Genomic DNA, 288,358 nt, shown 5'->3' on the forward strand with positions numbered 1-288,358 from the left:
AATATGTGGTGTGCGTTATCTAAATCCTCTCTGCACAACATGAGAGGAGATGCAATGATAACTGTAGTTCACATACATTGACTCTTAAGTAAGAGAAACTTTGAGCAGATGTTTATCTGCCCTGCTGTTTTCTTTATTCAATAATAGCAAGTGGACGGTTCGCCTCATTTACCCATTCACGCACGCACACATGCACAGCAATGGCAGCGAGCTTACACTCAAGGCACTGGCTAAACGATCGGGAGAAACTGGGGTTCAGCGTGTGTTCAAGCAACGATTTGGGATTGGAAAGGTGGCCTCTCTGTGGCAGCTAATTTATGATTCTGTCCTTTCTTTTCCTGAGTAGACATCGCTCTTTATTGTTCATTAAATCACTTATAAATATCTTATTCTGCATGACCATAATCTATGACTACAATTACAAGGCCATTAACTTCCTTTCAATAACTTCCTAACTGCTCCTTAGTGAGTAGGGAAGTTGTTGTACATGAATTATGATCCTAATATGCTTTGCTGATTGCATGCTATCTTCACCTCCACCTTTTTTGCATTAGCCTTTATGTGCTAGGACATCTAAGAGAGTGACTAGAAACAGTGAGTGGAGTAAGACATGCAGCGAAGGGCCACGGGCTGCTGCAGAGGACTCAGCCTCACTAATAACCACATTATAGGGACGCGTCATCCGTGCAGTGGTGACACCACCTCTAAAACAACCGTGTCGCTCTGCCTTCCACTCATTTATGTACTCAACTCAACATTTCATGAAGCCCCACAGAATGACTACAAAGATCCACATATGTCAAAAATATACAAAAAAATCAAACAATTTTCCTCAACATCAGGACAAAAACTCCAGCAGACTGTTCACCTCACTGGCAATCAAAAATGAATTTTAATAGCAACGTTTCGGTGCAAAGACCTTCATCAAGCTATCTTGTTAGAACTTGAAATGGCGCTCACAGTGGTAATAACAGTTATCTTGGCATAACTTGATGAAGGTCTTTGGACCGAAACGTTGCTATTAAAATTCATTTTTCATTGCAAAGTGAGTGGAACAGTGTGCAGGAGTTTGTGTCCTCGGTCGTGGATCCACAGGTGTGCAAAAGTTTTACTCTGTGAATCCCTCAACATTACGATAACATATACTCCCTCACTGTACTCTATTTTATTCTATTCTTATGTAACAATACACTAAAGGTGTGAATCCTGTCGAAATAACTCTATAATAAGCTTTTCGAACAAATACCTTTGCACTGCAATGGGAGGTCTTCCTCGAAAGTAATTCACCTGTAGTTTGACACCTGTTAACCCACACATGTTCTACCTGTGTATTTTGAGCCAATATGCTACTGATATGCGCGCTAGCAAGCAAACAGTTAATGGTGTTATCATTCAATCAAACACAAGATTTTTAAAGAAATGATACTGTGCACACACAAGCACATGCAGAAATATTGACTGTCCAGGAAATCTGTCCAGGAATTAAAGTACTGCGCATATGACGAAGAGTGATGCTGCTGAGACATACATGTTCGCACAGTAAGTGGAAACAGAGCAACCATTTGACCCGCTGTGGGCGCCATATTTTTTTCATCATGCATGTAGTGAGGACTTCATGCAGACTATATAACTAATCATGTGGGAAGGGAAGGAGCCTCTTATACAGACGGCGCTTTGGATGTTTATGTGTCGCAACGTAAACAGATGAGAGAGTCAACAGGCCAGGCTTAGGGTAGAGGAAGGAGTTAAAAAGCTCATCTTTCATCTCTAGTTAAATGAAGCCTTTTGATGGATGTTTTCTGTGAAACGAGTCTCAGTGATGCCTTAGTGAGTGCCCTTCATAAGGCAGAGCCCTGGCCCTACACAGGCCTGCTGTTCTAGTGGGAGGCAAACACGGGGAATTCTCAAAAGTCCATCTGTCTCTTTCTGACCTGTTTGGATTTCTGCAGGAAGTTCAGCTAGCGAATATAGGTGTGACTGTACTATGATATTAATGAGTTTTGTAGAAAGGCCCCATTCAAAATAGGCACTGAAAAAAAGAGGAAAAAAGCCGGGCCCCAACGGGATTTCAGTTGAGCTTGCATCCTGCCTGCCTCTGAGAGGAGGAAGGAGTGAAATAAAATTTTATAAATTGCACACTTATGTTCTATTTCAGGTCCTGGAACTAGACACAGCACAGGACAAATGTCCTCATGCCAGTTTTTTTTTTTTTTTTTACAGCTGGAATAACATTTTCTCCCATAACCGGAAGAAAAAAAACAGGAATATAGACAAAAAGCGCACATAAACTCAGAACAGAAGATATAGGAAATAGACATAGACAAATAGAAAAGCCCAGAGGCATTTTTACAGACTCCAGCTTTAGACAAGCCTGTCATTAAGGTTTGGTTTACTGGGACAAGTGTGGCGGTTTAAGCCAGGAGGCTTCATATGAGACAAGGCTGCATAAGACTGAGTCCTTGTTGGGAAATGACAGTGGCCTCTGCACCAAAAATACACAGCTGGGGATGGCTAAGCAGCGGGTTTGGGAACGTATATATAAAGTTAATTATTGTATATGCTCACAGAAAAATATAGTAGGCTGTAGCTAGCTACTAATTTTCTCCCTGTCTCTTGACTATTAGACTTTCAGTAACAAGCCCTCTCCATGTTCAGGGAGATTATGTGATGGTATTTGTTTAGTTGCATCTTGTTTTGGAAATATTACCATTTTTCCCCTCTCTGTGTTTAAGGTAATGTACATTGTGTTCATCTGAATGATGATCGTCTTTCCATCAATCACTTTGTAATGTTTAAGCGTACCAAGTTGCACAAATCCAGAGCTTTTTCTGACATCTAAACCTTAAATGACTGACTCTGCAGCATGCATTGTGCACATGCAACCACCAGAGGTAGCATTGTTCCTCCGTGGACCCATCACTCTCCAGCATTACATGAACATTTGCAGTCTGATCTGTGTTCAGGCAGACAATTTTTACAAAATCTATTTTAAAAGACAAGTTTGTTACTTCAGTAATTTCCTCGTTGATTTCCTTGTTGCTAAAGTTTTTTTTCTCAGTCAAACAGAAGATTCAGACGTGTCCAAAACAGGTTTCTAAGTTTGAAACTAGTCTTGTGGTGCTGTGGGTTTGTTGGGCAACAAAAGACACACATGTCATTCCTGCTCCACTTCCATCTCTACCTAAGTATAATGCATTTCACGTTGTGGTGTGGGCAGCGTGTGGCCACAGTCACCAAACTCTCTCTCAGAGCCTTCATTTAGACTACCTGCATCCAGGAAAAAGACAGAAAGAGAGGGTGTGTGTTGTGCTAAAAATGAAAAGTCAGGAAAGGAGGAGTGCAACAGAATCAACAAAATTGTTATGAATGAAAGGAGGGGGCGTTATAAAATGAAAGATAAGACTTTTGTATAATTAGAAAGTGAGGGAGTGGGAGATTAGAGGGGCGAGAATAACGATGCGAGGAGATAGCTACATAAGATAGTCATATAAAAGTGACAAAGAGCACATGAGAGGCAGCACTGTGCCCTTCTTCTCCTCTAGACCTTGGAGCAACTAACCATGAATCCAGCTTTTGTGATGTAACAGTGTATTGACCCTTGGAGGGGCCCCAGACCAAAAGAGGGTGTTTACTCGAACACGCAAGGAGCTCTAAGCGTTTCACAGCCTCCCGTTCTGCGAAAGGTCCAACGCGCGTCGAGTGCCACTGGAAATGGCAGTGGATGGCCCGTCTCTTTGGCTCCCTCCCTCCCACAGAAATAACAGAGGCACATAGAGACTGTATTCAATGTAAGTATAAGTCACTCCAGCTACAGTCGGTCACATGTGCCAGAGCCGCAGATTAACATGGCTCCGTGTAGAGTCGGAGTCCAGTCCAACACAAAGCAGTCATGAGCTCTGACGGATTGTTTGTTTGGAAGAGAATCATACTGCCTGTCATTAGCATGGACATTGCTTTTCCATAAAGACCAATTCCCTCTTTAACTGTAGATAGTGTAAGATCACCACATACAGTACAGTAGAGGATCACAGTGGCAGCTGATGTCATGTCTTGAAATATCCCCGAGGTCAGACTCGCCTGCCTGAGATCAGCAGATTAAACATCTGGAGACAGACTGGAAACTGGGTGAAGAAATTTGACTTTCATCTAAAGATGATTTTTATTCCTTTGAACAGAATAACTGTTGAACAGCTTAATAAGCTGACAGATCAACATCATGTATGCATTTGTCATGTTTGTTGGTCACCTGGAAAGTCCAACATTAACTATCACACTGTAAATAATGTCTGGCATATTCGGTAAACAGGATTTATTATGTATGTCTTCATTTTAGCAATTGCTAATTTCACTTCTATTGTGCAATTTGGTGGCTGTGTGGAAATTTAGTCCATTAATATTGGGTCTAAATTAGAGTTGGCTGCTTTTAGCCTGTGGTTTCTTTATCTACTGTGTACCTTAACGGTGTAATTTTAAGAATATGGACAGAATTTGAAGATAGCTCCAAAAACATAGGAGGCAGCATATCACCAGCTAATGATGGCTCAGTTAGCCGTGGAGACAGCAGCCCTTGAGTTTGCCACATGTAGCGGGGCCCATCTTAACTGGATTTGCAGCCACCGAACTGGGACTGAACACCTTTAAGGCTGCCGGAGGTCAGTTTGAGCGCTGGGGATACAATACAGAGGTGACTTACAGCTGTTCTGACCAGGACTATGACTTTGGGGATGAAGTGCAGCGTAAGAGATGCAACAGAGAGGTGGACATGAGCAGCGGATGATCCAGAATATTTTTCATCTTACTCAGTGGAGTTAGCCCCCAAATGCCTTATTGGTATGTTACACATAGTGACTGCAGGAGACGGACTTTTGCTCATAAGTACTAAACAGGTAGGTGCTGAGTCTGGTGGGAAATGACAGCACATTATGATGACACATGGGGAAAAGTCAGCAGATCACTAAAGTCACTAGGATTCATCATCTGGGAAGCATGAGTGTTTGGCTACTAAATTTAAGACTTCTCAAGACGATTTACTAAAAACCAAAAATGTCAAGATGAAGAACTGCAGATCAAAGTAGAGGAGCTACTCCAGCAAAAGGGAGTATACAGTTAACCTCATTACGTTAGGCTGAAATTTAGGGAAATCCTGGATTTTCTTTTCCAAAAAAGTGACTCACAGAAAAGCCTTCATCCCAGAAACTGGAATTACTTGAAGTACAAGTCTGTCACTAAGGTAATTATGCTGTATCCTGCAATGTCTCAGTTTAATCTGACCATAACGCAGCCATGGTATATACAACTCTGACAAAACATTGTTACTATCCTCCTTTATGGCTGAAATGTGGCATTTTTCAAGTTTAACCTTTAGCCAGAATGCATTAAATTCTACAAAGTGGACTATAAAACTATATTACAAAGAACAACAGTGAGATAATAAAACAATGCTCGAACTTTAGGGCCATCATGCATAAAATTCAGATGAAGCTGACCCGTTATGAGGACCGACGTAAAGCTTCTCACGTGTCATTCGCTGGATGACAAAGTGGAAACAAGCAAGGCTCACAATGAAGACAATGTGAGGCAAGACCGTGGAAATGTGCAATAAAAGCAGTTACAGTTACAGTGATGTTATGGAACAAGCTGCTTTTTTCAGTCCAAGAGTGGCAGTTATTCATACTGTGCGGTAATTATTTCCTAAATCTTTTGATGATGTACGACTCGCCTCCAAGCTTGCATCTGTTTTAATGCTGAGTTTTAAAAATGATCGTTTCCAGATTCCAACACTTATTGAGTCATAAAACCATTCAACAATGTTTTACAAGAAGGAAATTATGCAGATTTAATTCGCTCACTGCATGCATATACAAACAGTCTTTGTGTCTTTTATATCATAACGTTTTCAGCTGGAACAAAAATGATCTGACTCCTGACGAGAACTATTTGGTTATCAGGCATGGGGGTGATGCAATTTTTGGAGTATGCTTTTGGATTGATGTAAAAGGTTTCAACATCCTCTTGCACAAATCAGAGCCATGATGGTGCTTTTAATCAAATGAAATAGGTAATGATTCTCCATCAATAGCTCTATGTCCTTTTCACAGATGTCTTTGTGGGCACATCATGCTGGGCTTACCCCCCACACCTACTAAAGCACCCTTCGTTCTCGAGTCTCTACAGCCTGAAGGTTGGACTCTGCTGTGTCATTATCATTTATATACTTTAACAGGAACATTCCTGAATTTCAATTGGCAACATAAAAATACCTGTCTTGTTTTACAACAAAACAAAAGCACCAAAAAACGAGTTTTAGGATAGAGCAATGAAGAAAGAAGAAAGAGAAACATGCAAAACATCAAGGAATGAACATTAGGTCCTCTGGAAAAACAGCAAGTGTTAACACACACAGAAAACACCTGGTTAAGATTGGGAAAAGATCATGTTTTGGCTTAAAATACCTGTTTTGGTCACCACAACATGGCTGGAAATTGTCCAGTCTCCTTAAAAATGCGTCACTCTTACAAATGTTGAAACCCAGTCTTGAACTTTGGTCACTGGCTTGGCAGCTTTGTGGCCTATCTTCACCATAATCCCTTCACCTCTTGATATGAAACTCCGGTCATAAACATGTAATGTGAACGTGATATGACACTTTTTGTTGAAATGCTAATATGGTATAAGCCTATAACACTATCAAATTTGAACGTATCAGTGGTCTGTTAACTTTTTTTCCTGGTGACTGGGCTGATGCAATCAGGAGACATCATCTGGGAACCATGAAAGTCCATACAACACATGAAGATTCATCCTCAAGGGACTTTGAATATCCAAAGCAAAGTTGTGAAGATATTTCCCTCTGATCCACAAACGTTAACCTTCTGCTGGCACTACAGGAAAAAAACATAAGACTACCAAGGTAAGTAGCATACATTCTCTGGGGACCATTAATGCTTGTACAAAATGTTATTTCACGCTGGATAAAAGTGGTGGAAAAAAGAAAGATGACGTGATCCAGGGATCAGACATTGGAGATGGGCACAGAATGCAGCTCAGGGCAAAGTGCAGCTCTCAGATTAGAAACCATAAGAATTAAGGGGTGAGAGCTGCAGCAGGTGCTTATTTGTCCAGAAGAAAATAAGCATACAGTCTGATGGGAGCATTATATTCACCTTATCCTCCACCCATCCCACATGCTGTGGGACGGCTTAGCAGAAATACACTGCAGGACACCTAAGTATTATCATTACTTGTATTTGTTTTGGCTCGGGACATATAACAACAACATAATCGTCAGTCTGGGAAGGGTCCATGTGTTTGTCTAGCCAGAGCACCTACACAGGACCTGCTAAGCTTTATTCAACCACTTTTAATTATTGACTGACTGATGATGACTCGAGCTCAATCGTGCTTCAGTATCACTCATTTGTCACCAAACTGACACCTCACCCTGGGCTACAACATTTACTTGGAGTGCCCACTTTGGTGCGTGTCATGCACCACCCGCTTTTACACCATTCCCACTTCAGAAGACACAACGACGTTAAATGAGCAGGCAAAGATTGCCAAATGAACATTTTTCAGTCAGGAAAATACCATCTTGTCTCAGAATTGCAGTCTGTGCAGTCATGAATAATCACTATAGCTGACAAAGGTAGCTTTGTTCTACTTTTCCCCATCTTTTTCTGGCTTTTGATTCAGTCACTGCTGTTCGCATAGCTTTGATTTTGATGGGAAAATTCCTGTTTTTTTTTTTTTAATATGTGCTCCAAAGATACAATTAGGGGTCATTAAGTTCAACGAAAAGCATGTTTATGGGATGGGTTGGCTTCTTTAATAATTTTCAAACAACATTTAGGGAGGATCTTGGTGTCAAGATGATGGAAGACGAATGGGGAAAAAAAGCACAGAGAAAGACTTCCCTCACCGAGTGCTTCAATGTGCTCCAAAGTCCACTTCAATAATGATAGATTTACTTACCCCCGCCACTATGGGCTGTGTGGCTTGGCTTGGCTCTGTACAGAAGCACAGATTCAAAAACTTACAGTATCCAAAGAAAAGTCCTAAACTCTGTAATAATAAGTTTAAAGGTTTGCGACAGGTCTTTTTGAAGCAGATTAAGAACAGAATGTCAACAGATGAAGATTCAATATGTCAAACTTGCCTCGAATCTCATAAAAAACAATTCCAGTTGGTCAAGAACGGTTTTGGTAAATGTGACTGCTATGTTTTATGACTGTGAATAGTGATCTCCGATGGAAAGAGATGTTTTACTGCTTTTAACTCCAGTCAATTCTGTCAACAACACATTATTTGTGTGTATCTTTGAATAAAACATGTCCTTCTTTATTTACTCTACTTAAAACAAAGCATATCTATCCCTCCGCAATAAGATAACTAAATGTCCCTCTGAATAAAAACCCTCTTCATACACTGATCCAGCCCTTCAACCGGAGGAATGAACCTGGCATGAGAAACACAGAATGACAAGCATTTTTCAGTCGCTATTTCTGCTCTTTTACATCATATAAGCCTTCCTATTGCTTGCCAGAGGAAATGAAATGTTTATTATATAGCCCTGAGGGCTTTTGCAGAGAGAGTTTTGGGGGACTTAAAGAAAGGATAAGCTTTTCCTCTCTCTCCCCTCCAAACTTGGCTTCCTCTCGTGGCATATGAGAGGCAGGAGGTAGAGGTAGGGTCACAGAAATAGCAAGAGGGAACCAGGAGAAGGAATGAAAGAGCAGGAAAAGAGGGGGTAAAGGAGTTAAGATTGGCAGCGAAGTCAGAGCTCTGCCAATCTCTTGCATGGGCCTACGTGATCCACTGGATGCAACGAAGGACATCTGCCCGAAATAAGCCCTTCCACTCACCTTTGACAGCTCTGCCGCATGTAAAAGCCTCATGACCGCCCCGCTTGGAGGCATTCATTTGGATGGATGGATCCTAAATCTGTTCAATCTCCCTCTCATCCTACAGAGGTTTTGATAAATGGAGGCCAAGCTGATAGATTTGGAAATAAATGCATTTAAAGGGAGCGAACGAGGAAGGTTTACCTAAGGGCTTGTTTTCTTACAGGAAACCCAATTTATTTTTCTTCATAGCAGATTTGAAAAAAATGATAGTCTTCTTATCTGTAAACCTCTGAGATACGCCAGAGATGTCATTAATGGAAAGCCCTTTGCTCCGGGCTAAGAGAGGTACAGTAAGCCACATTTTGCTGTGTAAGGACTTCAGACTCCAAACATTCAGCTTGGCCATTCTAACGGGTGATGGCTTGTGTCACCGTCCGGAGCAGGAAGTTATCTCACTCGTGTGGACAGGACACAGGGTCCAATGGCCCCATGACTTGTGTCTATAGGAAAAAATTCTCCAATTTCCTGCAGTCACTGCGGCCACAGTGAGTCGGATAATATCCCGCTATCAGAACCATCTGAAAGTGATTCCCAGGCACAGCCAGTGGCCTGGAACAGTTTTGCTTTACAGGACAGTTAACGGCAGACATTCACACACACTCGCACACATACACACATAGTTTTTATGTACAGTGTGGTTGCACACAAACCCACAAACAGCACATGTGCCATCATAGCATGCACACAAGCAGCAGCAATTACCTGTATAAACCAACCTGGTATCTAATGTTTAAATGAGTCTTCTGCTAAAAGGTCGAGTGTTGTTGAGTCTCATTCCCAACTCGTCAAATACTGACACTTTGAGTTTGTAGGCAGGGCTGACCACCAACCCAAAGCGTTAGGAAGGAAACTCAACAATCAACTTTTTTAGTAGGACCTTGGACAGGATGTACTCACGTCTATTGGTGAGGTTGCAGTCTGTGAACGAAATACCCCTGTGACCCCGTTACGTAAGTTATGTCATTTACATAACTTCCGTTACACAAATTACGAGACTCCATTTGTCAGCGTTAATTATAATCCAAAAGTCATACTATGTCATACTATGTGAACTGTTTGTCAGCAAGCTTAATTTTGAAAGTGTAACCGGATTGCTGGGCCCGTGTCGTCGCCTGTGGTAGAGAGGGTGCTGTTGCGCCCGCGGCGGGTGCTGGGTGGGTGCTTTCTGACCTCACTGTACTGTTATTATTTTTGTTAATGACTGCGTTTTTTATTAAGTATCTGTGTTTTTTTTATGTGTTTTACTCAAGATAGCGATAGGCAGAGCGTCATAGTTTGGAGCTTAAGGCAACTGAACAAGCTGCAATATTTGATGAGTTGGGACTGGAGTTTTTGGACATTCAAAAAACTCTCCCTTTAAAATCCACAGCAGCACCTATAGAGGCTACATCAAAGACATACACAGAGCCTTTTCTCCTAGTGAAGGGGGAAACAGTTCAGGTAGGAAAAAAAGATGTCTCTAACTGGTCATTGGTGGAATCTGGGATGTTTGTGTGTGTGTGTGTAGAGAGAGAGGGGAAGGTGGGAGCGAGGGTAGAGAGGGGAGTAGTGGAGCCGCAGAGTGAAAGACCATCTGTTCGGAGGGATCTGGGGTTCTGAGGGAGTGACACTTCCTGACACTTCTGAATTATGTCAGAATGATGAAGAGAGAGGAGATGCTGGGTAATTTAAAAAGTTGAGGGGAGTCTTTTTCCTCAAAATGACCCCCCTAACGTTTAAAACCTGTCTTCTCTAATTATCAGAAAACAAAAAATATCCTCCTTCTCTATATTTTACGACTCCTAGGTGGTCTATATTATGGAAAGAGGTATATAGAGTTTCTTGCAGGATTCAGTTTTCCTTTCTTTCCATTTGGCTTGTGTCAGGAAGAGACAGAGTGGCTGATGGGGGGTAGGGTGAGCCATCTCTGGGATGCAGAAACACTGAGCCTGGTGTAGGACCTGGTTCCATGGGGGGAGTGGATACAGCATCATAATGACCAAGCCAAATATTTGTCTAGTCCATATTCTGAGAGCATAATGAAGTCCTTTTACAGAGGGCATCATTGGAATCTGGACACTGATTTTATGCCAGAGAGAGCAGGTTTCACTAGGCCCTGCTGTTTCCACTTAGGCTACCCAGGTCTCTGGTGGCCCAATCCAAATTCAATACAGAGCCTTGTGTCCGGAATAAGAATGAATTGTGGCTCTGTTTGACAGATGATAAGTAGTGAATCGGAAATTGCAGTTGGATTTAATCAGGAGATGAATTGCACACGGGGGTGAATTGAATAAAAAACTTGCCTGGAATTTAAAATGAGGTTTTTCTCCTACTGTACATGCTGTCAGGGTCCAGTGTTTATGGAGGGAGGAGCTTGAAAGGTGGAATTTCACAGCACCTAATCCAGCCAATTTCTCTCTCACATCTAAGACCCTGCATACCTGTGCACACACTTACAGTATGTATGTACAGTACATCTTCTATGCTTATACTCACACAGGTGCCGACTAACTTCCTAGTGTGTTGCGCCTCTCTGATGGTGCCAAGTTGGTCCTGTGTCAATATTCTCTCTGACTGCCAGAAAAATGTGTCAGGAATGAAAAGAGGCTGAAGCTATACGGCTCAGGAGCCTTCTGCTCCAATTTTAATATATTGCATGATGTTTCTCTTGCAAGTTAACTGACAGTTGTGTGTGTTTACAAAGTCTCACCTTGAAAGAAAGTGTAAAAGACTAAAAATTATCGGCGTGAGGACGGTGGCTGAACACTGAGTTTCACTTTTTTAAGACGGAAGGTCCTCCAAAGTGTTATTTACATTTCTTTGGACCGTTCCCTTGACTGAGAGAAAAACTGCAACACCCTCCCCACAGTATGTAAGTGATATAACACTACTTGAATTAGTGCAATTTATTGTCCCATTTTAAAGCAATTTAAAGGGGTTATAGTGATGAAACCCAAGCTATTATCATCTGATTCTGCAGCTTTATAGCGAGTTGCTGCAGGAATGAGTCCTAAAACCTGGAAATGAGTTAACTACTTTTGCACTTCTGGTTCCCTTGTCTCAAAGTCAATGGTTTTTTGGATGGGTGGTTAGATGCCCGAAATAAGCTCTGCGGTTACCACAAGCTAACAAGATTTTTGTGGTTTGTTCTACGACGTAAAATACGTCAGCAAATACCCCACTAGTGAATTTTAAAGCTTTTTTGTGTCTTTAAACAGGCGGTCGCTAACAAGTGGCCAAATGAGACTACAGAGGTTGTCGGGGACAATAAACGTCATCGGAAACTCATCCACTCACTAGCCAGCCTTTACAGATGGACTTTACTTGCAAACTGTTCTAATTCAAACTTTACAACTTTACATCGCTCAATTTGGGGCAAAGTGTGTATGGTTTAGTGTAGCAGGAAGCTTAGTGGCGGTGGCGCTGAGGTCATGCGCGTGGCTTGTTTATAGCCTAATGTTAGCTTTTTACTTCTGGCGATCACATTGATTGCAAGATTACCTTGAGGAAAAAAACAACTCTGTTGCTTAGATGTCCAGCCAGGATTGTACTGTTTTGGTTCATTCTCACCGCTCTCATGGCATTGTATTTTGGCTGTTTTCACTGAAAAAGCTCTAAAAATCCACTGTACACTGCCTGGTTACCAGCTAGAAACACTCCAAGCTTGCCAGCTGCACGGCAAACTGAGCTAACTAGCTAACGGCAGCTACAGTTGGCAGCAATTAGCAGTTACCCAGTGATATGCTACCCCCTATTTGTTTTAAGTATGAATTTAAAGTGGCCAGTTCTGTCATGATTTGAGATTCCTGTCTCTTTTTCCCAGTTCACAGTTGTTTTCGTCGGCGTTTGTTGCCAGCTTTCTTGTTGACTGCCTTTCGTATTTGCATTTTGGATGTTGGTATTTAGACCTCAGCCTTGTATTTAAAGGCCACCTTACACAATTTCTAACAAAATTCTTGCATTGCACCTTTTAAAAGTTGACAATATGTCAATGTTGTGTTCAAACTTGAGTCCACTGCCCTCAAGTGGCCATTTACACCTTTATGCATTAAAGGGGCACCATGTAGTTTTGGAGAAGATATTCAAACTCAATAATACAAACACAGAAAGTTGGGTTTTTTTCTATAACTGAATAAACACTGTTTGAAGCTAGAAAGGTGTCAGGGTCCGCCACATATAAACAAAGTAAAACAGTATGAAACTGTGTTGTCCTTTAAGGTCAGTTTGTTCTTTCAGTTTATTCAGTCATGAAAACCAGGGTCTGTTTATTTAGTTTGTTCAGGCAAAAAAATTCTTCTCCAAAACTACATAGTGCACCTTTAACGGAATAACATATATTAACCAAATATTCAAGCTATTCTTTATTTTTGAACCAAGAGTTGTGTCTTTATATGACATGTTTACTTTTTTTTTTCACTTTACTGTAGTTCGTTTTTCTGTTATAAGCAGAATAAAGTGAAGGTTGGAGCTGCCATGGGGTATTTATAAACTGAAGTGCTCCCTGGAGAGATAAGAGACAATCACTCCCTGCCTCTGAAATAATTCACTACCTGTCCCTCAGCAAAAATAAAAAGCAAACAACCTCTCCCTGTTCTGAACTGCCCCACTCCTCGTAATTTTTTATATAAAGGCCCTAAATAGAGAGCGAGGTGTGAGAGGCACTGTGTTCTGATGACAGTAAATGTGCATCGTTTTAGCACCTCACAACAACATCTCAACCCCCGAACACAAAAATACAGTAAGAGAACAGCAAACGCTGCAGAAATCAATCTAAAAACGGCACATAGCGGCGAAACTCGACTCCATATTTCACACCTCAACAAGTACACATCTGTGAGGTGTTGACACTTTCAATCCACGGCAGCCAGGTCTGAGAGACTGCCCCCAGAAGAGCTTGTCTCCCCCAGCAGGTTATTCTGGTGTTATTATGAGAACTCAACATGCTCATTATGGTTGTGGCACTGCTTTCGGGGTGGCTGTCTACTCTGGTGTGCCAGCACTGGAAATGCTTGTGGTGAAGGAATGACAGGGAGAGAGAGAGGAAGAGCGACAGAGATCGAGGAGATTGAAGGAAAGGGGGAGACATGGGGAGGATTTAACAGACAAAAGTGAAGATGATGAAGGAGACGATGTGGATTAGGGAGTGAGAGATAAAAGGGAGAAGACGGAGAGAAATCGAAAGAGATGAACCACAATGTGTGTCAGACAAGAGCTTGTTTGACCACTGTCCAACTCCCAGTGCATCACCAAACCGTCCCCGCACAGGAAGGAGACAGAACCGTGAGCACAAACAAGTGGACAGAACCACCTGTAAAGGGAAAAACACCAACCACCGAGTCGCTCCACATAAACACACATGCACGTGCACATCCACACACTCGCGTACACACACATTCCTTGTATGAACAGTCCTCTTGTGTGCAGCGGAGCTGAGAGAGACAGCACTGTCTGGTTCACCGCCACCACCTCCGTAACCTCCGCCACTGCCCAGCGTGAAAACACACCTACACAGAGGTGACTGTCTTTACAACCTATTTATTTGTTGGGTGATGTGAGGTTGTCTTACGTCCGCACGTGCTCCACCGACCGCTGTTTATGTTACTTAGTTAGAATCTTTCCCGAGGTGTTTGCAATTGTAACAGGTTTAATAAAGTCCTTGTATTCGTTGCATAACTTTTACGACTTAAGCTCACCTGGAAACACTTGTAAACATGCTTCTTATGTGAGACAGCGGTGACAACCAGATAAATATAAACCATGAGAAACCAGTGAACACCCAACCAAGCCCAGTGCCCAATTTTCTTAGCTTTTAGCCTGCAAAACACTGTATTGGTTGTTTATGTGCATGTACAGTACACAGCTCACTGTAAACACTGATATCCAAACAGCCTGTGTTGCTGTTACTCTTGCCGTGCATCAAAGAACAGTCTTGTGTCCTCACTAGGCCCAGGCTGCAATTTGGGCTCAAGGCGTGGCCCAGCACCCATTGGGCTGTGTCCGCCCTGCGTACCAGTAATGACCCCTTCCCTATGGGGAGCGTTTGATCTGGGCTGCCTGTGTGCTTCAGCAGGGCCTATTTCTGGAGCGTGGGGGGGATAAAGGGAGCTTTCAGACTTGGTGCCAATGACCATAATTAAGCAGCTTTAAGGGGTGGCAGTGAGCGCGCTAGCGAGCGCAGAGTTTGTAATTTGGAAGAAGGGGGCAGAGTCGCTGTGGCTCATTGGAAGTACAAGGGAGGGTCGGGTGGCACCATGCACTGAAACACAAGGGACAGAGTGTGTGAAGGGGATTGTAAAGAGGATGTTAATGACTTGCGTCCATTAGCACCCACCCCAGAGGCAGGCTGACCAGCGGCCTAAGGCTGAGATTTGGGGAGATCGCCATGGCCGACACACGTAGTCCGTCCCGCCCTAACAAGAGGCATTCAAGGCGACTTTTCAGTGCTTAAGGCTCCTGACCGGTCAGCTCAAAGAGGGAGCGCTAATGACCCAAGTCAATAACATCCTTATTCTGTAGCAGCTAGTTGTTTGTGTTGGGATGTTGAAGTGTGCAGCGTTCATCTGAACGAGCAGTTTTCACAGAGTGTTTGGCTTTATTCATTCAGATTTAATGAGTTGCGTTGTGTTTAGGTGATAAGATCCTCATATCTCAGAAACGATCAAATGAATCACTTCAAATTGATTTAATTACAATGAAAGCAAGATTATGAAAAAGTATTACTCCTTATTTAAGAGAGCAGGGGTGTGTTTCTCAGAAATGCCCAGGCATTGAGTTCACCTGCTGTGTGTTACCAGTCACAGGTGGGTAGTCGCCAAAAACTGTACTGAAGTAAAAGTACTGTTACTTTCCAAAACAATTACTCAAGATGAACTAAAAGTAGTCATCAAAATAACTACTTGAGTTTGAGAGTTCAAACGTACTGACTGAAAGAGTAACATACTTGAGTAGTGAGTAACTAAAGGAACTAAATTGTCTGTAAATATCAGCTGTAAATTTGCTGTAGTTTCAGCCATTGTGCTGCTTTGAAGTGACTCGTTGAGGCGTGGCTGTGGGAGGACAACAGAGCTCCAGCAGACACGCTGTATGCTGCATTAATGTATAAAATGATAAATAAAAGTAGCGCGATGAATGTATCCAAATGTAACTGAGTAAAAGTCATGATCAACTACTCAAAGTAAGAGTAAACATATGCTGCATTAAACTGGAGAAAGAAAGAAAGAAAGAAAGAAAGAAAGAAAGAAAGAAAGAAAGACATATCCTCACGTCCATTAGTGTCATAGTAGTGCCAATAGTTTTGGTTTCACTTGCCCAGAGGGTTTTAGGACTTCTGTTTCTGAGATTTTTGCCTCTGGCCTGATATAACTGAGGTAAATGGAAACGTGTTTGTGGTGCTCACAGCACTGAATACTCCAGAGATGTTTCTGTGGGCAGCATTCATCTGAAAAAGCACTTTGCCGTGATACCAACACAGTGTTCAGCTATATTTCAGATCCTTATCTCAGAAACCAATAAATGATTCAAATTGATGTAGTTACAATCAAAGCGAGATTACTAAAAAGAATGAGTCCTTATTTAAAATATTATCTTGGAGAGCAAGTGTGTTTTTATGAGAAGTACCCAACGCAGATAATGGGAGCTTTTAGTACTGTTTGTTCATTCGTGGTGTCAATTAAAGGATCCGTTTTTACCAAACATATCATACCAATTGTCTAAGAGGTGCATGGAAGTTTGTTTGTGGTGCTCACAGATTTGGAAAATTACATTTACGTAATTCAACTGCAGCATTTCTCTGGAAAAAAAACCCCTCTTCTTGTTACTATAAATGCTAAACAGATCTGAAAAAGCTCTGTGCATGGATACCAGTTCAGAGTGTCACAAGTTTAAGGTGGCGTTCGTCCTAGTTCAGAAAATAAAACATCTGATTATTCACATCAGATTGCTTCATTATTGACTCAAAGTATAGGTCCTTATTTAAAATATCACGTAAGAGATGGTGGGTTAAAGCCAGAGCATGTGTGTTTTCTCTCAGAAATGCCCAAGGCAGGTAGTTTACCTGATTTGGGAGTTGTTCCTGTCTTGTGTTCATTTGTCCTCTCAATTAAAGGATCTGTTCACCCAAATTGCAGACATGCCATGTTTTAAGATTCCTCTCTGAGATTTTCACCTCTGCTCCAATATCATGGAGGTGAATGGACACAAAACATTAAACTCTCACCGGATAAACACTGTTCCTGTTGCTCTGACGTGACCTACAAAATAGTTCCTATGAAAAGAAATGTCAATTTGTGACTCATTTTTATAAACACAAGTTGTCTTGAAGCAAACACATTCATTGAACATGTCAAACAGTCCTCAGGTGGTAATTATTGGCTCTTGTGCCTGCTTGAAGGTCTTTGGTAGGCCTTATCCTGCGCCAGGCCGTGACCCCTCTTAAGGTAATGGGAGCTGATCCAGGTGCTGCTCCCTCCCCATTGACACTTCTCTAACACAATGCCCGAGACTGATGTCAACAGAGGTGTGTCAGTTTGGGAAATGTTGCCACAAAATAAGATATATACTAACTTCAGTGGCTGACTTATATCTCTTATCTTTCATCATTTCTGCTCCAAGGGGAGAGGAGACACACTTGGAAAGGTGACGGAGAAGTCAAAAAGTAAAAACCACACATTAAGTAATGATAATGTGGATCCCTAAAGGAGAGTCTCTGGATCTGTAGGTGTATATGTTTGGCACTTTCAGCCCCGTGACGCGCTGTGTGTCACCGGGCTTCATTCATACGGTTCACCGGCGCATGGGAGCCTGTGGTGGGTGGGTGAGATCCATGTGGCCACCCCCTGGAGAAGGCGTGTAGTTGCTCTCTGCAACCGCTGGGTTTTGTAACCCGACACCTGGCCGTGCGGTGCGTTTGCCATCGCTTTACCCGCAGAAAGCCTATTTAAAAAGGAAAGGGATGAGTCCGGCGCTCCTGACTCCGTAACCCCCCTCCGAAACGAACCCAGCTTTCTCCGCGGGCTGCGCGTCCCTCAATCTGGATCGGCATAAATGAATGAAACACAGGGGAATATCGACAGACAATCGCACAGGAAAACTCTCTGTCAAACCAGCAGTAGCAGCCTGCCAGGAGGAATTTATGTCGGGCTTGACAGCATGAGTTTTTTCCTCTGGAACTTCATCTCAAGCTTGTCAAATGTGTAAAACGGCGACCGGTGTCTTCTGCCCCCCTTGCAAAGGAGTCACGCTGTGATTAACGGTCAGGTTTTTGACTGCCAGGACAAATGAATACAAATGAATTTAGGCACCCGAAGGAGAGATTGCAGAACCTCTCATCTAGACACAAAGTGAGTACCATTTATTGTGTTTTATTGTGTTTTAGTGAGTGAGAGGATGTTGGACAGAGCCGAGGTGAAGCAGATCACTGGTGGAGGGCTGAGTTATAATTGAAGGATCTGTTTGCCTCCATGTGCGTACCTGAGTGTGATGTGCCGGCTGGCTGTGGTCCAGCTCACCATGCAGGAGTGCTGGAGGCTCGGTATGGGGTCTGCTGGGACCAAGGGGTGTCATTTGGCGCTTGTGTGACATTCGCCAGAAGTTTTCATCTTCATTTTCATTACAAAACGGCCAATAATTCTGATAATTTGGAAGCAATCTGAAAGAACATTCAGTATTCTCTCCTGTCTGTGCACTTTTGCGCAAAAACAGACTCTGGTTGCTCAAACATGTAAAGTTTTTGTGGCAAATAAACGGGAACTTTCCCATCTTGTGTTCACTAACCTGACTCATCTTGACAGAGGAAGCAAAACGGGCTATTATTCCAATTTATTCACACCCATAAAGTTTTCACGAGAGGCTCATCAGCATCCACTGGTGCGTTTGCCAGAGTGTGTCAGGATGCTTTCCATGTTTTACCCGTTTACGCACTCAGAATCCACAGCAGCACTTTTACGCAGGGGGGATTTTCAAAGCAGATACTCGACATTTAAGAAAATACCACCGCAGTTAGTCAGCTGAAATTATGACATCAGCCGCTCGCATGCACTTTATTCGGTTTATTCAGGCATCTGCAGCTGACACGAGTTTTACGACTCTGTGACATACAATGCAGATGTTTTGCGCATGTGTTTACAGCACATATTTTCACAGACAGAGCGAAATATTTTCGCTCTTGGCCTTGCCACACTGTTTACTTTCCCATAAGCCACCATGAAAAGTGAGGCTTTCATTCATTCATTCATTCATTTATATGATTCATTCTGACCTTAGATTGATATTGAGGTTTTATCGCGCAGTGAACATCTGGTCAGTTAATGGACCAGTGGCGAGATAATGAGAAAGCAGTCATCTAGGGAGTAGGAAAGTCTGGAGATCTGACCATGATTTACAACAACTTGGCCCAGCGGTTATCAGATTTATTTACCACACTTGTCTGGATGTTTAAAACCAAAGACATTCGTTAAGAAATAAAAGAAAAGAAAAAAATGGCACTTCTTTCCTTCCTCTCCTTCCTTACTTAATGCTGATTCAATGATTCATTTAAGAAATGCATGGACTGCAGCATAGAGTGGTCTACCTGCAAGGTGCATCATTCACCGCATGTCCACATGGTGTCGCCCTTCGTGTCTCACTCTTCACCTCCAATTATTCTTTGGAAATGTGTTCCTATATTTTGATTTTGATTGTGTTTTTTTTTTATTTTTTACACTGAAAAAACAGCTATAGAGGTGATTTTTTAAAGCGTAGCCGCACATAAACTTTCTGAATCTTTAAAATCTCAAACTTGTAGCCTCTAATTAGTTTTAGTTGCCACTAAATCACAATGACTCACATACTGCTTCATATTTCATCTGCTTTTAGGTGTAGTAATAGGTGGAAAAACACCTCTCCCTACATTAATGCATGTGTGTAGGTCGTGTTTGTGCATGTGTGTGTATATCGGGCCTGTGTGTGTAAAAATAACAACAGCAACAGAGTGAGAAAAAAAAAGTAATTTGATAAGTAGAGATGTGTCAGGAGGTAAACAGTCTGAAGTGAGAGGTTACTCGACTGCAGAGAGAGCAGATGACGGACTCTGCTCTCTCCTCATCAGCCTCTGTTAGTGTCAGCTCATCCATAGGAATTTTCCACTCTGTGTGTGTGGGTGTAGGTGTGTATTTTTGTGTGTTTGGGTGTGTGTGTGCTCAGGGGGCAGGATCGCCTTTGGGAAATCCTTTCTGGAATCATTGAGTGGTCCAAACTTGTGAAAAGAAGCGGAAACTATACAGGCACCTCAGTGTTGTTTTTTTCTTTCCTTTTTTTCCTCCACCTTTGACTGGTCGCTGGCCCACAGTCGGGCTGCTGTTTGAGAGCGTGCAGAGAGGAGGGTGGATTTGGGGGGGGGGTCGAGAGGTTAGAATCAAAGTTTGTATATTCGGGAAAGAGACAGGGATGCCAGAAGATTCAGCGAGACAAGAGGAAATATGAGAGTTTTCGTCTGTAGATTCCTGCACCAGATATCTTGGACAATAAGCTTAATTGAATTTCTTTGAATTTCACTAGAACAACTCCTCTTTCTCGCTCTCTCAGTCAGTTTATTGCTCAGTCACTTGGGTTGCAACAAATGGATATTTTCATTATTGATTAATCTGTGGAATATTTCATGATTAAAACCCAAAGGCTCTTCATTTACTATCACAGACGACGAAGAACAGCTGCAAGTCCTCACACTTAAGAAGCTGGAACCAGCACTTTTTGCTTGAAAAATGAAGAACGATGAATCAATTAGTTGGTAAATAATTTTCTTTGGATCGACTAGTCGCTGCAGCTCTATCAATCAAACTGCTTCATCTATCTACAATATCTTTTTCACAGTTTGGCTTCTTGATAGCAGAGACGATCACAGTTAAGATCAGCTGAAGTTCTCGGCGGTGCAGAGCAGCGATCTTCCCCCTCCTGTCTTTGAAATGTGAGTTCAGTGGCTCACAGCGGATATAGTATAGGTTAGACTGGTTTACAGGACGACTCAAGGAGGTATTGTTCATCTGGCCTGTATTTTGTCCACTCAGCTAAGCCGAGAATTCCCTGCAGGGAGTCCTGTCATAGCTCACTGTTCGGGTATGAAAACCACACCAGGCAGGGTCAGCAGCCCTGATTTAAATGTCCAGCGCAGCCGCTCCGCAGAAGAAAAATCCCAACCTGTCACGTACACTTCAAAAAGCACCCTAATTAAAGTCTAAACAAGCTACTGAGAACTTTTAGTATGAAAAGCCAAAGAAAACAGAACCGTTTCCCAGGAAACTTGGTCCAGCTCGCACAGATGTAAACAGCCTGGGGGACAGAATGAGTGTCGTTTTTTGCTGCGGTTATGAATCTACAGCATTCATGACTCATTTTCAGAAAGCTGATCTCTCCTCAGCTGATAAGACGCTGGGTGAGACTGTAACCAGCTGGAAGTCTGGGACACACACACTCACACACACACACACACACACCCAAAGCATCCTGAGTAACCACAACCAGCTGTGTGTGGGGTTGATTGCGATGAAGCTTTGTTAGCAACTAGGAACCAGGAGACGCCACAAACACACATGCAAGCACACCATCACACACGTACACACACTCTGATTATAATCATTCAGGCGAGCGGGGGAAGCAGCCGCTGGTTAGTGCGGAGGTTGTTCACAGAGAGACAGACAGCAGGTCTCTGCCTGCGATAACGCTGATCAGCATATTTATGCAACAGTTACCGTCTTTCCCACATTTATGTATTTGGAGCCCACGCCTCCTGTCTGCCTGCTCCGCTCTGAAATGTCCAGCCACAGCTGCTATACACATTTCCTCCTCCGATGTGTGTGTGTGTGTGTGTGTGTGTGACCATGTGTGTCTGGATGACCTCCAGCGGTAAACAGTGGCTCCCCTGCCTGTCACCAGATCTCGGTCCCCCGCTGAGCTCTCAGTCCACTTGCCAATCAGTCTCCCGAGCTCTGCGGCACACCTGGATGTGCTGAGGGTGTTGAGAGAGACCATTTCTTTTTTTTTTGTTTTTGGTGTGTGTGTGTGTGTGTGTGCATAGACATGTTGGTTTTGGGAGGAGAGTTGATGGATAGGTCCACTGTAGTATTTCTGTCTTACAAACCACAACTCCAAGCTGTGTGTGTGTGTGTGTGTGTGTTTTGGAGAGAGGTGCTCTGGGTTGTAAGTACTTTTGCAGAGTCCAGCTCCCATTTGTTTTTCACAAGGTATCAGTAGCTCAGATGCGAAGCATGTGGGTTTGTTTGAGTCTGTGTGTTTGAGTCTGTGTTTTGGTTTGTTGGAAAAACAACGATTTCAGATTATTATCCTGTCAACACATTATGCAATCTCAGTCTATTTAATTTTCTGGTCTATGATAGTCATCAGTTTTGACTTTAATAAAACAAAACTTAAGATGTTCCTCTTCGGGTCAAATGCAAGCGGTTCTAATTAATGGTACCACTTCCTAACAAGGCACCGTCTGTGAAGGAGTTACACTTACACTACACTTACAATTACTAAAGCTTTATTCATCTAATTCATGTAAACGTTTGTGTTGCTGACTGCACTGACCAAGTTCTTGGATTTGAAGACCGACAAGAGTAATTGGGACTGTCCTCTACTGTCAGATGTAATGTAGGTGCTATCTACAAACAAAACTCATCACGTCATAACAATGTTATGTGTTGTATATTGAAAACTTGTCACTGAAGTTACATAGGACAGAAACAAGTGATGGGGGGCGGAGTGGCGGAGACAGAGACACATTCACCCTATTACAAGACACTGCACACTGTTATTTTTATTGTAAAAAAGTTACATAATGTTGCTTTAATTTTCAGTCTGGCTCAGTCCTAGTTTAACATTTGCTTTGTCTGACCACATTTTTTTTTTCCTACCGTGAACTCAACAAAATGTAGCTTCCTGGAGAAAGATAGTTGATTGTTGGTTCTCATCCCCAGGTCTTTAAATACTGACACTTTGGGTTGGCGTCCGGGAAGGAGACACAAAAATCTGCTGTTTCACTCCAGGAAGTTACATTTTGTTCCATTAAAAAGATATACTTGGATCTGTTAGACTTCCATACAATTGCTTGTCTATATCTGACCTTTCCTGACCAAGTTACAGCCATTTATAATCATATAACCCTATATTTCATTACTGAACATGTGGACGTGGCCAAAAAAGTTCAAAGAGTCAATAGAAAGGTTATTACATTGAAGCAAAAGTAACTTTTTCCAGAGAAATATGCAATATTATCCATTGAACATGAACAACAAAAGTAGCTTGGCTGCTCGTTGGCCCAGAGGAAGAAACTGCGTGGGTTTCCTTTATGAATCAATGCTGCAGAACATGATGGCGTAATAACGTTCGCTACAGAGCCTCTGAATGAAATCCAAACAATACCGTGTGATACCACTGAAAAGCAGAGAAACTCAGCTTTACATGAGCATATGGACATGATTAGCAGGTCAAAAGTTATTAAACATTTTAGAACAATAGCTATTTTTTATGTCTTTGAGGGGTAATGATTGTGCAATTGATTGGTAATTAGAAAAGTGAGAAACCAATGACCGTTTAGTAATGGGTTAACAACATTTATAACTGTATTTTTGCCTAGTAGAAAGGATAAAAGGTTCCTTTTTTTTCGAAAATGGCACCAAAATGTTTTAGGAGTTGAATGATTGTATGATTCAGTACTGTGTGATTAACCTCCTCTCTTCTCTTCCCACAGGAGAGCCCTATTGCTCTGTACAGTTCTATATTGTACTTGTTACCTGGGACTTACACAAGTACACTCTGAAGGTAAGACATCATCAGTTACTTCACTTTTCTCACCTCTTTTCTTACTCACTGAAACTTTTAACAGTGGAAAAAACTGTGAAAGTTATTGGAGCACTGGGGGGTGGGGGGGATTTTGGAGTTATTCTCCTTTTTTCCTGTTTGGTCATTGCCCAAGCACGTAAACACATTGCTATGAGAATTGGGGCCAACCGTTGCCATGGCGACGAGTGTTGAGTAAGCTGTGGGAGCGAGGTAGTGATCAGATCATAGATTCAAAGCACTGAGAAGTATGTAACAGTGTGAAAAGAGTCGTAGTGATGAACCTACAGAGAATTATCACCAAAAATCTGCGGCTTCGTGTCACTTTAAAGAGCTTCATAGCACTCTCACTGCTCTTGTTGCGTCATTTTTCGGCTAAATATCACACTACTCGCTTGTCACGAAACAGCAGACCGACATAGTTTTCGACTTTAGCAGCTAAAGAGACAGATATTTGTCCCAGGAGATGGAGGAGACCAAAACCAGACTCCAAATGAAAGCTATGTTGTTCAATAACTACTGCATGTGTAAATTAGCACCTGTTTGCTAATTCGTGTTATCAGCTTAAAAATTACAATATGTTAACATTGGGTTCACAAAAGTGGCCCAAAAAAATTAAGTTATGGCAGCTTTTATTAAGAAGATGTGGGGTAGTTCAGGTAATTATTCAAATGTGAACACAATCTGATAATATTTGTCTGTCGTGCACAGTGAGTGTGTTTTAATGTCCACTGACAGTAGTCAAATTTGGCATTTTTCCACCCAATTGGGCTACTTTTTTATGTGATTGGCCAGATAAAAATGCTCATTTGAGCTTCTTTTTGCACCATGTGGCGCGTTCCCATAATAGATACAGTCCAGTGGATAGGCCTCTTCTCCTCTCCAGTTATTATGATTGAGACTGACAGGGCGCTGAGTTCAAAAGCTCCGACACGCAGTCACCGAAACCAAATGTCATCTCAGTTTATTACAACAAGGCTGAAACCGTATGTTTTGGGTTGTTTTTTTTTCGAAATTCAAAGCTCTATGATAAAAGCCCTGTAAAATCTGTTAATTTAAGAAATGAATTTCATATCTAATATACCATTTTCTTAAAACTTGGAGATAATTGGAGATAATTTGTGTCTTATTTTCAAATATCATCACATAGTCTCATCGTTCCAGTAAGATCAAGATGTCAGACAGTCACAAAAATCTTAATTTCCGAAGTGGAAATGAAAAATTGGCTGTATAGCTGGTTTTATTGGCATCTGTCAAATCTGGCAACACTGTCCATGACCAGCATCACTGTTGCAGAGTGGCTGAGCTCACTGCTGAGCTCCCTCTAAGTGGAGCGCTATCCAAGAATCCAGCAATGGTAGACAGTATGGACAAACGGTAATTTATTACTCCCTGCATTTAGACAGGGACTTCCTCTGTGGCCAGTATCAAATAATGATTAATGATGAGATGCTGTCTCTGTAGAGATGACCATCATCAGTGCTGAAAAACTCTGATGATGGACACTGCTTTAGCTCTTTTTCTCAGAGGCTGCAGATTTTTGTGTTTTCATCACACTTACTTCTTCAGTCACAACTGGACTTGCTCTCAGTTTCACTGAGATGCTTTCACAGGCATCCAGACAGGCCAGAGTCGGGAGTGTCATTGTTTTTGATCCTTTCCCTCCTTAACCATGATGTATCCTCTTGAGACGTGAGGTTGCCGCCTGTATTTACAAAACGGGGAACTCCCGCGATTTTACACTTCAAAGTTGCCTATTGTGGCTTTGTTGACTACAAATTTGACAATGAAAAAAAATGGGTGTGGAGTTAAACGTGCCTCTGCAGCCCACTCCACATCTTTGCCTCAGGCCAGAAGCTGAAGGCTACGTTAGCCGCTGCTAGCACAGCCGAATCGCCTACCAAACAGTTTGTGATCAAGTTGCATTGTGGGTAATGTAGGCTCTAGGTTCTGACAAGGAATTAGGTACTGTTCTGCTGCATCGATTTAGATCTTTTTTTTTTTTTTTTAAACTGTCTATCATGAGCCCAACTATGTTATAGGAGTTCAGTGCAAAATGTGTAAAGTACAGAGCAAAGTGAGAATCACAATTCAGCCTTATAAGTAGCACACATACCACATAACCGCAACATCCACTGTTGATTCCAGCCGGGGGTCCTTTTCTGAATGTCACATCTCTATCTCTCTCGGTTTCCTGTCTCTCTCCACACGGTCAACTTTCTCTTAAAGGCAAAAACACCCCCCAAAAAATTACAATGAGGGAATCTGGAAGCTTAAAGGTTAAGTTGCATAACATTTAACCACAATGTTCCCAGTTTGATTCTGGCCCGGAACAAAGGCCTTTTAGGCATGTCTTGCCATTTGGCAGCCACGTTGGCAGCGCCCCCAAGCAGTTATTTTGGGATAACAAGACCAGGCTCCTATCTAAATGAATGGGGAGAGAGTCAGAACTTCTCTTTTAATGGTAACAGGGACATAAAAACTGCATGTATATAATCAAACCAGTCAAATCTGAGAAAAAAATGCTCAAAAAGTATGGTGACTTTACCCCAAAACAAGGTCTAGAATGCTTGTTTTACCACAGATTATACCTCGCTAGACATGTGCACGGTCTCTTGGCACAACTTCTGCAAGTTTAATGTCTAGTGTTTGAATAACATCACCTCTCTTGGGAATCCTGTGCATTGCTGTGATATCCTGCTCTTCCACGTTTATAAGAAGTCCTTTTGTAACCACATCAAATTGGTTGAATCTCAGCTGTGTGATCGAGTCAGTGCAACAACATGATTGGCTGATATGTTTTCCTTTCTTATAACATCTCTACCCAGGACCTTTGCATGTCATACCCATCTATATCTCTCTCTGTTTTCCAGTCTATATCTCTGCTGTCACTAAATAAAGGCAAAATGCCAAATATACTCTGAAAAGAAGAAGTTAAAGAAACAAAGACACAACATTTGACCTTGTTTTGCCCCGTGTTTGAATCATAAATCATCAGTCCATTGTGGGAAAACATTGGGATGTATTGCTGTGGGATGATTTTTCCACTCAGAGATATCATAAATGGCTCACTGACCAGCGTACATCAGCCAGAAAGAGGTCTTTCGAGTGTTTTCGGATGAATCGGTGACTTCATCCTCTACAAGGGATAACATTACAGACTGAAGAGCCTTGGACTTTCTCTCTGTCCTACTTGAGTGACTTGGCACAGAGCGAGGCTATGAGCTCCAGCCATGTGTTAAACACAAGTCCGTCTCTGTGTGTGTGCTCACATCCGATATACAGTATGCTATATATAAAACCACATGTCTGATGTGTGCCCCAGTAAGACTACAAGTGGTCATGAAGTAAAAAAGTTTGGAGACAGACAGTAGAAACATGTAATGTACCTCCTGCATCACTGCCAAGTCCTGTTGTCCTTTACTGCAGAGGAGACCACACAGAGAGGAGAACTCTCTGTGGATGGGTATACACTATACCCCATGTAGGTCTAGTTTCCTCAGGCTATTTTATAGAGCCCTAATGTTTAGAGGAAAGGGAAAGTCTGACAACCATATACAGAAAATGGAGAGAGCTGGCTAAATAGGAAAAAGGCATGTCTACTTTCCTTTACTTTTCTCTTTGCAAAAAAATGTTAATGTGCTAAATCAATAAATACATAAAGGAGACATTATGCTCATTTTCAGGTTCATAACTTTATTATATGTTTCTACTAGAATAGGTTTACATGCTTTAATGCTCAAAAAACACATCAGTTTTCTCATACTGTCCAGTGCTGCAGCATTGTATTGCTGTGATTGGTCCACTCACAGACACTTGAGCCAGCACAGCTCACCGTGTCTCTGGTCAGCTCCGTCATGTTTCAGCTTCCAGTTGGCTTAACTTCTACCGTGAATATAGGCATAAATAATGCCAATGTGTGACATGGTGACGTTGTGATGTCAGGAAGTCACAGTATTAAAGGCGGCACTACTGACGGGGTGTTTCAGGCCTTAACTTTCAAATTTAACTTTCAAGACTTTTTGCATGCACAAGAACGTATATACCACACTGAAGACAATTAGATAAACGAAAAAAGCATAATAAGTCTCCTTTAATAATCCAGACTATACAGATTAGTTTGTGGAGTTTTTGTTTGACGTTATAAATATGAAAACTCTGCACAAAACATTTGTCGCTCTGAGCTGTTTATATATTTGTAAAGGCTGAACCACCTCATCAGTGGTCTAATGGAGCAGGCCTCACATTATGGAAAGACAATCATCTCATTGAAGTCCTTCCTTTCTATGGCTTACCAGTACAGCAACTGTTGGGACATCCCATCTGGCTTTCTCCTCATCGTTCCCTCTTTCTGTCATCTCATCAATACTGCTTGCCCATTTTTCTATCTTTTCTATACACATGTCCCCATTAGACAGGGCCCAGTGACCACAGGTCAGAGTGAGCCCACTAACAATAAAGATGCTGAGGGGCCTGGGTCTGACATCACAAGTTGTATAGAAAATTATTGCTGGGACCCCTGAGACTGAAATAGGCTGGAAACTGTATTCTGAGATGATCTACTCACTTGCGGTCATGCTCTGAATTTCCAAACTGACTCTACTGATGAGAGGAGAAAGGATAAGAGGAGGTTTTGTGATGATGCCGATGTCCTTTGCCTCATTAATCCCCTACGGCCTTAAAACAAAGAGGCTATGTCTTGACGTCAATCAAGCAAGGATTCCTCAACATACAGTACAACAAGCATTCAGATGTACTAATTAGTGTGGAAGTTACATCATTTTGCTACCATCATTTTGTATATTTAAAACCAGGTTTTAGGACTCATTCCTGTGATATTATGGTGAAGGAATACATATATTTCCTGTCTTATTTTATTACTTTTTCATTATCAGCAGAAACAACCATACAGTGCATCAGAAGCTGAACATTATCCTTGTTTAGATGGATTCTGCATCACTTTTTAAGTGCAAGTCAGAGTTCTCATTAAAAGAATGTTCATTTTCTGCTCCGTGTGAATCAAAAACTCATTTAAATTTTATTAGACATTAATTTGTGGCACCTTTAAGAACAAAAACCAACTTAATGATTAAAGAGAGGAAGGCGTAATTACATAAATGTCACACATGTGGAGCCACTGTGCTTTGGTTGGCTTCAAAACCTCAAATGATGTTTGTTACCCTTTGGAGCTGTTAAAATATAACCACATTAGACTTACATTTAGGGCTGAGCAGCGCCTTTAAGAATTTGCAGGCGTGTATAACAATAAACATGCTATATTCTGAAGCCATGCTTATAGCTGTTTTATGCTCCACGTCAGTCATATGGTCAACACGATGCCACAACTTTCCATGTTGGAGAGAAGCGTGAGGCTGCAAACCGCTGACATTTGAGACAAAGGCGACCGCAGCATCACTGTGTGGCATCTACCCACTCAGAGAGCAGGGACCGACCAACCAAGGTCACTCCATCCTGCCCTATCATCAGCACAGTTTTATATCTGTCTTGACCTATACATAGTCATTTGTTTTGGCGTCAAGTAGAAGCAGACAGCCTGCAGAAGCCTCAAAACCCAGTTGGTTTATTATTGTTTGGATTTCATTTTTTGTGCCTCCACCATCTTTTTTCCCATCTCTTTACCCTGCAGTGTTTTGTGCCACATTACTTTATAAACTGCTGTTAAATGTTGGCTGAAAGATCAGGAAAATTGGCCCTCAAGCCAGTTCGTCAATCCAACTGTCACTGGCAAAGACAGCTGAAATATTATGCTTGCTTCTGTCTCATCCATATCTGCTAATTGGTTGATATGTGTGTAATTGCTGCTCAAGTGGCCATGCTTCTGAGTGTTGCTGCTGTTCATCAACAAAACTGGGACCAGTAACTCTGTACATTGGCCTTTTGTGATGTTTAAATTTCTAAATTTGGCCATTGTCATTTATTCAATGAGCCATTTCTCCTTTTAACAGAGGCAAATGTAAGATGATGCTCTTTGTTCCAGGTGATGCTTTCACATGTTCCTGATTATGGCAGGACTTAAAGGGAAATGTGAAAAGAATAATCAATGATCAAAGAAAACAGATGTGATCTGAATGATAAAGTCCTCAAACTTATCTTAAAATATAATTGATGATAATTACATGCAACTCCTAACACCATTGTCCTTTCTACCTAGATGTCGACATCCTCCAAAAGTTGGGGCTCAAGGGAGAGAAGCCGTCACGCTCGGTGCCAGCAGGGGTCATTCCATTCAGATCAGGGATCATCCTCAACCAGCGGGCGCACGTCGAAACGCCATTGCGCTCAGTCTTCCCAGCGACCATCTGGCCCAACCTGGCACTGGTCCTGAGTGTGCGCTCACACCGCGTCAACAGTGCTTTCCTCTTCACCCTGCTCTCAAGCCGCAGGAAGCTCCTTCTCGGTCTGCAGCTTACGCCGGGCAATCTGGTCCTTCACACAGGACCTAACACCTCGGTGGCATTGCCCTATGAGCCCCATGATGGTCAGTGGCACCAGCTGGCGGTGGGAATTAATGGACAGAGAGTGACTCTATATGCCTCCTGCGGAGAGCAGAGTGTTCATGCAGACTTTGGGTGGGACCGTGAGGAGGGACTGGCTCCAGAGCTCCAGGGCTCCTTCCTGCTGGGGCGTTCAAGCCAGCAACAAGCCTCAGCACACTTTGAAGGAGCCATCTGCCAGTTTGACCTGGTCCCTTCTGCACAAGCAGCTCACAACTACTGCAGGTACATTAAGAAACAGTGCAGGGAAGCTGACACATACAGGCCTAACCTTCCTCCCTTGTTGCCTATCCTTCCACGAGAAACAAACATCACAGCTACCACTGCTACCCCGAAGCATGGTGGCCCGGAAACAGCCCAGAAGACCACACGGGTGAGCCTTGCCAGGAGTGCTGCCGCTGCCGCCTCGGCTGTCAGATATGTAGCCTCCACCCAAACAATAAAGCCCAGCACTGGGACCATTACTACACCCCTGCTGGGAACTGTGATGCCAGTCACAGTCCAGCTTGGTTTGGCCTCCCCGCCTACCAAAGCCAGGACTGAAACTGTCACAGCACCACTCAGGACAAGAGCACCCCCAACAAAACCACCAAATCAAACTCCCTCCACCTCTAAAGCTTCAAACCAGAAACCTTCCAAACCCACTCCCACAAAGCCCAGTTCGCATAACAGCTTCAAAAAGACGATTGCAGGAACAGACAATAAGAAGAAACCTACCATTCCAGCCACTAACAGCACCAAACCCACCAAGACAAAGCCTGACTCGGCCTTATCAGACCAAGGTGTGATCCCAAAGAAACCAACCACAACCAAGAAAACGCCCCCCAAGCCTAAAGTTACGCCATCCAAAGCCACGCCATCCAAAGCCACTCCGTCCAAGCCCAAAACAAATTCTGTCAAAGTCATCCCTTCTAAACCAACGATATCCAAAGTCAATCCTTCAAAATCAACAAAAACTACAACTGCTAAACCCTCCAAGTCAGCCTCCAAACAGGTCACCAAACCAACAAAGCCAGCCAAAACCACCAAGGCCCCAGTCACCCCGCGACCAACCAGATCTTCATACAACCCTGTAACACCACCTGCTACTGATGGCTTCCAGAGCTGGGAGGTGCCACCTACTCAGTTCTCCCTGCTGGCTGGACCTATTGGACAGAAAGGAGATGCAGGTCCACCGGTAAGAACCTCTGATCTGTTTTGTTGGTTGGATTTGTGTGCAGTGTTTCCCACAGGTTGATACAGTGGTAGGTGGCACGGCGTGTGACAGTTAATGCTCAGACTTACTTGCATCCTAAGCAAAGGAAGCAACATTGGAAATATCCACTCTGAGGAAAAGTTGCAGTGCAGGCAGAGATCAAGCTCATCTAATAGGCTAGGCTATTAAAACATGGCTTAGTAGTCGCTAAAGTAAGTAGCTATATGTTTCTTTGCAAATGCAATGCACATAAAGAAAGTGTCCGAAAAGTGAAGGATGAAAGAGAAGATGTCTTGCTGCCTTTTCATCTTTACTTTGCATGGATTCTGGTGAAGCGGTTATGGGTGGTTTACAATTAAGAGTGACACAGGGCTATTGAGTTTGATGTTGGATTAGGTTTGATTGAATTAAAATGGACTGGTTGGCCTTGGTGGAGGTAATCGCTCTACTGAGTGCCATACTAGTTTTGACTTGGATTTAGGTCCGGCGTACACTACATGCTTTAAGATATAAAGTGTCCAATGGGCTCTTCACGAAATCTTGCAATTTAAAAGGTGCCTATGACTATAGAAGAAAGCAGGAAGCAGAATATAAAATCCTTTTTCAAAGCTGACAAAGCACCCATGTAGAATAGCTCTGATCAGTAGGCTGTAACTTCTTCAAGGCAAGACAGAAATGACGTGACCACACAAAGACTTTGCAGTCACGTTTCGGCTGTTTGTGCTGGCATCTGTGGGTGGTGAGTTCAATGGTTTACGTTAGGAAAGTGTTGAAAGGTAGTGAACCATGCTCCATTAGGGAAATCCCAGTCTGTGCTGGTCTTTGTCACCAGTGAAAGACCAGGTTTGATTCTCGTGCTCTGGGGCTGGAAATAAGAGACCGCAGAGATATGTAGGCTAATGTGGCACTATCTCCTTTCCCACACAGGTTAGAATTCCTACTTTTTGCTCCCGCCTTTCCGCCTTCCTCTGTGCACAGAGCCCTCCAGGCTGGGTGTGACGTGTCAGGTCTGACGCCTTGCCGTCTCTGCACCAGATTCCTTGGCTAGTGGAGGTCTCATGGCCCTCTTTCAAAGCTAGGTCAAGGGTCAAAGCAGTCAGTAAACACACAGAGTTAGGCTAGGCCTTTTAGGAGTGGGAAGACTGTGACAGGCTGTGTTGGCAGGCAGACGCTCAGTTGTATCTTGACTGGCCAAAGCAACTTTGTTTGGGAGTTTTGTCATGTCTTAATAGCCTACACCTCCAAATGTGACCTGAGTAATCAGACCTCAGTGTCTCGTCAGCACATTCTGGGTGTGTTTGTTTTTAAAGCTGCCCTTGTGATTGAGTCATTTTAGTCTGAAGTGTGAGCGGAGGCCTGTGCGTTTGATACGTGTGCCTTGCTTTTTCTTTGTAGTGGTCTGTAATTTGCCGTCTGAGATTGCAGGGCATGGCGTGTCAAGGGTTGGCCAATTTACATCTCCACTGATGTCCACACCACACTTGACTGTCATTACGGAGAACCAAATTACTGCCATTTAGAGAGCGCTACCTGCAATCTCAATATGGAGTGCTGTAATCTGCCACAGAAAAGAGATTGGAGGAGGATGATTAAGGGAAGTTATGAGGTCATTTACTGAAGGACTGTCTGACACAAGGGCTGAGGCCAAAAAACCTCTGTCATGTCATGCCAAATATATTGCAAATTACACCAATGAGAGGGCAGGAAATTGTACCTAGAAAACTAGGATCAGCACACAAACTATAGCATGCTTTCCAGCTATAGCTCAGGAGTATCCTTTCCAGGCGTTTCGTTAGATGCTTGTAAAAATGTCTGCGTGTTTCGTACGGGTTCTGACTTAAATGCAGTCATTTGACAGGATCTCATATTTAGACTCACATGCGGATTGTTTACTTTGAGAATATATCAGGGATTAAGCAGGTGCTTCCTGTCAGAGTATGTGTCTGTCTCTGTTTTGCCATGTAGTGCCTTGGGAGATTGTGGATAAACCCAGTCACGCTTCCTTTTCAACATAGTTTGGATTTCATAAACACACATGCCATGTGCATACTGTCTCTGACTCCTTCTCACAGCACAGTCTTGTACACACACACTCGCTTTCTTATACAGACACATACACACACCCTGACAAATACAAAAGTCAGGAGCCAATGGAAAGCATTGCATCCATTGAAGTTGAAGCCAATTGCTTCATTCGTCACTATTGCTGCCGAAAGCATTAAGACTCTTCCTCTGAAACCATGATCTGGACTTGTGTGCAGATTCTGCACTCTGTCTGCCAGGAGAAACATCCAGTGAAGGCACAGATATGGCAACAGTTTCCCATCTGAAGCATCTTTGGCTCCTCGCTGCTCCCTTTAAAAATGACTTCCTCTGTTCCACTGCAGCTTGACTGTGATCAGTGTGGTCTGATTTGAAGAGAGAATTGGAGCTTTTATTTAATAATTTCTTAATTGGAGCTGTACTGGCACTGAGTTTAATTTTAATTTAAACTGCAACTGACTGTTTCTCTCATATCAGCACGTCTGTATTCAGTTAAAATGTATCTGCAAGCTGCCTTAGTCCTTAGAAGTAGCCAAAATTAGGTGTTTGCACAGTTTAAAGGGGCTCTATGTAACATTTCATAGCAATTTACATTACATTTATCACCTTTTCATTGGCCATATGTGAGCGGATTATAACTTGATTGTTGCATTTGAAAGCCTGTGGACAGTTTCTAAAAGTTAACACTGCCAGACTGTGAATTTCTTTGTGAAGGACTCAGGCTGGATTTTCCTCGAGTGTCCAAAGGATGTGACTTTATGCATGTTCTCGAGGGCCTCGTCTCAGTGCCTCTCTCCACTCTGCTGACAGAGAGCCACCGTAGCTAACATTGTTTTAGAAATGGAGTCCGCTAACATAAACGACCCTCTTCCAGCACAACACAGCAGTTCCACAGAGCCCCTTTAAAATATCATAAAAGGTCATTGAGGAGTTTGCATTTTGAATTGTTAGTAGAATCGTTGGTAACACTTTATAATAACCTTCATTAATAAATGGTAAATTTGAAGTTAATTTGACTTTAGTTCAAGGTGCAATATGTAAGAATTCCTACTCCAAACAAATAGGGGTTAGAATATCACTCGAGTAACCACTCTTCTTGCTAACTTGCCCATGACTGTAGCTGCTTTTAGCTAGTTAGCTCAGTTAGCCGTGCAGCTAGCTGGACAGCCAGGGGAGTGTTGAAAGAGGTTTTCATGCCCCATGCTAGCTGCTTAGCATGCTAATTTCAGTAGAAATACTTGACTGAACATAAATGTTAATCCTTCACATTATGTCCTTAATTTAATATTAGTTAATTTTTTAATGTTTTAACTAAAATTGGTAGATATTGCTCTTTTGATAGTTATTTTACTATAAACAAAGAAATAAATGCTTTATAAACCATTTATTAAGCAACTTTTTATTGTGAAGCTTCAACTGGCGTTGATAATACTTTGTAAATGGTATTAACAATTGCTTAATAAATGGCTTATAATGCATTTTGATGTTTATCAACAGTGAAATACTATAAATTGCACATTCATTAATGATGGTTATTATAAAGTGTCACCGAATTGTTTAATGAGAGTCAAACATGTAAATTGAAGTAGTTTCCTAACTTTGAAACGATTGCCTCCGCAGATCGCAACACGACTCTGAGATGCATTTGTAAGGTGGTATCCGAATCCTGCCCTAACATCCTCGTGGGCACAGTCAGCAAGTCCAAACCTCATAACTGTAAACAGCCTTTACCATCAGACTGTGTTTGAAATGTGGTGATTGGAAAATGCTTACGTACGTGGGAACTTCGTGAGACTGCTACCTTCCTGGCCAAACCGCAGTCGACCAAACAAAAATATTCTCTTCGAGAGAAAGAATTATGTTTAAATTGGTCAGGTGCAAAGAGAAGAAGACAGCAGGGAGAAACAAACAAACAAGTGCAAGGAAGGACGGCCATGGCGGGGGGTGGAAGTGTGAGGATGGACAGGAGTGTGTGTTGGTGTTGACAGGTCCTTAGGCCACCATAGAGGACGCCACCTGTAACAATGGGGGTGGTCTCAAGCATGGAGGTCGTCCTGGAAGAGATGGTGGGGGGCCAATTATAATCTGCAGTGACACGCTACATGCAGGTAGCAGCTATGATCACAACAACCATTGGAGGTTGTTTTGAAGTTGAAAGTCGTGCTTTGTCTCTTAAAGTTCAGAGCCCTGTGAAAACTGAGATGAGGAAAGGGGACAACTTTCACACAACAGTAACTGCACTTTATGGTGGACGCTGCTGCTTTTTTACTAGATCTTCCTATCGAAGTTTTCTCAGGCATCGAATTAACAACGTGGTTAAAATACTGCGACGCATTTAACAGTGAGGAAAACATTTTAAAAATGCTTTAACATCGGGATCCAGAGCCCTACAGGTAGCTCCTGTTCACCACAGCAACCACAGGCGCTCTGTTTTTCCTCACTTCTCCTTTTCCTCTTTTTTGATTAAAAGAAAACGAATGAGCGCAGGGCTGATAAAGCCACACAGGGGCATTGAGTGGCGCAGGAAATGACCTGTTATTTCTAGTGTTTCTACGGTTTCCTGCCACACGGGCTCAGAGCTTCCTGATGGATAAGGCTGAACTCTCATCACCTTGAGATGAAGTTACTTTTGTACCGTGCGGCCACTGTGCAGCCTGTCTGTGGAGACACACAAAGGTGTCTTAATGACCTGATGGTTAGATGTGAGAGTATGATAGGAGGAGATCTGTATGGTGTATGTCAGTATGCAGCACTGACTGAATGCACTCTCTCTCTAGGGACTGCCAGGACCTCCAGGGAAGCCAGGCCTGCCAGGCAAGAGGGGTCCTCGGGTAAGTCTCCTTGATTGCTCTCAATCACCTCCAGCCACATAAAACACACCTCTAGCAATGATTTTATCTGACATTCGACCCCTAGATTTGTTTTTATGGAAACATGTTAATAAGCATGTCTTTATTTAGGTTTATCGTGGGCATCTCTATGCGTCTGTGTATGTTTGTTTGTATTTTGCTACTGCTGCTGACGTGCATGTCGACCGAAAAGCTCAAACACAAACAGTCAGTAAATAACCCCGCTGGCAGGAGGTGACTCAGAAAGACAGGCAGACAAACAGACAAGGACAGAGAGGACTGTATCTGTGTGTTCCAGCCTAGAAGGCAGGATACTGGATCATTTTCTGAAGTAACAATAATAACCTGCCAAACCAGGCTCCCGCATCACTTTAAATCCCTCCCATCACCCAGCTGACACACACACACACACACACACACACACACTCTCTCTCACACACACAAAGTTTTCCTATGCAGGCAGATTGACCATATTCAGCACGGGGCTGCGAGTGCTGACCTCCCACCCCTAAGCATAAACAGGAAAGCTCCTATAAAGACGGCCTTTCAAAAGGCTGCCTGTGCCACAGGATGCCTAATAAAAGCACTGTAAACAGACAGAGAACACATGGCTCCACTGGACTTTCTTCTCCTCGCTGAGCTGCTGCAGCAGGCTGCACCGACACTTCATAGGAATCCCATTCTGGACTAATGAAAGGCCTCTTTCTCCAAGGCAGTTAAATAGATATAGTCTCATCCGTGGGTCTTCTCTGAGGAATTCTCTTTTACTTCCTCTGTCACTCTCTGATGTATAGACGCAGACTGACTGTTTCTTAGCCACCTTAGTGACCTCTCTTGAGGTCGACTGGTCGGTCCAAACTGAAATATTTCAACTATTATTGGAGGCAGTGCTCTGAAATGTTATGCAGACATTCATGGGCCACAGAGGATGAATCCTGGTAGCTTTGATGAGCCCCCGACTTTTCCTCTAGCGCCACCCGCAGGCAGACACTTGTGTTTTTGAGTGAAATGTCTCGACTTTTGGATGGATTGTCATGAAATTTAGTCCAAAACTTAATGTCCCCCTCAGGATAAACTGTAAAAAGTTTTGTTGTCTCTTAAAAGTCCAATTTGTAAGAATTCCTAACTCGCCAGATACTGACGTGTTGAGATGGCGGCCCACCCGACCTAAAATCCCAAAGCATCAGTATTTGACCAATTTGAAATGAGACAAATAATAATAATAATTTAATTTAATTAGCATTGATAATAATCTACCCATGACTCCTTGTCCAACCATTTAAGGAATGAATAAACACTACAAATAAGTTTCTCAGTCAGTCCAGACCACAGAAACATCTGTGTCAAATGTCATTGATTGATGGGTTATGCCCATGGTTGCGTGCAATTATATTTGGATGCATGTGCTCGTGTCTTTTTATGTGTGTTTTTAATTATTACATCGCATTTGTGGCCGTCTGTGTCTGAGCGACTCTGAGGCTAAAGTCTCTGTGATCCCCCACCACTATACATGTATAAGGAGGTCTTTGTCTGGCTCTAATTAAAGCTATTTAAACCCCAGCAGCACCTCCCATCCCGTCTCTAGTAGCGGTTCCACAACCTCAGGCACACTTAGGTGGATTTCTTGTGATTCAAATCAAACCTTACCTGGAATAAAACTTTAATTGAGCTTAAAAATCGAAGTGCAGAGCTGCGTGAACATGGTCGAGCCAAGGACAATACGAACCCGAGTGGAACTATTTTTGCATCGCCAAGCAGCAGCTTTTCTCAAACTCTGTGCTGTGTTTAACTTGAGGGATTTAAGTAATGAATCAAATTTTCTGAAACAATTCTTGAACTTTTGTCAGAGCTTGGACGCGTTCGAACACACAGTTAATAATCTACCCATGATCCCTTGTCTCAAACTTGCCCTCGTCAAACCTCATTCATCAGCAGTATGTATCAATCTCACCTCACACTGATTTACATCCTGGTGGCTCAGACGTGGACTTTGTCGACCACAGCAAACCAGCTGTTGAACTGCCTGTGGCATTGTCAGTGGAAGTGGCTGGTTTGCAAAGCGCAAACAATGAAAACAGGCCTCTTCAATAAAAAAGCACTTGTAAAGGCCTTTGGTTTTGATGCCACCCTTAACGGGGGTCACTCGCAAACACGCCGCCAGTGTCTGACTCTGACCTCAGAGTCATTTTGTTTAAGTACACATCGGCGCTCACACAGAAGTGCATACACGCTACAGCACTAATCCCACGGCGTGTAGCGCAGACATATGCGGCGGCGTTTATGGCCTGCCTACATAAAGAGTGAGACAGATTATGGAGCTTTCCTGTAAACAAAAGCATTTATCAAGTTTAATTGCTGCTGCCATGTGTGTGACGCATATACACATACTTAAACACTTGCAAACAGGCTCTCACAAACACATGTCTGCAAAAATCCCCCGCTCTTGGCCAGATAAAAGTGTGTCTTTCATTTGGGAAAACAAATTTCCTTGTTGATCGTTGGAGTAATTAACTCCAAATCTGAATTTAATGCTGCGGGCTCTGACAGGTGGAAGAGCACGATTTGATCATAAGTATCATCTCCTTTAGTGAAAACTTCGAGCGTCTGGCTTTTTGCTGCAGAGTGAGCATCTCGCAGGTTTTCTTTTTTTTTTGCATGACCTTCCGTAGCTTTGGATTACTGGAAGTCTGTATGATGACACACAGAGCACCATTGAGCCCAGCGAGCACCACCCATGAACCTTGACCTCCGATCCCACACATGTGAGTGTGAGACGCCGTCGCCATGGCAACCGCTCTCAGTACAGAAGCGTTCGCTAGGTGTCCGTGAATAGTCGGGGTGAGCTCTTTCGAGTCTGTTTGTAGGTGTAATAATGACGACGGTGGTAGATGGGTGCGAGAGGAAACGTGCGGTGGCTGTATCGCGGCTGCACAGGCCTGAATCTCTCTGAAGACTGGCTGCGTGTATACGTCTGGAGCCTGCTGGGTCAAAAGGGTCTTTGTCTGAGTGGGGAAGAAAAAAAAAAATCTCAGTCGCTCATCTTTCCTCACGCTTCCCGTCCAAACCACTCCTCTTCCACCGACTGCCCCCACCTTGCTTCACCTGCGTGTAAAGCTAATTTAGATTCCAGATGGATCATAAAGAAACCTGGAAAACTGAGTGTTGAGTTCTTCTTATGGCAGTGTGTTGGGCTGCTTTGGGTAGAAGGCGACAGATCAGCTTTTTAAGGGTCTGTATAATCCCAAGTGTAAACTGTGTATATGGATCTCTCCTCTGGAACATTACTGTAATAAGCTCCAGCACAGTAAAAATCACAGACCATGCTTCAATTCATTATTTTTGTAATCCCCTTTTGGGCACTTAAATACATTTTTTAAAACCAGGTTTTAGATGTTTGGCATAAAGGTAGCTCCAGGTTTCCGTCGTAATTTCCAAACTTGTCAAGGCCATTATGAGCCTGTTATTGTTGTAAATGCCTGAATAATGCTTTGGATTACTTATTATTTCCTTTTGCATATTTAGCTCCATAAACTTTGGCATTTGAAGCAAATAAATTTATGCGGTTGGCTTTTTACCAGCGCTGCTTAATTCATTCGCCATGTCTACTTCTGTTATTATGAAGTCTGACTGTGATTTATGTGGAACTGGGCTGCAAATTCTCCTCTTTTCACCCGGCGATGGCGAGGCATGCTATAGCAACTTTAACGAAGTTGAGATATTCTCCTGAATCCTCAGAGGCAAAGTTTCTATTTTGTGTTTGTGTGTGTGCTGACTGGGATCTCTAATTATGAAGACATCCAGCGGTTCACATGCCCTTGATCTAATGTTAGTTTATCAGACATTGCCCCGTGGCTCTTATTTGGCACAGCATCATACACAATCTCTTTTATCTTTAATACGGTGACTGTATATACATTTAGAGCTGCCCTTTTACAAGCTTGTGTTGAAAGTCAGACTATGTTTACAGCGTGGCCCATTAAAAGGGCTCGTCTTAAATATTCTGTGTGGGAATGTAACCATGGGAATGATGTCATGGATCTAGATTTAATATCACAAAGTACATATACAGTATTTCCTGGCTTTAAGTTGCACATATGGTCTTCATATTGAATTTTGAACATTCAAAAACAGATATTTTTACACCGCAAACATCAGGAGCTATCATCTGTTTAGATTTTGACCGTTTTGTCTCAACTTAGAATGAGTTGTGCAGAGCTACAGCAGCATTATTACCACAGAAACCACAGTAAACGCCCTGCATCGCTGTTCAGAGGCCGCTGGTTTCTCATTTGATAGCCTTCAGCTTGCGGGCGCCCCACCCTGGTCTTCTCTAATTAGACACCTGTTGTGCGAGAAGGGGACACGACATGGAAGCGAGAGCACAGTACCAAATGTCGGTGCCAGCCCGTGCCTACTCGTGTACTGCCCAAACTGCGGTGAACCACAGGGTTAATTTTGAAGCATGTAATTCAAACATGTCTAGTTTGTATAAGTTTATTTAGGGCACAACAGCGTCCGTTAACACTGTCTGGACACACCAGCCCTCCAGGGAACGACGCCTGCTGAGTACAAACTGAAAATGAAAGGGGATAAGCGTGTGGGCGGAGAAAAGGCACGATCTTAAAAACTTGAGAATCCTTGGAATGAAAGTGTCTCATTTGCAAAACATAAAAAGTTTAAAAACAGACTGGGGCACCCCTGTAGCTTTGTTGTTAAAGGCGCGGACACTGCCCCATGTACAGAGGCTGTGTCCTCGCCGCAGCAGCCTAGGGTTCGAATCTGACCTGTGGCCCTTTGCTGCACATTATCTCCATCTATTTCATCCCGTTTCCTGTCGATCTTTAGCTGTTCTATCCAACAAAGTCATACAAAAGGTCAGCAAAGGCGAGGACAGAGGCTGCGTCCTTGCCTAAGCGGCTCAGGGTTCGAATCCAACCTGTGGCCCTTTGCTGCACATCATCCCCACTCTCTCTCATCTCCCGTCACTCCTCAGCGTTTCTACCCAATAAAGCCATGAACAAAAGATTGTTCATGTCTCATCAAATGCTGTGGATTCTTTTTTAAATATTGGTTTGGAAACCCTCAGCGTTGTGTGATTCACACCAGAGATAACAACACCTTTACACATGCTTAGCAACGTCCTGTTCATTCATGAGAAGCTAGTGAATCAGACATGACGGTCATCAAAGCGCCCTTTGACAGGAAGAGCAGTTACAGCAGAAGGCATTTATGTTGTCATGTCTGCACCCGACCAGTATGTCTGTTTTTGAACTTACCTCAAAGGGCTTTTTGTTGAGCTGTATAACCCAGCCCAAACCCCCAGATTACTTTTTCTTCTCTGTGGGATTACAGAGGGCTGCCTGTCTGGGTGTCGCTAGATGTTGTTTTTTGATGCTGCAGACCAGATCGCTAACATAATGACTTCCTGATTTGTTTTGACTCACCTTAGTGAGACCTGCTGACCCGTATCATGAAGCAGTTGTGGCTCTTTTTCCGCCCTCTCTGACTCGCTCGACCCTTGACCCGCTACGGGGGTAGGTTAGGGGCCCAAGGGTGCCACCACCACGTGGAGGGCAGGAGTGAGGTCAGAGATCCACAGGAAAAAGTCACTCAGAGGAAGAGGAGGCAGACACACAGACAGCTGGATGGATGGCGCAGACAACAACCAACGTGCGTCAGCTGCTGTTTAAACCAAAGAAAAGTTGGTGTAGATTCGTTCTCTGGCTTCCAATGGTTTTGAGCTAAACCTTCCCATGGGGGCTGCCGGATGGGGCGAGATGGCTCACATTACCAATATGCTGCTACTGTAGATCTCACTTTGTTTGCTTTCAGACACAGTTGTGTGTTCATTTCCTCAGCAACAACCAACGCGGACAGAAACACACACCGGCGGAGGAATTCAAAATGTTATGAAACGAGATGATCTGCATTACTCATTAAGATGCTTGGCAAATGTGTGTTTGTGTGTGTGTGTGTGGAGGGGGGGTTGCGGATTGTGGGGCAACAGGGTGCAGGAAAACCACATCCATATGGTGGAGCAGCTCCACAGAGCCCCATTTTCCGTAGGCTTCTACCCCCAACACCAACCCCAAATACCTCACCACCCAACACACACAGCTGATGCGTAGGAAAATAGGTTAAAGTAGCATGAAGGCTGAGGTTCTCCAGACAGACTTTGCCCCCCCCCCCCAACTCTCTTCTCTGGTCTTGTTCACAGTAGCAAAGCCACAGTCTGCATCAGCTCTATCCCAACATGAAGATTGATTGAGCTCTCGATCCCCGTTTGATTATGTTTTTTCTCTCTTTGGCTTTTCCACAGGGCGCCCCTGGTCCTCATGGAAACCCCGGCCGATCTGGTCCACCTGGGCTCAAGGTATCTGACACTCATAATCACAAATGAGCCTTTATTTGTATCGCCAAGAGCCCAACAGCCGTGGTGATATTTCCATTACACGATTGCGTATCTGCCTTGTTGTTGTCTTGCCTCTAACGTGAATGACAATCCGATGAGGATGAGAAAGAGGATGTGTGTTTTTCTTGTATCAGCTGGAATCCATAAAGTGCAACACGGGTAATGGAGCTTTATGGAGCCACACCTGGCAGTTTGAGACACTACAAACGCCGCAGCGCTTAATACCGAAGAGCTAAATCACTTCAACACTTTAACATGTGTGCTGGAGAGGTGACCGTCTGGAGTCCCATTTACAATCAAAAGTTTTTCTGATTCTGCTCAATTTAAGCTCCAAATATGCTCTAATGTGATATGTCAAATGAATTCGGGTGCTATCACTGCGACTCGAGCGGAGAGAGGAGAGAAGGGAAGCTGGACGGCAGGAGAGTCGAAGTGATTTATCAGAGCTCCAGGGAAAGACGTTACGAGTCGGAAAGTGAGAACTTCAAATAAATCTGTCCAAATTTAACGTGTGAACAGGAGGCGACCCTGCCCAAGACAAATTCCCTGCGTCCCTCTTCTGATTGTCTGGACTGAACTATGCCTGAGCAAACACCCTTGACCTCCGGCACTGTGTGCTAAGGGTACATAGTGAGGAGCAGTACCTGTATTTAAAGTGCATTATAAAAATGCCTTGCATAAATGACAACTGTGTAGCTGCATGTGGTCACACTGCTCACCCCCCATCACCGGAGCCCTGACCTCCACAGGTCAACCAAAGGGAGTGTGTTTGTCCTGGTGTCCCTGATGTTATTTATATTATTCCTGGTTGCATTCCTCACTTTTTACAATCCTCTTCCCATCATGAAGGGCCTAATTCTCACCCCATTCGCCTCAGTGCTTATCTCTTATTTACTCAAAGGAATGGTTCGATATTTTGGGAAATATGGTTTACAGTACCGAAGAGTAACAATGACAGTTTTTGGTTGTATTTGGGGTTATGTGCTGGACTATTTCTTGGCGAGGAGCAGTGACCTCGTGGAGTTTTTAGGAAGTCACTACACCTGGCAGACAGAGTAATTAGTGTGTTTTATAGGCGACTAGATTAGTTAAATTCTCCCCAAAGGTTGAACTATTCCTTTAAGTCGTATATCACATAATCGTATAAAAGTCCCTGGACGGTGCTGGCGGAAAAGTGAAGCAGACCTGCTTCCACAAGGCAGATATTTGAACCCATGCCTCGGTGAATGCACACTTCAGTAAAGAGTGGTGCAGTGCAGGCTTCTTCTACCTGGCAGGTGTTGTTGAGAGAATGATTCTGAAGTGTTTGATGTCACGGGGTTCAATGCAATCTTTGCTCTTTCATCATTAATAAATGAAGCAAAGTTGTAAATAGCAGGGGTCCATGGGGAGAGATGGAGTCAGCACTTAGTGTAATTTCCGATCCATAGCTTTGATGTACTGAAGCCCCTTTATTGTTACCTGCTGACAATGAGGCTGGCTGTGTGTGTGTGTGTGTGTGTGTGTGTGTGTGTGTGTGTTTGTGTGTGTGTGTGTGTGTGTGTGTGTGTGTGTGTGTGTGTGTGTGTGTGTGTGTGTGACTGGAGGGGCACATTACGCGCTGTGGCCAGGAAAAGCATCTGTGCCGAAGTGAATTTTTTAATAGAGGCACACTTTTGTAGCCGTAACCTTTCGTCCAAATGAAAGGTGTAATTATTTTGTTAATATGATTGTTTCAGAGATTGAGATCACCGAAGTTAAGTTGGGTTATTTTCACCTGTACAAAGTCCTCCTTTGTGTTTTCATCAGGGTAGAAAAGGAGACCCTGGCATCTCACCTGGGCCGGCACCTAAAGGAGAGAAGGTACGTGTCCCTCGTTTTCCCTCTTGCACGCCACATTAATTTATAACAACGTCCTGTTCAGCGAGCTCCTCACGCAATTATGATTGATTTTTGTGCCACCGGTCTTTGTTGCATTGCCGCCTTTTGACCTTCTCGCTTTGTGTTCTAGGGAGACCCAGGGATTCTTGGCCCGGTTGGAATGACTGGCCAAGAAGGTCGGAAGGTAAGACCGCTCAATGAAATAACATTCAGTGTTTGTAAATGGTGGCCATGAGAGCCCCTATTTTGCTTGCATCTGCTAACTTTGAATACTGAGGCTCCCTGAAACATTTAGGATAGCCCAAGAAAGAATTTTGGCACAAGTTATTGTCACCATAACTTTTGAGTTTTTGAAATGCGTCTGTTGTGATGTTTTTATACATCTGTGTCTATGTGTGTGTGTGTGTGTGTATACCCACTCATATTTCTCCTTTTGTGCTGCGCTCACCATTTCTTCCATCTGTTTTCGCTGGATCCAGCACAGAGGGGTCTTAATGTTGGCAGGAACGATGTCATGAGGGAGGGTTTTTGTCATCAGGGAAACGGGGAACGGGGATCATACACTTAGAATTACCAGCGTCTCAGATGTTACTTAAGTCACGTCTTGAGTGATTCATGAGTGTAGAGAAGAAAAACTGGGACGGAGCATCTTCTTAACAGGAGTGGAACAATCACAAACCAAGAGCGGGGCCAAAGGAGTTGTGCACTGTATGTGTTTATGGTCACAGTTGTGTGTGTGCATTCCTAAGTGCTTGTCAGTATGTTTGCACATAAAACAGACATAAATTAGGCACTACAATGCAATGATTCCCTACCAGGTGTTTTAAGACCCCTGGGTGTACTAAATCGAAGAGTAGGTCTGTTTATTTGAATTATTTAGCAATCTAGCAACGAGTTCCAAATAGTTGGCTAAACGTAATGATTCAATGGTTGAAGTAATGGATATTTGAATAGTTAGCTAAGAGTATCTTGCTGAAAGAGCTAGCGTTAAACACAACAGATTAAAGGCTGATGACAAGTAGATGGTTGAAAAAGTTAGCTTAAAGTGATGGATCATTGTTTAAGTAGTTAGCTCAGAGTGTTAAAGGTGAAATAAAAATAAAGTGTTGATAGTAGCCTATGCTACTTGTAGCCTATTAAACAGTTTAAAAAGTTAGCTAAAAGTAGGCTAATGGACATCTGGCCAAATTGGCTAAAAATAATGGATAAATAGTTTAAATAGTTGGCTAAGAGTTGGCTTTAAATAGTTAAAATAGCTAGTGTTAGAAAGGATGAAGAGTTGGTAGTTAGATCTGGCTAAAAGTATGAAGAAGTTGAAAAAGTTACTCGAAAAATAGCTAAAAGTAATAGATAAATTGTTGATGTTCAGCCTCTGACCCTTCAAGTGTTCGAAAATGTACTCGAATGAAACCAAACTGAACATTAGTTCAGTTTTATAGTTTATAGTGTTATAAAGCATCCAGAATGAACACATTTGGAGCACAACAGATGGTGTTGATGAAGAGGTACTTGAGTTCATCTGACAGTGTTGACGGGGTTTGTCAGACCAAAAACGGCTGGGAACCGCTGCAATATACGACATGATCACCACAATTAATGCTTGGTGAGTCTTGTGTCCTCCTCCGGTCTGAACTAAAATAATCTGTTTAACCTTTTCTTAAACAATCAGATGTAAACACACGTCTGATGGTGGCAGAGGAAGATCTCATAAACTGCTTTCAGTCACATTATGAATCAAATCAAACTGAGCCCTGCAGGAGAATTAGTTGAGTAATTGAATATAGCAGATAGATTGTAAGCACTTCAGCAGAGGTGTAAAGTGCATCTGCATGTATTCACTGTCTTCCCAGAGCCACGGTGCTCCGTAACAGAGTGTTGGACTGTAGTTGGACGGCTGCCTTGAGCTTAACATGTGGCTTTTGTTAGGCGTCTGCTCTCCTCTGTGTGTATCTCTGTGTCCGCTGTCTCTCTTTTTCACACACACTCAGTCAGAATGGAAAATGTAAAGCTGGTGGAAAACATTCACACAGCTCTTACGCACTAAATGAGTCTTGGCAAGGATTTGACGGCCCATCAGGAGGGTTGACACTGACATGTGAATCAGAGGCTGCAGGTGAGAGTGTACCGGTCCAAGACGGACAGCTGATTGACTTTTAACTACTCTGAGATGAGCCACGAGTTCTTGATTAGCTTAAAGGTACATTATAGCTGCTCCTTACAAGTATATTGGAGTGGCATCACATCCTCATGTCTGGGAAGTTGTTGCTAGAGCAACGTGATCAACATACACTCATGACATCACCACAGCATGCCTCAGGTATTGGTCAATGAACCACAGACAAGATGACTGTGAAGGAAACTCGTTAAATTAACTGCAAGAGTCAGCTTCCTTTCCGTACACAAACACAGAGCGGCTTATTAACCCATTTTTGTCCTGCGCCTAACAATGTACAATAACCTCTCACAAAGTCTCAGCTGTGTTTCTCACCGTTGATCCTACATGCCTACACATGGCACTGCTATGACAGCGATGTGAGTGTGTCTACAAACAGGCTCTTTGTCTTGTTCTGTTCCTTTTCGGTCAGCTCAGGTGGAAAGTCCCAGGCGTTTCCTGTCCTGCAGCAGGTCTCCAAACTCTGAGGCCTGCTGCATGGTCGATACAATAGTGAAAAGAAATGATGAGTTTCCTTGCAATTACATGGCAGTGGCGGGCCACCCTGAAACACCCATGTGCTGTTTCTTCCTCTTCATACCTCTCTAGCTGTAGCTCTGTCTAGCTTGCTTGGCTCGTCACGCCGAAGCTGTGGTTTAGGAAAACGGGACAAGAGCAGCTTTTCCTCTGTTCTCCGCTGAAACTTTCCCTTCTACCTTCCCTGTCTCTCCCTCACGCACCCCAACACACACACACACACATACACACAGGCTCTCTATCAGCCTTAGCTTGACACTTCAACCGGGATTTCTGGAATTTGGCTGCTTGTTTTCCATGGAAAACTTTAATGGAGAAAGCAGTGGTGCTTTGAACGTGCGATGGGAGAGTGTGATTTTACACCGACAGACAAGCCAAGCATGTTCCGCTCTGTACAACATTTGTTCTACCAAGCAGACTCTCAATGGCTTTTCAGTATGGTAGGCAGGGTCAAGGAGAGGGGACTCTCACAGGGCCAAACCTCAGCTACAAGGCCACATTACAAGCCACACGTCTCACCTTACTACCACCATCCTTCTCTCTTCTTTGTCTATTCCCACTGCTAGTTGATCTGTCTCTTCTCTTCTTTTCTGTCAGCCTTTTCTACATCTGTCTTTCACACTAAGGCCGCTTTTTCTCCCTTAAAGCCAACTCATACTGTACAGCAGCGTTGTAACTTGTAATTAGTCGATGGTTATCTAATCTTACTATGTCTGTATGCTTTGGCAGATGTTTTCCTGCACATTTCTACCTCCACCAAGGGGGTTATGTTTTACCCATGTCCATTTGTTGGTTGGTTGGTTTGTCAGCAGGATTATACAAAAACTACTGAATGGATTATGACGAAAATTGGATGGAGGATGGGTCTCAGCCCAGAATAGAGCCCATTAACTTTTGGTGTGGATCTGGATAAAGGGACAGATCCAGGAAATGTTTCTCAATTTCTTTAATATAGCGAGATTGGGTGCTTTTTTTTTTTTTTTTTAGATCAGGCTTATTTAGGTAGCTGGTATCTATGAGTGAGAACAATTTGATGCAGATCCAAATACACATTTGGATCAAGCTGAACTTTTATTAGACCAGAGTTGCAAGCCATTACAAAGGCTACAAGTGCAACAGTCCTGTCACATAAAGATCAGTTAGAGCATCAGTGTGCAGCCCGACAGCAGTCATCCACGAATAGAAAGTAAAAGAATATACTTTAATTCCAGTGCATGGGTTAGACAGTTCATTAAAGCGTACTCATTTCTTTCATTTATGTAAGATAGTTTATTGTACGACATTAATCTGTCTGAAGCTCCTCCAGACCGGTTCCAAACCAAACTCTCTCCTTTTAGCTCCTGCCCGCTGTTCAAACTAACAAATCCACATGCTCATCATCATTGTAATTACAGGAGAATTCAAATCAACCATCATCTCCTTCGCATGTCTCACAAGAAGAACAACAAATCATTACTCTGTCTTCCACCATGCTCTTAGTTTCACAGTGATACTGCATGCAAGCAAACAGGCTGCCGGAATTGCGGTCGAGACGGGGATGAGATGAGGGATGTTTTTTTCCGCCGGGTGGATTTCAACCAAATTGTCCTGTTAGGTCCGTGCAGTTGTTTGTTACATCTTCCCCCGCCAGACATCAGCGTTCAATGGGGGGTTTATGTTGTGCTGTACATGCAGCACATGCATGGAGCCAGACGATTGCTCTGAGCGATCATCTGGCTCCATGCTGTTGAAGAAAATTTGGAGAGAGAGAGGTGGAAAGATGAAAGCAGGGATTAATGAGGTGAGTGGTACATTTCTGCTACCATGGCGCTGTCCAGTGGAGGCAGACTGTCAAAGACGCGTATTCATCTTTTGTTGTGTACCGTTGTTAACAGACATGAGGCCTGTGCTCATTTGAAGAACCACAAAGTTAAGTGTGCACGGAGTAGTTTGGTAAGTCAGAGGAGTGACATGTCATCGGCAGACTCAATTTGTCTTTTATTTGATTTCTGCCTAAATGCAGTTAAAGTTCCCTGGGGCACTCCTCAGCTTAGTGGGGTAGGATGGGGGGGGAAATGTACTTACAGGGTGCTACCGGGGAACTGTTGTAAATGAAAAGCATTCTGGTGGGTTTATCTGATTGAACACACATGCTCATTAAGCAAGTGGCATTGTAAACACAGGCAGGCCGCTGGGAATGGCCGCTCTCATTAGCAAGCTCATAATGAGTGAGATAAGGATCTGAGATGGTCTAGCTGGGGTTGGAAGGCTATGGTTAATACCCATGACCTGCAGCGTGTGTGTGTGTGTGTGTGTGTGGCTCATGGACCCCACAGCACAGCTTGGGAACATAAGCCGCTACACATGTTTGTACTATAAGTAAGCCATGTAATAAGACGACGGTGTATCTTTGTGCTTGAACGTGCATGTGTGTTTCCCTGCCACCTACACACAGTATATGTGCACACATGTGGATTGAAAACAGCAACATGTGGACATTCAGATTCTTCAGACGGACACAAGTTCATCAACACAGTTATAGCCGTTAATATAAAAATGGAAATTTTCATGCGCCATGTGTCTGCACGTGCATCCATCCCTGCTCTCTCCACAGCACTGCTTACCAACAGAGCTTTCACAAAAATATGGAAAACGCACACGCGCACACACGTCTGCATGTGTTGCCGGCAGCGGTCTGTCATCACCTGATGACATCTTTGTTTACTTAATGTGTATTACTCATGTGTTCTTATCCCAGCTCCAAGCGTCTCCTCCTAGTGGTCTTTTGATGATGTGCATCAGATGATGTAAGGTGCACACCTGCCAACGGGAGTCTCCCTATTTTTAACCCTTTCTCCCGCCGTGCTCCCGACTGGTCGTTTCTCCCGTGTCTCCGTTTCTTGTGGGATATGTGTCACGCTACCTGGCAACCCAGAGCTTGCCTGCCCAAGCCCTCCACTCCGCTGCATAAAATTGATGGAACAGGTCCTAAGTAGAAGAAATACTCTTCCAAATTTCATTCAACTCTATTGACATTTTGTTGTCTCACTTGCTCATCCTCTTGCCTCCACGCTGCAGACTGTAGTCCTGCACCCTTTGTCTTCTAATGAAAAAGGCTAGTGAGAAGTCATTTTACTGTTGCACTGGCAGTTATGAAGGTGAGAGCACTGATGGAAGGTAACTAAGTACATTTACTCAAGTACTGTACTTGTTTTCCATTTCATGCTACTTTATACTTCCACTCCATCAAATTTTAGAGGCTTTTTACTCACTACATTAACTAAATGACTTAAGTTACTTGTCACTTTTTTGAGATTGCAAGCTGCATCAGAGCCAAATGACTGCATGTTTAAATTAACGTATTTTATCGACAATCAAATAAAAAAAAAATCAATAATAATTGCTGATATATCGGATCTGATAATTGTCTGATTGTCTGACTGATAATCGTTCGACCAATAGTATTCAGTATATACATACTTGTTAATATATCATTTTCTTTTACTTGTGCTTTTGATACTAAAGTATATTTAATATCAGATACTTTAAGACTTTTACTCAAGTAGTATTCATACGAGTGACTTTCACTTTTGCCAAAGTAATATTTTAACATGATATCTAAACTTTTACTAAAGTATGACTTCTGGGTACTTTACACAACACTGGGTGATGGAAAGACACAGGAGTTCTCCAACAGTAGCTTGGATATGTCGAAGATAGAGAAATGATGGTATAAAGTTTAACGATGAGGCCTGTAAAGTTTGGATAATTTTTAACTATAATATTGTGACACGTGTTGTTGATACAGTTGGGTATAATGCTGACGATAGGGTTTGAAGTCCTGGTATGAAGGTGTAAGCCAGTGAGAGTGATCATGTAACATAATGAGAAAAGGGATGCTGCCTCCTCAGGACTGAAGGATGGTTTACAGGAACTCAGGGAGTCTTGGCTCGGTACTCTGAAGCTGCGGTTTAGGAAAACGGGACATCAGGAGTCTTTCCTTTCTTTGCCCCTCTGTTTTTATTTTCTTTTTTCCCCCCTCATGCTCTCTCACTCTGTGGTCTGGAAAGGCACGTCTGCCTTCCCACCTTTGATTTAGCATTTCTCCGCTCTTTGTTGGGGGTCTGTGTTGCTGGAGTCAGCAGAACTGCAGAAAAGCACTATGTCAGGCTGTCTTCAGTGTTGTAGTCTGCTCTACAGACAGAGGGAGGGACCTGCTATCTGACTCAAACAGGAAGGCATTTATATCCTCGACATGCCATGATCCTGGCACGGCCTCCCCAGCACCATTTCTCTGTGAACTCAGTGGAAAGTCTGGTCCCTTGACAGACAGGCAGATTGATTCCTCACATATGGCACAGAGCTCGTCCCCGTCGTCGCTGTTATTGTTAACATGCATTTTTTATTTTGCACAAAACTCCACTTGTCATTCCCACATGGAGCGAGAAATCCTCCCGTGCTTGTCAGCTTTTTCCCTGTCTGTTATGTGTTTTCTTTTACGACTCCAGTATTTTACTCAACCCTCCCATGTCTCTTGTTTGTCTCCTTAGGGACAGAAAGGTTACCCTGGTCCACCTGGACTCCCTGGAGAGCCTGTAAGTATCTTTATTTCATTTTATACATGCCTTTCATAGACGTCTTCCTCCCATGCTTGTGCTGCTCTTCACACTGTTAATCCCACACTTGAAAAAAAGTCACATATCTTGCAATCCACGCCAAAATGACGTAATCTTGTCTACTTCACACATTTCCTTTCCTAAATGTCTTAATAAAGTTTTAATCTGATGATGTCCAACATTAAGGCCCTTATCAATTACTAATCCTTCAAATTCTAACGTCTCACCTCATTCTTTAAAACCTCAGTCATCATCCACTCAGTGTATGTGTGTGTGTGTGTGCAGGCACCAAGCATGCCTGCAGGGTTAGCCAGATTAGATTAGCCTGTTATGAAGCACTGGTGAGGACAGACATCTGGCCAAAGTGCTGTGCTGCAGCGATGCTCTCCAGGATATCAGAAAGCGATGCCAAAGAAAGAGAAAATAGAGAGAAGAGAAACAGGAACAAGCCAACTAGGCCAACAGTGACACACACACGACTGTTACACTGCAAGAAAGCCTTTCTTTCTCTGCCACTTGTCGCTCAACCTTCAGTCTCTCTCCTACAAAGTTTTACCTCGATGCTATCGTAATCGCAGGCATGTGTTTAATTTTTCTTGCCGTCTCTTCCCCTCTATCTGTCTTTTAATCACTTCAATGAACTCTTTTACAACTGGGAGGAGACGTGACTCTCGCTGTTTAGCCCAGAATTACTATTTTAAGCGTGGAGCATCCAGCCTCATGTCCAGAGCTATTTCCAGTTGGGCTGGGTCATTCAGTACTACTTGCTGTTGATACTAAGGAAAGGCCTTAGTCATGGAAAGCAGAGTGGAACATTCTGCTCATTGTCACAGTTTTATGTAAGTCCCTGTTCTCGGGCTGACGCACCAGCACAGGGAGTTCCCGCACTACTCATCATCACAGAGGAGTACATGTTCTCTCACACCGTCCTGTCCTTCCACTCTGACCATCCTCGAACGCCCCCCTCTTTCCCACAGAGCTTCTGCTGTTGCTGATGATGATCAGGGCTCTAGCCTTGAGTCTGAATCACCAGTGGCAAGGAGTAATAAGCACAACTGTTTGGCAGCGCCGAGTCTCCGGCTATTCAGAGCAAAGGCCAGCTGGTGTGCAGAAAGTGTTGATGAGTCTCTGTTACTGTAATACACCACAGGGCCGAGCTCAGAGCCCCTCCTTCCTCCTCGCTGCTGGCGGGTTAAAGATCCAAACCTCACTCAGCCAAATTCTTGTCTGCGTTTAACTGGCTGCATTATGCACTATATTTATCCAAGAGAGGGAACGGCAAGCCGTGCACACGCCTGCACGTCCGGAGTGTGTCAAAGGAAGTTATACATAAACACTAGTGAGCTGCGATTTTTGGACACAACCTGCTTGTGTGCGTGTGTTATGCTTACATACACTCACACACACACATAAACCAAACTCCTAATTAGCTCCTATGGTCTATACACAGACCACATCTTAAAAGATCTTTCAGCAGCTATGAGTCCTGGTATTCAGCAGCCTTGGTAGGAATGGGTGATGTGTGGTGGTTGAATATAGCTTATAAAAATGTAGGCAAGTTATGTTTTGAAGTATTTTAATTTTATTTCAAACCTTTTCCTCCTTGCTCCACTACTTTAAAGGGTAACTCCAACATTTTTTTCACATTAAAGTGTGTTTACAATTCTTGTTAAGTAATACTGCACATGTGAAAAAAAGTAGTAAAAAGCCTTCTGTGGTTGCAGAGGAAGCTGCATGTAATTTGATAGATTGATACATTGCATTGTGGGTAATGTCAGGTTTTGAAAAGGAAGACGAAAGCATGAAATAAAGAGGCGATGCTTCTGGTCCTCGTATCAATTCTATCATTTGTCCATAATTAGTCCAAATGCTAGCTGCAGGCTGCTTTTTAACACCTGACTCCTACGTTACCCACAATGCAACGTGGCTACTAAGTGATATCACCAGAGGCAGTTTATCAGATTACATGCAGCTTCCTCTGGGGCTGAAAAAGGCTTTACACTACTTTTTGTTTTTGTTTTTTTAGACCTGTAAACACACTTGAATGTGTTAAATTGTTTGAGTTACCCTTTGAGCTATAGATAGCAGTTACTCTACAAATTAAGATTTTATATCCAAACACCTATAAACATCTTACATGTACATTTTCCTTCTAATTCTGTTATATAAGTTTAGTGCAAAGGGTCTCATTTAATGCAAAGTTCTATCATGTTGAGTCAATGTAAATCAGTTAATTAACTAGATGTGTGAAAGAATAACCGGTTTTAATTTTATGTATAATAATGAAATGTTTAATGCATGAATTTCATTTGATCGGACTGAGTTGTTTAATATATTCACACTGACTCAACATGATTAGAAAACATTGAACTTGTGATGAATTAAAAATTAGATCAAACATTTAGATCTAGTTCTTACAGTCAGTGTTTTAGGTATAATTACTTTTTCAGTGTATAAAGATCAATGAATTTACAAAATTAACAATAAACCAATGGAGTAATGATAGTAAGAAGGGGATTAAGTGACAAACACATTCATCTACTCACTGCACAGTAGCATTATACAGTTTTAACTGTAGTAAATCCTCTCTTCTCTGTCTCCCTCTCTGCTGCTGTACAGAATGGCCTGCCTGTGTTTGTGTTTCTGTAATTTTGATCACCCACCCCACCTCTCTCACTCTCCATCTCTCCCCCCTCTCTCCCCCTCTCTCGCCCTCTCTCTCTCTCCCTCTCTCTCTCTTTCTTCCCTGCAGGGAGAGCAAGGTCCAGTCGGAAGCCCAGGTGCCAAAGGTTATCCTGGCAGGCAGGTGCAGTAAATCCTCTGCTGTGACTGGTACAGTTGTAGTCAGGGCCATAGTAAGGGCAGAGGGCCAAGTGGAATTAGGTTATGTTGAACAGCTGACTTGGGGGAAAAATATTTGGGTAAATACTGTTTAGAGGAGTTGGAATATTTTAAAAAATAAAGCAGTCCAAGAAAACAACATCAGAGGCTAGAGTCTCAGAAATTTGAAGCTGAATGGGTGCATTTATTGCACATCCACTGCACTGGAATGCAGTATATTACACAGGAGTACCTGTTATTGTCTCCAGCCCCTCTACAGTATGTGGACTAATAATTAATGAGCAAAATTTATCAAATAAAATGGGATATTTTGAACTATCAGATAAATGTGATTCAAGTCATTTGGATGTATTGTATCACTTTATTTTAATGACCATGAGTTGCAGTCTTTGGCCTGCAACTTCTTAAAGGACAAGTTCACCCAAAAATGTGGACTTTTTTTTAAATGTAAAAAACAACAATGGAATAAAAGCATAAAATTACTAGGAGTAATCCAAGTCTACGGAAGCCCCAAGGTACAAAATTGATTTTAAAAGACATTATTTACACCCTTTTTAAAGCCAAAATCAGCTCAGCTGCTAAGCTAAAAGAATTAGCATTGGTGCATGACCTTGACTGTGCGTCGAGGGACTAAATAACGTCTTTTCAAATCATTTCGGGATCTTGGCTCTTCTGGAGACTTGGAGCCATTTTATGTTGTTTTCGTTTGTTCTATTTAATGTTTTAAAACAAGTCCCCATCTACTTCAGTTGTTTCTGAGAACGCTGCAACGCTGTTTTGCTTTGAAGCTCCAGAAATGTTTTGTGGACTACAAAACTTCACCTAAATTTCCATCGGCATGAGGGAGAGTAGAAAATGACTACATTTTCATTTTTGGGTGAACCTGTCCTTTAATGCCCTCATGATGCACAATCACATTGAATTTTGGAAAACATTATTTCAGGTGTAAACCAGTAAAACTGCTGAAATAAAGTTCCTCTCTTTGTTTTCCAGGGTTTACCAGGGCCTATAGGACCAGTAGGGCCTAAAGGCGTTCGGGTAAGTTGCCTTAACGTCCTTCTTTTCAACTGTGCTGCTCCAGTTTGATTTTATCTGTCTAAATTACTAACATTGGTGCTTTGATGGGACCACTGAGTATGTTTATAGGCAAGGAGGTCAGCCTGACAGCTTTCTGACACTTTTCATTATGCAGTATTTTATAGAAGCAGATTGTAAATGTCACTTAAGCACGCAGAAAGTTGTTGATTAAAGGCTGTTGGTGATTTGCGCTGTAAACATGTTGTTGCATGAGAACAGGTATGTGCACCCAGAAGCAGCAACATCCAACTCACATTCATACACACTCACTCCCTATTAATAGAGCGCTAAACTCGGGAGCCTTTACTCGTAATGTAAACATTGTATTACTGTACACAGACGCATACTGAAAGACTGGCTGTTGATAAGCCTGCGCACACAAACACACACCCTTTAAGTACACAAACAAAGAAACACACGCTCAGGGACACAAACAGTGATTTTTATGTTGCGTTCCAATAAAGGTTCTTTATCAGCTCCCCTTGGCTGCTCCAAAGCCTCCCCTGCCCCCACTGGCTGGAATTTCCTGTTTAAGCTCCGTATGAGGCCCTGCTGTCTTAAGGAGGCATTCTAGTCCTCTCTCTCTCTCTCACTGAGCCACCTTTCCAAATATTCTGCACTCTCTTTTGCAGCGCACTCCATATTGTGCACGCTCGACTCGCCTGAAACTGGCATCTATCTTAAACGTTCCTCCGGTGTTCAACTGTTGTGGTGTTTGTGCTTGTTTTTTCCTCTGTGTGTGTGTCTCACCCTGTACCGACAGCTCAGTCTGATGTCCTGGCCACCTACAGAGATCCCTGGCGTGAGGGTATGTGCCCTTGGACTACATCGTGGAAGCCAGCACCATGCAGTCCATGGGCATATACACTTGCCTCATGGCTTGGTTCTTCATGGAATCCCACCCTATCCATGCTGGACCGTCGGGCCCTGAAACGAGCCAATGGGAGTTGCTGTTCCTCCTGCTGCTTTTTACAGCGTCCAAATACTCACATCCCATTTCCCTCCTCTCTCCTCTCCTCTCCTGCAGGGTTTCATTGGAATCCCGGGGCTTTTTGGCCTTCCTGGGCCTGATGGCGAAAGAGTGAGTTCTTACCAAATGTGTCATTTCTCTCGAGCACTGTCGATAATTGCAAAAAAATGCACAGTGACTAACTAAAACCCAGTTAATGGTCCTATGGGATGACAACAGTGCATCTCCTGCCATCCCATTCAGCTGTCTTGTTGTTGTTATAAAGCGGGATACAGTCCCCAGCTGTCCGAGAGAGATGCTGCTGTATAAGGCTGCGTGGGAGTGTTGATGACTCATATGATAAAAGCCCCCTCTTAGAGCCTTTGAACTGCCTGAACTCATCAAGGCCTCCCTCCTTCTGTACAGCCTCTAAAACATGAAGCGATTAGCCTACTTATGACATGCTCCAGAGGGTTGCGTCAGCGCACAGAGCAGGCTGTAATCACGACCTCTCCAGCCAGCCAGCTAGAAAGCAGGATGGTTCACACCTTATACTGTAGCTGCACACAAGAGACGGTGTCTGCCTGTCTTCTCCCAGGAGAAACTGGTGTTTATTTAACATATATATATGTATTAGATGGAGGCCTAAATCCCTCATAATAGGCTGGGAAAATGTTGGATCAGCTGCAGTCAGCTGTTCCTCCCATCTGTTGAAGCAGGAGTTGAGAGGAGCTCACAGTTATGGCTTTTTAATTGTGTGTTTTGGGCTTCAATCAGTCACGACCAAGTGTGTTATGTTTTGGTTTTGATATGCTTTTTACATAATGTATTTTCTTTTCTCTTTCTTCTTTGTTTTTCTGTCTTCCTCGAACTCTTTCCTCTCCCCCTTCTGCTTTGTTTTCTGTTCCGCCTCCGCTCTCTCTTGTTTCGAATTTCAGGGCATTCCCGGCGAACCAGGGAAGAGGGGCAAGATGGGTAGGCCGGTAAAGTTTTGTCTCAACATACTTTACAGATAATCTTACCAAAGTGTGATGAATTGTGCTGGGGGTGTTATTGATGGAGTGTGAATGCACAGGGCTCCAAGCTAACTTTACAGAATGGTTGCACTGGTGCGCCTGACTTTTTCAGTTAGGCGCACCAGCACATCATTTAGGTGCACCTACAGTAATAATACATTTTAACTTAATTTCTTAATGCATTATGTAAATTATCGTAAACAGGAATAAAGGTGCAAAAACATGTTTTTTCTTATTTGAACCACAGCACACGCAACATGTAATTGCAATAACCTCAATTGTTTAAAAATAAATAACTACACTTCAGGCGCACCTGTGCGACCAATTAAAATGTTTCGTCGCATTTGACATATTTTTTGGCACATTTGCATCCAATATAATCACACCCTGGAGCCCTGATGTACCATTTGTTATATTTGACTTTTAAAAGATAAGACTGGGACGTTGGGAGATTGATACCAACCAACAGTGTGATTATAGATCTCAAAGGAGAAGTTCACCTGCAAATGAAAACTCTGTTTTCAGCCCCAAACAAGATGGAAAGTCTGCTGAAATTTTGCAGTCCTCAAAACATTTATGGAACTATGGCTGAGCAGATACTGACTGAATTTTCATTTTTGGGTGAACTTCTCCTTTAATGCTCCATGATCACAGCCACACTCATATGAGGCAATCATATAAATAAGCATTACAATGAATGGTTAGAATTGGGTCAGATTGAGAGCTTTTGGTGCAAAGCCTCCATCACCTACACATGTGAAAATTTATAAGGTCCGCATTTACGTCATCGTTTGAGTCGGCTCAGTGTTTCCATGCCTGTTGGAAGGGTTAACTGCAGGCAGAATGTGTGTGTAGTCCCACCAGCCGCACGTCGGGGTCTTGGATGATACAAGAAAAAGGCTTTTGTTGCCATAAAGGGCTTTTGGTCCCCCTTCGCACCCCACACCCCCCCCACCCCAGCATGGAGCCGAGCCATTTGGAGGAAGCCGTCGGTTCTGTTGTGTGTGTCAGATAGTGTTCAAAGTCAGTTTGACATAGTGTTTCAGAAAGAGTGTGTAACCCTGGATCTCGCTGCTGAGATCATTCTGCAGCTGTTGCTTATTGGCTTTTCAGTAAATAAGGCATTTATAGAGCAAAACGTCTCAACACACGCAAGCCAGTGTCCGCTTAGTGTGAGGTTTTGAGCGCTGCAGCTTATTCTGTAATTAGACAAATGTTTAAGAAGTAGCTGTGGATACATATCCGCCATGTGTGAGGCCTTTTTTTATCACGTGTGTGTGTGAGTTCTTTCCACTCGAATAGGGCTGCATCGTAAGATCATGAGCTGATTCAGACACTTTCCTGCAACAAAGAAGGTGTCAAGGCCGTTTCGCAGTTTTGGCACAGGTCATGCGAAGCTAAAAGTATTCACCTTGAAGTGCTGGATGATTTAATGACAGCAGCTAAAACACGCCTTTTCAAGGCCGCAGAGAAAATAGGACGATGCATTACAACCCGTAACATATTTATACCAAACAGCTGAAGAGTGTTGCAGAGGATTCCTGTAATTTTGACCATTTCGCAATCTGTAAAAGGCCATTTTAGCTGTACAGCCCCTATAAGTGACCTGTAAAACGAAATGGAAAACACACATAGCGTCGCCATCATTGTCGCCGTCATCTGGTTTCAGTGCTCCTGCTCTCATGGAAAATGGAAAGCTAGGACACTTACAGGATGATCCCTCAGAGATCATCCCTCTCCTCCCAGCCGGAGGAGAAAGAACAGAAGAAGCACCTGAACCTGAGCCAGACATTTTAATGACCATAACCACAGCGCTTGCACTCTGTCGAGGAAACACACACACAGACACACACACACACACACCCCGCCATCTACCAAAAGGCCGATGAGGGAATAGATATATCTAAAACAGTGGCGCCCATAAAAAAGTTTTCCAAAGTGCGTCGCCAACAGTTCTGCGTTTTAACTTGAGGGTTTTGTTTATCTTCTCGATGTCATCAGACGCATCATTTGCTTTTCTTTCACATCAACCAAATATCTGACAGTGAATGAGCTACTGTGTTACTATTAAGTGATGAAGCTGAGGAACAGAGTTTTCTGACATCAGTTAAAAGCATGTGACTCTCTTCAAAGGCTTTTTTTTAAGCGCTGTTCTTGGCAAAGCTACCATTCCCACATTTGTCCATAGTTTGTGTGGCGGTGGTGACAGCTTGTGTGATTCATCGTTTGGGTCACTCGCATGCTTCATAGACTTTGGTTGCACTTGTGCTTCCCCCTGTGTGCATAATCTTTTGGTACCATAAAGCAGTCCCATGCAGTCGTCCAACAGCTGGGAAGGAACAGAGAAGAAGAGCTTTTTCTCAATGACCTGATGAGACGTGCCGGTAGATTTACGGGTAGCTGAACATCTACGTACCATCAGTCACAAGGATTATATAAGTCAAAATGGTCCCAGACTGGTTTTCTTCCTTGCAACAGAGTTACATTTAGTCAGCAGATTCTATTTCTAAGACACTTTCAGTGATTGAAATAAGTATACATGCTGTATATCTAAACATCTCTACTTTTACAAAAATAACTGCCATTTACTGGAGGTATCTACAGTAATGAGCATTTTGGAACAATGTGCAGAGGCCACAATAGCACAACGTAGCCATTATGAGTGGTTCTGGATGCTCGAGGGTTTAAGATACATTGGCACACTCACGCTCTCCGCAGATGTGGTTTCTCTTTGCAGCACCAGCAGCTGTTAGCGTAGCTTAGATTAGCATCCCATTTACTGCTAAATGGACAGAGTAATTACTTGGCTGCTTGTCCCTCTAGTAGTTGCATTTAGAAAGTGCACTCAGACTTGGTAGAAGATTTGACTGCCCATGCCCTCCAGCTGATAGATTTAATGCGTATAATTGGGCCATTATGCTCTTATTTTGTACATATTTCAGATTGCTTATGTCTAATGTTATGTTTGGCTCAGACAAATTGTTTTAATTGCCGTGCACTTACAGTAGCAGCACTTTTGGTTGTGTAACAATCATAAAAAACGTTCTTGATTCTGCGAACACTTTACACACCCTCCTCCAATGAAAAGCATTTTTCTGCCATATTTTGCAAGGAGTTTCTTTAATTTTGCCAATGAATGCAATTAGCATTTCATTTAACTGTATTTACTGTACACTAAAGCAGCCATAACCAAATTATTTATATTGGCAAAGATCAAATAACTTCTTTTATGTGGTTGGAGTTGCTCATAGTGATGAACCCACAAAGAAGGATCAGCCAACCCTGCAGTCTCCCTCGGTGCTAAAGAGCTTTATAGAATATTTTAACTCAATGTTTTGTTTTTACTGGTTCTCAACTTTGCTGTTTTGTTTTACTCTCAGTGATCCCATAATTTCATTTTTAGACGCAGCAGGCAGTTGTTTTCCTTAAAAAAAAGCGTAGCTTCAGAACACCAAACGGCAGACAAAACAGATTTAACGACTAGCTGGTGGTTTCCATCTCACAACAGTCTCCTGTCTCATCTCTGCTGTTTCATCAGTGGCTGAAGAGTATTGTAGTTTATATTTTTTAATAATGTTTCCTTTAATTGCAAATTAATTATTGAAGGTTAGTAATTAGCATTTAGCAGCTAAAGAGACAGATATTGCCCTGAGTTGACATGGATGAAACATAGAGTGCTGCGGGGATGAGTCGGAAGTGTTAGCATTTTTGTACTTCCTGTTCCCTCGTTTAAATAGGATTTTGGAAACAAGGTCTGTGGTTAACGCAAGCTTAACTTTTTTGTTCTACGACATAAAATACCCCACGTTTTGCATCAAAAAAGCGTTGTGTATGTGTGGTTGCTAACACGTGGCTAACTGACACTACAGAGGTGGTTGGGGACGTCTTTACAGGCGAACTTTAGCTGCAAACTGTTCCAGCTCTGACTTTCTGACTTGCAGAATGAGAATGTATAGCATAGTGTAGTAGGAAGCTTAGGGGTTGTGATGTCGAAGTCATGCGACCGCGATGTAGTTTGTTTACAGCCTAACGTTAGCTTTTTACTTCTGACGATTTCATTTACGGTTCAAAAACCACAGAAGTGGTGTTCATCTGTGATCTGTATCATGCTGAACAAATTTTAAAAAGTTATTTTGTGCAATAATCCAAAGAATTGCTTTTTGACAAGGGAATCGGATGCTAACTTCCGGGTTCAAGCTACAAAAATCCTGCAGCACTCTATGTCGCTGCATATCTGGTGGGTGTGTAAATACACAACTCTTTGCTAAGAAGTTCTCCCTAGACGGTATGATTGTTGTGTTAATTATAGGTTTAATAAAGCAGACAGCACTCTTTAAATTTATTGGATGTCTCAGTTTTTCACTTTTTGAGTGCAGCGGAACATAAAAGTTACTCTCTCTGTCCTCAGGGGTTTCCAGGGGACTTTGGGGAGAGAGGACCACCTGGACCCGATGGAGAGCCTGTATGTCGCACACTCACAGTCACACGCCTGAATACATAACCAATCCGTTTGCTCACACACACCAACACGCAGCCCTCCCACATACACTCACACAAATGGAGAGCAGTGGTTTCGCTCACACGACCACCCCCCTGGTGTTTTAGTACTGACATTTTGGCAGCGCCGGTGAGTAAATCATCTGGCAGTCCAGCGGTTCGCCTCTGTTTTTTCTGTTTTATTTGAAGTTAGTTTTCTGCTCTGGACAAGCTTTACTGCCGTTAGGATTTAATTTCATCCCATGGCTTCCTCTGTTGTAGATAATTTTTCTTGGCTCTCCGTTTTAAAAACCTGCAGTAATAAAGAGGGGACCAGTTAGCTTTCCTAGCTTTCATATGCAACCTTTTCCATTTCTTTTCTACCAATGTGTGAACTGGCCACCTACACATATATGCAGTGTTAGGAGGAGGTGTTATCCAAGAATAGTAAATGATGTAACAGTGTCGTTTTGAGTAATTGTTCCCAATTAAGAAACGATTGGTCAGCTGGACTGTGTGCCAGTCTGTCCCATGCTCTCGTCCATTTGGAAGGCATCAAATTAACTGATCGTAGCATTTTTACTATTTTTGGATATTCACTACAAGTCTGAAAAATGTAGCACTTCGTCAGTCAGAGTGGAACGCTCTAAAATAAAAACATAAATACATCAGCTAGTCGCTCTTTAACAAACTCTGAAATACTTAATAAACATAATGAACAGGAGAAACACTTTGCTCTGACTTTTCCAGTGGTTCAGTCTGGTAGATGATACAGCCCTGCTGCTTTTCTTCTCCCTGGGAGGAGGGAGTGTGAATTATGCATTATTATGAGAAAGGAAAGTTATGTGCTTTTCACTTCTCCGGCAAAAAAAATCTAGGGAAAGATGTCTCTTCAATTTTTTGGGAAATAAAACGGCAGGGAAAAGGCAGAGCATCCCTGTTTTATCTGCTATGAATGATTAACAAACAAGACTTTACAGTCGTGCTGGCAGCTCTGTGAGGCTTGAATTTGAGCTAAGTGCTAACAGCAGAATGGTAACATGCTCACACTGGCCATGCTAATATGCTGATGTTCAGCAAGTATAATATTTACCATCTCCCCTTTCAGAGATTAGCCTCATAAAGGATAAGTTCACCCAAAAATGAAATCTCACTCATTATCTACTCAACCTCAAGCCAATAGAAAGTCAGGGTAAGTTTCCTAGTCCACAAAACATTTCTGGAGCTTCACAGCTAAACAGCGCTGCAGCATCCTCCTGAACAACTGAAGTAGACTTCTTTCAAACTGTTAAAAAACTACTGAAAAAAACAAACATAAAATGGCTTGAAAAGACTTTATTTACACCCTTCACAAGCCAAAAAAACAAAACAAAAAAACAGCGTTAGCAGCCGCTGAGCTAAAAACATTAGCATGCACCCTGTCTGAATTGGGTGCACAAGCACGACCATGTGTCAAGGGTATAAATATCTTCATTCAAGTCTTTTCAAATCAATTTGGGAACTTATCCTTTAGCATTTGGTAGCCATGAAGGCAGTAGATGAAGAGTCAGGAGTCATAACGATACATCCTCTTGGAACCATGCATGCTTGTACCAAATCATCTGGTAGATGCTGAGATATTTCCCAGGATGAGAGTAATTTTTGATCTCCTTGTGGCACTTGAGAAAAAGGTTGGCTCGACAAAGTCATTAGGATTCATCCTCTGAGGACCAAGAATGTCTGTACAAAACTCTATTTATTTATTTATTTTGTTTTTTTGGCGGGAGAACGAACCTGCAGATTTGTAAAAGCCACAGTGGGACGATGGGCTCACATCCCCCTCCACCTTCACCCCAGACTCACACACACACACACACACACACACACACACACACACACACACACATACATGCACACAGCCCCCTCTCATAAGCTGTGATGAACACTGAGCCACTCTTCTGTGCATGTTTGTTTAAAAAAGAGCCAATAACCCCAGAAACTTGCTCCTTCTCCCTCTCTCCCTTCATCTCACTCACTCTCTCTCCTCCTCTCTGACTAGGGTGAGATGGGAGCCCCCGGTCCAAACGGAGTTCTTGGGCTTATTGTGAGTAGCTTGTTCGTGTGTGTGTGTGTTTCTGTGCGTAGTCTGAGTGCTCTCCTCACTTTCAAACATCCTATTTATCTCAGACACTTATTCCATAAATACGTAGCTGCAAAGCACTGTATTTAAATGAAACAGAATATGCCTGCTTAATTGAAAAAACGCTCTCAATTAGCTCTCATCATCATTTACACTGCCAGACACTTTTGTGGGAAACCAACCACCCTCTGTATGATCTCTACCACTGTAAACATATTTAAAATAGTGAGAGTGGATGGAATCCCAGACAAGTTATTTTGACTGTCTGAAATTCTTGCGCCTCCCACTTCCTCTCACGACAAACACGACACGATCCACTGTACGATCAATCAAACAAACCCTAACAAAGCATGTTGTTTTCCTCTTCAATCTCCCTCTTATTAACTATTTTTGAACAGGAACTCCCCCCCTGCCCACCCATCACCTTGCCCTCCACGCCTGCCCGGCCCCGACAGCCACATAATTGTGTCTGATTATAACGTCTCCCTGGTTTCTCTTGTCGTGTCCCGTCTTCACCCATGGCTGCTGCTCCTCCCGGTCTATTCTAGGCCACCGGTGGTGGCAGCAGGCCTGTAATTGGAGGACTCTCTGATTACAGCTCTGCTCTGAGCTCTGTGTCCTCTGCATCCATCTGCCTGACTGTGCTGTACAGTGCTGCACTGAGCTACACTTCAAAGATATAAATATACAAACACCCTCCTCAAGGGACTGGGGTGAAGGCAGGCCACTGTTGAAGAAGGGAAAGTGTTATCAGGACAAAGAAGAAGGACTTTTTTCCATGTGTCACGTACACACACCACCTTCCTCTTATCCTGCTTTGATATGATGGAGGTTGTGAAGGTTGTTGCACTGACCAGGAATTGAACCTGGGAGCCCCTTGTGGCGGGCATTTATAATAAATCCTGGAATCTGAATTTAATTCAAACATTATAGAGGACAATATATTGTATTTCTTCATGCATTTCTGCAATTTGGACAGGTAAGCATGAAATATGTGTCTGATAGAGACAGTTAAGTGTCAGTGGGCCCTCTAGAGGCCTCTGGCGCCATAGAACATAAAACAGATACTGTTGTTTTTTAGAGGCATATCACTCCAGTTGAATCCTGAGTTAAACTTATTAGAGCGCTTATTAGATTTTCCCAGCTGAAGGAGAAGAAACAGATTAACCTTCCAACTCTTTTTTTTTTCGCGGTACGTGATCCAGTAACATCCCCTGTCACACATACAGATGCTGCCGTATTCACAAAGAGACAAATATTTAATACGCCGAGCCAACGCCACGCTGTAGGTCTCCACAAGAAGAAAGTGCAGAGCAGAAGAGAATGAAAATGTCACGTCAAGCAGCCATTCGTCACATTCGCACCATTTGATTCAGGCTTCACATGAAACGCAATCTTGGCGTCGGACTGCGACAAATTCCTTATCTCTAGAATTTGGTCGTATATTATTCACCCATTGTTTTGTGACTGATGGCAGCATGGATAATCTGGATGCAAGACAATGAAGCTTATTCTTGCTTTCACCGAATGCCAAAGTGAACTGAAGTGCACTCATTGTATCTGTTTGTCTGAGCCATGTGTTTATCTGTACTTTATGCATATGATATCATTGAATCTGAATATGTTTCTTGTTTGTCCCCTGTTCTGGCATCAGGGTGATATGGGACCTGTGGGAGAGATGGGCCTTCCAGGACCTTCTGGACTGAAGGTAATCTTACACAAACACACAGATGGAAACTGTTACCTTCAATGTATCTTGTATTCTCTTATTTGGACTGACTTTTACTCCAATTCTGACTTATTTAAAACAAGAGAATGGCCAATAAGCCATAAGTCTTTGGCAATGTCTGAAAAAAAAGCTTAGGAAGTCTGCCGGCCATTCACCTCCTCAAAGTTTAGCGTGTTCCATCGAGGGTTGATTTTAAGTGGGGTTTGGTTCGGTGGGGTCCCTTTCTAACTCATCTGTTGGTGCTTGTTCCAGGGGGTGCCCGGAAATCCAGGAGAAGCAGGACTGAAAGGTGATAAGGTGATCTGAATATTCCTGTTATTGGCCTGTGTTTGAGCAGCATGTGATGGATATGTACTCCTTTGCATCTTACTGTACTTTTGAAAATAGAGCATGCTTTCATTAGGTGCCACCTTCAAACACAATGACACACACTTCTTTTGCTCATTGAAAACATGATATTTGATAGCTTTCTCTGATTTCCACTAATATTAGTCCTTCCTATGTCATTTCTCTAAAATCCCCAGTGTATTATGTACCTTCACCTGCCCTGATTTCATTTTTAGGGAGTAAAAAGAGAGGCCTTATGTTGAATAAGCATACAAAGAAGATTGAGATAATGAAGGGAATATGGCTTTTCTAGTTAGTTATTAAAGGACACCACTCTCAGCTTAGCTTAGACTCTTAGCTTAGCTTAAAGACTGGGAACAGGGGAAAACAGTCCAGCACATTTCTGTTTTTCAGTGAATTAAAAAAAGATGATACAAGGGTTTTAATAATGAGCTTCAGAGATGTTTATGGTAGATTTTCTGACCTTATGATAGAGCAAGGTTAGCTGTTTCCCCCTGTTAGTTAAGCTAACCCCCTCCTTCAGTGGGGGGATTCACAATTTAGGGGCCCGCACAGCAAAAGCCTGTTCAACCTTGACGAGGGCGAGTATCGAGAGCTGCTTGACAGCTTCTGAAACAGAATCCCAAGAATGAACGTACATATAAAATCCCAGATTTAAGATAAGGCCAGCAGTACAATCTTTAAATCATTCTGCATTAGCTAGTTAGTCAGTTGATGTTTCTCCTCCTCAGACCAGAAAAATGTACAATTAGAATTGAGCCTGGGGCAGATAAAAGCAGAAATCACCTTTGTAGAAAAGATCTTGCTCCTTAATTGAATAAAACATGATTGCACCACTTTAAGTAACCTCTAATGACTGGTCTGAATAAAAGAGTACATCAATATTATGCACTGAGACCAGAGTTGGAATCAATAACTGACTGTAATTACTAATCTGTATGACTCTGAACATGTGGGTGTCAAAATTATTGCTGTCAGTGCCTTACATAAGACAGATGGACACCACATGAAGTACTTGGCTTATGCAATGAAGTAGATTCATTATGTGTGGTTGTCATTAATGAACGGACTGGTAATTACTATTGTTTGTGGAAAACATTGTTGATGAAGATGTGATTGATGAAGTAGAAACTTACCTTCCTACTCATGTTCTTCATGTCTCTTTTTTTTCCCGACCATACCTTCCATCTGCCTGCATCAGGGTGACGTTGGGATTCCTGGAGAACAAGGGGAGATCGGGTACAAAGGAGACAAGGTAGAGCACCACTGCGACACATGTACAACACACACACATCCAGAGTTACACAGCTTTTGTTGTGCCTTCGATAATGACTTAGCCAGATGTGCTGTGTCCATCTTGTGGAAATTCTTATGTAAATCCTCCTCATTTGTCTGTGTGTAAGCAAAATCCAATCCTTTTAGCATCATAGAACAGAGTGGTCCCAAGAGATAACAGAAATACTGAGCAGAGTCATGCATGTCTAATGTCTGTTTTTCCAGAAAAGAGATCAGGGTTCTGTTTTTTTGCTTCTGAATACTTGTCCGACTCTCTGTCTTAGTTTTTATGTGTTGTGTTTGTATTGGACAGGGCATCCAGGGCGCTCCAGGGTTACCAGGCATCCGTGGGAAACCAGGACCACAGGTTAGTAAAAATACAGTAAAATGCTGCGTTGTCTTCTTAAGGATTAAAGGTGCAATATATAAGAATTTTTGTATAAATACTAACTAAAGTAATCAACAGAATGTGAAAAGATAGCAGTTTTCAAATTATGACGTGTATGTTTTGTGTTGCAGAGATATCAATTTAAGTTAGCATGCTAACCAGCTAGCCCCCACCAGTCCTGGTCCATAGCTCATTTGTTAGCGGTGTAAATACACACTCTAGCAGAGTTAGATCAGAAGTTCAAGCTGTCATAATAGGGCCACAGCCAGCCCGCAGTTAGCTTAGCTTAGCATAAGCTATGCTTAGCTTAGCATAAGCTAAAACTTAAAGCTTTAGCATCATGTTAAATGGACAGATATGCAAGGGGTGATAGTCATTTAAGACATTTCTCATGTTCTTGTTTGTCTTTGTTCCAGGGCAAGATAGGAGAGAGAGGCCCTGATGGTACACCTGGACCTCCAGGCCCGGAGGTTTGTATTTACATTGCTGTATTGAATGTGGGTGTCTGTGTGTCAGACGGACAATAGAAATCATTTCTTTGTTTGACTGATCACGACAGGGTTTCCCTGGTGACATGGGACCACCGGGAGAGAACGGCCTTGAAGGACCAAAGGTGAGTCATCTTAGCTGAGAAGATTATCAACTGGCAGATGTTTCAAAACACAAAACAGGACAGGACAGGAGTCTAAAGTCATGCTAGCAGTAGTCTGACTCACCCGATGTAGACAGCTGGTATAAGCCTGTCATAGACCATTCCTTTGTGTGCCATTTTCCTCTGACATGAAGCTCAGACATTGTACCACTGTGTTCTGGGGCAAAGCAATCTGATGACTCGTTATCATTTCACTGCCTCCTGATTGATGAGCAACTTTAAAGATAATAGATAGTTTAATCTGAGGGGACATTGGACTATATTTCAAGCTAAAACAACAGGTTGATAACCGATTAGCATCCAACAGTTAACGTTAGCATTCAACCACATTCTAGCTAACGTTACCATTTGATAAGATGCTGTTTGATGCAATACGATTAGAAAAAGGTGTATATTAATTCAGATATGTCAACACACATCTTGGAGAGGTTTGTCTTAACCTGGAAGTGAAACACAGCATGTAATCAAACGATAATGTTAGCTAGGAAGTTGTTGAATGCTAACGAATGTGCCTCCAGATTTTCACTGTCCATCCTCTTTTCAGTTGTCGATCAGTTGGGAAGCTGTCAAATTAAAACGATTTGTCATATTATTTACGTTTATATGACTTGTAACCTTATTCCAGCATTAAAATTTTCCAGTCTTAGGAAAATGGCCGCCGCATGAATGAGGTCTATTGGGCATCTATTTCAGGCATTTCATTATGCTAGCTTGCTATGTTAGCACTCAAAGCAATGTACAGATAAAGCTGATGACAGTATTAGTTTTGCAGGTATTTGGTTATAAATCAAAGAATTGGCATTAACGGAAAGGTTCGACTCTCACCAAAGTCATGAGGCTTTATTCTCTTGGGACTGTGCCTGCACAAAATCCAGCCAATAGTTGTTGAGATATTTCTGTCTAGACCAGAGTGGTGGACAGACATTGCCTTCCCTAGAGCCACATAACTCGTGCCTAAAAACATATGTGTAAATACTGCATTTACCTTTCCACATTAGCGTTCATTTGACGACTCCTTTTTACCCATCCAGGGAAAGCTAGGGGCCAGAGGTTTACCGGGGCCACGAGGGGTTCCTGGCTTGGAGGTAAGACTGTCAGACACCGCCCACATCAGAACGACCCCTAAGCGCCAAAAAGCATTAAAACTTTTACGGCACAAGGCTTCTCTTTGCCGAGGGCTGCTTCATGTCCCCAAACATAATTCATGCTAAGATCAATATCATCTGTTTCCAGGGAGATGAGGGCCCAATCGGACCGCCAGGCCCAACAGGACTCGAGGTGAGCCATTAGATAAACGCCTGAGGTTGCAGGGATCACTGTTATTCACGCGTGTTTAGTCACAGGGAATCATTCAGTCTGCATGTGCATTCATGTAAGTTTGTGAATGTTTGTTTAAACCGTATCCCAGAAAGGACAAACCATCCATCATGTGCATCGTTGTGGTTTCATTCCATATCCGTTGTATGTCCGTGGCAAACAAATCAAGGGAGGAAGAAGCCTAAAGAGGGTTAGAAATATCACGCAGCATCTAAATTGTGAAGCTAAATTTGGTTGCATACTTTGCCGCACAGCAAGCCAGTTCACAGTCTTTTAGTTTGTAGTTTTCATAAGTAAACTACATATGGTCTTACTTTAAATCATGTGTGGCTCGCTTTTAGCCTCGCCTAAACTGTATGCAGTACAATTTAATCACTTAATTTTATTCATGCATCCCAAAGTTTGTTGTGCCACTTTAAGAGTTGATATGCAATTTATTTGAGGGAATAAAGTAGATTATGGATTATTCATGGTTTATAGTTGTAGGATAGTTGTTCGGTCTCGTCCTGCCACAACAAAGGACTACTTGCAATCCATATTCTTGGCCACCAGGGGGTGATAACTGCCATCACCATGTTTATAGGTGGCAAGATTTATAGCTGCTATAAAATGCTGGAAGATGTTAATGGGCCACTGCAGAAATATAAGATTTGTTGACTTTATTTCTCAAATGCTTTATTGACTGACAAAGAAAATTGACCATTACTCTTTTTTACTTTTTCATGAAAAGGTGTAGCTGTTTTTCTTCATCAGTTCATCTTCACCCTCCTTCCAGTCACCCTGTACTTTCTTTGACTCCAACCCCCTCCGCAATGTCTCCGACCCACTCGCTCTTCTCATTCTCTAACCCCCTCATCTCCTCCTCCATCTGAGGGGAAGTGGTGTATGACTCCTTCAGGAGCTGTGATTGATCTCTGGCCAGGTGCCACAGGTCCTCCTACTGCTCCACCTCGTCCGTCTCCTCAACCAGCTGTCTTTTAGCTTCCCTGCTCTGCTCCGAATGACACCCTCTTTCTGCCTCTCTTACCATCTCTCACACCTTCTCAATTGCTCTCCATCCCTCTCCTGGAGCCGTTTCTGCTCTTTCTCTAAGTGTTTCTTTCTTCGGTTAATGCGGTCAATCGCAGACTCAAATCCAAATCAGGTGATAAGAAGTCCTGGTCGGCTCATATTAATTCTCATGTTACTGTAGGAATCTGCTTTTACTGTGTGCTTCTGAGTGAAATACAGTGTTCGACTGTACTGTCTTGTGAAGGCTGCCAACCTTTCTGGAGTCAAACTTTGGAATTGTTGAGTCACGCAGTCTTTAGGAGTTTGGCTTACACATTTGTGACCCGCAGTTATTGCTGGTAAAAAAGCACTTAGCCCCCCTCTTAACCTCTGGAGTTACTGTCTGTGCAAGAGGAACATTACAGTCATTGAACACTTTCCCAGCCTGCCAAAATGTACTGTCAGCATTACCTGTAAACGCCATTACATATTTGGGCGGTATGCACTGTACAGCGAGCTGCAACAGCTGCAGAGTGCTTCCCTGCTCCCTCTTCAAGCTGTCATCTCACAGGAAGCAGATCCTTTATATTCATTGGGAATTTATGATGAATGGTAATGATGCATTTAAAGGCAGAGTGTATGTCTGTTATTCACTATTCATTTGTCTGTGCTGTGTCCTGTTTCAGGGTAGAATGGGCAGAAAAGGATTTCCTGGGAAGGTCGGGCCGGAGGGAGTTAAGGTGAATAAAAGTCAATACCTCTATCTATTTTTTTCCCTTTTGATTTTATATTAGAAACAAATGACCAGTAACATTTTTATCTTTGCAGGGAGAGACCGGCATCCCAGGAAATGTTGGAACCATGGGAGAAAGGGTAAGAAACCCTGACACAGCTACTTTCATTTTTTTTCCAAATGTCTATCCATTCATCCATCCAACATTGAGTCCTTGTGTTTCAGGGCTTGGTGGGTTTCATCGGACCTGTGGGAGAGACAGGACTGGCAGGAGAGAAGGTAAAATAACTCGTTCTTTCCGTGGTAATTCATTGTTAGAGGTTTGACGCAAGATGGCCATGAAGACTGAATGTTATGCTCATGTATACTCAGGGGGACCGAGGAGAGATGGGCCATCCCGGACCACCTGGTGAAAAGGGATCCACGGTAAGACAGAGCGGATTTAAAGAGGAAATAGACAACTCATTCAACTTTCCCCACTTCTAATGTTTCCCTGCAGTATTACTGTTAGCAAAATGGCTACCACTAGCAGCCTGTCTACTGTCCAAAGCAAAAAACAACTGCAACAATCCCGAGTTGACATAGACACCCTGATCTCAGTGCTATGAAAAGGCAGAGTAAAACACTTTGTTGTATTAATAAGTAGGCAGGATGTGTTGCTTACTGTTCTGCTAGAAAGAATGTTGTTTTGAACTGTCTCTAGTCCAGGTGGTAAGTGGAAACACATATCAGTGGGGGGACAGACACAATACCGGAGCACTTTCCATTGAGTTAATACCTGTTTACCTCGGTTTCTATCACTCTCCCTCTTTGCCTTCTTTGCCTCGTGCATCAGCGGGATTCAACAGTTTCTACACTTATTTCACTTGTTCCAACATTACCTGGGTATAGCGATTAGGGAAGACAATGCCTTTTCCTCTTTTGGTTTCCTTTGTGCCGCAATTTGACTTTTGTTTTTTACGAAAAAATCCAGCCCGCTGGCAGAACAAATAGTATAGCAAAAGTAAGCCTTAAATTGAACCAATCTATATGTCGATGGTGTCATTTTTCTACAACCATCAAATTTTGCAATCAGTATTTACTTCAGAATGATACGTTAAAGCAAAAAAGTTACCAACAAGTTTGATAAAAAGTAATTTAGCATAAATATGAGCTTTCTGGGTCTAGTATCATTAAGAAAATCCTAAGAAATGGCCATCTTAAACTAAACTGTGTGTGTTATTCCCATGGGAATACACTGATGTGTGATATAAGGTCAATGCACAAGGACATGCCAAAGGCGAAAGGAGGTACATCACCCACCATGGACCATTTAGGAGCATGTTTTCTAAGCAGTGGTTTGGCACTTGGCAGGAGGCCTTTAAGTGGAAAAAGTCGTAACGTTGGTTTAAACAAAGGAAGAAACAGTTCCAAGGGATCCCTTCCAATCATTTGCCTCCTTGACGGTGTTAAATGGCCGCAGGAAGTGCTGAGGTTTCATTACGAAACAACAGATTTGCTCAAAAGAATAATGAAACAAAGAAAGATGACACATTTTTAGGAATCCATCCATATTTACTCTGACACCAGAGTGTTTCCATGTTTCATGGCCTACACTCCCTCACTGTCACACACCTTGCCTTCCTCTTTCAAACAGAGCAAGTGGCTGCGCCGTCATGCTCTGTCTTTATCTGATATGGACCGTCTGATGTATACTGTATGACTGGCTGGAGTGGATAAGAATTTAGTCATCATTCTTGCTGAAACAGAGAAAAGTTTCCTGCTGGCAGACAGCCAGCTGGATTTCTCTCAGGACTTAACCACACACACACACACACTTGCACACTTATAAGGAAGTGCTCTGTTGTCCCGCTCACCCAGCTGCAAAACAGAAACAGACCCTCTGGAAAAGACTGCATCATACAATGTGAAGGGAGCTGACCAGCTGAACATCTATAGCCGCTAACAGAGAGCTCATGATGCAGACATTTATGATTTATTCCTGTGGATACATGAAAGCAGAGCAGCCTACTGTGCTATAGGTTTGCACATTGAATAGATTTTATTGCGTTTATCCGATCTGAGTGGTCCGACTGAAAAGACTCCCCATTTCATAGTTATGCTTTTACAAATGGGCCGGCCAAAAAGCGGGTCCAATAAAAGAGGAAGAAAAGCAGCCAAAAGCAGTATGTTTTCAGATATAAAATCACCTCCTCGGGCTCTCTGTTTTTCTCTTTTTCCCCATTGTCTCTTATTGTTGCAGTAGATGTGGTTTCCAGCGCTGTGCAGAGCATTTCTGCAGATGTATGTTTGTACTTAATCGAGCGTGTGTGTGTGTGTGTGTGTGTGTGTGTGTGTGAGCATGTGTGTGTGTGTGTGATGGAAATCCAATTTTTTAGCTCACACAAAATCAAACTGTATGGATGTAGAAGTGAGTTTGTGTCTTTGACTTTGTTAAACGTGACTCCAGTGATGTAACATAAATGTTTAGTTTAGTTTTAGAGTAGGCTATCACAGTTTGTGTGGCAACAAACACACATACTCCTTAAAGGATAAGTTCACCCAAGAATGACAAGTAAGTCTTTATGTATCTACGCACTCCCGTGTCGATGGAAAACATCTTTTCGAATCAGTTTGGGCTCTCAGGGCTTCTGTAGACTTGGATTAAACCTGACGAGTTGTATGGAGCCATTTTCCGTTGTTTTGTTTCTGTTGTTTTTCACATTTAAAAACAAATCACCATCTGCTTCAGTTGTTCTTTCTGCAACGCTGTTTTGCTGTGAAGCTCCAGGAATGTTTTCTGGACTTCAAAACTTCACCAGACTTTCCATCATCATGAGGGTGAAAAGATGCTGACTAGATTTTAACTTTTGGGTGAACTTATCCTTTAATGACTTAATTGTCGCCGAGTCCTTGCTCTGTAAGTTTATAATTCCCTGTTTTGTTTCAGTTGTAATCTATGTATTGTGTGTGTGTGTACATATAATAGGGTCACCCAGGGACACCAGGTGAAACCGGGCCTACAGGACCACCAGGAAGACCAGTAAGTCAGCACTCTTTTACTCACACTTCCTCCCTTCTTGTCACTCGATTGTTTACAACTGATAGTGTATAGTTAATGAGTTGTATGGTTATCAACATCGGGGTTTAATCCAGGTTTAGTCTGAGGCTGAGAGAAGCGTTGATGGCTATGTCAGAGAAAACTGACAAACAAAAATGTCTTTGAGTGACTGTTTCTGTGTACAAAAAGCATGTGTTGACGATGGTCATGTTAATAACCCACAGTCTGCAGAAAAGGTTTCTCTGAGCATGATGAGAGCTGGCAGCCTCCTGCTGAACCTGCATTACCCTCCCGTCAGTCAAAAGCCCAACACCTATAACCAATTAGAAGCTGCCCCTGCCCTCCGTTTCCCCTCGCTGTGTCCTTGCCACAGCCGGGTTTGACAGAGAGCGGGGCTGAGCGATGGTGGAAGGCGGGGGCCACTGAGCCACCAAAACAAACATAAATATGGGGCTCAGGGGTGCAGCGGGACAGGATTCCAAAGCCGGCCCTTTAATTGGTGTGAGTGACAGATCTAACAACAAACCCCATAGTGTGTTCTCGAGGTCAGGCTGCCCCCCCGGGTCAACAACCAGGGGGCTCTGTGCTCTGTCAGTGTAAACCTTTGTTTAATCTCTCCGTCTCTCTTTCCTTTCCCCCCACTCTTTTCCTCTTCATCCCCTTTTTCCTTTGTTCGTCAGGGCCCTCCTGGAGCGTCTGGGCCAGCCGGTACCAGAGGACCCAAAGGCCTACGGGTAAGTTGGAAGTGTCACACCTGGTATTTTTGTAGCTATCAAACTTGTAGAAAGTGTAGATACACACCCCTTTGTTTTGTGTATGCTGTAATGTGTGTGTGTGTGTGTGTGTTGGAAAAATTGTGTCTGAACATAATGAAGTGATATGGAACTGCCTCCGAGCTGAGGTCATGTGTGTTTAATGGACATGGCTGCTTGCGTAACACAATCTCGGGTTCAGAGTCAAAGCGCGAGTCTGTTTCATCCTTTTTAGAAGTCAGTGCTCATTATAGCTGCTGGAAGAGCTCCAGTGATGTAAGACAAAAAGTTTTTATTCCATATAAATGGAACAATGACTAGTAAGTTGTAAGGAAAGACCCGACGTCAGTCCAGCTACATGACGTTCGCTGTCATGGAAAATGTGACTGGCTTTTGTGGTAATTCTGGAGGGTGCTTTGCAGATAAATTTAGTAAACTGGGGGACGGGATTTATGGGAGGGATTAGCAGTTTATCAGCTTTTTTAAAGTGCTTCAATGATTCTCGGATAGCAGATTGTTTTAAACTCAAAACAGCATTCACGAAACACAATAGCAGCTTTTAGGCCTGGAATCACAACTCAGTTGTATATATTTCTGAAATATAGAGAACAAATTGAAAGGACAATCAGATAGCGGTGTACATTTTTTAAAATGTTTTTTTTTTTTTACCTCAGCCAAACAGTTTATGTTTCCATCCATGTCAGTTTGTTTGTTTGTTTGCTTGTTTGTTTGTTGGTTGGTTGGTTTGTCAGCAGGATTACACAAATACTACTGAACAGATTTCCACAAAAACTTGGATGACAGATGGGAACAGACCCCATTAACTTTTGGTGTGGATCCAGTTAAAGCAACGTTATGTAGAAATTGGCATTTTGTGCAATTTGTGCAACACCACTGTCGTAAATACAGATCTCAGGTCTGTAACAGTTTGTCAGATGTAATGTAGGTGCTAACTACAAAGCAAAACTCATCATGATATAACAATATTATGTGATGAATACTTGTATCTTGAGGGAAACATGTATGTAACGCTGTGATCCTACCCTCTCACTGAAGTTACGTATTGCGTAAACGAGTGATGGGGGGGCAGAGTGGTGAGACAGCGACACCATTCACCCCATTTTTTCTCACTTTCTTTAACATTGCAAGCGTTTTTTGACATTTCCTTTAATTTCTAAGGGAATAATGCATGGATCTTGATTGAAACCATCAGGCTCATTTAGGTGGCTGGTGTCTAAGGGGACTGTTGGGAACTTGGCTGAGGTGTGCGCTCTACTGAGTACCATTCTAGGTTTTTTCTTGGTCATTTTCCATCACATCACAGTAGTATTATTTAGACAAATAACATCTGAATGCCTCCAGCGGGCAGGTTTTTCACATTGAGCTGGTACTGAACATCACTGCTTAGTGCAGTTGTAGTGCTAAAATGACAGATTGCACGGTGATTAAATGAGCTTAACATAACGAGAATCTCAATTCTCATTGTGCCGAATTTATTGCATCGGTCACAGGTGTAACTTGTAACATAATTATCGCGGCATTCCATTTAGTTGATTCACCAGCACTCCTTAAAGTGATTGGAGCAATCAGTGTTATTAGACACACCTGTGCACCTCTTGTTAAAACATGTTGAACAGGTTGCTGTAGGGGAAAGAAGTCTATTAACATAAATTTAAAATGCGTCAAGAAAGCAAAACAAAAACAGAATTAATATACTCGAGATACAGATGGCAGTAATCACCTGCGATTGGTCAAATTACAGCTCGGCAGTCTCAATAAAAGTGAAATCAGAGACCACTCCGGAGTATTTTGTGAGGGATGAAAACAAGGGAGGTATCAGCTGGAATTGTAATCGGCTAATACCACCAGCCGATATTTTAGGCCGGATAAATAATCTTTTTCATAAAATTTGGAACAACGTACAGCAAATAAATTCTCCAAGTGGACTCCAAGGGAACTCAGAGGCAATGATTTTATATGCTCTCTCAATGAGTTCAGACGCTGTCGCTGACCTTTTCAAAGATTTTTTAAAGACGTCTTTTATCGCTATGGTTGTCTGAGCCAGCTGGAAAGTGGGATGAATTAATTCTGAGCTTCTCTACCTCAGGACGTCCATGGGAGATGTGCCGCACTGTGGTTGGCCTGGGCTCAATCTCATGTCTCAAGCTGTGTTTTCTATTAATACCAATGTCAGCAGCTTCTACTGCCAGTAAATCTGCCTGCTCCTTCATGACTTACGCCGAAAAGAAACATGAGCGTTCAAAGCCAGAAGACATAGAGGTGGTTCTCTCGCAGACAGTAAATGTGGTTAACCACAGACGCTCACTCATGTCTCGCCCCCACTGCACAAGGAGTGCAGCAACTTTTAAAATGTATGATTTCATGTGTCCTCTATTCATCTTTTAAGAGATGCTATGAGGGTTGATCCAACAACGACCCAACAGTGGTCAGCCAAACAATGCACAATTGCTAATATATTTATGCAGAAGTGTATGAGGCAGGCTGCAGGGTGTGCTGGAGTCTCCAGTCCTGACATTAGTGATGACAAGACTGGTTCTTTAAAGGGTAACTCCACCAATTTTACACATGAGAGTGTGTTTACAAGTCTTTGGGAGTATTCCTGCATATGTGAATAAAGTAGCACAAAGCCTTTTGTGGCTCCAGAGGAAGCTGCATGTAATCTGATAAATTGCCTCCAGTGATGTCACTCAGTGGCAAAGTTGCATTGTGGGTAATCTAGGCACATGCTTTGTCCACTGATTGGACTCATTATGGACTGTTTAAAAATATTCTCACAACTACTCTCCTTTCCTCACCAAAGCCAACTTTGTTGTTCTTTCCTCAATCACCTTTTATTTTAGTCAAAATAAAGCTTTAATTTAAGAAGGATGTGAAAATATTCTGGCTCTACACACCGTCTCTCCCTGCTGTCTCTCTCTGCAGTTGCTGGCCTCTTCATGCTACTGGGTTAACTCAATGAAGAGAGTCTGTCGCTGATCAGTGGCTCTCATTTGAGCATTAAATTAGCTAAATAAAATGACAAAAATCGTCCCAAAAGACATTACAATGAACCGAGCCAATCGCTATCCAGTCGCCCAAGCCTATAATTCACTCACTGATTTGTCTGTGAAATTCAAAACACTCCCAAGTTTATTTCAGCGTCTTTTTTGATAAAACCAAACGGAGAATGTTTTGAAAAGGTGATTTCAACTCTGGATAAAACATCCTGTTGCCAAATGAAGACTGTAAACGAGTTTTACACGGACGTCAACACCATATGTCTTTAAGATGTTAGCCACTCGGCTTGAGGCACAAGGCCTTAATGTTGACAACAGTGTAACATCTGGGCTCACTCATCACTGGCACCAGACTGTTTTCTAACATGGAAATATTGTGGAATCAGGGACAAAGAGATAAAACTTCCTTAAACTGCATGTTGGCATCAGATCAGCTAGGAAGCAAGCGCCACTGTCTCTCTGTTTTAGTGTGCTTATGTGCTATTTGCATGATTAAAACCTATTAGTGGACGACAGCCATGAGGAATCACCAGTCTGACTAATCATGATTTGCGTTTAATAACTCCTCAGGACGTCTGACCTGCAAGTCCTCGACTAATGTTTTCCATATTGAAGAGCATATTAATCTCATCTACTCTTGGCGGTCGGGGGTTATTATTGAGCTACTTTAAAAAGATGTTTTTGATTGTTTTAATTCATGCTTCTGGGTCACAAATTAATGCAGCTAATTAATGTATTTTCTTAACTTTGAAGCGTAATATCTCGAGTGAGGCCATTTTTCCAGAGGCCTGATAGGGTGGAATATTTTCCCTAAACATCAGATAATCCTGCTATGTAAACCCAAGCAGTGGGTAGCAGGTACCCCAGACAGGAATGTTAATGAGCGCTGCTTATCCAGCTCTATGTATAATAGGCTTATGGCACTTCAGCTAGCGGCGCTCTCCGCGGGCCAAACTCCCACTGTGCTCAGTCATCAGCCACTCACACTCCTGTGTGGCTGCGTCATGTTATATTTGCTTTCTCCTTTGAAAAATCACTGTTTACTCACTGTCATTCATAATCTGTAATCTATCTAAGATTAACCCCTAGAAGATGACATTCAAACATTCAGTATCACCCAGTGAGGATCTTCACATCACAGTGAGGCAACATCCAGAGGTGCAGGTGCAGAGCAGATGGACTGTCCTGGTCCGCTGCCTGCTTCCCATTTATTATCGCTGCTCACTGGACTAGCAGCCCTATAAGCACTTTGGATTGATTATGTTTGACAGTTGCACCCATGTAATCTAAACAGTCAGACTGCTCTGACAGTATGTGTGTGTTTAAAGTGTGAACAGTATGTATCTGTATCCAGACTCCATGGCCTGATTCTAGTTCAAAAATAATACAAGACGGTAACTTTCACTGCCATGTGTGACAACCTTTAGAGAGACCTGTAGCCACGTATGCACACATTCACCTTTACACACACTTTAACATAACTTACATCCTTATTCGGCCCTGAAAATAAATTGTAGCTTGCAGGCACAGGTACACTGCCTCTGACATGGGGGTGTTATTGCCATCAATGCACTATACTGAGATGTTTATTTACAGTGTTGTTGGCTGTCTAGCTGTGTTACAGTGACCTCTGTTGGTGAAGTGACAGCTGTCTTGTGTTTCAGGGAGCGATAGGGCCCGACGGTCCAACAGGAGAGATGGGGTTAGAGGGCAAGGCGGTAAGAAATCTGCTTTGATTGCATGAATCAATCATCATTTTTTCTGGTTGATATGTAAAGCTAGAAACAGTCACAAAGCCAAACTGTGCGCACACAAGAGTGAGGACCATAAATTAGCATTTAATAGAAATGGTTTCCTCCTTCATGCATTATGGATTCTTAATGGGAAAAATGATCTTGTGCACCAAAAATAGCAAGCAGCACATCTTCTCCAGCCACTCAGGAGGCAGGGAGTACACAGCAAACTGACATCGCTATCTCTCATCCCTCCCTTTCTCCGCAGGGTCTTGATGGTCCTCCAGGAAAAATAGGTTTCCCTGGACCACAGGTAAAGCACTGGGGTATATTTCTGCTTTTCCACTCCTTCCTTTCGCATATATTTCTTGGTGCTTATGTTCCTCTGGAGAGGCGAGGCATCAGAATGATTTAGAAGAGCTGCATGATACCAGCAGCATGGAGGCCCACAGTCAGATACACCATATTAGTTTGGAGGAGAAAAGTGTCCTTGGACGGTTTTCAGCAGACTGTGGGCCAGATTTACATACGTGTCCATTGGTGGGATTTGAGAATATTTACCCAGCCTGTAATTAAACTTCTGGAAGTGATTTGAGCATAAATAAATCCATGATCTTTATGCACATTGTATTCTCCATTGTATCATAATTGATGTTCAGTGAAATAGATGTAATCAAACAAAACCTATCTTTTGATATACTTTCTTTGTCTACTACAGTATTGAAATGTGAGCATCATGCTGATCCATGCTAATGAACCCTGATCCGATTCATCCGGTCTCACTAATTCCTTCTTTAATTGTCTCCCTGCAGGGGAAGATCGGAGAGTCAGGGGAAGTGGGGCCCAAAGGTTTTCCTGTGAGTTCACTATGCTCATACATAGAAATGATACAAATACATTACATAAGAAACGTAGATACGCAATGTACTGTATGTAAATACAGTACAATGGAATAGTATATTGTTTAATTGTAAATGCATATTTGATTCTTACTTGACGTGTGCTATATCTGCTAAATGATGTTTAGGCAGGTAAATGTACTCTGAACTCACTCACCTTTTGTCTCCAGGGTATCCAAGGGCCTTCAGGACCTCCAGGGGACAAGGGAATAGCAGGCGAGCCGGTATGACCCTCCAACCATCTCTCCATCCTTTCGAAATGTTTCTCAGCAGTTTCCTCGCCTTCTCTGCATCTTTTACACCTCCCCTGACATCCCTTGATATCCTTGTCTGCCTCGGTGTCTTTCCCTCTCTCACTCTTAGAAAATAAAATCTTTTGCGGTGTTCCTCAACTTTCTCTTCCCATTTTTCACAACTATACTTCGAAGTACTGAGATTCTCTTTGGCAACAAACAGCAGCCTGGTCCTGTCCTCCCAGCCGTGTTAGCTCCAAAATATCACAGCCAGGAAGAAAATTTATGAGACATATTTTGGTAGCTATTAAGAATGTATTTGCCTGTATTAAATATTTCCTCCAGAGCAGCCAGATAATTGTCTCATCCTTTACACATCTGTTCTGTTGTGGCAGGAGAGCGAACAGCGAGCCTGCTGAGCTGTTTTTTGAAAAGAAAACAGATTATTAATAGAAGCACTAAATCACCGAACAGGGGAAATCTGTGTGATTATTGCCATGAAGGACTGGCTTACAGTCGTACTGTCCTTCTTATGTTTTTTTGATTTGATTAGACTTAAGGAGGCAGAAAGATGGATTAAACATGCGTCAGTTATCATGCACGCTGAATTTAGTTCAGGCAGCCATTCCATCTTTGTTTTCACTGGTATGAATTAATCACAGGCTAATGTTCTCCTGTTTCCTATTAAACAAAACATGGATCTCGAGCCATTACCATCTCAAGAGGACACTCATGCAGCTGAAGGCTGTTTACCTCACACAGCAGACTGTTTATATCTACAATAGTAAAGGCAAATACTATGTTAGAGACTTAATTTAACATGCATTTTGGTTTGTTTTGGCATGATTATGTCAAATATAAGCTATCAAATATGTTTTTATCAGCGCAGTTTTTTGGGATATAAACAGTTTGTTGACGAGCTGTTGTGGCGCCCTATAAATAGAGATTCAATCACAGTGGAAGGACGAAGTGGAGCTTCCTGGCAAGCATCTTTAAATATGAATCCTTTCTTTTACACACTGTTTAAAATCACCTTTACTCCTCCTGATCATTCGTCATTGTCTCAAATATTGTGCTGCACAGCGATAGACAGCACTCTGAGAGAGCTCTGCTGTTAACTTATTCTTTGGGCTCGTTACCAATAATATTAAAATTAAAGACCACACATGTGACTTCAATAACTGTCACTATCGTTTGGGCTGGATGGAAGTTAACCAGGGTGCTAACAGAATTCATATGCACTGATTTTAAGAAGTATTCATTGCAAAGCGACAATGTTTTAGAAGTTTAATCAGTGACACGGTTAGTTGTTAATTCAGAGCCAAACTGCGTACAGATGGTTTACTGATGTATCTGCTGTTGGCTCTTCTACAATCAAAAACTAGAGCGATGTCCTATTTTCTGTGCTTATTAAACGAGATCTGACATTCATCAGTGTCAAATATCCCCAGTTGGTTTTTAATCTGATTGATGTTGTCAACTTTAGGGACCACCTGGGCCACCAGGGACTGTGGGACTGTTGGGAGAAATTGGTCAAAAGGTGAGAGATTTTGCAAACACAATCGCTGCATGCATGCATATTCCCCGTGGATAAGGTCACTGAGTTTCATCTGCATGCACACAAAGGCTATAGTGACTACTAAATTATTAGATATGAGACATCTGTTGTTCTCTTTACACCACGGAATCAATTATGCCTTCTTAAGTATTGAAGTTTTTCATTTTTTTTCTTTCCTTCAGTGTTTTATAAAGGTTCTTGTGCATGTAAAAGATCTTGAAAGTTAAAAGCCAAAGTCCAAAACAACAGGAGCTCCTCTCTTCCAGTAGTTCCGCCTTTAATTCTGTGACTTCCTGACATCACAAAGACACCATGTCACACATTTGCTTAATTTCAGCCTGCATTTGCGGTAGAAGTGAAGCTCATTGAAAGCTGAAAACACGACAGAGCCAACCAAAGATACAGTGAGCGGTGCTGGCTCAGGCATGTGTGTGGGGACCAATCAGAGCAGATGGGTTATTCAGGAGGGGGGGGGAGCCTTAAAGAGACAGGAGCTAAAACAGTGTTTCAGACAGAGGGGGAATACAGAGCTGCAGCACTGGACAGGATGAGAAAGCTGATGTGATTTTTGAGCATTAAAGCATGTGAACCTATTCAAGTAGTAGTAAAATTATGAACCTGACAATGAGCATAATATGTCCTTTAAAGTAATTAACCTACATTACAGGTGTCCTTTTTGTTTTTTCTCTCCTCCCTTTCTCATAATGATAGAACTTATCCCTGATATATTGTTCACTTTTAATCCCAAAGAGTCTTTAGCCCTTCATTTTTTAAAACCATTCAGTATTTTTTTTGTTCATTATCGTTTGTGTGTTTATAATAAAAAGGGTCCTCCAGGCAAGGTGGGGGAACCAGGACTGCCAGGCGAGCTAGGGGAGAAGGTGAGACAATATATTATTGCAGTTTTAATTTTTAATATAAACTGTTGCATGCCTAATTTGAACAAATTATGTCAAACCAGTACCGAAAAGCCCGAAAGAATATTGTCTGTGCCCTGATGTGTTTGTACCTGTGTGTGTCAGGGATCCATTGGACCTGCTGGCAACATCGGAGAGCAGGGACTGATAGGAACGCGGGTACGTTCATCAGCTTTAAGCCATCAAATAGTTTGCATCCTTAACAAGTGGAGCTGTACATTTTAACCTTTGTATGTGTGTGATAACAGGGAGAGCCAGGCCTGGAGGGAGAAGCTGGTCCAGCTGGTCCCGATGGAGCCAAGGTGACGTGACGAATCCTTATTTTTATTCCCGATATGAAGACAACAAACAATAAAGCAGTTGGCTAATGTGCTAGGGATGTTTTTGCATAATTTTGAAGAAACTTATTGTCATGTTTTTCTGTGCATATTCTCAGGGTGAAAAAGGCGACATGGGTCAGGAGGGCGACAAAGGAGAAAAAGGTGAAACTGGGCTAAAGGGAAAGGAGGGCCCACCTGGAAGTCCTGGACTGACTGGCGTCAGAGTGAGTGGCCTCGCTTTTCTGGTCAAATTCATACACACACACACAAACACACACACACACTCAGTCAAACTCATACACACACACTGACTCTCACAGACTCTCAAACCCCATGTTAAGCTGTTTCTTAATTTTGTTTTCTCTCTGAAGGGTCCAGAAGGGAAACCTGGTAAAATTGGGGAAAGAGGCAAATTAGGGTCAAAGGTATGAGCATCAAATCACCTCTGGTGATGATTCTTCACAAACAATGATTAAAATGAATAAAAATGCTTTGTGTTCTGCAATTCTGTAACTTCTCCCTTGCGTTTGTTTAGGGTGCCAAAGGTCTTCAAGGTCACCTCGGGGAGACTGGGCTGGTGGGGAAGACTGGACCTCCAGGTTTTGTTGGGCAGAAGGGCTCTAGAGGAACAATTGGACACGTGGTAAAGTGGAACAGTAATGATACAGATATTTATCATTCATTTTCATAGAATGTTTGAATGCCATCTAATGAATGAATTACATATAAAGTGACTGAAGACTCTATATTTGTTCTCTTCAGGGCGCTCCTGGTCGAATGGGTCAACAAGGGGAACCTGGTCTTGCAGGTTATGAGGTAAGATTGCCTGATTTTAAATGACTGGTGGTTGATTGACTTTGATTTAACATTTAACATAACATTATTTCTTGCGTCTATCTTTGCAGGGTCATCAGGGATCACAGGGCTCTATGGGGTCTCCAGGACCAAAAGGTGAAAAGGTACACGTGTTTCATTTTATAGCCTTGTTTCCACCATGCAGTCCATTTCAGTTCAGTACATCCATAAGTTGTGAGTGGCACCAAAAGAACCACCCTGGTGGTGCCCGATTAGCTCACTTGGTAGAGTATGTGCCCCATGTACAGAGGCTGTGACCCTGCAGCAGCGACCCAGGGTTCGAATTCAGACCAAGACCCTTCGCCGCATTTCATCCACTCTCTCTCTCATCCCATTTCCTGTCTCTCTTCAGCTCATCCATCGATCGAAGCCATGAAAACTAAACTAAACTAAACTAGCATAGTTGTCTCGTCGTTTGCTCTCTGATGTAGGATTCCCCAAACTTGTAATGAACAATCACACCTATGTGCTGTGTGTTGCGAGTGTGTGGATGCGAGCAGAGTGGAGGAAAAGGTTACCAGTTGGTGCATGTCGTCAATCTGGCAGTGGTGTACAGTCTAGGCCACAGAGTCAAGACCAGTCTCTCCTGTTGTTGCCCAACTGCTTAAAAAGTGAAAGGGGTTTTGTGTAATTCTGAGCTCTTAATCTTCCTCCTTGAGTAGTCTGTCCCCAGTATATAGCCCAGCACTAGGTTGGATTGACCACACATCACCTGGAACACCCAATAAAACATCTAACATCACTGTTCTGATTTTCATCGGCAGGGCGAGCAAGGAGATGATGGGAAAGTAGAGGGTCCTCCTGGTCCTCCAGGTGACATAGTAAGTCACACCTGACTTACTTTTCTCCCTCCTTCCATCCTTGGTGCTATAACGTTGTAGAAATCAAATCATTTGCAGTTTACTCATATATTTCATGTTTTATCAGGGTCGTACAGGTGATAGAGGAGAAAGAGGCGAATCAGGAGATCCAGGGTACAAAGTACGTACAGAACCATAATCTCAGGTGATTTTAAAATAACTTATTGGGTATTTGTGTTCATGAGGTCAATGCTCCATCACTCTTTCTCAGGGTCAGGTTGGTGTGGATGGAGAGAGAGGCCGATCTGGAGCTAATGGACAACCTGTGAGTGTCGAAACGTGTGATTTCCACACACACACTTCTGTCATTAAGTCTGCATAAACAACCAGCAGGCACACAGGTCGCCTTTATATGCTTTCATTAACCCAACTGGTCATTTTCAGGGGCAGCCTGGACCTCGTGGGCAACAAGGACCCAAAGGAGCCAAAGGAGATCAAGTAAGGATGTCAAAATAAAAACATTTGTGTGTTTGCTGTGTGTGGTTGAGGGTGACTGTGCTTGGCACTTGGCACTTAATAGGACATTTTAATCTCAATCAGATATATGTTTATGAAAAAAAGGAGAGACAGTCTGCCTTTATTGAGTCTGATTCAAGTGTAGAAAAATAATAGGCATGGCTAATCCTTAGTTTTTGTATGTAATTGAATGATGAGGAGAGTATTTGTTATTTGGTGATTTCACCATGACATTCAACTAGTAGCTGTAATTAGATGTTAGTATTTGTAGTTGGATATGCGGTCTAATTTATTGTCTGTATTGCATTAGTTTCAGTACAAACCTTCAGCCATTGTTGTTCAAGCTTTCATGAGGGCTTAAAGGAGCAATTTGTAAGATATGGCACTAAATTAACTAAAATTATCGCGCTGATGTTAAGTGAAAGACGTCTATGAAAACGTCTGTGTTGAAAGGTGAGATATCCACTGAAGTTAGTATGCTAACCAGCTAGCCCCAGTCCATCCTGACAAGACAAACTATGTTCATGCTTCTATATGGTACAAGCAATTCAGGACAGGCAACAACATGATCAGGTCTCTGGAAAAGTGAAAACTGTAGCTGATATAGCAGAGATCCAACAGAAATATCAATGGTAATCAGCCTAAAAGAACAAGTAGTACTGTGCTGTCATTGGCTTTTTTGGAAGTGGGGGGGTAGAACTGCCACGCTGGTCACTAGCTCCAGTTACTTCAATAAGATTGTAGGTCATTGGCAGACGTGGGACAGTGATGATCAACAATATTCCAGTTTCACCTCAAAAATGTTTTCTCTCTCTCTCTTCAGGGTCAGAAAGGCAAAAAGGGTCAGCAAGGACAAAAAGGAACCAAAGGACCTGAGGTAACCAACTTTTGTCAAAAGACATGTTTTGCAAACAAATAACTTGTGTTTGACAACCACATCTCAGGGATCACTGCAAACAATGTGTGTAAATCAGCCGATATTTTGATTTTGGAATTTTTTATGACTCGAACTGTTGGAGATGGGGCATAAACAAAATTCATGTATACATTAAGCTAAACAGGGGAAATTGATTGCGTTAATTCACTCGAATGAAGACAGATAATAAAAGATTTCTGATAATTCCTCCCTTCTTTTCAGGGTGGGGGTGGTCTTCCTGGTCCCAGAGGTGTGGTGGGCCGAGAGGGACAGGAGGGTGTGCCCGGAGTGGATGGAGTCCCAGGAAAGGACGGCAGTAAAGGCATGCCGGTGAGAGAACCAAAGAAATCCCATGTTCTTTAACCTTAGCTTTGTCAACAGGCCCTTGACGCTCAATATGCAAAATGTGTTGGACAGAACAACCAACAGCTTGACGAATGTGCTATGTTTAGAGACATACCTGTATAGAGTGAGAAATACCACGTTTGTCCTGAAGGTGGTGCTAGAGGAGGGTCGATATTGTCATGAAGCACTAGATGGTTTATCCCCTGGGAACCATGAATGTAATTAACAGATGAGATCTAACTTGTTAAAAGTTGACATCTTGACCTGTGAGTTGCTTGAACAAAGCTTAAAGTGCCCAAAGTGGAAAGGTGTCATCCTGTGGAAAACATGAATACATTAATTGAATTCATGGCTGCCCTGTAGATATCCTGCTCTGGAACAAAGTACTGTTGGGCAGACTATCAGGACAAAAGTTAAGGATGAGTCTCATTCATCTTGCTTTCTTGCTTTTATGACTCTATCTAGGGAGAGCATGGTGATGATGGCGAGACTGGTCTTCATGGAAAAGCTGGCTCACGTGGTAAAACTGGCGTTCCAGGACTCCCAGGAGATCAGGGGGGCATTGGATTGAAGGTAAGAGGGAAATGTAGAATACTGTATAACACATACAGGTTAACAATCCATGAAAAAGTAGAATAACTGTAATGAAATGCCACTGAGTGAGCGAGGTATAGTGTTAGATATAATTTGATCATTCATTCGTCCATCCAGGGTGAGCAGGGTCTTCGAGGCCAGAGCGGACCTTCAGGGAAAAGAGGCTTCAGAGGTGGAATGGGACTCCCAGGGTTACAAGGGGACCAAGGACCGAAAGGACAACCTGTGAGTGTCAGGCACAGATACATACCTACTAAGACCTTGACCAATATGATTTCATGACATTCTGTGTTTGGAGATTGTGCGTTTACTGATTGTTGACTAAATTCTTGCTCAGGGTGATACTGGGGAATCAGGATTTCCAGGAATTCTGGGAGCTTTTGGACCGAGGGTATGTTCATCACCAAACAGCAGCACATCTCCCACAAACACACAGAGACTCCGCCACCAAAAACCAGCCTGTGTTTCGATCTTAATACTTCACTTTTAAAAAGTTCCCTTCTTTATAGTAATATGGCCCACTCTACTGTACATTGACTAAACAGCAATAAAAAAATCTATTCTTAGCGTATTGAAATGACTTCACAACCCGACCAAAAATCCGTTAGAACATCTGGAAATATTAGATATATTAGAAAGTGAGATTTACATGTCTTTTGTAATGATGAAGCAGGTCTCGGTGCTATAAAAATACAATAAAAGTATCAAATATGAAAGTACAACGAAAAAATACACTTGTGTAAAGTCGTGATGTTACAACTACACAGTCAACGTCCTCAGTCACAGCCGTGGTTGCAAAAACACTGACAGAGCTGATGCAGAAACTCTGTGGGCGGTGCCTTCTCAAGCCTGCGGGAGCTGACCAATCAGAGCAGAGTGTGCTTGTCGGGAGGGGGGTCTTAAAGACACAGGCACTGAAACTGAGCTTTCAGAAGGAGGGTGAATAGAGGCGCTGCAGCAGTGGACTGTATGAGACACATATATGTTCTTTAAACAAATAAAGAATGTAAACATTTTAGCGCAGACACCCAAAGCAAATGTATGAATCTAATCATGTGAACTTTTAACAGCAGTGTGTGATGAGTGTGTATAAATGAGCATCTCTGCTGTTTTCAGGGGCCTCCAGGAGACTTTGGGCCAAAGGGCATCAGGGGACCAAAGGGGCCACAGGGCGCAATGGTAAGTAGAGCAATGATCTACATAACACTGATGAAATGCTCTGAAGCTCTCGTTTAATTCTTCTTCTCCTCACTGTTTCTCTCCATCAGGGCAGAGGAGGAGTTGGTGGCCCAATTGGAATTATTGGTCCCAATGGAAGCGCAGTATGTTTTATAACTGATAAACTTTAACATTTCCCGCACTCTCATTCTACACACAACTGACTGTGTGCGTTACTTTACAGGGTCCTAGAGGAGAGAAGGGCAATCGTGGAGAGACTGTAAGTTCTTACCACACGTATTCTTCCTCAGTTTTTTACACTTTGTTTACATTGTCTACTGTGAGAATATTTGATATAATGGCTTAAAATACGTCTTTATGTTCTGTCCCTGAACAGGGGTTGCAAGGACCAAGGGTATGTTTGCACAGCATCGTCTTTTTCTTTTCTGTTGCCATTTGTATTCAATTGTGGACGCTTGATTGACTACATATAACCTCATTCAGCATGTTCTTTTCGTTTTATTAGGGATCTCCTGGACCTCGTGGACCCCCTGGACTTCCAGTAAGTTTCCACTTTTATAGGTTTAACCAAAACCAATAAAAGTTTCATAGGTTAAGCAAACACAGTTTCAGTTTCATGAGTCATTGTCTAAATAACTCTTTTCTTCTTAGGGTCGCCCGAGTATCCCTCTGTCATTTGTAAGTCATGTTCTGTTTGCTGATTTCATTACATCCAATATGGCTGAAAATACTTCAAATATATTGTTATTACACCAACACTGGTGTAATAAGATTTTCTTATTTTGCTGCAGCAAGAAGACGGTCTGTTGTTCATGGATTCACACACCCCACTCAGGACTGAGGTTGGTGGTGTAATGGCTTCAACATCTCTCTGTATTATGTCTTCATATGTTGCAAAGACTCATCATTTTGTCTGTCCCCCAGAAGAAGCCGGTGATGGACCTACCGATGCTGGACCAGGGTGCAGAGATCTTTAAGACCCTCCACTACCTCAGTAACCTGATCCAGAGCCTGAAGAACCCACTGGGCACTCGGGACAACCCCGCCCGCATCTGCAGGGACCTGCACAATTGTGAACAGAAGTTAAATGATGGTGAGGATGCGCACGTTGGGTCGGAGTAAAAGATGAAGAGAAATGCTATGTTTGAATAGAGAAATAATCCAAAATGTGTTCATACTTTCAGGCACTTATTGGATTGACCCCAACCTGGGCTGCTCGTCAGATACAGTAGAAGTCTCCTGCAACTTTACAGGAGGTGGACAGACTTGCCTGAAGCCATTAACGGCATCCAAGGTAACTATGACATAATAACAATCACAATGTCATCAACAAAGAATGAATATTACACATGAGCACATACCAGACTTGTTAACAAGCGCCTGTTCTGTCTGTTTGAGCAGCCAACAATCAGCGTTGGCCGTGTCCAGTTGAACTTCGTGCACCTGCTGAGCTCAGAGGCAGTGCAGCACATCGTCATCCACTGCCTGAACTTCTCAGTTTGGAGGTCAGCTGAGGATCAACCGGCTGCCCAGGGGTCTGTGAGGTTCAAGGCCTGGAGCGGGGAGGTGTTTGAGGTGGGAGGAGAGCTCGAGCCAGAAGTCCTAGAAGACTCCTGCTGGGTAAGACACGTCTTCTGCCCTTTAGTTGGCGTCTATCATTACTTTCAGACTTGTTGTCCTGCTTGTGGTGTTCATGTTATGGTCTTAAAAAATGTCATGTGCATCTGTGTTCCAGGTAAAAGATGGTCGCTGGCACCAGACCCATTTTGTGTTCCACTCCCTGGATCCCACCCTGCTCCCTGTAGTTGATGTCTACAACCTCCCCAACACTTCTCCTGGCTCACATTACCATTTAGAAGTAGGTCCTGTTTGCTTCCTGTGAGGGTTGCGGTGTAAGTCGTCTGACGGTGGAGGGATGGATCATCACCCTTAGGTGACGCCCTCTTGCAGGCGTGGAGATCGGAGCAGTCTCCTCCAATCCAAGCGAGTACAAGCCTCCCTCCAATCAGATCCTGCTTCAACTCCCATTGGACTGCAGACACAGAGGGAGGAAGCACAGGGAGCTGGGGGGACACAGAAGAGCTGAGGTGGAGCAGGGGAGTTCTTGCACTATTAGCTTCTTCATGCTCTTCAAGAAGGATCTCCATATGTACGCCTGCTTGGAGAAAAAAAAGGCTCTATGCCACACATTCTCTCTAGAACATTGCTAAGTGAAGGGAGACCAAGGCCAAGTTAATCAGCGGACATTAGAGTAACTTATTTTTTTAACTGTATACAGTCTGTATACTGTGTGTACTTTTATTTTGGAAATACCAGGAATTCAATTCTGTTAGAAGAGAAGAATTAAAGTAATTGGGATCAGTTAAATGTACATATATAAGTTTGCTTATTATTAACGTTTATACATGTATATCTTATGTAAAGAAATAATCTTCAAGTGCAATAGAAAATGAGAAGATAATTTGATATTTTAAACTTATATGGAAGGATTTTTCAGGGGTGCCATTTTATTTGCTATCGGTGCTCGTCTCCTCGTGATCTTGCCCGTGTGAATGAATCCAGAGGCAAACTGAGGAGAGGTCACATCTGTATTTACTGGTGCTCCAAATGGGAAAACTTTCACTTTCCTCTCTTATGCGAGAAAACCGGTGGCACCCAGTCAGCTCTCAGTAACAACGTCTGAAGCCACACACTGATGCACGCAAGCCGTCCAACATGGAGAGTCAGTGCATTAAATACTTATTGCTATACTTACTATTCTTACATTATTGAACCGGATGCCACTGATGATTAGGGAGAATATCTGCAGTTGTGGAGATTAGAGGTGAGAGTAAAGAAAGGGTATGGAGCTCTAGTTCTCAGTAGTGTTTTATTAATTTCTCTACAACTGTGGAGTGTGAAATCAGGCATCCTTCCTTCCTTACTTATGATAAAAGACAGGAGGTTAATAGTTATTATTTACTCAGCGCCACATGGGACCAGGAGTCTCTTCTTCTACAACACTTACAGTAGACAGACTACAGGTACAAAGGAGAACTGAGCCACAGGAGAGAGGAGAGTGGGTCCATGAATCCAAAAACTAACCCCCTCCCCTTCTTCTGTCCCATCCTCTCTCTATTAATGCATGGTGCTAGTAAGTAAATTATCTAAGGTGCTAACCATAGTGCTGTAATTACACCACTTTGCTCAAATATTCTGATGTTTATAGTGCATGCTTGCTTAGATGAATTTTAAAAAGTCCATATAATATATTGCCATAGCTTCCATAATGCACTAGAATGGTAATATCCCATCCACAATGACATAGTCAGCCATCTGTTCTTTATTGTTCAATGCTGCATTTTACAGAGATGCTTATTTTAATTTGAAAATATTTTGATGAGAATTATAAACACCAAAAAAACAGATTCCCTTCTTTTGTATCCAGTATAAATCACAGGGTCTGAAGTATTTTTTAAGAATAAAGTTTTCTTTTTCTCTGTACAAAGCCCCCCACAGCTGTATGTAATATTTTTTAGAAACACAACTAGTTGAGATAGTTCTAATTAAATAAAAGTTTCTTCGTTGTAGCTGGACACAAGTGTGTATAATTGTGCAAACCTTGCTGTATACAGTGGATCCCCTCTTGCTAATTTAATGTTATTTAATGTTGTTAACGTGGTTGCAGACTGAGCAAATTTCTGTTGGTTGAAGCAATACTACTCTTTCTGACAACTTTATATATCAGTTCGCCCAACTGGTCTTGGAGTTTATAGATTTTTTTATGTGTAAATTTGGGGCTCCAGAGAACAAATTTATTGCAATGTTAATTATCTTTTATTTTTTTAATTTTTTGTTATTTTTTGCTTTATGTTGTTTTTTCCTCTATGATAATAACCAACCATGTACTGTACCAGGACTCTGTGCTATACTATAACTTGTGTTTTAAAGAATTATGCAAATATGTGAAAAATGTTTCTTTCTTTTTGTAAATCTGTTGTAGACATTAAAAACGAGCTAAGAATACCTCACATTTGTACACATGACTCGGAGCAAAAGATTTTCTGTTGCCTTTTAATAATTAAAGCCTGTTTGGAAATATCAGCCAAATACAGTAAGTCATCAAACTCTGAACGAGACCATTTCTGGTGCCAACATCCTTTATCTGTCTACTGTTTATTCATTGTTCAGTGTCCATTTGTTCAATAAATACTTTCAATTTGTGTGTGGATTATTACTTTACAACTATTTGAACAGCTATTTGAACTACCCACAAAAAATCTAATAAAATATCCACTGTTTAAAAGTCCTTGTTAATATGCACCTCCTAACTTGATATTTTCAAGCCTAAGAGTTTTCTGAATGTACAAATAACAATTACACATTCTTGCACACTCAAGATCTTAATGGTTAAGGGTCTGATAATTTGACTTACTTTAATAATGGTACCAAATGTAGAGAGTCGTAATGATGGTCACTGGTTGTGCAACATAACCATGGTATGGTAAGCTTAATTTTAACATGGTAGGACTATTTGACTGCAGACAGGGTAACTTTTCCCACAAGGTAACAAAATTAACACCATTTTTCCCATTGATTCATGAAAACTCACATTACTTCATAATTAGTATTGTTGCCTCATGGGGGGTTGTGGATGTGTTGAGCCCATTGCCTGTTAAGTGGGCACAAAGATTTTCAAAAGTCAAAGTCCAGTGCAACCAGATGTTTGTGTACAGGGGTAATATTTTAAAGGTGCATTATGTAGGATCTGACCACCTGTCCAATTCATATGCCAAACAAATAGGGGGCAGCATATCACCAGCATTACAGCTAATTGCTGCTAACTGTAGCAGCACCAACACAAACCCAAAGCATCATAATTTGACGATCTGGGGATGAGACTCAAAAATCACTTATCTTAACCTGTTTTAAAAGTAAGCAGTGTTGCTTTAAACAAAAATGCTTACATATTGCACCTTTAATGAGAATATGTACCATGTGAGCACAACGCTCTTTTGACTAGATTTTGACACAGAGCTCCTCTACATGACATGGCCACAAAATTAGACTACCAAATAATGCCGGGCCCTTGGCTGATTTTATACTGTATTGGCGCAAATCCCATCACAAATCTGCAATTAATCAATTACCTCATAATACAGTGAGGCTTTTGGAGGGTTGGAGGCCTGGAGCCGTCTGCCCACATTGCTCAGCCTGCTTGGGCTGAGCCAGTTATGGGAGAAAAGGGAGTGGTGGGTGTTTCAGATGAACTCATAATTATGGTCATCACTGTGTGCTTGCCTTGGACACCAGCGTCATGTCTATGAGTGTGTCTGTATCTGAATGTAGAGCGAACACAAAAGTATATCTGCTTAGAAAATTAGATTGGTGGAGGCAAAAGCCACATGCTGCATCTTAAAGGAAGAGCAAAAAGCCTGCAACATGGTTCATCTGGAGTTCATTTTGAAACTGCACTCAATCCAGGCTGAAATTAAGAGTTACACCGCTAGATGTCGCTATTGTTGTCTGAATGAGTTTCATGCAAGGCTGAACCAGCTGGTTACAGGTTGCAGATGTTTCCTGAAATAAATAGGTGAACACCCAGGCAGACAGTAGTCGTTACTGTTTACTGGATATCTACTAAATGCTATAATTAGTTTGTCAGAGGAGCCAAAGTTAATTACTCAAAGTAACACACCCAACACCCTCGCCACACACGTACAAATTATCCTTAAAAGTACTCTTTGATGAATATGTCAACACACGATTAAGTTTTGCACTGCTTTAGCTATATGTCCTTTTTATTTACGTATACTTTGTTGAGGATGCATGACTAAAACGGGCCACAGATATATGCCCCTCGATTCTGAGCAATGTAACTATGCAGTTTAACTATACTTTATATCGTGATGATGTTTATATGTCGAGGAGATATGGATTCATGGCCCCACTAAATAAAAACACGTGATTTTCTCCTAAAAGTGTGCTGTCAGAGGCGGTAACATGACTACATGGCAGGAGCAAATTCTTCATCCGACAGCGACTTTATTTTTGAGCTTGCATGCCCCGCCCCCAAGTGTTTGTTTTGGCCAATCGTTTGGTCCCAGAATCCACCCAGTTCAATGCTGCATTTCTGCCCCTCGAAATTCTTAATTCTAAAATCGGAAACAATAAACTTGCATTCAAGCATCTTTTTAAACAAATAACTAGATCGATTTTACAATAATCATAACATAGAGTCTGTGTTCTTGTAGCTTAACATCGTCACTTTCCTCTTTTTAAGGCACACACCGTCGTGTTGCAGTCGATAAGTCAAATATTTCCAACACAGCCTGAACGCCTCACCAGTTTCCAACGTGCACAATGGTGACGTTTACCATATCATGATGGCGGTAGCCTGGACTATTTTGAATTCCGTCCCGCTTTTCGAAGTTTACGCTCCGTTTGGTCTGTAAAATGTCTTATTATTCTGGAGAGCACAACTAAATAACTCAACCGGTGTCATGGATTCCGTCGTGGGGGACGATGTGACGCTCCCCGTGGACATCAACGGGAGGTAAACCCACCAACAAAAGCTAGCGAGCTGGCTAACGCTAGCTTGTAAGGGCATTGCTGTACGTTGTAGCTAACACAGTTAATCCGAAAGCAGTAACTAGTTACCGTAAACGGGCCATGACTATCAACTGGGACAACACAGAGGCACTCAAGTTGTCATGTATTTGATATAACGTTAGCGCTGTACTGAATTAGCCACCACCAGTAATTAGCTTTCTGTCTCATAAGGAATGAACTAACGACAGCAAGCTAGCTGTTGGTCTTGTTTATTTTCCAGGTTCTAAGTTAGTAGGTCATCTGACATCTGGATGTCACATATCAAATTCATCTGTGAAAAATAACATTAAACGCTAACATAACGATTTAATAACAGCTAGCTAACTTGCGAGCTGTAATATCAGTTTCGATGGAGTTATTACTTTGGGAAAAACTGACGTTACTCTCGTTAGCTAACACAGTAATAAGTTAGTAGTTAGCTAACGTTACATTGACAGTGGTCTTCCTCTTTAGGTTGCTATTGGGTCTGCAGCAACGTATTTGACTGACTAGAATGGATAGACTGCACTTTACTATACGAATAACGTCAGCGTTTCAATCAAGGTTGGCAAAATCCTTACATTAAAGATGATAACAGTTTCACTCAGCCTCAAAACTGTGAAAAATAAGGAAAATTGGGGGATTTATACTTCACCAAGACATCACAAGTGCAGTGCAAACATTGGTACACTAAGCCTGCCATGCTTCGACTGTCAGTAGTTATTTCCGTTATAAATCATGTTCAGCTCATTGGATGTTGCCGTGATATTACTGCGATTGGTAGGTCGGCTTTGTTGACCTGTCATTGTGATAGCGAAAGAAAGCGGAAATTATCCGAGGCAGGTTTTTTTCAGAGGGGTTCAGACTGAAGCAGCGACGTCTCCCCGGCAGTCTTTGCACAAACTGCGGAGTTAACATGTCGCATTTCTTTCTTTCTCATCCTGCGTGACACGAGAGAAGAGAGTGACTGTGGTAGGTGACCTGTGCATTATTATCTGTCGCCGGATGGGCTTTGCTAGTCTGTAGATCTCTCTGCTCCACCGAGAAGCTAGTTATAGCACCCTTGTGTTCAAGTTTGTAGCGTCCTTTTAGGTGACCTAGCCCTGCTGTGTGCTCCTGCTAAAAGTCATCCAGGTGGTGAGCGTGCCTCAGTAATCCAAGACGTTAGCTGATATGTGTGGTGTGAATTACTTATTCTGTAATTCTGAAACCTGATTCACATTACTCTTTTAGTTTATACATATGGCTGCGTCTCTTCAGTTATTGTTGTTTTTCCATTAGCTACTGTCATGGTTCCATGTTTGTAACTGGCAGCTGAACAAAATGAGAAGAAAAGAGGAAGTCACTGTTTACAGGCTCTGACAGTGTTTCCACTGGGTGCTGGAGGGGTTACTACAAGTGCAGCGCTGACAAAACATCTGTCGGTGTCGATACCACTGACAGATGTGTTTTAATGTCATCAATTCTTTATGAGTTTCATTTGCGGTGGTTCCTATGGAGGCTGTGTTCGTATGTTTGTGTTTGGGGCTTTTACTGTTATCGTGGCGTTGGCTGCTGAGTGCTTCCTCTCCATTAACACAGGAAGGGGTTGCTTGGCATGTGAAACTTCAGTGATGCAACAATTGACAACACATTTTTATTGAACGTAAGGTTTTTGTAGATGATTATTGTGCTTCTGCTGCTCACATTCTTCATCCTATTCTTTACATTTGTTACACAGGTGATGGAGGACCACTTTGACATTAAATACACAGACATTCACTGTGAAGTCTAAGGAGCCTTAGGTTTTGTTTTGTTTTTTGGCGTTGTATCATCTTTTCTCTACTGTAATGTAGTGTGTTATTTTTCCGCCATGTTGGTTAACTTTGATGTGTTAAGCTTATGGTTCGTGCCAAAGCAAAACAAAGATGGGGAAGAGCTGTGTCTTTATGGTTTATGGTTGAGAGCCATATGCGTGTGATTCATGTGAGGGCTGAGCAATATCACCTTAGGTTGTGGATATTGTAATATCGTGGTATAGCGTAAGTGTTGTCTTTCCCTGTTAAATCATGCAATTTCCTGAACTTACTGCACCATTCTGCTTGTTCTTATACCCTGCTTTACTAAGTCATTATATCCACATTACTGATGATTATTTATCATAAAGCGCCTTGTGTTAACATTTCGTTAAAGGTGCGATATGTAAGAATTGGCAACCTGTCAAATTTATGCTCTACACTGCCGTAAGCTGATGCTGCACTGAGGGAGCGTTGATGTTGATACTAACGGACTATAACCTGTTCATCATTAGCATTCTGAATCCAAGAGATATCTCTGCATCAGTATTGTTTAGATATTATTTACATACATTATTTCTTCATATTCGGTTGATAATTAAAATTTTTGAGCATTTAAAACTAAAATTATTAAATACTACATTTTTAAAGTACCAATAGTCATCAGTATTGTCACAATGTCAATATCGAGGTATTCTGTCAAAAATATTGTGATATTTTGTTGCTCTGTCCGAGATTTGAAATATCGATATATTTATTGTGTATCGCAATTTGACATTCAAATATTGCAATATTATTTTAAGCCCATATTGCCCAGCCCTGATAAAATACAAAACATCAAATAGTAATGGTCTTATTTTGAAAGGGTCTCAAGTGATAATTACAATAAGACAGACCTGTTTTACAAAAATGTAATTTGCACATCCTCCTGTATGTATATATATTTATTATTTTGTCAGAAAATGTTGTCTTCACAATGCTTAGCTTAAGTACAATCTGATATGAACAAATCATGACGTAGCCGTAAAGCTTTGCTAAGGGAATAAACCAGAGAAGCAGTAGAGTGGCTGTGCTCCCAGTGCCAGGGGAGGTATGGGAGGAAGTTGTTCAATGCTAGACAATATATTATTAGACACAAGGGTCAGGGTTGAGGAACATGAGCTTGGGACCAAATAGTTCATGTTTTTGTTGTTGCAAGTAAAGTATCTGTCTGAAAGCCAGATATGTCAGGAGAATATCACACACTAATCCTTAATAAATTGAATTACTGCTACATGTGAAAGTGATATATTTGTGTTGTGGTAGTACAACTGCAGTTCGGTTTGTGTCTGTTGTGATCCAGATGTGTGTTGCTGATGTTTGGTGCTTTGTGCCTTGTCTGTTAGTGTCGCCACCGTCCCGTCACTGTGTGATGCTTAGCTGATCAGAGACACAGTAGTCTTCTTGTGTACCAAAGAAAGCCCTCTCCGTCCATTGGATTCTCTGTTTGCTCTCCTTCTGTCCGTCTGAATACGAAAGCTAGGCTGCCACTGGCACATGGTCTTGCACACACACACACACTCACACTCACATTGAAGGGTCTTCTGCCAGAGTGGATGTAAATGAGGCAGAGAGTCATTCTCAAGCTATTTATGGAGCGTTCTTCAGGCTTAGTGGAACTGGCCAGCGTGAGTAATACATAAACACAGCGCATTTGTGATGTAGGAAAACCATAATAATTTGTATATGTGTGTACTATGAGCAAGGACAGAGAGCGGAGCTTGCTTTGGTTCCTGTGATTTTTAGATTTGTGTGAATTGTCTTAGTAAAATATGTAACAGCGATCCTTTTTCATGTATTCATAGTGGATAGGCAGCATCACTAACCAAACGATTCTGTCCCCAGCTGCAGACTGCCAGACTCCATAGATGCTGGAGATTATTCCACAGACAGCATGACAGGTACAGTAAGACTTTCATTTGCTCTCCCTTGTTTTTTCTTTCCTTTGTTGTTTTTTTATGGCTCCGGTTGCTTTCCCCCCCTGTGTATTAATTAATACTGCTGCTGAATCGTTGCTGTGACCTCCCACAGTTGTGTCTCCAAAGCTGTGATAAGGGATTAGCTGGGTGATGTTAATTAGCTAATCCTGTCTCTAATTTATTGTCATGCTCTTGTAGTGTGCCAACAATATACTCAGGGCTGGAACAAAACACGCAAGCCAGTAAACAACTGATTTATAGATATAGGTCAGCATCTGTGGCTTTTTGTCACATTGCTCATGTGGACAAATACACAGAGACATCCAGGCAAAACAGTATCATGAAAATAAAAGATATGAAGATGAATACATGACATGATATAATTAAAACAAACTGTCATAGCTATCTCTTTTATATCGTTGTGTGTGTTAGGCCATTTTTCAGAATGCAGTCAGTTAGCAGGATTTCTTTATGGTGATGTTAGATTTTTGTAAAATGTTTGGATCACTGTGAGAAAGTAACTTGATTTATCAGATCTGGTGTTTATAATTTGCTAGATAGACATGAATCTCTTTGTCCAATGACAGTTGCTCAATAGGGTTTCTAGAAATTATATTAAACTTTCTCAGTTTGCAAAAGAGGGTTTTATCCATATTGCCCACCCACAGCCTGACTGCCATTATTCTTAAATCTAAGGACATTCCTTACTGGATAAAATGATAATTTTGGTATAATAATCATCATGTTGAACATTTGTTTTAAACACAAGTTTTTGTGTGTGTGTGTGTAAACTTGAGCTGCAACTAATGATCATATTCATTTTTGAATAATGTTCAGATCATGTAGAAGAAATGTTCCAAATCCTCACATTAGAGAAGCCAGCGAATGTTTGGAGTTCTGGCTGATAAGTGATGAATGGATTATCAAAATCTGTTGCCAATTATTTCTCTTTGTGTCAATCTACAAGACTCAGAGTTTGTATTGACACCCAAACATTTCAAATGAGAAATTGAGAAGAATCTCAGTAGTTTTGTCAGATACTAGATCCAGGAATTAAGGGAGTAATGAATGAAGGGTAATGAATACCATCTGTCGCAATCTAGATTTTTGTTCACATTGAAGACCAGAGCATTATACACTGAAGTCGACATGGAGAGCAACATGTCTCTGATTTATAAATAAAATGTACATAGACAAGCAAGTGGTACAAATGTAAAAGGTGACCAAGCTCTTCCCGTCAGGCTGTCAAACTGAGAATGTGGAGTTCGTGTTGTGAAATGTGTTGTTGACTAGTGTTACATGATCAGCTGTGTGCTGCTTTAAACTGGTCTGAACAGGGCAGCTCTCTAAAAGCTGAATGTCTGCTTTCTCTTTCTCTTTATCGTCCTAAAATGAATAGATTCCTGACAGCTGAGGTATTCCTGTCAGCGGGGAAGATTCTCTATGCTCTTAAAAAACGTATTATAGTTGTGACTCAATTGAGTAAAAGTGCATCACTCTGTTGTGTTACAGCTCCGTCCTTCCCTGACAAGATGTCCCCGATCAAAGCTCTCACCATGAAGGACTATGAGAACGTGAGTGATTTGTATCAAGTGGCACTGTGTTTTTTTAAATTGCAGTCGTGATTAATGTTTCTTGGATCGTCCAAAGCCCATTTCATATCACATATCACTCTTATGATAATGATTCGTATTTTGCTTTCATTTTTATGCCATCAACTATTAAAAGATTGAAACAATGAGCGCAACAGTATGCGGTAACAGTAAAGCCAAATTTCCTCTGCAACACACAGGGTATTATGATTTATTAAACCTGATCCTCAGTCTGACTGAAACCAAGCTGCACTGACCATTTATGGAGATTTAGTGATGATAAGTGCCTGTAGGAGTACGATTGAGGTGAGCTGAAACCATATATTTGAGCATTTGAGTGGAATGCATGCTCAGATTTTTGGCCTGTGCTGCCATGCTGGCTGCACTATCAGAGGTTTATGGAGGGAGTCCAGACTTCTACCTCCTCCCTTCCACAGTCTACCCAACCCCCATTACCAGATGTATGATGTTCTGAGCCTGCAGCACAATGATGCACAGTCCACTTCACACACATTTGCACTCAGACACACATGCAGGCATGAAGGCCTCCCTTCATTTTAACAATAACCACACACACCGGGTCCTTTTCTGCCGTGTAAACATCTTGTCTGGAGATTTTCCACAGATAAAGTGCTTAACTGCTATTTTTCTTTGACCCAGATTGTTTGTCTGAACCAGGTTTTCTTTTGTAATATGAGTAAAGTAAATGCTTCAAGTAAATTTTGGGCTAGACAGAGACTAAAAGGTTTTAATAAAGCTTTTCCCATAAAATGTAGTTTGTTGTTACGTTATTTTCCTGGATATTAAAGTGTTGTCAATCAACCCACAGCAAATCACAGCCCTGAAGAAAGAGAACTTTAACCTGAAGCTGCGCATTTACTTCATGGAGGAGCGCATGCAGCAGAAATGTGACGACTCAACTGAGGACATATTCAAAACGGTGGTGTATTTTCTTTAGTATGCAAAATGTGTATCAGTCTCTATGTCTTTGTTAGCATTTATGTGGCCCCCTCAGCGCCTTGATGTTGCATGTGACTCAGCGTTTCCTACCGGGATTAATTAAGATCAGCCACAACAACAGCTGAATTTTGTTCAACCAAAATGGCACTTTTATGATCTTAGAACAGCTGTCTTGCCTTTTCGTTGTAGTTTGAGTATGATGTAGGCACAGTGGAATCTCCTGCTCTCATTAAGTCCTAAGTGCTCGTGTTTCTCTCTTTTGAGGAGTGAAGTGTCATGTAAGAATGTTATCTTTATCTACACACTCCAAGACAAAAAACTTGAGATTTATTAATTTGGTCGTGAGAACTATCTATCTCTAATCTACTATCTCCAAGAAAGGAATATGTTTTTTGTGATGACTCAAGATGTACAATTTGTGCTATAATGGACTGATTATTGTCCCTTTATAGAACATTGAGCTGAAGGTGGAGTTGGAGTCTATGAAGAGAGACATGGCAGAGAAACAGGAGCTACTCGTGTCTGCATCGTGAGTATCCTTCCCTCTACAAAACAAGATGCGGGAAGATGTCGTGGAAGCCTAGTGGTGAAAATGTATATGGGCGCTGACGTTATCTCCCCTGTGATTGTTCTTCAGGAAAGCATTGGAGAGTCTGGCTGGTCGAGAACCAGGAGAACCCCATCGTTTGAGAGAGCAGGCTCAAAGAGAGATGGATGCACTCCGGGAAGCATTCAGCAAGAGGATAGCTGACCTAGAAGAGGTGAGTCAAAAAATCATTTCAGGCAACAAGTGAACACTAGAGTTGGAATTTTAGAGTTACTGTCCAGATACTTGTTACTTGCCCTGTGTAATGTATTACTTTGTGCTCAAGTTATGAACTTGATCTGCAGAGGAAAGCTATTCAGTGTTAGTGATTATTGTTTTGGCAGTTATCTCACGCTGTCTTTTTGCCTCATGGTAGTCTCTGCAAGTGGCAGAGGAAGAAGTTGAGAAGATGGCAGCCATCGCCGAGCAGGAGAAGCTTAGAAATATTAACATGGAGAAGCAGCTCCAAGGCCTGGGTCCAGAGAGCACCTTCACCCCCGTCCCCAGCCCAGTCCAAGACCTGCAGCAGGCTCTGCAGGAGAAAGACAAGTAGGGACACAGAAGATAAGCACGGAAGCACATTGGTATGTTGTTGTTTTTCTGGATTACGATCTACGTTTTTTCATTTTTTTGCTCACACCAGTATCATCGAGCAACTCAGGATCACTTTAAAGAACCAGGAAGCTGTAATCCATCAGAAGAAAAGTGCAGAACAAGGGAGAGATGCGCCGTCCGCTGACAGCGTTAAACAGCTGTCTGATCTCATCGCCAAGAAAGATCAGGAACTCGAGGTATGACTTTCTAATGTTGCTAAAGATATATCATGTTGAAGCTTTACCTCTGAAATGATACAGAAATTTCTCAAATTATTTAACTGAGTTACTTTGCGTTGAAGCCATTTGTTTCCATGGAGTACATACACTATATTCAGAGAAATTCAATTTTAATGGCACTTTGTTCAGCCACTAAATAACTAAAACTTATGTCAGCACTGCTTAGTTTATATGAAAAGACGCTTAAGTGACCTTTTTGACTCTCTGTCTCCCAGGCACTGAGGGACGAGTTACATAGAGGGGAGGACCAAACAACACCAGATCATCAGGTTGGTGTTGTGGAGACTTCTTCATTAAATCCTTTTGTGGTGTGCCTTGAAATGACCACTGACACTGACATGGGGCTGACTGCTTAGACTCAGCTTTGTCGGCGTCTTTCTATTCTCCCATATTTCTTATCTTTTGTTCTTGTCTTTCCCCGTGGGAGACTTTTTTATGTCATTCTTTCATATTTCGAGAAATCGTATTGCCTCAAACCAAAAGTTAACTAACTTAACTGTCAATTAAACCCAAACACTCACACACCAGCCGATGCACACAGGCTATGTTTTAGGCTGTGTGCACAAAGCAGGTTCTGTTAACTTCAGAGGATTGCCTGTGTTGTTCTGTTGAACCACAGGAAAAGTTCTTTGGCACTCTATGACTTGCTGTTTCTCTCTGTGTGCCTCCTGGTGCTTTTTTATTTTTGTTGCCTGCTTCAGTAAAGAGACTGAGTATTCCCGTTTGTTGTTCTAATCTTGGAAAGAGCTGCAACAATTTGTCTCTACCTTCTTATATGTGAAGATTTGCTGCTTTTCCTTGTCATTTCTTTTTGTAAATGAAGAGTGTTTGGGTTTTGGACAGTATCATGGACATAAGAAGCAAATTGAAGATGTAATTTTAGGCTCTAAAGAATTGACAGCAAACCTGTATTGGAGGACTAGAAATGATTCTCTTGCTGTATATTCTTTATACCTGCTATATGGTTTTAAATTCTGTGAGTTACATATCCTAAATCTGAACCCATTTTGTTCGGCTGATATTATGTATTTTAATGCAGTGCAGTTTGAAAGTGGTCATCCAAGCATTATGCAGTCTCTTGGTGAAAGTAATATGTTGTTGACGTATATAGTAGAGAGCTGCTTGTTGGGCAGTGTCCATGGTTTCCTCATCAGGCCTTGACGTCTGGACTCAGGTCACAAAGTTAAGACTGGATTACCATGCTGTCTGGAGACGGTTCCTCTGAGTTATTTATGTCCATCCTCCTTTATTAAAAGAGAATAAACAGTCTACCTGCCAGTGTTTGTTCAGTGAAAATGCTGCATGTTTTGCAAAGCATTTTGAATAATTGGGGCCAATCTGTCCACTAGGGGTGCTTTTGGGGCAGGGCAGGACTTCAAATGGCCTCTCTGGGATAGAGGTGTAATGGAATACCTGACAGCAACGATTGCCAGAAAACACCTCCTCTAATCTTAAAGCGGATTTTTAGATGTGCTGCCAGACAGGATGGACTCCGTAGGAGTGATTTGGCTGCTGCCATCTTCAAACATCCCATGAAGATGCACCTGTATGGGGCTGCCGTTCATACCTGATTTTTAGGGCATTTTAGAGGACGTTTTCTAGAAATGGTTTGGCACCGGCCATAACACAGATCACTGCAGCAGTCCTAGAGGATTTGATCTGATTGAATATGTGGGGGAGAGTGGAATAGAGGCGGGAGCAGGGATTATCAAAGGCTTAGGGCTTATAGTGCCCTGCACTCAGTCATTCTCCTCTGTGCTTCTCTTGCTGATGCACTCAGAGAAAATGATAGATGGCTATTTCACTGTTGGCAGGCTGATGGCCGTTACGCCAGTGGACAGTGTGTGTGTCAGTGAGATGCTTTTCGGACTCGTTTTAAGTGGGTGACTGTGGAATCCAAAGATCTAAGGTGCCATGAGGGAGCCGTGTCGTATTTGTGGAGTTCGTGTGGTAGGAAGCCAGTGTCGCTGGATCTTCAGCGCGATAGCAAAGAGGAAGCTGCAAGTCATCTTGTCCCATGTGCTGGGCTGGGAGGTGACCCGTGATGGCCGTGGAGAGTTCCTCTGTGGGAAATGCGTGTTCCAGTTGGAGAAGGTGGTACAGTGTGATGTCAACATCAGCCAGCTGCAGGATGAACACAATGGTCAGATCCAGAAGCTGCAAGCGGAGAAAGATCACCTGATCCAGTGCATCATCCATGTCTACAGTAAAAACAACCCAGGCCTGGACAGGAGTCACAGGGAGAGCACCAGTTGGAAGAATCCACGCAAGTCCTCTGGGGTGAGCAGTCCTGATGATGAGGCTGTGCGTCAGCTGGCCTCTGAAGGACAGCAATTCAGCGAGAGTGGAAGTGGTCATGTGGCGAATCGCATGAAAAGGTGTGTGAGTCTGGATCAAATTTCTAGTAAACTGTCATTCTCCGGGCGCTCAGGCCTCAAGAGCAGCAGGCTGGGATCAGCGGCAGGGCTCGATGGCTCTCTGAAGAGCTTTGGTCTCCGAGGCACACGCAACAACTCACAGAGCATGTACCTGGACCTTATCCAGCGTAAGGGCATGCTGCCTAAATCTGGATTTAAAGGTCGCTCCACTTCGCTTCAGTCCCTCAATAGAGACTTTTCCTCAGACACTCCGCCAGACCCTCCAGCCAAACCTAAAATCAGAGAGCCAAAGTTGTTTATTTCCAGACGTGGTGCCACTGAGGACCCAGGAGGAAAGGCTCAGGCCAAAGCTCTGCTCCACAGTTCCTCGAATCAACCCTCTGTGATCTCTGACCTGATCCAGCTCCTACGTTGCATCTCCAAGCAGCAAATCTTTGCTCCTGCAGGGAGCCACATCCCTGTCCTGAAGAGATTAAATACTGGCCCTTACAACACCCGAGCCAGGCGCAGACACAGAGAGGCAGAATGGAAGTCTCTTCATGACCTGACAGAGGAATTTGATGATGAGTACACTCCTGTCAGAGTAAAGGTAGCTCCTCTCAGTAACCCCAGCTGAGCAGAGTGCTTTAGCATCAGTAATGAAATGTAGCATAAAACAGCTTTGCCTCTTATTGCTGCTATTAAAACATTGTTTCCCTTTCCTGTTTTGTGTGTTCTCTGGATTTATTTAGAAGCAGAGCGAGATTAGCCGATTGGAGTCCTGCAATAAGCTGCTGACTGAAGAGCTCACCCGGGCAAAAAGCACCAATGAGACTCTGACTCAAACGCTGGAGGATACCCAAAATCAAAACAAGGTACACAGGGATGACATTTTGCTCTTTCAAATATTTTTGTCTTGTTTGCTAGGTTTCTTTGTATAAGATCCTTTTTTTAATAAACAGAACTTGTTAGTGAAGTTGGATGAGAAGGAGGATGAACTCAACTCTGAGAAGAAAAATGGTCTGAAGCGAGACAAAACAATCCAGGGGCTTACTCAGGTCCTCAGAGAAAAGGAGAAAGAGGTGAGATTCGTTCTTTCATAAACACATTTTATTTATCTTGGGGATCATAACAGTTGTTAACTGTGACAGACTTCATTTGTCTGTGCTCTCACTATTCTGTATTACGCAATGCTCTAACACCAACCTGTCTGTCATTCTTTCTTTGTGTGTATTACGCAGATTGCAGAGCTGTGTCATGAGATTGAGGACAGAGACGATGCTTTGGCTAAGGCGAGAGAAGCAGCACATAAAGCCCAGCTGCAGAAATACCAGGTAAATCCTGCATCTTTTATACGTATAAAGTCAAACAGTAAAGCAACTGGAGTATTTTTTTATCACCATCTTATTGACAAACACTCACCGCAGCCTCTGCTTCTCGCATATATCACTCAGGGAGTAGAGGAACACCAAAATGTATTAATGGAAAAGCAAACAGAGCTGGCCCAACTCCAAGGGGAACACCATGCCAAGGTACTCGAAGCCCAAAAGCTACAGCGTGCCCTGGACAGGAAGGAGCAAGAGCTGGCTGACTTGCAGCAGGCAAAGGACCAGCTGGAGGTGGAACTGGAGGACCTGCAACAGCAGAAGAAGAAGGGAGACAAGGCCCTGAATGTAAGACAATAAAATAAAACTTTTTTTTTTAATTGTGATGATTCAAATATTGGCTTTTTCTGTAACAGTATTATAATTTCTCCCTCCAGGATCTGAACAATCAGATCAAAAAGCTGAGTGGTGAGATCGGCGAAAGGGAGAGTGCTCTAGAGCACCAGTACCAGGAGCTGCTAGATCAAACCAAAAGAAAAGTGCAGGCCCATGAGGTGACCATCCAGCGGCTCACATCCACTCTTGCCGATAAAGAGCAGCAGCTACAGGTGACACAACAACGTCGAACATATACAGATAGATTGTACAGCAAAAGATAAAATATTTCTGTGTGTATTATGTTTTTATCAGTTAGGAAATCTGTGGTTTTGTTATATTTAGATAATTAATCTTGTGATTGTTTTTGTTTGTGTTTATTAGGAGTACATGAACATGGTCAGAGACTTTGAGCAAAGCAAAAGCCCGGGAGGAAACGACAGTGTGCTTTCCAAGCTGCGGCAAAGGCTGAAAGAAAAGGAGAAGGCTCTGGAGGTGCGCATTCCTTCTGTGTAATCTTCTCACCACAGTGACTATAATTTAATTCTGACATTCCTTCGTTTACTCTCTCACAGCAAGCACTGGATGAGAAGTTTGCTGCCATTGAGGAGAAAGACAATGAGATACACCAGCTGCAGCTGTCTCTGAGGGAGAGGGAAAGAGACCTCGACAGGCTGAATAACTTGCTCTCTCACAACGAGGAAACCATCAATGTAAGCAGTAATGACCATGTTTGATTTGGGAATTTGCCTTTCCTAGTAATTAGAAATGAAATTGGGCTTTAATCCGCTACATCTGTTTGCTCATTCCTCTCATTCCAGAGTTTTGACAGTCTAATCAAGGAGAAGGATGTTGAGCTGCAGCATCTTGCAAACACTCTAAAGAATCTGCAGAGAGCCAAGCAAGATGTAGAAGATAACTTGAACAGATCGCTGAGGGAGAAGGACTCCATCATCAGTCAGCTACAGCTCTCACTGGAGGGCAAGACAAAGGATATGGAGGTTAGTAAACAATACCCTCTGCCGCATTTCAGCCATTTTTTTACCATTCTGAGCCAGGAAGTTCACATACAGCATATACAAATACTTGACCCTTGAAAGTTTTGGATTTTTATTAACTTTGTTTTCAGGAAATGGCCGAATCAATGCTGAGCCAGTCGCAGACTCACACACGTGACCTCGCTGAACAGATGGGCCAGAGGTTAAAGGTCACCGAGGCTATGTTGGCTGAGGCTGTGAAGGCCAGGGAGAGGCTGGTCGCTGACAATGAGAGTGCTGTGGAGGGACTGTTGGCTACGATCAGCAGCAAGGACCAGCTTCTCAAGGTCAACATTTAATTATGCAAACATTTTCAATGAGATTACTTCAGGGAAACTTAATCTTTAGAGCAACAAGTGATGATAAGATACAGAAAACATAATAGTAGTAAGAGTAAAGTAAACATGCAAAAATGAAACAAAAAAAGTGAATGGATCTACAAAAAGGCATTTGTATGTACAGAATGTAGGCAAACCTCACCGCCTCTCATTACTGTCATCTTTTCTTTCATCTTCTGCAGGAGTCTGCAGAGCACTACAATCGCATGCTGTCTGAGCGCACTCAAGAGATCCAGGAACTGAGGAAGCAGCTGTCTGACAGGCAGCAGCAGCTTCTCACTGCTGAGAGGCAAGGCTCCACAACAGCCCAGGAGGGTTATTTAGAGACCGCAGAGCTTCGAGCCCAGCTTGCTGAAAAAGAAAGCATCATCAACGTGAGTTCCTCTGGGATACAACACAGTCACTCGGCTGTAAAATGCGCTTGACTTCGAGGCTTAACAAGGAGAGGAAATGAAAACTCCCAAGGAGAATAACTCATTCATTCTGACTTTAAATGGCTTGCTGGGTCATTTGATTGTCCTTGATTTCTGGACAAATTTCATCATCTATACTATCTATGTGTTGTTATTTTTATAATTTTGCAGAAGCTTCTGCAGCGTGGTCAGGAGAGGGACCAGTTTCTGGCAGAGGTGAGGCAAAGGGAGGAGCCTGATCATGTGTTGGAGCTCAAGCAAACCATCCAGATCATGCAGGAGAAGTTGGACGAGAGGGAAGGTGAGTTCTTTTGCACCTTTAAACCCTCTCACTGGTTATTTATAAGTCGGTACATGTCGGTCCTACATTTGATTCTATTTTTTTTTGCGCTGCAGCTGAGCTGTCCAGGAGGAACAGCGAGGACAATGGGGAGAACATTCCTCTCGCCAAGAAATCAGTCGTCATCCTGAAGAAGGAGCTAGCACAGAAAACTGAGGCTCTGAACAAAGCACTGAAGAGGGAGAATGAGCTGAAGGTCAGTTGGTTGTAAGCACTTTTCTATATCTATAATCAGGACTCTTGCTAACAAGTGTCTTCTTGGTATTCAGATCTCTTTGGCAGAGCTGCAGTCATTGCTATCTGAGCTGGAGGGTCGCAATGAAGGTCAGGCTGCTAATATTGAGTCCCTGACTGCTACACTGAAGACCAAGGATGAGATTATTGATGTAAGGATACCCCCCATTCACAAGTCAAACTCTTGTAGCTCAATGGGAACAATTAGCAGCTTTGAATAAGCAGTTTTACTTCTGAATGCATATGAACTCCTCTTCTGCATTTTTAGTTCTCATGTTTTGTTTATGTCTCTGAGCAGGTTCTCCACCAGCGCCTTGGTCAGAGAGGGGACAGTCGGGCAGATCATACCCAGGATCAGGTCATTGTCTCTGGCATGGAGAGATCACTCCCTGGCCTCCCTCAGAGAGAGAGAACCATGATTGGTGGAGACAGCCAACAAGAAGTAAACTTTTCTTCTGAATGAAACCAAAAACAACATATTTTAGGCTTACTGCCTTGATATTAAGACCATTACTCATTCATTTTATGTCTCTCTTAAGGCTTTGCCCAACCTTATAGCCTTGCAACAGGAGCATGATGCTCTGAACAAAGCCCTGAGAGCCGAACAACAGCTCTACTCCAGCCTGGTCAGGACTGTAAAGGAGCAGGACAGGTAGGAATGATGGTCCCTGTGACAAAAATTGAAATGATTAATGATAAGGCTAACTTAGTTAATGCATAGACCTTACTTTGTGTATATGCATGTGTGCTTTTTGCAGTGCACAGCGTCTCCATGCTCTGCAGTTGGAGCTGACAGCAGTGCAGCTCCTCAGGCAGCAGTTGGAGGAGAGCATCAAAACTAATGAGGAGCTAAGGGACGACCTGGAGAGAGAGATACACAGAGCCAAACTCAGAGAAGGTGCAGTGCAAACACACTGGGTGGTAAATGACGATGAATGAAGGAAACAACACGTTTATCGCACAAGTTGTTAGAAGAGTTAGGAAATGATAGCTCACAGAGACGTACGTTCATAGCTCATAGGGAAAACGCACACGTATACCCACATACCTGTCGTCTTTGTTTTGTGTGTTTACTCCACTAATATCTCCTGCTGACAAGCTCACATCCTCTTTTTATGTTACTTTGTTCAGCATGCACACCTGGTCCCTCCACTCCTCATCTTTCTGTTCATTGTTCTTTGCATCATCACCTCCTCATCTGCATGTTCTTTCCATAGTAGAGTTGCTACATGTTTTCTGTCTCTTTTAAATGTACTGGCTTCACACTAATCCACTCTGTTTCTGTTTGTCTGTCCTTTCTAAAAAAGTGAATAAAGGCTTATGTTGGCCGGTCTTCTTTTTCTCACTTTAACATGCTGTCTGTTTGTTTTTGACTGTCCCATTAAAACATTTGGTTGTCTGTTGATGTCATCACCTCTCTGTAGCCCCTCTGGTGATTAATCCAACCCATCCAACCATCTGTCACATGATTTAATTGCACAAGCATGTCATTATATAACGACTTTAAGAGGTATTAAAGGTTGTTATACTGCTATAAAATCACAGGTTGTCTTAAAGTAGAGGAGCACAGCTAAAATAGATCCTAATTTTTTTTTTTTAAAAGGCCTGAGTGTATCTGATGTCACATGGTTGATGTATTTTAGCGCAGTTTAGGGCTCAGATGTAGTGTGACATCGCAGCACAGCCTTGAGACTGATTAAAAGTGTCACTGTACACTCAGGTAGTCGCCTAAGCCAAATTATTTCAGTGTCTGCCCATGTGCATGCATGCGCTCGCCTGTGTGCACACTCATCCCCCCGCCCCTGTCTGAAGAGAGCCAGGTGTATAAATAGGTCAGCTGTAAGTAACAGGCTCACATTCACACTGAATCCAAGATAGATGTAGCTACAGTCATTAACAAGGATTCAGCTTCCACATGTCTTGTTTTGTGATTTGATTATATAATAATGAAAATAATATACAGTAGTACATAGACTGTTTGCATGCAACAAACAAAACCAGTGATTATATTTATGTATGGTAACACTTTACTTAAAGCCCCCTATTAAGCATTCATAAGCAATATGCACATTTTTTTACACATTACAAGTAGTTGTACACAGCTATAAGGCCAAGTTTTTAATGAAAGTGTGAATGCACAACGTTTGTGAGCAAGCATAACTTCTCCTATGAAGACGTACCAGTATTTCTTATTATATCTGTTTTACTATACTGTCATTCATTATCTGAAATACAGCAGCCTCCACTTAACAGCTACATTAATAAACATTTGTATCTGTCATGACTATATTGTAGTGTGTTATAAACATTAATTAAATGTTTATATACTGCTTATAAATGCTGAATAGGGGGTTAAAGGTAAAGTGTTGCCTTATATCAGTGTTTTACAATCCTGGGCTGGGGGCCCCCAGGAGCAGGATTGAAATATACTGCCTTATATGTCTATAAAGTTTCTGAGTATTTATTTTTTTATGGACGTGGATCCCGAAACTTCTGCAGCTTTTTCCTAATTTCCGACCCTAGCTTACCTGAAATTTTGACTTTCTTGAAATAAATAGGATTTATTTATTTATGTTGGGTTTTTTAAAAATTATTTGATTTAGTTAGTAGACTTAGTTACTTTTTCACTTATCAACATTTATTTTAGCAGTTTTGGTCTTATTATGTAATCTGTGCTTCTTGCAACATCACGCCAATGTTTTTTTAGTTGTGAAAACCATCTGCAGTATACAACTTCTTTTTTTTACCTATGTCACACAAAAAACTTGAAAAAGTCTGCATGCTGTAGCTCCCATAAGTGCAATTTATTGGCACATCCGAAAGTGAGATTTCAAGCGAATGCTCTTCTTCAGAACCAGTCTGAAGTGCCATTAAATTGCCCTTTAAGCAGCTACAGTGTGCAGACTTTTTTCAGGTTCTTCTATTGGATCAGCACCCGCCTTAAATGGTGTCGGGATGTGGGCGACTGCTATTTATTGTTTGCTATTCCACACAGTCACACAGAGTCTTAACTACAAATGATACAGACTATCAGTTCCTCTTAAGTTAGAAGCATTTTGACAGCGGAGCATTTACCTTTTCAGAAAATGAACCCTCTGTGTATCTGTTCAGGTATGGACCTGATTGATCCTAAAGAGCTGGAGAGCATGAGGCATCAGCTGGAAGATGCACAGCGCTGGAATACCTCTCTGCAGGCTCGCTTAGGAGCCATACAAAACCGGGGAGGAGGGGTTGGAGGGGCCAATGATGGTGGTAAGAGTAGAAAATTACACATAACTTCTTATACCTAAGGTTTTTTTATAGATGGAAGTCGTTGATACATGTGACTCTAATGTTTTTCAGGTGAAACTTTGAGTTTCATCGGAGATCAGACCTCCTACATGAGTATCTGTGTGGGAGAAGGGCAGGATGACAGCTTGTCTCAACTGTCTGCACAGGAGCTCAAGGAGAAGGTGAATAATACATTTGGATAAATGTATTGTTTCTCTATCTAGTAAATGTGACAGCCGAGTTTGAGTAGTTGAAAAGATGTGTCACCAAATACATAAAACAGGATTGGATAAAAATGAGTCTCTCTGGGCCTCAGGTGCTGGAGCTGCAGGATTGTGTCAGCAGACTGCAGGGGTTGAACAACGAGCTGCAGAACCGCCTGTCACTATTGGAGAAGTCAGCCCAAGACGCTTACAACAAGGAAGACCAAGTTATGCCCAGCAGTAGCCCCTGGAAGCAGGTTAGAGGCCACAAAAGAGACGGCTGCTGTTGAGGCGTCAACGTTTATTCCCTAACCTTACAATAAAGGACCTTTCTGTCATTTATCCAGAAATCTTTGTACAGTTTGTCCACATTTTCTAAATACTTAATGAATCATGTCTGAGTCATTGTCTAACATCCACCTTTAATAGCTCCTTTCTAACCTTTGAACCTGCATCTTAACCTTTGCTCTTTTGAGCCTGTTAGTAATGTCTCTTTACTCTGTAGTACTGTATGTCTTATTTCTCTAACAAGTGTCTCTTCTTGTCTGTAGTAGAAGATACCTTCTTTTCCCTCTTCACCTTTCCTAATCAGTCCCTCTTTGTTTTTGTTTTTTTATCTCTGTGTCCCATGAAATGCTCTCTCTTCGCCATGCCACATTAGACACGTCATACCATTCTGCTGTTGCTGTGCACTGTTTTATGGATTCTGTTCCCACATTAAGTTTTTTCTTTTACCGAGCCACATTTGTCATACTCGCCTCCCATCCCATTACTCTAGCAGCTTGAGAAGACGCAGGAGATGCACAGTAAGAGGACGTGTCACTCCGGTCAGGATAAAGAGAGTCAGACAGACATCAAACTAGGACAGGTATGAAATAGATAATCATTTATTGAATTGTTTACGACAGAATTTTATGTTAATAGTTTGGAGAATTCCCTTTTTTCATGTAACTTAACTTCTGAACTATCCCTTTTTAGATGTTGTCTGGAAAGCTGTTGGTTGATATGAGTATGGACAGTGGCCTCGGCCAGAGTAGAGAGCACGCTCAGTCTGGCCACGACTCCTTGGACACTGTTGAAAAAGATTCTAGGAAGAGGAACTCGGATGTAATGGCGTTTAAATCCCTGCTGACTGATTGTGGGGCCACATCAGTTTCACAGCTTAGGTGGGTCTTTTTCTTCAGTAGTGTCCAGCAATTTTCACTCAGTTGCCTGATTAGTGAACTGATTGAATTTCCTTCTTTACAGGGAGGTCCTGTTCAGACTCAGATCAGAGAATGCAGAGCTGCGGGGTCTCCTGAAAGAACAAAAATCGACTGAGTGTAAAGAGAAAGAGAGCACAGACGCCTCAGGGAACAGCAGTGATGGACAGGCTGAACTGAGAAAGAGTGTCGAAACGCTGCAGGTCGAGTCAAAAGGTCACTCTAAGGTCAGCAATCTGTCCAAGGAGGTGTCGGATGGGGAGACCCCTGTCACTGCAGAGGGGATGGAGAGTCCACAGTCACAAAACAAGAGTGCAGTGCAGCATGTCTCAAGGCATGGGGTAAGTTTTGTATTATGGGAAGAGTGTAAAGAAACTTTGCTTTCTGCATCACATCAAGTGTTTTCAATATCGGTTCCATTTGTTTCGATTGTAGGCGGGTGTCAAATCTCGCCTCCCGGTCCCTGTGAGGCTCAGAGTGGAGTCCAGCAGCAGCAAGCACTTTCATTTGGATGCTGTTTATGGTTCTGAAGAGCAACTCCACGAAGACTCAGACTCAGCCGTGTCTCCCCAGCACAGCACTTCTCCTTCTTCCACACTCAGACACGAACATCGTAGCGGCAGTCCAGTTGGGTCGGACAAGGAATCCGAAGCCAGAACAACACTGGATCACACCCAGGATGACTCTGCTCTTTTCACTCAGCTGGAGCTTCTCCACCAGGAGTGTCAGGAGAAAGAGGCCCTGATTAACAAGCTCAGCGAGCAGCTAGCTGACTGGGAAGAGCTCCATGCTCAGCTCCAGGAAAAAGATCGGCTCAATCGCCAGTACGTGGAGGCCTTGCAGGCTGCAGAATCCACCATTGCTTACCTGACTGCCTGCAGTCTGGACAGCCAGGGAGGATTCGGGTCGCACACCAGTTCGTGCATGGGTCCTGGCTGTGTGGGTTCCGATGCTGCGCTCCACAGCAGATGCATGGAGCTACAAAAAGCCCTACAGGAGAAAGAGGAGCTCAACAACCAGTTTATAGAGCTTCTGAACATGGCAGAGAAAGCCATCACCTCCTCTGACAGCCAAGAAAAGAATCCAGAAAGCAGTGATTTATGTTTGAAGATAGAGACGGTCTTGCAGCAGGTGAATTCATCTTCAAGTAGACAGAGCCCAAGAGGTAGCTCTGGAAGCACAGAGGACTCTGTGCAGGAGTTGCAACGACACGCAGACTCTTTGCAGGAGGCGCTGTGGGAGCAGAACAGGCTTAATGCCGAGCTGCAGGAAAAACTGAGAGCTGCAGATGCCGCTGCTCAACATGGCTTCAACAGTAACGGTGCTGACCAGAATGGCAAATGTGGCGGAGGTCACACGGGGCAGATGGCAGCAGAGTCACTGAAGGAAAAGGAGTCAAGAGAAGAGCAAATAAAAATGGGAGGTTCTGAGGTCCGTTTAAATCAGGAGATGACCAAAGTTCTAATGAACTGTCTCAGTTCAGCAGAGTCTGCTGTTGCCTCTCTGGCAGCACACTGTACAAATACCAGCTCCCTGGCTTCTGGTAGATCATCACAGTCCAGCCCTGACCTGCAGATTAACTTGGATAAACTTCAGAGAGCCCTGCAGGAGAGGAAGGAACTGGGAGAACCCTCTCAGCCATCCACCAAATCCAGCGGCAACCAGTCCACTGCTTCATCTGGAACAAAGGGACAGCTTCACCAAGAGCTCCATGACAACCTCCGCCGCCTCCACAAGGCCTTCAGTGATCACTGTCAGAGAATCTCTGAACTCCAGGCTGCTTTGCAAGAAGAGAGGGGCCATAGAGAGGAGAGCAAGGACCACAGGACGACACCGGATGCCAAAGGATTACCACCGAGTGTTCAGGTCCAACTGGAGACTCTCCATAAGGCACTGAGAGAGAAGAAGAAAGCATGTAAAAGCCTGGAGGAAAAATTGGCCACCGCTCTTACCAACACACCCTCGCCTGAAACTGCACGGAAAGGTAAGAATTGTGCATGTACAATTCGGATTTGTAAGGATTTTGTGATTCTGCAAAGCATGTACGTGTAAGGTGAAACCCCTCTGTTCAATATAAAGGAGAGAGACAAGATTCTGTACACGTTATATGATTTCTTCCTAACCCAACATGTATTGCCTCCAATGCCAGCTCTGGAGCAGGATGACAAAGGCGTGCAGGTGGATTTGCAGGACCTGGGTTACGAAACCAGTGGCAAGAGTGAGAACGATAGGGAAGAGAGCAGTAGCACAGGTAGACCTTTAGACAGACACTGCATGTCTGTCTGCTGAGTGGACACTAATCACCCATATGGATAGATTCTCTCTATATGTTTGCATGAGGAGCGAACAAAGGCGACTGTGTCTTACCTCAAGAAATGTTTTCTCTTTGGGTCTCATAACCTCACACTGTCTACTGGTTTTAATCTGGTATTTCTCTGCACTTTTCCCAAATTCAAATGGGTTGTCAATATTTTTGCATTGACGAGTTCTTGCATGCTTCCACTCTGAAGTTTGGGAATGTCTTTCGAGCACTCATTAACCTTTCACGTTTATTTCCTGTCTTACTTCACAGTCCAGCTGTATCTCAGTTGTTTTATTTCTTCACATGGCACAATCACCATTTCTCCTCTACATCTTTTCATCTCTTCCTGTTCCCTAGTTGATTGTGTTTGTGTCCCTTGTGTTGCCAGATCTAGAGGTTGGTGTGAAACCTAGCTGCAGTGCCTCTAGCCTGCCTTCCCTGCTGAAACACGAGCAGGCCACATTCTCCTCTACTGAAAACCTGGACTCAACGTCCAGCACCCCGTACCCTAGTTCCCCAGCTCTCAGCTCAGCCAAGGTATTCAACTTTACTTTTCGCTAAACCCCTTCCCTCAACAAGCTGTAACTCAGCACTGCATGTCTGCTGATCTCTGGATTTCTTCACATGTTGAGCAGTGCATGCGTTTGTATTAAGAGAGATACTCTGTGGCAGGTGGTGTCTCTTTTTTAGCCACTCCAATGTGCACTGCAATAGTTGGCATTTAAGAAGCCAAACAAGTCTATTTCCAAACAAAATAACAGTCAGAGCTTTCATTTTTCCTTATCATACTTGCAACAGCACTGAAGAGGACAAAGCTTAGTGGATTGTTAACAACTCACTCATAAAACTTCAAATTTTATTCCTTTTAATGACAATTTGCCGCTGTAAAATGTATGCAACCCAAAGTATCAGTAGGAACTGATAATTGAATGTTAGTAACCCTCTCCGGTCTGTTTTTTCAGGTCAGTCTGAAAAGCCTGCAGGCCTATGATGAGTACGGTGTTTCTGAAGACCCTCTTCAGCTTCAGGGACAAGTCAGAGAGCTGAAGGTCCAGCTGGAAAACCAGACCAAACTCATCCTTCAAATGCAAAGTTTTCTGCGTCGGAGTTCTTTGTCCAGTGACCTCGCTGCCAACACCTCTGATCCCTTAACCGTCAGGGATCAAGAGGGGACGCAGAGAGAGGACCATAGCCAGGATCGGAGCTACAGAAGTGGGCAGCTTAGAGAGAAAAGCGAGAGGGAGAAGCATGCGATGAAGGATAAAAACAGCCATCTGAATGTGGAACTGGACAGAGAGAGGGCACTGAACAGAAGCATGAGTGAACAACTACAGCAGACACGCAGCCGCTCCACATCACCTGCGAGGTTAACAGCCTTCATCACAGCATTATCTATATTATATTGTTTTTAGGCTATGTTAAAGGTGCTTAGTCAATCAAATCTTGACTCATGCTGTTGTGTTTGCATCCCCCTCTGCTTGCCCTCATTCTGTCGTCTCCACAGACTGGACTCTCTGGTGCAGTCGCAGGCCAGGGAGCTGTCACAACTGAGGCAGCAGATCAAGGAGAGCCGCAGGCTGGGAGGCCTGCAGCGTGGGCAGCTGGAGGAGCTGAGAAAGGCCTTCAAGGAGCTGCTGCAGGCCAGCCAAGTCGACTACTACATGGGAGAAGTGGTCAAAGAGCAGCTGGATAAGAGCCTGGGAATTCTGGACAGGCTGGAGGGACGGCTGGACAAAGGTAGCTGGGGCATCTTTTTTAGGAATAGTGATAATCACAACCACACTGCACAAACACAGTTATTCATTTGATATCATTTGATTCATGATACAGCACAAACACACATGCAAATAAATGTGAGGCTAACAAGTAAATACTTTATCTCTCAATACTTAATGAAGCAGGGACTGAGTTTTAAAAAGCAGCTTGTGCAGACATGTCTTGATGCTTTTCAGGAAGAGAAAGCCACCAGTCGAGAGACAAACACAGAAGAGCATTCATTCGTAACTGATTCTCACAGACAGGTCTTTGACAGCATCTTTTCCTCTGTCTGCTAGGAGAGTCTCATCCGGATAATGAGGATGTGGCGGCTCTGGAGCTGTCTCGCAGGTACGTCTCAGACTCTCATACTGCGCTTGCTTGTTGCCAACGTCTCCATTAATCACGCAGCCCATTTTAATATGAGGTTACAGGAATACTTAGGTACTCGTCCTGATACTTAAATTACATGGTCAAAGAATTGTTTGACAATTTGGGAATTATGCTTGTTCACTCTCTGGCAGAGAGTTTGATGAGAAGATTGATACCGCTGCCATTTCAGTTCTGTAAATATAAGGCTGGAGCCAGCAGCCACAGGGGGAAACAGTCTGGCTCTGTCCAGCAGTAATACAAAAAAAAGCAGTTGTAACTGTGGTGATAAAACACTTATACTAGTCACAGATGCGATGATTCTGTTTTATTTTTGACCTCATCATCAGTCATACATCCTGCAGCTATGATCGTATTGGGGTTCTTGTTTGAGATTTGAGAGTTGTTAGCTGAGCTGTTTGGGTGTTTGTCTCGTGACCCTTTTAAAGACCCCCCCCTCCAGACCTCCACCCAGCCAATTGCCTTGTGACCCTGGGCGGTGTGTGTTTTGTTGGTTTTGAATGGCGTCCTGCTGTTGACCTAATTTTTTCTGTGGCAATCAAAACATTAAGGTTCGACTGCCCCCTAACTGGGTCAGTGGTGTCTATGAGAAATTAGAGGGGACACACACACACACACACATGCACAGACACACACCACATGTCAATGTTCATCCATTTATCTCCTCCACAGTTCAAGCTCCGAAAAGTAAATGAACTATCATTATCATTATTATATATTATTAAGCTATTAAACACAAGATCAGTGTATAAGTTCAGTTCAACCCTCTGGACAAAATTTGGAGAACCTTTTTTTTTTTACGGTTTTTACAATTTTATTTCCCACTGTTGGCAGGAAAATACAGTAAATTATCATTGAACGCAAAGTGCAGTTTCCCCTTATGTTTGATGGGTTGATTTGTAGCATCTGTGGTTCTGAAAAATGCTTTTTCATTTAGATTTATTAGAAGTAATATTGACTTTGCACGGCTGAATCTTTCACGGTAGTCTTGTGTCCTTGGATTAGGAATTTAAATTACTCATAGTGACATACGTTCATCCTCATTTTTGCTGATGTGGGCAGCGTTGGGGAGCTTCAGCAGAGACCACAGTTACTGGTGTCTTATGAGGAGAGCATGAGAGATCCTCCTGACAGCCCGGCTAGGATCCAGCAGGAGATAGATTATCTGCGTGTGGAGCTAGAGGGCGAGAGAGAGCTGCTACAACAGCACGTCCGCTTCCTCGTCCAGCAAAACCTCACCCTGGCAGAATGCACCAGGGAGCAGCTGGACATGTGAGTGGGTTTGATCCAGACGGACAGCATGACGTGTGCTGTGAACCTTTCCAGCTGTGTGTTTCTGCTGAAAGTGGCAAATCCTCCGGTTAGGATCACACTTTTCTTGACATCTTCAGTTGTGTTTCTGTCCCTCGCGTTTGTGCTCTTATCTTCCCTGTTTTATATTTGTTTGCTCTCCACCGCCCAACGAAACAATGTGATGGATACAATCGAGCTCTAGGGCCCTCTGGGAGACAGTATAAACCTAACTAATTCCCCTCTTCCTCCTCCCAGGTTGGCGAAAGAGCTGCAGGAGAAAAACCGTGTGATCCAGAGCCTGCAGAGCCAGCTGAGAGGCCAAAGTCCCAGCAGCCACCACAGCTCTCACTCTGAGCTGTACCACTCAGACAGGACCTCCTCCTGCTACAGCAGCTCGGCCACACAGGGCGGAGACCGAGGCCACAGTAAGCACAAAGCTATGTTTATATAAGCTTACGTAAGACTAGATGAATACTTAAACTCAAACTGGAATTTAATTGTGATTGGGTGTGAAAGCCAAGTCAAATTATGGTCTAAAGTGTCACAGACCCAGCCAAGTATACTGTGTTCTAGACTAAGATTAACTCAGTTCGCTCCATTAAAAATGCATATTTATTGAGATTACGTGCGTCCTTGTCCCGGGTCTCGCAGCCTGTAATGGCACTTATTTTCCACTCAGATCCTTTCTGTTGCAACGAGGCGTCCCGCGGGACAAAGCATGCCGGCCAAGGACAGAGCAGGTGTCCAGTTTCAGTCCACCTCCACTTAAAGTTGCATTATTCAGTAGCACCTATCCGGTTCAATCTTCAAATTGCGTTTCCCTGTGGAAAAGAGACAGTGAAGCTTGTGGATACTCGTCCTGCAGACCCAAACTCACATTTCTGTTACTGCTACGAAACTGTATAATTACCTGTTTGGCTCCCTTAATTTGGGGTGGTTCATCTTCTTCTTTTGCTACTTATGCTAGCGGATGCCTTTTTTGGTCAACTTCAGCTATAACAGGTATAGCATCCCCAAGGGTTAATTTAGGGACCTTAACCTCAACCTTAATTAACAAGTGATGACGGGTAACAGAAAGCTCTCACTGATAATTATGTAAAAACGCCCTTTACATCATGAGAAATGAGCGAATATCTACTTTTTCTCTTAATCGATGTACCTGTTGCGTTTCTGTACATGCTTAGGCCAGAGACAACCTCCTGATTGGCCAGGAGCAGCCGTCCCTCCCGTAGGAGGAGCTCAGGGCGAAGGTGTGTCCGGTGCCAGCAGACTGCAGGGCCTGCAGAGGGAGAACGGGCGACTGCAGGAGCAGCTGAGGAGCAGCGAGGAGCTCAACACCAGCCTGCGCAGTGAACTGGACCTGCACCGTTTGATTATTGTCCAGACCAGCTCTCACCATCAGGAACAGGATCACAGCCACGAGCAGGACGGGTCAGGGCATCAGACGGATGCACGAAAACGAGAGGGAGACGTTGGCTCACAGAGGAATGCTGCCGAACAGCCTCGCACAATGACTTCAGGTAAATATGGGATAAAATGTGGGTTGGTTAGTTAGTTAATTTCTTTAATACACTTTAAAACAACAGAGTAGACTCAGGTTTTAACAAAATAAGTTATCAAGTTGCATCATGGGAAATGTAGGGTCTAGTGTTTTTGTAGCTTTGCTGTTTGATTATAGCGATTTTCTGTTGTAATCTCCTGGGTTTTTTTTGGTTTTTTTTAAGTACAACACTAAATCACCCTTCAATTTATCTTTGTTCATGTTTGTCTGTCAGGCTTGCTGGAAGAACATCTACTGGAGATCCGAGCTTTGCGGCAGCGCCTCGAGGAGAGCATCCGCACCAACGACCGTCTCAGGGAACAGCTGGAGAAGAGATTAGCCGAGGTGGAGAAAGACCCAGGTACACACCTGAAATCCCTCTTTCTCTGTCTTCGTCTGTTTGTCTATTAGGAAGCATTCGTGCCGTTATTGTTGACTTGACGAGTGTGTATGTGCCCACGTTCAGCAGCCACCAACATCTTCATCCACGGCAACGAGGAGCAGAGTCAGTTGACCAATGAGGTGCGATTCCTCTGGGGACAAAACCAAATCCTGAAGGAGCAGCTCAACATGGGGTCGAGAGGTAAAACACACATTTTTATACATGCTCATGCCAACAGTGCTGGAGTAACAATGTTTTTCCAGATACTCACTTCCTAAATCTATCACTGATACGACGCTTAACACTAACTTCCAGATGTTTTTACTTTCTCCAGACAAGCAGAAGGAGAACGAGAAGCTACGGGAGACTCTGGCCAGGCGGACGGCCAAACTGGAGCAGAGCAGGAAGGAGTGTGAAGCTCTGAGGCAGGAAAACAGCCGACTGCAGGAGAGGCTGGAGCACAGCAGCCAAGAAAACTCCCAGCTGCAGGACACACTGCAATACAGCAAGGAGGAGCTGCACAGGTACACACACACAAATACTAATGTTTGTATCTATAATGAAAACTATGACTGAATATGCTCATCGACAACGAGATGATAATGAGACAGCACTGGACACTAATATTGTTGACCAAAATACAAGACTTAAACGAGTTCTAAAAATAAAAACTTTATTTTTATTGACAAAAAATAATTCTGTTTCCTGTTTCCTCTGCTGCACATGCCATTTCAGGACTACACTTGCAGCACGCGATGAGAACAGTCAGGACTCAGAGTAACTTAAATCAACTAATTTACAGGAAGCAAGTAAAAGCTAACGATGATGACAACAACAGGGCTTAGGAGACAGAAACAAGGTGATAGTTGAGCTCATTATTGTTGCAATGAGGTTGAGAAGGGAAGAAGAGAAACAATGTGGCCATAAATAGCTGAAAAAATACATCAGTGCTCACCACTAAACAGGGATGGACATTCATCGTGGTGAATTTTCATTATCAGGAATATTGTGAATCGAGATAATGGTGAATATTTTCACATGATTGACTTGAAAAGCTGTGTAGCTCGCTGATGTACAGTCCTATATTGGTTTCCTGTTTTATTTATATTGACTAAGCTTCTGGTTTTCACTAAAAAACAACGTGTGTCCTGTCTGTGATACAATAAAAATATTTGTTTCCAAACCAGATGTCAGGTTAAAGTGACTAGTTTCTACTTATTTTATATTTTTGATAATATATATAATATTGTGAATCGCAATTATGTTGGAACGGATAATTGTGACATTAAAATTGCCACAAAGTCAACAGTTAGGTTACCAAAACATTTTTTATGAAACTGTATTAATTATTATAAAATTGTGATCATTTAAATGTCAAGAGTTTCCAGGTACTGAAGCTGCACTATAATACTTTTGTTTTCTATACTAAGATAAGACGAAATTAGCAGGCTGTCAACTAAAACTTGACAAAAAAAAAACATGATGACTAAATATGATAAAACCTAACAAACACATTATCTAAGACTGAAAGATCGCTGGCAAAATAAGTAAAACACACACGCACGCTATCATTACTTCTCTTCTTCATGCAACCTGAAACTACACAAGGCTCCTAATTACCATTCTAATGAGTCATTACTATTATCATTATTCCACTCTATTTGTACAACTCAGAAACATGATCGTCTCCACATCATTTGTAGGCTCCTTTATGAACACACGCATGCTAACGTACCATAATGATGGTATGTGACCTCTTGCCCCGAAGTCCTACTGACACAGTTGAGTGAGGCCGACACCCGAAACCTGGAGTTCAGTTTACTGTCAGATCAGTTCTCCTCTCCCTTTCCGTACCTTGTCTCCTTATTGTGTGTGGTTTTGTGGACATGTAAACTATGAACAAGGCGCCTTGTATTTGTTTTTTCAGACATTTTTCTTTATTTCATTTTAAGAATTTTATGACAATTTTTCATTTTTCTAGTTTACACAATTGATCCGACCATCACAAGGATTTGTTATGAGATATGTTTCTAATATTTAGTACTTACATGTACTGTGCACCAATGGGTTAAGAGTAGATGATGAACCTCTGTGTTACATTAGTAATACATTAGTTTATATGAATCTTTTATTTTTATGATAGATGTTTTTTTTTTCTTCTTTGTTTTATTCATTGAATTGTGTGTTTGTGTGGATGTTTCCAGGTTGCAGTGTGAGGTGAAGCTCCAGAGGCAGCAGCTGTCAGACTCCCAGCATCTTCTGCAGTCACTGCGCGTGGAGCTCCAAGTTTACGAAAAGATCAAGACCGAAACTCGGAAACACAAAGGTACTCCAGGTTTTTTTAAATTGTGTTATGTCGTTCAAATACCAGTGGTTTGAGACAAGACTGTGTGCCTGAGCAACAACGACAAATCATCTCAATTTTACAATGTTTTAGTTGAAACTTTTCCAGCCTGTCTCGGTCTTCGTTGCCAAACTCAGATTTTTCCTTTCATCCTTTTATTTCTGCTGTGTTTGACACAGTAACAATAGATTTATGACGCTCTTGCAAATGGAAAAGCCGTGCTCTCTTTGTTTAAAAGCCTTCAGAAAGTCTGTTTTTAAAATTATCACAAATGTGAAGTTTTGGGATACGGACACAGACTGACAGTTTTTAACGATTGTCTGGTCTTCAACAAATCAACCCGACTACATTTTAAATTGAGAGTCAGCAGAAAGCAAAGAGAAGTGTTCACCTTGCTCCTGGATAAAGTATTCACTGTTAAGCTGCTCCAGTTTCCATTATTTCCTGTTCTTTAACTCTAACAAGATGATGTTTGTCCCTCCTTCATTGCTCCTCTCAGCAGAATCCAGCGAGGCGACCCAGGAGCCTGTCTCCGTCCCGTCCTCCGGCTCAGTGGACCTGAGCGAGCTGCTGTCGGAGATCAGACACCTGAGGCTGCAGCTGGAGAGGAGCATCCAGACCAACACGGCACTGCGACAGAGACTGGAGGAGCAGCTGCTCAGAGGACCCAACCGCTCTGAAACCATCAACATCAACTACCTGCTGTCGTCTCCAGGTAAATACAAACTTACATGTTTATTACCTGAGACACACAGACAAGAATCTGCCAGGTCGCGTCAGTGTCGTTTTTACATTTGTCTTAGATGAAGGAGGCAGGTCACCGGGTCGCGATGGCGCCGATCATCTCCGTCACTCATTTCAGAGTCACAACGAATACACCAGTGTCCACCATGGTAAGGAAACCTCATCAGTGACATGATGTTTAATTGTAAGAACAAATACTAGCCTGGACTAGATCACCATGAAGTGCCTTAACCTTTTCAGATGAGAAACGTCACGCTCACTCAGAGGTAGACGGAGGGTCGGCCAGCGGCAGCTCGGGCGACAGCGTCTCTGGCGCTCCCTCTCGCCTGGTGCCCGGCCACAGGATGTGGGCCAATCGCAACGGCCGCCATATCTTGGGTCTGATTGAGGACTACAGCGCCCTCCGCAAGCAGATCTCGGACGGACGGAAGCTGTCGCAAAGCATGGTGACACAGCTGCAGGAGTGTCTGCACACGTTCAGACAGCAGGGCTCCGACAACAAGGTATAACGTTTAAGATTTTAGTTGTGGTTTGCAGTGCACTGACTGATGATATCAAGACTGAAGGCTGAACTAAGGTTTTAACCTTCACAGATGATGGAAGAGCAGCATCTGAAGGGTTTATCCGGCAGCGTGAACAACATGCAGCACGTGTTGGAGGAGGCTGGTCGGCTGCTCAAACTGGTGTGGAGAGTCTCTCTGCCGGCTGGTAACACAGCAGGGGACGGCAGCAACAACCAGCAGGTAGACGTGCACAAATACATACACTGTATCTACCCAAGCTAATTAAGCATCTACACAAACCGAATCTTAATCTTTTTATCCTCCATATCAGGATGAGCTGCTGAAAAATGAGATAGCCAGACTGAAGAGCCGGCTGTCACAGCAGGAGAGGATGCTGAGCGGAGCCGTGAAACGCCTCCGGACAACCAACCAGCTCAAAGAGGGAATGGAAAGAGTCATCATCGATCAGCGTAAGAAGATATTTTCATAATCAAATAATTTATCATGCCAAGATGTCAAATATTGTCTGTTTTAGCAGAGTTTTAGCTACTTTTTGTTGTTTTTATATTTTCGTAAATTGAATATCTTTCTGTTTTTGATTGAGAAAGATCATCAAAAAATGTCTTTACACATTTTTCAGTATTTTTATAGACTTAAGAATGAATCACATAATTAATCCTCAGTTTCAGCTCTCCTGTATACCAGTCAGTAAATACATTGAGGTATCTGACTGAGATATTTATCTCCATTTAGTGTATCTAACCCACGGAGTGTTGAAGAAAGCCAGGGGGAATTTAGAGGTGAGTTTGAAAAAAATATATATATCTATGCACCAGTTCTTCAATGTCGAACTAATGTTCTTGTCCGCAGTGGGTAAATTCATCTCTTCTTTTCCTTCTAATCCTCTTTGTGAAATTACGATAGACAAATTACTGTACCCTGTTTGGCCTGAAAGGCGTGTCTGGAGGACCAGACGAAGGTTAGTGTGGTTGAAGTGCAGGCTTTGAGAGTGATCTGATGCATGAGATTCATGAGACCCTTTTTATTTGCTTTTATCTATTGCATGAAGCAAATACCAAAATATTACTCAGGGCTGCCAGTTTATTGGGTTTAACTAGGGCCAATTCTAGTTGTGTAATAATCCTACCATTGTGTCTGTTTTGGACATTTTCATTCAAGTTTAGCTAGCCGTACCTAATAAACTGGAAATGTGTCATACTGTGTTTGAGTGACTGTGTGAAAAAGTCTGCATTTATGAAGCATGCTAAGCCTTTTCTTCTTAAAAGGAGGCATCTTAAAAGGAATATTTAGGGAAATATGCTTATTGGCTTTCTTGCTAGGACAATTAGCTTAACATAAAGACTGGAAATAATGGGAAACAGCTAGCTTGGCTCTGTCCAAAGGTTAAAAAAAACACGTGTGTAAAAAGTTTTGGTTTATTGGGGACACCACTTGTAACAAGGCTAATCCTAACCCTTTATATTTACCTTTACAGAGCCAAGGAGCCATTTCCCTCTTGCTTTCAGTATTTATGCTAAGCTAACCGTCTCCTAGGTTGAGCTTCATATTAAAGACGGGTGATAGAGTTGCATCAACCTTCTCATTATGGGCTCTGTCCACACATATATGGTTTTTCAGGATATGATAACCATCTCAGAAAGTATCATGTTATACAGTATTTCATTGTCGTTATCATCACGTATGACGCACCTCAAAAATATAAAAAATAAATAAATTTGTATTAACTTCAAAGTAGAACATTTCACAAAACATTATGTCCTGACAGATATACATTTTTTATAGACATTTATTTTTTTAAATGGCACTGATGAGGTAGAATTCAATACCTTTAGACAAGCCAATTCAAACGGTACAGTAACTGTTATATTGCTGCAACCCTAAATACAGTGACTGAAAAGAGACAAAACTGAATGCTGACAATGTTTCAATAAAAAGGAGGATCTGAGAAGACTAGTCACGTTTCCCTGCCTTGTTCATTGTGTAGCAGTCCACTTGCTTGACTTACTATTTTTCTTTATTTGGGCTGATTTTCCTCATGACTGATCGCAGGGGATTCAGATCACCTGTGCACAGGTGGGGAGACTGAATGACTCCTGATTGAGGAGTTGAAGCAGCTTGGGGCATTTCCCTCCCAGCCAATCAGGGTGTGCCTACTCCCTGTTTGAAAGGCTTAAGAGAGGTGGGAAATGGCACACCGGTGGCTCTCACCCTCATACTGAATCGCTCCCTGAATTACTGAGAACCTCGTTCCCTCTTAGATTGCCAGCCAGAAACTCTGGTCTTTTTAGGCCCTATTTTGTTTTCTTGGCTGCCCACATCTTTCTTGAGGGATCTTTGTTTATTTGGGAACCCCTTAAAACCCAAGCCCCTTTACACCTTCAGTTTACCATTTTATTTCCCTGGGGCTCGTAGGAGCACATTTAATTATTATAGCGGGAAGAGACATTTGTTTATTATATCCAGAAGGGGCATTTGTTAATATTTTTATGTAGGTTGGGCTGACCTGTAAGCAATTTACAGCCAGTACCGCCACAATTGTATTTTCAGTAACAAAGCAAAAAAACCTGCAGAATATAAAACCTCCTTTCGGTTTACATCAGCACATGTATCACCACTGTATGTGAATGATCATGTGATAGTATGAAAATACAGAAAAAATCAAATGTATATGTGTGGACTAAGCCCTATTCTCCGCGAGAAAGCAAAGCAGCTTATTTCCCAAAATGTCAAACTGTTCCTTTTCAACAAGATGTCAGGTGCATGTCTCTGCAGGCAGTCGTGAAATATCAGCACATCAAATCTTTTTTATGCCTTCAGCACCATCTGGTTTTACCCTGCATGTCTAAAGGCCGATGTGAAGTGGCTGTTGGTGTTTGCAGGCTGATGTTACAATATGTTGTCAACTTGTGTTTCAGGAGGTTCCAGTCAATGGCCAGTAGGGGGCACTACAGACCTGCACCCTGAGCAGCTAAGCCTCGCTGTTTCCAGGCGGACTGCAGGCAGCAGACTCTCCGAGTCCTCCGAGGATCACAACAGTGACGCCTCTTTACACTGCAGCTACTAAACCTGCTGCTACTCAGCTTTTGATAATGTAGCTACCTAATGTTCATCAGGCTTTACTATCCTGCCTTTCTGTCCTGCTGTACGACTGTCACCTTACTCTCCTGATATCAAAGCCTTTTTGTACTTTAAATTGCACATGCCTGCCTTTTAATTTGATTTATTTTAGGTACTGAAGTTGTAAAAGCTTTTTTTTTAAAAAAGAAAATGCCTTTTGTAAATAGTAGCTCCTGCAATTTAAATATTTTTCCTTTATTCTTTTTATATGATGCATATGAGAACATAAAAATGTATTTTATTACTGACTTTATTGTTTTTACCTGTTTGTGTTCATCGGTCAGTTTGTGTATAGGATGGCTCAAAGAATTATGTTCAAATGCAGTAAAGAAAAAACATTTAATGAAACTCGACTGTGGTACAAAAGTCCCTTTATTAGCATATACATTTTTTTAGTACAAATCTTGGCAGCCACTTATAAGCAGAGATAGGAAAATAGCAAAGTTCAGATCAAGATTTAGTTAAAATGAAGAGAGTTTGAAAAAAGTATAGTGCTGCTTTACAGAGTGAGCTGTTCTACTACATCTAGTCATTGTACATATGAGGATTAAATTTGAAAGGTCTAATTTTTCTTAAGTAGCACTTGAAACGTGTCTGGTCCTTAAGTATCATCAAAGTGACCTATAAAACTAGGTCTTGGAAAGTTAAACCACAGTCAATGACTGATGTTTAGTAGCACCAAGATCTCTTCATTATACATGTTTGTTTGGACAATCAGGCAGCTTCTTACTGGCTTCAACACTTTGGTTGTGGTCGTGTCAGGTTTTGTCATAACAGCAGTTTTGGCAAAATGAAATGGCTCCAAACAGAATAAACTCACCGCAGATCACAAATTTGTGCTATTTTAACTACTGCAATAACTGTACATAAAAATGAGGCATAACACCAGAAAGTTGTTTTTACTGAGGTACAAAAACAATGTTGGCTTTGTAAAACGACAGTGAGAGTCTGGGATCCGTGTACGTCTATCTCTGTACGAGTCTGACAAACGCCTGAACAAGCTGGATGAACGGCTCCTGGCCTTCGTGGCTCGCCTTGGAGCCAGGCGTGGGGGGTTTGGACTGGGTGGAGGGGAGGATGCCACTAGCCGGTGACGATGGGGAGCCTCTGCGGAAGTGGCGGGAGAGGCTTGAGAGAAGAGTGCTCTGTAGGGGAAAGAAAGGGAAAATCGGAGGTTAGAAAACGATATATATATTTGGTGCCTTATAAAGGGTATGACCAGCATTAGTGATGTCTCACCAGTTCAGAGCTGAGCTCCTGTTTGAGCCTCTGTTTGTCTCGAGGTAGGATGGAGGGATCTTTGAGACACCGAACAGCCTGAGAGATCAGCACGTAGAAACAGTTCTCCATGGTGAACATCAGCAACGACCTGAAGAAGAAAAAATTTAATTCAATCTTCTACAGCAAAACTAACAAGTGAAAGGAATCGTTTGACATTTTGAGAAATATGCTTTATGGAGTTAGATAAGATCAATACATTTGTCCATATGAAGCTACAGCCAATAGCCGACTAGCCTAGCTTAGCATAAAGACTGCAAGGAGGGAAATTTTCTCACTTCAGAGCTTGAATCTCCTCTGATGAGGCCAGCGAGACTATGCTCAAGGAAACTGGTTCCTTCTTCTTCTCCATCTGTGAACAAACACCACAAAACAATCAGGGATCTCCTGTAGGCCGACTGCAGCTGAAGTTATGTGATTATATTAGACATCTACCTCGCTCAACATGCTCAGGGCCACGTTGATGGTGGCCAGCAGGGTTCCAAACGAAGGAGCCACATCAGGGTCAAACGCCGGAGTCGTGAAGCTGAGCACAAACAAGGTTCGATACTCTGCCAAGTCCATACTCTGACACACAAGCAAGGACACAAATCAGCATTTTTTTTTATTCTCCTTCATGTTTCTGCGTTCATATCTTAGCATAAATATCAGCGGAAGTGGAAGTTTTTCATGAATAGGCAGGCTGACCTGGTCCAGGAGTATCTGGCAGCAGTCTGGAGTGAAGTGTTGCAGTGTTGCCAGAGTTTTACTGAGGATCTTCAGAAGGCTGCACTGCACAGCCAGCAGGGCCTTCTGCTCGGCTTCCTCTCTCTCCCCGCCACCACCTGCTGTCTCTTTAGATGGGGTTTGAGCGGGCCGCTGCGTCCTGGGGAGGGGACCAGGTGGCAACGCCTCACCGTTTTTAGCCTAAAGAAAACCAAAAACAAACAAAGTTGTTATTTATCTAAATAAATCCACATATTGGAGCTCTTTTACTTAATTTTTTTGTGGCAGCCAAGTTTATTTGAGAAATGTAATGATACTACAGTGCCTGTCATTAGCAAATTATATGAAAAAAGTCCTTGTTGCTGACCTGGAGGTAGTGATGAAGCATCTTCTTGCTGTGGAGCAGATACGTGCAGGTCTGGCACAGATAACACAGGTTCACCTGCACATACAGATAAATATTAAATAACTGAATGCTGAACTGAGACTGCTCTATTGCAGCTGATGTGTTATCTCGGCTGCTGTGCGGCTCTTCTCTGGACTTGCCTGTACATCTCGGAGCAGTTTGGGCAGATGAAACTGCCACTCCTTACAGAAGCTCGAGAGCTGCAGCAGGAAACCGACCGTGTGATCGGCCTCGTCTAAACACGCCAGGCTCTGCACTGTCCGCACTGCATTCAGACACTGAACAGGACAGAAAAGATGAAAATGTGTTATTATTAGACAACAAAAACATCCACATTACCAGCACACAACAAAGAAATGCAGTTATAACATTTAAGTTGAGCCCCAGTATTTAATCCTTGTTAATGCAATGAGACAACTTCCATGCCATCGCAGTCATACCTGCAGTATGCGCTCTTGATGTACTCCAACAAAGTCCAGGGCTTCGTTGATGAAGTTGTAGCGCAGAGTTTTGAGTAGACTCTCCATTAAAGACATGCAGAGGCGGTAAACCCCCGGCCAGCAGGCGGAGTCCTGGGATTTCCGGGAGAAACTCTGCTCAAAGACAGATACTGTGTTATTATATCACGTTAATGCAGTGCGTTTTGTCTGAGTCGTTAAGCAATGCTTTATCAGAAACATTGTTTCACAGAGGAACGCTATAATTTCATTTTTTATTACCTGTGACGCTCCATTTGAAGACCCCTCATAGACACTCAGAAGAGGGAGGCAGATGGTCTGGATGACTCCTGCTCCAGCAACAGCTGCTGCCCCCTGGAGGACAAATGAAGACACTCTCAATGTGTGACATCTTTAATTGATGCGAAGGATCGATTTACACACATTTGAGTATGCTGGAGGTATTCTATATATTTTTCTAGTTGTGAAAAATTCCCATGAAAGGAACAATAAATTGATCCTAGTAGCAGGTAAACGTCCAGCAAATGCACGCATGTTAAAGTAACTTTTACTTAAAAAAGTTAAATGTTCAGCTGTTTTGGAAATTGCTGAGCCCATTTAAAAACAAAACTATATAATTGCAACACATTTTAAAAGATTCATTTCTACAGAGGGAGCAAATGGACTTAGGGATAGACTAACACCATCCTTCAAACTTCACAGTAGAAAAGTGTGTTTGTGTTGTGTACCTGTGGCGTGCGGGCCAGCGTGAGCAGCAGGTGAAGTGCGGCCTCAGTGAAGTAGAGGTTGTGTTTGGATCGCAGGCTGAGCTCAACAGCGCTGAGCACCGAGGGGAGGACCGGAACCCTCCTCATCACTGAGACCCAGTGCTCACCGTCCTCATCGGTCCGACACAGCTCCTTCGCTAAATGCAGTGCTAACACACACACCTGGGATAAAAAAGAAGAGTGTAACATTAAATTCATGTTGGATTTATGCTACTCACATTTTTATTCAGTACATTTTAAACATCTCTTTGCCAATGTGTGGCCTACCCCGTCTCTTTGGTCCTTCTGTGGGCCGCGGGGAGAATCCGTCTCCATGCTGTCCTCGTCTTCCGCTGTGTCTGCCGTCTGGCTCATGTGACGAGTATTGTCAATGAGCGCCAGGGCCTCGTCTTTCACAGTCTCGCACACAGACAACAACAGCTGGGGCAGCTGGGAAATATCTCCTCCTAGTTTACAAATAAATCAATTGATGAAAACCTTGAACTACAAACTGCAGGATTAGATACAAACACAGACGACAGAAGACACACACGTCTCTTACCGTTGAGTCCCTGAATCTGCAGCACAGAAATGAGTGCAGACAAGATTTTGGCTTTGGTCCTCTCCATCATCTGCTGGTCAGCTTGCAGGACGCTCTCCAGGATCAGGGAGAGGGGAGACAGGATGTCAGGGGCTGTTGCTACCACACTGGAGACAGAAGAGAGCAGTGACAAAGTCTATTAGAGATAAAGGAGCAAGAATATTGCAAGTATGCACTGCTGACTGAGACTTAAACAAAACATGGAAGCTGTCAAAAGCATGAATACACACCTTTTCCACTGTTTGAGGAGGACGAGTAGTAGAGTGGCCATCATGGATCCAAGACGAAGACAGGGCACGGACATGGGTGTAGTCAGCTGAAAGAGAGAGAGTTGCTAAGTAAAAGAGCAGTAAAGGTCAGAGAAATACCAGACATATGTGATGCCATGATGACTTACAGCAGCTTTGGTCCCATCCAGGACGTCCATGAAAAGCTTCAGTTTGGTCGAGTCATCTGTTACCTGCATCACATCGGACTGAAAACAGAAAATATAACATTCACTGTTAGATAATTTTTTTGATATGGTCCATCTGCATGTGAGGTTTTGTGCAAAAACACCAGTGAATTTTTTTTCATGTGACTTAAAAGATGCAAGGCTAATTTTTTTTTTTTTGTTTAAAGTAAGAATAAATCAGCCAAATAAAGGCAACAGAATCAGCGGCTGCGGTGGGATTTGGACTGTTTAACGTGTGAGTCAAGAAGTGGACCCTGTTACAATGCATGAAAGACTTTAAAAAAGGAATCAGCCGGGACAAGCGGTATCATTCTTCTCATCAAACATTTGGCAAGAAAACAAGTGTACTTCCCAAAAGCTGAAATATTCCTTTGAGGCAGGCTTAACAGGGCTTTCATGTATACTCCATCAGAACTGCTTGACAGTTGGTAGAAAAGCTTCATAAACCCACTTCCCCCCACACCTTTCCAAAGTTAGATTAGAGGAGCTGTGTCCAAATATTTCTATACCCTCAAAAACCAATAAATTAATCATTCAGACCTACTGCAAGCCACAATTGGAAATGAGAAAGAGAAAGAAACAAGTTTTTTCCTGTTTTTTTTCCTGGTCTATTTCTGTCACTTTTCGATGTTAACAACAATTCATTTACCAGCTCTTCACCCATGTTAAGAACCAGTTCTGATCAAGTATACCCTGCATCCTTTATCCAAACACCTACAACACTCTAACCAGGCCTGGGTTTGCTGTAACGTACATGGCTAGTGGAAAGAATCAGCAGCATCCTCCATGCAGAGATCAACATCTGGGTCTCAGGGAAGTAACAGATGCCTTCCTCCTCCATCTCCACCACATGGCACACGAGAGACTTGACATACTGGGACCAGTACTCATATCGTCGTGCGTTGGAAAACTTCTGAAGCCCATCTTTCAGCGACTGCTCCAAAGAACCACTGTAACGACGCAGACACAATTAACATTTATTATTATATGTGAGATAAGTTGTATGTAAATGAAAGTGACAGATATGAAACACTTTTATTACATCAGGGATTCTGGGATTACCTAACAACATAGTAGATTTCCAGGCCGATGATTTTCATAACAAAAGCACACGTCTCCAGAACACATGGCTGGGGGGAAAAAATGCTCAAATTGAAATATCCGACATCCAATTACTCGTGAAATCATTATAGCTGCGGGAAAAAGGGCAAAATACCTCTGTGGTATCTGAAGGTGGGGTGAGTGTTCCAAAGAGAGGTGTTGTCAAATTTTCCCAAAACCGTTCTCTGTGCAAAAAAGCAGAAATGGATTCATCATTCTTCATTATTCAGTCTTTTAAAACACCAAGTTGCACATCTTTTTCCAGGTCAAAGTGAGATATAATGTGCTTACTTTTTACGCAAGACGGAGATGGCACTGTCTCTGCGGTCCTGCCAGAGGGCGAGGAGGAAGGCCAGGGCTGCTCGGTGGAGCAGCGGAGGACACCAATACTTTCCCTGCTGTTTGGAGTCAATCAGGTCCAACACCACATGAAGACAGCTCCACTCACCAAGCAGAAACTCCTACAGGTTAAAGCAAAGTACACGTCGATATTTTGAATCCAGATTCAGCACTACTCAAAGTAAAACTAAATACATTTCACTGTATCACTACACATCATACCTTTGACCCTTCTTTGCCATCCTTGACTTCCAGGTTTAGGAAAAGCTCAATGAGGCCGGGCTGGGTTTCCACAGCAACCGTGAGGAACTCAAGGATCATGACCTTGATCCTCATGTCTTCCGTCTTGCTCTGCAGCCGGGTGAGGAACGCATCGCGGATGGCTGCTGCGTCACTACCAAGGCAAGCGTAGACTGACATGGGAGCCACCTACAGATAAAATATGAGTTCAGTGTCAATACTTCCCAAATACTGGCCAGGGACAAAACAAGGGTGGATCAGAAAGAGTAAATAAAAGGCCCCAGGTCATTATTTGATTCATCAAAAGCCCTTACTGTGGCCAGCCTTTTGAGCAGCTGGATTGCCAGGCGAGGCAGCGCTGGATCATGTTTGTGGTAAATATACTTGGCCAGGACAACGATGAGATTGTTGCCATGGCCACCGTGTTGCGTCAGGGCCTGCTCGAGAGGGGACACCACGTCAGACGGCGGCTTCAGGCGGATGACGTTGTTGGTGACAGAGAAGGCCAGTTTGACTGTCTGGATCAGGATTTGACCGGGACCCTCAGAGCCACAGCTGGGAAACACAGAGAGAAAATATAACGATTGAATTTCCTAACATGACAACACAATTTTCAGTCGATGACAAAATATGGAACATTTGGGATAATTATATGAAAACATAACGAGGACAACAGGGTCTGTTCACCTGCTTGGCTGTGCAGCCAGGACTACATCGATGGTGTCGACTCCAACTCCCATAATATTGACGACTGCCTGTCCAGCCTCAGTGTTTGCCAGGCTGTAGATGCACAGAGACTGCAGGGTGGGGGTGCTGCGTCAAGAAAGAAAAGAATAAATCAACTTAAAAAAAAAAAAAAATCAACAGCCAAATCAGGGTAGCAGCCAACAATGGTTTTCATCATTGATAAATCGTTTGGTCAATGGAAAGTTGAGACATTCAGGTCTTTGTTTTGTCCAAAAGCCAAAACACTGTATTTAGTTTACTATCATACGAACAAAAAAAGAACATTTGAAAGCGGGAAATAGTATATTTTTGTCAATTCTTTTAAATAAGTCTATCAATGCATAGGTGAAAAGTAAAATTCTATCTATGCATTAGCAAATTATACAATTGTTAATTTCTAAATGAACCATTTTCAGACGCAGATATGGTTATTTTCATTATTATCATTCCCACCAGCCTGTTTGTAGGATTTGACTGAATTTACATAAAACAGTTTAAACAGACGTACCTGCCCTGATCCTCTCCCTCTGGGCTCAGATTGAGGATGGCATGGATCAGCTCCAAAATGAGACAACCTTCAGCAACATAAAAAAAAAGTGTTTATTTAGTTTTACATCCATTTCCATTCTGAAAGAAAGAAACTCACAACCATTGTCATATCAGACATGTTCCCTTACCTATCCTCTCCCTGACTCCATAGGTGTTGTAACGCCACTTATGGTAGGTGGGAAGCATCTCCTTCAACACCAGCAACACACAGGGGACCAGGCCTTTGTTCTGAGTGCTGCCAAGCTGACCCTGAAATTTACCAACAGGGAGAAGAAGAGAGATAAGATGTACATAATAGCAGCGGGACAACACATTTATAGATTCATTTTGTATAAAAATCCCAATGTTTAACAGTTGTTTACATCTAATTTGGTAAAAACTGTTACTACCTTGACCAGAGTTGTAATGAGACGAAGGAAGGCAATGGTCACAGCGTACTCCCCCCTTGGCTGCTCAATCTGGACCAGTAGGTTGCCATAGTTACCTGCCTTCATCCCTTCAGCACTAGAACAAAAAACAGTTGTGTTTAATACTTTATATTACCCCCCAGAAATAAAAGTCTGATGTTTGGCAGACAAATTAAACATTGGGCAGCACACACACACTGAGCTTTTAAAATTACCTCACACACTGAGCCATGTTGGTCAAAGGGTTGGAGGCGAAGGGGAGGAAGCCTGTGTGGTGCAGACTGGACCACACCTGAATGTAAAAGAAAAACAAACAAACAAAAAAAAAAACGAAGATATATAAGAGGTGTGTTTGGAGGATTCAAGAACAGTGACTTTAAATCTTCGATTTTACTTTCTGTTCACACTACAAGCACCCAGCACACCAACCTTCCCAGGCATCCTTGCAGCCAGTACGGAGAGGCAGTTCACGCAGGAGGCGATCACATCCACTGGAGGATTGATGACCGATGTTAACCTAACACACAGTAAAACACACAGATTAAAAGATAAATGAATTACTTGTTTACAGTCAAGACTGTTTCACGTACACTTTAGTGTTTGGTGGGTATGCCTCCCTAAAGCTAGTTTACCTCTGCAGTAACATGTAGATGCGTGAAGTGAGAGGCAACAGACAATCTGACACAGTCCAGTCTGTGCTGATGATCTTATGGACCAGATCAAGGATGGGCTTCACACGTGCACAGTGAGCTAAAACATCTGGAAGAAAGAAAAGCAAAAAAACAGACATAAACTTGGCTGAAAAAAATTCAATCAGATGACATAATGAAAAACATTTGCTAGATTAGGTAAATATATCTCATCTTAAATTATGTTTCAGTTAAAGCATCTTAATTACAAATTCTGCAGCCCTGACAGAAATACATTTTTTAAAACAATTCTGGGATTCCTTCTGCAATAACAGTTAGCAGTTACTGAGGTGATATGCTGCTCAATTTGTATTAAGTATGAGTTCGACAGATGGCCAATTCTTATATATAAACACATTTAAAGGATTTAACCATCTGCTTGTAAGAATGTACAACCAGCTGCGTACCTGCAGTTGAAACCACGTGGAGCAGCATCTCCACCTCACAGGTGAAGAGAGTCCAGGAGCTGTAGGAGTGCTCCCACCGAACCACGTAGCCTTGCTCCCCTCCAATCATCACCTGGCCCAACACTCCCTGTGGCATCCAGAGGTTAGTCTGCCCTGTGCCTGATGGTTGAGACGAAATGTTAGAGTGGAGGTGCTTCATGAAAAATCTTAACTCTTCTATAATTACGCCTAATATCACCAGACATTTTTGGGCACACTAAATCTATACCCACATTAAAATCTCAGTGTTACAACCAAACAAACTCACCAAGAGGGTAGAGGAGTTTTGGTGTCTGTCTCCTCCAAAGTGTCTCATCATCCTTGGAGATGATATCGTTTGGTTTATGCTTGTAAACTTGGGTATAGAAGGACATCTTATCCAAAAAGTTGTACACCTGCCAGACAAAAATAATAATAATTAAACCAATTACATTAGGCAAAGAAGAGCATATAAAATATTTATGTATGTGTGTAATCTACCTTTTTAACGGTCGACTTGTTTGAAAGAAGTGCAGTTAGAAGCTGTAACAGTGGTCCAATCTTATGAGGAAACATCCCGACTGCACTGTCCAGGATCATTCCCAATCCCATGTTCGGTTTCTGGATTTTAAAAAAATCGACAAAAAGTAAAGACCGTCAACATTTTTTTGTTTTTATCCAAAGTTATCTCTGATGAACCTTCTCATTTTTGTTTTTTTCTCACCATTTCCCAAAAGACTTCAGCCAGATTGGGAGCAGAGAGGACCTCACAGGCAGCATCTATCAGGTGGGAGCACTGTGTCGCCACACCGTCAGTCTGTCACATGCATTATGACACAAGAAGTTGTTAACATCGGTTACAAATATGGATGTGACTGAGGCACAATAAACATGACATACACATATATAAAAACATGTGAAATCTGGATGTATACCTGTAGGCTTTCCTCTTCAAAAGAGGTGATGACAAATGAGAGGAGACCGTAGATACACATCTTTGCTGTGCTTGCTGTGCACTGGAGGGAATGAGTCAAAGAGTGGTATTATTTAATGTAGTATAACAATACAAATACATATCTGAGCAGAGACACGGGTGCCTACTGTTTGTGATGCTGTGTCACATATTTTATCAGAAAAAATGTGAGGGTTTTTAGAGTTAGAATGACAATAAAGGCATCCCAATTGTCAGTGAAGATGTATATCTTCTCACTTAAATGTCTGGCTGCGCTGCAGATATAAACCACAGCTTGAGGGACATGATTATGCAACCAGAATTGATTTAGCTCAGATTCTGCCTATAAACTCATCCTGTGCAGCGTGTTTTCCTACTGACAGGTGGTTTTCATTCTAGCCCTCTCGTTAGAGACTAGTTTATGTCTGAGGCCCCATGTGATTAAATTTAACTACCTGGTAAAGAAAAGCAGAAGCACGCTGAATCCTGACAACAAAATCCATGGCTGTTTGGCCTTTGATTCAAGTGTGGATTAAGAACTTGTGAATGGACTTCCTTCACTTGATGTAGTTCTACCCAGACATTTAAGCAGTTTAAGGAATGGTAGCAGTGGTGAGGCAAAACTGTGAAACGGTTTTAATGTAGTAGCTGAGACAAGACAGTATACATTAAAGGCACGGTTTTGTCTGTGTGTGCCTGTGTTCTCTTACGTTATTCCCTGAGACTCCGAGACCTTTCAGCATAGTAGAAATGTACTTGAACACCCCCAGCTGCAGGGCGGTGTTGCCTATCCTCCTGATCACAGGGCTGGTCTCGTCTGGTCGCAGAGTGTGTCTCAACAGGACCCAGGCCAGCAGCACAGGCCCGTGATGAGGGATATCACCAAATGTCAGCAGCAGCTGATCCATCTCCTGAAAGAAACAGAGGAAATACGGTTTCAGAAATAATTTTCTGTGATTTGGATGAATGAACATTAAACTAGGGATTGGATGAGGTCATTAATAACATTTAGTCATTTAAAAAGGGCCACTCTTTCTTTTGAAATACAGAGTTTTTTCCTGAAAAGCTTTGGGCCAAATTTAGCTCATTGTTTGGATTTTTTTCAGTATTATCGCGCTACAGTTGCATTACGTCGTATGCACAGACTCTGGTCGAACCTTGATGACATCAGGAGCACTGGAGAACTGATGTTGTTCCGTACGGTCTTCCAGGGCACACTTGTGCAGGAAGTCTATGTCCATTCCCTCAACCAGGATGAGAGAGCTCAAATATCTGCAGGCCAGAGAAACATACAGGACATGAAATACTATACAAGGAATGAAATATTAAAGAATGTACTTGATATTACAATACTACAAATTCCCCAGATCCCACTCAGATCAAGCATCTGTGGGATGTGCTGGAAAAAGTCAGATCCATGGAGGCCCCCCCCCAAAATATTCAATATTCAGCTTCTCAGATTATCTCAAAGATTTGTAATTATGTAGACAGTGATGCAGACATTTTATTTACACTTCCCGGAGGAAGATATATCGTTTTAACACTATGAGGTTCCCTTACCCGATGCGGTCAACCAATGCGTCCATGCTCTTGTCTACTAAGTGTCTGTTGGTCTGCCGCAAACCAAAGCCTTGTTCTTTGAACATTTTGGTGAAGCCGAGCAGGTCGGATGGGCTCATCTCAAAGTAGGCGTAATACAGAAAGATGATCTCCAGCAGCAGCGACTGTTCTCTCAGACACTGGAGGAACCATAGTGACACCTGCCTCTCCGTCTATAAAAAAATTAAAATTAAATTAAATATAATTTTACATCCTTTGACAAATATCACTGTCAGTTCTGAACTTCAAGTCAAACAGAACAAACGTGAGTAATATTTATGTATGATCGAGGTAATTGTAGGTCGTAATGGCCAAATGTGAAGCAAATCGAATTATCACCATGAGGTTTCCATGAGTTTCCCATGTTGGTGCTTCTGCTTTGAAGAGCTTCTCAAACTGTGACTGGTAGTTGCTCACCAGGTCCTTCTCCAGTTTATTTACACAGTTACTGTACTCAGCCTGGACAGAAACAAACACACTCAGAGTTATGTTACAGAAGAAAGAAAAACTAGATGTATTTTCAGTGAGAAATACACAAACAGTGTTCTTTTAATTTTCTTATGTGACCCAAATCCAGCTGCTTCTCACCCTGTAGGGATGTCGTTCATCCTGAAAGTATGTCAGCAAGAGCAGGACACATCTGAGCAGACACATACGCTCATCGTAGTAATAGTCAGCAATCTGTGAACACACACACACACACACACACACACACACACAGAGTAGGTCATACTTTTTGGATTAAATATTGAAATGTAACTGAGCTGAATCAAGTGTAACTATTCAGCCAGTGTTAACGACTGCTGATTGCTGTACTCACCTTCAGCAGCAATGCCTGGCTCTGTCGCTCATCCTTGAGAACAACCTGTATGAAAGACTCCGTTAGCCACCAGCTGAATATCTTTAACAACACTTTCTAACAATCTTGGCGTCTTTTGATCCTCATGCAAAAAGGTGACCTTAATCAAAGTCACTACAATAAAAAACATTAAAAATTTCTCAATACTATCATTTTTCTGTAAAAGCTGCACATGGCAGTAGCTTTTTTTGTGTGCTGCAAAAGTGCACCAAGATTTCAGACACAAATGTCATCACAGCTATGAAAAAAAAAAACGAAGTGAGAACAGACACCTTTAACGAATCACGGGTTCCTCTGTAGTCCTCCTGTAGGTAGCACTGTAACAGCTGCACACTCTGCTGCTCATCAAGACCCTGTAAGATTATTAAAGCATTAACTTATGATCAAATCATGAAATGCAACACCAAATGAACCCATGAATTCAAGTCTAACTCTTACCAATAGTTTGCTGATCCTCAGACCAAAATCCTTCAATGGCTGTGCAACATCTTTGTTGTCCTTCACTTTCCCAGCAGAGGATGAGCTAGAACAAGTGATTCTGACATTTACTCTTTTGGTTGTAATGAATAACAGTGCATTTGATGTTAGGATCAAACTGTGACATACCTGGGTGGCTTGTAGTAATTGAGTCCTTGATGCAGTCTGTCCCAGTGTCTGTCAAGTTCTGCCTCTATCTGTGCCTGTGCCCGTCAAAAGTTTCATAATAAGAATATAGAAAATCATTATGTCATTCAGGCTAGTGTGACACTGTCTAAATACCAATATACTGTCAGCGGACAACAAATACATTTCTGTGATTTTGGTACAACCAAACTCAGTCAGAAAAAAAGAAGTTGAGATGGAAGATGAAGATGTGTCAAGAAGACATACCGGTTCTCGCAATGCGGATCTTCCTAGCAGTATGGTCCATAATTCTCGACAGCTCCTAAGAGACAAACAGGGGAATTTTAGCAAAGTGATCATATATATTAATGTATAAAACACGGGTAAGAAGCAGTCAGTAGTCAGTTCATCCGGGTGTGAAGGTACAATTTCATCTAACAGGTTTTAGGCGGATTAGGGTGGGCAATATGTCAACAAACACTGAGATGATATACATGTGTCAACCCTCATTTTTCATACCATTTACACTATGGCAGCTATTCTTTTAATCTCTCTGTTAAAGTATTTTGATCTGTCAAATATTTAGCTGGATAAACCGGGGCAGGGCACCAGGGTGCAACTATCTTGGTCGAATATGCGGCAAAAAATCTGTCAAGTGCAACTTAAGCCTGAAATTTAATTAACATGCATTATTAGGTGCACCTAAATGAAAACATTGGGCACTCCAGTACCACCAGTCTGAAAATCTGGAAGGAGAAACATTTCTGACGGGTAGTAATACCTATAATCAGCTTAAACAAAATGTAACCAACAGCCATATGTCATGACATTAAAATACACATGTATAATAAAGTATTTTTCCATAAATCAGCTGTGAAACAATTTTTGTAAACACTTTTACAGAGAGTCGGTGGACTATTTGTGTCACTACATCTCAAAACTAATGGAAAAATATAATGAATATAACACGTGTTGAAGCCCTTAATACGGCTGGCTGTGTCTGTTGTGTTGCTGTGCTCTTTATAGCTCATTCATTGTAAAGCTCATAGGATGCATTTTCAAATGCTCTCCTTTAATGTTACACCTCCATCAATTTCCATAATAGATCACTTGTCTGTTCACATTAACTGACTGAGAAATACGCATTATACGATGTATTAACAAGTTGAAGGCTGGATAGTTTCAGTGGCAGCTAGTGGGTGTGTTTTCAAACTGTGCAGAGGCGATAGGTAATATTTTCCATTCAAATAATCTGAGCTAATGTACTAAGTCATTGTCCTATCTGCCTAAACACTAGCGTTAGCCTCTGCTACTTTGTCACAACCAACTATTGTATTATTTTAAGCGACCAAGCGTGGCATATAGGCATTTTAACGAGAAACGTACGCACTTATATTATTTAATTAACCAGATGTATATTTCAGAAGTCATCACGCTGTTGTTGACATGCGGCTGACACACCGCGTTCCTGTGAAGCCATTCAAATGTTCAACTGTTAGCAGCTGCTAAGCTAGGTTAGCGTGGTGCTAACAGCTCAAAAGACACACTGTCAAACATAAACGTTGCTGCAGATCAGACTAAATACGAACTTAATAAGCAGCCACGCTTTGTAGAAATGTCTACTCACTGATGGATACTTTTAAAAACTATTTAAATGAGGTGGACGTTAACTAAAGTTTGTTGCTATCTGCCTACCTGACGCTCATCTCCGATTCCGCCATCTTCGTTCCTGCCTTGTGATTGGTTGTTGTGCCGCGTCGTCATTATCGTCATAGGCCCGTTCTTCTTCTTCGTCGCCGCCGTCTTCTTTTTCATCAAGCGAGCGCCATCTTGTGGAGTGAAGTAATTATAGCTTTATTTCTAAATCCAGTCACTAAATTCTTCCAAAACCGTCTTATAAACAAAAAATAACGCATAATTAAGCGTAACGTATGCCTTTTACTTATCTATAACCTGGCATGAGTATATTTTCGTTTATGCTATGCTAAAATGGTCGGTTAATGTTTAATATTGAACTTGCTATAATGTAAATAAGGGCGTAGCTAGCTTTGTTTTTAAAGTTACATATTCAATATGCGCTTTCTTAACGTCACAAAATAAATATTTACGCATAATATTTGAAAAAACAAACCAAAAACAAACCAAAACCACGCCTTTAAGAGACATTTTTTTACGGTTGTACCACGTGATACAGCTGTCAAATATGGCCCCTTCCTACTGGGTGTGAGCAACGGGACAGCTGACAAAGGAAAGGAATCTGTCAAAAAAAGGACGGCACCGAGTCATATCACAGCACACCTTCGTCCAGATAACACTGCACTAATGTGGTACGTACGCATGTCTTTGTCAACCTGGGTTTCATTTCCATTCTGCCGGCAGTTTGCTCCTGTGGCGTTATGCTAACTCGGTGGAGTCAGCTGTATTTCTGTCGTTAGCTTGATGCTGTCCGAGGTTGCAGCATCCTTGGCTTGCGGAGCTGGCCCCACTCGGCTGTTTTAGCACGGGTGTGAGAGATGACTCCGTTTCGCCATGTTCGTCAGATGTTGATGGCCATGTGTAAAAACCTCCACAGCCGATTCAGCTCACCAGAAGACAATCCCATCTTCTAACCCCCACAGGAACAAAAGGTTACAGCTGATGTAGAAAGGGCATGCATTTCTCCTGGGGTCTCGTTCACGTGCTTAGAGAGCTGTGTGGATTTCACACAGGCTGGGTAAATGTTCAGTGTGGCCATAGTTCACGACAGAAAGCAGATAAAGCATGAGCAAGGTTCTCTGTTAATATTAGCTAAGATGACTCATGAACTCAGTGCACCCGGTCTCACAGCAACTCAGCTCATTATGGTATTTTGTGATGTTTTTGAATGGTAACCTCACTGATTTCATTCCCCCTCTCTTTTTTTCTAGATATCCTCAGCAAGAGAAAAATAGCTGCCAAACGATGAAGTGTGCCAGAGAGAGGAACTGACAGAAGAAGGCCTTCTTTGTTGCAGACCATCTGTTCAGATCAAACACTCCTCCCTCCCTGTGAGCTTCCACCCTGCAGTCATGCAGATCAATCCAGTGTACGTGGAGTCCTCCGTGGTTTTGGCTGTGGTGCTGTGTGTCCACATGGCGCTGTGGAACCAGCACTCCTGGTGCAGCATCGCCCTCTTCATCCAGGCTTTCTACGTACAGCACAAATGGGACCGTCTGCTCAGGTCGGGGGGCGCCGTGTTCCAGTTTCGTCCCACAGCGAACAGCGGCATCGTCCCGGCCTCCATGGTGATGCCTTTGCTGGGCCTGGCGCTGAGAGAAAAGTGCTCTGCCTCAGGGAATGTCTACTTTGAGCGCTTCTCCATGGTGGTCACCATCACAGGCATGATGCTGGCTCTGTTTCTCTCCCTGATCGCGCTGGGCATCACGAGGCCCGTACCCACCAACACTTGCGTGATCGCAGGCATGGCTGGCAGCGCGATTCTCTACACGACCAAACAGACGCTGACGGTGTCTGAGGTCATTGAGGTCTTAGAGGTGCTGCTGATCTTCGTTTATCTCAGCCTGATTGTGCTTTACCTGCTGCCACGCTGCTTCACACCTGGAGAGGCACTCCTCATTGTCGGTGGAATCAGTTTCATCGTCAACCAGCTCATCAAGCGCTCCCTGAACCTGGCAGAGGTCAAAGGTGATCCAGTGAACTATTTCCTACCAGTTGTAGTGGTGGGGTCGCTGCTGCTGGGCGTTTTCTTCGCCCTGCTCTTCTGCTTCATGGAGTCGGAGACTTGGGTGTCATCACTCTTCTTTCACATGATGACAGCGGTTCTGGGCCTGGGAATCCTCATGCCGTGGCTCTCATTGTTCATCGGCCGGCACCCCATCATGTGGCTGCTGGACTTTGTCACGTTAAATGACAGGAGACTCTGTCTGCTGGGGTACTGGGTGTTCCTGGCTGTCGTGGCCACTTGTGTTGTGTTACACCAGAACTACCAGCGCCAGTCAGGGTCCAAGAAGCACCAGGCCTCGACTGTTGTCAGGAAGTACTTCCATCTGATCGTAGTGGCCACATACGTTCCGGGGCTGATATACGACCGGCAGCTGCTTCACGTTGCATCTGTGGGTTGTTTGGCGGTTTTCTTGTTCCTGGAGTACTCGCGTTACTTTCGGATCAAGCCGCTGGGTCAGCTGCTCAGGCAGGTGCTCACCTTGTTCCTGGATGAGCGGGACTCTGGGCCTCTCATCCTGACCCATGTCTACCTGCTGCTGGGCATGTCTCTGCCCATATGGCTGTTCCCCAGTCCCTGCGCCCCCAAGGGGATACTTCCCGGTGCAGGCGGCCTGGTGCCATATGCAGGTGTGCTGGCCGTTGGGGTCGGAGACACTGTGGCGTCTGTGTTCGGCAGCACCATGGGGGAAATCCGCTGGCCCGGCACAAAGAAAACCATGGAGGGGACGGCAACATCTGTGTTCGCACAGATCATCGCCGTCGCCATGTTTCTCATCTTTGATGGAAGCATCAATCTAAACTCCACCTACTCATGGATTGTTGGCTCCATCACTCTGGTGGCCATGCTGGAAGCCTACACCTCCCAAATAGACAACCTCCTCCTCCCACTCTACCTCTTCATCCTGCTGTTGCTTTGACTGGACAGATGGCAACAAAAACAAATCCCCATTACTGGACTAAGCTCTTTCTGAGGGGAGAAAGAGTTGAATTTGGCAAAAACAAATGTATTAAAAATATAGTAGAAGTTCTAGAAGTCCCTTTTAGGAATCAGTCGATTTCATCAAAACGGGGAGTCATTTTTACTAGCACAAGAAAGAAATAGATAAAAGCTTAATCGACGAGTTAATTGACGTTAATGTCAACAAACCGATGTGGCAGCAGACGTGATGATAGCATGACATTAGAGTCTGTCGCCCTCAGATCACGGGTCATTTCAGTATCAGTTGCTTTGAGAAATGAGACGGTGACGAGTTGCGAAATATTCTTTGAGTCATGTCTGCAGTGCCGCAGTGGTGTATGGTTTCTTTTGCGTCACTGTCCTGGCGGCGAGGTACTCGACTATGACACCAACCACTCCTGAATTATGCAACAGGAGATAGTATCAGCAAAGCGGATAAATGTCCTTTAAACACTAACAGACGTATATACGCTGCTAAACGGCAAATCAATGAGGTTTTCCTGTCTTTTCCCAAATTGATACATGCCTTTGTATTGCCTTTGAAGAACATTATTTAAAGTTAGCTTATTGATGTCTTTTTCTTAACCAACGTTTTTGTTATTAGATTATTTTGCCTCCCCGATGGCAATATGAAGTACTTACTGCTGAAAATATTTGCCTTAAGAAGTATATTTTCTATCACACATTACCTACTGTTGTAGATGCTGTAGATGAAAGCATGAGCAGCCCCTCTCGACTCTTCTTTATAAGGGCTGATTTTTACTTCAATATGGCAAAAACTCACTATGCTCCTGCATGACAATAATGTGAAACTCAGTACTGTAACACGTACACAGGTATACTACAGTATATTTTTGTTTGGTAAACTGACTTTGCTTAATATTTCTGAGGTTCGATGGGACCCGTTAAAGATAGACTTAATATATACATTTCCTTGTGATACTGAGCCTACAAACCCTGCAAAGTTTTGGAGTCTGTAGATACGCTTTGGGCCAAAACGATGAACATAAGGCCCTTTCTTTTGAGCATTTTGTGCCACAATTTATTGAATATATGCTTTATAGAATTAAACTCAAATGTCATCAGGTTTCATCTCATCATTCTTAGATGAGGATGCTACAGTTTATAACCTGAAACTTGTTTTCGGCATGAATTAATGAACAACCTTTTCTTTATGTTCATCTGTAAAAGTTCTTTGGTGTTTTTATGTTGTAACAATTTATTAGCATGATCCTAATAGTATGTTGTTTTTGCCATCATCCTTACATTTATTAAAAAAAATGTAATATTGCATGTTGAGTGCATCAGAGAAGGAAGATGACGTTGATATGCCTCCTGTTTTTGTCCAATTTGTTCAATTCCCACTTGATGTTTGAGAAGTGCGACTGACTGATGACATGAACATTACTTACCCTTTCATTTATCAGCTTGAGTTAAAGTTGACATGAAAGGTTTGAAAGTTGTGATTAATAATCATTTGTTCCCAATTTTGTTGTTTTTCGTTCAAAATACGTCTTACAATGAAAGTACTTGAAAACAGAAATGCTCACTGTTGTCTGTAGAAAAAAAGAAATAGGAATCTGCCATCTCATTTTGACACAGAGTCGTAACGATGATCTTGAACAATAATAACGCTGGTTGGTGACGATGTTGGAGAGGAGCTGCTGAATAAAAGTATATCTAAAGATCAAGTTGCATTGTGGAGTCTCCATCAAAAAGTTTAAAAATCTTTATTCAAATTATTTTTTTTCAGGTCTATTAAAAATTCTAATTTTTAAAACTTTCATCAAAAATGTGAGTTGGTCATCATTAAGGTGTTTTTTTAGGGTACAAAACACACCATGAGAAATTGTTGAAACAGTTCATACATGTTGGTCCTTCTTCAAGAAAGAAATTGTTGCGCGTCTGTCCAGAAACTGCAGCGGAAAGTGCTCAATACCTCCTTCATTTAGTGTAGAGAGGCGGGAAAGGGAGCTCTTCGGTGGGCTGCAACCTTCAGGACCAAAGAAATGGAAACAGCTGTGAGTCTTAGTGAGACTATGTCACTTATAAAAGAAGACTTGACAAAAACTTCCTCTAACAAATTAAAAGTCGAGTTAATAAGCAATAAAACACACCCATAATCAGTTCAATACAGGCTGCGCAGCTGTAGCCTAACATTAGCTAACTTTGTAGATATGTGCTGCTCTATAACAGACATTACGGAGTCAGTAATGACTCTTCTCTACTTAATTAAGCAAACTTGTCTTATATTGCTTTTTCAGCTTTCCAGTGTTTTTTTTCTTTGTGTCACTTGAACTTCTCATTCATCCTTCTATGTGCTGATTGTGACCACCACCTCCTGGAAACGCCTCATTTACATGAAAAATAAGTGTTAAAGTCTCACCAGTTGTCCGGGCTCCAGCGGGTGTCCTGGGACTCCATGACGTGGAAGGTGTAGACATGGCGGGATTCTTCGGAGGTGTTTTCAGCACTGCGATGCACCACCTCCCCGTGGATCAGGACTACACCACCTGAGCAGAGAGGTTGATGGACGGGTTGGAAATGTACAACAGTGGACCAACTTTCACAGCTTTTTTTTTGGTGCTACACAATACTTACGATGTACAGTAAATCGTTTAGTATATACAGTAAAATGTCAGATATAGTGATAATGAGTCATCATTTCCAAGAGCCCAAGACGGCATCTTCAAATGGCTTGTTTTGTCTGATCAACTGTCAAAAACCCGACAATATTCAACCTACAATCAATATACTGTGGAAACTAACAAATCCTCAAATGTTACAAGCTACATTTTTAATCTATTGTCAATATGGTTGTAGATCAAATTTCTGTCGATTCATTAAAGAAATAATATGTAAATACTCATTAAAATGTCTGAATATTACTGGAAATGTGTTGAATATTTTGTTGAGTTGTGTACTTGTGATTTGAGTTTTTAGGCGTGTGAGTATGGACGGAGAATATTTCTGAAAAGGTGATCATTTTCATTTTAACCTATTATTTAAACCTATTTTAAACACCATGTAAGCTTTTAGACCTATGACGCAAGAGAATTACCTTTTTTAACAGGTGCAGGGATGAACTTCTCGTCATCATAGGTCTGCTCTCGGCCGATGAAGTCTGTCAGGGGAAAGGTGCCCGGTGGGGTGCGCACCATACGCCGAGAAATGCCGCCTGGGAAGTGACAAAATAGTGGCTGGATTGTTGTTATAATTATTATTATTATTATTATTGTTGACAGTCGCTTTATTACTAATGGAGCGAGGCAACAGTAGAAGGTTTGTTATATGGTGAGCTTACTGTTGTGTGTGCCCGGGATAAACCACAGGCAGCCATTGTTAACAGTGGCATCTTCCAGGGCGATCCACAGCCCCATAACTCTGCCCAGGGGCTCCGTGTACAGAAACGTGGCGTCTTGATGCGGCGTCACTGAACACAAAGACAAAAATCTGTGACGAGGCTATTTCATGAAAAGAAAGTTTACTGCATACGTTTTCCAAGTGGATTTTTTGTGTTTTTGAATTTCTTTTCAATATATTTATATACATTTGTTTTCTTACCTTCTCCACCAATCCCTGGTTGCTGGAGGAGAGAGAAAAGAAAAATGACATCTCACACAAACTACTCATAAAGCTGACACTACGGGTTATTTCACAGATAGACTTCAGTGCTTTACCTTAAAAATGAACATGCTCTGCAGTATCACAGGACTCACAAGTCCCAGCTTCTTCGCTATGCCCTGGGAAAATAACCCTTATGTGAGTGTTGGTTATTCTATGACTCAGCACATCATCCTCTGATGCTGTTCAACGGCTCACTCACCTGAATTCTGGGTGAATGTGTAACCTTTTTGTACAATGGTTCATAGGCATGTAGTGCTAAAAGAGAACAACTGGGATTAGTTATGGACTCTGCACATGGGGCTGAGGAGAAATTATTCTAAATCTTACCATGTCCGACTTTATTGAGTGAACGCTGTCTTGGTACGATGAACTCCCCTGCAAGACAAGAAATGCTTTACCTGTCTAATTGGGAAATTTAACCATATAAATACAATGGACAGGCAAGACTGAATCTCTCACCTTTGTCGTCAAACACTCCTTTCTCAAAGAAAAAGCGGATCTTATCTCCACTGGTGATGAAGTAGTCAGCATTTCCCTGCAGGTCAAAAGGTTGACATCAGTCACCTGATCCAGCAGGGAATCATTGCATCACAGAGAGCAACACTAGCATTCAAAAGTTCATCACCTGACACAAAAGCTTGAGTCTGTACAGTCAGGTGGCTGAGAGGACCACTCTTTTTCATTTTATTGGTTTTTCACACTTTGAGTGTTGTAGACAGTCCTCTTTACAAGCAGATGATATTTATATGCTTTAAAAGTAATGTTTTGTACATGGAGAACCAAACGCTGTACGATGGTTTAACCGAAGGGCTCCTTTGCCTCTCAGGGCTTCCACATGGCATCAATTTGCATCTTAACAAAACAACGCAATAGGTGCTTGCTTCTGTCCCGTGGTCTGCTGTTAAAGCTCAGTTTTGGGCCTCCAAAGCAAAACGTTTAGGCACCCCTGGTTTATTAGAGCCCATTTGCACCATTGTTGTCCAAGAAAGATCATGGGTCACTTTGGCTTTCCTATAAGAGGTGATTTCAAACTTTTGAACGGTAATGTTCACCCTGCTGACACTGATGACATAAGACTGTGTTGACATAAGAGTTTGCTATTAGCCTGAAAGGAAGGGCAGTTAGGGTCGAGGTAAACACTGAATCGCTGAGGGGTAATGTACCTACAGACTACACGATATCGTGATGCAGTTAGTGCACGTAAGTGGGAACCTTACCTGCATCTTTAAGAGCAACACGATGGAAAGCATGTGAGAGAAATGTCATGACATGAAACCGAGTCACTGACACTGTTAAAGACTCATCTCACAGTGTTACAGCGCGCTGGGTCACCTGTGTTTTGAGCTGCTCGTCGTGATAGGTGGAGAAGGTGGTGCGGCAGTGCTCCGGGACGTCCATCTGGTGCACTATCTCCGTCATCCTCTGCCTCAGCTCGTCACACTCCTGAGCGGTCAGCAGCCCGTCCAGAACCACATATCCATCCTCCATGTACTGTGAGGAGAGAGGAAAGTGCTGCTGGGTCGGTTTCACAGTCAAGACGTTTGGTTTTATTTCATGGATATTTCGAACTTTATGCACAAAAATGTTCATCTTTATTTTCACAGATTTAAGTCAAATTCAGGGTCAGATGTGAAGCATTTACACACACTCAATGTAGATTATTTGGCATCACTCAGGGTAAATCATGTAGTTTCAATTAAGCTGTGACGAGCTGATCTCCCATGACTGTTTCCACTTTAACACAAAGATGCAAGTCAAGTAGGAAAGGGGTCCTAGTTGTCTCAGATTCAGGTCTTATAAAGGGTCAAACGTACTGCACTTACACATTAAATGTATTCTTGATTGAAACACATGATAAAGCTGTAAAGAATCACAGAAAAGGCCAAAGTTATTTGTCCTGGTTGCGCCCTGCCTATTCAGACCAGGACTGAAAACTAACATTTACATTATAGAGTCATAGATTTGAGTTATTTTCGCAATAAATTGATGAAATGTTTTATCTATGTAATGTAAGGAAGTAGTAAAAAAAAAAAACATGCTGATCACACTTTCCAAAACCAAAGGTGATGCTTTAAATAAAATGCTTTTATTGTTTAAAGTATGAATTCTTATATAAGTCACTGGGTTTTATCCTTTTACTCTCAAGCAACTTCATTTCATCCAAGCTTCTTTTTAAACTGTTGCTCTTCGTGTGTTGTTTTTAGCTGTTCCTTTTCTGTGAAGCACGTTGTAACCTTGTTTTTAGTCAAATTTTAAGTGCAATATTTTACTATTTTTATTTTTATCATTATTTGTATTGCTCATTTTTATCTTTTATTCTTTATCTTTTATTATTTTAACTACTCATTTTATTGCAATTGGTGTGCATTAGTCTCTAAACCTGTTTTCATACCATATTTTTTCAATCACAACTCAATTCTTGCTATATCAATAAAGTTTGATTGGTTGGTTGGTTTAAATATAAATAAAGTTTATGAATATTGTCATTATTATCATTATTATTATTATTATTATTATTATTATTGTTATTATTGTTATGATTATTATTAGTCCAAACCTCAGAGGTATTTAATTTACTATCACATAAAACAATAAGTGCAGTGAATCCTCTCAGCTGTGAAGCAGAAACAGGTGAGTGTTTGGCTTTTTTGCTTGTAAATGAACCAAACTATTATGTGTTTTATTTGCTTGTGTTTACTAATCGACTGACTTATTGACAAGTAATTTCACACAACCATGCAATTCTTATGTAGAGTCTCAAGTCAGTTACATAACTAATTATATTTGCACAATTTCTTCTGATTATGAAATACTGTCTAACTTTCACTCTCTAACTCCATGAATAAACATCAGTCTCGGTGTATTGGTCTGGTTGTGCTTGCAAACATGTAAAAGTGAAGGTTTCATGTTAAAATATTACTTTTGTAAAAGTAAAAGTCAACCAAACGATTAGCACATGTACATACTGTAAACTAGATCAGACATAATATCCATCATTTTTCTGATCATCTGAATCAGTGTTTTTTAATCAGAGTGCAGATCAAATAAATGAATTACAACATTTGCTATAAAATAAAAGTATTAGAGAGAATACAGTACATTTTTTTCTCCAAAATGAAGTGGACTGGAAGTAAAAAGTGGCAGAAATTGAAAAGCACCTCAAAAATGGTACTTGAGCAAATGTAGGACTACTTGTTTACAGTCCATCACTGATATCCACACTAACAGGAGAGATAAGACCCTTCAGAGTCTCAGAGCATTTAGTCGTTTAAATAGTGTTTTCCACAGCATGTGATCGCACAGAGCTCCTTCAACAGCCCACTTGTAGCTTCAGCATGTTATGTAATGAGCCTGAAATGTGCACATATACCATCATGCATGAAATAAATAGTACAATCGTGCAAGAAGATGATAGAGGAGGCGAAAATGAGTCTCCAGAGAGCTGCAGACGTCTTAGACTCGACTGTTTTATCATAAACTGCAGCGAACTGTACCTTAGTGTCGACTGTGATGTAAAGCTCACCTTCTGTACATCCCGATCCGTCATGAAATCCATGTCTGTGGTCTTCTCCGGAGGCGTGCAGCTCATGGGACAGATCTGTGGGCTGTAAACTCCAGCCTGCAGCCACTGATTTGCGATCACGTGACGTGTCGAGATCAATTAAAGTATAACCGCCATTGTAACCATGCACAGAGGCCGTAAGCTAATAGGATTTTGGACTTTAACTCCTTCGTTGCGACACAAAGGCGGAGCTGCAGTGGCGCAGGCTGACCTGTAGATGTCACTGTTGATGTAACACAGATACAAACACGAATGAACTACGGCGGCCTGCAGTGGACACGCTGGGTTGTGCTGAGTAGGGGAGAGTGGGGCCTATCGTCACACTTTTTACTTTCACTCATTTGTCACATTAAATCAAATATATAGATTCTTCTGCACAAATATCTTTAGATTTTTACCTCTTAGTGTAATATTGTTATGGGTTTTGGAGTTTTTGTTTATTTATATTGTTCCTACTGCTTTTTAAACTTATATTTTTATTTCATTTTTTTTTTTTTACTTATTTATTACAACTGTTTTTAATTGATGCTCTGTATTTTTGTTATCCCCTTTGCTGCTGTAATATTGCAAATGATTATCTTATGTGGGGTGAGCTGTCACATTAAATTTTACAGCAAATAAGACCATGTATAAAAAGTAGAGGCCACTCTAAACTGATTCATTTTAGAAAGATGTTTCTGATACCAGGGTTTTATCTGAGTCAGTGCATGAAAGGTAAAAGTAAAAAAAAAGAAAAACAACAACGACAAATAGACGAATAGTCAAGACAACCCAACCCAAATTTAAAAAAATCTATTTTTTTTTCAGTGTGACAGCTTCTTCCTACGACAAGAGCCCTCGCTCTCTCCTGCATTTACTCAAGATTTTTATTTAAGAACAAATCTGATACTTTTACTTTGTTTTTCAGCTTTAGTTACTTTATAGATTAAGATGTTACAAACAAAACGAAATACATGTGATGCACTGTTGATGAAGGGCATCCTGGTTGTAGGCAACTGTACGTGTTTCAGTTTCTTGAAGAAGTTTCCCCTCTCATCCAAGAGGCTTCTCAGTTCTAACTAACTGGAAGGGAGGTGCAGGCTTTAATCCCTGTGTGGGAGTGCCCTTAACAGATTCCTTAGGGCCACTTGTGAGTCATGGACCCACCTGGCCTTCACGTGGGTTGTTAGGGCTAGGTGAGTCCAGGTGTGAATGGTTGTTAAGCTGCCTGGGGAGGGAACTCAGTACATCATTGTAGGTGGGTGATCATTTTGGATGAGAGGTGAAACGTCTTCAAGAAACTGAAACGAGTCCAGTTGCCCACGATGTAGCACTTACAATATACGATGCACTGTTATAGATTAAAATACCCAAGAGAACTTGAAATACTTAAAGCAACACTACGTAACTTTAAAGTCGTCAAAGGGCCCAGACAGACCAAACATTTAGTTGCAACGAAGGCTGACTGTTGAATTGCCTCGCTTACGTTTCATCCAAAATCCTGTAATTGATTCAATTGCAAACAGGACAGAGGACATCCAGTTCTAATCGAGAACATGTCTGATAAAAAGTGGCAAATGGCACTAGAGAAGAGGTTGAGGCCAAACTGCCAAAAACCCGCCGACAAGGGTCGACTAGTGCCAACGATGTGTAACAGGGCCACAGACGCTACCAGACAGTGTTGCTTTAAGTGGGTCATTACAATGACTTACTGGGACCACCAGTAAAATGTCAAAATGTCAGCAGAGAGAAGGGTCTAGGGCTCAGGACAGATGAGGAATTAACACGCTTTCCAACAGGATTCAGTGTTAAGTGTTTATTTTATTATCATGTGTCAGAATGGTACAAAAGTAGGGTCTGAACATTAGAAATCAAACGTTCAGCTGTCCATAGTTACAGACGTCCCGCTTAAAAAGCCAGTGTTCAGTCCACTTGGCAACATTTCATTAATAAAGGCCTTGTCAAGTGTGATACAGACGGTGCTGATTAAAACAAGTCTGTCCATCCAGCTTACAGTTCAGTCAACAATGATTGTTGTCAGGGGGTCAAGTGGGCGGCTTTCCGTATGGCTGTAATACACACAAGTTCAGAATCAATAAACTCATGCTGCGGGATGTGGTGGATGTGACCCCCCTGGAAAAAGGAAACCAACAAACTGATCTACAGGCATCAGAATACAGAGATGGACTAATCTTACACAGTAAATACAATCATGTATTTAAAAAACCTTTTATACATAGGTAGAGATTAGACGTCGATGCAACCATGGCAGTTTTTTCTTTAATAATGCGATTTGTGGGTTCAGGTGAAATGTTGTTGTGACCACTCAGAAATATACAGAAATATTACAGATGCTAACAGCACAATGATGTGTACTGTTACACACAATGCCCGAGGTGGAGGGTGAGCACACCTCCATTTACAGTGTGTTAGTTTTTTTAGAGTTGTTTCTGTTTAGTTGTGAAATCCTGTCTTGTTTTCTGGGGACAGGAGCTGCATCAATCAATCAATCAATCAATCAATCATGTTTCCTCACACAAACTAGGCTAAATAAGGCATGCATGACATAAAAAACAGAAGACCATTTATTGATATTTTGTGCTTTAACACAAAATTTTAAAGTAAAATTATTTGGGTGAAATTGCACAGAGTGAAACAAAGCTTTAAAATGCATTGATTAAGGTTATATCTCCTGACATGATACTAATTAAAGTGCTGGCACAAGAATTTTACGTAACCAAGGGGAATTTTATGAGTCACCAAAACTTCTTCCCTTTTTCCATGTGCCGCAAACAGCTGACTGACCTCCTCTCAGACCTACACTGACGCTGACATGCAGGAAAGGGAGTGAGGCTGCAGGTTAAATGTGCTCATCTTGTGACTCAGAGGGAAGTGACGGTCGCAGCTCTGGAGGTCAGGAACTAAGGCCATTCCTGTCCGAAAATATTTGTGGAAATGTTTGAGGAAAGTGACACCCAGAAACATTTGGCTGACTAAACATGTGTCATCGTGCTGACGTAGACCGACCTTGATAAAGCTGAAAGTGAGAAAGGCCAATTATAGGAGTATATCAGTAGGTACAGAGCAATTTAAGCCAATCCAAGGTGTGAATGATTTCCCAGTGAAGCTATGAGAAAGGTTTATGTGGCACTTTTCAACTTAAATAGTAATACAGACTATACCATCAATGATTTTAGGGTCAGAAAATATAGATAAAAATGTTTTTAGCTGTAAGTAATCCAGTGGTTCTCAAACTTAGACCATGCCATATTTACACCAATATTAGCGTAGGCGCTTTGTTTATAAGTGCTGATAAACCCACTTAAAATAGCCGATTGAGTTTGGCTTTTTTCTCTCTCTCTGATGTGTCACGTTTGGCATCACAAAACGCAATAAAACAGGGATCATGAAGCAGCATGGATGCCAGTGACAATGTTGTGGTTACGTTTTCATATCTTTTATTTCAGTCTCTCTTTCAAGCTCAATACGGATGTTTGAGTGCTGCTTGAACAAGACGGATAGAGAGCTATTTAGGCACCACCAAACTTCACGCACATCACGTTGACAATTTTCACATCGATCCAGGTATTGTGTGTCCATCACTGCTTAAGCTGACAAAATACCTGCGACTGCTGCAGAGTGATGTGCAGTATAACTGATTTCCTCTGATACCAAATAAAAACCGGGATGGTATCGCCGTAGTTTTAAAAAAGTGGAGAACTCCTGTTGTTTGAATATCAACACACAAACTGAAGCCTAAACAGACATGAATGAGTGAGAAATGTTGCCAATAGGTACTCTCTCTCTCTGTACCTGTAGCAAAGGGTTTTCTTCTCTTCTTCAGACTGTCGTTGCTATACTCTTTACATACTGTCTTGTGATTAATCTCAGACACTGAATAAGGTTTGTGGTGTTGCCACAGTACCTCAAAGTCCTCACAAACACATTATATACAACATTGTTGACCCTCTCAAAACTGACAAAGCTCCACACATGAGCCATCATCAATATCTACTCCTCGTCAGTGGCCCCTTTGGATAAGACTACAACAAGCAGAAGGAGAAGTAGTTTCTATCAACCTTCTATTATTTGTACTGGATTGTGGTGATGATTCTGTGGTGTCCCCCGAAAATCAATCCTAGAACAGAAACATTTGGGATGGGAAGTATCGATATTTCCCGATCGATCAGCACACCACTACTGAAGATTCATCTGGCGTGGGAATGAATGTCAGTTGTACCTTTTCCCACTGAAGACGAAAGCCAGACGTTAGTGGGTGTTGCTGAGTTCTTTGTCTAGTGTGAAAAGAGTATTACTTTAATGGATGTGATTTATGTAGGAAAAACAAACAAGAAGTGTTTGCTGATGTTTCCTGCTGATCTTTTATTCACTAGAAAAATTCAACTTGGATCCTTTTTTTATTCCCCTCTTCCCCTATTATTGTTGATGACTGATAAAGAATGTGGAGGAGGGCATGCCAGACAGAGTTTGAGAATCACTGGATTAGTCCACCCTCTAATAACATAATCACCAGGTTAAGGCCAAAACACACTTGATACACTCACTGACAGGCTTTGTTTGAAAGTCTTAATTTGACTGTGTGCTGCACTGCAGGAGGGAGATTTCAGGTGTCAGCAGCACCGTCAACTGCACTGCACCATGAGCTGTGTTACCATATCAGATTTACTTTGGAGTGACGTTGTCCCTATATCTATGGCCAGCTACTGCAGTATACGATGTATGTATTTGCAGTTTAATGTGCTATTACTTATTCTACCTGCCTATTTGCAGTCATTGTTTGGCATCCAACAGGTCACTATCTGCAAAATGTACCATAAACATGTTTTTGCTCTTACTTGGCACCACACAAATGAAACCACAGCGAATACACCAAGGTGCACATGCCACTCAAAACAAAATTTAAGTAAAAATGTTATACATGATGGAAAAGCTGAGATTTGCTGTAAATCACTGCATTTCTCCGGAGTCATCTGCTCTTTTTTTCTTCGAACTTTGCTTGCACCTTCAAAACTGTTTACTAGTCAACACATTCAAGACTGAGGCTCCTCTTCCAGGAGCGCCTCTCTAATGACCTCTAGAAGGGCATTTGGATATAGCCAAGGCCTCAGTGAAACAAAATTCACCGTGAACAAAGGTGCAATTGTATTATTATTACAGTCAAACTTCCCTTCAATCTCTTTCAAAAGGCTAAAATCAAAAAGAAACATCTGGTAACAATAAAACCACATACCATATGACTGATATGTATGAAAGAAAAGACATTAAACCATACATTTTACAACACATGAATGAAAAACACAACTCATGAACAGTATGTTTGTGATCATTAACCGGGCATACAGCTTGTAAAAGATAAGGCCATATTAGCAGCGAGATGCCTGGCTGGGGTAAACATAGCAGGGTTACTCCAAATGATGCTATTAAATCCAAGGTCTTAACAAGAAAAGTGTTTCAAGCAGACATGTTGCACTAATTTGGACCGTGGATGTGGAAATCACATATTCTGCATACACTCTCTACGAATAAAAGTTTCCCTCATGTAGGTCGGTCAAAGCCTGTTTCCTTCACTCTGTAATTTCCTGTTTGTCCTCATTCGGATAAACAAAGCGCCGATAAATGTCCAGTTTTCAGTTTTCCCTGGAGCAAACTGAGCATGATAAATAGAAGAGCTAGCGCACAAACAGCCGAGCGCTTGAGTCACCAACATTAGCACATAACCTTTGAAGAGTGGCAGTAAGACTCTCCTGTCTCACATCTGCAGGAGTTTTACCACTTTAAGGTGCCACAGAGGTAATAATCATCTAAAGTCTCATGATTTTAAAATAGTACCTTGATTCTTGTTTGTTTTACTGGTCATCTACAATCATTTTGTATGATTAGTGCTGCGCAAGCTTGCATATGTTTTAACTTAATGAAGACAAATAAATCAACTCTGACAGGGAGATTTATGAACGTTTGTTACCCTGTAGCTTTAAATCAGGTACAGCAAACACAACTGGAAACCTTGTGAAGTTACAATCTAGTCAGTGAAGCAACACATTTTAGCCAACAAAGGTCACTTAAGATCTTTGACTACGGGTATATGTTCCATAAAAAGCTTAAAATAAATCATTAAACAAACAACAAATCAGTAGCTGTGTAGGATATGTCAATGCTGAACCAATCACAATACAGCCTGTCTCACAGGCTCAAACATGATATCACTGTGTGGTAGCTTTTGAAACTACCAAATGAAGTATCCTGAACTCAAAATAAATTATTGGCTGTGTTTTTAATGGTCTGTCTGATATCGCCATGTTGGTGCTGTTCCTTGAACATCATTATTAATGTTGTTCCAGGACCATCATGTCTGAGTATGAGATATAAAAAAAGCCCTCATTTCGAACAAACCGTTATGGCTTCATTGCTGAGTACAGGACTCCGGCCCATCAGACTGGGTTTGTATCCTGATGGAACACATTACTATACTGTTCACTTGTTTCTATAACTATTTCCCATTTCTGTTTAGTTTTATGTTGCCGTTTGGTTAGGGTTATTGAACACTTAGGGTAGGAAAACACTGCTAGGTTCAAATAAATCTTGGTTAGGTTCAGGAAAACATGGTTTAGGTTCAAATATACCATTTAACAACATAAAACACGTCTGAAAGGATAACTTATCCCATGTGCAGATTTTTGCACATGGTCTTTTTCCCCAAGTTGCAAAGCTATGACAGTACAAACATGATTGGTCAGGTGCAATGATGGTCGCGAAGCAACATTAATTACAATATTCCAGGAACAACACTAACAAGACGATATCAGATTGTATACATTTTAACAAGTCACTCACAATCAACCTCACACACCTTAGTAAGACACACCAGTGATTAGGGCTGACCCAAATACCATTTTTGGGGCTTCTTAGCTTCAGTGAGAATTATACTCAAAGCTTCAACATGGAGGGGCAACACAAGCTATCAAACTTGATAAATCATAATTAACCTATACACTTTGCTATTATTGTCATTTTTGTTTAGTGAGAGACAAGGACAGGAGGGTGAGACGTCACTGTTCCAGCCTCCAAAGTCTGAAGAGTTGAGCTCATGGGCCCGCATTTGTGCATTTGGAGCAGAAATGCTCTATCACTAGTGTTTCTGTGCACAGGTTTTCAGACTACCTAAGACACTAGCTAGAGGAGCTTGATTTCTACCATCAGCAGATGCAACATCTCCTCCTCCATATACTGATTTGAGGTCAATCACCACTGAAGAAGCTTTGAAGCATTTGGGTCAGCCCTACCAGTAATGTGTGCGATGTTTAGTCATGCAAAATTAAGATAAAGCCTGTTTCACATGCCTAAATAAGACATGATGTTTAGTGAAGGAAAACAAAGAGTCCAAGAAGAATGGTGCATTTCTCCATCACAGCTCCCACACAGCCGAGAAAAATCGCCTGCCGCACAGGCTGAAGCTATGAATCAAACAACTGCAGGGTACTGACATTAATCTGTAGAGTTTGTTTCCCATTTTTTCTTCTGAATATTTGTCAGCTTGTCTTTGATGTCAGTTCCTCAGTCCTCTGAGTTAAGGCCTAAGCTGTGAGGACAGCTGTGGGATGATCTGTTGATCACAGAATCTTTTTGTTCACATAAAAAGATGCCTTTGAGCAGCATACCGAGAGCCTGGAGAAAACCACGAGGCCAAACCTTCATGCCTCAACAAATTGGCTGTCAGTTGCACTATGATTTATTTACTAACAAGTGCCAGTATTCTGAGCCACGCTGCACCACAACCGCAAATGCAACTATAAAAATTTCAAAAGTAATTAAATAACTTTAAGTCTCAAGGCCAGAGGAACGTCAGGCAAACACTGCTTTGAGCATGTTCAATTTGTGCATGTATCACATGATTGTGAGCACATTTAGCTCACTGGCAAGGCTGAATCGTGCAAAGTTTTTCCTGTTTGTTTGGTTTTCTCTAACAAACAGGTTTGCTTTAGCAAGGTCCTGCTGAGGCATGCATATTCGACATCACCTGCTTGCATCCTTACAGCTTTTATATTCAGGGTGATATTACAGAAAAGCCACATTGCTACAACACCTTTCATCACCGAGCTCGTTTATGAGATTATGAGATCCTTGGCGACCATGAAACTCCAAAAAAGACATCCTTGAAATTTGCACCACATTCGTGCTTTAACAAGTCCTGCAAGGGGGGGAGGCGCTGCTGAGCTTTAATGGAGTAGGACGTGAGTTTGGAAGCTCCTGCCGATTTCGATTAAAATTGTAATTCATCTGCGCTTTTTGGTCACGTATTTAGTCTTGTCTTACTCCGCAGTACTTTTTGTTGGGAAGTTTATCTCTGGACTGCGTAACATGTCTGGAAAGAACTCTAAAACTCGCAATACTATTCAGACACAACTGAGGCCTGGTCCACAAACCGCGACCACGTCCTCGCGTGAGCCGTCGGCTCCTGCAGAGGCCGCCTTGACGCACGCTAACCCTGACACCGCTGCCCTCAAGCTCGAGTTGCTGGCCTCGCTGAGGAAAGATATTGCTGATATTTTTAAAAAGGAACTCCAGGATACTCTCGGGGACTTTGTTTCAGCGGAGGAAGTCAGCGTCTATGTCAAAACCTTGATTTCTGGGTGAGCTCCAATAGCTTTTCAGATCTGTGTTCTATTATCGCTTAGATTTTGTGGACTCACTAGCCTTAATTCTCTACCTGTGCAGTATTAGGTGGTATTCTGGTTTGATGCACTAATTAGGTTAGTGTCACTATTGTTTGTTTATAGCAGGCAATCTTTTTTCCCTCAATCTTGCTGGATACTGTTATATAACAAGGCTATACCATATTTTGTATTTTTGTACTTCAGATCAGATCAGCACTACCTCATTTTATGCTCTCTGCATCTATTTGTACAGGACTTAGGGCCTACTGTTATTTGTTAATTTGTATTTTCACGTGCTTTACTGTATCCATCTGATCTATGTGGAAATTTGATTTGTGTTATTAAGGCGGCCATCTTTGTTGTTTTGTTGGAATGTTCACCTTTAGATGAAACAATATTTTGTAATGTGAGTTTTTTTCAATATAACGTGTTTATCATTGCGTGCATACTGTTAAATAGTGTCGAGATCGGCAGGAGTTTTTGTTCTCTTTTTCTAGCTTACTTTTTGTTTGTTCTGCGTAGTCTCCGGGTTGTTCAAACACCATTGTGGACAACTTTTGGTTATTGTGGGAAACACTGCTGTCTTCTTTGTTCTGTGGTTATGTGGGGACTTTGGGTGTATTTGTGTTTAGGGGTATGTTGGGGGGAGGTTGTCCCACCTCGGCTCTCAATGACCAGTTGCATTTTTGTTGTTTTTTTTTTTTCTTTAAATGGTTAATGGCAATATAGATCCCAGCATTGCTGGGTCAGGCACACCTCTCAGATTTATTAGCTGGAATATCAGATGGATGAGTAATCCTGTTAGGAGATCTAAGGTTTTTACACATTTGAAATGTTTAAACTCTAATATAGTATTTTTACAGGAGACTCACCTTCGTATTAAAGATCACCATAGGTTAAATTGCCCTTGGGTAAGTCAAGTCCTCCACTCGAACTTTAATTCAAAAGCTAGAGGAGTCGCCATTTTAATTAACAAAAAGGTCCAGTTCTCATCCACTGATGTTATCGCTGATAGGAATGGCAGATACCTCATAGTTGCTGGTACCCTAATGCAAAAAAAGGTTTTGTTGGTAAATGTATATGCCCCGAACTTCGATGATGTTGAATTCGCTAACAGATTGCTGAGTAACATCCCCTTCTTGAATACTCACCTCCTGATCCTTGGAGGGGATCTAAATTGTGTTTTTGACCCAATCTTGGATCGGTCTAATCCTCGTAATCTGACTCAATCTGCTATGTCTAAAACAAGTCCTGCAAGGAGGCCCCAAGCACGAACCAAAGATCATCATTTTTTACTGCTCATTTGTTTCTGCCATCAAACTCCTCTCCTCTGCAGCTCTCCACTGAGATTTATCTCAAGCTTGCTCCTTATCGGCCCTCCAAAGCTGCTCTTTGACCTCTGATGGCAGCGTGTTGAACAGGTCCTCCTCCACCACCAGACCGCTCCTCTTCAGCAGCCGACACTCACTGAGCTCCACTGGGAGACACTCGAGACGGTTTCCTCTCAGCTCCAGCTGTGTCAACCCTGTGAGTTCTCCGAAGCGTGACGGCAGCGTCTGCAGGCAGTTGTTTCCCAGATTCAGAGTACGCAGTTTCTTGCACTTGAACAGCTCCGGGGGCAAAGTCTCGATCTGAAGTGGAGAGGATAAGAGGCAGAATAATGAGGGGTGTAAGTTAACAGCACTCACATGGGCTGAGTTGTTCAATTTTTAATCCATGTGCCCTGTGAGAATGACACATAGTCCTATAGATGTGAGCAAAGGTTATTTAGAGACGAGGTAGCTGATTCCACCATAGTGACTAGAGAATGGTTCGGGTCTAGTTCCTGATTATGCAGATGTTACCAAGTTAATCCAATTAATCTAAATCTAAATCTAAAAAGATTAAAAACTCTTAAAATGTACTGCCAGCCTTTATGTATAAAATCTCATCACAAAAAAGAAAATGGCTGTTAAACGTATCAACAAATCATTTAAACTAAAAACCAGTCATGAAATCTTGTAGCCCTTGTGTCGTACAAAATCTCAATCACTAATGAACAATGTCCGAAGAAATCATATAAACCTCCTACACGGACACAATTACACAACTCATTTGAATTGATAATGTGCAAACGTGTTAAGAGGATTTAAACATGAGAGGCCTTAAAAACACAAGAGACACCAGAACGGTCCCGTTTAATGGAGCTATTTTTGGCTGCACACAAACCTGCTGGAACCTATTTCAGTGAACAAGCAAACGCAGTAAAACAGCATTAATAGAAGCCTTTACTGAAAACACATGATGCCGTACGCTCCTGTGTGAAAAACTGTGTTTTCAGGAGAATGCTGTTTGTCTGATTTTTCAGAGCATCTAATAAATAAAGAGCATTTTGTTGAGACTGACCCAAAGCCAAATGGACTAACCCAGCCGTGACTGTATAGCAGGATTTGGCATGGCCCTCAAAGTATTTAAGGCAATTATCTTTGCAGCTGAAATAAACAATATCCTGACTATAAAGGCCTCTTGTGAGAGTTTACAGGAGATGGAAAATATTTTGATCACCGTTTTCTTCTCTGAACAGGAGAGGCTCGATTAGACTTTACAGAAAAATCGTGTAATTATAAACATAAATGTGAGCTTTGAAAAACCTTTTTAATCCATCATTGTCTCTACTTACTGGCCTGAAGTAAAGAAAACTAACTTTGCAGGAGGGCTGCACATTTTTTTTCATATTAAGAAAAAACAGGGTGTTTCACCAGATAACTAGATTGGCTCTATTTGGAAAGAATGTAATTCAGGTGATTTTGTAGTGGAGTATATTCTCAATGAATTATTCAAACAACCAAAGTAAGCCATGGTTTGTTTGCTGAATTATCAAGAATGATTGTGATTGGTGGTTCACTTAAAAGCAACAAACTCACATGTATCAAGAAACCCTTAAATCAGCCTAAATTATGTTATATCCAACAGACTTCTCCGGTAGATCAGTCATGGAAAAAAAAACTGAGCTTCCAGAAAAGTTCTAGCATGAAGTGTTTGAGTAATTTGCCTCGCTTGACATTGCACGTCTTGCGACGTCTTGTGACTATTGCGCATCCACACATTGCGGTATATTGTGCAGCTCTACTTTGCAGTGAAAACCTGTGCTTCCTTCTATCAGTTAGTATCAACTAACTGCTGTGTGCTACTGAATGAAGCATTCGTTTATGTGAGTCACTGTAGAGCAGATAAACAGTCCAAGATTACATCAGCGTTTTGAGCCTGTTGGAGAACTTCAAAGTTATACTTGGAACCTAAAATCAGAATTTTTTGGAAGTGTTTGTTGACTGTACACAAGAGCAAATCTGCCAAAGCCTCAGTCATGTGGACATCTTTAAAAGCCATAACCTGCCTATGAACATGTTGTGACCTTTGTAAACACGTTATCTGGCCTTTGAGCTAATCTTATTCATACAAGACAAAGACAGATACGGGCGTAGAGGCAGATTACCTTTCTAAGAACATGGGAAACGGGACAAGCTTTCACTAAAATGTAAACATGGACTGGACAAATGTAAAGGAATGTTTTTCCTCTCACCCTATTTGCTGTCACAGCGAAGTACTGCAGGTTCTGGAGGAAGCCAACGTCAGCATGGATGCTGGTCAGATTGTTGTGACTCAGGTCTAAGAAGCGCAGCTTGCGGCAGAAGAAAAGCTGACTGGGGATCTTCTCGATCTTGTTCCTGTTCAGGTACAGCCTCTCCATGTTGGTGAGGGTTCCGATCTGAATGGGAATGTAGGCGATCTGGTTGTACCACAGCTTCAGGCACACAAGCCGGTGCAGGTGCTGGAAGCTGATGATCTCCTCGATCGTCTTCAGATTGTTGTCCTTCAGGTCGATCTCCTGCAGGTTGTGCAAACTAAAGATGGAGTGTGGAATGCGTTCAAGATCGCAGCGGACAAGCTCGAGCTCCGTCAGGTTGACCATTTTCTTCAGGCTGTTGAGCACCATCAGCTTGGTTCCCTCGTTATTGATGGAGAGCTTCTGGAGGTGCACGCCCACATCCGTCACCACCTGTGGAAGCTTGGTCAGGTTACTTTTCAGACGAAGCACTTTGAGACTTTTGAGCTCCCGAAGCCCATCGATGACGATGAAGCGATTGTTCTCAGCACTCAGGTTCCCAGTTAAGTGCAGCTCACTGAGGTTCTTCAGGCTGTAGATCCACAGTGGGATCTCCTTGATGTCTGTGAACTTAATGTGAAGAGACTTCAGGTTCTCTCTCAGGAAAGCAAGAGCCGGAGCCTCAATTTTAGCTGGTGTGTGATAGAGCCACATCTCCCTCAGGTTGGAGAGCTGGGCGATGATCGGTGGGATAGTTACGTCGGGGATGAGCTCCAGCTTGAGCACTTCCAGCTCAACCAGATCAAAAACTGTGTCTGGAATCCCACTGAGCATGAACAGATGTAGCTCCAACTTCTCCTGAGAGTTCTTGGTGATGCGCTGCCTCAGCTTCTCCAGTGTCCACTCATTGTTCAGGTTCAGCTGCCTCAGCTTGTTCTCGCTCACCTCTGACAGAAACACAGCGAAGCGCTTGGAGTAGAGCGGATCATACTGATCTATCATGTGTAGCATGAAGGCAAAGTCATTCTTCAAGTCAGGGATGTCACTATAGCTGCTTTCCTCACGGATTGATTCAAAGGAGTATCGCTTGAGGGAGCGGCTGAGCATCCAACAAAGAGTGTACATGCAGATAAGACCATAAACTACCACCAAGCTGATGTAGAAACAGGCCAAAATCTTGAAAAGAGTTGCTAATGGGTGAGCACAATAGAACGTGCTGTACCCTGTTAGTTTCTGGATGTTCACCGAGCACACTACACTGAACCTGATGTAGCGTACGTAGTAGGCTGTGTAGCTAATAATAAGGATAAACTTGATAACTTTGATGATGGTCTGACGTATGTAAAGACGGTACACTATATCACCCTCCTCTACGTGGATCCTGAACTTCTTCACCTTCTCAAAAAGAGCCTTAGCTTGCTCCCCTTCCTTTTTATCTAAAACCCCAGTTTCAGAGCGATCAACAATTCCTTGTTCAATCCGGGACTTTGTTCGTTGGAGCATGGGCACGCTAGCCTCCACATCCTCACTCACGCACGAGGCCTTCTTGTCCATTGAGCCGTTCATTTTTCCCAGAGGCTTGGGATCGCTCTCCTCCACCACGGTCTCAGACAAAGCTCTTGTTGTCCAAGGGGAATCAAAGCACTTGAGTAGGATGGAGACAAAGTGCTCCAGTTTGGAGCTTGTGCGGGGGAACTTGAACCAGAAGTTGCTGCAGGCCAGAAATATAAGAGTGTGGAGTAGCACCAGATAGGGGAAATATTTGGCAAACCAGTGTAGTTCGTTCTCGTAGCAGACAGCATCGACATAGTTATACTGATGGCGGTCGAGGTCATACCGAATGCCTTTTGGTTCCGGCGCTAAGGCGGTGCTCACATTTGGGAGGGGCATGGTCTCGCACGACCTGTCGACCACCCACTTGCAAGGCAGGCAGATCATCTTGTCCTGCGTGACCTGCAGTGTACCACCGAACACCGCAATCATCAGCATGACGATTGAGATGTAGTCGGTGAAAACGTCCCACCATGGTTTCAGGATACGGTACGCTGGCTGGGTGTCAGCAAAGTACCGGAGCTCTGTGATGGGAATCATGATGGTTTATCTAAAAAAAATGACAGAAAACAGGGGATTAGTTGGTGACATGTCGAGTTCAAAACATGCTGGACTGGATTTTGGAAACGTTAATGTTTTGAGGTAAATCTCAACATGTTATTCAACAAAATGATGGGAAAATCTGCTGTATGGTTGCCTCTGAACTAAAGCTGAAACAATTAGTTGACAAACAGGAAATTACCTGCCCACACAGGTTTTCAGCGTCAACGCAACTGTTTCATTGTCTCTGAGTCTAAACAAAGTAGTAGAAACAGTAGAAAGGAGGCATGCATGTGACTCAGGTGTGCAAAAACTTTGTTGTTTAACCACTGTTTAATTTGGAACCAGTTCTCAACTGGGACTGGTTCTCAACTGGGGGTCGCTTTTCAAACAGTTCCTTGTCAAGGCCTTTTTAGTAGCAATTGTCAATATTTTTAAGAGGTAAGTGCCTTTCTTTTCAATTACTTCAGCAGGTATAAGTCCCAGATATACAATCCGTGGATCCCTGGGTACTTTTAGGTTTAAAATTTCCTCCATTATTTGAATGACATTGTTCCAAAATAATTGTATTCTTACACGTGACCAAAAGATATGGGAGTGATTTGAGTCTACATGTCCACACCCTCTCCAACATTTCTGTTGTAATTGTAATTGTTTAGTCTTTATGTGTGGGGTGATAAAAAAGCGTATGAGATTTTTCCATCCGAATTCTCGCCATATTCTCGAGCTAGTTGAAGATTGTTGTGTGTTACACATGGAAAATATATACCTTGTATCTTTATCTATTTGTTTGTATCTCAAATTTTTTCAATTGTTCCTGTAATTTTTCATATTTTAACCTCTTCGCTTTATTCATGTAAGCCGTCCGTGAAATCAAATTCCCTCTCATAATTGCTTTAACCGTATCCGATACTATTGTTGGTTCTACTTCACCGTTATTATTATTATATTATGTGCCTTCCTTGTCTCCTTCTTTCTTAATTAAGTCGAAATTCAAAGAATTAGACACCATAATAGCGACTCCTCTTTTCCTGCTATTTTTACAGGAGCTGTAAAAAGAGTTCAAGTATCCAAACCTCTTCAACTTATTATGTTCTTCATTAGACATATGCGTTTCCTGAAGCATTACAACCTGTGATTTATCCTTTTTTAACTTTGCCAACACTTTGCTTCTCTTAATTGGATGTCTTAGGCCATTTACATTCAAGGATGTGATCTTTAAGCTATCTGACCTTGACATATGCATCACATATAATATTGGTCTCCCCCAGAAGAGATCACAGAACAGTAACAACCATAACTATTTTACAAAAGAAAACATAAGAAAACCTAGGCCTCCAAATGAGGAGGAGATCTATCTCCCCCTGAGTGACCTAGTTGGAGGGTCGAGGGTCAAGCCTCTCTTCTAGAGAGGGCCCGATATTAGAGATGGTTATTAATTCTAGCAAAAGAACCATCACCATCCTATGAGTCCAACTTAAATATAATGGTGATTGAGACCACTCTTCCCGGTGATAATCAAATAATGAGGCCAAAAGATTAATTACAAGGCAGGATCAAACTCTGAAAATTACCACACATTTGCTAGTGTATAGCAGAAAAAACCTCAGGCGTTCTCCTCTATGTTATCCCTCTAGAAATCCCGCAGTTTCTCCCTTGCTCTCTGTGCAGAGGCGTCGCCATTCTCCTGACGGTGCGGTCCCCGCTCCCATCCGAGGAGCCCCGAAAGGCGGGAATCCAGAGCAGACTCTCTCTCCCTCACTTCTTCCAGTCTCTTCCCACTCATCTAACGTATGCTCCACTTAAAGTTTAGTTAGGAAGTTTTTAGTGGGAAAATGAGAACTTTTCTCGGGAGCGTGGTCTCAAGTGCGTCTGATTACTCCATGAGCTACACCGGAAGCCACATTCCTGTGATTTTAAGCCCATATTGCATGGAGAGATGTTACAGCATAATTATTGTGTTTCCACCCTTACTTGAAAATAATCTTTTCACAAACATTACAACTAGCACTGTTATCATCTTTCTGCGCTGAAAGTTTTCAGCAGTATTAACACGTAAAAGTTTGACTTCATTGTTTTGCAATTCTCAACTGCAAGAAAAACTTGGCAGCATCAGTAAAAGCAATCGATCAGCTCGGAGGCATTTGAGAAGGACTGTGCAGTTGCTTCTAGATTCCCATTCCTTAATATCAGTGCTGTTTGTTGGAAGGTTTAAGGGTGGGGTTAAGGTTCCTACATTGTGAAAACAGAACTGCTTGCTGAATGCCAATATACTGCCAATATACTGTATAGCAGTTTGCCAAACATCCTGTAAGCCATTTTTTTTTTTAAAAAGGACAGAATCACACACAGATCTTTCTAAGCTCTGGTTCAGGCAAGTCAATAAATCCTAAATACAATTAGGAACTGAACTCAAAGACTCAGACAGGATAACTGAGCCCAGTCAGCATGTTTAAGGTCAAGTGTGGAGGTTACCAGACTGGTAGCACACAAAGAGTCACAGTCATTACATTTGCTGTATATTTGCTGTGCATCAGGGATATCCTGGGCGTCCAGCATTAACCAACTGCACACTGCAGTTCAGAGACTGCAGAGCAAGCCAGAAGCAAAAGGACCACAGGTCCTGACACAGCACGGCATGTTCACGTGAGTCATTGTTTCTCCTTCTGATGTGCGGCGATTTCTCTGCACAAAGTTCAATCATTAGATGCTAGGTGTCAAATCACAAATTAATATCTGAGGAAAACCCAGAAACACGAAAGGCTCTTTCTTATCTTTGATGAGTTCTGTGATCAGAATGAGTGGGGATATTGAGGTCAAGTCAAAAACAACAACTACAACTTTGACTTGAACACGCTTCAGGCAAAATGCAAGCAATAACAAGTGAGATCAGGCAATCAGGAGACTAATAAACCCCAAAACATTCTCCCAAGCGTCCATTTAGGCTTGAGAGCATATGTCAAACCATAAATAGACTACTTCCTTACACAGTTAATGTGTGAGTAATGCAATTCCTTACAGCAATCGAAGCAGTTTTTATAATCTTACTCAAGTTGTTTCAAAACGTAATGTTAACTGAAGACTAAGCTATTACGTGCAAAAAAAACCTCTCCCTGTCTGCTCAACTTACCCCTGACTTACAGGAAAAGGATGAAAGAGGATAGCTGGTCAAGTGGTCACAAAAAAAAGCCTTGTTTTATCCAGTTCAAACCAGAATGGCAGTACAGTCGCTGTGGGCCTCCTCTGTTACTTCAACTCAGAAATTACAGCACACAGTGACCCCAACAGCTGCCAAAACACCTCTAAATGTGAGCATTCTTTTGGTATTACAAACAACAATGCAATATTCATTCTGCCGACTAATAACATATCCAAACCGGATATACAGTACAATAACATTATTAGGCCGAAAGGTTGAACAACACCTAAACAAATATCTTCTCACTTTCACTCGTTCAAATACAGATGCCAGAGAACTTGAAGCAGAGGCATTGTCTCTAGATTTAAACTACAGATAAAAGGCCTGTCACATGACCGCACTGATAAGATTAAGTAAACTGTAACAAGGAAGATTCACGTAGCATGTCTCAAAATAAAAAAACTCACTCTGGCATACAATGTTATGGAAGCCAATTTCTGCCAGTTAAAACAAACAAAAAAAAAAGACTAAGCTTGATGGAAAAAAATATTTTCAACGTAGGAATGTCATAATTATGAGATAAAAAGTTAAAATTATATGATAAAAAAGTCAAAATGATGAGATAAGTCATACTATTACATAAAAAGTATAAATAATAAATGTCACAATTACGAGACAAATGTCATAAATACGTCATAAGAAGTCAAAATTACGAGATGTACAGTCAAAATTATGTGATACCACAGTCATAATTATGAGATAAAAAGTAAAATTATGAGTTAGAAAGTCACCATTTATCTTATAGTTTTGACTTTTTATCTCACAATTTCGACTTGCCATGGGAAGATATATATATATTTTTTAAATCAAGGCTAAGTTTTAATATTTTGGGGGCTTCCATTATTTGGTTCCAGTAAACTACTAAAAAGAACAATCAAGATTTGTTTCACTTTTTCCTGGCACAGGAAAAAAAACAATGTCTGCAAGCAGCTTATCTTGTCTGTGCATCACACTGCCCAAGTTCCCAGGAACATCTCTCAGGAATTTAAACCAAGGACTTACTGATCCCTTTCACCATACCACCATAAACAGGACCACCTGAAGATGATATCCTAATCCTAATTATAACTTGATTAAAAAAGAAAAAGTCAAGACTAGATTACATAGTGACTCTGCTCTTGGCTTCCTGTTTGTAGCCTTATCCAGGCACATTACTTCCCTGAACAGAGCTGCTTTTGTGTAGGCAGTCTCTGTGGATGAGGCTCTGACACGCAGGCTGAGAGAGCTGCAGGTGAACCTGGCCACTGTGAGAGCCAATATATTACAGAGCCAGCTATAATTTCCCTCAAGGACACAAGTGTCTCTTGACCGAAGCAACAGTCAAACAGAGAGAGAAAATCCTATTATGACTCTTTGCAGTTTATACTGTTAATACCAATCCATGCGGAGGCAGGGTCCAGCCTGCTTGTTGAAGAGGATGATTTAGATAATAGATGGAATTGAAGACAGATGAATGCCAGCATTACCTTTGCTAATACTTGGCTTGAACTTTTATTACATCCCATTAGATTGTTGCTTTTGTGTTTGGTATATCTCTCAATATATCTCCCTGCAACAACTTCAGGAATTTCCATCTAAGACATAGAATATACCTACAGGACCATCAAAGTCCAAGCAACAGAGAGCCTCACACATTTACTGACTTCTTCTCCATCCTGACACCACACCCCAATGAGAGTTATCAATAGGGGTTGTTATATATTATAATAAACATAAACATAATTACAAAAGAATATGATAAACATTATATTCAGATCCGGTGTTGTTGCTGCAACTTACAATATGCTGGACTAGATGTAAAGGAAAATTCAACCATGTGTCAGACTAGTTTAAGACAGAATAACAAGATGAACGCAAAATGTATCTCCAACTATTTTGCCACTTGATTGCCAATTGTCTCTACAATTTATGACAGCTTCTCCAATGCAATGACTTACTGTTTTTTTTTCTTTTTTAGATAATTGAGCATTGAATATCTTTGGGTTTTTGACTGTAAGCTGGACAAAGCAAGTCATCTGTAATCGTCACATTGGGGTTAAATAAATTGTAATTGTGCCATTTTTACTATTTTCTGACATTTTGTAGTATAAATGATTAATTGTTTAGTTGAGAAGATAATTGGTAGATTATTTGGCAATGAAAATAATCATTACTTGCAGACCTAGCACACAAACTCAACAACCTTAGAAAAATTAATGCACCTATCTTATATTCTCCTTAAATGCACAGTACATAACTTCTGCCACAAGAGGCGTCTCAGTAAAAGAATGAAAATAAAAGACGTAGTTTGATGACATTGCGAAGTAGCGTGGGATCATGGGAGTTATCGTCTTCATTGTTAAATAACCACTATTGCTGATGAAAATCAATCTGATGTCTTCACAAAGGAGGTAATGTATTAAAGTTTTATTCATGTTATGTTTAGTCACGTTTGCCTACTTCGTTCCTCATTCTCTGAGGTATGATTTGATGTTTCCCCAGAAGTTATGGCAATTAGTGACTAAATAAAACACACTTCTACCTCGAATAAACTTACATATTTCTGTGGGATTGAACATTGTTGAAAACAATTATGATAATGTAAGTACATAGCTAAACATAACATTTAACGAAGGTATATTTATTTTAAGAAATTTTAATGTGGAAATGTTTTCACAGTACGATAACCATCTAAGAAAATATCACAGTGAACGATTTATACAGTTAATATTATTATCATGACAGACAAGAATCTTGATATAAAGTTGAAATATTATTTTTAAATAGCATAAATTAAGCAAATGTACACTTTTGATAATGGGCAACTTTCATACCGTAAGTCAGGATATCCGCCACTACTAATTAATGTTCCAACATCCCACTGCATGAAACTTATTCAAATCATTTTTATGTGAGGTAAAACAAGGCCAGTGATTGCTGCGTTGCTAAAAAATGAGTCTGTGGGACGCTTTGAACTGAATTTTATGATGAAATTGACAAAGACTGTGGACAATTATGTCCAGATGATACCTTTTATCGCCTCTATGCCAATTCCCATGAATCCCCAACAAGAAAGTCTCTATGGTTTAGAAAATTCAACCAATACTTAAAACTCCTGGTGACAAGTTTTTGTTTTTTCTTCTGCATAAACAACCTTTCCACAACTTAATGTATTTGAGAGGTGAATGTATCATTCTGGTTTTTAGTCACCTGCCTGTTGCTGGGTTCTGCTAAAGCCCATTCAGACTGGGTACACTTTGAGAGGTGTGTACATGAGATTTACCCAGTTCCTCGAAAAACAAAACTCTTCTTGTCTGGCCGCCGAGAGAAAACAGAGTTATCACAGCTTCTGTTCTCAACCCATCTGCCCAGCCCTGGCAACTGTGGACTTGCAACATCAAGACATGGAGCAGACGGGGCAATGTTTTCAGTCTTGACCAGGTCTAACTGGTTTTAGCTCACAAAAAGCAACTTTCCCTTTCATGAGGGCACTGGTGGTGATGTCATCTTCACACATGCTCATGATACACACAGACAAGGGCCACTGAAAACCATTTTGTAAACGCACAGGATGATATTTTATGAATGATATGACTAGTTGCACGTCAAGACTGGCTCCTTATCAGAAAGGACTACAATAAAAGATCTTATAACACGGACATACAGATATCACACCAGCCATGTAAGCTATTTCACAGTGACACAACGTTACAGTGTTGCTGCAATATTCCTGTCACAATGAAAACACCGTGAGGCAACATTAATTCAACAATACAGCAAAAAACACTGCATTTCATAATGGAAATCCTCTTTAAAAAAACAGTGATTTATTGTTTTTGAGGACCTACAGTTAAAGACATGGATCTCAACTTATAACGCTATTACATATCTATTGTTTACTATACCGGTGTATTATCGGCAATGTTTGTTTCATTACCAGAATAGCGTTACCTTGCTGGCCTTCAAATGTGGACGAAACGTTACTGATATAATCTGGAATATTTAATGAAATATTCGCCTGGGATTAATCTAAGAGTCTGGCAGTGGTTCGGTGTAATAACATCTGATCCAAACCCAGAGAGCGACCTTTCATTAGGTGGTCGTCTCCTCAACAGTCTGCCGGGAGGCGACGGGGAAACGATGTCTCATACCGATGCCCAGTTAGCAAACTGCGGCAGTGAATTCACACTGAAACACACACAGACACACACAGCTAACTAAGCTAGTTAACGCTGACACACGAGAGGATTCGGAAGAGACCCACCTGTTTTAATGAAGCTGGTGTCTCTCGCCACCTCCGCACACGGGTGACACATTTCTCAAACGTTTCTCAGCGGCTGCGGCTGGTCGGACACCGGGCCGGAGCACCGCTCACCAGTGACGGAGGAGAAAACAGCTCCGAGACACGAGCCGAGCGGGCTGTTCGGCTCTCGCGAAGACTGCACGAGACTGGCGGAAGTACCGACACACGACCGATATCAAAATAAAAGCACGGCGCACTGATCGTAATGATAACGGCCCGAAGCCTAATGTGACCTTATTTCTGCAAAACCTTGTATGATCGTGAACGTAGAGAGACACATGTTTTCTTGATCCCGCTTGAGTTGTGTCATTAACTACACATATGATGTTTGTCATTTTAAAATGTGATTTTCCAAGTCAGGAAAGTCGCAGTTTGTCAGAAAACTAATGACTGTGAAAATGGGTATTTGTGACCTCTTGTTGAACCCTCACCAAAAGCAGTAACTGAAGCATTGTAGAGCTGCAACTGTTGGACTCTGGCCTGGCCTGAAACATGCTCCTAAACACTTTCTGGAGGAACAATTTTGGCCCTGACACAGGGTTGGAGGCCGGCTTGCAAAGTGAATGGGATGGATCAGAGGTGAAATTTTTCACTTGCTCCTCCAGGGGGTATTTTGGAGCGTGTTTCGGGCTGTTTGGATCATGCTGGCATCCATCTGTATGGACACTTTTTTGGGTCTGGGGTCAGGGTTTGGAGGCAATGTTGCAAAGCGGTATTTAACACAACAAAATGAATAATAAGCCAGATATCGAGGTAATTGCAGAGACTGTGTAAGTGAAATTTAGCCAAACTTTAACTCCTCACCAGTGTTACATTTCAGAAAGTTCTAATTCTTATTACCAGAAGGCAAATGTAGTCAGTATCACCTACACTTCTAAAGTCATGCATCATAAAAGGTTACAATCAAACTTTTAGAGAGGACTGTTCCTATTAAATAATAAATGTTTGCTTAAATTAGGTCTCATGAATAGGGAATGGATGCTTCCTGTAAAAAATAATTGTGCAGAGTATAAGATACAGTAGACAAGCTTGGAGTGTGATTTTAAGCCAGCAGCATTTGGGGATCCTGTGTTTTAGTGTAGACAGCTCCATCTCTTGCTATTTGTTATTGGGTTCCTAAAGAAATGGGTGTTTATTCTGTCATGGTTTATCAAAAAGGATAGATGTAAGCCTTATGTTGACATCCCTACTTTTTATTTATATCTCATCAGCAATGTAGGAATACATAAAAAACTACACGTAGCCTCACCACAGAGACAGTGTGTCAGCACTGGGAAGAGTCCCAGTTCTCAGTTTCAGACTGACTGCAGTTTCCCCTAAACAGGCTCCCATCACTTCTCCAAGCAGCATGAAGCAACAAACCCTTCAATCTCCAAAAGCTCACTAAAGTTGTCATTTGTGCTGATTGTCATTCAGCTCAGCTGTACACTCCTGCAGCAGCCGAGGCCGTCGCCAAGTGGGACAGCGGCAGAATTTGTTTTGCTATAGCTTATCTGCCTGTACTTCTCTGTCTCCCTCTGAGTCATTGGCAAACATTGAGGTGATAAAAACAGTCTGCACAACTCAGTACAATAATAATATTAATACAGGCCTACAGCAGGATTCTGGCCCAGATCTGTGCTGCACTGGCATTCCCAGAAATATTTGTAAGATTGGAAAGAAAATCGAAATCTGAGAGGTGATAATAAAATCTGTATGTCAGCTTAAGATGGTCGTGTTCAAAGAAATGACTTCTCCACACGAGGATGTTTACTTAAGTACAATTTTGACTTGTACTTTATTTCCATTTTCTGCTTCTTTAACCTTCTATTTCACTACATTTTACTCAACCACTTTTATTTGATGACTTTCGTTGCTATTTTCTTTGCAGATTGCATACTGCATCACAGCCAGAGTAGATCCATTTCAAATTAATTGATTTTATTGGCAATTGGACAAAAAAATACAGACTCCAATAATCAGAAAATTGCTGAATATTGCATCCAATAATCACTAAACCCACAGTGTCTATAGATACATGTAAAAATGTGTAACTTTCTGTTGATTTTAATTTGATTATCAAGTAAAATTAAAATTTTTACTTTTTATAATTTATGTATGGTGGCAAAACACAAAACATTTTACAAAACACAACAAGATTTTGTTAAACACAATATTAAAGAAAACACAGCCATTTCACAAAACACAAAACAATTTCATAAAAACAAACATTTCACTAAACACAACAAAATTTACACAAAACAAAACAACATTTCACTAAACACAACGAAATTCACAAAAAACAAAACATTTCACAAAACACAAGATATTACCAAACACAACAACATTAAACATTTCAAAATAAACACAAGATTTCATCATTGTTGTTGAGTTTTCTGAGATGTTTTGTATCGACTGTCAGGGCCACTGTACTTAAGACTTTTACCCGGGTAATATTTTTATGGGTAATATTTTAACACAATATCTCCACAAACTACAAGAATAAAGTAGCATAAAATGGAAATTCTCATGTAAAGGCTGCATCAAAATTGTACAGTACTTGAGCAAATGTTCTTAGTTTCTTTCCACAACTGAAATATTTGTAACCTATTGGTAAATACTGCATTTCCTCAAAATGGCCCATTTTTATATCGGCCTATTTAATTGTCAAACACATCTCAGAATCTCTAGAAAAAAGCTGATCAAATGTAAATCTCTTACAAATCTATTTAAATGAATCTAATGCATTCTGTCTTTTATTTCTGCTCGGAATGACACTACTTTTAAGCAAAAATTTTGAAATAACCTGCTAACAATGGGTTAATAACGTTTATTTTGAAAATACCGACACATGTGATGTCATCAGACCGCGACAAACCAAACCGAACGTCTCTACTCTTTCCATGTGATGAAATCGCCTATAACGTTTATACTTAAACATCAATTGTCATGTCTGTTGTACATAAATGTTGTGTTATTTTGCGTTCATCGGATTCTTCGTGGACGACGCTGACTGTCCGCCGGTTGTTTCGGTGTTATCACAGTCGTCCGGCGCTGTCTCGACTCTCTGCCGTGTTTACCTGTCGCCCACCGACCACCGCAGCCAGGACGGGTCCCCTCTCCTCACAGGACCAGCGTTTTTCTCACATTTTGTCACCCGCTGACAGATGTGAGGCTCGTCTCAGTAGTTATAGAGGATTCTCAACTTCACCGAGTATCAGAGGTGACGCTGTTGGAAAGATCGAGTCAAAACATTATCAACTCGTTTACACCTGCAAGGTACACCTGAGCTTGGACTTCTTCAGTAAAAACACAACATGTCTGGTGTTTAAAAGTTGTGTATCTGACATGTTGGTTGTATCATCTGTGCAGGTTTGCTCTACCAGGTCCATGCAGATGATTTCCAAGCAGGCTTATCATAAAGGAGTTGTGATAGTGACATGTCCAGGGTGTAAGAATCACCACATCATCGCTGATAACCTCGGCTGGTTCTCGGACCTGGACGGGAAGAGGTTGGTGGTGTTTCTGAACATAAAGCAGAATGTGTCATCTATTCTCAACCATTAAACGTGGTGATGTTTTCCTCTTTATGTCTTGCCTCTTATACTTTAAATTTAATGAATCCAATTATCTTGCAGTATTTTGGTGATATTTGTTGAGTTAGTAATTGAGTTTAAAAAGTTAAAAAAAAAAAAAGATCTGATGCATTTACTCTAGAGTAAAACAGTGTCATAAAACAAATAAAATCATAAAAAAACAAGTTCTGAACCATTGAATAATCATGTTTGTCTGAACTGAGGTTTTAATCTGCAGTTATTGAATGGGACAGAGAACCAAGGCTGTTAGATATTGGCTATTTTAGTACCCTATTTATTTCCTGTAATCATTATCTCTGTCTCACCAGTTAATGAAATGTTAAGATATGTACAGATGGACATTTTACAGTACAAAAATAAACTTGGTAGTGCACTCTGGTGGACAGAATCTGTAATGGCGACTGCGTTTAAATGACCTGAAAAATACTGACATTTCTGGCCAACAACTTTTTGTAACTTATTCACAGACGTGCGCTTATAACAATATGTCTATAATAAGGATGATATATTGGGTCATTCATTTAATTTAGTTCTACATATAATGCTGATACTGCACTTAATTGGGAGGTACAAGGTGAAAAAGATGCAAAATTCTTGGTTTGCTAAAGGATGCATCACACTAGTGATGTGAACAAACAACACATCTGCAGCCCTTCAAGCATGTCTAAGGAGAATAAGGTGTTTAGAGTCAGGCATCCTTGATAATGCATGCAAAGTATATTTCTGAGTGATTCATATGGTGTGTTTTTTTTAACACTTCAGAAACATTGAGGAAATCCTTGCTGCCAAAGGAGAGACTGTGAGGAGGGTTGAAGGAAGTGCTGCTTTGGAGATTGTTTTGGATGAATCCAGGAACAACAAGTCACAGCGTGCTGAAGACACAGAGAAATCAGACAGTGACCCAGAAAAACAATAATACTGTGTTTGTACTGTGTATATTTATATCAAGATGTGTGTATTTAATTTCATAATAAACACAAATTAATCACTAATGTGTGTGATTGCATATTAATGAGTAAAAGACAAGTATCCCTTCAAAAAGTGTCTGACTACAACCAAATGTAAACATTAAATTGTGCCGATGATGTGTGGAGGTGGTAATTCATTATATTTTATCTAAATATTGAATGCAGTTCGGCTCAAAATGTGTATAAGTAGTGATTTATGTTATTTTCTATAAATGTTGAATGCAATCCGCTCCAAACCCTCCTGTGTTGATATTTTTACTGAAAGACCGCAAGCTCTCGCGAGAACTGCGCGTTGTTATTGCAATAGATAGCTAGCAATCAGCCGGGCTATCTAGATTTCCGCAGTCTTCCTCAACTAAAGGACTGCGATGGATGCTGTCGGAGCCCTAGACGAGGCAGAGAGGCCCCGGCACCGTCCTTTCCTCATAGGGGTCAGCGGAGGAACCGCCAGCGGCAAGGTCAGTCCATTTTCAGCCCGAGGATCTCCCGATGGCGGAAATTAGCATCCCGTGTAGCTAGCAGTGCTAACGTTAGCACTAATCGAACTGTCAAAGCGGCTGTCACGCCCCCCTTGGTCAGCTAGCTAATATTTTCTTGTTATTATCCATTAACGCACGAGAACATTCAGTCATTACATTTGTGGCCTGTTGACAACACTTCTTCGTGACCGTTTAACGCTTCACGCAGCTAACTAGCTGCTGTAATAAATGTCTCGTTTCCCTCGCAGTGCCAGCGGATAGTCAGCTGATAAACATTACACTGAGAAGGTCACTGATAGCGCACTTCCCTCCAAACTTAAAGGCATTTGTTCCCACAAAGTTACAGATATTGTAACCTGATAACGCAGTGTGACGGGTCATAAATAACAGTAGTTGAGTGAGAGACGTTTTCTGCCACAGTCAACAGTTTGCGCCAAGATCATGGAGCTCCTGGGCCAGAACAAGGTGGACCACCGCCAGAGGAAGGTGGCTATAGTGAGCCAGGACAGCTTCTACAGGGTCCTGACTCCGGATCAGAAGGCGAAGGCTCTGAAGGGCCAGTACAACTTTGATCACCCAGGTAAGGCCACAGTGGTCTTTTCCCTCCTCCTCCTCCTTGAGTCCTTGTGCATTGATGTGTTTGTAGACATACAACAATACTACACATTTCCCACCTGTCTTCATCCTAATCCTGATATGGATTTATTCTTGTTTTGCATGCTCTTATAGTGTAATTGTGTCCATTTCCTCAGAGGTTATTCTGTTACTGGATATGAGATCATGAAATCAGCAGCAAAAATAACATTGGACTGTTTTGTTGGACTGGACTATCTTCCTCTGATATACTGATATCGAGCAATACACATGTCACACTCCAGACCCTGAAATGAATCCTTGTATATACACGTTTTTTCCCTGTCAGTGTTTAAACTCAACATTGCGTCATTGTGTACTAGATTACTGTGTCCTTGAGCTTGACTGATACATGATGTTTGGGAATGTTCCATACTTCTGATAACAATATAGGTCTATCTATGCATTTTTATAGGGTTCTGCATCATCATTTCTTGATAATGTGTATAAGAAAAACATTCATATTCATTTTTTTTAATTAAGAGAAGAACGGTTTGTGGTATGTATTCAAACTGTCACATATTTTTAGGAAGGAACCTGCAATCCTCCTTTTCAAGTTACAGAAACAAAGATATTTGACGACAACGGGAGATTTTGCAGTTAAGAAAACTTGCTCCAAACGGTCTCCACACTAACATCTACTCTTCCAACTCTCTTTGGTATCTTGCAGAGGCATTTGACAATGAGCTAATGTACAAAACCTTGAAGGACATCGTGGAGGGAAGGGTGGTTGAAGTGCCAACGTACGACTTCGTCACTCATTCCAGGTACGAAGGAAGAATTTCACGTCTTTTGCCAGTTTTCACAGATCTAATAAATCTCCTCGCTGCTGCCTCTGTGTGATAAACCGTGCTTGTTTTTCCAGGTTGGAAGACAAGATCACAGTTTACCCAGCGGATGTGGTCCTCTTTGAGGGGATCCTGGTCTTCTACCCGCAGAAAGTGCGGGATATGTTTCACATGAAGCTTTTTGTGGACACAGATTCAGACGTCAGACTGTCTCGCAGAGGTATCGATGTCTCCCTCATGTACAATATTCTAGTTGTTGCCACAGCATATTAAAACACCTCATTTCATTTATAGTTCTGCGAGACATGAGCAGAGGGAGGGACCTGGAACAGATTCTCACTCAGTACACAACATTCGTCAAGCCGGCTTTTGAAGAGTTTTGTTTGCCTGTAAGTATGACGATCATCACGGAGTCAACAATTGAACTAATCGGCATCAATTTTTGATAATTGATCAGTCAGTTTGAGCTTGAAGAGGAGTTTGAAGATTCCAGCTTCTTGAATGTGACTATTTCCTGGTTTCTTTACTCCTCTATGACTTGTTAGTTGAATATCTTTGAGTTGTGGACAAAAATAAGACATTAGAGGATGTCGTCTTAAGCTTTGGGAAACAGATCGACATTTTAAACCATTTTTCTGACACTTAATAGATCAAACAACTAATCAATTAATCGAAAAGCTCTATCGTGTGCCTTTTTTCCCCAACCCTTATATCTAAAGACATTTGTTTCTCTTGCAGACGAAGAAGTATGTAGATGTCATCATTCCAAGGGGAGTTGACAATATGGGTAAGTGTTTCCTATGATAAAAATGCTTTTTCTGCCAGTTTATCCAGCATGAATTCTTTACAAATCATCCGTCTCTCACCAGTGGCCATCAACCTCATCGTGCAGCACATCCAAGACATACTGAACGGTGACATCTGCAAATGGCAGCGCGGGTCCATTAACGGGAGGACCTTAAAACGGGCCATCGCCGAGCAGAGCGACCTGCAGAACGGAGCTGCTAATCCTCCAGGGAAGAGGGTGCTGTTGGAGCCCAGTTGTCGGCCTCACTGAGGACTGAGCGGGTGGACGGATGTGTCCAGACTGTATGATATGAGCTTTGAGATTTTCAGATCGTTGCTACTGAATTGTGCTGGATGGGTCGGCAACTTGCGATGCCAATCTCAGCCGCTGCGGCATTTTTTAAAGGAAAGATTATCCACAATCCCACAGTGGTACAAGCATTCAATGCTGTGACCTCTTCATCTTTTACCGTAATTACTGGTGCATCAAACTAATACTCATATATAATGTAACAGTCTTTTCACTCGTAACAGTCTTCCATAATATGGTTTGATTTTTCAGTGTTGACTGTGGTTAGATGACCTGTTACTGATATGGAGGGTTATGGGGTATTTAAATGTTTAATTTTAGTCGAGCTTTTGCACTTTGTCCTATATTTCTATCTGCTTTTTATGGCTTTATTTTGGATTATTCCATTTAAATTATTTTAATTCTTATTTGGTATTTCTATCCTGCGGCGTTTCCTGTGTGCTTTAACTTATTTAAATCACATCTGGCCAGATGGCTGCGTGTTAAATTCACCCAAAAATGCAAATTCAGTCATCATTTACTCACCCCCGTGCCAACAGAGTTTTGTAGCTCACAAAACATTTCTGGACCTTCACAGCAAAACAGTGTTTTGCCGCAATCTCCTTAACAACTGAAGTACTTGCACTCGGGACCCAAAACAAAAAAATGGCTCTATACACCTTAATCCAAGTCTCCAGATTACCCGGGATGTAAACTGATTTGATAAGACTTTATTGACACCCTTTTTAAAACCAAAATCTTGAGCTGCTAAGCTGAAAGTGATAACGCACAGCCCGTTTGAAGTGGGTGCACAAGCTTGACCTTACATCAAGGGTATTAAATAATATTTTTTGCGGTTGTATAACGTTTTAAAACAAGTCCCCAACAACTTCAGTTGTTGAGGAGAATGCTTTAACGCCGTTTTGCTGTGAAGCTCCAGAAATATTTTGCGGACTATGAAAATTCACCCGACCTTCCACCCGCACGAGGGTGAGTAGATAATGATTGAATTTTTATTTTTGTGTGAACTCATCCTTTAAGTAATGTCACACCTTGAGTGGTATCGAGTGCTTCCTCTTTGATTTACAGTTCAATACATGCCTTAATTTTTAAGTTCATTTTCCACTGACCATTCTGTACAACAATAAATGGAAATTCTATGAAATGTTATTTGAAATGAAAATGAAACTTCTGAGAGCGTGTATAGAAACAGAGCTGTTTGTTTTATTGGAGTTTGATAGCACAGTGTGATGTGTTGGTTTTGACCATTATCCCAAAAAGGGATCGAAATGATTTTACTACAGCACATTTTGGAATGACAAACACACAAGTCACCGAGGACTTCAGTCGCACGCAAACACTCGTTCACACACCGACATCGGACTGGGATGTGATTGTGACTGCCTGATGGTTCTCTACACCTGAACACGGCACACAATGATTCAGTATGACATACATAGATCACAGCATCTTTAGTAATTTATCTTTTTGTGTTTTTGCTTTGCTTTTTTTAGTGCACATATGTATGGCACTTTGGGAGAAGCTAAGCTCTTCTCATAAGCATAAACATCCTTTTTAAGAACAAAAGGAGCACTGTATATAATACATTTCATAACCATACGTGATTCTTACACAAAATGTTTCAAAACAAACTCAGTCTCTAACGGTCATCCTCTCTTCAAGTTCAGATCTCCTCACAGCCCCCCACAGCAGATCCTCAGGGAGGCGGCCTGTGTCTTGACGTCACAGTTCAGGGCAGGTGGCTCTGGAGGTTCTGCTGTTCGGGGGGTGAGTCGAGGAGAGGGTTGCAGAAGATGACCAACAAATGGCACATACATAAAGGAAGAGGAAGGAGCAACTCGAGGAGTAATGGACCATTCAGCTCAATCTCACACACACGCAACAGCTCCACTCTAAAACAGAGAGCCCAGGGAGCAGACTTTGGTTATTTCCGTAGCGTCTCCCTGTCCGCTCTGTGTGACTCGTCACTCCTCCTTGGCACCAGGCTTCCTCCCAGTTTCACCATAGTCACTGAATCTCTCCCCCTGTCTAAACGCCAGAGCCGCAGTAATCCCAATTATAATCTCCCAGAGCCGTGGAGCTCTTTGTAAACCTCAGCCACGCTTCAGTCGTCTGTAGTTTGTTCAGCATCCCCCACAATGAGTCTCTCATTAGCTCCAGCGGATAGCTTCCATTCGTCTTTTCTCTCAGTCTGTAGTAAAGTGGAGTTAGTGTCATGAAGCACAGTTGGAGGTCAGTCTTGGAAAAGGCCCACGGGCCCTAGGTCTTCTCCTCGCGGTCCGTCTTGCGCCTGGTGATGTTCCTGGGCTTGATCTTCAGCGACAGCTCCCACAGCGCCTCCTCCGCCAGGTGGTCGCTGAAGTCGTTGAAGAATGAGACGATGTCTTCGTTGCGCTTCAGCTCATAATGCCTGCGATGAGAAGAGGTCGAAGTTTGATTAATTCAGTCATTCACTCAGTGAGAAGAAATAAACAGCCTGTGTGGAGATGGCAGTGATGCTTTATAATATTAAAACTTAATGAAAGGCATACATTGTATTTCCTGCCAGTGGCAAACAAATGATGACATTTATTACTGTGATGGATGTCCACAAAGCTCTCTAATAATACATCAACATCATGTGCATCCTTTCATCGTACTGTAAGTGGACTTACACTTGCTGGAAGCGCCGCATGCTGTCCAGGATGTTGAACTGCTGCCAGCGTTTGGAGAAGTTGACCTTCCCGTCAATGAGGTCAGGGTTCCCAAGGTGGACGAAGGTCAGGTCCTGGAGAATGAGGCCCCTGGAAGAAGGAGGAGTCGTGTTAAAGGAGTATTTCACCGCTGGAAACACGGCCCTTGCATATAACTGGACTGTGTGTGCAGCAGAAAGACGAAATATTTCTGAATTTGGTGCTAGATGAGACGTTTTGTGTCGTTTGGTGGATTTTTGCAGGCAAAATGTAGATAACAATTTTTAATTTACATATACGACCAACATTGTAGTAATACAAAGCTGGTTGAAAATCCATAAACTTCCTGTTTCAGTTGAGACATACGCATAAACATTTGTTTACTTACAGGTACGGGATGCATGGAGGCTCCACTTCAGCCAGAGCAGCTCTGTATGCTCTGAAGGAGGAGGAGCTGTCAATCAACGTGCAATATTCCTCCAATCCCTGATAGATGGATGAGCAGATAGAATAATATGAGAGAAAAGCGTTAGACATAATCATGATACTTCTCTATGATCAATACAAATAGATGTGTAGATTCTGAGATGGAGATCTTGGCAAAGTCCTCAAAATCCTCTCACCTCTGAGGTCTGTTTCTGCCACTCCAGTCTCCTGATGGGGGCAGAGTCCAGGGCGGACAGTATTGCCAAGTAGGAGTTGAAATTATTCAACTTTCTTAAGTGCTGCAAGAAGAAATGTGTATAAATGTGTTAAAAGAAAGTGTTAAACAACAATGAAAAGACATGACAATTAGGATTTTTGAGTCTAATGTGACGAACCTTCATTATCTTTATGAACTTGAGAAGCAGCTTCTCTCTGTCTTGGGCTTTCTCCTGCTGGATTATCAAAGAGCGGACCCTGCAGGATAAAGAGGAACAACCAGTGTGGTGGTGTCAACATTTATGTGGGCAACATGGCGTAAGAGGGAAGCCAGGAATACCAATTGAGGCCATGAAGCTTGTGGTCTGGGGTCTTACCAATAGCTCATGTTGTTAAAGTGCTCTGTGAACTGAGTCAAGTTCGGACTCTTCTCCTCATTCTGCTCCTTGGCCCAAAGCAGTACCTCGGGAATCTGAAGGAAAACAGGAAGAGGAAATGATTGGGTTGGAGCTCAGTGTCTAAACACAATTAATGTCCATAAACACTGGGAGGATTAACACAAAGAAGCAACTGTACCTCAATTTTATAGAAAAGCTCAGCATCGAGGAGAGTGAGCTGGTCGGCGATCTCGTGACTGCGGAAGTCATGGAGAGTTCCAGGCCTGAGAGGACACACAAAGTATTAGTCTTCGCCTTAAAGTTTTACATTGCATTACATTAAATGTAGCCACAGGACTGATGGACAGAAAGGACTCTTTCAGGTCTGTCCATGTGGTGCAGCTTAACTTCTTTACAGAAAGTCAGACAGTTAATCTCAGAGCGTGAATCTATCTTTTTCTGCATTTCTAACTAATTCGGGTCGCCACAGCAGATCATCTCTTTCCATCTTGCTGGCACATTGGGCCCCGCCCAACACAGCAAGGAAATCAGATTCTATGATCGGCATATTTGATGGAGGATTTTTCATGCTGGATGCCTCTCATGACGCAACCCTCCCTATTTATCCAGTTGTGCAACCTGGAGTTTTGTGTCTTGCCAAGGACATTTCAACATGTGGGCAGGAGGGGGTGGGGATTGAACAGCCAACATTGTGATCATTGATGACCCGCTCTTTTTTAAAATACATTTGTGATACATGAATATTAAGTGATCCTACTCCTACTGAAAAATTGGTTAAATGAGTAAAAAATGTTGCTGCTTAGTAATTAGAAAAAAAAATGGAGATTAAATGCTTTAAAGGCACCTTGAGATTGAAATAACAACGATGACTGTGTGACTTTATTGCGTGTCACACTGTGCCAGATGTGTCTGATTAAATCTCAGTTTACAAACTTGGTTACAGATTTCATGATATCACTTCGAGGAATGTCAGATTACGTAGAAAGAGCAGAGGCTTTTTGTCACCTCAGGTCATCCATCTGATCTGTTCATGCAGGCAGGGCATAAATAAATTAGCACCAGTACAAAGTACAAATGCTAGTCAAATATGCAAGTGGCTTTAGTAGCTTTTGTAGATTTGCTTCACTCACCAGCCGAAGACAGGGGTAATCATTGGGAGTGGCTGGTAAAATTTTAAAAGTCACTAATCATTTGGATTATTGACAAAAAAAAGTTTATTTTTTTCCTATTTTCCATTTCTTTATTCAAAAATGCCGAGCTGGCCAGGGTATTCTGGTCCTTTCCTGTCACGGTCAGATTTCTGACATTGTGTTGCAGATTATTTTTGCTACCCAAAAGGCCCGAGTAATTCTGCTGTTGGTAGAGTGAGATCCCGAACCACCATTTTGAATTGAAGATGAAAGATTTTTACCATTTCTTTTTCTCACAATTGTCAGCTTTCATCTTAGACGGCCTAAAACATTTGTTGTATTTATACTCATTTTATAATTTCTGAATCTGGAAACCGGAAACAACCTCAGACATCATCCTGATGAAGGCAACATAGCTAAAATGTTTCAGGGAATAAAGCATGTGGAGAAGAGTTGTGGAGTGTATTTCAATATCGGATTCAGTTGAAACATTATCAAATGTCAAACAAAACACTGTCCGTTATCCTCAAAGGTACTGACTCAACACATCCCATACTGGTATCAGTGGAACCCGACTCTGGACCCCAACAGTACCTTGCAGAGACCCCTCGGGCAGCGAGTGGCTTGAGGGAGTTAGTGTAACGCAGCAGCTTCTTCTGCTCCACCTTATCCAGGATGTTCTTGCGGAGCACACGGGCGAGGCTGAGCTCGCCATTGCACACCAGTGTGAACACCAGGTCCATCAGCTGTTTCAAGATGTCCTCCGTCAGCTCCACCAAGCTGGAGGCAAAAAGCAATTTAAGTGGTTGTTGTGATAAAACATGAATTAAAGGGAGATGTTGGAACAAAGAGAGCTCTCCGGACGCTCTCACGGAAATGGGGACGTCTTTTCTGATTATAGCCGTCAGCAGAATAACAATAAAGCTCTTGGGATGATTGTACAAATAAACATAAGTTAAGGCTCCAGTTCACTGTGAGCGAGATAATAAGACTAATATGAATGACTTTTATTCTTATGTTTCAACATCATGATTTTTATTAATGAAGTCCGTGTTACTCACCACAGCTCATCAACCACACGAACCAGCACAAAGAACGTGTTCTTGCTGACTCGCTTCTTGAAGGTGTCCGGACTGTGGCAGAACCTAGTGTATGTGCTCTGTGGTCAAGGACAATAAAACAGTACTGTACAAAATAAACTAAACGTGTTAAACAAGAGTTTACTCTCTTGCACATTTATGATATTGTGAAGTTTTGCTCCTTTAAAATAATGTGCATCCTTCCACTATAAAAGGGAATAATCATTTAGCTTGTACCCCACACATTTCTCTTTTCTGTTCTGATGTTTGTTAAAACAACAAATGTACTTATTTTCAATAAAAGTTATAGTCATGGAACAAAAACAGTTGTTTCTGTTAAATGGCAACTCCCTCAATTCTACTTTTCAAAACCTGGCGCCTGCATTACCCACAATGCAACCCAGCCATAAAGTGGCATCACTGGTGGCAATTTATCAAATTTCACACAGCTTCCTGCCACAAAAGGCTTAGTTCCACCTTTTTCAAATAGAAGTACTCTTCGAGACCTGTAAACACACAACTTTGTTCTGAAATGTTGACCTGAAGTTTGAGCTAGATGAAAAGTCAGAAGTCACCGAAGTGATAAAAATTCATCCTGGATGGAAACATGAAGGTCTGCAACGATCAGGGCAATCCATCCAATAGTTGCTGAGACATTTAACTTGAATGACAAATTCATGGCGCCAGAGGACTCATCAGGGGATTAAGTCATAATGACACATCGTCTGGACAGAAATCTGCACAGAATTTGCACCTATTCATCTGATTCATGATCTCTTATTGAGATATTTTGCAGAATATATAATAAAATTCATGGGAGTCATGATGATTCATTCTCTGGGCACCATGGATGTCTGTGCCAAGTTTCATGGCAACCCGTCTCGATGTTTAAATGTCTGTCTGGAACAAAGTGGTGAGCCAACAGATCAACAATGCCATTTCTGGAGTCATGCTGCTAGCCTGTTTTAAAACGGTGGCAAAACATTACACATTGAAGTTGATTCTGGAGAGCAAGCTTTTAGATAATTACAGGAAAAATCTCAGGGTTAAAGTTCATGATCCCTGGCACACAAACAGTCCCAACATTTCAGTAGTAATTTAGACTTCAGTATCCATCAACAGAGTATTAGGGATTTTTTGAAAGTCTCAATCTTTGATTATTTATCTTTGAGAGCAAACAAGATAAAGAAGTCTTTCCTTAGTAAATAAGGATTAAAAAAACCAAACATCACTAGGCAGAGAAAAACAGCCTTCTGCCAAGAAAACAATGATTAAGTTCAGAGTGACACGTTGAGCGATTTGAAAAGGATATCTGTAGTGTAGCTTCTTAATGAGGTCCTCGGGGGTTATAAAAGTCCTATATGTTGTCAGAAAGGCTTCACAGTACAAAACAAGATCTGTCGAGCAAAAACAGAGGGAAAAAGCAGCATATTTCAGTTGAAGTGCAGCCAAAGTTCCCAATTAACTAACTAAAGCTGAAAGCGCATCATCAAACGTGAAGGCTGCAAACCCAGACTGACACATTACAGAGACTGAGGCTGTCTCAAATGCACCTCAGACGAGGAGATTAGCAAAGTAAAAACACATCAGTCAAACTCAAGAATCAGACTTTACAAATAAAGAACAAATCTGTCTTTGAATAGACAATGAATGCAGGTCTGTCATGCGAGCAAAACAAAGCTGCTCCAGTGACCCTGAAGCCCAGTAACATACAAACACACAGGCTGAGCACGAGTCTTAACGTGGTCTGTACTGTACCTTTGCGGTCTGTTTCTGTAGCGTGGACTAATAGAATATCTCCTGATCCAGCACGAACGTCTGGGCCATCATCATTCTGGGGAAAATAAGGACAGTGAGCGAGATGCAAAGAAATGAAGAGAAAATGAATGCCAGACAGAAAGATGGAGAGAGACGGATGAGATCGGAAGCAGAAGAGAGAGAAGAAAAGAGTGGTTAGAGTTGATGTGGAGTGATGCAGTCTAGCCCAAAATGTAGCTTGCACCTTCCCTTCATCTGCCTGGTTTTTTTTCTCTCTGAAAGGCCCCCACCTCTCCCTGTCCTGCACCAGCTCCTCTGATGACGAAGAAAAAGTCAGACTTGTGTGTGATAAAAGCCCCACCACTGCAATATGTCTTCTGCAACAGATCTAAATGTCATCACAGACTGTGAATCTTTCTGCCTTCTATATCTGATCTCTCCCCGTCTCCTTTTGTAAATCATTGCTGTCACATTGCCCCTAACCTTGCAGAGTGGTGAGCAGCATTTGCACACATCTGTCTATCAGACTGCACCACACAGGACAAAGGAGGAGGAGGAGGCGTAGGAGGAGGGCGGTTTCTCAATTTCAGCCGTGCAGTTCCGCAGAGTTTACTCCAGAGGGCAGCAGCGGCTATCAGTGGTGGATCTCTGGATCTGATTTCACATCTGAGTGACTCACAGTGACCTTTAGCCTTCGCTGCACTAACAGGATAAAATGTGCTTTGTATGCTGGAGCTGAACAGTTCTGTCACAGCAGATTCCTAAAAACAGGGCACGGTATCAGTGATGGACGTTGTTGACTTACTTCTTGTTTTAGTGTTATCCGGCTCATAATCTCCTTGTGGTCTATGAGGGAGAGCTCGTCCACGTCTTCCTCGTCGCTCCCAGCCGACTCAGTCGACTTCTGCCTCCTGAAGCAAATACACAACTGTCGTCAGCACAGAAACACTCACCGCTTTCTAAGACAGTGGTGACCTTAGCCGTGTCCCAAAGCCATACCGTATATTAGCGCTGACAGAACACAAATTGGCAACTATTTTGTTCATTAATAAATAGTTTCAGTCATGTTTTCAAGCAAAAACATCAAACAGTTATTGATTTGAGCTTCTCAGAGTATAAGTTTTTTCAGGGGGCATGAGTAGATAATGACTGAACTTTTTTTTTTTGGGTGAATTTATCCTTTAATTTTTCAACGCATGATTTTATCAGCACATCTACAAGTGACGTTCTGTTCTTTTTCATACTTAGTTATACATAAAGACATGCCGTATCTATAAATACACATGCTCTGGTCATATAATGGTCACATGTTTAACATGTACACATACTGTAAACAATTTATTTATGATAGTGTAACTAACAGGATGTGATCTTTACGACCCGTACCTTTCCTTGTCCAAAGCCTCTTTGCTGTTGGTGGATGGCATCTGAGGGGCGGGGTCTTGTAGTACATCATCAGCTGTGATCGTTTCCTAATCAATGCAGGGAAAAGCAATAATCAACATCTGTACTGTAGGTTACATGGAACATCATTGGTGAGTGGTTCCATGCAGTGACAGAAGGCTGGCTACTGATGAGATCGGATGAACCAACAGTGCATGCTACACTTCTGGTTGAGGAGAGGATGGATGCTTTGTACAAATGTCTGGATCTCTATGTGTACAAAGGATGTTATCCCTGGACTTAGATCAGGGTTGAAGGTGATGGTAAAATGCAGCTTTTCCTCAGTAACCCAAAACAGAAAGACACCAGAGGGTAGAACTCACACACACTGAAACTGCACCAAATGTAAAACTACAAACGCAATCTCACACACGTCCACTCGCTCTCACTTACAGTTACACACACCACAGCCCAAACATGCCTAAAATACACCCACAAATGCACGCGCTGGGCCCAAGGGAGTACAAACACCACCACACACACATGTACGCTGTCGCACATGCACAAGAGCACATAAGCTGTTATGGGGGAATGTTATTGGAAAATTGAAAACCGGTGAACCATTGAGAATCCCTTTTAGAGCAGCCCCATGTCAGGTGTTAGATTGGAACAAGGTTAAATGCTCGTTACAGTTGAAGCGCAGCCAGAGAGACAGCAATCACCTTGCCAGGCAGTCAGAGCAACATACACATGGACATCTTTCTCCACAGACACCAACCACAGCACATGAGTCCCTTTGCAGGCAAACCCGTGAACCTGAAGACATGCTCAGTCAGGTTTGGCTGCATTCACATTCCATTTCTGCACCTTCAGTTCGGGAGATGAATCAATAAGAGCTGCTCGGCGCAACAGATGGTTTTTGTGAGTGATATCTGCCAGTCAAACGGCTTCCAATCCCTCGCCGCATTTCGAATTGATTCATATCCTGAAGCGGTGGGATGCTGCAAATGGAATCGACCTTTCACCCGTGGCGGTCAGCTACTTACTCTGAGGGAGAGAGGCAGCTCTCCATTGGCCTGGCTGGATGAATACAAGTTGACGTACTCCCCCTCCCCGCCCTCGTCATTCGCGCTCTCGCTCTACGGGAAGAGAGGAGGGACACAAACCCAGGCGTAAGGGAGCGGAGAGAGGGCCAAAGAGCTATCAAGTGTTGTTATGCGGGCTAGCCGAGGTTTGGTGTTGTACAGTGAGCGGTGTGTTTTCCAGCTCATGACCACCAGGTGGCACTGGAGTGCGCCATTTGTAAAGGTAATAGTATTTGCTGGCAAAAAGAACATGCAGTGCAACATGCTCTACTGGGATTCTTTAAGACCAATAATCAGACAGCAGACAATTTGTGGGCAGTGATAATTACAACAAGATGCCACTAACTGAATGAGTCACTATATTAACATCTGAACAACAATACTGAACACCAAAATGTTGTAATCTGCCTGAGGCGTCCAGTGTCACATTTTATTATCTGTCGTATGCTGTCGCTTCCAGCATCTATCCTGTGTAAGCTCACCGCTGAGGTGTGGAGAGAGTCAGTGAGAGAAGACTCAGAAGGAAGACAGACAGCCACAGAGCCCATTGAGCCAGCCAGGGAACCGTTGGGCCCACCCCCGCTGCCATCCAGAATGGTGGCATTGGTCAAGGCAACCTGGTCCAAGCTCTGCGATTGGTGGAAAGAAACGAAAGCAGGAAAGAGGAAAAAAAAGAATAAAAATAAAAAAGACAGGACTAAAAAGGATCAGAGAGGTGACGAAAGAGCAGATAGGAAAAGAAGCTGAACAATAGGAAGGGGGAAAAAAGTGTTCACCTCAAGTGCAAACCTCCATTAAGCCTGGACTATGAGAGTGATGTGCCTGAACATGAAATGCACTGCACACACACACACACACACAAGCACACTCCCAGTAAATTTAAAACTGGAACCAGTGGCAAAAAACATCTCCAGTTAGATAACATGGAGGATGACAAGACAGAAATGTTCAACAAGGATAGATAAGCTAGCATCAACTGTGAAGGATGTATGTGTTTCGGGAAAAGGTACCTCAACAATGTGTGTGTGTGTTTGTGTGTGTGTGTGGGTGTGTGTGTGTGTGGCCACTGGAGGAGATGCCTGTCTGCAGGGGAGTTAGTGGTAACCTGTTTTGACACGTTGCACATTTCAGCCCCGTTTCAGCATACCAGCATAGAGAGGCTCATACACAGATCAACACTGCACACACTCGGCCGACGCACACACACAAATTCATGCACGTGTTCATGCACAGACACGCAGGATCAGCTGAAAATAAAGGACCATCAGTCCCCCCTTTTTCTAAGCAGCGGTTTTAAAAAAGTGCCAATAAAATTGGGACTTCAGCAACACATACAGGGGGAAAGACACTTCTACTTTAAAATCAAGTACGAGTATTTCTTTCTCTTTCCATTCCACATATGCAAAGCAGCTTTCCTGGCATTCCTTCCCCTCAAAAAACATCATGCCCCAATGAGTTGAGGAATGCAAACATTCCACAGAAAACAGACAAATGGGAGGTGTGGAGGTGTGTGTGCATTTCGGGTTGAGGGTGGGGGGGGGAAGGTTGCAGCATGGCGAAGGGTGAACGGGAGGCTAGACAGATGGGCGAAAAAGTAGAGAGTGCTGGGACAAGAGACCGACACTGGAGGATGAAGCAGAGAGGAGAGGAGAGGAAGGAAGAGGAGCAGAAACAGGAGGAATGTGTTTTCCATCAGGTCCATCTGGTGCTGCATTCCACTGCAGATATCCTGAGGGAGATCCACACTGGGTGCCTCGCACACCATGGGGTCATCATGGGTCAACCCCTCCCAAAATACTGACAAACCACTGTAACACATAGTCCAAGCCCTAGTGCACCCTAGTGAGTGCAATATACCATTTATTAACCACAAGCTAATTCATTAACAAGAACGTGTTGATGGCTGAAATGCTCCAGTTAGACCAACAAAGATCTCTTTTGTTATTTATCATCACAAACTAAATCACAGTCTCTTGTGATATTTGGATGAGCTGCTCCAGACACACAACTCTCCCAACGCAACGCTGAGGCAAACTGAAAAGAGGCAAAAAGCAGGCCTGTCACGATAACTACATTTTTGTCGGATGATATTTTGTCCAAGAAATAGTATTGTCATTTTACTGATTAAGTTATAATACAATTGCATAATAATGCCAGTATAGTCCTTCAATGAGCAATTAACTTTTAATTCTGAGTATTTGTGCCTGTGACTTTGTGACATCACTATGTCATTTTGTCACACATTTGCTTAATTTATGCCTATAATCGCGATAGAAGTGAAGCTAACTGGAAGCTGAAAAAAGGACAGAGCAGACGGAGACATGGTGATCGGTGCTGGCTCAGGCCTGTGTTAACTGACCAATCAGAGCAGACTGGGTATTTGGGAGGTTTGCCTTAAAGAGACAGGAGCTAAAACAGAGTGTCTAAGAGGGGGAATACATTATGGCAGCACTGGACAGTATGAGAAAACTGATGTGTTTTTTAAGCATTATAGTGTGTAAACCTACCAAAAATAAAACTATGAACCTGAAAATGTTTATAAATAAAAATACATAAAAAGGGCTCCAGGGTATTTTGGCTCCAAACACACCCAAAAATCTGTCAAGTATGACTTGACATGAATGAAAAAGTGAGGTGCACCAGTGCAACCAGTGTAAAAAGTTAGCCTGGAGCCCTGATGAAGTAAAATTGCACAATCAAAAGAATAAAATAACATTTTGGTGCTACGCCCAAATCTTAAAATGGTCAGGAAATAACTAGCCCTAGAATAACTAGAATAACTAGAATAAGTAGCCCTGCTTGTTATTCTGGCATCATGTTAGCTAAAGTTTTGTTGACATTCTTATAAACAAACATGCATGTAAACACAACAGGCAATATTGAGGTCAGCAAAAATGATTTAGTCTACATACATATACAAGACATGTATGATAAGATATGTAGGACACGCCAATAACGTAATTATCGTGACAGGCTCGGTAAAAGGCTCAAATAATTACCTGTCATGTGGAGGGCTGATAAAGTGCGACACACAAACACACAAACTAGGCTGCACAGAACCACAACACACTCAGCACACTTTAATATATCAAAAAAAACCAAAAAAAACAACACACGACAAATCAACAACTTCACACTGCCAAAACAAATGCACACATGGACGGGTGGATGAGCAAAATCAAGGACCACACAGCAACCAAATGACCGACCCATGAGGGATGGCCCCATCAGAGGGGCAGGGGCAGATAAACAGAATGTATCACATATGGAGCACACAGAGGTCAAGCCGCCCCGGGACCAGTCCAGGACCACACAGCACCCACACCGGCGTGAAGAAATGGAGGTGGAGGGATGGCGGTTTAAGCATGGGGGGTTAGGGAGGGGGGACTCACCGTGGGTGTGGTCAAGGACGATTGACCAATCAGGTAGGAGTTAGAAACGGACATGCTGAGGCCCAGCCCAGAGCCCGCCTCCTCCATGGCCGCGACAGACGGCTGGAGGTGGCAGGAGAGAGAAGAAGAGGAGGAGGAAGAGGGGGAGGAAGAGTGGGAGGCCTGAAACAAAGAGGAAGAAAGAAAGGTAGAAAAGATAGAAAAGAAAGTGAGTGAGAGTAAATGGGGGTTATGAGAAGGCAAAGAAGGTACCAGGGTGTTAAGGGAGAAAAAAGAAGAAAGAAAGGGGACAGTTGATTACACCAGTAAGCAAGAGTGAATTAGAGCAGATTTAATCAAAGTTCAGCAGCAGAGTGAAGTCAAAGTGGTGAAAGCGAGTTCAGTTGTTTTAGTTTTACCGAAGTCTTCCTAGAAAGCACTAATTGTTAGAAGGTCATGTGATGAACACAGGTTACACACATTTTTTCCTACTGTGACACTCCAATAAACTCTTTGAACGTCACGCTTTACAGAAACCAGGCCAACTACAACACGTTCTAAACCGGGCCAATATTATCCGCTCCGTTTTTTTTTTCTCACCCAATTCCTTATCCACGCAGCAGCCGAAATGACTTTTTTTTCTTCTTTCTCTCTCTCTCTCTCTCTTTTTTTTTTTGCAAAGCCGTGTAAAGTCGCCAAAGCGTGTAAGCCTGGAACATGGGTTTATGGAGGAGGCAAACAGGCTTATTCCACTGGGCCACGAGCTCATCAAGTCCAAAACATGAGGCCAGATTAGGCCTCGCAGCGGGAGTGGAGATGAGTGCAGCTCGACAGTACGCTCAGACAAAAGAATGATAAAAATAAAAGCTGGGCACACGGCTCCAAATACACAGTTGTGGTGGCAGAGAGAGGCCAGCGGACAAAGGGAAAGAAGAAAGGCCTCTCTGAGGTGGCCCGGATAGACTGCCACTCAGCCAGCAAAGTCTATTTTCTTTACCGGGCTGTGACACTGTACATGCACCTATACCCTGGAGAGGAGTGTCATCTGTTTACTGTCCACAAATGTACTGTCCTCGCCACATCAAAGCTTTAGGCCAACCACAGATCAATTTGTCACCTCAAATATGTATGGCAGGCATTAGTGAAGGAAAACAGGCAAGTGTGTCTCATGTGAGACGATTTGGCAGACAACAGACCATCTACCAGAACATCAAATGATTTGCTGGCTCTGCTGCTCTACAGTGGTGATTATTAAAAGGGAAATTCCAGTACATTTCAACCTGCTGCATTTCCCCTAAATGTGGCCACTGTGACTAGTTAATTGCCCTCTCCGTAAACCAACAAGGTTATTCCAGGAGGCTACTTTCTATAGCCCCTTCTTTACAGCCTGTACAAGGCACAAATGTTGCACCCCGAACAGTGAGTTGTTTACATCTTGAAGCCAGCAGTGGAGGAGGAAACGGTGATGAATTGATGTCTGCAAACTGGGAAGTCAGCAAGGTCCGAGAGCAAAAGACGAGATCAACCATCATGTAAACAGTAAAAGATGGTACGTTATTGTTACTGTTTAGAAAGTCCTGCCCGATGCTTATGTTGTACGTCACATTAAATATTAAGGTAGTCAAAAATCTAATCTGTTTCACCAGGACTGTGTGAGTATGGCTTGAACAGATTTGCTTCAAACTAACCAAACAACCACTCAACCGTCATCAGATTCCAATTCAAATGCCGTGCACCAAACTGTGATTGGTTTAGAAGTACTGACATCACATGTTTCTAACTGAGCCCCTCCCACTCCAAACCAGTGAGAAGAGCATTAAGAAAAAAGAAATGCACAAATATCTAACTGATAATAACAACAACCAAAACAGCTGTAACTTTGGCAGACAGTAGTGTCAAACCTCATACTGCATCTACTCACACTTTATTTTGGGTTTTTATAGGTTTAAAACTCACATAGCTCATCACAGTGAGCCCTCCCCTGCTACGACCTGTCCTATCATGTCTCTTCCTCTCTTTCCTCTATGAGTCTGTCAGACTCTTGTCTCAATTAACCCAGACACCGACCCAGATTAAGATAAGTGGACTGGATCTGATGTGGGGCTGATAAAGGCTGGTCTTATCTCTGACTAACAACCAAACACCTCCGTGTGCGCACAGACATCTGCTTTGGTTACAAAAACGGCGAGTGAGGGAGACAGAGAGATTAAGGCGGAGGGACTGAAGAGGTGAGAGAGATAACAAGGTTGGAGGAGGCTGGAGAGAAAATTGATGAGGATTACCACTGAAATGTATTTAGCCCCAGAATGCAATCTGCATTCTTTCCCACTTTTTCCTTCCCAGCTAGCACGAAGACGTCGGGACGTGCACCGAGCTCTACTGCAGAGGGTCGTTTATATTGTTCACATGTGCCGGTCATTACAACACTCTCCATCACATGATTCTAACTATCTGAAGGCTACACAGCTTTAAAGTTTTGGTCAAAATTTGAGGAAGACGAAGTGAACAATTTCAGGAATTTAAATTACAGCTTTGCTCACACAGTCCAAATTAGTTAACCAAACCATTTCTTGCAAGAGACATTTACTTTTAACCGTGGTAGTTTAGAGAAGATGCTCTTTATCAAAGCACCAAAGTGCACATGCAGAGGTCTCTTACCAGTTGCCTTTGTTTCGGGGGCAGCGCTGGAGGCAGCATTGGCTCATGCACTGAGTCAGTGCTGCTGAAGGAGTCGTTGAAGCCATAGACCTCCTGGAAGCGCTTGTTGCGCTGCTCGTAGATGCTCTCGCTCTGCGGCATCTGGTAGAAGACGGAGGGCTGCGGCTCGGAGTAGTCTTCCACAAACTGCATGTACTGGAGGACTGGAGGAGGGAAATGGATTAGATCATAAAGAATGTATTGTTTGTTTTGGATTAGGGTTAGGTTAGGTTAAGTTTAAAATGACTTACAAGAGATACATTTTTTAAACAAATGGTAAAAATCAAAGGGGCAAAGGCAGCAACATATTGACTTTTTATCCCTATCAAAAACTACAATTGCACTCAGTAGAGTGCATACCTTCACTAAGGCCCAATCTATTCAATCAGGCCTAATCCAATATCAAACATAAATCCACTAGATCTGGAATTTTATTAGGATTGACAACAAATTGTACTTTTCATCGATATCCACGCATTAGTCCCATGATGAGATCACCCCAGTCTTGAAATCATACTTGCACGTAGTCATACATTGTGATAAGTGTTTGCACTCACAGGAAGAGGCAACTGTATGGAATGACATAATACAGTAGCTTGAGAGGAAGTGATGTAGCAGGTGTGTCAGGAAATGACCAAATGTTGCCCTCTCTGCCCTTGGAGTCGGACCCATTGTAGCACATCCTGGTAGTCACTTCCTGCCCATTCACAGTGTAATATTTCCTTGACATAAGCTATGTTTCAATGAACTAATCACCAAGTGGAGCCAGTGTCCCACTGTCCGATCCTAAATCATCCTCATCCCTCCCTTTATTCTTCCCTACATTAGATTCTTTGTCCCTTCCTTTGCCTCATTTAAAGGATTTCTTCCTTGCTTTCATCGCTCCTTCATTATGTCCCCTATCCCCTTCTTTTCCCTCACTTACTGTGTCTGCTTTTCTTTTCTGGCAGTGGTGGTGGGCTGGCGGGGACATCTGCATTCTCGCTGGCTATGTACTGGGCGACGAACACGCCCCCATTTGTCTGGGGCATGGGTGAAATGGGCGTGAAAAGGGGAAATGGCGGTGTAGGGTGCCGCTCCTCTTCTGACAAGTTGTCATATTGGGAGGGGTAGCGTTCATACAGCACCCTGGATCCTGCGTCAGGGAAGGGCGGCGTCTGGGTGCTGCGCCGCTTCTTCTGGGGCAGGGCAGGAGGTGCGCTGATGCGGGACTGTAAGGGATTGGTTTGATTGGGTTGCGGGGTCCAGTATTCAGGCTGCTGCTGGGGCGGAGGAGCGCTGAAGCGAGGATGTGAGGGATGCTGTCCGGGGACTGGGGAAGAGGACTCGCTGTGAGATTCAGGCAGGGGGCTCAGGCACCCTCCCACCGGTATTGGGGGTAGGTTATCCCCAACTGACAAGTCCTGGTGGAGGAAGTCATAATCCGGGTCGTAATTCTCTGTGTTGTCTGAAAAGGTAAAGAAAAGGTACAAATGACAGTGATTCATCATACATTCAGACTGAATCATCAACTTGAGTGTAACTTAAGCAACTTGATGAGACGAACAGTTTTAATGACACACACTAGCAAAGGTTTGTTAGGTTCCAATAACTGGTTTCTTTGCCGCTAAATACCCAGATTTGATCAGCTCTGACCTTAATAAATCATCTATTAATCCTTTATGTCCCCTACTTGTTCTTCATTAGCAAAGACCAGTGCAGAAAACATTAAGGCAACATAAGCAGGACTCATATCTATAACCAACCTGGAATACTACCTTTAAATTGACACCAGCGGTTGACTTCATTAGCTTGAGCTAACTAACTCTAATCCTGTTATGGTTACAGTGTACGGAAACTTTTGGGTGCAGTCTGGTTAATGTGCTCTTTGCGAGGCTAGTGTCTCGGTGTGTGGTTTGTGAGTGAAAAGAAACATCACTCCATAACGCCACTCTATGACCGCAAATGGACCGTGTGTTTCTGTAGTTCAACAAGAACAGCACAGAATGATTCCTCTCAAGAGAAATGATCATTTGATCGTGTCAAATGCAGGAGAGTTTCTTAATGCACACCTTTAAATATTTTACACTTAAACGGTTATGCATCTGGATCTTTAGTACTTGTTATCAACATTTCATATTCTATGCTGCTTAACACCATGTTAAATATGAGCATTAAATGGACCACAAGTAAAGGATGTAGCCACCAAACGCTGATTACAGATCTAAGCTGAATCTTTGAAATTGGTCTTTTATAACTTTAATTAATCGAAAAATTGCCATGCCTTATCAAATTCAAAAGGATTTGAACTAAATAGGAGGACTCGAACCAGATTTAGAACCCCAACCATCTGTTTGTCTGTGGTCTTACCAAGCGTCTCACAGCTGGTGTTACGAGAACACTGACCGCTGTCCTGCTCCATGGAGGAGAGCTGCTCATCAGACTTGCTGAGTTTCCCCATGCTGCTGCACGGAGACAGTCGTGGAGAGTCACCGCCATAGGACTGGCTCCCCCCAGAGAAACGCCTCTGAAGGAACTCTTGCTCGTAGTCCTGCTGCTGCACAGACAGAGAAAGAAAGTTAGAATGATTTTTCTTGTACATGAAGTTGATGTGTTCTCAAACTGGCGCTGAAGTTACCCCATAATGGACCATAGCCCCTCACCTGTCTGTGGACGCTGCAGGGCAGACTGGAGCCGCGGCTCATTGGGGCGACCACTGCGACCCGTGTAGGCGAAGGGGCTGACTGACGCTTCTTTGGTGGAAGGGCAGGTGGAGGGCTATTGACAGATAAATAGAAAAAGCACAGTAAAATAACAGCAATGTCGGATGTTTCTAATATATGCCAGAGGCAAGTCAATACAGACAATCGGGCGAGCACGCAAACACAGCTGTCTCTGACATGTATGCACACACACAAACCCATGTATGAATACATGAACACACGCATTATCATCCCTCCTGTGGGGTAGTGAGATGAAAGTGAGGGTGTTTCACGTTATTCTCTCTCTCAGCTATGACATGAAGCTGTCCTGCTTGTCAATCCTAAATTCTCAGTGAGTTAATACCAGGTCAAAATGGGGACGGAGAGCGGAAACAAAAGGCACCATGATATGGAGGCCAGCGAAAAAAACACTGCAGAGGTCAGTCACACACTCTCATGCACTGGACCGTCTTCTGATTGGATGATGAATTCTTCAGGGGATGCCCAGGATGACACAAACTTTGGGATAATGCAACCATGCAGGTCGAAAACACTTTCATCCAATCCAGAAGCTTTATGGGGGTCTAGGGTGGGATGTTACAATGAGGACAGATGATCCTATGGGCTAACATACTTCTCCTTCTGAGAGGGTCTCCTTTGGCCAGCGTCAGCACTCAACTGTGCTCTGTTCCCAGAATCCAAAGGGAAACCAAAGATGAAACAAATTGAGAGAGACAGCAGAAAGAGTGAGGCAGGAAGAGACAGAGCAACAAACAAACCAAAGTGCACTGTATTTAAGTGTGAAAGTTGAAGGATTGTGAAGAATTTGGGATTTTGAGCATTTGGAGCGACAGTTCTGCAGCTGGATCGCTTCAAAAACGCTTCACACCAAAATGTTTTTTGATTTTCAAAATCAAAACAGTCCAGATCACTGAAAATAAAAGGACAGAAATCCCCCGTACATACCCACATCCTAAAAGCCCTTTTTATTCCTCATTTGATATTTGTGAAACATGTTTCACAAATGTTTAAAGATAAGTTAACGTCGAATGCAGAATGGTCACTTCCGCTTTTATGATTACAGTGCAACAGCCACAACGTTTCTGTAGTCCTTTTTTCTTCTTTGGATGGAGACAAAACAGAAAAAAAGAAAAACCCTGAACTAGGACTGTGCGATACGACGATGTATATCATGTGACGACAGAGAAATGTCCATCATTTAGTGTTGTGCTCTGTTGTTTTGTTGTGTTGCAAATCCCACTCTTTATGGCAGTATTTGTCATCATTTGGATGACACTTTGTGTTGTTACACATGGCACGCAGATGCAGACAGAATATCTGAATGACGGAAACACAAACAAACATGGAGGACAGTGAATGTGACACAGAATGGGGTAATTCCGAACAGGGGAAGTACTCCGACCAGCCAAGACAAAATGAAGACTTCTGTCATATGGATCTTATTTGGGTATGAAAAGTTTGTCAGACCAAAAAACCAGTCCCAGAGTGGTTCCCATAACAGTCTCAAACACCTCTAACCTATTTTACCACATATGCAAGAATCATGTCAAACAGTACCTTTTTATATTTTATTACATGCTTAATTCAATATTAGCAGGTTTCTGAAGAAACAGAAACAAATAATAAAATGAGTATATATCTTTTATTTGTCGAGTATATAATTAAAAATGTATGTCATTATTTAATTTAAATCATACATTAATTGTCTTTACAGAAAATGTGCTATATTGTGATACATATTGTTACCTGGATATGAAATAACCTAGATTGGGATATGAGAATTTGGTCCTATCGCACAGCCCTAACTTGAAATGAGGAAGAATCTCAACCTTGACTCTAGAACAAATAGAGCTACATGACGTACCAGTACTTCAGTAAGTTCATATTTCAGTCAACTATTAACTTTCCCTTTGACCAAACCAAGACCTGAATTTTCACAGTTGCATCCATTAAATGCAAAAAAAAAAAAAGAATCTCTAGATAGAGAGGATGCAGAATATCACCACAGCAGTGTGTGTGTTTGTGTGTGTGTGTGTGTGTGTTGTCCTCACCTGAGCTCTGCCATTTTGGCCTCAGGAAGCGGAGGTTTGGGAGGAGCTACGTCCTCATCTGGTATGTCAGAGGCAGCCTCTGCAGGGGTAGCTGCCGGAGCTGTCTTATTCGAGACCTCCTGCTCCCGATCTATCAAGGGCATCTCCGATGACACGCTGCTACACAGATAAAAGCTGTCTGAGTGAATGAACTGTTTAGTGTGTCTGAATGAGTACGTTTGTATTCTGGAGAGCACTCACCTCTCTGCTGTGGTGGTAGCAGGTGGTGCAGGTTTGTTCGGGGTGGTGGGTGACGGCTGCTCCTGTTTCTCTATGGTCAACTTTACCAATTCCTGTAAGTAGAAAGACAACAGCTTTAGTGGCACCAGAGGAGGACATAGAGAACACTATCTTCATTTTCTCCATGAGCAAAGGGCCTACCTTTACTCCATCCAACACTGCTTTGATGACACTGGTGACAGATGCCACATTTTCCTTGTCCTCCAGGTCAATGCCATCCAGCATCACCTGGTCTGCCCAACGGATGAGGTTGGCCAGACTCTGATACACACGGTTATGGCACGAAGACAACGCCGAACTGTTGAAAGGGTGTGAGAATAGCATTGGGCCATGGGTAAGAGTAGCCACAGCAATGAGAGGGAGAAAAAGAAATGGAAACCAGAGGTGCAGAAAGGTGGATGATTCAAGACGACACAACAGAGGGGTGTGAAAAAAAGCGATGGGACAGGCACATCTTAGACTGGAGGTGATAATAATCACACAGAATCAAGGGCACATGTTACACTTCCATATATCTATCATCTATTAAACTACATATTTAGGAAGTGGAGGTATGCCTGACTACAAGCTTGGAGATAAGCTAGCTAGTGCAGACAGAAGTATGTGTATAACCACACAAGCGAAGCGGGGGTGTTGTTCCTGCCTGTAGTGAACAGTGCGCGCCAAGGTGTGGCACAGGCCTGTTACAACATGCTGCAGCTGAATCACAGTGTTGGAATATCCATCCACTGTCTGCATAGCTTAGCCCTACAGTGAGTAGGAGACGACTGTGGCTAGGCAGGGTTAGCAGAAAGATTTGAGGGATGGTGGAGCAGTTGGAAGGGTGGAGAGGTATGACCCAGAATGACTATGCAAGCGAAGGGCTATAGGTTATAATGGGAATTAGTAAAAATAGTGATATTATAATAACATCTGCAGCTACGAGTGACCACTCAGTGTGAGTAGAGTTTGCAGATAAGAGATTGATAGCTAACCTTTCTGGCAAATAAGCACTTTAATCAACTTAACAGCGCCAAGACAGCGGGTAGGAGTAACACCCACTGTTGACCTAGTTATTTGACCAGTATTGATTTAAATCACTGCAAACAATCCAACACTGCAGTGTTAGGTGTATGTTCAGTAGATGGCAAAGAACCTCTTCTAAACATTGTTCATTTATCAAATTGGAAAAATTCTTCTTCCAATGTTTTTCACACAATAGTAACTTGATGTGCGGTAGCTTATTTGCCAAAAAGACAAACTTCTACTGTGATCTACTGGGGTTTGACTACGTCAGACAGAGGTCAAATCCCCAGAGATAGCCGCTTCTCAATGCTGCAGCAGCGATCCATCAATCGCTTCTAAACACAGGGCTGTGAGATACAAAATCTGTCACCTCTGACCTCCATACCTTCATCTGTACTGACGGATGGGGAAAGGCACAAAGACAAAGACAGAGAAGTTCTAACATGTCTTGACAGTCCAAACACAACTGCAGCTAGGGTTACTTTCACAGAGAGGATTTACTTTACCCTGAGGGGAAGGAAAACACACAGACTTAGTATGTCTGTTCATATGCATCTGGAAGGTGAAATTAATTTTTCATGTATCATTTCCGATAATTGCCACATCAACAGTGAGTAACACATAAATGTAATTTTTAAGGCTTCAGGCATCAAGTGCAGGGAGCCTTGAGGTGAGGGATGTTGTCTCTCACAACATATCATCAATCTTCACGAGCAGCTCAGTGAGTGGTAGTCGACATCATGCTAGTTCTGACATGTCCTGCATGCATTCCAGCTACGTTATAGGTTACGTCAAGAGGCAAGAATGGTAAGAATGAATGAACAAATGGTTCATAGTGAATTATTACATCAGTAGTGGGAAAGGGACAAGTGATGGAGGGTAATAGAATAATACTACTGTGGCCAAAAAAAGGACCTCGAATAATTTATGTACCTTTTTTTAATGCATCGAAAATATTTTATCATGTGCCGTAAACCAAAGGGGCGAGCAGGATTAACAGTTATCAAATTTGAACCAAAATCTTTACAAAAACATGACACTCACCTGTGCTGTATCCTGGCCTCGACCTGAACCAGAGGCAGAATGGCCTCAAGCACTTTGCTGGCCGAGCCTGGAAGCATCTCCAGCACCTTCTTCTCCACGACCATTTTGTCCACGATTGTCTTGAAGTAGCGCAGGGCACTGACCACCTCCTTCTCGTGCTCCTCCAGCCGGCTAACCTTCTAGAAAAACAAAGCAGTAACACAGAACAGCACCTTAGAATTGTACTAACAAACAACTTTAATGATGGTTACAAACATTTGACAGGATTTTTTAAAGGTCCCATATTGTAGAATATGAGATTTCCATTTCCCTTTTGATAATAAAGCAGCAATATTTTCTTTTACAAGTATGAACCTGAAAATGAGTATAATATGGGACTTTAAACACCATAAACAGTATGCAGTGAAAAACTCAACAACCCGTTTAGTATTTGGAACATCACAACAGTCTGGGCTCTTTGCTGTGGTTCTATTCTTCCCATGGTTTGCTTGCAGTTCAAAGCACTATCTATCAAGTGATGTGGCTTGGAGCCATGTTGGTACTACAGCAACAGGCTCTTTCAGCTTCTTTAGTCTCTCACAGCAGGGCTGTTGGGGAATATACTCATTACACCAAAAGCCTTAAGAGGGAGCGGAGGAGTTCATTCAGGAAGCGGCCCAGTTCCATTCATGTCTTTATAGGTTTAGACACCTGCTGTAGCACAGCCAGCCGCCACAGCGACTGGGAAGCTGTGGGAACCAGCAGGGAGGACTTGCACACACACAGACACAATGGAGTACAGGAGCACAAAACATAAGACAGGAAGACAATCGTTTCACAAATAGGCAAACAAACACACTGAACAAGGTGGGAAAGAGGTGGATTTCCCACAATACACACTTATAATTTCTGCTACATGACCGCACACACACCTTGTTGGTAGGTTTCTCTGTACTCTTGGCTGCTGGCTCGGGCTGCAGTTGCTTGCCCTTCTTGGAAGGAGTCCTCTTGATCTTGGGAGAGTGGAACTTGTCCATCAGTTTCATGGTGAAGGAGGACAGATGGGACCTCTGCGAGTCTGTGGATGGAGGGGAAACAGAAAAGGTTGAGTGGTCAGTCGAGGAGGGTAGATATTCTCAGGGGGAGAATAGAAATGAGGTAAAACCAGATGGCACAAGCGCAGTGAAGTGTTGATGTCACTATCACACAATGCCACTCATCTGTGAAGAGCTCAACACCAGTGACAAGAATGAGACTGGTATTTTTAAGGAAAGGAAAACATTATTTGCATATTTATCTCTTAGTATTTTTAACATCCGCATTTCATTTGATCTTTTTTGCTTCCAACGAGCAATCTGCAGAACAGGCACAGTCATAGAGCCTCTTCCAGCAGATGTGTAAGCGCACACAAAGATAGACAAGGACAGAGCAGAAGAGTGTGTTTATAATAAAATACTCTGGTAAGTGCTGGGATGAAAATTGCTTTATGGTACATAATTGAGAGAGGCTTCATAACAGAAGAGTAATTTAGCAGAAGCCCACTTGTTCACTGTAGAGAGTGCTGATTGCATCTGGGGAAGAGGAGAGTCCCCCGCTCCGTTAATCCCAGGAGAATTGACTGCTCACTCGCTGTCTTTCCCTTCACCTCTCTGCCCCCCCTCCCTCTATCTCCACACCGAACTCAGGGGATAAACACTAATAACAGTGTAGGGAGTCTGTAGGAAGCATGGGTGTTATCAGCGACAAAATTACACCTGTACCCGGTGTAATCTCCCCTCGGCTTGATGGCAGCAGGATCTGACATTCCACGGCCATCAACCTAAAAATACTGAGTGCTGTACACAATGGAGAGAATTACAGTTAAACTAAGAACTCATAATGATATCTTTGCAGAAAATTGGTCAATGGCGTACCCACCTATTGACTATAAGGCCTGATTTTGTGTAGCAGTGATATACTAATTTTTAGGGCATTTGTTCCAATTTGAAATTATTTTCTTTTCCCCCCTAGACAGATGTGTAAGTATGTATGGATGTGTAAATGATGTAAATGACCAATGCACAATTTTGTGTTTGTAGTGTACTTGAATATTATTCTTACTTTGTTTAGAAAAAGCAAGGACACTATGCATACAGTAAATGGAAATGGAAGAGCTTAGTAAGAAACAGGGATAGTGGGAGTTTTGTGTGTGTTTTGTGTTTGGTTGGCACATATGGATCACTTTCATCTATTCTTTAAAATAAAAAGTGAATAACATAGCGGAAAAAAACAAAAGAAAACCACTGAATCCTGAATAGCAATCACCAGCAAAAACAGGCCTCAAACTAGACGTTCATCCGGGTGGTGCTTTCATCTGCACCATCGATCCGATGCCACGCACATATCCACCCTACTGTTGTTTCCCTCCACCCCTAATCCTCATCATCCCTCAGTCGGAGCAAAAGCCAAAGTTTGCTGAGGCAGCCAAGGACGGCTGTGTGTGTCATTAAAAATGTTGATTAGAGCGCTTCCAGCGGAGTTTCCTGCCGATACATGTGATGAGGCATGCGTGACCCCTCAGGCTCTTGTTTAACACTGCACTTTTTATTTCAATGTGCAAAAAATACTTCCACACTGGCTGTTCCGCAGGTTACTAATGGTGCGTGGCTGATTCAATAAACTAAGTTACTGGATATCTCATGACTGCAGTGTCACCTTTAATCTGCATTTGACCTAGTTCCTAACATCCAAATAGGTTAATTCTCTCATACACAGACAGACGTGGGGGAACTTATTTTCCTACATTAATGTCAGCTCTGTTAAGATACAACATAACTCTAATGTTAGATGACGTGCACAGGACTGATGTAGACGTTTATTAGTAGCCCAGTTATGTCACTGCAGAGGCAAACCCACCATGTAGCAGAGATAGCAGTCTCCTCATGTGGGTGTTAAAAGGCGTGTGTGATCTGCTTTTAGAATTCACACCATTGGTGGAATAAAGAGATAAAAACTCAGCTCGTCGGCCAGACACAGTGAAGACCCTGCGACAACCTGCTCATCTCAACAGCTGTCTGGATCAATACTCTGTAGCTCGGCCACAGGGGATCCTGTGCTGCTTCACTGCACCTAAATAGAGTCAGAACAGCAACACTAGGGCTGACAGTGTGAGAGGATATTTGCTGTTGTACCCTGAGGCTATACGTACCTGTGTTAGCCAATTTTGCCGCATTCTAGGGTGCTATCCTGGCAAGGTTTCATATTATGGCAGAGTGCAGAGCGGCCCGTATGCTTTTGATTGCGCAGCAGGCCTCCATATGGATTTAGTCTCACATAATCCTATCTGTTTGACCTTGTTTCCCCCATATCCCTGGCACAAGTGCGGGGACTGTGGCTAACATCACAACATGCTGTCCCAAAAGGACTATGTGTGAGTTTACAGCTGCAACCCAAAGTCCCAGAGTTGAGAAGCAGTGACATCAGCACAATGAGTCACCACCATGATCGATACAGCTGGTCCCTCAGACACCATTGCAGCGCCCGTGGCTCAGCTGTTTATCATCCACACAGGGCTGGTTCCCTGTCTCCTTTGCTTCCTATTCAGTTCTTCAACACCTCCCTCTCTCTTCATTTCTCAGAAGAGAAAACCACCTCCACCCGCCTTCCCTCAAGAGTTCGCTGGAAGTCTGGCTCAGCATGGAAATGACATCATCAAGAGAAAGAAATGAACAGGGTGAAAGAGAGAAATTCAGTCCGAGGGAGAGAATACAGTGAATACAGTGAAGTGCTCTGTTATAGTCATGTACGCCTCTCAGCGTCCACCCTCCACTCCTCCACCAGAGACGGGCCGGCCATCCCTCCCAGCTCTCCCCAGCTGCCTGCCTGCTGCCGTCCAGAGTTATGAGGTGGTGATGTCATTGGTTGTAATGTCTCTTACACTGAATCTGACTAGCCATGGACTCCAAGACTGAAAGAAGCCTCACAGTGAAAGCATTTATTTTCCTTTATTTTTTTCATCTGCCTATGTTGAAACACGCCTTTATGTTGGTGTGTCTCTTTGTTGCCAATATTTGGATTTCTACTGCCTTAAAATTCAATTTAGTGAACAAAGAAGAGTTGGAAATCGACTCTGTAATATACTGTAAAATTGACCAAATCGTTCATAACACTTTTTAATTGTTGATTCCTGCTAGTGGCTCCCAATTTTCTTTCCCATTCCCTATAAATACAGTGCAATACAGCAGCAGAGGCGGCCTGTTAAACAGTAAAGTGTGGTTACACTTCCATAAAGGGTGAGGTTTGTCTCCTCTGTTGTAAACTGCAACAGTCCCACAGAGATCTACACACACACACACACACACACACACACACACACACACACACACACACACACACACACACACACACACACACACACACACACACACACACACACACACACACACACACACACACACACACACACACACACACACACAACTCCCCCGAGCCTCACTATATTGTACTGCAACCTCACAGCAGTCATTTACAGACAGTACGTACAGACAGTGTGATGAGTTTACAGTTCTACAATCAAGGGTCCTGTGAATATCATAGCAATACAACATTAAATAATAAACAGCTCATGTTTGTTTATCTTTCTAATTTTGCAGATTATTCAAGATGCTATGAAGGATGCAGGAAATAGAAAATAAATCAGGGAATCACTAAAATCAGATAAAGAACAAACAGAGAAAGATTTAGTATGTAAATATCTTTTGGAGGCGTTTAAATTGCCCCAACACTTTGTTGCTTTTTAAGGCCTTGGGGACATTTAAAACAAACACTGTAGTCTGAACGACTCTCCAACAAAGCCTGGGAGAGTTCTCACACAACTCTGGTATAGCCGAGTCCCCAGGAGCCTTCCAGTTGCCGGATTGTCTCGAAAGCCTAATTACACAATACGTAAATACAAACATACACACACAAGGAGTGTAAATTTATGGGTGCCTCTGGCAAAAACACACAGTTAAATGTATGCAATACAACTTAAATTGATTTTGTGTATACTTCACTGCGCTCAAATGTTTTCACATTTGCCAATTAAGACCTCTAGATTGAAATCTGTTGCCGAATAACATAAAGATAGCGGCCATCCAGGTACATCTATTATCTTCCATGGAAATTCCACCAGTCCAGGGGGTTTCTAATACCACAACTCAGACACACAGTTCACAATCCTCATCTAAAAGCAACTATCAACTCATATTTCTTTTTAAAAACAAACATGGATTTCCCCTGCTTTTGTCTGGCTGCCAAAGTAAATGAAAACAGCCAAAAAAACCTCCTAAATGGAGCACACATGTAGCTTCATATTTCGTTGAGACAATGTGTACATTTCTTGCTGTCTGACCAAACTTCTGAACGGTAAAATTTTGAGTGGGAAGTCCCAGAACCCCAGTTGCTGGTTGTGCCCCCTATGACACAAATGATGAGCAGTGACATATGATCTTCTTCAGATCTGACAGGCTGGCAGATTGATCCTGTTCTTGTCCAGTACAGGTGTGATCTATACAGGACAGCTGGTCGGCCCCTGACCGCCCCCTCTCACTCTAGGAATAGGATGCAAACTGAGTGGAGGGATACAGGGGAGGCTGTGCTTAAGGTTACACACACAGCTGTCACCTCCTGCTGAACTCCCCTCAGCGAGGACTGCTCAATGAAAGTGTGCCAGCCCTGCGTATATGGGCTTGTTGAGCCTGCTAAACTCTTTTTGCTAACTCTTTCTGACTCCTGTTTCCTGACTGAAACAGGAGTCAAAAAGGTCACTCCGCCAGCTGTTGAAGAGGGAAAAAGGTAAGGGGGTAACTAATCTGAAGCTGTGTGTACAGTTTAAGATGAGCATCTTCTAATAAAGCAGAAAAAGGACAGCTAGAATTGAAATGATGTGTGGAGAATTCAAATTGGTAATCTGCTCCTTTGAAATTTCAACTTGCATTTCTTTATAGTACTGCACTCTCTGCTCTAAACGGCTACACAACTAAATGTAAACAACACTTTACAGCTCTGTGTGACGGTAAATAGGTACAGCTTTGCTTTGAGCTAAATGCTAATGATATCATGCTAACATGTTAACTAGGGCTGTCCTGAATCTTATTTTTTTGGGCTTTTATTGAAAATTAGCTACAGATTCCATGGATCAATACCAGCTTTCATGGCAAACCGCTGTATAGTTGATGAGGTATTTCAGTCAGGACCAACGTATCAACATACCCTTCCCATCCCTAAAGCCGAGCTGCTAGCTTGAATAAAAATGTGTCTTTACTCAGATGTAGCAGATTCAAAAGAGAGTCTACTCCAAACAAGCGTTGACAATAACTGGTGTTACATATTAAATACTGTAATGTTAAGACACAGAATACATTAATTCTTGAAACACATAAGTAGAAGTAAAGAAAATGAGAGACACCCCACCCTGGGCTATATGTAAATACACAGTGCATTGTTGATAAGCAACACTGCCTGCAGTGAAGCCTTATTTGTCTATAAAACTGGCGACATAGTGAGTGACTTACAGTCTGCTACACTGTAAAACATAAACCGCAGAGTATCATATCTCCACAGGCAAGACCTGCTGTGAAGCAAGAGTATGGAATGCAAGCCTGAGGCACGTGGAATGAACAGCGGGGAGAAAAATGGAGAGGAAAGAGAGGAAAATTCAACAGGAAATAGTTAAGTGCTTAGTGAATTATTTATTCTCTCCATTGTAGTGGCTGGCTTCCTGCTGGTTGTGTTTTATTTTTTAAAAGGAATCCCCTTCATGTCCTTGGTTATCAACAAACAGCATTATAGGATGCAGCAGTCTCTGTTCGTGTACTTGCAAGTCAAGCTACAGTCCAAGGATGGCAGGGAGTGGAGGAAGCCCTCGTATGGAGCGTGGCCCTGGTTAATGGCTGATTTGAGAAGTAATGGAGGAAGAAGTCCAGTGGTGTGTTTTACAGTCTTCCAGCTGTGCTGTTTGAGTATGCTGCTCAACAATAAGCCACGGGAAGACTGAGAGCATCCAGTCCACTTACTGAGATAAGTAAATGAGATACAGTGGATGCTAAGTGCTCAGTCCACTTACTATCTATTGTATTTCACTTAACAAATGAGTAAATGAGATGCAGAAGATGGATTCCATGTGGACAATCAAATTATCAATGCAAACTGACACATCCCAGTTCCACTTCCCAATGACTTCTGGAGTCCTAAAATAAACAAATCATTTTGACTTCCTAAGAATTAGATGAGGGATTACAATAAACTATAAACTTCTTCTCTTTCTAACTGAGCAATGATAAATCACTAAATGAATACTTAACTGAAGCAAAATAAAGTAGCTTAACTATCCTGTGCTGTTAGAGCCTGACTGGTAGATCAGCTAGACATATCAGCAGACACTGGTCTATCACAGATAGATCAGTATCTGCGTTTATGTTGATATTAACCACTATGAAATCTCATTTAGCTTTATTCATGCCTTTTGTTCAAGACACTGACATCTTTTTCTTGTATAAAAATCTACTTCAGCCAATATTTTATGCTATTATTAACTTGCACAAACATGCCCCTCAGTATGTCAATGACTGGTAAAGCAGCCCCACCATCCGTGGGGTCAATGGCCGGGAGCAAATATCAATGTGGTGATGGAGGCGCTCTGCGTGCTTGGTTGCATGGGAACAGAAGGCATAGACAGCCATGGCTACCAGAGCGTGGCCATCCAACACAAAGCGATCTATAACGCAGATCCATATTACAAAACACTAAACCAGATCTATAGCTGCTCAGTGAGACCGTGTTTGTCACCCATGTTTAGCCTGTTTGCCACAGCTAACACAACTATAAAAAAAAAGTCAAAACCAGTCGCTTCCATGCGAGTGTTAGTGCCATCTGCTTTCACATCTAACCACAGAAGAGACACAGCAGACTGATGATTGAGAATACAGGGAAAGTCCGGCATTGTAAACAAGACATCATCACCTGTCTGAGTCATGAGATGGCACTCTGAGATAAAAAGAATATCAAAAATACCCTCCTCCACTTTCTCTCTGTTTTGCCACTTTTGATGGGTTATTTTAGCCTGGAAAGCTTAGAAGAGAGGGGGGAGAATAACATTCAAAATGCAAATGTGAACTGAGTCCCAGTTGATCAAACAGTCTCACGCAAAACTGTGTGACGTATCTGCAAAGTGAACTGAAACTAGAATTATCAGTGGGTATGAAAATATGTTGCATTAAAGCATAATAAGCAACAAGCAGCGTGTAGAGGCACATAAGAACAAAACCGAGCCTAATCTCTTGGTGACACACCTCGCATTCTTGAGTTTATTTATCGGGTGTTGTGTGTGTTCTCTGGATGATTGGCTAAAGTTAGACAACAACACATCCAAATATTTCCATCACATCTAGAGTGGAGTTTAATGGGACAAAATGTATCATCCCTGTACACCAAAACAAACAACCTATTTATGCTAGAAATGCAAAAAATACACCATGCTTTTCTGCTTTGATACATGCTAGTGCCATTTTCGTTCTATAGTTCTTGGCAAAGCTTTTTGCTGCACTTTAAAGGCAAGGAAATGTGTAAGTTAATGGCACTTTGAAAGACATGCAGCTATCACACGATGCATGATGTATCGTCTGAACCTTCTGTCATTAACAGCAATAAAACAATGGATTTTTAGCAATGTTTTGCAACAGTTTTTCTCACAAAAAGTCACTCGGTTATACTGCTGTAGTCCAATGAGAGAAAAATAAGGTTTGAGGCAGAAACAAACATAATGTTTTATAGTCATAACATCGCTTAAAATAAACTACTCGCTTGTACTCAAGGCTGCTGAGGTTAGAACAGACTATTCACAGTTCCATAATTACACAGCTCGCAGATGAGACGTGGTTGATGATGTGTCGATACTGGGGGTATGGGTCAGTATGAAGCTTTGATATACTTGTTGTTGACTCTGAAAGTTAGGCTTTCTAAATGGCTGGAGTTTCACTGACATTTTAACTTTTCTAGCAGAGGGAATGATGTCCCCTAACAAGGAAAAGTGCTGGTGTGCTGCTCATGAGGATAGTGCTTTCTGTTCCATTACTGTTTATTATATACGGCAAAAGGACATATACACTCTATAGTTTTCTATATTAATAGTCATTTACCATCATTTTATCAAGGGCTACTATACAGGGAAGAGCCAGAGTGATATATTGGTCAGATATATATCAGATATATAGGTATCTCCGTATATGTTGTTCAATATGCACTAATATGAAACCTTATTTAACACAAAATAATGCAGAAAAAGATGCTCGGGGTAATATATAATTGTTAAATTCCCAGAGAAGTTTACTGATAAACTGTAAAATATCTTGCCTCCATTACATATGTATCTTTTTCATAAGTGCTTGATGACCACATTTGAGAGTTAATTACAAAAAAATTGTGTTGATGTATACTGTATATAAAATAATATCATCCTTCATCCATCCATATATTGTTATCAGAATTTTTTTATCCTCACTATTGTTGGTACCCAAAAATCCAGCATCAGTCGGAGTAAATCTACAAAACTCTTGCATACGCGTAAATAATTAACCACAAGCTAATGATGAATAATGTTATTTGCCAGGTAAAGCGGTGTGCTCTTTCAGCAGTATGTCAAATAGCAGACAACTATTGATGCATGGGCGACAGAAATAAACAGTCAGTCCTGGTGGGGACTTTCTGCAATACAACACGGAGGAAGCTGACTTTGGCTGCTGTGGTTGTATTTAAAGTTCAACATGAGAGGAATTAGTCTTTTCAATCGGTAATGTGAAATATAATCACAGTATTAATCCAAAGGGAGACATTTCATGAACTGTTTCGGTCAAGCAATTAATTATCAATGAGGACAATTAAAGTTTTCTCTGGGATAAAAACCACCCACTCAGATCGGTACATTTTTCGATCCAATAAGACTCTGACGCAGAGCTCTATACTGTGTCAGATGTAGGCCAGTAGCCTGGAAGGTGGTGCTTTGGAAGAGGGTGGGACCATTAGGCCTGTGTATTGTGTGGTGGCGTAAACATTTACAGGACTTTCGCCTCAATGCCTCCTCTGTTGACTATGAAGGCAACAAAAATCCTTCTTCCAACGCTCTCTCTGACCAGGGGTAACAGCATCTTGTCTCATATCTGTGCATATGACTGCTGCTCTGACTGGTACTTCATTCTTACTGGTACTACTGTTTGCAGCCCACACATTTCCCCTTTTCTAGTAAGTGTGTTGTTGCGTCAAAGACCACATTTGCGGGTTTGAGAAAAAACAAATCCGCATCTACTATAGGGACTGCTGGTAGCTCGACTGCATTTTAACCCCTACCCCCAAGCTACTTTTATTATTATTACTCATTCATTCCTCTGCTCCACTGCTTTTAAAGGCCACTCTTTTGCACCCTCCCTTTTATGTTAGCATGTCTGTGTGTAACTGCAACTTAATTAACAGCGATTTATTAGCGATCGTGCATGTGACGGCAGTACATACAGTACTGCATTCTGCCAAACTGCTGTTATTATGACTATTCAAATTATCCTCACTCTCTGGCAGTAACTCTGTATGGTTTCAATATGGGTTAAGGTCTCATAGTGGGCACAGGACGGACTAATGGAGCTGGTTAATGGGAGCAGTTGGCACAGGAGTTCAACAAGGTTGTATTGAAAACTATGGAGGGGAGCCCTGAGGCCTAGGTCACTCAATTGTCCCATGTACAACAGACACACGCATACACACAATGCACATCCACATCCCCAGACAGAAACAAATGAGCACACAAAGCGTCCCTCTAAACTATTCAACCACAAGCAAAATGTTGTAGAGGGGATGCCACAGGGCCTGGTTTTCAACAGCATCGACAATAAATAGAATGTGGTCTATACAGCACATGAGCAGGGAAGCTTTTGATGCCCCAGTTGTAAAATAAAAAATAAAAAAACTATAAAGCTCTACACACTGTTTGGCACAGTGACAAAAGAGTTGAGCAAACGACAAAGTGAAAGAAAAAGTGTGTGTCACTGTAGGAAGGGAGGAAAACCTGTCTCTTGATATCAAACACTCACATGGGCTAATTTACTGTAGTTTGGTTCTACCTTAAGAATAAGTATCCTTGTTGGGATGATAATAAATGTAAACTGTGTAAGTAATAGAGCACATCAGCACACCGCAGAGCCCAATGCAGAGGTGTGGTATTTAAAAATGATGTTCTTGTTTGGGTATCTCACTCTAGGGCCAGAATAAGACAGCTCGCTTAAGTTTTCAGAGAAGAGGGGTTACAGAATTAGTAACCTCAGGTAACCATTCCTTTAGTTATTGTTATGTCACTGTTCTTGAGGTAAAAAGATGCAATGACTGTTATGAGAGCTGAAACCATCAATTAGTTAATAGACAGAAAAATAATTTGCAATTGTTCTGATAAACGATCAACATAGTTGAGTCATTTAAACAAATATGTGAAATGTATCCTAGTTCCTGCTTTTCAATAAGATGTCTGAGAATCACAGAATTACTCACAATACAGCGCTTCTGCAATACTAGATACACATGCAATCATCTATGATACATCATGACGTCTTTGTGACTGAAGAAGTAAAAAATACCCTAGGAAAGGCCAATTCACTGCACTGTCGTGTCTGTTTCGCAGAAATTGACAAATGAAATTAAAGTGTCCCAAATCCCAACAAATGTCACACCATCAGGATTTTAATATTTTTTTTTTTTTGTGAAAATGAAAAGTATGACGCAAAAACTAACAATCCTACTAGCCCTGAGTTATTCTGCAATAGCAATATCTGTCAGTGTAATTGCAATATAATTGAATTTACTATATTCTGCAGCCCTAGACGAGATGTAATGTGAGCCAGGTGTTTTTCAGCTTTTCCAGTAGTGTTGATATAATACCTAAATAAACTAATTTTGAGACATTTTGAAGACCAAGCAATTAGTCGCTTATTTTGAGAAAATAGTCAGTAGATTAATCAATAATGAAAATAACTGTTAGCTTCAGCCCTAATTCTGATATTGAATGTAGGTCATGTTGCTGCTGAGTGGTGACAGCTCATGATTCGACTGAAGTGACATGAGTAATGGGTGAGGCGACAGGCAGTGACACACAGTTACAATGTTTTATTGGAGGGCAGGGCAAGCACATGTGAGGTAGAAGGCTGAAAGCGGGAAATCACACAGCATGCACACACACATATATACACGTACACATCATCCTGGGTACCCCTCCTGTTCCTTCCCCCCTGACGCCGAGGCCACTGGCACGGTTTCCTGTCCCTTGTCTACCTCACTGAGAGCCGCTCCCTCTTTTCTGGACACACTTCACAGTCCAGAGCAGCCTGGTTACAGAACCTACAGATCCCCTGTAAAACAACTTACCTCACCTAAACAGGCAAGGCCTAATAGCACAGTGCGCACACACACCTAGACAAAGAAAGCTCACTGCTACGCACAAGCACCAGACAGAAACGTGCTCAAAGCAGTCTGATCCTTCAAGTGACCTTCTTGTTACAGTGGTTTACTGCATTTTCTAGATTTCCATTTAAAGTGCGCTTTCTGAACAGAGTGTGTTGGCAAAGTCAGAGCAGACTGGCAGGCAGGCAGCAGGTTCACCTTGGGTGAAACCAATAGACTAAAGAAACACAAAGTGCTATAAATACCCAGCTTGTCAGTATCTGTAACATCAAGCAGCACGAGAACAGAGACACTGCGACAGCTAAAAACCCTGTGATCCACCGAGATGAATTCAGACTTCTCAGTGAACGGCAGCTGTTTGGCAGGAGAGGGAGAGGCAAACAGGCACTATAAAGCACTTGAGATAGGAGACTGATCCTACACATAGACAAACAGCCACAAGAGAACCAATCACTTCACTGCCTGAGTACAAGACAGAGACAGATACAGACAGAGAAGCATAAGCAACAGCGTTCTTGTGAGTAAATGGCCTCAAGCAGTGAGGAGTGGTACCACTCTCCCCGCGTTAGAGCGCTGTACAAAGCTCATCTTGTCTGTACGGCGGGCTACTTGTCATCCTCTTGACACTTTGCGCACCCACACCGCATTGGACAGCACCGACAGACAGATGCCAAATAATACATCTAATCTCGCACTGTGGCAAACCAATGTCTTAACATTCGGATTGTTTCACGGCTCCTTAAAAATAGGCTTGGATGACAGATGTGTCACAAAGAGCAAGACTCGCCCTCGCACAGCCACTTATAATTAGGCAGCGGTTGTTTAAACTATGTAAGCGATGAATAATCCAACACGCTCTGAAATAACTTTACCGTTTCTTTTTCAGCTCTTTTAATCATCATGCACACAAACACAACAATGAATGTGTTTCTCTCCCGTCTGTGCTGTCGAAGAAAGAACATGAATCTGTGGCCAAGTGCTTTATAATTTGGGGATTTTAAATTTGTGTTGTACATTTATTTCATTAAAAACTTGTGTTCTAGTGTTGTGCAAAAACATTGATCTATCACTTCTGAGATGAGTTTAATGTGGTGTCATAAGTTTTTGAAAAAAGTAAATTAAAAGGCTGATAAAAGATTGTAAGTCTCTTTTGTGGTCTGACATTTTTCCACATTAAAGCTGAGTGTTAGGGTAGGACAAAGTTGGGAGGAACTTGATTTGTGAGCTTAAGGCGGGACGAAGACTGTGAGAGCTCTATTGTTGATGGTCCCTTGGGATCAGGGCTTGATAATAAGCTAAAATGAAGAAAAAATATAGATGTAAGCCAATTTCTTTTATTAATGCATTTTATGGTCCAATCCACTAATGGCAGCACATTTCTTTTTGATGTAATAATATCTAAAAAAGGATACACATATTGCATCATCCAGCAGCCTAACTGTGAAAAAAAGAATGACTGAAAAAAGTTTTACATAACTGAATATCATCTTCCAGCAATTTTATTGATCGACTGACGCTCTGTCCTCTGGTCTTCCTGTGAATGCAGACATGCTGCAGCTGCACAAAGTCTGCACAATGTCTATGTTAGAAGACTCCAATACGTGTGTGTGCATTTCCATTTATACTTTGTGAGCCCTTTAAAACACATCTGGTACCATAAAATTATATAATATTATAATATAATATAAAGTCAAATTGTGCATTATGTGAATAAAAGCGGTGATGAGCCTCCCTCTGCAACAGGCACAGTCATGACAGGGAGATCTATCAAGAAAGGCATTTGATGATGACGTAATTGCAATTATTCCAGCTCCAGCATAGCAACATAAGATGCTGCTGAAGCATCTCCTAAATATTTATTATACCTAAAACACTCATTCTCACACTGCAGACACAAGCTAGGGTTCCTACGGTTGAAGCAGAAATTACATTACATCAAGTGAAAATCAGGTATTCTTTGAAAGATAAACAAGGGGACTCTGCCCGATCTTGCTATCCCTTCCTGACATAAATGAAAATGGTTCATAAGCATAGAGTTTTTGTTAGTCCTGGCAAGAGTGCGGCTTTGGTCACATTTTCTGTCTGAGCCTGACCAAGTCCAAGAGAGCAGTAACCGGCCCCTGACCCGAACATGACAGATGTTTTGTTTCATAAGTCCAAACCTGACTCAAGTCCAACACAATTAATGTAAGCCGAAGCACTGAGTTTGCGTTACCAAGGTTATAGCTTTCCTGTTTCCAGGGTCTGAAATTAACACCTGAGTGATTCTGCACAGAGCAGATCGAGCCAGACAGGAAGTCAGACAGCCGAACGGCATAGTGCATCCAATCAATTTGCAAAATAAAAATAGAGCACAACAAAGTAAATATTAACAATAAACACACTTAAAAGAGATGTATAATGAAACAATTCAACTACGTAGCCCACTCAACCACAGTAGAAGCAAAAAAAAAAACCAGAACAGGGAGAAACGATGAAATAAACACAGTCCGAGCAGGTCAACAACATCAGGTACGCATGGCGCTCCGCTTCTGAAGCGCTCCCAGTGGGATATGAAGCCGCGTGGAGGATGGAACAAAAAGGCGGCACACATGCCAGGTATCAGAGACGCGCCCAGTAGAATCAAGGGGAACGACAACAATGAGGCAAAAGGAAATAAGATGAACCCAAGGATCTATTTATGTTAAGAGAATTAACAATGAAAGTTTTGTGGTTTTAATCCAATTTTTTCTGCTAACCTCCTCAGACCAAAGGTCACTGATTTCAGGCTCTTAATTCACTTTATCAAAATATTTCACAGCTTCCTCGGGAAGCTCATATAAGCACACTGTTGGGTGTTTTACTGCCATCGTAAAAACGTATTTTCTCACTGACGTTGTATGACGTTCCCGAAGAAGTGGGTCACTGAAGGGAGACAAAGTCCACCCACTGCCCACAGGGCAACAGGCTCGGTCATAATCACTGACAGAATAAACACTGTGTGTGTCTGCCTGAAAGTATGTCATACTGTTTGGGTATGATAAAAAGATATCACACCAAAGATTCAGAATCCTTTATGTAACCAGGCAAAACGCACACACAAACACGCCCACATCTGCCTTGACAACAGCATTGACTTCTTTTCAAGCAATGTCAACTTCTCTCTCCATTCCTGATTTAGACTGGCATCGGAAACTGGCAGCAACTGTGGGACATCCCCTTCATTGTGTGCCAGCTCCCTGACCCAGCCATGGCACCCTGGGGTCTGAATGATTTGACACACTCAACACAAGCACACACACAGGCACAGCTTGACATGAAACTCTTTTTTCAGGATCTCCACATTTTCCGGCAGCCATCGAGATTGTTGCTCTCAGTCACACCAAGGCCACTCACTATATCTGACTCTCACTGCTGCTCACTTTACTTTAGCGGCAAAATGCATACAGGTATTTATTTTCTTCAATCTCTTTGGTGGCCATCACTTCATTTGTAATGTATGCATGGTAGTCTGTAGGTGCATTAAATAACCATGCACTGCACTGGGTTTCTTCAATCAAACTGACATGCTATCACAGGTAGTGCTTAATGGCAATACTCTGTCTTCTTTTGGACAAAATGTGTTGCCAATAACTGGCTCTGGTTTAAAATGGTAATATATGTATCCATAACTTGCAGCTGTGTGAGAAATGTTAGGAAGACATACATCTCTGGAAGCTAAAACATGAACTCAATTGAAATCTCACTGCAAAACAAGAACTGAAAGAAAACACCATAGAACACATTTAAAGTTTCGGTAGTGGTTCTCAGTTCTGCTAGTTTTAGTTGTAGCGTCTAATTAAAGATTACTTTACACCTGTTCCAGCAAGTATATTCAATGGATGCAGGATTAAAAGACAAAAGCATCCTGAGTGTGTCCAAGACTTAGGAATAATTCAGTTACAATATTTGTCCCTTAAAACAAGTAAACGGACTGTGTCCCCTCAGAGTTGCGACATGTGGGAGAAAATACAAAAATAAGTTGTTGTTCAGCTCAGTCAGTGATCCCAAGTCGCTAGGTTACAATGAAGTTTCTTTAATCGTGCCGTTGTTATTTGCATTTTCCTAGCTTAGCTTGCTGAGTAAAACTAAGTTATGGATATGTGATGCACAGACAAAGGCACTTCTTAATCTGACATGGGTTGTTTGTTGGATGCTCACTCAGCGAGGATGAGAGAGTTTAACTACAGTCGGATTGTTGGAAGTTGCTGTCAGAGTACCAGTGGGAAGCGACTTTGACTACAGTGGTGAGCTGGTAAGCATCTCCTGCCTTATGGCAACTCTGTTATCGCCGTGTTGGTATTGTTCCTGGAAAATCATAATCACTGTTATTTCAGGACCTCCATTGCAAATGACTGATTGCGTTTTGTAATGTAATAGCTTTGTACAGGGAAAAAGACTGGAAAAATAATCACATGGGAGACGTTATCCTTTCAAACGCATGTTAAATATTGTGAAAGTGTGTATTTCTAAGTACCTTTTCCTTAACCTGACCAGGTGAATTTGTTGCCTCAACCAAGTATTTTTATTCCCTAAATTAACCAAACAGCAACAGAAAACTGAGAAGAAAAGGGAAATAATAAGTGAAGTTGTAAAAAGTGTGAAAATATCAATAGTTAAAGACAGATTGCTTGAACTGTGGACTTGGTTGCTTTCTTTGATGTTGAAATGATGGTCCTTGAGCAACATTTATTATGATGTTCTGGGAACAACACCAACACACATGATCAGATACACCTAGTAAACCCAGGCTAAAAAAAAACCCCATGTCATCATCCATCGCCATATTTCACGGTGGACTTTACGCAACCCTAGTTAACACAGCTGCATTCTTTGCGAAAATGCATTGAGATTGGTATCAGGTGACAAGATTCAGTTTATATGAGATTAGAAAATTAAATTATCTTCTTGCGGATCCTTTCAGTGGATCATCACTGCAGTCAGGACTATTTACAGTAGTTCAAAACATCATTAGCAACTCAGCTGTGGCTTAACTGGGACCTCCTTATCTGTAACAACATCTGTCTGAAACACATCACTCACTCTACCAGACCCCAATGACAGTCATCACAGTCACAGAGACCAGGCAGGTCAGGGTAGACCGACGCGATACACACACCCATACAAATATATGAGTCTGGGCTGAAATGCACAGATTTATTAGGCTGAGAGTACCACAGACTGTGTTTGCAAAACAGGGTATTATGGCACTCTGCACTGTGCAATTACACAATGATGGACTCAACTACCTTAATTATGGAGCCTCTATGTGCTACGGGCTCACCAGGGAGGATCTGTCCACACAGCTTAACGGGAGAAGCACAAACTCACTACAAACATTAATAAATCAAACTGTGTTAACCCCAACATGCTGGTCAACAAACAGGCTAAGCTGCCACAGTGAAGCAAGACTACAGAGGAACCAAAACCAATTTTTGTATTGTGTAACTGGATTAAGACTACAGCACCTTGGCACACAGGCAGATCCTCACCTGATGAGCCCAGATTAGAGAAGCTATGGCTTCTGTCTACACACTGTGGAGGTGATAAGGCAGAGAGGCAGCCTGTGATGGGAGGCTGTGGCCCTGCAGAGCAGCCTCCTCGGGCTGGGTCCACCCAAGACTTCAGCAGAGAAAATGAGCACCTTCCATAAAGCCACACGACACAAAAAGCACAGAGAGGAATGTCCCCTGCATTTCATTCTGCCAGCGAGCCGGTTTTGCATTAAAGCTCCAAAACTGGCGACGGCTCCAACAACAGCCTTAAACAAAGAAGTACACTTCCCCTCCAAAAAAACAATGCAAGCATGCATTTATTTCCCAAAAAAAACTGTTGAATAAATGCATAGTGTGCCTGAAACTTCTGTAACAAGCTACTCCGGTAACTGTGCGAGTCAAACTGAACCCTGTGAATAGAGTCTGTGTTCTGGCCTGTTCATTTACATTGAATTTCATGCCTGTTTTTCTGACTTGGTTAGGCTCTCTGCTGTTTGAATTGTGGAGAAAACGAGGAGATTTATCATAAAAAGCTGTGTCGAGTTTCTTCGTTGTTACGTTTATCATTTAAATACCCAAATAAAATGCAAAAGATTTGACAATTTCAGGCAAAAATCATTTCAATCCACTTAACTCTACAGCAATGGACTGACATCAGCATTAAAGAGAAAACAGCAAGGTCTCACAGTCTACTTTGCACCAGGAGAAGGCCTGAATAGATCTGCATGTCTTTACCTGTGTCCTCATCTAGATCCCCCTGTAGAGAGGAGTCTGTGTCCTCTGAGGAGGCCTGGCCCCTCCAACTTATATTGCCCATCCAAGAGTCCGCACAGCTACTGCTCCAGGAGTGTTGCTGATGGCTTAACGTTTTGTATACTGATGACTTGTTGATCAGGCGAGCATTTTCACAGCTATCACTCAATTGCACACAGCTGAGAGTTAGTCACAAACTAACTGGTCCGCATGATCATCCTGTCTTGAGTCAGCCACACTACGTAGCACTTCAGAGGAAAGTTCCACAAATAGCACAGGGAAGTTGAAAAGTGATGTGCTTTTGCCAGACCGACTGTTTATTAAATAATTCTTCTTGTAAATACAGCAAGAATTACATAATCCTGGACAGAACGTTTCAGTGAAGCCGTCTGAGCTGACATCAGTGGTCCTGGAGAGGGTCCAACCCACAGCTATCTGGAGTTGGGATGTACTGAACAGAGAAGAGGAGGTGAGCAGGCCACCTGCGGGAATAAATGACCTGCTCTCTGGCATGTAGGCCAACACACAGCGGAGCGATCAAGGGAAGCATCATCTCATAAGACGAGCCCCTTCGAGAAAGAAGTCTCAAGAGCACGGATGAAGGTGGAGAATTCGTACTGAATTACACACGAGATCTCCGAATGAATCTCAACGGTCGTCTTGAGCTCTTTCGAAGATGCTGAAGATGGAACGGCCTTGATAATAGTCATGTTACAAAAACCTGATTGCCTTCACAGACCTTCCATTGCTCATCGATAGTCCGCTCCAGTCATTACCCAACATGTAATCCATCCATTTCTCTCCCTGATTCTCTCTCTGTGCAAGGACTCGATTCCCATCAATGCTCTACCTTTTCTCCGCCCTCTTTCTTTCTCTCCCTAAGCTCTATTCCCTCCCTCTTTTTGCTTTCCCATACACACACAAAAAAAAACCCTAATTACAACACAGCTAAACCTATATGGGAACGGCAAGCCTCTCATTCTGTGGGAGAGGGAGGCTGAGATGCTTTCTGCCATCAAACCTCAAAATTGCAGCATGTCAAACCAAGACCCACAGCTTGCCCTGTGCAACACTTGGATCACTCATCAGCAATGTGCGTAAACCTAATCATCCAGGGAACCCTTTTGTAATCACGGCGACTTCGGCTCTTGCTCAGAGTTTTGGTGACTAAGGCATGTGGGGCTTGCTATTTCTGTACGCCAGACAAGAAGATATTTCAGTCTGAAGTGATGCAGTAACCACTTAGCAAACACAAAGCCATCAAAATGACTTACACTTCAGTGTTAACTCTAGGAATGCCTGAGAGTCGACTCTTTGCATTGCAGCTAAACTCTGTCGAAGGCAACAACACACGGATACACACTCACACGCTATGCAAGGGTGGGGTGGGGGGCAGCGAGCCTAAAATAAGGAACTGATGGATCAGTTCCGCTGAGGCTGGCTACTACCATTGACTGACCAGTGAGAGAAGAGTCTACAGGCTAATTATAAAACACTGCGCTACTCCCACAACTTTGTTAGCAACACTGACATGCCAAAAATGTTGTGTCACGATCCCAGTCTGTGTGCGGGAAATAAAGACACACGCATTTTGCAACTGCAGAAAAAGTACCAAAAGGCTTGTTTCTTGTTTTAAGGTCAAATACAAAATCAATATCAAAGACATGTTTCTTTGATAGAAATGTAACAGTGGCAACACAAGCATCCCACTGTACTAAGTGGCAAATGTGTGCACAAGATCCATGCATAAGCACTAACACATGGTTTTATAAATGTGCCATTACTCGGGTCACAGTGCAGTACTTTTTCAACACGGCATGGAAAAAGGCACCAGATATTTGAGCTTTAAAGCTTCGAGTTATCTTCAGACTTAAACTGATTTTATAGTCTGCACATATTCTGGCAACAAGCAGTGAGACTTATTAATTCTCAAAGTCCATTTAAAACAGTAGAACACAGTACACAAAGTGTGAACACACACACGCACACCCCCATATTTTCAGTCTCCTCCACCCTGCTCATTTTCACTGACGCTGGCATCGCAATGACTTTGCTGTCTGCTGCTTTTGGCTTTTGGGCAGCACCATCACAGACACTGAATCTGTTTATGGGCTGCCTGAGTGATGATGTCATGTGGGTGCGTATACAGAGAATGGGGTTCAGTGTTGAAAACGGAGACAAAAACCACCCACGTGATTCCCTCAGAGGTGACATCCTTTCTCTACACAACTGGGCACAAGCAACTCTAAACAGGTAATCAATCTGACTGATTAGAAATTTTAACTTAATGGATACATGCCCCAAAACATTTAATCAGAATATCTTTTTTGACATAAGCAAAGTGGTTCTGCAGCTGTGAAGCAGCTAATCTACCGGAAATATAGCAAAAGAATATGTTTTTTTCTCCCAACTTTATTGAAAAATTACATTTATTCATTTGTTTACGCCTGTTGATAAAATGTTCAAGGTGGACCCCTATTTTGTCCTGGGAACAAAATATGCGCTTCTGGTTTGGTGGATCACGTCTCCGTTCATCTTTCAAACTTGTTTGAACACATCTTTGTTTTCGAGCCTTTCGACCGAGGCGTTCAATAATCCTTAAATATCTAAAGATCTCCAACAAAAAACAGCCACAGACAGATGTTTCTGTCCCTCCTGGAAGCAACGTCACCTTACAAGACCCCTCTTGATCTGACTGAAAATTCATTCAAATCAGGCCGGCTCGGATCAGTCTCTTTTGAGTGAGTTGTTTACATTAGACATTTTTATCCTGATTGGGTTATTAGATGAATATTAGGGTCCATGTAAACACAGCTACTGTTAACCCGACACCCCGAAGCAAGAGGACAAGTCAGTGACAGCAGGACAGAGTTTCTATGGTGATTAAAGAGCATGTTGATGCTGCTCCGGAAGAAATGCTGGCCATAAGTCTCCTGCTGGAGCTTGGTGTCCATGTGTGCATTGATAGTCCCACTTGCTCTGTGTGCTATGGTAACCATTTGCATGTTACATCTTTGTAGCACTGCATCGTTATTTAAACCCTAACCCAAGACTTTATCTGTGTGCAGGAATCCCTACTTACAGGCGAGTACTTTATTTCTCCAAATCTTTTTCCCTTTTAATTTGCTCCTCGAGGCACCAGTGAATTAATCTCCTTCTGTCAAGGTCTAAAACTGGTCCCCTTTCTGTGGAGTCTCCACAGCCTTAGCCCACATAGACAACAGGCTCCTTTTTAAACACGGGCTATTTCCTCAAATCCTACAACACATTCTCTCTCTCTCTCTGAGGAGAAGGCTTAAGAGGCTGACACTGAAGCTATGTCTCCTGCAGTTTTTCAGTGCTACCATGAATCCACAGCTTTGCCGCTTGTTTCCATTTCACTGGCGTCAGGCATAGTGTGTCCTCTGGGTACATATATACGGGATCGATGGGTACATGTGGAAGAGAACAGGCCAACAAGTGACCCGGGTCCACAAGGGACAATGGATGCAAGAGAGAAGTGATGGATTGGGGTTCATAGGGACCATTATCCACATTCACTGGAGCCTTTATTAGCTTTTAACTCATCATTGAACCACAATAAAAAAGAAAAACACACTGCCTCTGACTTTTCATTTAGCTGTGACCATATGTAGTCATCTGTCTGCAAGACACGAAAGGAATCGGAAACTTTTACGCCTATGAAGAATGACTGAGCTAGTGGTGGATGACACTCCCTCCCCGCCTGTTACTGGGATCTGACTGTGAGTGTGTGTTGGGGTGTGTGTGTGTGTGTGTGTCCATTTACTGCAGGCATCACCGGACAGGACTGTATGTGGAGCGAAGCAGGGAGACAGCTGGTGGAGTGGGATGCAAGTGTAGCTGGCGGGTATAAAGTTTCCTTCCAAAGGCACAACCGAGACCACCCTGTTTCCCCCCCTCATACTGGCTTTAACTGTGCTTTATTCCTCTTAAAAGCTGCAAACAAAATAACAGACTAACAAGTAGACAAAAAGAGGGTCAAAGCTGCAAAAAAAATGCCACGTGCACACTGCTGAAAGCAACACAACACAAATACACACACCAGTCTTGGGCGTGAACGCATCACAACTCCAGTGTACTAGGTAACAACGCAGCTAGCGTTAGCTTGGGAAAAGCTAACCTTTAGCTGTCGCTAGCAACCGTTACAAACCTTAAATGTTAGCTAACGGCCAACTGTGAAGCAGAAAAATAATTTAAAACCCAGAGTGCTCTTTTTATAAACCGTCTTGAAATGGTTTTTTTTCTCTTCCCTACGGTGAAAAACCGAGATTTGTTTTTGAGTGTTAGCGATGCTCCCAAACAATCAAAGCCAGGGGTGTATTTACGAGAGCTGAGAGTGAATGGTGAAATGCCGGTGAAGTACCGTGCGAGCTCCGGGATGATAGCACATCTAAAACGGTGTTGTGAAGGCTAGAGCTAGCCCTCCACATCTATCTGGAGTAATAACAACGTCATTCATTTACCGCTCAGTTAGTTAACAAGCTATCCCTCTGAACACAAAAGCCCCAGCTCCAGAGAGAGACATTAGCCAAATCCAGCTAGCTGATACGGTGTCGCCTTTATTTTAACTGGATAGCCGAGGAAAGAACAATCCATAAAGGCCTAATTAAACCACCATTTACGCTGGATATACTGGTCCGGCGTTATCTGGAGCCCCTTTTAACGTGTGTATCGCCCCACAGAGCCCATCCGTGTGCCCCGTGTGAGGAAACCCGTTACACAGTATCCCGAGGTGGAGCAGTGTGGCTCAGTCTAGCCGGGCAGGACTTACCTTGCTTGCTCTCTATTTTTCCCGACATTTTCGTAGCCAGCAGCTGTGATCCCACTCGCAGTTCAACAAAACGTTAGCTACAGACGAGCCTCGCCGTGGTGTCTCCTCCGATTATTCCCTCATTTTCGATATACTCTTGTGTCCATGAGATGATTCCGCCGGGGTTGGTATCATATATTTATAGGCTACACACATTGGTACGGTCAAAAACTGTCTCAGTCCGTCTCCGGGTAATTTTCACTGGATATACACACACACAAACACACACACACACACACACACACACCACACACACGTTAATGTGTTGAACCCAGACTCGGGCAGAGACCTCGGCCGGTGTAACAGCGCCCCCCTGCGTCAGGAATTAGCCACGTCGATCTGTCAACAAGGGGATGGGCGTGTTTCAATCCCAACTCCAAAGAGTTGTAACACACCAGAGGTTGTGTGTTTCCACGGAGAAGTGTGGTGGTGCATTAGAGGAGGGGGGGGGAGCTGTCAAGTGGTGCACACGGAGGCATGGATAAAATACTCCAGCTTTTTCCCATGCACACAGTGTGGAGATCATTAAAATTAATTGAGCCAATCATTAAAATTAAGTAACCTAGTGTGTGCAGGATGTAGTTCCAACAAAATATCAGATTGTCACCACACGATTATCGTGATATAAAGGAGGCACTGTAGCGATATTATCGTGATGAGACATGCACTTTAACTTTAATTGTTGTGTGTTTTCTCTTTTTGTGGCAAATTAATTACACTCAGAATACAAGAGACAGGCAGGCCAAGTTAGTTTATTTATACAGCACCTTATCATAAACAGAGGTTATTCAAAGTGCTTTACAGGCAAAATAATAATCAGATAAAAAATACAGAATAAAATACAAACAAATGGAATAGAAGCGCAAGCTAATTCAAAGGTGCTATTTGTAAGAAAAGTTGAGTTTTGTCATCAAATGCTGATTGTCCGTCGGGCTGGCTGCCATCCCACAGCGTCGGTTTTTTGACGAGTTGGGAATGAGACTCAAAAATCAACTTTTCTTACCAATGGCACCATTTAAAATCAGTGTAATCGGGATAAAAAAAACAACATTTCAGTACAAAGACCTTCATCAAGACAATGGAGGAGACCATCTCAAATCGGTTGGTAGACCCACATGGGTCCCGAGCCAATTTAAGACGGACTCCTCTGTGAGGTGAACAGTTTGCAGGAGATTTTGTCCTGATTTGGTCGGCCCTTTGTCTTCTCCTACGCACCTGTCGATCCACAGAATATATTTAAAGTACCTTTTGTTGCTGTTGTATCATTATTAACAACAACATCAATAATCATCAGCATCTATCTATCTATCTATCTATCTATCTATCTATTAGGGTTGCAACTAATGATTATTTTCATTATCGATTGATTTTTTAGTCTATAGGATGCCAAATTATTGTGAGAAATGCTCATCACAATCTCCCAGAGCCGAAAAATTACGTCTTCAAACTGCTTCTTTCATCCAACCATCAGTCCAAAAACCACAGACTCTTCATTTGACATTAAAGGAAAGCAGCAACAATTTAAAATGTGACATTGACATGTGATGAAAAAAATCACCAATCTCAGCAGCAGGAGGATAATCAAACAACTTTTGACTTGAAAAAGCCAGTTCAGCAGTACAGAAACAAAACTGTGGCATCCATCGTGGACTAAAATATACAAGTGACCCTAAAACTACAGATTAAAGGGACGCTCAACAACACTGGTGTGTAACAACAATAATCTTCACAGTGCCCTTAAAAGATGTCCTTCTTTATGCCTCATTCAATATTAATGTAATGTTAATTAGGGTCCATTGGTTATGTTAATGCATCTCTGCTTCCTCGTTTCCTCATGAAGCAAAGTACAGTATGTGTTCCAGTGGCTGCTACAAAAGAATGTTTCCCTCTCATTATATCAGCAGACTGGTTTTCAAGCATTTGTCACTGAAATTGGCCTTAATTCATTTTTTTAAGTAACATTATTTCTGCACATACCATTCCTCAGAAAACGTCTCGGCACACTGTGCAGCTTCTCTCTAGCGGTGTATTTACATATATCTATTTAATCTAAAACATCTTCTCCCCTAGAATACTGTTCTGCTTCATACAGTCTAACTTGAGCCGCTGTTCCTCTGTTCAGGTATTTCCTCATAAGACAGCGTGAGACGTTCAGACATTTCAGATCTTAATCTCCGGTATAAGCAGGGTTTCACTCAGGAAACTCCCTCCAGATCTTGGATCGCATCTCATCTACTGATCAGTGTAGTTAGTATATGACTAGACTCATTACATAGCCAAATTTAAAGGATAAGTTCACCTAAAATGTAAAATGCAGTCATTATCTACTCTCCCTCGTGCCGATAGAAAGTCAGGTGAAGTTTTGTAGTTCACAAAACATTTCTGGAGCTTCACAGCAAAATAGCATTCTCCCAAACCACTGAAGTAGATGGGGACTTCTAAAAAAACAAACATAAAAACGGCTTGTCCGGTGTAATCCAAATCTCCAGGAGCCCCAAGATCCCAAACTGATTTGAAAATACATTATTTACGCCCTTTTTAAAGCCAAAACCTTCAATCTTCAAGCGTGCACTCAATCTGAAGTGGGTGCATGGAGCTCGACTGCACCTCAAGGGTGTAAATAATGTCTTTTTCAAATCAATTTGGGATCTCAGGGCTTCTGGAGACTTGGATTGCACTGGAAGAGCTGTATGGAGCCATTTTACTTCAACTGTTCAGGAGAATGCTGGAAAGCTGTTTTGCTGTGAAGCTCCAGAAATATTTTGTGGACTATGAAACCTAATCAGACTTTCCATCAGCATGGAAGTGAGAAGGGAATGACTGAATTTAAATTTTTTTGGTGAACTTATCCTTTAAGGTATTTCCTCATAAGACCATGTGAGACTTTCAGACATTTATCTTCATTACACGCAGGGTTTCCCTCAGGAAATTGTGGTGGTAAGTCACCAAGATCTTGGATCAGATCTCATCTCATATTCAGTTTAGTTAAAAACCCTGCTGTGTTTTATGCATCATCGCCGGCCAAATCAGCTCTAACTGCTCTATTTAAAAGCAGAACTCGGTTTAAATTTCTTTCTTTTCTCCTCACCTGATTTTAACAATAACAGTGAATTAGGTCAGCAAGAAATAATTCAATAAATTAATAATGTGTTGGTGTCTGTACAGTGAGCTTAGGTGTGGAATCATCACATTTTCTAATGAGTGATTGAAAAACTTAGTTGCAAATATCGATTAAGATGTAATGAATGAGGTAGGTTTAAATAAGTGTATACTTTTCTTCTCTCCATCTTCACTTTGTTATTCTTATTTTTTTAAAGCTTTGAATATACTGTTTGTTTTCTTTTTGTATTACATGTTTGAAGTAAATATCAATCAATCAATCAATCAATCAATCAACCAATCAACCAACCAACCAACCAACCAACCAACCAACCAATCAATCAATCAATCAATCAATCAATCAATCAATCAATCAATCTTAATATAATGTTATCTGGAAAAATGATGGCTCATTTTAAGGCTCAGTTTTACTTTGACTTGTACTGAGAGCATTTCAAACCATACACATCTTTAAATGGAAGCACAGAGCCCCCTGTTGGTCACACTGAGCCCTTGACTTAATGCACATAATAATGCTCCTTTTCTCCTATATGCCATTCCCTTAGTACAAAGTGTTCTCACGACAGTAAAATGAAAAAAGTAAAGCAGAAGATCTGGGGGAGGATGACTTCTGATTTAACTCTGATTTCAGTAAACTGCTGACTATGGCTTTCCCCTATTTAGTGCAGCACATTACCCATTAAGGAGCCACCATCGAGATAATGTCTCTGGCATATCAAGACGTAGCAAGCACGCCCTGTCATCTTTTTTATGAATAATTGATCCGACTGAAATGATCTACATCCTCTGAGTGATCTGGGTCAGCTTGTAAGCTGGCGATGCACTCATAAAAAGCAGAGGCCCCTGTTGAAACACTGACATAAGGAGCTCATTACGTGTTGTTGGAGACTTCTTTTCGTGCAGCTTGCCTCATCATCAACTGCATTTAATCAGTTCACAAACCGGGGCCTCGAGAGTCTAACGTTCATATTTACACCGGCTGTCATTACGCCTGCTCCCTTGTGCTCTTGCTTGCACAGCAGAAACCACACCCATATCACAAGTGCGAAGTGCTTTCTGTATGTGTGTGCACACTGGTGGGAATGTGTGGGTGGGTGGGTGTGGTGGAGGGGAAGGAGCGGAATACCTTCCTTGAGGCTATGATAAAGTCACACAAGGAAGACAATGAACTCCTCAGCAGTGGCAGACTTGTCAGGACAGGAAAGGCCTCACGGTGCAATCAGAGCAGGTCTGCCTTCGCTTCCCCTTGACAGGCTACACTCAGTATGTCAGCGGTGTAGTCTGAACCAGCCGAGCAGCTGTCTAACCCAAAGGTCATTTACACAATTTGACTTCAAAACGTTTGCTTCACGAACCTCTCTGTCATTAAAGACTTGTCGGCTCTTGTGAGGATGTGGGATGGAGAATAAACCCAGAAATGATGTGAGGTTTTCTTCAAGTCTTCCACATTCAGTTTGGCAAGTGATTGACATCCATCATCTCTCTCATGTCTTGCTCAATTTGGTCTCTGGGGTCACACAGGTATCACGATCATGCCATGTAGCTCTGTGCTGCTATCTATTGGCTACACAGCACAGTGCAAACCAACCGCTGCCATTGCACTTTGCGCCACAGAGTGGTGCTCATGAACTACACATCGTTGTTGTGTCCCTGCAGCTCAGCTTCATGCACCCTGTGGTGGTTTATCCCTAGCAATGTATGGGCAGGTGGAGGGAGTGCTGATGAAATGTAATTTGAGAGGGATTAGCCTAATGTAACAGAGTCCGGCATCGCAAGGATGAATTTGCTGTTTTCTTGATGAGATTCACTGGAAAAAGTTGAAGCCGATAGCAGGAATTTAGAGTAGCTTATGGCAAGATCTACAGGGAGAGTCAATAACAGAAGCATTAACTAAATCCTTATATGATTAAGAAGTTGTCATATACTTCATACCATCTGTGTGAAAACTGTTCCAAACTGGAGCAGATTAGCGAAAAACACATCGATCAATCACCACGCTTCAAATATTCAGGATCGAAATGTTTTAATGAATGTGGGAAGGTTCATACTGGTTCACACTGGGAAGTTTCACACTGGGCTTAGAGTCTGATCGGGTCTGCTGTGGGCTGGAGACGGTTCACTGCCGACAGGCTAAAGAAAGGAGAAGCGAGACAGTTTTGTTCGCTGAGAGTTGTCAGTGGGAGCCGGGAGAGGAACAGTGTTTGATCTCGGCGGTGGTGGGCGTGTGATGCAGAGCTCAAACACAGTTTAAGGCTCTGTTAACCTTGGCCAGCGGTCAGGCCCCTCCGTCTGTCTCACATCTGAGAGTTGGGGAAAGAGGGAGGGGATCAGCGAGGCTTAAATGACTGAATACATTTAACTGAGAAGGAGGAGAAGAATACCTCCGCAGCAATCGGGGTCCTCTGTCTTTGGCCCCTTTGTTTGCGTACAATACGGCAATTTTTCAAGAGAGCTGTTCATGGTGGAATTAAGATGGACGGCTAGAGGTATCAATAAGGGGGTTGGAGATTGTAGATGGAGAGGCGTTGGACGAAGAAGACGAGACGTCGAGGGCATAACCTACTCAATACTGCATGAGAATAGAGCACTCTGTCACTGCCACAAACAAACACACGGAGACACATGTTGACAAGGTCAGGAGAATTACATGAAGGAGGGTCGTTGGCAGCAACGGTGGAAAAACAAACACTTTTGGACGCACACATAAAATAAAAAGCATTTTAACACAAACACGAAAACCAAAAACAAGTTTTTCCCACAGTAAACTCAATGTAGGACAGGGCGCAACCACACATACTGTATTTGTGGATGCATACACACTCTAACACGGAGGAATTATTTATGTGCTGAGACAGGCATTGTTGCGCTGCTCTTTGGAGCGCTACAGGGCGGCGGCCCTGGCTTTTGGAAAGCACAGCTGCTTGCCTTTCAAGAACGCTCCGTCCTATCACCATGACAGTGAAGGTCTCACTCCCTAAACTCCCCCCTCTCTCGCTTCCAGTTTTGCTTTCTCCCTCCTCTTTATTTCTCACGGCGCTTTCAAGCGGCAGGGTCGACCCGCCCTCGTGGTGGGACCCTCCACTCCACTGTGCCGGTCCTTCCAGTGCTCCCGATTGACATTTAACGCGGAGGCCAGGGTGGAGAGGGCCAAAGAGCATGAAATGAGACTGGCCGCAGGGGTGCACAGTGAGACTTGACCACTCCCTATCTCGCACCTCCACCTCCATTAGCCGCCGGAGTCCCTGGGGTTTCGCAGGCGCCCTCGGCCAGAGAGGTGAACTCACAGCTCCTGGTGTAAAAGCACAAAGCACAGGAGTGTATAGGCCAACCCTGTGATGTAGTGACACAGAGAACAATTACACTTCTTTAGATTATCATCCTTAGCAGTAGGTCTCTGCTTCCTTTCCACCTTCTACTTTCTCTTCACTTTGGAGGGCTAAATGTCAGCGTTCATCCATTCCTTTATTCTGCTCAGCAGGTGCGAGGCATTTAAAGGGCCAGTGTGTCAGATTTAGAGCGATATATCGACAGAAATGGAAAATAATCTCATTACTATGTTTTCATTCGTGTGTAATCACCTGAAACTAAGAAATTGTGTGTTTATGTTAACTTAGAATGAGCCTTTTATATCTACAGTTGGAGCAGGGCCTTTTGAATGGAGTCCACCATTTTGCATCTCCATGTTTTATGGTAGCCCAGAACGGACAAACCATATACTGCCTCTAAAGAGGGCCTTTCCCTTTTTTGGGGCCACTTTAGGGGAGGGTGAGGCTGTTGTTTTTACCTGTGTCCGTTTGTTGGTTGGTTGGTTATTTGATTGATTTGTCGGTTGGTTAGTTGGTTGGTTGGTTGATTGATTGGTTAGTTGGTTGGTTGGTTTGTAGGCAGGATTACACAAAAATTACTGAACGGATTTCCACAAAACTTGGATGGAAGATGGGTCTCGGCCCAAAATAAACCCAATCAACTTTTGGTTCTGATCCGGATAGAGTGACAGATCCAGAAATACTTTCTCCCTTTCTTTAACATTGCAAGATTGTGCCTTTTTCAACATTTTCGTTAAATTCTAATGCATGGATCCTGATGAACAAAATCAAGTGTATTTTTACTACTTCATGCTTAAGATTTAGTGTTTAAGTGACATTTAAATTTCATCACTCACCTTTTTCTGTGTGTTATAAATCCAACTGTGTAAAATCTGCCCTCTGGGCGACTGCCTCTTCACACAACTCATTGCTTCAGTGTGTAATACTGGTCAGTGGTACTGGTAGGTGTTATCAGTGGATGTGGCAGTTGACCAGGATGCGTCACGGTCTATTCACACTAGTCCAGCCCAGTTCTGACAGGAGCATGTTGTTATGAACTAGGTGCGGAGTGAGACAGTCTGGTCTGTGGGTGTCACACTTAAGTTCATGCCAGCTCCAGGGTGAGGGGGTTACTGTTCTGCTGGCCTAGAAAAGTCCGGCAACATGGCTCGACTGCCTCGCTATCCAACTTACAATCCACACAAGGGCCATTTAACAGGATAAGTGATTAAGGCTGTGAGTAATTGAATTAGGATTGTGCGGTCCGAAGCTAAAGCTGCCTAGCAGATACTTGGATGGAATAAGATGAGGAAGTTCGTGGGTTGAGTAAAAAAGGTGAGACGAGCCCACACATGATTTAACCCGTAGCCATGACCCATGTTTACAGATTTGAGTCATTAATCAAAGTCACGCACCATAAAGTGACAGAAACTTTTGAAACTGTCAAAAGTACATTTTACATTTCTTTGAACTACTGATGTTATCTGTGTATGTGAACAGTATGTGTACCTCACTTCTCACTTCATTTATTACCTTGTGAGTTTATGGTCTCAATCTCTAGTTTCAAGGCTGCTTCAATACAGCATGAATACACCATGTTCATTTCGTAAACTATGGTCCCATTTAGAGTAAAAGAGACATTGGTATGCTTTAAGTCGCCATGGCGTGTCCTCGGATTATCAGTCACATCCAATCGAGATAGAGGCAGAGCAACGTGTACTCACCCCAGCTCCACCGTCTTGTCCAAACGTGGTCCCCTCTTGCTCCAAAAAACCAGGATGGGTGACGTCACGGTGGGTTTCCACTTAATCCCATTTCTATATAATTGAGTTCGTGGTTTGCTCGCACTAGAAAAGTGACAAAATTATACTCAAAGATGGCCAGTATGCATCCTAAAGTCATTTGAGCATTGAGTCTGCTGGTGATAGATGTGCTCACAGTTGTAATTTGTGAAAAAAAAAAAGAATTAAATGTTTGAACAAAAAAAAAAAAAAAAACCCAAAACATTTTGCTGTCTCTTTGTTAACTTTCCAAAATTGAAATTGGTAGCAGCATTCCACAATCTGGGTCTGATTGATGTTTGCTGGCGCAGGGTTTGTATCATTGTTAGTGCAAAACAGCAATGTGCATGCATTTCTTCAACATTGACTGCCAAAACTTTATACTCTGAGATTTAGTGCATTTTGAAAATTGCATTAGTACATAGTGTGGAAATGGGACACAGTTTAAGTCAGGTCTAATCGCTCGCGCTGCCTCGAAAAAATACATAGTGACAGGCCATTATTAATGTAGAACTGCCCTACTTACCTACACACACACATGCAAACACACACACAGACGTACATGCAGTGAACCACTCACTGGCAATCTCAACATTTCACCAAATTACTTTGACACAAGTTTTGTTTCTCAAGACAAAAAAACAAAAACAAACAAACAGAGTGCTGTCTTTTCTTCTTTCTTTCCAGGCTAATAATAAAGGGGAAGGAGTGGATCCTAAACCAGCACACTCTGCAGAAGGCAGGGAGAGCCCTGGACATGTTGCCAGTCTATCACAGAGCTAACACAGATTGACAGATAAACACACACACGCTCCCATTCGTTCCTGTGGGAAATTTAGAAGCTCTAAACCACCTGATTGTGTGTCTGTGGGCTGTGGGAAGAAGCCCAGGCCTCTAGAAGAAATGCCATATGTACAGATGGAGAATAAATAGAATGCACCAGTGGCTGCGGATCAAACCCGGGACCTTGTAGCTGCGAGGTCAAAGTGTCACGCTCTCAGTGACCCATCGTCATTGATTCCTGTGGGTTAAATCACCCTTTCACTTGACCTTTTTTAACCTCTGTCTCAATCACGTTGGAGTTTTTTTGAAATATAATTTATGCCCGGATTAGGTCTACCCACCCAGTAAGGAAAGGATTTATGGCACTGAGTAGAGTGCATACCTCCGCCAAGGCCCAACAGTCTGGGTGCGCTTTGACACCGCTCAAGCGAGAGTCCATCTCGGGGCGCGGCTCGACTCAACTTGGCAGGTTCAAGCAGGTAACAGAGTGGCACAATCTGACTAGGCGCGGTCACAGGTGTCAGCGGATAAACCCTTTTACAGTCTTTCAACACATTTGTTTTGGTTTTCCAGCCTGCACCTTTATTGTTTTGGTTCACCCTCAGCGCTTTCATCATCTTTGTTTGCAGCAGCAACAGGCAGCTGTTTTCCCCCTCTGACACTAAGCACTGGGCAGCAAACGACAGACAGAAGTCAGCAGCAAGCTAGTTTAGGAGCTTAACAGTCAGACATTTATGTCAAGAGCTGGTGGAGGCCAAACCAGAGCTAAAAGGAGAGTGAATTTACATTCACCGGACAGAAATATCAGTGTCCTTAAAAGCAAATACTATCATAATACTGAGGTGCATCACAAGGCTGTTGTATAACGTTACACATACACAAACCTACTGCGATTCTGTCAGGTTTTTATGTGTCATTGCAAAAGGAGGACATGGACGTGAGGACAAAAAGACGGAACACCCTACTCATTATCTTTCTCCCAGTCAGTCAGCAAACACTCAACACCGAAGCGAAAAGAAAAAAGGCGACTATAACAGACAAGAAGAAGAGAAGCGGCACTTCTGCCAGAGCTGTGTTGACAACTTTCCAGGAGCTGATTTAGCGAAGGAAGCTGCATCTGTTGAGCTCCAACGACAGCCATTGGGGCGTTTTGCGCTGCTTTAGCTCTGATGTGCTGCAATCAACTTTTTTATGTAGACGGAGTAACCTAGTTTGCTCTGCACGCCACGAGAGAGAGCAACCTGGAAGCCCGCAGCCACTCAGCTCAGGCACTGTGACGGATATTAGCGCCTGTTTAATTGGCAAAAAACAAATCCTGCGCTGAAACATCCCGCTCTCCTGCAGCAAAGCGGCTGATGTACTCCAGAACACACCGAATCAGATAGACACGTATACTCACTCCTGTCTCCTGCTCCCACTCAGTCTCAGCCTCTCTGAAGTATAAATCAGTAGAGTGCTGCTTTTTAAAGAAGCCAGGTACCACGCGAAGCCTGAAAACACAGAGACAGGCCTTCAAAGGCAGAAATGTTTGGACAGCTTGTGAGAGCAAAAACGCTTGCTCCAGGGAACGGGTCACTGCACTGTTCGGGTACGTCTATGACACGAACGAGGGGACACGTATGAGCGGAAAGCCTGTATGTGCATGTGGAGTGCAGGTGTGTCATGTATAATGTATACGTGCAGAGAGGTCACCGCAGTGTGACGCTGTCTGTCACACACCGTCCCTTATGGTTCATCCACCGTAGACTAGCTTCCTGCTTGGTGCATTTTCTCACACTTCTGCTCTCGTCCTGTGTGATACTGACACTATAAGCTCGACGAATAGAAAGGTTTGAAAGGCTGTAAATACTGCATGTCGCTGTGTTCCCCGGTCTGTGCACTAACAGAGGCGCAGTAACTGGTCGATCCACCGTATTGTTTGACTCGGATGTTCAACTATAAAAGCAGACACCTGCTCATCACCTGCTCCGTGCTGTCTGAGTTCACTCATTCATTGATGTTAGTGAATGGACGCGTGTGTGCTTACGCCCACGTGCGCTCGCAGGTTTGTTTGTCAGGAAAAAGGTTGGGGCAGGAAGTGTATTGTTAGTCCTGCTCTCTGCAGCTGATCAAGTTCCCACTTGGCAGCTAGTCCGAGGCCGAGGGAGCTGGCATCCACTATGCAGGTGAAAAAGCAGTCAGGAAACACATCAAAGGGAACTCCGCCCATTTTAAACATCAAATTGAGTATCGGCCTGTGAAAAAAAGTTGTGTAACGTCTTATGTGGCTTTGGAAGAGCTTTGTTGGGTCTCAGAAAATAATTCACATCATGTCATCAGGGTTACTTTATCTCATCTTGGAGAGACTGCAAATTTTGTTTCACCCAAAACCTGTGTTACAAACTATGTCATAAGCCAGCAATGTGAACCCAAATGCAGACACAGACACGGGGGGAATGATGCAGTTAGAATGTTTATTAGCATACCGGAGATGGAGGTGAAGAGGAGATGGCGGAGCGCTGCTGAGCCGGAGAAGTGATGGCTGGGCGGACAAGTAAGGCAGGTAGGCAGGCAGATGAGGTGATCCTGAAGCACGCGGAAAACACTTGTTTAACAAAAACAAAGCACAAGGAAGATCATTAAGTGTGTAGACTTGGAGCCGGAAAGGCAAGAGCTGACCGGATGCAGGTAGATGATGGGTTGATTGTAGGTAGGTAACCATGACTGGGAGCCAGTGGAGGGGGGGAAGTAGGAGCACAGCAGGGACAGGGAAGGGGAAAAGACGACATGTCAGTGTCCTTGGGCAACCGCAAATTTCTCCCAGTTTCTTCCATCAGTGTGTGAGTGTGTGTACAAATGGCTTTTGCTCCTAATGAGCAGGTGGAACTTTGCATGGCAGCCTCTGCCACCAGTGTGTGAATCTGTGTGTGAATGGGTGAATGCTGACTTGTGTTATAAAGCAATTTTAGTAATCTTTAAGACCAGAAAAGAACAAAGTGCAGTCCATTCGCTGCTGTTTAACGGTTTGACAGTTGGCGGCAGTTAGCTAGCACAGATGGCTAACTGCTACTATTTTGAACAAGACATTGGGACATTTTCCAGTCATGTGGGGGCTGCCGTTGCCATCAGGGGGCATACTTGGTCCAAAATGGTGTTTGGATGGGTTGTGTGTCAAATGGCATCCACATGAATGCCAAGACCCAAAGTTTCCCTGCATAACATTGCACTGTAACGAGATGATCACAGAAATAACAGAAACAGCTCTTCAGTTTAACTTTAGTGTATTTATATAGCACCTTTCATGCAAAATTGCAATTACAAAATACAATAAAAATAAACAATACAAATAAAATATTGTTGAAATAAATGGTAAATATGAAAGTAATAATATGGGAAACAGGAGAGACCAGTAGAAGAATGAATTACGAGAATGCTAAGCTAAAAGACGTACATCTTAAGTTTTCTGTTAAAGGTGTTAGTAGATTGGGATGCCCTCAGCTGTATCACATCCTCTAAAACAACCAGTTGAACCCACATTTCTGCAACATTCTCAACAAATACTGAACATTACAACCTCCATAAAGTTAGGGTTTATTGTAGGAAGGTTGTGTTAGAGATGAATAAAATCGTATGCTATATTATCTTATTCAAACACTCAAATAAATCCCGTCGGTGGGACATTTAACATTTCTCTGCTTTCTGTCTTTCTTTCAATGTTGCTGTTTTAATATAAAAGACGTCACATAATGCAGCTTCACAATTAAGCGCGGAGGTCACCAACCAAACCAAACAAACCACTGACCTCACAGAAAAGCAGGTGCTCATGTAAATGTGCAATAATATATAAATGGAGAAATAACCCTCATGCCATTTCAACATTTGACAATATATCACAAAAAGCGTTTCAATGTCCCTTTAACTTTATAATACTGTGTAAAATCAGCACAGCCTCCACATTTGTGTCTAATGTGGACAAGGTTAAAGCTGCTCGTTTGCTCGAACTTGTGAATACGCTTTTCATGTGCGGGCCAGCGTTTGTTGGAAACAGGCATTCAGTTCAGAGAGCTCTTAGTGCACGGCCGCTGATGGATGTCACCAAAATGGCAGCATTACAGAGGAAAGTTGTGGTGCGATCTGGATGCAGATCACCTCCAGTGAGAGCCAAAATAGCCGTATGAGTGATAAATAGATGGAAATAGCCCACAGTGTCCAGTTCACAGGCCGGCTACCCCACTCTTTGATCTGCGGTCCTAATGAGCTTTCAGAACAGAGCCAGAGATGAGAAGACGGCCTTTTTCAAACGGACCCTTGATTCTGGGGGAAACCTGGGGTAAGAAGTGCTATAAGCAGGCCTAAGATGTTGCCTCGACTAACATTAGTATTCCCTTAAGTATTCCCGGCTACATTAGTAAAACCTGCCCACCCAACTCTCCAGAGCAAGGTCACTTTCATCATTACAAGCTAAGTTATAGCCTACAGAGGGCTTACAGGGATTGGAACCATACATCTGTTTATGATACAAAATGCTTTTTCTTCTGTAAACACATAGCTTAATAATGTCAATAATTCCCTTTGTAGAGATGGCAGCTCCCCGCCCACCCCTGGGTGAATCGAGTAGTTGAATTTGTTGTGAAGGATTAAGTGCTAAACCACCGGTGGGCTGAGACATTGCCAGGGGAAAAATATTTGTTAAACTGCAAAGTGCTTGTGTACAGCACATTCGGTTAAAAGCAAAATCCCTGTGTGAGAATATGCAGCTGGATATGCAATCAAAAAGAATATTTAATGTCTTCCCCCTCGTTCAAATTCCGCATGCGGTGCACTCTGGAATGCTCATGCTCTCCTTTGCTGGTGACAGGCATATATTAGCTCTCCACATATTAGCCTCACATCACTCACATAGGACGGATACCTGATTGCCGTTACGGAGCCGCATGCCGGACGTTGCTGCGAGGGGGAGGTGGGCTCGGAAAAACAAATACATTTTCCAACAATGCTTAAAAGAATAATTTGGCTAATCACAGGCGGGTTATTTATGGACAAATACATGAATTACAGTTGACGATTGAAGTTCCCACTTGAAGGCGAGGCAGACTCCTTTTTTTTTACTGATGATGAAAAAACTTTAGGTATCCAGTCATCTTTCCTACGTGGGACTCATTGGAAGTGCTTAATGATTCCCGAGCCCTCTCAAAGGCTACAGAAGCAGCAGGACATCAAAGAGCGGTTGACAGACAGACAGATTCTGAGTTGCATGTTAAAAGTCCATTCCTCTTTAAAATGAAAATAAAACTGAAACACACACACACACACACACACACACACACACACACACAGATCACCCAACCCCTCCTCACAAAAAAGATCCCATCATCCTCCTCATCTCTCAGTGGAGAAATACTACATCCACCTGAAGACATACACGCTGCTACATCCATCTTCAAGTCTTTTTTATTTAATTTTTTTTTTTTTATCTCATGCTCTTCAAACGGCTCGCGCGCAGGCATAGCCAGGCATGTTTTTGCATCATTAGAGCTAGTGGGTGTATTTGAAGACAGACTAATGACAGCTCGGCTCTCCGGCTCAAACGAGAGCCATTGCTCATTTACCCGAATAGATACATAGATAGATGGGGGGGTTTGTAATGATGTAGCCTTATCAAATATGCCCCCAACACGAGCCAAATGACATGACATCAGCCATTTAGATTACAGTCACGGATTCGGTATGTGACAACTGTTAGGCATGCTAATGTGTATTTTTCCGAACAGTAAATCAATTGGACATCACCGTGTACATGCGGCTGTCTCGCAGGATGAATGGTTGGAATGATCAAGAGGAGCAATGAAATAGAATGAGGAGTGTTGTACGCTGTGATGTGATAAATTTACTGGCGTTCGTGATTCACAATGGACGGCCTCAGAGATACGCCGTCCTCCCTAAGCCTGAGATTCTGGCACGGTCCTTTGCGATCCGCCTTTCTCTCCATTTATCTCTCCCCAATCTGCCTCCCTATCTGCCTCTGTTCTCCGTCCAAACTCCGATACAGATCGCACACCAACGCAAACTCAGGAACACACTACATGAGAGCTTCGATATGGACTTCTGCCAGGAATCAACACTTCTTTCTTTTCTCTCCGTTCTTACCCACTTCTCGCTACTTTAATGTATCTTCCCCCCCGCCTCCAGGTCACATCCTATTTGCTCGGGCCGGTCGAGGTTTCCCACATAATGTGTTCCTTGTTCGGAAGTAGACACCGCAGTGTCTGCACTGACCCGGCCTGTTATAGAGTATTAACAACCAAAATGCAGTGGCCCTGTTTTCCTTGGCTAGCTCTAGTTGAAATCACAACTTGTTGACACTTCATAAGGTCCCCCTAAACCCTGCGTCTGCGGCAGCCCAGGGCGATACAGATTAGACCGTAATGTGGATTGATCCCTGCTCCCTCTCCCTCCCACCTCTCATCTTCACACATACTGGATATGTGGGTGTGCGTATGTGTGCTGCAGAATTTGTGTACAATTTGTGAGCGGACCCCAGCTGCCCCCACATTCACCAAACACGCAGCCTGTTTCCGCACCCTCCCCAACCTTCTTTTTCAGTTTATTTCCCCCCCGCTTTTATTCTGGCTCTTTCTGCGAGATTAATTCCTCTCTTCCCATCTTTGGGCTGTCAGCTCGGGGTATAGAGTCATTTTTTAAAGGCCGCCTTTCCCGAGGACGGGAGACTGATTGAGTTGTGGCCTTTTTCTGAGTGGGTAAAGCACAGGATTAATGCGCAACTCCTGAAAACGAACACATTGGGGGGAAAAAAAGGTGAGAAAATGGGAGAGTTAAATAATGAAAGTTTATGAACAAGGGTATTATGTACTATATTATTAATTCTTCATGAAAGACACGCGTGAGCTGTTCATGGGAAGACAAGTGTTTGAAAGCAATACCAAACTGCTTACCTGTGTGAACGATCATTCTCTAAACCCCTCCTCTGAAATGCAAGTGTCCAATCATAGCTTGGCAACCGTAACTATCAGGCTTTTGATTTCTCAACATGCCAAAGTGACGTGGTGGGACTGTTCGTAAGAGTGATACTCTGCATTTAAAAAACTTTGGTGTATTCTTTCAGCCTTTTTGAAAAACACAAGAGCAGAAGATTAAGGAACAGTTTATCTGCTGTAACATGAGCTGCATCATGGCTAACAGCTCCCTACAGTAGTAACCCAGGCCATGCAAAAAGGTTATGTTAAAAAAAACCCAGTTCAATTACAATTAAGATAGAAGTACTAATAAACAGTATACTCTACTGCTTTCACAGCTGTTGATTCGTGAAGCAGCCATCTTGGATTTTGAGGTCAGGGTTGGTAAGGTCGAAAATCCGACTTCAGGGGGCGCCAAATGAAACGCACCATAACATATTCACCTGACGTATGTAACCATCGTAGCGGGTAACTACATGAACCACACATCTCCATGGAAGCTGGTCCCCGGGTGCGAGGGTTAACCCACATCCACTGGGCCCACGGGATGGGCTCAGTGCAGAGTACCACTTTCACTATGTTATATAAAAAGTTCATTCTATCAATTCATGGATAACATTAGCTTAAACAGTTAGCTACCTATAGCAAAAAAAGTCTTGCCAGGCAGAAATGAGAAAAATCTGCATTGTCTGCTCCTACGCTGAAATCAAGGACAGGTGGTTTAAAAAAATGTGTTGGAGAGCTTACCGGAAATAATAATTGGGGGGGGGGGTAACTATTGGCTGAATGTCATTATAATAGGAATTTTGTATAACGGATCATCTGAAGCAAAAAAGTTGACTGACAGGTCGATGCATTTTACCGATGGGAAACTGTCTCTTAAACGGTTTATTGCAAGACAAAATGTGAAGACAAGCCTGTCTGTTTTTGTATTTTCAAAGGCCAAACTCCAGCTAAAACACCCATTTTGTTTTATGCAACAATGCTCCATTCCCAGCAGACGTATTAGATCATATTTTATATCTCTGGATCCAACACTAACGAATAATGACGTCCCCATCTTTTACACTGCATATCATTAAATTATTTTTCCAAGCAGCTGCTCATTCAGAAACCTAACAACACACCGGCTGCTCCACTGTCTGAAGGAAAGTAAATCTGCATTCACCAAGGGGTTTCTGAGAACCAATGTTCTCAACAAAGGGAGTGAATCAGAGGTTGGGCCTGCACTTTCTCATGAACTCCTCCCAACAGTCTCTCACCGCTCCCTCGCCGCTCCCCTCCTCTCTCCTTCCCGTGGCCACTCAGAGCTGAATAGCTGATTAAGCACACATTGATTAGTGCAGACTCATTAGCATCCTGTTTGCGTTGACCCCCCCCAACCATCTCCAAGCAGCACACACACACTCAGACTCTGTGCCTCTTTCACTGAGCCTGGTTGCTGCTCCGACTCAAATGGATTAACAAGCACAATATTTCTGCCGGGGACAGGAAATCACTGAACACTTGTCAGGAAGCCTGCGATCGATGGAATTCACATCATTGACCCCCTCTCACCGCATGCGCCCCCTAACCCACCCCTGCCCCCCCGTGTCCCCGACCTTTCCACCCAACCCACAGCCACTCTTTCACATCTCCCGATCCTCATCACCCATTTTATATTTGCATTTCTTCACATATCCAATCAGGCGGATGTCGAACTCCTACATAACCTCCTCACTCACACAGAGACACACACACACACACACACACGAACACACACCTGCCTGCACACACACACGCCAAAAAATGAGCTCATCTTCCTCTGAAGTTAAACTGCTCGCATGTATTTTTTTCCCTCAGTCTTCTCATCTTCTCATTTCCTGCCGAGTTTAAGGCGTCGCTGCCAGCTCTAGCTCGAGCACCATAGGGTGTCTCCAAGGTTAGCTTAATACATTACAAGCAAAGTAGAGCACAGAGCACTGAGGCTGTGTGTGTCTGTACTTTGTGTGTGTGTGTGATTATGCATCGGTTTGCATATTTTTTTTTTATTCACACAAAAATAAAATCTTAAAAAACTTGTTGGTGAAAAGCGACTTATTCCCAAAGGCACGCACATTCAGTTCAGTGGATGATGTAAGATGAAAATATCTCTGCTGGAACAGAATCAATATATACCAAAATATGTGTGTTCGGGTAGCCGTCCAATTATGACACAGTTTTGTTAAAATAAAGAACAGAGAAAATAAACGTGTTGCTGATTTCTCCATCTGCCATCTGTTGCTGGAAGATTCACACAGAGAGAGAAAGAGGGAGGGAGGGCTGCTTTGACTATTGAGCTCAATGTAATTTTTGCACCTGTTTTTGATTGTGCAAATCTCAACTGGATTCTGAAAAGCCACATTTGATTTGGGCTTCTGTGGAGTTTAGTACTTACAGAAGACAACTATGAAGTACGAGCTAGCATGCTGGGGGTCCAGGAGCACTTTGCAGGAGAAACGGAGCATTAGAGACTCACCTCGGGCGATACAAATGACACTAAAAGGTTTAAAACAGCAACAATAAAGCAACATGATTCCAGTGTTCTAGTTATAAAAGGTGGCACGTTTTTTTCTTCTCGGCTTAAGAGGCTACGCTCTGTGCTGTGTAAGCTCTCGCCCTTTCATGGAGGTTTCTTTTCTGGCTGCTGTGAGCTTTCTGGAGTGTGACAAATAACCCAGCAGGCCTGGAGCCCACAGCTCAGTAAGCATTCCAACAATGCCATATTACTGCATTAATATTTAAGGTCTAATGTTTCCCTAACTGGCATTCAGACAGCTGGCTAAGAGCCTCTCTCTAAAAGCATGTCAAGCCCGGCGCTCACTGGAATATCATGTATGTTGTTGATGTGTTAAATATCTTGTTAAAAAATGCCATGAATAATGTGAAGCTAGTCAAAGATTGTTCTTACATACACAGAAAAAATTAAATAAAAATGTGTTGCTTAATTTTGATTTATTTTGAATAATCTAATCTATTTCTAAAGAAGACACACCTGAATCTTACTTTTATAAATGAAAAGTTAGTTGCTGCTTTCTCGATGCGCTCAACTCTCAAATCAATTTGCACTTCCTTCTGCTGATTGGTATGGATTCAAAAGGTTTCTTATCACAAAACTAAAGCAGGAAATAAACACACAATAGCTCAAAAGGAAGCATGTTTGTTATTTTCTGTGTGTGGTCTCATCGTTCTCAGTCAAGTCTCAGTCAAGATGATGTCTTTAATGCATTATATCAAAGTAACCTTGAGAACAAAGAAAAAATCTGTACATTCTGCTGTTTAGCAAAATGTACAGTCTCGCTTTAAAGTCTCGGCTTTCTCTTGTCTTAAAGGAGAAAAGAGACATGGGAGGACACCGGTGGAGTAGATTTCCATGTAATTAGAGGTGGTAACTGGTGATAGATGGAGTTCAGGTGTGGCCTGCCTCCTGTATGAGAGTTTGAAAAGGGAACTTTGGCATTGGCAGTGAAAAATAGCCCAACATCACAAACTACAGTTTGCTTCTTGGTCCTGATTTCCATCAGTTGATCTGATTTCCCGCCACAGTTCAAAGACATGGAAACTCTGATGGTGAACCGAGTCATTTCGCAGCGGTTGTGATGCTTTTACTGCCACTTCATTTACAATGTAAGCTTGTTGAAAAAAGTGTTTTTGGGCAAGTGTGCATCACTGTATTACACAATTTGGCCACTGTTTCAAATTGCAGCCCAGTCGCCAGGATATAATGTTAGCAGTTAACGTTTACCCAAACCACGGATACGTACCAAACGTGCCGTACCACGTTCACATTATATGCTTGTTAGCCACTTCCACATCAGGAGGTGGAGGGGACGGTGGTGGTGTGCAACGGTCGAGCAACACCACATGATATTTTTAAGGACACCTGGGGACGTTTCCAGCTGTTTTTGTGCTGACCAAAAGCGGTCCTCCAGTCCTCCATCCATGTTCGTGGCGGCCAAAACAGGTATTTTAAGCAAAACCATGATGTTTTCCTAACCCTAACCAAGTGTTTTTTCTTATTCTGGCAATTGGGCTGCGCTCTTCCCGGGGGCAGTAAAATACGACACACCCACTTCGAGGGGCATGAGGGTATTTGTTGAGTCAGTAATAGTGCGACAACCTGTTGAGGGGATGTTTCCCTGCTGTCCACACAAGGTAGACAATCAACAAATGACTCACCACTTCACTACAACATCATTGAGCATTTTCCTCTCAGATAGAGATGTTTAAGGCATGTGATCACAAGCATGCCAGGGTGCAAAAACAGAAAAACATCTTGTACTCTGCCTCCATCTGACCTTGACTCACCAACAGCCTTTTGACCGTGACTCTGATGCCACCTTTCCAATCAAGTCATTATCGCTCTGAGTGCTGCATGTGTGTTCACAGGTTTATTACCAGACTGATTATGAAAACATTTATGATTTGAGAAAAAAAAAAAAAAAAACCTCTCCAGAGACATGCATCAGTCACAGAAACACATCATCCTCCGGCATACATTACAGACCTTATGGCAAAATGTTTTTCTTCCGCTGTTTACAACCTCGCCAGTTTTTTCTTTTCTCCCTTCAGGCTTCTGTCTCTCAATCTGTGGATCTACCTGCACACCCCTGCACTCATACCCTCCCCACAGGTGACATCAGAGCACTTACATGCCTGGTGCCAAGGCTAGTTTATAGCAAAGGTTGCGACCATCGACAAGTATGTGTGGGAGTGGTCTAACATTATGTAGGAATACACAAACAGGCAGGCAGGAGAGCTTCGGAAAGAGAATGACACAAAACAGAAGCGGAAGCTGGTGTGATCGAGTCAAACCCGGAGGCTAATTTTGTGAGATGGGGAGGAGGAATCTGGGGGGAAGAGCTGCTGGTGCACTGCAACTGAACCCTAAGCTGCAGATTCGCAGGGGGCAGTCTCTGACGTATGTGTGTGTATGCGAGCGGCTGTGTATATTTTTGTGTGCACGCATGTGTGTACAGGAACGTTTGCCATAGCTGCGATGGAAGGAACAGATGGGCGGGGGAAGTGGACTCCTGTGCCTGAGGACTACTGTGGCGCTTAGGATCAGAGTGCCGCCTACGTTCCACCCTGGGCCCCAGTTACCCACTACAGCACATGGAGCCCGTCCAGCACCAGCCCATCATGGACCAGCCCCCCACGCCATCTGTCTCCTAGGACAGACAACCCCCCTCCTTCCTCCTCCTTCTCAGCGCTGTGTCCTCGCCAGCCCCGCTCCTCCGCCACACCACCCCCATCCCGAAACCAAGAAAACAGGCCCAACAGCTACACGGGCGTTACGTGTTGCTTTTTGGAGCTCTGGGAAGACAGAAGGAATTTGGAGAGATGACTCAAGGAGGAGACGGAGAGCCAAGCGCATTTAAAACCCATACATTAAGTAGACGGAGCGATGATTTATTTGTGACAAGCTCGCTCCTACACAAATTGCTTCGGATAATTTAGTCTTACGGCATCTCATGGAGGAGTTTGCAGGTGGCACGGAAGAGAGAAAAGACAGGATTTAAACAAGTTAACATAAGCTGTGTCGTCTCACTTTGCATGCTTAATAACCACAGGTTAAAGCAAAATCGAATTACATAATCAGATTTTTGTCCAGCACACCTCACCGTTGAGTTGCCTCTTGGTGTCACCTCAGTACCATCTGTTAATATGAAATTAACCTGATGAATTAATTCAGTGTCTTGGGCGTTATTTGATACAAGCAAAAGCCAAAACGATGAATTTGCATCTAAACTCGGTCTGCTGAAAAACCGGGGGCTTCTTTCGACAACACGGGCCTGAATCAAGCAAAGACAGAGACAGTAAAATCAACCAAATGCTGACATTTTTGTAAACACTGCAACTACTCTCCACATGAAGCAAATCCAAATAAGTACATCTATTTTTACTTCTTCTATCTTTAGATCGGTATTTGTGCATATGAGAAAACAAAAGAGATGAAATGTACGATAACATTAAGAAAATGCACATGTGGGATGAACAACCCCTGAGGGCCTGTAACACTGAGATTAAAGAGACTGGTATATGCCTGCCACAAAATTAAAAGTATTTTAAAATATCACGCACACAATTTTTACAAGAAATACTCGAAATCAAAAGACCAAGGCAGAGAGAAAAATCAAAACAGAGCATTAATTTGCTCTGCTTTCACACACTAGCCCCATTCACACTGCACTTTGAGTGCGGGGATCCTGCGCCAATTCTCCGCATCCTCCTCTGCGAATGGATAAGCCGGCATTGCGGAGCGGAGGCGTGTCGATCTGATGGTGTTCACAGTCTGATAGCTAAACAGATCCTGTTTCCGTTTGAAACAGCTGACTTAAAGTCTGGATAGCTTTTTCTATCTTTAGCTTTTTATTTGTGCATATAATAAAACAAAAGTACGGAGCGGCCGGGCGGTGACATGGATGTGTTTTTATTTTTATTTTTTTATTTAGTCATCCATGTCACCTCACGCTTCGTACAGAAGGGAAGAAATGTTCAATAACATAAAGAAAAATGCGCGTGGGATGAAAAAAACCCTGAAATTTAAGAAACCTGTACATGTTCACCACAAATTTACAAAGAGAATCCGAAATTTCAAACAAGAAATACTTGAAATAAAAAGACTAGGGAAGATGAAGAAGAAAAAAAAAGAGATAACAATAGCATTTATTGTGCTTTGCTTTCACACTCTTATAATACCTCATTTACATAACATTCGATCCCTTGTTTTATCGTCCTTGTTTGTGTCCTTTGTGTCTTTGGTTAAAAAAAAACTTTTGCACTGTGAGACCTAATTTGTCTAGACTCGAGCAAACCCAGGCAAAAAAAAAAAAGAAGAGAAAACATATTTAGCTTCTCCAGTTTGTATTTTTTTCTCTGAAATTCTGGTTTGAAGCGTCGTTTCCTTTGTGCGTTAATCCTGACCGCTCGTGACAAATAGCAGCAATAAAAGCGAACATTTAGTTTAGTTTAGCCGCATTGATTCAGCCAGATAAAACCTTTGGCCTGACTTAATCACCTGTCAGCTCTGTCAGTACCCACCAGCTCTCTAACCGAGGGGGAGTGTCTGATGTCTCAAAATGCCCTGCCTCTCTGGTGTCTGCGGAGATAATGAGACAATACTGTACTGGAGCTATGACACCACGCTGGGTGGGAAGGTTGGTTGGGGTGCAATAAGGACCGATAATGAGGGACAAACTCTTGCAGGCATGGGGGTAGTGATGGTGGGTGGATTGTGTTTGGAGGCAACCGCAGCGGGAGGTTCAACATGAGCCGAGAGGGAGGTGGAGGCAGAGGAGACGGTGGGAACAAAGACCGGCAACAAAATGCCGCGGACGAGTTAAAGAGAAAAAACACTGCCCACAATGGATTAATGAAGACGCTGAACAGCTGGACATCTGGTACACTGTGTACATTATGTGTGTCAGTGTGTGTTTTTGTAGCATCTCAAAGTTACCGAACACCAAAGGATTGACAGAGCGAGAGAAACTCGCTAACAACTCTACGGTCTTATCTGCTAATTCGCTTGAAGGGAGTAGACCCAGCTCATTAAGGACTAGGAAAAACATTGACATAAACACTCTCACTCTCTTCACCCTCCTCCTATAATGACATGACTATTATGATGGTAAGGGGGTGTTAATTTAGCCCAAGACAAACAAAGCTTTTCTAACTACCCCCTCTGTGTTATATTAATATAGCTGCGAACGCTCTCCCTTAGGAGTCACCGATTGAGCTCTCCGCCTGTACCGGATCTCCCACACACTGCATTCATTTGTGCCTCTGTTACTTTCTCTCATAGTCTAATTTCTTAAACCTGCTTTCCTTTTTTACACCAGTCCTCGTTTCCCATTCATCCTTTAATTTTTGCTGTTTTTTCTTTCTTCCTCTCTGCTTGTCTTTCAGGCAAGGAGAGATGATTTCATCTTCCTTTCCCCCCCGATCCAACCTGGTTTCATCGATCTGCCTACAAATAAAACAAATTTACACTTAAAAACCTCATCGTTACAGACACCATTAAGTCACGGTGACTTAATGGCCTACTTATTTATATTTTTGGATATCTCAGGCCGTGTTTTTGGCGATCACTATAGGCATTCTCAGCCAGAACATCATATTTTCCTTACCATAACCACGTGGTACTTGTGCCTAAACCTTACCAGATCATAACCACAGCGTTGTCACAAAATACAATAGAAAATTGCACCTAAAGAAATGTAACGTTTCAGCACATCAATGGTTCACAGAAAGATAAACTGCCAACATTTATTTTATTGATTGGGTTGGTTTAAAAAGACAAATTTTTAGGTCCATAATTTTATTTAAAAACATGCTTTAATGCTCAAAAATGCGTCAGTTTTCTTATACTGACCATTGCAGCAGCACTTTGTCTGAGATGCTCTGTGTGACCTTGTGATGTCAAGAAGTCACAGAATATAAGGCGGGACTTCAGGAGGTATTTTCTGCGGGAGACAGGAGCTCCTGTTGGAACGAACATTGGCCTTGTTTACTTTTGAGACCTTTAGACTTTGCACAAGAACCTATACAACACACCGAAGGAAAGGGAAAAAAACAAAAAAGCACAATACATGTCCTTTACAACAAATTAACACTGACTTTTGGTTTCACACAGGGCATGAACACCGGTCTCCTGCGTGAAAGTCCTGTGTTTGTTTGACCCATCCATGAACCACAACCTCCATCCTATTTGGACTTTCTTGCTCTTTGTTTTGCATCCCCTGAAATGTGTTATGCGTGCTACTTAGCCGCATCTGTTTTCCAAAGACTTTAATGGGATTGATTGGTGTATTACCCGCACACAAAATTGGACTTTGGCTTATGTACTGTTGAAAAGTCTAGAGTCGTGTCATTTGTTTGCAGGCAAGTGACTGGGCTACCTAATTACATACAGACCAGCCCGATTTTTACTTTTTAAAATATTGTCAGTTTCAAACTGTTTTGTTGGAGCTGTATGTGTGCTGCAGTAAACACACACACAGGCCTGCAGGGCAGCAGAGTTACATTAATTCCTCGGCCCTCGGGAGAGTAGCTTATTGATTGGACCTCGGTGTGGTTTGTCACAGGTGATCACGGTGATTGGGACACTGCTCAAGCGTGTTATCCAGCTCTGTCCTGGAGGAGAGCACTTAAACAGCGCAAACTGACTGGCACTAATGGAGAGCACCACTCTTATTATATGACTCACTTGTGTGCACTGTCAAGTAGAGCGAGAAAATGACTGACACACAGAGAAATAGCATACCGACTGAATGGATTTGGGCTTGTAGACAGTGAGGCGTTGTGTCAGTTGGGGACAGACAACATGTGAAATCTGTGCCTTCCAGCACACGACCTTGGCTCGGAGTCGAAGTGAAAGTCTGTACTCGTCTGCACAATAGTGGAGGGCTCTCTCTCTCTCCCACAATGCTCACCTACACCCTTGGACCTTGTCCTTGCCTTCCTGACATTCTAACCCTCTACTCCCCAGACCTTCAGGTGTGAATCCTGCTGGACTAACACCAACGACACTCCTTGTTTCCCATCCCATGTCCATTCTCGCCTCTCTCAACCCCATGTCCTTGTTCGCATGTCACCCCTCAAGATACCGGTTTCACTCCCAACAGGACCATGCTGCACTGGTGGTTCTGTATGTTTCTGCTCATGTATTTTACATCTTTTATACTCTCTCTTTTACTTGATTTCAGAGCATAATACATTTTACATTGATTCTCATTACTCTATAAAATTCAAGCAAGGACTTGACTTGACTTGGTGTGTTTAAAGGTCCAGTATACAACTTTCAATACAACTCTGCAAATAATAGCCTTTATGTACATTCCCTTGCTTGCCTAATGTACTTACATCCTCACTTGACATGGTCCACATAAGGGTCACTTTATTCCTTCCTCTGTGATGCTGAGAATGGCAGGTGGAGAAAGAGTGGCGGGTGAAGGGAGAGGTGTGGCCGAACTGCTGAACTGTGACCACTAGTAGTCGCATTTAGGACCTTTAAGGCCACGCCAATGTCCAAGATTTCAAAGTGTGCTGTCGGACTGTAGCTACTGTTAATGTTTAAAATGACCCAAATGTACATTAATTTTTTCACAGCATTTATTTTAGATTGTTGCACGTTTTGTTCCTTTAGCTTGTACCCACTTAGGACACTCACAACCTTATTACATCTTAAGTCTTTAAGTAGTAGGCTAATATATGAGGACATAGCTAAAACTAGCCTAATGGATAAATGTGAAATTTTTAGCTAAAGGTTTGATAAACAGTTGAAATAGCTAAAAATAAGCTATAGGCCTTAATGGTTAAAATAACTAGATCAAAGTAGGCTAATTGAAAATAGCTAGCTAAAAATAATGAATGACTATTCATGCTATTAGCTTAAAGTAATGGCTAAATGGTTATCCAGCTTCTGCCACTTCAAGTGTTAGTGATACCAATAGAAACTTGACCAAATCACCTAAACCTTGACAGCTCATTGTATGAAAATATTATTGTAATAATTGTGATTTATTTAATAGTGTCTAATAACATCCAGTTAAAATAAACACATTTGAAACACGGCAGGTGTGTAGATGTCTTAAAAGAGTGGGTATGCCAGGGTAGAGATAAAAGCAAACACATTCTCATGTTTGCTGATGATCATCACTCTTTTATTGTAGCACCTTCGTTCTGTTAAATTTTCTTTTGAAACGTGATGAGAGCAAGAAAAAAGGAAGAGGGGTTAAATATATTCACATGCATCACTTTAAAGAGCCCTCCTCTGGATTAACACCTAAAAATAACTCAAGATGCTCATCAGATGCTAGAATAGCATGAGACTGCAGATTCTTTGCCCGGTGGTCACAATTAACGCTGAACCCTCAATATTGCCAGGCGTCCTCTAGAGATCTATTAGAATTACCATGAGCAAATTGGTCAACAACTAGACATATCCAACATGAGGGGGGTTAGCAGAGTATGACCCTGCAGTCTCCCTGCTGACTGACACATTCCCTCTCAACCTTTGGCACAGTCAGCTGATCGAACACACCACCTCAAAGCCGGAGTAAGCATTGTATAGGAGCAGGGGGGGGGGAACAACGCCGTCTGCATTACATCAAACATTCATAACCTGACCTGGCACAAGAGCGGAAACTCTTAAAAACCCTTGAAACTGTACTAGAGGCTGCGCATTAATGTACAGGGGGGTGGAAAAGCGTAACAGCTTTAAAATATTAACCTCTTTATAACAGTTTGATGGCTTAATCGCCAATCAATACCATTGTGCAGCGGCAGTGGCTGGTTGGGAACAGGATGGTGGTGATGAAAAATGCATGAGGCTGGAGCTGAGGCGGGGGGCCAGAAAATTAAACCCTGCCCGCCACATTTGCTGAGTTGCAGCGGTGGTGGAGCTGGGATAAGTTTGAGTGGGGAGGTTTGTGTGTGTATGTGCATGCAGGGGAGTGGTTTCCCTGTAGTGCGTTTTGCACCCGAGTGAAACAAATAAAAACACTCTGGCGACGGACGACGGGACAAACGAAACCACACCAACGCTATTGTTTTTTTTCCCCCTGCAAAGTTTAAAGAGAAGCCATTTTCGCCGTTTCATTTCATTCATCCATCCCACAAAAACATAAAATACTCCGCAGGAAAAAAAAAAATACTCAGCTGTCACTGGGGAAAGAGCACAAGGTTGATAAAAACTGGGATGGGACACGATGAGCTGAAACTTGGTCACTGCACTGTAGGGCTCCTGCTGGCAAACAAATGTTAGCTTTGACCCCAAAAATCCAGTCTATTTTTAGTGTACCCTTAATTCCTATCTTGTTAGCACCAGAAGGCCCCGGCTTCCCTTGGGTGATGAAAGATTAAAGACCCCTTCTGTACAAATTAAACCAACAAAATCATATTTACACTCAAAAACAGCTTGTACCTCATGTGTGATGTCTTGTTTTTTAATTTACAGCATGTAGAGGAACATCGGTGTCTATAAAACAAGTGCCCAAATGCATAATCTTAATGTGTTCCCTTCAAACGCATTAAATTACACCCATTTCTTTTATTGGTATTGTTCATGGATATACCTTTAATGAAAGTCATTAAATGTTATTAAAACTAAATGAACTCCTTTTTTAAAAAAAAGACTCTAGTGACTATTTGACCCATCACTAGACCTTCATCATTTCTATCCAACAGAAAGACAACAGCCTCGTAACCCATGAGATGTTTCACTATTAACCATCTTGTTCAGGTGAAGACGTCGATCCGACATCGCTGAGCTGCTACACCCACACGCTTCTCGCCTCTCTGCTGGGCGCCGTGCCCCGCCACGAGGCTGTGATCTCACCTGTCAAAGTGAATTTAGCGGCAGGTGAGCTCAGCCGGTGGCTACCTGCAGACTACAGCCTGGTTTTACGCTCCAGTTGGCTGTCTCCTGCTGAACATGATGCCGGAGAAAAATGGACAACGACCCCCTCCTTCCAGTTCCAAGTCAATGCAGGAGAAAGCCTCTGCTGGAGGAGGTGGAGAGAGGTTGGAGAAGAGAGTGGAAGAGGAAGGGGAAAAGAGTATGTAACACTTCAGCTAGGATTCCTGGGAGTGTTTTTATAAACTGGCAGAACAGCAGGTGGCACGTTGTAATCTGACAGTGATGTAATTGTCCCTGCTGGTAATGTGTGTGACACAGAGCATGCGAAATCTCTCAAAACGAATTCACTTTCAACACATTCAGAATAAGAGACTAGTCGGGGGTGAGAGAGGAGGAGCTGCAGCTCTCTGTGGCCTTGAGCGCTCCGTCAGCCGAGCTTTTATTCCCCCTCTCGCTCTGCCTGAAGTAAACTGGGCCCTGCCCTCGACACAAAAAATAGCTTCGCCATTGATCAGAATGCATCCTGGCAAACAGGCATAACCAAAATAGCGTCGCCATTGATCTTGAACGGAAGACTAATCAATCTTTATTAGCTCTGAGCAAAGGGCTCGGAAGAACAGCAGAAATACAGCGAGGCTTCCAGAAAGTCTCCACTCTCTGACGATCAAACACTCTTGTCACAAACATTCGTATTGTACACACTCACAGCTCAGACGCCCGGGCCTGAGTAACCTCTTCACACACAGTCAGACAAGCAGACAGAAGCACGCGGGGAAGTGTTTCTAGTCAGCAGGAACCGGCTGTGTTGAACAGCGGCACCTGGCTTAAAGGATAACACTTCCCCTGATCCCTTGTATCTACAGGGCCAGGCCAGCTGAATACACCATCTCACAACCACAGAGAGGGGTTACCTACGGCAATAGCAGCCCGGCATCATTTCTCTGAAAGTGGATGGCACAAAAAAAAAATACATCAATACTTTCCATGATATAAGCTTCCCTCACCGAGGGACTGGGGACCCATCTGCATCTGATTACAAGCTGTAAATCCGGCTGAACCTTTTTTTACCGTCTGCACATATAGCTCAGCATGTTTATCGATCTTACCGGACACTGTGATACCTTGCACAAACACCAATAAAAAAAATACTAGCACTACTTTCAGCTGCTGCTGTGAGAAGTTTCTATGAGCACTCAGAGGAACCTTTTTTTTGCATCTAAACCCCCCAAGGCTACAGCAAGAGAAGATAATTATTTAAAAAAAAGAGATATATTTGTCAAGTGACTGCTGAGATGCAAAGCACAGAGGAATTCCAAAAAATCATGTCTCCCTCATTATACATACAGGGAAACAATTATCTAAAAAAGCTGAAAGCAGAAAACAAAGCAGTCTGGGAGAATGCATGGCACCCCGAGGGCGAAGAGAAGAGCTGGGAAGTGACAAAGAGGCGGAGAGAGACATGAAGGGGGAGGAGGGTGCCGCATTTAGCCTGGTTCCTATCTAATGTATGGGAAGTTTTGGCGGCGGTAAATAAGAGAGTGCGAGGACGAGGAGGATGGAGGGAGAGAAAGTGAGAGGGGGGGAGTTTAAGGGCGTAAACAGAAATGTCTTTGATCGTGGCAGACAGATGTTGAAGAGAAGCTGTCTTTTCTGTGTAAAGACCCACCTGAGCTGGCAGGTAGCCGTGCCCAGATGGCTCTTTGTTCCAAACCCAGCACTAATGAGCAGATAGAGAGACGGGAAAAGGAGGGGAGGGACTCTGGCAGGGGCAGCGAGGAGGGGCGAGAGATTTGGGGGGTGGCATGATGGGGTGTTTTTCAGCTGGCACGGATACAGGAGTGTTAGTACTGATGTACTGATTACATCTCATTTACAAGCCTCCAGTGTCCTGACTGGACAGCGGGAAGCTAACACCTGTGACTTGGTGATGATCTCATCGATAGCCAATCGCTGGAATGCGCAGCAGTGCGCTGCAGTTTTGCATATTCATTGCACAATCCCATGCATCAATAGATCAATGGGGATGCATGCTTCCATATGCATGGAAACCATGCCGGAGCGTCACACATCAGTCACCCTGCAGAATAATCAAACAGCACAATCGTCCCCTGGGTCAGTGAATACTGTGGATGGGGGGCAAGATGATGACACCGCAGGTGTTATCTGCTTACATCCACTTTGATGTGCAGCTGTGTGTGTGTGAGAGAGAGAGGGGGGAATTGAGAAATGTGAAAACATGCAGGTAGAAATAAAGGTATTAATTCACATTCACAGAGTTGATTTATTGCAGATGTTTTAGCCAGCGGATCAAAATAATGGCATGAAATCACATAAAAGATTCTTTTATGACCAAGCTAGGCTACTGTATATAATCACATCATTGATTTACATTCAAAGGGAAAAAACAGGATAAGAGACAGTTTAGAAAGAGACATTGAAGTTGATGGTCACTGACATCCAGCCAGCACCAGCATATCCGTCTTTTTATTTTGAAGGCTATGTTATTTAGAGGTGTTATTGATGCATTCATGTTGCAACACCGCTGTTGTTTGAATCATCTGCCCCCTCATGTGCTTGCCAGCTCTTTGTAGCTAACGTTGCTAACACTAACTAATGCTAATGCCAATAGCTAAGTCTTGATGCCAATGAAACACAGATACCTCGTAATGTCAACGCTGTTATACTATTGGCTGACAAGTTGGACCCAACCATCAGAATTCTTGGCCAACAAATATTGTAAAATCATTTATTCACAATCATAATAATATCTTTAAAAAGAGATATTTCTATTCTGCACCTTTCTACATACTCTGTATATGCATTAACACTCATGGCCCCAGATAACTGGAAAGGTTAGCTTTAAAAGTTTAAACTGGGGAAGACGATACTATAGATAATTATGGAATGAACTGCAAAACAAAACTGAATGAGAGATATTAGTTTCTCTGATGGGCTTTAATGTTATACTAGCTGGTATTTTAAAGCAGCGGTTCTCAAGCTTTTTGTTGTCAGTCGTAAAGCTATTTCATATCCTCTGCTCGCTTGCTAACTAGTTTATGAGCATTCTTAATTGCAAAAACACCACATTTTTATAGCCAACACAATATGTGGATGTTTTTTTTTTTAATCAAATCATTAATTTATTTCTTTTTAATTAATTGAGCTTCTCGACTAACTGTCCACGTACCTCCTGGCAACAGAGGAAGTACCCCCTGGGTCTACAGAAGTAGCCACAGACAAAGACAAAACCAATAACTGAATTTTAATTGATTTGACATGCAGCAAAGCGTGATAGTGCACCGAGATCAAAATCTCTTTCTAATGAGGGATCTGGACGAAACTGTAGTAGATTTAAGTCATACAAACCAACACAGAAGCAACATTTACAGCAGGAACAGGATGAGGAAAAGAGGAAAAGAGGAAGAAAAACATATTTTTTGAGACTTTCTTCATTTAAATTGCCAGTGACTTTTAGTTTAAAATAATTTGTTTGAAGTTCAGTCCAAGCAGATGGAGCTGCCCACATAAAAGTCCTCTCACTAGGCTCTATATGTACCCCTGGTAAGACACGAGCCAGCAGCCCTGAGAGCACAGGCTGCAGTTTGACATTGGTGGTGTTAGTATGAGGACAGATGTAACAGAAGCTGTGAGGTGATGGCCTTTAAATAGATTAAGGAGTGTCCACAGATTTATGTACTGTAAATAGGAATGTAATGCAATCAGTCAAACATGTCAAATTCAGCCTAAACCAAACAAATGTTGAAGAAACCACTTCTTCTTCTTGTGTTTTATGTGTGCAATCTTGTAAGAAGATGTAGATCATGATAGGAACCCTTGATGTGGTGTAATTCTGCATCTATTTGTTTCTCTGAGTTCGGACTTTCTCAGAGAGAGATGAGAGTTAAAACAAAGTGCCCACTATACAGTAAGACCAAGTCCAGGCAAGCTCCTCACAGTGTATCAGGATTCACATCCATGTTAGCATCCTGCTGTGAAAAGGAACGGCGTCCTGCTTCAGACTGACAACCTCCTATGTGAGATGTGTGGTGTGTAATGGTCCAATGTCAAAATGAAAATGATGTGAGATGTTTCTGAACAAAGGTCTGTGTCATAAGATAAAATAAGTCTGTCAGTATGTGATGTTGCATGATTATCAGTCTTACTAGAGTCTGACTCAGCTGATTTATGACAGACTGGAACAATCTGTGAAAGTAGGTCTTCTAATGTACGTTAGGTGTAAGTGATGCATTTTAAACACAGCTGGGCTTTTCTCAACATCAAAATCCCTGAAGACAAACATGTCAGACATGACAAAATGTGTTTGTTTGGTTAGCTGTAGGAAACGCTTATGGTTTGGGTTAAGAATAAAATACCTGTTAGGTTTTTTCGAGTGCATTCGTGGTCATGGTTAAAAGAGAAACGTTGTTTTGTACGTTGGTAGGAAACAAGCAATCTATTGTGTCTGATTCCCAGGATTTGTGGACCTATTCATCCACCCAAACCTCCAGATTAGTCGATGGAGAGCGCTCCGGTGTTGTGTCAAAGTCCCCCGTAAAGTGTTTCCTCTTACTGGAAACCGTAAAGACCTGCATTCTTTCTACCAGATCAGTAAGTAACAAATCCTACTTATTACTACAACCAGGTGCATAACTCTGCCTTCGTTTCTAGGTAGATCAGAAGCCAGGCCGTTAGCGGTAGCCATGTTGCTCATGCTGGCACCAACAGCAATGCCACAGGGAAATGCTAGCAGGGAGGAAAAGTTGAAAAGTTGTCTATTTCTGCTTTAAAGAATCTGAATGCTTCTTACATTACTGGTCTTTTATTTCCGAGTACAGTCTCCTATCTACTTGTTTTCAGACCAGTGAGGACTCACATTGTGTCAAATGTCTGAACAAACATTTGACATCCTCTATGTACTCCACTATGTCTTAGAGGATGGACAGTGAGTTTGCACTGCACCAAAGATTGCACCAAAGTTTCCAGAAAACTTCCTAAAAGTGTGCCAGTATGCAAAACAGCAGCTGTGAACTATCCTGATAGATAGCCTGAAAAACCCTGAGGGTTAACTCTTCCCCTCTTCACCTGCGTGTGGTAGGTTTCAAAAAATCCCTCCCTGCTGCTCACTAACAGCTCTGCACGGTCAGAAAAACCTCCCGAGACCTGAATATTTCAGATTCTAAGTAGATGTTTTTTGCCCCCCAAACTGATGGCGTACTTGTTAAAATGTGAAGATCATTCAATCTTTAATGTTTTATCTTACATATAAGCTCACTGATAAATTTAATCAGAAGTGTTGAGTCATGATGTATTGAACCACGTTGCTTCAGCACAGATTAGACTCCAATCAAACCGACTTACCGGCTGCTTAAAATGTTTTTAAGGTGCATCGAGTTGTTGACAGAGGAGTAAGGTGTGCAGGATGGGCCTGGACGGAGAGACAGAAAGAGTCAGACTGAGCGACTCCTAATCAATAACTCCTTAATGGTCATCTTTATGGCCGGACGGTCGTCCTACCAACCCCGGCGCTCTCTGCTCTCCTCCCTTGCACTCGGGGTGCGGTGGTTAGTCAGCCTGCCTTCTCTGAAGGACGTCCGAAGAGTTTCAAAGGCGATAACAAATCAAACTGTTCCCTGAATCTAATATCAAACAGGCCTGGTGTCAGCATTTATTAGAGAAATCAGATTCTCCCCCTCCTCCATCCCTCGTCTCCCCCCTCTCACTCTCCCACTTGCAGTATTCCAACACACAGCGGCCCTTTGAAGTCGAAAGAATGCAGGATCGCAAATTACCCAGGAGACGCAGCTGATAGTCTTTGAAGCCCTCCTTTGATAGTGTTGTTTTTTTGTGCTCCCCCTGCATCTCTCTCTCCCTCTATCTCTCACTTGCTTCTTCCTTCTTTCCACACACCAGTATAGCTTGCAAACATTAATCTGCACAATGATGAGATCACACACACACACACACACATTATAACACTTACATTTAGTCAGAGCAATAACAATGACCTCCTGGAAATGGACAGAGGAAAACCCTAAAGCTTCCTAGAGTAGATTTATTTATTTCATTTTACAATAAAAGTGCCGGACCACTCCCCTGAGGAGAAGATGAGGAGAGTTTTTCCATCCACCTGCCAGCATCAGGATGCTGTAACTCAAACTCTGGGCTCGTAGCATAGTTAGCTCCCTCTCTCCCCAAAGAATGACAGACGGAAAGTCCATGAGCATGATGTAATTTTCCCTCAGCAAATAGTCTATTCACATCCTCCTTCAGCATCCAAGTTGTCATGGTAAATTTCTGTTTACTCTGGTCTCTCTTCAGTACATCTTGGGGGAATAAATGTACAGGCACTCCGAAAGTTGTTTCTCTATATGAGACAGCCTGACAGCTAATGCGAGGACGAGCACTATCTGCTTAGGAAGAGTGACAACAAACTCCCACTTGTTAAATGGCTGTTATTTTGTTTAGGGCTGACAAAAATAATGCAAGTTTTTCTTTTGATTTTCCACAGATGACAAGGAGAAAAACATCTATAAGCTACAAACGGATGGAGAATATTTGTTCAACATATAGCCGATAAGATCAACGGTGCCAAAAATTCACTTTAACAGTTGTTGCTCTGGTATAAGTCGGATGGTTTCACTGATACTTTCTGTAAAAAAAACAAAACAATAAAAAGCTAATGGAGTCGTCTGATTTTTTGGGTACACATGATTTTCTTTATGTGCAACTTGATACTTCTTTACAACAAATATTGTACTTTTTACTTTATTATGACATTTGTCTGACTGCAATATTACATTTTTTATACTCTTCTCGTCCGGTGAAATCTCCAAATGTGGTGATAAATGTGGATTTTTGAGATAAATTGAAGTTATTTTATTGGGTTCAGAAGATTTTCCACCTTCTTAAAGTTGCAGTATGTAAGAATCGGCCGTACTCCAAACAAATTGGCGGCGGCATATCACCAGAGTTACTGTGAACTCCTGCTAACTGTAGCTGCCATTTGCTAGTTAGCTCAGTTAGCAGTGCAGCTAGTGGTCCAGACTGGGGTTGGCCAAAGCTAGCTGGTTAGCATGCTAACTTCAGTTGATATCCCTGCAGAATAATACATCGACGTCTTCAACATGTCAAAACTCATATTTCTCCACATTCTGTCTGTAATTTTCAGTGAATTTTTTAATGTCTTCGACTAAAATTTGTACATATTGCACCTTTAATCTAAACAAACTATTTAAATATCAGGATATTATGACTGGATTCTATTTATATTTACTTTTGCATCCCTACAACGAATTAATTCAAGAATCAGCTGGTGTTCAGAGTGTCTGCTTGGTCCCACTGGACATGTCTCTGTTACCTCTCGTGTGGGACGCTGTTTTGTTGGAACGGATGTTCTAAACCATTCCGCTGTCTGACTTCCTGTCTGGCTCCATCTGCTCTGTGCAGCTTGACCCTGCTGCTGTCCACTTCTGTCAAAAATAGACTCGGCCCGTATTATCCGCAGAGCAAAACGGAGAGCCGTTTCTGGAACACCTCTGAAACAGGCTGTGGTACAGCTGGTGGAACCATGAGCATTGTTTAGGATGCGACACGGGCGGTAGCAGAGGTGATCGCGGCCGTAGCATGACGCAGACGTGCCCTGGATTCTGGGGGTTGGAGTGTTTGTGAAAGCACAGCTTGTTGAAACCGTAATGTGTTGCTTTCTACTTCTACACCTATTACTAGTGTGTGTACAGATGAGTTGCTCAAACAGAGCTGGGCTGAGCAAAGTAAAAAAAATTATGTAAGTGATGTTGCGTCGAGTACATAGTAAAATGATGTAATTAATTTTTCAATGAGTAATATGGAGTAAGAAATTGATTCATTCAAGATCTGCGAGTGACTATGTTAACTTCCCAAAACGTCTTACTGCTCCTTATTCATAAACTGTCTAGACTTTTTAAAGGTAAAATCTGCTTGTCATGTTCGGTCAGTAAGACGGACGTCACGTTACGGGGAGAACGCCACAGAAAGATGACAATGACAAAGCCAATGCACATCAACAGCTGTTTTGGCCACAAATAGAGGCACAAACAGAGGACGACAACAAACGTATCTCACAAAGTCAGCCTGTGTATTTATAGTACAAGTGAAGCCGCCCACAGGTTGCAGGTTTCATGTGCAAAACAGCCCATTATTTCGTCTTATGTTATCAGCAGACACCCTCTCATGAGGAACAGCAGGATTAGATCAGCCGTCTGTTAGATATATGTTGTAATCCAGTCAATACATCCAAGGACACTGTGACCATCTATGTTCTAATCTCTGGCTCTTTCAGTGGGCACTTCACTGACTGGATCGTCATGACTCACGAACACATAACATTGACTCATTATGCAAATGTTCACCGGGCTGAGGACACTTTTAAAGTTGATGTGAAGAACTTCTTTTCTTTTTTTTTTAATTCGCTAAAAATGTCAAAATTTCTTTTAAGTTTTTTCCCTTTTCATGTCACAAGATCTAAAAGTTTAGTAATAGTTCTGAGCACGTATAAAACTGATACTGCACTCCTCCTGTTCCTCACTTTTAATCACCAGGGAATTCACACACTCCAAGTACAGATAATTTCCTAACAGATGATGCAACCATTTTGAATTCAAGTGTAACGACAGTCCATTGTAGTTGTACAACGCTTTCATAAATCTTAAATGGCCTCGGCTTCATTAAAGACATGTTACTCAAGAGCTCCTTAGTGTGCATTTGTGTTTGACAGCTTTGACTGCTCCTTGCTTTGAATGACGTTCCTTCATGCGAGCATGACGTGCACTTGAAGGGCAATATGTCGTATGGTGTTGATGATGATGGCAACACACAAACACACGAGTGTCTCACACTGCTTTGAGAGCACATATGCACACAGAGCCTCCCTGAAGTAGAGCGCGAGCTGCATCGCTCTGGTGGTTTGGGAGCCTCACGTCCACTTAGATAATTAACAGTGATCAAGGGTCGTCCTGCCTGTCATAGTTGCCTCATGTTACTCCCTGTTCAAAAGGACTCAAACTCACTGGCCTGAGCTGAAAGGAAAGCTACACACAGGCTCATATTCACATCCAATAAGCCCCAGTGTAAATGTGAGTATAGGTTTTTGAGGTGGGGGCTGGAATCTGACTTATTTAATATGAACAAGGAAAGATCAAGCGCCTTCCACCCACATCCACAGAAGGCTTTGAAAAGGAACCCAAATTATAAAACATGCCCCAACTGTGCGGTTCATTATAGCATTACATACTTAAACCTTGTTTGAGGTGATGAGATTTCTACATTTATTTGTTTGGTGCCTATTAACACGGTTAAACTAAAAATACTCAGAATGCACTGAATCCCAACCACATCTCTTAAAAAGATCCTCACCAGATGGTTATTTTGGAAGGTTACTCTCCACCATAGTGTAAGTGCAACCCGTCAACACCACTGTGGCTTTTAGCACTTCTCTGCTAAATCTCCAAGGAGAGGAAAACAAACTGGAGCTGGAAAGTGAGGAAAGAAAGAAAGTAGTTCAAGAGGGCACAGAATATTCTATGACAGTCAACTGCCATTTTGTCCGCCCCGTCAGATGAGCTCAAGTATCCTTATATCAGCACCTCCCTTCATTGTATCGAATTGTTCTTCTGAATAACTTGATGAACGAACAGGATGTTATTTAACACAAAAAGATAAACCAAGTTAATATATCAGTGTGGTTACAGTTTTCAGCCTGCTTCAAATACAATAGTCTGGTCAGTGGCCCTGTCCAAAAGTCCAAGTTTGGGGGGTGGTCGGTGTGGTTGTATGCACTAGACTTTACCCCAGGAGAAAAGTCAAGATTGATTTTGTTTTTATCTTATCTTAGCATATGTTAATTGCGTAGCATAAGGATTAGGGTTTGCCTAAACCTTAGGCTTACCCTTAGGCTGAAAGTAGGTATTTTTACCCGTGGTACGACATAGCATGACACAAGGAGGTAAGTCGAGCATGACACAAGGTGGTAAGATGTAGCACGACCAAGGGGGTTTGACATAGCATGACACAAGGGGGTACGACGTAGCATGAAACAAGGTGGTACGACGTAACATGACCCAAGGTGGTACGACATAGCATGACACAAGGGGGTACGACGTAGCATGACCAAGGGGGTACGACGTAGCATGACACAAGGTGGTACGACATAGCATGACACAAGGGGGTACGACATAGAATGACACAAGGGGGTAAAATGTAGCACGACACAAGGGGGTACGACGTAGCACGACACAAGCCTAAACAAATATGTGAATACATTTTTTACCAAATCATAATTTCTAATTATTCAAATAAATTGACAATATTTACACCTGCTAGTACCCCATGGTGTACGCCTAACACTCGTTGAGAAACATTGCATCTTCCAACCCTGCTGCTTACTAGACTAATCTCTAATAAGATTTGAGTTTATAAATTCACCCACTGGTTCAGCGGCCTCAGGCCACATTCATCATGGCCGAACACAGAGCCACTGGGACAACCTGTCTTTTTGAGAGTTTTAATTACGTTTCTTTTGTTGGTTTTATTGATGTGGGGTATTATGAATGGAGAGGCTGTAGTGTCATGTGTGTTGGGACACTCAACGGTGTCAGCAGACTCTTTTCTGCCTCACCAAAATTGTTGTTTAATTGAAGCCACACGTGAGCCTGGTGGCATGTTGTGTGCCTCTTAAACACAGCCAGAGAAAAGTCACTGAGACTATTATGTTGGTTTCTCTCTCAAAGAATCGAGCCCACTGAGCAAAAACATATCCAAAAGATCAGCTTCATTACATATCATAATTTGGTCATCTATCCTTCATCAAGTAGGCTAATATTACAAGGTTAGTTGACTAAAACGTGGTACTTGGTAAAGTACACGTCTTCTTCCGAGTACTGAGTTTGAGACCAGGGGTTCATATCCAGCTTGTAGCTTTTGCTTCATGGAGTAAAATTTGGTATTCATAAAAACTTTCATTTTGAACCACAAGAAGTTCTTTAGGAATCTGTAATTGAAGTTGAAACGATGTCTAAAATTACATCGTAAAAGCCCCCATCTGAACCCTGTAAGGCTGTCACTTGGAAATCACTAGTGAACATTGAAAAGACATCTAAAAAAGACATAAAAAACCCCTTTCATTCTGGCTCTCCACTGGACATCTTTTCAACGACTTCTTTTGGATAGGATTTTGCTCAGTGTGACTCTACCAACATTGTCTATTTTTTGGGTAGTGAGCTGGAACAATTAGTAATTTTAATCAATTAATCGATTGACATAAAATTAATCAGAAACAAATATCACCTGGTTCCTGCTTTTCATTTGTGAGAATTGCTGCTTTTCTTTATCCTACTGTGGGTGATACATGAATATTTTTGGGAGAAAAAGAAAAAACAAGACATTTTTTTAAAAAAAACCTTAGGATTTTTCAAAATTTTCTGACATTCTATACACTAAATGATGGATTACTCGATAAAATAGTCAGCAGATTAACGACTGAAAAAGATCATTTATTTAGCAGCCCTAAAACTTTTATTTATCCTTGACTCTCATCGACAAGGTTTTGATCTCACCAGAATTATTAAGGTCAATGAAAGAATTCAATGTAAAAATGCTGTATGCAGATTGGATAATAACATCAGAGACTGACACGACATTCATTTATTCAACCACTTATCCCTGTTGTCATTGACTGTTTTTAAGGAAACAAAAGTATTCTCCCTTGGCTCTACTCACTGCATGCTCTCTGCCCTCCACGAACCATGTTAAAACAATGCCACAGGCTCTGCCGTGTGCCTCTCAAGGCTTCAGCAGTACAGTAACGCATATTGTGAGCTCATAGAAAACAGCACAGCGCACACAGGGGTGCAGCGTCTTTTCATCTCCACATTATCGGTGAGAGACTGCTAATGAGAGCTGTCGTATGTGCCTGTAACCCCATCAGTTTCATCCTATTGAGCCGAGTGAGCTTGCAGCCAGTTTCTCTGCTACTGTGGGACTTGTAAAAGATACGTGTGTGTGGGTTTGAGTGTGTAATTAGGGTTGAAGAAGAGGGATGGAGGGGTTAAACTGAACACTATGGAGAACCGAGGCATCTGGGAGAACGGATGAGGGAAGGCTTCGCTCTCTGCACAGTGATGCGGAGCAAGAAAGGCTGAATTCTTTTTCTTTACTCCTTTCTTTAGCATTTCATCACCCTTTTAGCGTCGTAGGCCGGGGAGGGAGGGAGGGGAGGACCCCTGTGTTGGGACGAAGGGAATCTAATCTTAAGACTGAGGGGGTGGAATTAATATACATTAGAAATGGGGAATAGCGGAGGAAAACAAAGAAAGTTAATTGTCTGATGACCTTGTTTGCTGTTATTTCACTTGTGTAGAGGGAGTGTTTAAAGACGGACTCGGGGTGGTTACATCACTCTGAAACTTGGGCCAACCTCTGTGTTACTGTGTCAGACTCACACACTGAATCATATCTGGATTTGTTTTAATGTGGCCACTTGTACGCCACCCCGAAGCCTCCGAAAACCAACAGTTTGATGAATGGTTGAGATCCACTTTAGGCATCAGGATAAATCAAGCAGACAGTTTGAGCACTGCAGGTATAGCCAGTTAAAAGATAAATTAGGCTGCGTATCCCAACACAAGCAGCCCGCATACGTTAGGGGTTCAGTATAGCCAAAGTGTGAAGACACGGGCAGAATTTTTGATGAAAACATTGTAAAAATAGAACATTATCAGCAGAATGTGAAGAAATGTGTCTATGTACTGTGTTACAGTGCTATCTACTGAAGTTAGCATGCTAACCAGCTAGTCCTGGCCCGTCCCGTCTCGTAATATCACTTTGAGGTGTCAATCAGATATTAAAGCTCCCTGTACTTTCAGCTGGTAGATGTATGTGAGCATGCTACATGTTAGAAGCTCTATTAGCTTTTTTCGTCCAATGAATAAACAAAATAGGATTTAAAAATATTAAGAAAGGAAGTATTTTCAAACCTATTTTCTTTACTAAACAGAAAAAAAATGTAAGTGAACTCTTAATTGAACTAAGATGAGCTTAACTGCCCTGTTGACTCATCCTAAAACACTTAATAGAGATAAAATAAAACAGCAACTCTGGTCCGTCCAAAATAAATCCTTACTTCACTGCTCGAGACCCTGCTTTTTCCAGGCTGGACGTCTCTGTCCTCTCTGTGTCTCGTCGTCCCCAGAGTCAGAGTCCTGGTCAGAGTCCCTTAAGCCCAGCTCTGTTGCTTCTGAGCTCCTGTTCTGCAGAGACATGAGTCATCTTAAGGCTACTAGCTGCACAGCTAACAGAGCAAAGGCAGCTAGTAGCTACAGCCATAAATAGCTATAGTACAGAGTATAGTGAGCAGCAGATAGTGGCTACTCTGATATGCTGCTTGCTATGTGTTCGGAGTGACCTTTGACAGGCAGCCAGCTATTACACATCACACATTTAATCTTTATGTCATCACAATCTTTTCATCATGGTCTGTGTTGATGCTCACTCCATACTTCTGTTCCTACACTGCGTTCTGAGTCGACCTCTTTACCTCTGCGGTTTGCACACTTTGTTTGAACTGCAGAGCATCCTGAAAATGTTTTCAACTTGTGTTTTCTTGTATTAATGTTTCTGTTGCTCTGTAGTTTTCAGCACCACTGAAAACGAAAGGCCTCCTTTGGTGTATGTCTGAACTTTTCGCATAAATATTCAGTCGATACACGATTTTGCCGAGCTGTCAGGACGGGGAGACATTATGCAGGACTGTTGTCGGCAGTATGCACAGCACAAATAAAGCTTATCATCTGTAGAAATTAAAACAAACTAAACACTGGCAGAAAAAAGAAGTGGTGAGAGGGTGAGAGAGGGTGTTACATCAACAAGATATTACAGTTCGGTGTGGAAAACATGCATCATCTTGCAGTATTGCAATCTAAATCCTCATCCATATTAGACAACACACATTCAGGAAAATAAGTTATTAAAGTTTGAATGCCTTTAAAGCTACAAACTTGATTATCATATGTTACAAAACTCAGCAGATTAGAGGAACGTATTCTGCATCTAAAGGCAGATTCACAGGACAATTTTGTGAAGGCGTGAGTTTAATATTAGTTTCCTTTTTCAAATCCAGCCTAATCAGGAATAATACTTCAATTTACACGTCAATGTGTGTTTATTTGTCACGAGGAGCAAAACTCAGCCTGTGACAGGCTCAGTGTCTTCTGTGGCTCTGGAGAAGCTTTGTCAAGTCTGAGGAAATTACCCTGATTAAGTCATCGAGCCCATCAAGCTTACGCTGTGTTCACATCATATGGGACGGATTGTAGAAGTGGGAAAGATTCCCATGTCAACAACTTGCAAGTGTTCATGTCAAGACTGTCGTATGAGCACAGAGTTTAGGCAGACGTTACACTTTAGTTTATCAGAAAAATCCAGTCCGATGGCGGACGGAGTAGCATAGTGGATGCAAGGTTTATAGGGAACCAATCTGTACACGGATGGTGTCATTTTTCACGATGTGCGATCTGCATTTACTTCAGAATGGTAAGTCGAAGCAAAAAAGTCGTCTTTCGCCAGTTTAAGTCGTGAACGTGACAAAATACCCTTTGCTTACGTTCACTTTCATGCGTCCTCTAAATGTGACACGCAATCCTGAACATTTTCTAATTACAGTGTAAAACTTTGGCGTGATTAGTAAACAGTCAGGCGCTTTGTGAAAGTTGCTGCAAACACTCATCATCATCACCTTCCTCTGGTCTGTAGGCTTTCGAACTGAGACAAAGTGTGTGATATCAATTTGAAGCGATAAGTCACTTAGTATTGGTGACTGACTGCCGATGCGGCTGCACTAAGGATGCATGCTAAAATCCGCCCAAAAGTCTCCCACCAAAGAGAAAATATCGCTTTAAGTTAAGATATGACACAGCCCATTAAAACTCTGTGCAGCCGAGTTTGACAAGTTGAAGTAAGATATCCAGCTACAGTACAACATCGCCTCTCACAAGACTGCTGGACTGTGCACCCTGTTCTGAGCGAAGCGGGGGAATTGCAAACCAGAGACGATATCAAGCCCGCTGAAGAAGATGCAGAAACAGTCATTCATATTTCATAAGCGGAGCCCTATGCACCCCCCTCCCCCCCCTCCCCCCCCCCCCTCCTCCTCCCCCCCTCCCTCCCTCCCTACCTTTAACGTTTGCTTATTAAATTCGCAGCTGTCAAAGCGTACCTCAAAGACTTAGCGCATGCACGCAAGCATGCGCACAAACACATGCATTTATTCTCAAAAAAACCTGGGTGTGGGGTAACACGCTCGCACTAGGTACAAGAATCCCACACACACACACACACACACACACACACACACACACACACACACACACACACACACACACAGCCTCTCTATTTCTATTCCCTCCCTGAGACAGGTACCTTGACTTTAAACTCACTACTTTGGACAAGGTTTTTAATGGAGGCTCGAGCCAGGCGCACAAAGGTACAGAAATGAATGAGATGGGGACACAGAGAGAGAGAGGGAGGGAGGGAGAGAGAGAGAGAGAGAGGGAGGGAGAGAGGGAGTGAGTGAGGTGAGAGTAAACTTTTATTCCTAATTCACACCACACCCTCACCTCACTTGACCAGAGACCTGATTCTTGTAAGGAAGTGAGGGAGCCTTTTAACCACGACAGGCCGGCCCGAGGAGAGCCTGGAGGCCGCAGACGAAACACGGAGCCCAACTCGGATACATCCTCTCTGGTTTTATTCGACATGTAAATCAAACTTTGGCGGACCGGCCGGTGCTTCTGTAACGCAGCAGACATTCGCCACCAGGGAGTCATTGACAACACTGACGCCTGGGGTGTAATAACGACAATATTGCACCAGCAAAGTGCTAAATGACAGTGAGCTCACAGACACAGTGGTAGAAGTGGCGGAGAGGCACTGATCAATGAGCAATCGATACGACCCTGCCAGGTAATCACAAACCGCGGTGATTAACAGCGTCCGATCAATTGCCATTAACCCCTCGCATGTACCAGTTAAGCAGACAATCAGCGTCGATGTGCGTGATAAACGCCGGAAATTATTGGAAGCTCTTTAGCATCCTTCTGTCTCCGTGAATGTCACCAGGCAGAAAGCTTATATCTGTGATTCACTGTGGTTAACCCTACTGCCATGTCTGGCCTGACTAATAGCACGTAACGACTGTCAACACAATTCTGAGCTACAGGAAACTTCACTGCTCACAGTAAAACTCTCTCAAGTATAACGGGAGTGCGGTCTGACATATTTCTGTCCGTCCGGATGAAGAGACGATTGGAGTTGGAGCTCCACAGATTGACAAATATAAAGAAAGTAGTCCTTTTTGAATGTTTGTCGAGATGCTGTTTCTTCCTTCACACCCTCACACTCCCATACAGCCATGCGAGCACACACCCACACACGGACACGCGCAGTCGCTCGATCCTTCTCACACTCGTGGGCGTGACACAGCCACATGCAACACGCGAAACCCGTGTTTTTCTAATGTAATCCAACAGATTAGGCTAGTGAGAGATGGGATAATGAGAAACCTTACTGCACATAAGCGACATTTAGGTATCTCATAAGCATCTACTGCAACCCCAGTCATCAACAGCTTTCGTCTGTTTTGGTGTCCGAGAACCCAAATTCCCTCCGACAGCTGTTGTTAACAGGCAAAGTGATGGATGAGAGTGTTCGGACGCAAGCAATTTGTAAAAATCTGACTTTCATTGCAGCTGATGAGGGATGAGAAACACTTTACAGAGCTGGTTTCTGGGTGTATTACATGTTCTGCACCAGAAGAGGGAGCTGCTAGTGGGGAAGCTGGGGCCTAGCAGCATCCAAACTCTTTAAAATAGGTCAGAGAAGTCTTCCTCTCCCTCACACCTGGCTGTTCCGGCTTCCTCTTCACTCCTTTAAAATCCAGTAACACAATAACACCCTTTGCATTCTCTTCTCCCTCTTTTATCCACTTTGGCCCTCACCTCGACCTGGAGCACTTTGGACGAGCCCCCTCCTCCTCCTCCTCCCCCTTTCTCTCACTCACACTCCATTTCCCCCTTCCTCCACCCTCCTCTTCCTCCCCTTGTCTCCTCTCCCATCTTTATTGCACGGCTCAGCACAACTCCCAAACTTCAGCCATCACAGAACTCTGACAAATATTCCACACCACGAAGCACTCTGACTCGCTGCTTACTTTGCTGCTACGCTAACCTTGAGCTTGTGAAGGATGCATAAGGCAGGATGGATGCGCGTGTGTCTCTCTGTGCGCGAGTGTGTCTGTGTGTTTTCATCAAATGAAGATCAATATCACCGCAAGGTCACTTTAAAATTCAATTAATAAGAAAGTGAACATCCCACGGGCCGTCGCCACCCCTGGGGGGCAAAACCCAACAGGGCGCAATCCCGGGGCACACAAGTGGAGAAAGAGAGGAGAGGAGATATGGATAAATTCATATCTGTATTATTAAGCACAAAGCCTTGTTTGGAGATGGGTTTGTCTGGAATGAATGTCTCACCAACTCAATGTTTTATTAACGGTCGTGGAGCAAGCCAGCAAAAGCATATTGTGTCTTGCGCCACCATCTGTGTGTATTTTCCTTTGCATGTGTTTGTGTGCAACCAAATGTGCGTGTTTGTGTGCACGCCTATTCATGTCATGCACGGCGTGTCTGGCTCATTAAGGTCAGGTACAGTAGGTGACGTGCGATCGGACTGTTTCGGATCATGAGAATGGAGTTTCGCTCTGCCGAGTGACCGGTAATGTGCCGCTTCTTGCATCCACACAAGGGGCTGCATTGAAATATGCATGTCGAGCCACGGCTCAGTCTTAATATTTAAACCAGCCTGGAGGTGAGGCCCGCTCTAACACAGCCTGACAGACCGTGTGTACAAAACACTGGCTGCCTCCCATATAAACTCGCTTACCGCGCACACACACACGCGTGCGGCAGAGCAGTGCAGAAGCAGCGACAAACAGACAAACACAAGAAAATAAACACAAGCTGGTTTAGGCAGAGCCATAGATAAATCTATAAAATGTTTGTCCCATATGGAAGGAATGCTTTTATTAGCTGAGTCTGAGCCGCAGGGGCTGCTGGGAAGTCGGCGGGGCCGGACTGCTGGGATGCGACTGGCGCTCGTTTGTAGCGAGGCGTGGATGTGGAGTGGCGGGAGGGAGGGAATGTGACCCACAGAGACCCAGGTGATCCGAGCGTTAATTACCGTCTGCTAATTACGAGAGAGACGCATCATTAAGCAGAGTGAGCCACCGGAGGGCTTGAGGACTCCCAGTCTCTCCTGTACTCCACTTCTCCTTCTTTCTTCCTGACCCCGATCTTCTGTCCCAATTAGCACTGCCCTACCCCCCCCTCCCTACCAACCACCCACCCAACCACACACAAACACACACACCCTCCCATCCTCACTCCCCCCTGTGTGTTTCCATCAACACTGCTGCAGCCGCTGTCTAAACACGGGCAGCCTTGGCCGGACGCACCGCACCTCCTCACACACACACACACACACACACACACACACGGCCATTAAAGGAGACAGCGCTAAAGAGGCCGCGTAGACACCTCTGTCTTCTCGCACAATGACTAATGTGGCGTCACAAGCTGTCATCCATGGCTCGCTGAGTCTTCCTTTCCATTCTCCCTCCCTCATTGTCTTGAAATCTCTCTCCCATTTCTGTCTGTAATATGATATGTCTGTTTTTTCTTCCCCCGACTCCCTCCCTCTACTATTCAAGTCAGTTTTTTTTTATTGTTACACATCGCTTGAGTGATAGCAAAGTGTGTGTGCTCGCGCTTCAAACAACTCTGAAGTGCAGGCACTTTGAAAGAAGCAGCCCTCAGACTGTTTGAGGATGAGATGCAGTAAATGACAGGTTCGGCTGTTACGCAATTCTCCTCCCAGCCCCCGGTCCCTCTCCTGTCCTCTGCCTCTCATCTTGCGTGAGATACGTGTTCCCTCCCCGGACCCCCCTGGGGTTTGAGGTAGGACAGGATCAGCTGCCGAGGGGTCAGTTCTGAACCTTCTGCCAGCCAGACCATCTGGAACCCCACGACCACTAGGTCTGGGGCCGCGGCTCCACCACCAGGAAGGCAACGAGGAGGAGAAACGCAGGTAGAGAGTGAGAGATGCAGATGAGAGAGAGGAAGAGAGGGAAGCAGCGGGGAGGGAGAGGGATAATGAAGATGAGCCAAAGAGGAAAGTGAGAGAGAAAGATGGTAATAGATGAGAAATGATGGAGATGAAGGGAAACAAGGGAGGAGCGACTTTCCGTAACGAGGCAGAGAGTACGCTTCGTTGTGACATGGGGATGGTTTTTGACTAAGCACCGACGACCGGCTTCACCGCAAATGATTTAGCGTGGATGTTTGTGAGTGTAATTCCGTGTAGCTCACAAATTTAGGTTTCCATTATTTAGTGCTAATCCTCGTATCTCCAAGAACAAACGAGAGGAGCAGCCGTATAGGATACAACCTGGGGCGTCGGGAGTGTATGTATGAAACATTTAACAATAACCTCCATATCACTCAACACAGAAACATAGAAACTTCCTGGATAATTCAACAATATTGAAGATCTTATCTTAAGCCAGTCGGTTAAATTTTTTAACCTTTTTTTTTTCCTCCAAAAGATTTTTTCTCCCTGTTTCAGATGTGGAAGGAGCACCCATCAGTCCGTCTGCTGGGGCCCTTATAAGTACTCACACCAACCAAAAAATGTATATAATCCAAACATTTTTTTTAACCTCAAACTTTTTAAAATTCATAAAACAATGAAAACTTAAAAACAAAATAACTTCAGCGAGCAATGCAAGTGGGAATGACATGATGGGGCTCCCTTAGGTGGGCTTCCTAATGAGATGTCACTGCAAATCGTCCTTTGTTTTCATTCCAGATGCCGTGTTTTGAGACAGTTCTCTGGGGTAAAGTTGCAGCTATAGTTTTCCATGGTCAAGAGCAAAACACCCTAAAACTATTTGAAAACTATTCACTTACTGAAGGCTGGAGGAAAACTTGCTGATTCATTTCTGCATCGCTCTTTAGGATTTGTAGTCGACATGTCTCTTACAGTTGTTACACGTCAAATCCCATCCGACTCCCGAGGGTATGTTTTACAGTCTCATGTCATTCAGCTCTGTTTTACTAGTGTTTTTGGCTCTTTGCCTTGTTTTCCTGTTTTTGGACTTTTGATTATTGCCTTCTCCCTGTCGGATTTGTTTACCTGTTTGGACTGTTTTCCTGGTGTTGACCCTTGCCTGCCTCACAATCCCGTAGGCTTTGGTACCTTTTTGTGTTAATAAAATCACTGACCTGCACTAGCTCTGCCTCTGGTGTCTGCACTTGGGGGCCTATCCTTTTTTTTTTTCAGTTGCTCGGTTAAAGCCAGTAGGCGATTTGTTAATTTTTAATGGTGGGGATGCCCACCAACCCCGCTGGAGAAAATTAGAGATCCAAGAAAAAACTGATGGACAAAAAGCGGAGTTCAGAGAAAGAAAAGTTAAAAGTCAAAGAACTCATTCAGTGCCATATAACATATTTTTCCTGTACCCTCAGTTCAGATTTGAAGGGATATGTTTGCTCAAAACATGCTCTGTGCAGTCTAGCGGTGGCGCTTCACATTGCCACTTTTAATAAGCTCCACAGTCTCAGACGAGGGGGATGATGTGGTTTTGATCTGCCTGTGGGAAGATGTAAATGTACGAGTCCGTTCTTGATTAAAAGCTCTGTTGTTGGTTTCTATTTTATCTCGTCTCATCATGTTAGCTGACTCTTGTCTCCTTCTGGGCCACTAGTGCTGTAAAGGCTAGAATGGCACATGGCCTGGGTGATCTCAGGGTGGATGGAGAGCGATGGCAGGTAATCAAAGTGAAAGCATTATAGTCATTTTGCAAACAAGGGGGGTGGTGTTCCCCTTCAATCCCCCTACTGGTTTAAACTGATATAATCATATTTTTTTTATAGATATAACAATGGGTCTCATTTACTATATGTAAGGGAGAAAAGGAGTAAAGGAGTAGCTCATATTGACACAGATCATCACCTGGTTTTGCAGTTACCTTCAGCTCTATGAAGCATTTTAGAATCTTTCAGCTTATTGTTTTGTTTCTGGGGCTCACAACTTTGCTGTTAAGGGTTACTCTCGCCACTCTCATTAGTATCATAACGCTTTAAATTCACTGATCACTATCTGCCCAGCACTAAACATCACACAAACACAGTTAGCAACTAGCTAACATAGGAACATAGTGGGGCATTTAGCAGCTAAAGAAACAAATGTTTCCCTCAGGAGTTGGTGGAGACCAAAAACAGAGCAAAAAAGGAGAGTGAATATTGGGGTCAACTAAGTCTCGTGGCCAGAAACACGACTCAGAATAATGCTGCTCTATGTCTCCTGGATGTGTGAACAAGCAAATATTTGCTATCAAGCTAGCCATATCAGCTTAAAAACATAATAACAGCTCTATGTTGAATTTCTGCTTGTTTCCACTGACAGCAAGTAACAAAAAAGCAAGCAAGTGGAACTTCTGTGTGCTGGAAGCCGGTCGTCAGTTTAAGTTACAGACTCCATTTCTAAACTAACATTAGTCAGTGTTGCTCCCTGTTAGCGGTGCAGAGTTAAGCACCGAGACGAGGCACTAGAGAACATGCGTAAAGTGACATCCTTTGGACTGTTGTGGAAAATCTGACCCATGCCCTTTAAGAAGAAATCCACTGCATTAAACTACTTAAACAAATCGTCCACAGGCTTGTATAGGAAACTGAGAGAGACGGAGAAGGTCTCATTATTCACATCACGTTACAATCCGCTCACATATGGCCAATAAGAAAGTGATTAATACATGTAAATTGCTTCAAATGGTTACATAGAGCCCCTTTAAGTTTACATGTTTTAGATCAATTGTACAGAGTTTGGTCTCAGTAATTTGAGTTGCAGTTTGTCGGCTTCACCATGTGTCTCCAAAGACATAAACATCCACAATCACAAAGAAGAGAACGTATAATTCACGTATATAATGAAATGTTATAATCTTAACAACGCACAAAGGTACAGGCTCCCTCGCACAGGTGAATATATGTCATGTTCACTATGGCGAGACGTGAAAATGATTCATCTGGGCCTGATGTGTCCACTCTCCTCACCAAGCAGACGCACATCTTTGTAATGGAAACTTAATCTAAACGTAATATTATCTGCAGTTCCAGACATTCAAAACAGCCTCCATTAGCTGAACTCTAATTTAATAAAACATTGCTCATCCATTTTTTAATATAATAGATTTGACAGGCTGTTATTTATCTGCGCTCAGTCAAGTCTTTTTGTTTTTCTTCTGTATCATAAAAAAAATATCACCATGAAAATTGAGAAGCTTCCCTGAGAGGCACTTGTGTGTGTGTGAAAGCTGCCAAAAATATGATGAACACACTGATCAACGCTATGAAATGCTACGACGTCTTACCGTTACACAAACATCACTGCAAAAATATACAGTGTAAATGAATCGTCGAAGAAATTAGTCATAGACATGTGTGGAGTCCATTTGACACATGGAGGAGAGAAAGACAAAGTGAGCAAAGAGCAGAGACAGAAATAGAGGTGACCGGTGTCCCTATCACAGCTGTGACATCTGTCTCAGAATGAGCCAGGGATCTGCTGACTGTCTCTACACGTACACTCATCGATAAAGAATCTGTTAGAGCTGTGAGAGGCTGAAATCATGCAATGAAGTCCTTGATTTTGAAGCATTATGAAACACTCATTTCTAAATCTAATAATGTTTTCCTGTCTTTTCCCTTTTCTCAACACATAAATGTATAAAATGATCTCTAGTGTGGATGAAGGCAAAACACTCAGCCACACTTTTTGTCTGGACAAGAAAAGGCAGATTTTTGTTCTACATTAGGACAATATTCTGTTTGTTGGCTGTAGGGAAGATAAAAAAAAAACTAATATTTTGCTCCTTTTTCTGTTTTTTTTTGTTTGGAGATGGATGGAGAGCTTTAGGACAACAAACTGAAACCTAATATATTTACACGTAACCAGCATTTTCGGGTCGGGCCGCTCAGGGTGGATGTTGATTGTGTTTCACATGCAGTTTCGAGAAATCTCATCGTTCCTCATTGTGAGGACAGTCGAATTACAAACCCAGATGAAAAGAACATGATGTTATGTCTAAAGACTAAATTGACCCAAACGCAAGACACACAGAAGTAGGAAGGCGAAAGGATAAAAGGCGAGCTTAAATGAGCTGAGGTCCAAAATCGAAAAATCCAAAATTCAAAGTTGCAAGCAATAAAACGGCAGGCAAAGGAAAATACACGAGTAATACAAGAAACAAGAAAAACAAGAAAACAAAACAGGAACGTAGAAGATACACAAGGACCCGGGAACGGTCACAGCATGAAACCAGAACACTGGGAACACAGGTGAGCAGGAAAAAGGACAGGAAGACAGACAAAACGAGGTGGAGAGTAAAACAAGCCACATCAGGTTAAAAACAGGAAACCAATTAACCAAAAAAACATTCTTTAACTGTTCTTAAACATTTAAATACAGTATTTAAATGTTGCAGTAAAATGTTCTCGCAGTGAGGTGGATTTCATGAATCCCTGACGGTGAGATATTTATTTTATTGGTTTGTGTGGACGAAGCCAAACTTTCACTGACAGGTGACTTTTAGAGGACAGAGACCGAGTTGTTTGTCTATCGGAGAGCGAGTGAGGGGACTGGAGCAGCAGCGGGGTGGCAGGAGTAGCTGACCTGTTTGCCTCGCACTGCCCATATTTTCCTCTTTAAACGCATTAGCATCATATTAGAATTCCATTTGCAGAACATTTTAACATCTCTGTTTTAAGTCGCAAGCGGGCTGATGCAAATATCCCCATAGAAATCAATTCTTCTCAAGATGTATAGCACTGTGTCGACAGATGCTATGCTAATGCTTGTTCTGTAAATCGCATGCTGACGCATAAATTAGACCACAGCTCATGTTGATCGGGCAGAATCTGGGCTACACGGGAGCGAGGCGAGGAGTTGGGGTTTGTTCATACTGCAGAGGCAGTACAGGTCAGTCAAGGATGGCTCGATAGAAGGCTTAATATTGCAACAGAGAACATGAATAAAACAAACCTGATACCGACAGTACCACTCCCTCCATCCATTACTTACAACAGCAGGATATCAGAGCGGTCTTCAGGCCCCGGGAAACCAGACACCCTCACAGTTAAAGCACTCATTAGTCCCTGGAAGTTAGGATGCACGTCGTGTAAACACAGTGACTTAAACGGAGCTGTCAATCAGTGGCAGTCCTTGACCCTGGTTGGCTGATGAGGGCTCTCTTGAGGCCGGGCTACCATAGCTGTCCCGGGCTGGTTTGGACAGTTGGCTGTCAGAGTTACGCTCATCAACAATGCAGCACCATTACAACCAGAGAACAGCTGGAACATCAGGAGGATGACATTGACAGATTAATGTGCGGAGGAGTGCATTTATAAGTAGCCGCAATTACATCCAGATCAACTGTCAAAATAGTCAAAAGAGAATCAGAAGAGAGACGAGGAGGCTTAAGTTCCTGCAAAGCTTGATCGGTTATCATATACTCTGTCTGTGTGTGGGCAGACGGGTGGGAGCGCACACGCACAGGCCTGATGATATTTAAATGTTGACAGCATGCCTAGCACTTGTGTCCTCCGTCACTCTGTCTCCATTTCATCTCACTCCTCCAAACACATTGCATGAGATCAACGTGCATCAAGCCTCCTCGCGCTAAATGACACAACTGTGCACCAGCAGTATAATTTGTCCGCTCCTTGGAAAATGCTCTAATTTGTGTAATTACAGTGTTCATCAGAAGTCTGTAATCATATTTTACTGCGATGTAAAGAAGTGGCTAAATAACGGGTGCGTAATTCAAACTGTTATGTGTGAATCAGGACTAAATCCACTTACGAGGATTCTATTATTAAACCATTATGTCACAGTTTATCCTCTCACCTGACTCACTTCCTTTCAATATGCAACTCCCCTTGTCACGGATGTCCTTGTTGGTATGTGTGTACGCTGGTGTGTGCGAGTGAGGTGTCAGCATTTTATCAGGAATCGTTCGGCTGATGGCCTGTCACCCCACCTTAAGGACGTGGCGAGGAGAGGCGAGGCTCACCTTTGCCACGGCTGACATTTTAATTTGTCACTGCTGGCCGCCCTGTTTTCCGTCAATAGTACATCAATGCATCAGAACAAACGCCATGGGACACAAGGGGATTTCTGGGTTCGATATTATTGATACGCAACTCTGATTAAGGCTTCGCTGCAGCAGCCGCAGAGGTAGCTGTCCCGGGCCTATGGGTGCGTCGGGAGAGGGGAGGAGAGAAGAATGACAAGAGGGAGACGACAACAGATGGCACCTGAGGAGATAATAGAAAGGTCAAATCTTCAAACTTATGAATCTCCATTAAAGTAAAGGAATGTGAGGTCATTAAGAGGCCAGCAAGAGAATTTCAAGAGTTTCCCAAAGCAATGCTTCATTTGGAACATTTTTATATTCAGCGCGGGTTATAGATGTGAATTCATGGACACTTAGTTCACGTCGACGCTGCACTGACTCAGCTACAACCAGTTAACACACAGTCCAAAAAGGGCGAAGTCCAAATAATTTACTCTGACGACGCAAAACTGTTTCTGTCCTCTGAGATTAAGCTCATTGAATTATGTTTGCTGTTACAAGAAACACTAAAACCAAAGGAGCACGTTTCTCCTCGGCCAATAATTAAATTTGACGTATCTATTTTAGATAATGTGAGCATTCTTCAACTGTATGCAGCCATGATGGCGGCTGTTAAACGCTAACATCAATACTCTTACTTTGCTCACAGTAACAATGTTAACATGACGATGTTTATGTGGCAGGAGGTACAGCAGGTCATCCAGTAATCAGAAGGTCGATAGTCAGATTCACCGGCCCCCCCATGGCTGCACATCGAAGTATCCTTGAGCAAGCTCTGCCATCAGCGTATGAATGTGTTTGTGAACGGGTGAATGTGACAAGTGTTGTAAAACACCAGTCCATTTGCCACATTAAGCAGGTAATAGTTAATGGGCTCCCTAGCTTCGTATAGGCCCACTAACACCTACTAACACCTGGCTTTTGTCTTCAGTGGGGAAGGGTATGCAACGCTGCAAGGCTAACCTCGGCTAGTATTAAACTCAACTCAAAGCCTGAAACTCTCTCCGCAGGTGCAACTAATGACAGCTGCTGACTCAGAGCCACCAGACCCCAGGTGTAATGTCTGTTCTGACTCCGCTTCCTTCTACCTGCCTTAACCAAGCGAGAGACTAATCAAAATTAAACTCCTCAAACTTAATCTTAACAGGGTACAAGTGACATTAATTCCCAGGTCCAATGACTCTGCAACAGTCATCGGTAGTTATCGGCTCAAGTGTTGAAGTTCCAGACGTTGGCACGTAAGCAGTTTTCCATCCGTCCCTGTTAAACCAGCACTTGAACATCTTTCAGCTGGTGTTGGGTTTGAAAGAGAGAATGAAGTAAAAGATATGACATTGTCACTGACCTCTACCTTTCAGTGTGTTCTGCCGCACCATTAAAAAACAAAAAAACAACAAAAAAACAGAGAGGCGAACTCATCTACTGGCAACGGGACGTGCCGATGGTAAAGTTTACCAGTATAATCTGCATATACATGCTGATTTTTGGTGTAAAAATGGTATTAGTGTGCTAACATTTTACTAAGTACGGCTGAGGGTGATGAAAATGGCTGAACACTAAGTGGAACAAACTACATCACCGTCTGTTGAAAATAAAAAATACATGTAAAGAAAGCTATGGCAGCCCAGCCTGCATTTGGATTTTTTTTTGCAGCTTTTTCCCCATCGTACCAAACTTGTACCCCAAAACTGAGGTAAGTACCGTTACACCCCTACTGGACAGAGAAAATAAGAAAAACCTGAGGCGGCTGCATGCAGGAATCTACATTTGCTGGACAAAATGCTCTTGTTAAAAAGTCCTCAATCACTTCTCTAAACTCTCTTAACTATCTCCCTCACACACCAACACACACACACATTTACACACATTTTCCACGACTAGGACGGTCATTAAGCCCTCATAGTGGCGTCCGTCAGTGCGGCCGAGACACCTCTCCCAGACGTCGATACGGGTTTGGCACACCTTGGCCCACGGTGCCCTCTGAGACCCCACCACTGTCCTGCACGTGTCAGCAGAAACAGAAGCCACTGTGTCAGGCTGCTGTTCCCTCCATCCCTCCCTCCTTCTAAAGCCCTCCATCCATCCCTCGCTCCGTCCAGTCCCAGGGGCAGCAGGTCAATCCTAATTGTATGCTAATCAGGGCACTGTGCGCGTCTCTCTAACTGCTGACAATCGATGGGTGACATCAAGGTATTGTAGCCAATGCAAAAGAGAGCCTCCGGAGTAAACAAGGAGGACAGGATGTGGATGCAGAAGAAGTGCCTGTCAGTCTGCCTGAATAGACGTCACACTCGGCGCTTTGGACATATTTTATTCCCTCGTAGATCTTTCGCTTTATGGCCGAACGCATTAAGATGTTTTAAATTGTTTAGAGGAAATGTTTTTTCTTTTTACTGCACTAAGATGACCTGTTATCAATCCACTACATACAACAGCAGATTTTTAAGTAGACACTTTTACGAACAGACTCTTTACTCATCGTCAATACAGTGACTGGTGCGTGATGCAGCAATTGTGAGTGAATGACGCTGCAGACTCGAGGTCTCCATCCACTACTTCCGTAGCGATTTGCCTCCGTTCTCTTAATGATCAGACACATTATAATGACTCTCCCCCCATAGCTCCGATCAATCTGTTCCGACTTCCAGTTAAACCAAAAACTGGCACTTCTAAATGAATGAAACATGGATAAGCAGAGATGACACAGAATCTGATGAATAAATCCCTCAATATGGGATGTGGGCTTGTAATAAGCCACTCTGTATGGGCGAATGTGTTTGTGTGTGTGCATGTGTGACTGCTTACGTGAGAACATGGAAGTGTGAATGTGTTTTGCCATGTGTCGCCGATGAGAGCTAACAGAAGTTCACCAACTGTCGTGCAAACTTTTATTTTACACACTGCAGACGCGTTGCAAAGGTACAACCTGTAATTTGCAGGAAAAGATTAACAGGGGTAATATCACATAACGTGGTTATCAGCTAATGTAGAGATAAGCCTCATTATCCTGAAAAAGTTTCGATACTGGTACCGACACCTTTGATACCAAGAACTTGGTTGAAATCTTCTCCTCCTATCCTGAAAAGATGTATTAAATATGCACTTGATGCTTACGTATATCGTACTCACCAGTTGATGAAAGAGGCCGTGGAATAAAGAGCAGATAATGATTTTTTTACAAGGGTTGCCGGAGTTAAAACTTCCCCAACTCTAATAAAGAGCAGGACGGAGCTGCTAACACTTTGTCTAACAGCACCTGTAACCCACCAAAAACCTTTAAAAGTTGATTGGCAGACAGACAATCAACATTGCTAAAATTTCAAGCTATTTATTCTTTATATTTCGACAAACAAATGTTGCATATCACAGGAACAGTTTAGGTAATAATTTAACAGCTTGCATGAGTTTTTCTTACAAATGAATTTGGCTAACCTGGGGATTTATTCAGAGGATTCACGTCATCATCTGCTCATGTTTCTTATATATATATAATCTTATTAACATCGACTTGAGGGATGGCCAAGACTATCAAAATAAATTGCAATAAACCAGAGTTATCCCAACAAGCTGTCCTTACTGCAGGCAGCGACGAAACCAGCTTCATTCGACTGTTTCCTGTTGGAGTGTCCTAACTGGCTGTGAGCGATGCGGCGTGCCGTTTTTATCCTGATGCCCTGTTTCTATTTTCATTCCTGCGCCTCGCATTGAAAGCTCTACGTGGAGGAGGAACAGTAGAAAGTTTAAAGTTGTTTGAAAGTTTAAATGAGGACTTATCTATAAAATACAGCCTCCTAACCAGGGAGCTAAAACATTCTGGTAAGTCAACACAACATCTCTACTTGCTGATGCCTACGTCAGTTCCAGTAAAGAAACACCTACATTTCACTGTATAAAACATGTTGTTGTATGTTTTTTTCTGTTTAAAAAGCACAAATGTAGGAAGATGGTAATAATATCTTTTAGACTTGAAGTCCCCCATCTTCTACTTGAGTGCGTTGGGTCTCCAATCCGATCTTCAGCGCACAGCTGACAGGTTTGTGGTTTGTTTGTAACGGATTTAGTGGTGACAGTGAGCATCCGACATCACACTGAATTGGACGCTTCATTGCCGTTAGGACACGATGTTAGCATTCTGTGAATGCCACACTTCTCAAAATACACAACTGGCACAGGCGAGCGCGGAAATCACAGGCTGTAAACTGCCATTAACTGCCAGGAATTGGTGAGGTCTGTTGGTGTTCATGGGGTTGAAAAATCTGTTTTGTAATGCAGTGTTTCTGTCCGTTCAGCTGCCTCCTTTTCTCTTCCCGCGCCTCCACCCATGAAAATCTTTTTCCTCCGTTACCCCACCATCTTTTCTATTCCTCACACATCTCCGATCCCACACAATTATCTCCCAAATCCCTCCCTTCTCTCC

The 288,358-nt window shown here is 42.5% G+C and overlaps 8 protein-coding genes across 25 annotated transcripts; 4 read left to right on the forward strand and 4 right to left on the reverse strand.

The window, feature by feature from the left end:
* The first annotated feature begins 17,825 nt into the window (after positions 1-17,825).
* Positions 17,826-93,634, forward strand: col27a1a (collagen, type XXVII, alpha 1a). 2 transcript variants are annotated; one of them, XM_084383017.1, is made up of 61 exons: positions 17,826-18,220; positions 23,602-23,672; positions 29,863-31,382; positions 36,221-36,274; positions 42,612-42,665; positions 44,493-44,546; positions 44,695-44,748; positions 51,783-51,827; positions 54,601-54,654; positions 55,683-55,727; positions 56,794-56,847; positions 57,654-57,698; positions 62,140-62,193; positions 64,246-64,290; positions 65,981-66,034; positions 66,308-66,352; positions 67,605-67,658; positions 67,992-68,045; positions 68,483-68,536; positions 68,626-68,679; positions 69,750-69,803; positions 69,952-69,996; positions 71,712-71,765; positions 71,854-71,898; positions 71,984-72,037; positions 72,131-72,184; positions 74,727-74,780; positions 75,479-75,532; positions 80,232-80,285; positions 80,569-80,613; positions 81,113-81,157; positions 81,370-81,423; positions 82,919-82,972; positions 83,818-83,871; positions 84,013-84,066; positions 84,156-84,209; positions 84,344-84,451; positions 84,599-84,652; positions 84,763-84,870; positions 84,990-85,043; positions 85,133-85,186; positions 85,847-85,903; positions 86,010-86,063; positions 86,154-86,207; positions 86,327-86,380; positions 87,222-87,275; positions 87,537-87,644; positions 88,125-88,232; positions 88,371-88,478; positions 88,591-88,644; positions 89,370-89,432; positions 89,522-89,575; positions 89,656-89,691; positions 89,809-89,826; positions 89,938-89,973; positions 90,084-90,110; positions 90,224-90,274; positions 90,357-90,525; positions 90,617-90,726; positions 90,834-91,052; positions 91,168-93,634. In XM_084383017.1, exons 1-61 carry the CDS (start codon positions 18,168-18,170, stop codon positions 91,312-91,314), a joined length of 5,304 nt encoding a protein of 1,767 aa, XP_084239143.1. In that variant the 5' UTR covers positions 17,826-18,167; the 3' UTR covers positions 91,315-93,634. The 2 variants fall into 2 exon arrangements, with proteins under 2 accessions (XP_084239143.1, XP_084239144.1); XM_084383018.1 differs by having other exon boundaries at positions 90,360-90,525.
* Positions 93,635-95,783: 2,149 nt separating this feature from the next.
* On the forward strand, positions 95,784-129,544 carry cdk5rap2 (CDK5 regulatory subunit associated protein 2). 11 transcript variants are annotated; one of them, XM_084382706.1, is made up of 51 exons: positions 95,784-95,967; positions 99,662-99,717; positions 101,248-101,309; positions 102,157-102,267; positions 102,740-102,816; positions 102,925-103,048; positions 103,250-103,422; positions 103,517-103,664; positions 103,922-103,975; positions 106,816-106,938; positions 107,026-107,145; positions 107,305-107,397; positions 107,518-107,736; positions 107,826-107,996; positions 108,148-108,258; positions 108,339-108,476; positions 108,585-108,764; positions 108,893-109,087; positions 109,321-109,512; positions 109,723-109,852; positions 109,948-110,087; positions 110,161-110,277; positions 110,424-110,567; positions 110,665-110,777; positions 110,884-111,023; positions 113,237-113,377; positions 113,468-113,577; positions 113,712-113,855; positions 114,377-114,466; positions 114,577-114,764; positions 114,847-115,141; positions 115,236-116,784; positions 116,950-117,051; positions 117,491-117,639; positions 118,065-118,468; positions 118,607-118,839; positions 119,157-119,208; positions 120,796-120,965; positions 121,725-122,060; positions 122,316-122,441; positions 122,547-122,663; positions 122,797-122,986; positions 124,667-124,788; positions 125,306-125,521; positions 125,610-125,699; positions 125,791-126,053; positions 126,144-126,293; positions 126,385-126,523; positions 126,807-126,853; positions 126,978-127,032; positions 128,990-129,544. In XM_084382706.1, exons 1-51 carry the CDS (start codon positions 95,915-95,917, stop codon positions 129,136-129,138), a joined length of 8,811 nt encoding a protein of 2,936 aa, XP_084238832.1. In that variant the 5' UTR covers positions 95,784-95,914; the 3' UTR covers positions 129,139-129,544. The 11 variants fall into 11 exon arrangements, with proteins under 11 accessions (XP_084238832.1, XP_084238835.1, XP_084238838.1 ...); XM_084382709.1 differs by having other exon boundaries at positions 125,309-125,521; XM_084382712.1 differs by having other exon boundaries at positions 122,550-122,663.
* A 1-nt stretch (position 129,545) lies between these two features.
* nup188 (nucleoporin 188) lies at positions 129,546-144,061 on the reverse strand. Its single transcript, XM_084382717.1, has 43 exons — positions 144,024-144,061; positions 142,596-142,650; positions 142,332-142,405; positions 142,164-142,248; positions 141,998-142,078; positions 141,687-141,731; positions 141,455-141,547; positions 141,206-141,325; positions 140,828-141,039; positions 140,425-140,539; positions 139,978-140,178; positions 139,251-139,331; positions 139,040-139,132; positions 138,817-138,936; positions 138,605-138,731; positions 138,298-138,456; positions 137,834-137,960; positions 137,631-137,718; positions 137,417-137,493; positions 137,184-137,298; positions 136,923-137,043; positions 136,754-136,820; positions 136,207-136,332; positions 135,834-136,074; positions 135,502-135,708; positions 135,232-135,401; positions 135,056-135,125; positions 134,902-134,969; positions 134,594-134,789; positions 133,783-133,860; positions 133,616-133,701; positions 133,347-133,492; positions 133,073-133,251; positions 132,767-132,967; positions 132,300-132,392; positions 132,021-132,173; positions 131,721-131,858; positions 131,542-131,616; positions 131,157-131,375; positions 130,905-131,036; positions 130,748-130,821; positions 130,431-130,560; positions 129,546-130,336 (listed from the first exon to the last, which is right to left on the reverse strand). Exons 1-43 carry the CDS (start codon positions 144,047-144,049, stop codon positions 130,157-130,159), a joined length of 5,244 nt encoding a protein of 1,747 aa, XP_084238843.1. The 5' UTR covers positions 144,050-144,061; the 3' UTR covers positions 129,546-130,156.
* Positions 144,062-144,148: 87 nt separating this feature from the next.
* dolk (dolichol kinase) lies at positions 144,149-148,679 on the forward strand. The gene is made up of 2 exons (XM_084382719.1): positions 144,149-144,655; positions 145,235-148,679. Exon 2 carries the CDS (start codon positions 145,376-145,378, stop codon positions 146,945-146,947), a length of 1,572 nt encoding a protein of 523 aa, XP_084238845.1. The 5' UTR covers positions 144,149-144,655; positions 145,235-145,375; the 3' UTR covers positions 146,948-148,679.
* Positions 148,680-148,699: 20 nt separating this feature from the next.
* phyhd1 (phytanoyl-CoA dioxygenase domain containing 1) lies at positions 148,700-154,356 on the reverse strand. Its single transcript, XM_084382720.1, has 11 exons — positions 154,139-154,356; positions 151,948-152,106; positions 151,075-151,150; positions 150,943-150,990; positions 150,815-150,870; positions 150,669-150,731; positions 150,553-150,574; positions 150,293-150,421; positions 150,050-150,166; positions 149,375-149,501; positions 148,700-148,981 (listed from the first exon to the last, which is right to left on the reverse strand). Exons 1-11 carry the CDS (start codon positions 154,202-154,204, stop codon positions 148,933-148,935), a joined length of 912 nt encoding a protein of 303 aa, XP_084238846.1. The 5' UTR covers positions 154,205-154,356; the 3' UTR covers positions 148,700-148,932.
* A 1,601-nt stretch (positions 154,357-155,957) lies between these two features.
* lrrc8aa (leucine rich repeat containing 8 VRAC subunit Aa) lies at positions 155,958-176,100 on the reverse strand. Its single transcript, XM_084382718.1, has 3 exons — positions 175,945-176,100; positions 166,388-168,512; positions 155,958-164,459 (listed from the first exon to the last, which is right to left on the reverse strand). Exons 2-3 carry the CDS (start codon positions 168,500-168,502, stop codon positions 164,184-164,186), a joined length of 2,391 nt encoding a protein of 796 aa, XP_084238844.1. The 5' UTR covers positions 168,503-168,512; positions 175,945-176,100; the 3' UTR covers positions 155,958-164,183.
* Positions 176,101-180,816: 4,716 nt separating this feature from the next.
* Positions 180,817-184,671, forward strand: uck1 (uridine-cytidine kinase 1). Its single transcript, XM_084383703.1, has 7 exons — positions 180,817-180,984; positions 181,426-181,585; positions 182,309-182,405; positions 182,504-182,646; positions 182,721-182,815; positions 183,165-183,213; positions 183,296-184,671. Exons 1-7 carry the CDS (start codon positions 180,895-180,897, stop codon positions 183,481-183,483), a joined length of 822 nt encoding a protein of 273 aa, XP_084239829.1. The 5' UTR covers positions 180,817-180,894; the 3' UTR covers positions 183,484-184,671.
* A 32-nt stretch (positions 184,672-184,703) lies between these two features.
* On the reverse strand, positions 184,704-230,665 carry rapgef1b (Rap guanine nucleotide exchange factor (GEF) 1b). 7 transcript variants are annotated; one of them, XM_084383697.1, is made up of 27 exons: positions 230,306-230,665; positions 207,730-207,875; positions 206,819-206,997; positions 204,911-205,067; positions 204,731-204,822; positions 204,491-204,646; positions 203,053-203,103; positions 202,380-202,494; positions 202,087-202,273; positions 200,663-201,184; positions 199,699-199,901; positions 197,062-197,223; positions 194,152-194,298; positions 193,631-193,723; positions 192,588-192,673; positions 192,007-192,112; positions 191,202-191,277; positions 190,753-190,840; positions 189,426-189,515; positions 188,959-189,144; positions 187,413-187,497; positions 187,214-187,308; positions 187,016-187,094; positions 186,818-186,919; positions 186,583-186,680; positions 186,177-186,305; positions 184,704-185,932 (listed from the first exon to the last, which is right to left on the reverse strand). In XM_084383697.1, exons 1-27 carry the CDS (start codon positions 230,331-230,333, stop codon positions 185,782-185,784), a joined length of 3,609 nt encoding a protein of 1,202 aa, XP_084239823.1. In that variant the 5' UTR covers positions 230,334-230,665; the 3' UTR covers positions 184,704-185,781. The 7 variants fall into 7 exon arrangements, with proteins under 7 accessions (XP_084239823.1, XP_084239822.1, XP_084239824.1 ...); XM_084383696.1 differs by having other exon boundaries at positions 204,491-204,649; XM_084383698.1 differs by lacking the exon at positions 203,053-203,103 and having other exon boundaries at positions 204,491-204,649; positions 230,306-230,664.
* Positions 230,666-288,358: the final 57,693 nt, after the last annotated feature.

This window comes from Pagrus pagrus (assembly GCF_965226575.1).
Source record: "Pagrus pagrus genome assembly, chromosome: 19".
Taxonomy (NCBI): Eukaryota; Metazoa; Chordata; class Actinopteri; order Spariformes; family Sparidae; genus Pagrus; species Pagrus pagrus.

Excerpts from the sequence above, each read along its gene's own strand:
- phyhd1 (XM_084382720.1), bottom strand. The coding sequence starts at position 154,204 with ATGAGCTGCACGCCTCCGGAGAAGACCACAGACATGGATTTCATGACG. Across the intron at positions 151,151-151,947 it reads ACGAGCAGCTCAAAACACAG|GGAAATGCTGACTACTTCAT; the intron begins GTGACCCAGCGC and ends TTTGACCTGCAG. Across the intron at positions 150,422-150,552 it reads ACCAGGGATTGGTGGAGAAG|TGACGCCGCATCAAGACGCC; the intron begins GTAAGAAAACAA and ends CTTTGTGTTCAG.
- nup188 (XM_084382717.1), bottom strand. The coding sequence starts at position 144,049 with ATGGCGGAATCGGAGATGAGCGTCAG. Across the intron at positions 140,179-140,424 it reads GTGCTCCTGATGTCATCAAG|GAGATGGATCAGCTGCTGCT; the intron begins GTTCGACCAGAG and ends TGTTTCTTTCAG. Across the intron at positions 132,968-133,072 it reads AGAAGGACCAAAGAGACGGG|GTGTGTGTGTTAGCACTGCA; the intron begins GTAGGCCACACA and ends TTTTTATCCCAG.
- rapgef1b (XM_084383696.1), bottom strand. The coding sequence starts at position 230,333 with ATGTCGGGAAAAATAGAGAGCAAGCAAG. Across the intron at positions 204,650-204,730 it reads GCTACCACCACAGCAGAGAG|CAGCGTGTCATCGGAGATGC; the intron begins GTGAGTGCTCTC and ends TTATCTGTGTAG. Across the intron at positions 193,724-194,151 it reads ACTCTCTCCACACCTCAGCG|AGCGAGAGCGCGAATGACGA; the intron begins GTGAGCTTACAC and ends CTCTTCCCGTAG.
- uck1 (XM_084383703.1), top strand. The coding sequence starts at position 180,895 with ATGGATGCTGTCGGAGCCCTAGACGAGGCAGAGAGGCCCCGGCACCGT. Across the intron at positions 182,647-182,720 it reads CGTCAGACTGTCTCGCAGAG|TTCTGCGAGACATGAGCAGA; the intron begins GTATCGATGTCT and ends TTTCATTTATAG. Across the intron at positions 183,214-183,295 it reads AAGGGGAGTTGACAATATGG|TGGCCATCAACCTCATCGTG; the intron begins GTAAGTGTTTCC and ends GTCTCTCACCAG.
- cdk5rap2 (XM_084382706.1), top strand. The coding sequence starts at position 95,915 with ATGGATTCCGTCGTGGGGGACGATGTGACGCTCCCCGTGGACATCAAC. Across the intron at positions 106,939-107,025 it reads ATACCCAAAATCAAAACAAG|AACTTGTTAGTGAAGTTGGA; the intron begins GTACACAGGGAT and ends TTTAATAAACAG. Across the intron at positions 122,664-122,796 it reads GCTCAACATGGGGTCGAGAG|ACAAGCAGAAGGAGAACGAG; the intron begins GTAAAACACACA and ends TACTTTCTCCAG.
- dolk (XM_084382719.1), top strand. The coding sequence starts at position 145,376 with ATGCAGATCAATCCAGTGTACGTGGAGTCCTCCGTGGTTTTGGCTGTG.
- lrrc8aa (XM_084382718.1), bottom strand. The coding sequence starts at position 168,502 with ATGATTCCCATCACAGAGCTCCGGTACTTTGCTGACACCCAGCCAGCG. Across the intron at positions 164,460-166,387 it reads TCGCTGTGACAGCAAATAGG|ATCGAGACTTTGCCCCCGGA; the intron begins GTGAGAGGAAAA and ends TCTCCACTTCAG.
- col27a1a (XM_084383017.1), top strand. The coding sequence starts at position 18,168 with ATGAATTTAGGCACCCGAAGGAGAGATTGCAGAACCTCTCATCTAGAC. Across the intron at positions 84,653-84,762 it reads GAGGCAAATTAGGGTCAAAG|GGTGCCAAAGGTCTTCAAGG; the intron begins GTATGAGCATCA and ends GCGTTTGTTTAG. Across the intron at positions 87,645-88,124 it reads ACGGCAGTAAAGGCATGCCG|GGAGAGCATGGTGATGATGG; the intron begins GTGAGAGAACCA and ends GACTCTATCTAG.